The sequence below is a fragment of the Xenopus laevis genome, chromosome 2S (assembly GCF_017654675.1).
Source record: "Xenopus laevis strain J_2021 chromosome 2S, Xenopus_laevis_v10.1, whole genome shotgun sequence".
In the NCBI taxonomy this organism is placed as follows: domain Eukaryota; kingdom Metazoa; phylum Chordata; class Amphibia; order Anura; family Pipidae; genus Xenopus; species Xenopus laevis.
Genome location: NC_054374.1, coordinates 165,854,772 through 166,143,129, shown reverse-complemented (window position 1 = coordinate 166,143,129; position 288,358 = coordinate 165,854,772). Strand labels below are relative to the sequence as shown.

The 288,358-nt window shown below is 42.3% G+C and overlaps 10 protein-coding genes and 1 long non-coding RNA gene across 14 annotated transcripts in view; 2 read left to right on the top strand and 9 right to left on the bottom strand.

Annotated features, from left to right (window-relative positions):
- Positions 1-51,929: 51,929 nt before the first annotated feature.
- LOC108710061 (gastrula zinc finger protein XlCGF26.1-like) lies at positions 51,930-66,137 on the bottom strand. 3 transcript variants are annotated; one of them, XM_041584645.1, is made up of 7 exons: positions 65,979-66,137; positions 61,238-61,325; positions 59,190-59,339; positions 58,266-58,410; positions 56,834-56,922; positions 54,853-54,922; positions 51,930-53,428 (listed from the first exon to the last, which is right to left on the bottom strand). In XM_041584645.1, exons 2-7 carry the CDS (start codon positions 61,316-61,318, stop codon positions 52,041-52,043), a joined length of 1,923 nt encoding a protein of 640 aa, XP_041440579.1. In that variant the 5' UTR covers positions 61,319-61,325; positions 65,979-66,137; the 3' UTR covers positions 51,930-52,040. The 3 variants fall into 3 exon arrangements, with proteins under 3 accessions (XP_041440579.1, XP_018105929.1, XP_018105930.1); XM_018250440.2 differs by having other exon boundaries at positions 51,931-53,428; positions 54,853-54,925; XM_018250441.2 differs by lacking the exon at positions 65,979-66,137 and adding an exon at positions 65,669-65,919 and having other exon boundaries at positions 51,931-53,428; positions 54,853-54,925.
- Positions 66,138-66,533: 396 nt separating this feature from the next.
- On the top strand, positions 66,534-76,791 carry dnajb13.S (DnaJ heat shock protein family (Hsp40) member B13 S homeolog). Its single transcript, NM_001096424.1, is given in 8 exon segments — positions 66,534-66,617; positions 67,768-67,871; positions 69,507-69,668; positions 71,037-71,194; positions 73,037-73,150; positions 73,439-73,552; positions 74,720-74,796; positions 76,559-76,791. Coding segments are annotated over 8 exon segments (951 nt in total). The 5' UTR covers positions 66,534-66,549; the 3' UTR covers positions 76,713-76,791.
- Positions 76,792-77,836: 1,045 nt separating this feature from the next.
- On the bottom strand, positions 77,837-88,620 carry ucp2.S (uncoupling protein 2 (mitochondrial, proton carrier) S homeolog). The gene is given in 8 exon segments (NM_001091378.1): positions 77,837-78,699; positions 79,923-80,103; positions 80,821-80,922; positions 81,237-81,431; positions 83,418-83,622; positions 83,778-83,992; positions 86,450-86,613; positions 88,553-88,620. Coding segments are annotated over 6 exon segments (924 nt in total). The 5' UTR covers positions 83,904-83,992; positions 86,450-86,613; positions 88,553-88,620; the 3' UTR covers positions 77,837-78,584.
- A 9,214-nt stretch (positions 88,621-97,834) lies between these two features.
- LOC108709041 (mitochondrial uncoupling protein 2) lies at positions 97,835-108,575 on the bottom strand. Its single transcript, XM_018248668.2, has 7 exons — positions 108,339-108,575; positions 106,274-106,449; positions 103,479-103,686; positions 103,137-103,334; positions 101,681-101,782; positions 99,743-99,923; positions 97,835-98,971 (listed from the first exon to the last, which is right to left on the bottom strand). Exons 2-7 carry the CDS (start codon positions 106,397-106,399, stop codon positions 98,857-98,859), a joined length of 930 nt encoding a protein of 309 aa, XP_018104157.1. The 5' UTR covers positions 106,400-106,449; positions 108,339-108,575; the 3' UTR covers positions 97,835-98,856.
- Positions 108,576-114,443: 5,868 nt separating this feature from the next.
- c2cd3.S (C2 calcium-dependent domain containing 3 S homeolog) lies at positions 114,444-165,758 on the bottom strand. The gene is made up of 33 exons (XM_018250436.2): positions 165,542-165,758; positions 163,789-164,058; positions 163,517-163,674; positions 162,320-162,540; positions 160,517-160,710; positions 160,060-160,192; positions 159,065-159,223; positions 158,140-158,284; positions 156,221-156,375; positions 153,879-154,079; positions 152,926-153,035; positions 151,587-151,705; positions 150,966-151,094; positions 149,605-150,042; positions 148,240-148,391; positions 147,791-148,031; positions 146,930-147,104; positions 146,598-146,781; positions 143,181-143,353; positions 142,954-143,077; positions 141,821-142,089; positions 139,867-139,953; positions 138,306-138,932; positions 136,019-136,354; positions 133,177-133,315; positions 133,006-133,070; positions 132,238-132,404; positions 130,078-130,181; positions 129,221-129,385; positions 128,770-128,981; positions 126,604-127,555; positions 125,641-125,734; positions 114,444-114,918 (listed from the first exon to the last, which is right to left on the bottom strand). The coding sequence occupies exons 1-33, from the start codon at positions 165,591-165,593 to the stop codon at positions 114,751-114,753; spliced, it is 6,918 nt and encodes a 2,305-aa protein (XP_018105925.1). The 5' UTR covers positions 165,594-165,758; the 3' UTR covers positions 114,444-114,750.
- Positions 165,759-166,099: 341 nt separating this feature from the next.
- ppme1.S (protein phosphatase methylesterase 1 S homeolog) lies at positions 166,100-200,865 on the top strand. 2 transcript variants are annotated; one of them, XM_041584644.1, is made up of 15 exons: positions 166,100-166,256; positions 169,383-169,481; positions 180,977-181,070; positions 182,807-182,899; positions 183,825-183,882; positions 184,485-184,536; positions 185,417-185,571; positions 185,933-186,023; positions 187,459-187,524; positions 188,245-188,374; positions 195,411-195,540; positions 196,525-196,569; positions 197,658-197,722; positions 197,851-197,918; positions 199,066-200,865. In XM_041584644.1, exons 2-15 carry the CDS (start codon positions 169,387-169,389, stop codon positions 199,082-199,084), a joined length of 1,161 nt encoding a protein of 386 aa, XP_041440578.1. In that variant the 5' UTR covers positions 166,100-166,256; positions 169,383-169,386; the 3' UTR covers positions 199,085-200,865. The 2 variants fall into 2 exon arrangements, with proteins under 2 accessions (XP_041440578.1, XP_041440577.1); XM_041584643.1 differs by lacking the exon at positions 166,100-166,256 and adding an exon at positions 167,567-167,598.
- A 3,770-nt stretch (positions 200,866-204,635) lies between these two features.
- On the bottom strand, positions 204,636-205,562 carry LOC108710060 (odorant receptor 131-2). Its single transcript, XM_018250437.2, has one exon. The coding sequence runs from the start codon at positions 205,560-205,562 to the stop codon at positions 204,636-204,638; it is 927 nt and encodes a 308-aa protein (XP_018105926.1).
- An 8,655-nt stretch (positions 205,563-214,217) lies between these two features.
- On the bottom strand, positions 214,218-215,207 carry LOC108709152 (odorant receptor 131-2). Its single transcript, XM_018248760.2, has one exon. It carries the CDS (start codon positions 215,205-215,207, stop codon positions 214,278-214,280), a length of 930 nt encoding a protein of 309 aa, XP_018104249.1. The 3' UTR covers positions 214,218-214,277.
- A 10,010-nt stretch (positions 215,208-225,217) lies between these two features.
- Positions 225,218-226,132, bottom strand: LOC108709151 (odorant receptor 131-2). The gene has a single exon (XM_018248759.2). The coding sequence runs from the start codon at positions 226,130-226,132 to the stop codon at positions 225,218-225,220; it is 915 nt and encodes a 304-aa protein (XP_018104248.2).
- Positions 226,133-240,158: 14,026 nt separating this feature from the next.
- On the bottom strand, positions 240,159-241,183 carry LOC108709150 (odorant receptor 131-2). The gene has a single exon (XM_018248757.2). It carries the CDS (start codon positions 241,181-241,183, stop codon positions 240,236-240,238), a length of 948 nt encoding a protein of 315 aa, XP_018104246.1. The 3' UTR covers positions 240,159-240,235.
- A 36,302-nt stretch (positions 241,184-277,485) lies between these two features.
- LOC121400729 overlaps positions 277,486-288,358 on the bottom strand; it is a 17,183-nt gene continuing 6,310 nt past the window's right edge. The window contains exons 3-5 of the long non-coding RNA XR_005965943.1: positions 283,199-283,255; positions 279,336-279,387; positions 277,486-277,581 (exon numbers count right to left, since the gene is read on the bottom strand). This is a non-coding gene — a long non-coding RNA (uncharacterized LOC121400729). The remainder of the gene's footprint in view (positions 277,582-279,335; positions 279,388-283,198; positions 283,256-288,358) is intronic.

The following is a 288,358-nucleotide window of genomic DNA, read 5'->3' as shown; positions in this document are numbered from 1 at the left end:
TAATTCTTTGTGATTTTTTTTTCAGCCATCTGGTTGCTAGGGTCCAAATTCCCCTAGCAACCATGCACTGATTTGAATAAGAGACTGGAATATGAATAGGAGAGGCCTGAATAGAAAGATGAGCAATAAAAAGCAGCAATAACAATCATTTTGTAGCTTTTCAGAGCAATTGCTTTTTAGATAGGGGTCAGCAAACCCTGTTTGAAAACTGGAAAGAGTCGAAAGAAAAAGGCAAATAATAAAACTATAACAAAAAATAAATAAATAATGAACACCAATTGAAAAGTTGCTTAGAAATAGCCATCTGATTACATACTAAACGTTTACTTAAAGGTAAACAACCCCTTTAAAGAGAGGTTTTTAAGGTTAAAAAAAGTTTTTTTTGATGGGGTTCCGGTTTAAAGGGGCGATTAACCTTTGCACAGGGGCATCGTGCCTGAGAGGTTGCCAGGCTCGTTAAAGGGGTTGGTCAACTTTAAATTAACTGTTAGTATGATGTAGAGAGGGATATTCTGAGACAATTTGCAATCGGTTTTCATTTTTTATTATCTAGGCCGGGTTTTTGACTCAATTAGCTTTTTATTCAATATCAAAACAGGGGGGTTGTGGGAGCACTCTAAAGGCTTTAAAGTATATATATAAGTATAATAAATGCTATTGCATATGTACCCAAAACTGATTTTTATTCAGCAGCTCTCCAGTTTGCAATTTCAGCCATCTGGCTGCTAGGGTCCAAATTACCCTAGCAACCATGCATTGATTTGAATAAGAGAAATATGAATATGAGTCAGAAGAAGAAGGCAAATAAAAAAGAAGCAAAAACCAAGACCAATTGAAAAGTTGCTTGGAACTAAAAGTACATGTAAAGGTGCACCACCCCTTTATAGTGACACAAACATGAATTGCTTTAGGGTGGGTCAGTGAGGCCTCTCCTACTGTGTAACCCAGGGTCTCATGGGCCCAGACTCTTTCCCTGCTTGAATATTGCCACTTTCCTGACCTCCCTGGCTCAGTTTCAAGGAAAAGGTACTTGCGGAGGAGCCGGGGGCTTGCGATGCTGTGGGACACAGTCCAACACTGGTATTACCAGACAAGAGTGATGATGTAGTGAGCTGCAGTTGAACAAGAGCTAAGTTTGGGACCTTGAGTCTGGCCTTGATGACTTTATCTTGACACTGTAACCCACACAGAGAAGGAAATGTCATTTCCATTGAGAGATGAGTCCTTCCCTGCAGTGGCCCTGATGTGAGATCATGAGGGGCCCGAGGAGCTGCTCTTTGTGTCAGTCCATTTATACTTCCAGCGCTTGTCACAATATGATTTGGACTCAAAAGGCTCATCTATCAGAACATTCCCAATCTGCTTTGTTTCACGGTGGAAGTGCGTCTTGTCTGCCCAGAATCACGCGGACTGTCCAGATTATAGCATTCTGTATGAAGCATGTCCATAGGTTGTCAAGGGATGCTGGGAGTTGTAGTTAAGCATTTACTGGAGGGCCACGTGCTAAACCAACCAAATCATGCAGAAAGCAAATGTCATTCAATGTAAGGAATGTGGTAGAATCCGCAAGACTATACGGTTAATGTAATAAAAGTTGCAACGTTTGTGCCAGGTCTAGTAACCTATAGCAACCAATCAGCAGGCAACATTTACTGGTAACCTGTTTTAAGGCATTAGACATTGAACAAATGTACAACTTTTCCAAAGGTGGATGGAACCTCCCAATAGAAAGGGTGTTTCCCCAGAATAGGAAGAAAATCAAGATCAGAGTAGATCCATGTGTAAGTGACCCTCAGAGAGTAAGAAAAGGAAGAAACCTACCTGCAGGAATGGTCTTTCCCTCTGGTAATGATAGTGAGAGAAATTTAAGCAAATTTTATTGATCGTGTAGATCTTGTATTGAAGTGCTCAGGTTAGCCCTGACTTCTTGAGAGTAAAGGAAAGAAGGAACTTACCTTCAATAGAATAACACCTACCTCCATTAATGGTGTTTTCCTGGCATAGGTATAGCGGAAGATCTTAGGACAACCCCATTGTAGATCCTGTATATGAGGGTTCATGGTACCCAATGTGAAAGACCACATCAGGTGATTACCCAACTTAAACTAGAGTAGAGCGGGTACACAGAGTACATGAGTTCCTGTCACGACCGGCACCCAATACCAGAACAAGTGCCAAGTACCCTGGTCTCGGCTCGGCTTCACCAGTAGTGTGACCACCGTTGGGCTTCGGGAGGAGCCCTCAGCTTACTTGGGTGCCACCTGGACTTAACGAGGGGTGCAAGGTGAGGTGTTCTGGCTGGCAAAGGGGCACGGCTGTTAGAAGAATCTTTTGGGCCGAAGGTCACGGTACAAATGGAGCAGGCAAGAGAATCGTCAGACAGGCAGGGTCGAGGCAGGCAGCTATCAAGAATTGTCAGGCAGGCAAGGGTCAAACCGGGTAATCAAACAGATGGGGTTAGGCAGAAAGAGTAGTTGAGATGCAGGCAAAGGTCAGAGTTCGGAAATCAGAATTGTCAGGAACAGGCAGGGATCAAAACCGGAATAACAGATATAAGTTTCACAGGAACAGATAGCACCATTGCCATTGCGTGATGGCGTCATCACGACAGCGCACCTGCGCCTTTGAGGGACACGGAGGTGCGCGCGCCCTTAGTGGGGCAAGATGGCGCCGGCGCTGTAGAATGCGGCGGGCATCCCCGCCGCACAGGTATTTCTATTACAGTTCCTCAGGCCAAATAAACATCAGAAGCCCAGGAGCTTAGGCAGCCTCCTTATAACTGGAGGTGTCCTCAACATGGCCACCAAGAGAACCACAATAAGACAAGGTAAGGTTCAAAATATCAATTTTTAGAGCCTAAAGGATTGGCGACCCATCATAGACGTACTCACTGTAAGTCAACAGAATTAGAGAAGTAGGCAGGCTTGGGTGTGGGATGAAGAAGATAGGAAAGAAAGAAGAAGAAAAGAAAAACTGTATGGGACAGACATGGAGGATGGAAAACAGAAGGAGGAGAAGGGAAGGAGATTCAGATAAAGATAGAAGACAAGAGCAGAAAAGTGTGAAATGTGAAGATGATGGGGCAGAAAAGGAGGATACGGGAGACTAGTGGCAGCCAACTGGGGGGAATGAGTAGAAAGAAGGGGAAAACTACGAGGGGGAATAGTTATAGAACTCTGGGTCTAATGTCTCCTGTTTACCCATCAGCCCAGTCCAGTAGCAGCAAAATTAATGATTCAATCCACTTGAACAAATATATTTAATAAATCCCATTGGAAACCGAATGTAAAATATTTATTGGAAACAAAACAAAAAAGGAGGAAGAGTCTTAGAAGCAGAAACACAACTTTACTGGTCCCAAATGAACTGTGGTCCCACAATTGTGTTAATGTTCTCATGTACAGAACCAAATGATAAAGTCACACTTTTATGGTCAATTATCATAAAATCCACTCAACACAGAAGCTCTTTCTCTCTCTCGATCCCCCTAATAAAAGAGGCAACAGGAGGAAGCTGTAATCAGCTGTTGTTGACTCATAAAACTATTTTCTTCCCTGACATAAATTCACCACCCAAGGAAGGATCAGTTGTACAGATTGTTGGTGAGAAGGTCCAGATTATAATAGGCCCTGGCATTTCATGTGATCCTCTCAGTAGTATAATAGTATATGAGATTTATTATATGGGGAAGCAGATAGATATATTATATGGGGGATCAGATAGATATGGTATATGAGGGAGCAGAGAGATATATTATATGAGGGAGCAGATACATATAGTATATGAGGGAGCAGATAGATATAGTATATGAGGGAGCAGATAGATATAGTATATGGTGGAGCAGATAGATATGGTATATGGGGGAGATAGATATAGTATATGGGGGAGCAGATAGATATAATATATGGGAGAGCAGATAGATATAGTATATTAGGGATCAGTTAGATATATTATATGGGGTTGCAGATAGATATAGTATATGAGGGAGCAGATAGATAAAGTATATGAGGGAGCAGATAGATAAAGTATATGAGGAACAGATAGATATAATATATGGGAGAGCAGATAGATATAGTATATTAGGGAGCAGATAGATATAGTATAGGATATACAGTATATAAGGGAGCAGATAGATATAGTATATGAGGGAACATATATATATATATATATATATATATATATATATATATATATATATATATATATATATATATATAGTATATGGGGGAGCTGATAGATAAAGTATATGAGGGAGCAGACAAATATAGTATATGGGGAAGCAGATAGATATAGTATATGAGGGTGCAGATAGATATAGTATATGGTGGAGCAGATAGATATTGTATATGAGGGAGCAGATAGATATAGTATATGAGGGAGCAGATATAAATAGTATATGGGGGAGCAGATATATATAGTATATAAGGGAGCAGATAGATATAGTATATGGGGGGATCAGTTAGATATAGTATATGGGGTTGCAGATAGATATAGTATATGACGGAGCAGATAGATAAAGTATATGAGGGAGCAGATAGATATAATATATGGGAGAGCAGATAGATATAGTATATTAGGGATCAGTTAGATATAGTATATGGGGTTGCAGATAGATATAGTATATGAGGGAGCAGATAGATATAGTATATGGTGGAGCAGATAGATATGGTATATGGGGGAGATAGATATAGTATATGGGGGAGCAGATAGATATAGTATATTAGGGATCAGTTAGATATAGTATAAGGGCGGGGTTGCAGATAGATATAGTATATGAGGGAGCAGATAGATATAGTATATGGTGGAGCAGATAGATATGGTATATGGGGGAGATAGATATAGTATATGGGGGAGCAGATAGATATAATATATGGGAGAGCAGATAGATATAGTATATTAGGGATCAGTTAGATATAGTATATGGGGTTGCAGATAGATATAGTATATGGTGGAGCAGATAGATATTGTATATGAGGGAGCAGATAGATATAGTATATGAGGGAGCAGATATATATAGTATATGGGGGAGCAGATAGATATAGTATATGAGGGAGCAGATAGATATAGTATATGGGGGGATCAGTTAGATATAGTATATGGGGTTGCAGATAGATAAAGTATATGAGGGATATATGAGGGAGCAGATAGATAAAGTATATGAGGGAGCAGATAGATATAGTATATGAGGGTGCAGATAGATATAGTATATGAGGGAGCTGATAGATATAGTATATTAGGAAGCAGATAGATATAGGATATTAGGAAGCAGATAGATATAGGATATGGGGGAGCAGATAGATATAGTATATGAGGGTGCAGATAGATATAGTATATGAGGGAGCTGATAGATATAGTATATTAGGAAGCAGATAGATATAGGATATGGGGGAGCAGATAGATATAGTATATGGGGGGGCAGATAGATATAGTATATGAGGGAGCAGATAGATATAGTATATGGGGGAGCAGATAGATATAGTATATGAGAGAGCAGATAGATATAGCATATGGGGAAGCAGATAGATATAGTATATGGGGGAGCAGATAGATAAAGAATATAGGGGAGCAGACGGCTGGTCTGTTGGTCGGGAGACAGAGAATACAGAGATAAATACATATCCAACAAACAACAACTTTGAGCAGAACATTGATCCTAAGGGAAACTTGAGAACCTTTCATAAGAGTCAGAAAATATTTCTTTCCCCCAGGATCTATTTTTCCCCGCACACTGGAAAATGGAAAATGCCGGAATGCATTTTGGGTTCGATTGTCTCCCTGTAGTACAATAGTTCCGCAGAGCTGTCACTCACCTAATGAAAAACATGACATTTCTGCCATAATGAGCACTGAATGACTTAGCAGAAAGTATATACACAAGCGTGACATATTACATGAGAGATCTCTAAGGTTCCAGCCAATATAGAACCTCGGCCCGTCCCACTGATGAATAAACTGGCAGAGCTCAGGGACCCTGGGCAGGAGAGGGGCCGCCATTGTACTGGGGGGGATTCACAGATCTGGAATCTGCAGCCTCGAATGAAATGTGCTCCGAGCTCTCAGCCTCAAATCCTCACAGCCTCGTAGATCATGGCTTCCCCAGAAGGAAAATTATTGGAAACGCATTTTATTTTAATACTCAATTTATATTTATAATATAATTTTAAGGGGTTGTTCACTTCTGAGTTAAGGGGCAGATTTATCAAGGGTCGGATTTCGAATGATGGGAGTTTTTTTGATCTCCCATAACTTCGAAATTCGAAGAAAAAAAGACCAACTGAAATTTATTAAAAAAATATAAGCTTTTTTCTGCGGATGAATAGGCTGTATTCGACTTGTTCTAATAGAAGTGAGATCGTATTCTATCTACTTCGATTCGAAAACTTAGATTTTTCAAAGTCCACCAAATGACTACAAATAGGTTCTAGGAGGTCCCCCATAGGCTAAAACAGCAATTCGGCAGGTTTTATATGGCGAATGGTTGAAGCAGAAGTTTTAAAGAGACAGTACATGATAAATTTTCGATATTCAAATAGTAAAATTTTTTCAAATTCAAATCTAATTTTGGCCTGTTCGATAGTCGCAGTACACAAAAATACCTCGAAATTCAAATTTTCGAAGTTTTACATTGACCCTTGATGAATCTTCCCCATAGTATGATGTAGAGTTCAATATTGCAAGACAATTTGCAACTGCTTTTCATTTTTTATTATTTTTGGTTTTTGAGTTATTTCTCTTTTTATTCCGCAGCTCTCCAGTTTGCGACTTCAGCCATCTGGTTGCTCGGGTCCAAATTCCCCTAGCAACCATACACCGATTTGAATAAGAGACTGGAATATGAATAGGAGAGGCCTGAATAGAAAGATAAGGAATAATAAGTAACAATAACAATACATTTGTAGCCTTACAGAGCATTTGTTTTTTTAGATGGGGTCAGATGGGGTCAGTGACCCCCATTTGAAAGCTGGAAAGGGTCAGAAGAAAAAGGAAAATAATGAAAAAACTATAAAGATAAATAATGAAGACCAACTGAAAAGTTGCTTATTACTAAAAGTTAATTTCAAGGTGAACCACCCCTTTACCCCTGGAAGAGGAACTTGTAGTTATCTCTAGGGATGCACCGAACCAACTTTTTTGGATTCGGCCTAATCCCCGAATCTTTAGTGAGAGATTTGGCCGAATACCGAACCGAATACAAATCCTAATTTGCATATGCAAATTAGGGGTCGGAAGGGGAAAACATTTTTTACTTCCTTGTTTTGTGACGAAAAGTCATGCAATTTTCCTCCCCGCCCCTAATTTGCATATGCTTAATTGTAATGTTTGCTGGTGGGAGAAATTAGGGGAACCCACAAGCTTTGATGTCACTCTCTGTAGGGACGTTAGGGTCCGACTAGGACAGGTGACTCCCCCTACGGAAAGGCAAGTGGGGGTGAATTTTTTGATCCTGGACTTAGAGGCACATTTATCAAAGGTGTGAATTTCGAATTTATGTGAGTTATTAAAAACTCCCACAAATTCGAAAATTCGAAAATTCGAAAATTCGAAAATTCGACCTATCGACATTTATTAAAAAAAAAAATCAAATTTTTTAAACTTGGATGAATGTAATCGACCTGAAAATTCTAATCGAATTTGATTCGAATTTTAAAAACTCGATTTGAGTTACTTCTCCGAAAAAAAAAACAACTCAATTGCCAGGAAGGCTGCAAACAACTCACATTGATCCCTGGAGTCCTGGACGTCTCCCATTGACTTAAACAGCAATTCGGCAGGTTTTAGGTGGTGAATAGTCGCATTTGAGTTCTTAAAGGGGCAGAGCATAATAAAGTAAGGTAATGGAATACAGGCAGTGGGGGGGCATTAGCTCTGAAGGGAATGAGTTAGAAACATACATTAGTGAGTAGGGAGGTCAGCAGGCCAAAGCTCCAGTTTCCAGTATAAGGATTTATCAGAGTGTTTTTGTTTTTCTGCCAAATAGACATGTTTAGAGAACCACTGGCACCCAGTTATATACGTGGAAAGGGTCAACCGAGACATTTAAACCAACTCGAATTCTATTGTGAGGGCCCAGACTGAGTACAAGGGGCCCAATGTAGCCCACAAGTTAACTGACTAGACAAGTCAAATACTCAAGCCCCCTGGGTCCAGTAACTCACATTGGCAAATCTGATGTTTGCTTTTAAACAGACGCTTTTTACCAAAACAAATAGTTTGTAAGTGATTTTAGGCTATTTCCAGTTCCTGGGGTGGTGTTCCTATAACTGAAATGAAGATCATCTTTATTCTGGTCATATTTCCCCTTTATTTCCATTGTTCAGGCACCAATCAGGCACCAGCGTAATTCTGCTGCACTTCTATTCCTGGTGAGGACTGACTGTATATTTATTATTCTGATAACGCCCAGGAAATTGTGTATAAGTGTTAGTGAGTCGGAACAGCATTTGGTACCCAGGCAGTATTTATAGAGGCAGGATCAATCTGTTTATATCAGTGACTTTATAAAGAAATTGTACATTTTTATGTGTGTGAATAAAAGGCAAGTCAGTGTGGGAAGAGGGCTACAAACTCTTGGCCCATCAAGTACAATTAACATTCTCAGTTCTCTGTCCAGTGTTCAGGAACGGAGACCACGAGTTATAAAAGCCTACCCAGTAAGTAAACGGAATTTATTTGCTCCACTAGAGATCCTCACAATCTGTGAGTAGTTACAGCTTGTTCATAGGGTTCCCTGTACTTATTACTGTCCATACCTCCCAACTGTGCTGTTTTCTGTGGGACAGTCCCGATTTTGACAGTTCAGCCTGCAGTCCTGGATTGTTACCGAAATGTCCCGACTTTCTCTTTGATCTCCTGAACTGAACAGCCAGAAAAAGATACAATATTTCTAACAATTGGCTTTTGGCAGAGAGCCCAGAATATGTGGCAGGTGCACTTAGATACTTTTGTAACAATTTAACATAAGCAAAGAAACAATTATAACAAGTTAACACAAGTAAATAAACAATTGTAACAATTTAACACAAGCCAAAAGAAAACAATTGTAACAATTTGACACAAGCAAATAAACAATTTCACATAAGCAAAAAACAATTGTAACAATTTAAGAAAAGTAAATAAACAATTGTAACAATTTAAGATAAGCAAATAAACAATTGTAAGAATTTGACCCAAGCAAAGAAACAATTGTAACAATTTAGGATAAGCAAATAAACAATTGTAACAATTTAAGATAAGCAAAAAACCATTATAACAATTTACGATAAGCAAATAACAAATTGTAAGAATTTCACATAACTAAATAAACAATTGTAACAATTTAAGAAAAGTAAATCAACAATTGTAACAATTTAGGATAAGCAAAAGAACAATTGTAAGAATTTGACCCAAGCAAATAAACAATTGTAACAATTTAAGATAAGCAAATAAACAATTGTAACAATTTGACCCAAGCAAATAAACAATTGTAAAAATTTAAGATAAGCAAATAAACAATTGTAAGAATTTGACATAAGCAAATAAACAATTGTAACAATTTAAGATAAGCAAATAAACAACAGGAAACTGCACCGGCCTGGGGTTATACCAGTGAGCACCATGGAGTGATCCTCTTTCGGCTTCTTCAAATTTCCCGGAGCAGACGCATGTGCAGTAGAATGAAATAGCGACTTTTTAGTTAAAGTTCGGCTTTTCGTTCTGCGCAGCCACATGAAGAAAGAAGAAGACAGAAGAGGATCACTCCGTGGTGTCACTGGTATAACCCCGGGCCGGTGCAGTTTTCTGCTGATAGGAGCACCAGCCTGGGGTTTCAGGTAAGTAACTACAATCACTTGGGGTGACTAACATTTGCACCCCAAGTGATAGACGACTTTCCTTCTCCTTTAACTCTTTTTTAACCTGCCTAACTGCCAGTTGATCCAGAGGAAGGCAAAAAACCCATCTGAAGCCTCTCCAATTTGCCTCAGAGGGGGAAATATTCCTTCCTGACTCCATAATGGCAATGAGACCAGTCCCTGGATCAACTTGTACTATGAGCTATCTCCCATATCCCTGTATTCCCTCACTTGCTAACGACCATCCAACCCCTTCTTATACCTATCTAATGTATTAGCCTGTACCCCTGATTCACTTCCCAGCTCTCCCTGTAACACCCCTTTCCCTCCTCTAATCTCATTGGCTCCCTCCTGTCTGCTGGGAGGAGCTACTGGTGAATAAAGCATCCAACCCTTCCTTGTACCTATCTAATGTGTCAGCCTGTACCCCTGATTCACTTCCCAGCTCTCCCTGTAACACCCCTTTCCCTCCTCTAATCTCATTGGCTCCCTCCTGTCTGCTGGGAGGAGCTACTGGTGAATAAAGCATCCGACCCTTCCTTGTACCTATCTAATGTATCAGCCTGTACCACTGATTCACTTCCCAGCTCTCCCTGTAACACCCCTTTCCCTCCTCTAATCTCATTGGCTCCCTCCTGTCTGCTGGGAGGAGCTACTGGTGAATAAAGCATCCGACCCTTCCTTGTACCTATCTAATGTATCAGCCTGTACCCCTGATTCACTTCCCAGCTCTCCCTGTAACACCCCTTTCCCTCCTCTAATCTCATTGGCTCCCTCCTGTCTGCTGGGAGGAGCTACTGGTGAATAAAGCATCCGACCCTTCCTTGTACCTATCTAATGTATCAGCCTGTACCCCTGATTCACTTCCCAGCTCTCCCTGTAACACCCCTTTCCCTCCTCTAATCTTATTGGCTCCCTCCTGTCTGCTGGGAGGAGCTACTGGTGAATAAAGCATCCGACCCTTCCTTGTACCTATCTAATGTATCAGCCTGTACCCCTGATTCACTTCCCAGCTCTCCCTGTAACACCCCTTTCCCTCCTCTAATCTCATTGGCTCCCTCCTGTCTGCTGGGAGGAGCTACTGGTGAATAAAGCATCCGACCCTTCCTTGTACCTATCTAATGTATCAGCCTGTACCACTGATTCAGGGAGACAATTCCACATCTTCACAGCTCTCACTGTAACAAACCCCTTCCCAATATTTAGGCGGAACCTCTTTTCTTCTAATTGGAATGGGTGACCTTGTGTCAGCTGGAAAGACCTACTGGTAAATAAATCATTAGAGAGATTATTATATGATCCCCTTATATATTTATACATAGTTATCATATCACCCCTTAAGCGCCTCTTCTCCAGCGTGAACATCCCCAATTTGGCCAGTCTTTCCTCATAGCTAAGATTTTCCCTTTACCAGCTTAGTTGCCCTTCTCTGTCCCCTCTCTAATACAATAATGTCCTGTTTGAGTGATGGAGACCAAAACTGTAGGGCATATTCTAGATGGGGCCTTACCAGTGCTCTATACAGTGGGACCCCCTCCTCCCGTGACTCTCTGCCCCATTTAATACAAGTCAAGACCTTATTTGCCCTTGATGCTGCTGACTGGCATTACTTGCTACAGACAAGTTTATTATCTACAAGGACTCCAAGCTCCGTCTCCATTATGGATTTGCCTAGTGCAGTCCCATTAAGTGACTTGGATATTTATTCCCTTACATAAATGATCTCTGTCAGGTCCTCTGTATCTCAGAGCAGTGCAGAGACATCAGAGAAAGGAGACATCAGGCCTCTATAGAGACTGGGGGTTTGTGCCTCATTTATACTCCATGTGGTTCTTTATCCAGTACCAGACACAGAACAAACAGCAGAGCAACTTGCAATGATCCAAGTGACCTTATTACTGGATCCACAGGGGAATGTGGTGCTGAAGTCCTGACCTGTGGGACGTGTTCTGTGTAAACTGGGGCCCAATGGTCCGGCCTGAATCCAGAGAAAAGAACAGAAATAAACATTATGGATCAATCCGGTACCAAGCTCAACCCTCAGCACACGCTGGTCAGAAAAGGTACTCGATACTCACAAAATTGTGCTCATGTTTTTCGCCATTTAGGGTAAATCCAAGAAAAAATTCATGAAAAATTCATCAAGTGTTTCCTTCATATTCGCTGTGCCAGGACATTCGTGTTACTGTTCAGCAGAGAGACGGGCAGAAATGGTGAGAGCGCTGGCATGAAGGGCTCATTTACAGCTCCTATTTGTAAGCCACACAGACACTTTATTTATAATGAAAAGAAACAAATTATATGATTAATCAGGGAAGTAATTAGTGTTTGGAAAGTATTTAATGTATAACGGGGGCTGGTGACTGTTACCCCAATGTTTCTATATATCTGTAACCTTGTTATGAGCTAAGGGGGCCCAGTCTGAAGGTCAGTTAGGGGGAGATTTGGGGTGAGTGATTATTTGTACCCTGGGTACCCCTGGAACTATAGCAGGGTCACCCCAATGTTTCTATATATCTGTAACCTTGTTATGAGCTAAGGGGGCCCAGTCTGAGGGTCAGTTAGGGAGAGATTTGGGGTGAGTGTTTATTTGTACCCTGGGTACCCCTGGAACTATAGCAGGGTGACACCCCAATGTTTCTATATATCTGTAACCTTGTTATGAGCTAAGGGGGCCCAGTCTGAAGGTCAGTTAGGGGGAGATTTGGGGTGAGTGTTTATTTGTGCCCTGGGTACCCCTGGAACTATAGCAGGGTGACACCCCAATGTTTCTATATATCTGTAACCTTGTTATGAGCTAAGGGGGCCCAGTCTGAAGGTCAGTTAGGGGGAGATTTGGGGTGAGTGCTTATTTGTACCCTGGGTACCCCTGGAACTATAGCAGGGTGACACCCCAATGTTTCTATATATCTGTAACCTTGTTATGAGCTAAGGGGGCCCAGTCTGAAGGTCAGTTAGGGGGAGATTTGGGGTGAGTGCTTATTTGTACCCTGGGTACCCCTGGAACTATAGCAGGGTGACACCCCAATGTTTCTATATATCTGTAACCTTGTTATGAGCTAAGGGTAGGAAGTACAAATCATGGGAGTTACTATTTTGTCTGTGAATCCGCTGATCACAAGACCCTGCGAGGAGTTAACTCCATTGGCTCAAGGGATTTGGTGAATTTGGTTTCCGTTCCCTCCCAGGCTGTTACTATTAAGAAATATGGGGGAAGTTTATGGCAGGGGGGTCACTAGCAGGTGTGTAAGATTGTTCACATTACGAGGACCCTGACATGTTGGCGACTGGGGAATTGTTATTTGTATTTATCGTTGCTGAGCTGTAGGAAGATAAAGAGACATCACATAAACATGGGAAACTGACCTAATGGTACAAGTGAGTCCGTCTGTCATGTTATGTCTTCGGCCTTAATTAAACATCACCAATTGCAAGGCTGCCGGATGAACATAAGCAAATAACATAAAGTATTTCTTTCTCCAAAAACTTTAGGCAATGATCATTTGGTGCAATGAATTTCTCACAATGAGAGGGACGACTTTTTATTACCTTTTATTTCATTAAAGAGTATCACCTAAGTTTGCTCATAGTCTGTACAGAGAGATCCCATAAAACTATAGCAGCATAGGTATTCCCTGTACTAAGCACAATTCAGCAGGAACAGTCCCCTAAGTTTGCTCATAGTCTGTACAGAGAGATCCCATAAAACTATGGCAACATAGGTATTCCCTGTACTAAGCACAATTCAGCAGGAACAGTCCCCTAAGTTTGCTCATAGTCTGTACAGAGAGATCCCATAAAACTATGGCAGCATAGGTATTCCCTGTACTAAGCACAATTCAGCAGGAACAGTCCCTAAATTTGCTGATAGGCTGTACAGAAAGCTATTACAAAACTATGGCAGAATGGGTATTATTGTGCATAACTGTGGAGAAACATCTAAGGATACAGTGGGACTAAAATCAAATAATTGAATGTCATGGATAGAATGGACTCACTTGAATGCACAGAAATATATATATATATGGTCTGAAACTGAAGCAGAATGTTTTCTTTAGCAATGGGAGGTTTATGGGCGGCAGTATATAACTCAGACACTACCACCCATAGATATGATTTCAAATAATAAAGTTCCAGTCCATAAAACGTCCCAGGAGTGCAAATTCCCACTGACAAAAGGAAACCATTGAGTAATTATGCAGAATTTATGGGCAAGAGAATAACCCAAATAAAGAGGTCAGTGACCCCTGTGACTGGGGAGAGAAATGGGAGAGGGGGTTATAGACAAATTCTGGGTCGTATTTCAGGCAACATGTGGAGCTCCATGCTGTTTGTTGTGAGAGCGCAGCTTTGTACATGGATTATCCAGCGGTGACATATAACGTCCTGTGGAACCAGCAGACCCTCATATTGGTAATTTCACTAATAATCTGCTACATCTGCGTGGGTGGGCACTTTACCAAGGAGCCCCTATTTATTCCAAAATTGTGCGGTTAATTTCTCATAAAAGTCGCTAGGACATGATAAGTAATGGCATCTAGTACTGAAGTCTCAGATGGAGGGTCAATTCTCTTTGATTTGGGGAGGCTACCAATTGCTACCATTTCGATTTAACAAAAACTGGCCTCTTTTCATGGGGAGGCTAAACTTATCTCAGCCTGAGCCTACGTTACTCTCTTCCTAATCAGCTTCACTAACCCGTAGGCAGAGAATAATGATCCTTTAGGGGAAGCTTTGTTTTCCCAACAAAGAGAGCAAGTGTCACATGTAAGTCCAGTTCTGCCAGGTAAAGCCTTCAATTGGCACCCTCCCCGGCACTCACCCAGCCTCTCCCTTTATTATCTACTCCCCTTTGTCTTCTGGGATTCGATCCATCAAACCCCTTCAGCTTCTTTTGTTCTATCTTCTTCTAAACTCTTCTTTTCTCTTCTTTCTCCTTCTTTTTGCCTTTCTTCTAGCTTCAGTATCTGTATCTCATCTTAGTAAATTCTCATCCCACCTCTATTGTTTCCTAGACCCTTAAGAGGTAGACAAGTGGCTGTTTAGTTTGTTTCATTGAAGGACGTCTTTGGAGAACCAGCTTTTGGTCATCCCTTATCTCATAACAAGATTACAATATTGGTGTATTGACCATATAGCCATAGTTCAAGGATTGTTGAGGACAGTAGGCAAATATTCATATCAAATCTCAACCTTATTTACCTCCAACCTGAGCTTTCAGGGGTATCTAGAAGAGCAAATAGGCATTCTTCACAATATCACTCTACTTAACCTTCAGGCTGAGCCCACCCTGTCACTGCTGTAGGTCTTCCACATCTTGGGAACCAACTTTAAAGTGGGCAGGTTTATAAAATTGTAGTAGATCATTACAAATTTCAAAGTAACTTGACCAATGCTGGACAATGAGGACAAGACTAGAGCACCAGACCAGCATTAGAATATGCACAGAAAGAGGCCAAGCCAAACCATAGAAAAATCACAGGGCCAAATATGTAGGCAAGGCATCTGAACAAGCAATGCCCAGTAAGAGAACTTGGACCACGTTTAACCTGTCCCCTCCAGCAAACACACACAAGTATAGGTGGGCAGGGTTGGGCTGAACCCTCTGTTCTTGGGGGCCCTGCCAGCTCAGACCCACTCCCCATGGTGCCTGAGATGCTCCCTGAACTCTCTAAGGAACAGGCTGGCAGGGGGATAAGGTGACAGAGGGTTGGTTGAAGGATAGGTGCAGGACCCTGATTTGGTGGGCTTGGCCCCCACAGTCCGATGCAGTTAGACACATCTGTAGACAATGAGAACATCTGAATAGTCAAGTGCTCTGCTTTCCACCAATCTTTTTATTCCATCGATTGGCACAGAGACCAGTCTGAAGCCCAATTATCACCCAATTGATACAGTGGGCGGGTGCCACAACTACACTAAACTCTACAACAAAACTGTCACATCACGTATACCTTACAAACCACCCTGTGACATCAACTATTCCTGCTTCTGATGGTGCCAATCATTTATTCTGTTCCAACCAACAGCTCCTGTGCCCTTTGTGATGCCACTTAGTAACTCAGCGCTAATAATTGCACCCACCAGAGGCTTTTGGAAGCTTTATGATATTCCTCTGGGTTCCCCAACAGGGTGACAACCATCAGTGTAATGTAAGATGTAAAAGAACTGGACTCCTCTTAATATTTTCCAACTATTCCCAACATTGCTTCTTAGGAGACCTGGCACCCCTATATCTCATCTCCAATGAGTGTGAGTGACTTCTCTTCTCTACTTCTGCTGCCTCCCATTGCAAATAATGAAGCCCTTCCCTTTGCCCAATCCAGATTTCAACTATTTCTATTTAAAGGGATTCTGTCATAATTTTTATGGTGTCGTTTTTATTCCTAAATTACACAGTTTACACTGCAAATAATTCACTGTACAGTATAAAATGTCATTCCTGAAGCAGCAAGTGTATTTAGTTGTAATATTGGTGTGTAGGTGCATCTCAGGTCATTTTGCCTGGTCATGTGATTTCAGAAAGAGCCAGCACTTTAGGATGGAACTGCTTTCTGGCAGGCTGTTGTTTCTCCTACTCAATGTAACTGAATGTGTCTCAGTGGGACCTGGATTTTACTATTGAGTGCTGTTCTTAGATCTACCAGGCAGCTGTTATCTTGTGTTAGGGAGCTGCTATCTGGTTACCTTCCCATTGTTCTGTTGTTTGGCTGCTGGGGGGGAAGGGAGGGGGTGATATCACTCCAAATTGCAGTACAGCAGTAAAGAGTGACTGAAGTTTATCAGAGCACAAGTCACATGACTGGGGGCAGCTGGGAAACTGACAATATGTCTAGCCCCATGTCAGATTTCAAAATTAAATATAAAAAATTCTGTTTGATCTTTTGTGCAGAATTCTGCTGGAGCAGCACTATTAACGGATGCATTTTGAAAAAACACATTTTTCCCATGACAGTATCCCTTTAAAATACATTTTAAAACAAATCCAGATGATGCCGGAGAGGGACAAGGTGTAAGGTACCTGTAACCGCAGCCGGGGCGCAGACACGGGGGTGCTTGGGTTCCTAAGGATTCCCGGCGTCTGTCGCGCACGCGCGCGTCTGTCGCGCGGGCGCGCGTCCGTTTATTCGGATGCGCGCGCGTCGCGGTGGACGCGGGCGCATTGACGCTGCGTCATTACGTTTTTGGCGCCAAACTTGTCCCTTTAAAAAGACGTCAGCAAGAGCAAACAGTGCTTGGTGATTTCCTTGCTTGTGCTTGTTACTGTGTTCTCAGATTATTCTTTGGATTTTTCTTTCTTGTTACCGACCTCGGCCTGACCTGGACTTCGATTATCTTCTGCCTGCCAACGACCTCGGCTTGTTCCTGACTACGAGTATTTCTGCCTGCCTACTGACCTCTGCCTGATTCCCGTTTACGATTATCTTCTGCCTGCCTCCGACCTCTGCCTGTCCCTGACTACGTTTACCTCTGCACGCCTACCGACTCTCTGCCTGTTCTCCGACCACGCTGTTGGCTTGCATCTATTCCTTCGGGTCAAGTTCAGCAAGCTGTACACTAACAGCAGTTCTAACTGCTCTTCCTATCGAATCTCCAAAAGAGCCTGACAGAATCACCAAGCCAAAATGGAGCATTCGGAAGAGTTACCTACCCTGGTCGACTTGTCTCAACAAATCGTTTCACTCACCCAGGTAGTGAGAGAACTGCGGGGAGATTATTTGCATGTGCAAGAACAGTTGCAAGATTTACAGATTTCTGCGATGCCTCCAGTCGCTCCCACACCTGGACAATCTGGTGCTGCCGCCGGAGGAGCAACTTCTTCTTCTCATGAACCTAAGGTAGCTATGCCTGACAAATTTTCTGGGGACCGAAGGACTTTTAGAACCTTTATTAATAGTTGCCGTCTTCTGTTTACATTGAAACCTCAGTCTCATGCTACCGATCAGATCCGGGTGGGAGTGATGATTTCTTTGCTTCAAGGGCAACCTCAGGCGTGGGCTCACCGTTTATTGGAGCAAAATAGTCCTCTCTTGGCTACGACGGATTCCTTCATTCAGGCCCTGTCTAAAATCTATGAAGACCCTCATCAAGTAGATACAGCTGAGGCAGCTCTACGAAACCTTCGACAGCTCCGTCGTCCAGTAGAAGAGTATGTGGCTGAGTTTCGTTGCTGGGCTCCAGATACCCTCTGGAATGACAGAGCCCTTCGACATCAATTTCGTATGGGACTGTCCGACACCCTAAGGGATGAATTGGCAAGGGTTGGTCTACCTTCCTCCCTGGAGGAAGTGATTTCTCTCGCTATTCAAATTGACCAGAGACTCAGGGAGAGGCGCCAAGAAAGAGGTGTCACCTCATCTACTCCGGACTGGGTGCTCCCTACTGCTCCCCCTCCAGTTTTCCCAATTTCTCCTTCCTCTGACCCAGAACCCATGCAACTTGGCGTGGTCCGTAAGACACTTTCGGTGGAGGAGAGACTTCGACGTAGACGTCTAAATCTATGTTTGTACTGTGGCCTGGCTGGACACCTGCTTAAGAATTGTCCCACAAGACCTGATGGTAAAATTTCTTCATCTCTAACTTACAAATTGCCCTGCATCCCATCGCTACAATCTTATATTCTACTTCATCTCTCGTTTCAGTGGAACCAAAGAAAGTTTGAAGTGGATGCCGTGGTGGATTCGGGAGCCTGTGGTTGTTTTATTAACCAGGCTTTTGCAGATCTTCATTTGATTCCGCTCATTCCCAAGACCCAGCCCATTCCTGTCAAGATGGCGGATGGAAATTTTGTTGCTTCGGGACCAGTATCCCTGGAGACCCCACATATTCCAACCTTTTCTGTTCTGGGGCATTTTGAGTTATTAAAATTTGATGTGATGGAAAATCTTCTTTTCCCTGTCATTCTTGGAATTCCTTGGTTAAGAAGTCACAATCCCTGTATTGATTGGCAGTCTGGGACACTTGTTTTTAATTCTAATTACTGCCGTAAGAATTGTCTTCCTTCCTCACAAGTTTTAGGCCTCACCACTGTGGATGATGAGACTCTTCAATTGGTCCCTAATGTGTATCACGATTTTTTGGATGTCTTCAGTAAGAAAGCAGCGGACTCCCTTCCTCCGCACAGAAGCTATGATTGTCCTATCGATTTACTTCCCGGTGCAGCCATCCCTTTCGGAAGAATTTATCCTTTATCCGAACCTGAACTGGCTACTTTAAAGGATTACATCGATGAAAACCTTGCTAAGGGTTTTATCCAACATTCTACTTCTCCCGCTGGAGCAGGCATCTTCTTTGTCGAAAAGAAAGACCATTCTTTAAGACCTTGCATCGACTTCCGAGAACTCAATAAAATAACTATCAAGAATCGTTATCCGTTACCCCTCATTCCTGATCTTTTTCAAAGACTTTGTCGTGCTAAAATCTTTTCAAAGTTTGATCTCAGAGGAGCCTATAATTTGGTTCGTATTCGTGAGGGGGATGAGTGGAAGACTGCTTTTCGTTCTCGTTATGGTCATTTCGAATACACTGTCATGCCTTTTGGTCTTTGCAACGCTCCTGCCACTTTTCAGCACTTTGTCAACGACATCTTTCATGATCTGTTGGACCAATTCGTCATTGTTTATCTTGATGATATTCTAATTTTCTCTAATTCCTTGGATGAACACCGTCTTCATATAAGAGAGGTGTTACTTCGCCTCAGGCAACATCAACTTTATGCCAAGGCCTCCAAATGCGAGTTTGAGAGATCCAGCATTGAATTTTTGGGTTTTTTAGTTTCCGATCAAGGTTTCAAGATGGATTCCAAGAAAGTAGAGGCAGTTGTTAACTGGCCTCCGCCTGTGGATCGTAAGGGTATTCAGCGTTTTGTTGGGTTTGCTAACTTTTACAGAAGGTTCATCAAAGGTTTCTCTTCTATTATCAAACCTCTCACCGACCTTACAAGCAATAAAATTAAATTTTTCTGGTCTCCGGCTGCTCAACAAGCTTTTGAATGTCTAAAGAAGTTGTTTGTCTCTGCCCCCATTCTCGTACATGCTGATGTATCCAAACCCTTTATTCTTGAAGTTGATGCCTCGGAGGTGGCCATTGGGGCAATTCTTTCCCAACGCACAGGACTTAAGGACATTTTACATCCAGTAGCCTTCTTTTCTAAGAAACTATCCCCTACCGAAAGGAATTATGACGTGGGAGATCGGGAACTGTTAGCTATTAAAGGAGCCTTAGAAGAATGGCGACATCTTTTAGAGGGAGCTGTACATCCAATGATCATTTTTACTGACCACAAAAATTTGGAATATTTACGCACAGCAAAAAGATTAAATCCTCGACAAGCAAGATGGGCACTTTTCTTCTCTCGTTTTCAGTTCCATATCACATACAAGCCTGGTTCTAAGAATATGAAGGCGGATGCTCTTTCCAGAATCTTTCCTGTAGAAAAGGAAGATGTGGCACCTGACACGATTCTTCAGCCTGGACATTTCTTACTTCTTCAATCTTCTTTTATCGAGAATTTAAGAAATTTCCCTCAGTCACTAACGGATTATCCTGGGGTTAATGATTTGTCTCTTCAAGATAACCTTCTTTTTCGAAACAACAAGTTGGTGGTTCCTCCCAGTCTTCGTCTAGAGGCTCTTAAACTTATTCATGATCATCCCTTAGCTGGACATTCGGGGATTCGAAGATCGTTGGATTTGGCTAGAAGATTCTTTTGGTGGCCTTCGTTAGTAAAAGAATGTATCTCTTTTGTACGTTCATGCGAATCCTGTGCAAGGTCTAAGCCATCCTGTAACAAACCGGTAGGGTTACTTCGCCCCTTACCCTTACCTGAGAGACCATGGAGTTCGATCTCGATGGATTTTATTGTGGAACTTCCCCCTTCTGACAAATATAACACTATCTTTGTGGTAGTAGATCGTCTTACAAAGATGGCTCACTTTATTCCGCTTCCTCGGTTACCTTCTGCAGCAGTTACTGCAGAGGTATTTATTAAGGAAATTGTGAGACTGCATGGCTTACCCAATGAAATTATCTCCGATCGAGGGTCACAATTTACCTCTAAGTTCTGGACTGCTTTATGTAAGGCTTTAGGTATTTCATTATCCCGGTCTTCTGCCTATCATCCACAGACTAATGGCCAAACCGAGAGAACCAATCAAACTCTTGAACAATATATTCGTACTTTTTCTTCTCATCTCCAGGACAATTGGTTTTCACTTCTTCCCTGTGCTGAGTTCTGTTATAACAACTCTATACATTCTTCCACAGGTCAAACACCATTCTTCTCTAATGTGGGATTCCATCCTATTATGTTTCCAGATATCTTGCCTGAAATAACCCTTCCTTCGCTCCAGGATCGTTTGAAGTTTTTGAAGCAAAACTCTGAGACTCTGAAGATACACATCAGCAAGGCTCAACAAAACTTTAAGATCTTTGCAGATCGAAGACGAGGGGAGGATCCGGAATTCAAGGTGGGTGATAAAGTTTGGCTGTCTACATTGAATTTACGCCTTTCTAACCCCTCCAAGAAGCTGGCTCCGAAGTTTCTGGGACCCTTTTCTGTTAAAAGAGTTGTTAACCCTGTCTCTTTTGAACTTGAATTACCACAGTCCTTGAAGGCTTATCCTGTTTTCCACTCTGCTCTGCTCAAGAAGGTTGTTCCAAATACTTTTCATGGTCGTATCCTTCCTCCTCCTCCTGTGGTTTCTTGTCAAGGCGATGCGGAATTTGAGGTAGAGAAGATTCTGGATTCAAGGCTTCGAGGCAGGAGATTACAGTATCTTGTCAAGTGGAAAGGTTTTCCTAACGAAGAGAATTCTTGGGAACCAGTGGAAAACGTTCATGCTCCAAGGTTGGTTTCAGCTTTCCATAGGAGTCACCCTGAGAAACCTGCTGAAGACGTCCTGAGGCCGCCCCTCAGGGGGGGGCAATGTAAGGTACCTGTAACCGCAGCCGGGGCGCAGACACGGGGGTGCTTGGGTTCCTAAGGATTCCCGGCGTCTGTCGCGCACGCGCGCGTCTGTCGCGCGGGCGCGCGTCCGTTTATTCGGATGCGCGCGCGTCGCGGTGGACGCGGGCGCATTGACGCTGCGTCATTACGTTTTTGGCGCCAAACTTGTCCCTTTAAAAAGACGTCAGCAAGAGCAAACAGTGCTTGGTGATTTCCTTGCTTGTGCTTGTTACTGTGTTCTCAGATTATTCTTTGGATTTGTCTTTCTTGTTACCGACCTCGGCCTGACCTGGACTTCGATTATCTTCTGCCTGCCAACGACCTCGGCTTGTTCCTGACTACGAGTATTTCTGCCTGCCTACTGACCTCTGCCTGATTCCCGTTTACGATTATCTTCTGCCTGCCTCCGACCTCTGCCTGTCCCTGACTACGTTTACCTCTGCACGCCTACCGACTCTCTGCCTGTTCTCCGACCACGCTGTTGGCTTGCATCTATTCCTTCGGGTCAAGTTCAGCAAGCTGTACACTAACAGCAGTTCTAACTGCTCTTCCTATCGAATCTCCAAAAGAGCCTGACACAAGGTGCCAATAAAGACTATAAATCCCACTCCGCCCTTTAGTGTTCAATTTAAAAGGCAAAAAAGACACATTTAGATGCAGTTCTGGAAGAGTTCTCTGAATATCCACGCTAGACATGACACTCATAAAGCGCCAGTGACTGGGCAGCTCTGGGCACCGCTCTGAGGATCTAAAGTTCCACCTGTTCTGCCAAATTCTGCCCTGCCTGAAATCCCCTAATTGTGGCCCATCCATCGGCCGGGCCTGGGAACTCATGTTTATGTTTATTAAAGGGATTTTATTTCACTATTTCGTCTCTTTGCTTCTTGTAGCCGGTCAGTCATCCCACTCCATCGCCACAATGGCAACAAAGGCTCTTATTGACCCAAATATTCACATAAAAATGGGTGAAATAACCAACGCCCTGTGGAAAACTCTATTTTCCCACTAAAAGTCGAAGCCTCTGAATGTTTGTTTTTTCATTGTTTTGGGGCGGGATATACAGGAATATTATAATGGCACTTTCCGTTTATCCTTCTTCTTCCTGTTAATCTGCTGTTGTTACAATGTAATTATTCTATAAACACCATTTATTACAGGGGGATAATGAGCAGCCGCATGGAGAGGAAGGTCACGTTGTTTAACAATTACTGGGATGGAGCGCAGGGTTTTCTTCTTCAGGAAAATCAAGGAAACGGTCGCCAGATGTTGGGCTTCAGGGGGTTTTATACAATATGTCAGCTCTTTGCAAGTGTAGGGAATACAGGCAGGATGGGGGTGTACAGACATATGAATATTCCATTAATTATATACTTAGAAATTGTGCTTAGTTAGGACAGGGGTATAGTAGAAGGTCTGATTTACAGTAAGGGGTACATTATCCCTTATAATACATGAGTGATACTCAGAGTTCCCTGTATAACTCAGCCTTGTGCCTTGTGCCTTTATATGGTCACAGAACAACCCCTCAGTGACTTCTAATATCCTTATCATTTACAGTAGGGGGTACATTATCCCTTATAATACATGAGTGATACTCAGAGTTCCCTGTATAACTCAGCCTTGTGCCTTGTGCCTTTATATGGTCACAGAACAACCCCTCAGTGACTTCTAATATCCTTATCATTTACAGTAGGGGGTACATTATCCCTTATAATACATGAGTGATACTCAGAGTTCCCTGTATAACTCAGCCTGCAGCCTTGTGTCTTTATATGGTCACAGAACAACCCCTCAGTGACTTCTAATATCCTTATCATTTACAGTAGGGGGTACATTATCCCTTATAATACATGAGTGATACTCAGAGTTCCCTGTATAACTCAGCCTGCAGCCTTGTGCCTTTATATGGTCACAGAACAACCCCTCAGTGACTTCTAATATCCTTATCATTTACAGTAGGGGGTACATTATCCCTTATAATACATGAGTGATACTCAAAGTTCCCTGTATAACTCAGCCTGCAGCCTTGTGCCTTTATATGGTCACAGAACAACCCCTCAGTGACTTCTAATATCCTTATCATTTACAGTAGGGGGTACATTATCCCTTATAATACATGAGTGATACTCAGAGTTCCCTGTATAACTCAGCCTGCAGCCTTGTGCCTTTATATGGTCACAGAACAACCCGTCAGTGACTTCTAATATCCTTATCATTTACAGTAGGGGGTACATTATCCCCTATAATACATGAGTGATACTCAGAGTTCCCTGTGCCTTTATACTGGTAGATACCCATGTGGCTGTAATATTGTGAGGGTTTAGCAGATCCTGAGCCCATTTATAAGTTGCTATAAAGCAGGAGAAATGGAGCAGAGGAATAAGCTGGGGGAGTTTATAGCTTTGCTTTGGCTCTCGTCGCCACTCTATGAAATAAATTGGTATATTTATGAGATGGAGAGCTGCCCGCTTGGCATACTAATAATCCTTTTATAGGAACACTAAACCAAAACTACAAATTGGCAAATATAAAAGGGAAAGCAACATTCACAAAGCAGAAATATGTGTAATGGATTTATCAGAGCAAATATCACAGAAAATGCTCCAAACAACATGGCCGCCATTGGATCTGTTTGGATGAACCTCTTGAGAGTGTGGGTTTTAGTGCAGGTAATAGTGCGGTGAATAGTGCGGTGAATAGTGCGGGTAATACTGTGGATAATAGTGCGGGTAATAGTGCAGATAGTGTGGGTAATTGTGTGGTTAATAGTGTGGATACTGTGGATTCCATGTTGTGATGATGTCACTTCCATGTTGTGATGTCACTTTCAGGAGGCTTTTGGATAAGGCAATTGCAGATCAGGTCAAGCAGTGGGTTCAACTGGGTAAATGCATGTTGCTTATTAGGGTTGTGAGTCAGGTCTGTAGTAATCCTGCGGCTGGCAGTGAGTGAAGTAATCCTGCAGGTGGCAGTGAGTCTAGTAATCCTGTGGGTGGCAGTAAATCTAGTAATCCTGCGGCTGGCAGTGAGTCTAGTAATCCTGTGGGTGGCAGTGAGTCTAGTAATCCTGTGGGTGGCAGTGAGTCTAGTAATCCTGTGGGTGGCAGTAAATCTAGTAATCCTGCGGCTGGCAGTGAGTCTAGTAATCCTGTGGGTGGCAGTGAGTCTAGTAATCCTGTGGGTGGCAGTGAGTCTAGTAATCCTGTGGGTGGCAGTAAATCTAGTAATCCTGCGGCTGGCAGTGAGTCTAGTAATCCTGTGGGTGGCAGTGAGTCTAGTAATCCTGTGGGTGGCAGTGAGTCCAGTAATCCTGTGGGTGGCAGTGAGTGTAGTAATCCTGTGGCTGGTAGTGAGTCTAGTAATCCTGCGGGTGGCAGTGAGTCCAGTAATCCTAAAATTGTATTTATGTATATTTTTATTTGTATAAGGCTACTTGAGGGCAAATCCCTGTACAGCAAAAAACAAGTAACAAACAAGGGGTCACTGCATTAACAAGTGACAATAATAAGTAACAATAATAAGTAACAATAATAAGTAACAATAATAAGTAACAATAATTGCATCATTAGAAATACAATTCACATATATATAAAATATAATTACACTACAGATTAAGTGCTCAGTGTCAAGGAGACAAAAGGATGGAGGACCCTGCCCCGTAGAGCTTACAGTCTAAATGGGAGGGTAACATACAGACACAAGTGCTGAATATAAATTATCTTTTTTTCACATTGGGAGAGTGAAAAGTTGAACTTGCTGGTCGTGTGTCTTTATTCAGCCTGAACTACTACGTTTCACATTCACAATAGAGGGGTCGGATTCTCAGTTCGCTCCTTGAGCCAAGGCCTCTCGTAAAAACGTCAGGGGGGGGGGTAAAAAAACATTTTAAAGCCGTCGTCCCCAATTAGACTTATTTACACAGAGAGCGATTGTATTAAAGCTGCGGAGAGGCGTCCGACGAGCCAGCGCAGAACAGTGGCGCTTTTTAGCCGGGACGTAGCGTTTATATTTGGCTACTGAGTCAACCCCCATTTAATTTGTTTATATGAAATACGACATCGTTTCACTGGCAAAAGGCTGCGTTTTCCATAAACTGCTCCACGTGGGTTAAAATTAGTGTCTGTCGGAGAAGTCCCAACCCACAGGTCCCCGTAATGGAGAGAATACGGGATCCTCTGTGAGTCTGAGAAGATGGGGCCCTTACACACCTAGAGAGATGGGGGGCCCTGAATAATAAATAATATTTAATATCGCTTATTCCTAAACATATTCACTGTCTCTCTGTATCACATAGAACTGCAGCCTGAATAAAGACACCTTTGTAATTCTGCTGCTCTGTCTATAGAGTAGTAACTAGTGTGTGTAACTAGAGTGTGTGTAACTAGTGTGTGTGTAACTAGTGTGTGTGTAACTAGAGTGTGTGTAACTAGTGTGTGTGTAACTAGTGTGTGTAACTAGTGTGTGTAATTAGTGTGTGTAACTAGAGTGTGTAACTAGTGTGTGTGTAACTAGTGTGTGTAACTAGTGTGTGTAACTAGTGTGTGTAACTAGTGTGTGTGTAACTAGTGTGTGTAACTAGTGTGTGTAACCACAACTCTGCCCACGGGTGTGACTTTGTATATTTATGTGAATGTATCGTCATACCTCTATCTACTTGGGGGGCACTGGGGTACAGCCTTGGGTCAAAGGGAGATTTAGTCTGTAACTAGAATATTATATATTAAGAAACGTTAGAGTAACAGTCAGCCTGCTATAGTTCCAGGGGTACCCAGGGTACAAATAAGCACTCACCCCAAATCTCCCTCTAACTGACCTTCAGACTGGGCCCCCTTAGCTCATAACAAGGTTACAGATATATAGAAACATTGGGGTGTCACCCTGCTATAGTTCCAGGGGTACCCAGGGTACAAATAAACACTCACCCCAAATCTCCCCCTAACTGACCTTCAGACTGGGCCCCCTTAGCTCATAACAAGGTTACAGATATATAGAAACATTGGGGTGTCACCCTGCTATAGTTCCAGGGGTACCCAGGGTACAAATAAACACTCACCCCAAATCTCCCCCTAACTGACCTTCAGACTGGGCCCCCTTAGCTCATAACAAGGTTACAGATATATAGAAACATTGGGGGAACAGTCACCCTGCTATAGTTCCAGGGGTACCCAGGGTACAAATAAACACTCACCCCAAATCTCCCCCTAACTGACCTTCAGACTGGGCCCCCTTAGCTCATAACAAGGTTACAGATATATAGAAACATTGGGGTGTCACCCTGCTATAGTTCCAGGGGTACCCAGAGTACAAATAAGCACTCACCCCAAATCTCCTCCTAACTGACCTTCGGACTGGGCCCCCTTAGCCCATAACAAGGTTACAGATATATATATATATATATATATATATATATATATATATATATATATATATATATATATATATATATATATATATATACAGTATATATGGAATTAATCCATTAATGGCATGAAAGGGAGTTGCCCACAGGCCTGGCATAGTCTTAGTGACGCAAATTACAATCCACAAGCCCATTCCGAATTTCCCTTAGAACCTTAAGAGAATGGCTGACTGAAGCGCTAGCTCTGTGTTTCTCTAAACGGGACACTGCAGATCAATGATAACCAGAGAGAGAGAATTCTTGGCCAAGGTCATTATTACCCTGCCAGATGCTGGGGGGGAAGGAGCAGAATAAAAGGAGATAAAAAGGGCTAAATTAGTACATTGAGACTATTCATTATCTTTAAATGAAGAGAATTTGGCTGCGAGATGCAGAGAACCTTTCAATTTTCTTTTGAAATATTTCTTGGGCGGCCAGATTTTTCTTGGGTTGGGGGGAGTTATCTGTCACGTTTTGGTCCAACATTTGGTACGTGTGGTCTTCTTCCCACTGCCTTTACCTCATTCACGGGGTCCCTGTTCCCCAACTATACCCTTTGGGTTCCCTACAGAAATGCGTATTAGGGGTCATTTACTTTCTGCACTGCAGATGCTTTTGGCTGCAGTCAGTTGCGCAAAAAGCAGATCCCATAGTCCCATGGTCACTACAGGGTCTGATCTTCTAGAGTAACCAAGTCCCTCCTCCTGAGACACTCACGCTAAGGACTCACATTTCAATGAGCACTCACACTTCAAGGCCATCATGCTTCAGGATTCACTCATTAAGCACTCAATTCAAGGCTCATTTGTCATTGAGTACTCACACTTCAAGGCTAAATGTGTGAGTACTTATACTTGAGGGCTCACTCTTCATTGATTAATCATACTTCAGGGTTCACTCTCCCATGAGCTGGTGATTCAGGGCTCACTCTTCACTGAGCACTGATACTTCAAGACTCATTTATCATTGAGTACTCATACTTCAAGGCTCATTTTTCATTGAGTACTCATATTTCAAGGCTCATTTCTCATTGAGTACTCACACTTCAAGGCTCATTTTTCATTGAGTACTCACACTTCAAGGCTCAATTTTCATTGAGTACTCACACTTCAAGGCTCAATTTGCATTGAGTACTCATACTTCAAGGCTCTCATGTTTCAGGATTCATTCTTTACTGAGTACTTATACTTGAGGGCTCACTCTTCATTGATTAATCATACTTCGGGCTCACTCTCCCATGAGCTGGTGATTCCGGGCTCACTCTTCACTGAGCACTAGAGATGTCGCGAACTGTTCGCCGGCGAACTTGTTCGCGCGAACATCGGGTGTTCGCGCTCGCCGGAATTTCGCGAACGTCGCGCGACGTTCGCCATTTTGGGTTCGCCATTGTTGGCGCTTTTTTTTGCCCTCTCACCCCAGACCAGCAGGTACATGGCAGCCAATCAGGAAGCTCTCCCCTGGACCACTCCCCTTCCCTATAAAAACCGAAGCCCTGCAGCGTTTTTTCACTCTGCCTGTGTGTGCTGAAGAGATAGTGTAGGGAGAGAGCTGCTGCCTGTTAGTGATTTCAGGGACAGTTGAAAGTTTGCTGGCTAGTAATCGTTTTGATACTGCTCTGTTATTGGAGGGACAGAAGTCTGCAGGGGTTTGAGGGACATTTAAGCTTAGGTAGCTTTGCTGGCTAGTAATCTACCTTCTACTGCAGTGCTCTGTATGTAGCTGCAGTGGGCAGCTGTCCTGCTTCTGATCTCATCTGCTGACTGCTGCAATAACAGTAGTCCTTGTAAGGACTGCTTTTATTTATTTTTTTGTTGTTTTACTACTACTACTACTACTACTATAAGAGCCCAGTGCTATTAGTCTAGCAGTGTTGGGGAGTGGGACTGGTGTGCTAATCTGCTGCTCCTAGTAGTTCAGCAGCACCAACTTTAATTTTTTTTTTTAATATTCATTTTTTTTTATTTTACTTTTTTTTATTTTACTACCGCTGTAGTAGTGTATAAGTTGACCTTTTAGGCATTATTTGCCCTGTAGGCATTATTTGCACACTGTTTTCTTCAACCCGCCATCTAGCTGTGTGACCTTGTTCACATTCTGTCTAAATATCCATAATATTACCGTCTCCAGAAAAAACACCGGAGTGACTTTTTTCAAGCAGCCATAATATATTTTACGTAATCCGTATCCACCGCTGTAGTAGTGTATACGTTGACCTTGTAGGCATTATTTGCACACTGTTTTCTTCAACCCGCCATCTAGCTGTGTGAGCTTGTTCACATTTTGTCTAAATATTGATAATATTATCGTCTCTAGAAAAACCACTTGAGTTACTTTTTTTCAAGCAGCATTCATATATTTTACGTAATCCGTATCCACCGCTGTAGTAGTGTATACGTTGACCTTGTAGGCATTGTTTGCCCAGTTTTTTTGGCCGCAGCCACTGAAGCACAGAGGCCAGAAAAAATATGCCATATAAATGCTGAAAATAGTCATTTTTTGCCATACGTTGACTCAACGTATATGGCAAAAAATGACTATTTTCAGCATTTATATGGCATATTTTTTCTGGCAACTGTGCTTCAGTGGCTGCGACCAAAAAAACTGGGCAAACAATGCCTACAAGGTCAACGTATGGCAAAAAATGACTATTTTCAGCATTTATATGGCATATTTTTTCTGGCAACTGTGCTTCAGTGGCTGCAACCAAAAAAACTGGGCAAACAATGTCTACAAGGTCAACGTATGGCGAAAAATTACTATTTTCAGCATTTATATGGCATATTTTTTCTGGCAACTGTGCTTCAGTGGCTGCGTCCAAAAAAACTGGGCAAACAATGCCTACAAGGTCAACGTATGGCAGTTGTTTAAAGAGAACAGTAGATTACTAGCCAGCAAAGCTACCTAAGCTAAAATGTCCCTCAAATCCCTGCAGACTTCTGTCCCTCCAATACAGAGCAGTATCAAGCAGATTACTAGCCAGCAAGCTTACTATCATCTGTCCCTGAAATCACTAACAGCTCTCCCCCTACACTATCTCTTCCAAGCACACACAGGCAGATTTTTCAGATACATTTTTGCCCTTGATCCCCCTCTGGCATGCCACTGTCCAGGTCGTTGCACCCTTTAAACAACTTTAAAATCATTTTTCTGGCCAGAAATGTCTTTTCTAGATGTTAAAGTTCGCCTTCCCATTGAAGTCTATGGGGTTCGCGAACCGTTCGCGAACCGCTCGCGTTTTTGCGCAAGTTCGCGAATATGTTCGCGAACTTTTTTTCCGACGTTCGCTACATCCCTACTGAGCACAAATACTTCAAGACTCATTTATCATTGAGTACTCATACTTCAAGGCTCATTTTTCATTGAGTACTCATACTTCAAGGCTTTCATGTTTCTGGATTCACTCTTCACTGAGAACTTGAGGTTTCACTCTTGACTGAATCCTTCCAGGGCTTATTCGTCCATGAGCTGGTTCTTCAGGGCTTACTCTTCTTTGAACACTCACACTTGAAGACTCACTCTTTACTAATCACTGTGGCACAGTGTCTGGAAAAATACTAGGCGGAAGGTACATATCTCCCAAGATGCTCTATGAGACACTGAATATGAGAAGAATAACAGAGGCTGTGACTGAGAAGTTATGAGGTGGGGGAAAGCACCTGAGAGAACCAAGACTAGTGAAAAACAGATATAAATGGGACAGGGGCTAGGACTTTGCTGCAGGAAACAAGACCCTGTTCTGATTAATGGACAAAGCCTATGAGTTACTTTTGTAATGTATTGTAACTATTTAATTTTCTCTTGAAAATAGGGTTGCCACCTTTTCCTGCTACTAAGTCTGGGCAAGGGGGGTGGACGATGATGTCACTGGGCAGAACAGTGACATCACAAAGGCAGGGTGGTTACATCGTGGAGGAGGGGCTATGACGTGGTCTGTTTAGAGTTACCCTGGATGTCGCTGCCTTTTACTTTGAAACGTTAATAACTAGTCTGACATTTGAGTGAATTCCTGCAGAATATTCAAGGTTCACTCTTCACTAAACAGAGTTTTCATTGGTTCCCTCTGCCTCAGTCCAATGAGGAAATAGATAGCAAATAGGTTTGCCCAATGGGTGGTACCAAAGAAAGAAAGGGGGGCAATCCTACCTGTGTCAAAGCGAAAGTATAACACATTCCCTACCCGGGGACAAGATCCACCAATACAGACTTCCATTTAGTGAGGAAAGCCAACAAAAAAACTTGCACAATGACAAAAAAATTGACAGAAATTCTAAGGAACTTTCTTAAAGTTAACACATTTTTTGGTGTTTTTAAAGTTGTTTTGAGTGTCTGTCTGGGGTTTGTAGTGTAGGGAAAGGATGCTGGGAATTGTAGTTCAGCTGCTGCCCCGGTTGGTTGAGTTGGAATCCAGTGAAGCTGCTAGTGATGTAGGTAGTGAGTCCCTTGGTGATTCTCTTCATGTCTCCTCCGAGTTATGGGTTCCATTAGTACCCCATCTTCCATTCTGCCCGGCACCCCTGTGTATGTTATTACTACTCCCTATTGTATCATGTGGTGGAACTCGCCGGCGCCTTATAAATGAATAGTAATGGCGTTGAGTGTTTTACAGTAGACATCTGCTATGTCAGATTTTACAATGTGTTCATCTCTGTGCTCCGCTCACAAGAAATATATCAGTTATTTATCTTAGTCAGCAATTAATCCTCCAGCAGGAATTCCCCTACAGGGGGTACAGGCATTAAATGCACTTTTATGGGATACCTGGGCTTTACGTAACCCTTTTAATAATCGTGGAGACCTTGTTCTTTTCCATTCAGCTGCCTGGTAAAGGCTTTCTCTGTTGTACCACAATATAATCATATACTGTAAATAGGAACATATACTCATCTGTCACTGCCATAGATAAATATGTGGATATGGATCCTATCTGATCCTCATTGTAAGCAGCAGTCCTGCCCTGCTTTATGGCAGCTGAGATTCTAGCTATCTGTATAACAGAACATTCTGTCCCAGTGGCTGCACAGATCCGATCTGATCCCCATTGTAAGCAGCAGTCCTGTCCTGCTTTATGGCAGCTGAGATTCTAGCTATCTGTATAACAGAACATTCTGTCCCAGTGGCTGCACAGATCCTATCTGATCCCCATTGTAAGCAGCAGTCCTGTCCTGCTTTATGGCAGCTGAGATTCTAGCTATCTGTATAACAGAACATTCTGTCCCAGTGGCTGCACAGATCCGATCTGATCCCCATTGTAAGCAGCAGTCCTGTCCTGCTTTATGGCAGCTGAGATTCTAGCTATCTGTATAACAGAACATTCTGTCCCAGTGGCTGCACAGATCCAATCTGATCCCCATTGTAAGCAGCAGTCCTGCCCTGCTTTATGGCAGCTGAGATTCTAGCTATCTGTATAACAGAACATTCTGTCCCAGTGGCTGCACAGATCCAATCTGATCCCCATTGTAAGCAGCAGTCCTGCTTTATGGCAGCTGAGATTCTAGCTATCTGTATAACAGAACATTCTGTCCCAGTGGCTGCACAGATCCAATCTGATCCCCATTGTAAGCAGCAGTCCTGTCCTGCTTTATGGCAGCTGAGATTCTAGCTATCTGTATAACAGAACATTCTGTCCCAGTGGCTGCACAGATCCTATCTGATCCCCATTGTAAGCAGCAGTCCTGTCCTGCTTTATGGCAGCTGAGATTCTAGCTATCTGTATAACAGAACATTCTGTCCCAGTGGCTGCACAGATCCTATCTGATCCCCATTGTAAGCAGCAGTCCTGCCCTGCTTTATGGCAGCTGAGATTCTAGCTATCTGTATAACAGAACATTCTGTCCCAGTGGCTGTACAGATCCAATCTGATCCCCATTGTAAGCAGCCATGTGTCAGAGAGCTCTGCAACGTCCAGAACAAGCCCAGGCCCTGCTAAGGCTGGTCGGGCTACCAGACAAAGCTGAACATACAAGGCCAAAGCTACGCTCCTCTTCTCTGGGAACCCCAAGATCAAGGAGGAGTAACAGCAGTGAGAGTGATGAGGAGACTGAGATCAAAAAATAAAAAAATATCCAAGTGTCCGACGCCAGAACCAAACAGAGGGCAAGAAGATCTCACGTAAAGCAGAGGAATGAAGTGGTTATGAGTGTGGCTGACAGTGTGACTGAGAGTGTGACACCTGTCACAGATGGGAATGAGTTTGAGCAGATGGAAGTGAGAGAGAGTCAAGCTGAAGAGGCAGAAGTGAGAGAGAGTGCGGTTGTGCAGCCTGAACAAGAGAATGCAGCTGAAGAGTCTGTGACTCGGGAGGCAGGGGTAGAGGTGGAGCAAGTTGGTCATATAGAGAGTCAGTCAGATCAGGCTGACTTGTTATACCCAGGGGAAGGTTCTGCTACATCATTCTTAATTACCACCAAAAACAAATTTGTGGTTTTGGAGAAAGAGTCTGAGACCTGGGGAGACAGAGCTGAAAGAGAGGAGCAGGAGGAACTAGAGAGAATAGAGAAAGAAGTGGAGAAAAAACTAGAGCAGGAGAGCACTGAAGAAATGGAAATCCAACTCCCTTTAAAGAGAAGAGGAAGGGAAGGGAGTGACCAGACTGTCAGGAAGAAAGGTGTAGGTGCAAAACATTCCAGTGATCAGGACGGAGAGAGTGTTTGTCTTGAGGATGGAATGAGATCTCACTGTGGTCCTCAAGTCAAGCGATATGGGGAGGAGGCTGTAGGTTTGGGTAAGAAAAAACATCCTCACAAGCATTCATGATGGGGCAGCCTACAATAAGATTCTTGACCTCTAATGTTTGCAGTGTGAGATTGCCTCGTACAAGATTCATGGCATTCGAAAGTTTAGCAAACTCAGATGCTGAGGTTTTTTTCCTTCAGGAAACCCGACTCACTACCCAGGCAGATCTTAGAAAGGCAAGAGCTGATTGGCGACATGGACCTTCCTTCTGGTCTATAGCAGAGGAACCATGTGGGGGAGTAGCAATATTGTTTTGGGGTGGCCTCAATATTACAGTACACCGTTTGCTTGAGATCCAGGTGGGCCGTTGTTTGCTACTGGATGTCACAATAAGTGGAAGTCGTTTCCGTCTTATAAACATCTATGGGCCGCAGTCTATGGCAGCCAGGAGGGCCCTGCTAGTTGAAGTGAGACCTTTTCTGCACACTTCCCTTCCAGTCATCCTGGCTGGTGATTTCAACCAGGTCCTTGGACCAGGAGATCGTTCTGGTAAAATGAGAAAATCAGAAAGTTATTATTTAAACATGCTTATTCAGCAGGCTGGTCTGGTTGATGTTGCAACCTGGGGTGGCCGGAAGGCGTCACATACCTATAGATGTGCAGAAAGAAGCAGCCGTCTAGATATGGCTTTTGTCAGGGCTGGTGAGGAGTTCACTAATGTGAAGGAAGTTGGGGTCGAGTACTCTGATCACTTGACACTCTCTTTCACAGTGGGATCCTCATCTATTCCAGTGAAGGGTAAGGGTCTGTGGCGGCTGAGTGTGGATTCCCTGGAGGGTGAGTCAGTTCAACAGTCTTTTGAGGCTCTTCTTTGCCACCAGCTCGATAGAGTTGATTTTTACAACTCTGTGTCATCATGGTGGGAGGATGCCAAATTCTCATTCCGGACCTTCTTCCGTAAGCTATCTGTACGTAGGGAGGGAAATAGGTATAAGAAGTACCTGACTCTTTTAAAGAAGTTGGAGTCCTCTATTTCGGATGGGGTGGAGGGGTCAAAAATTGCCCAGCTGAAGGCCCAGATCAGAGAATGTCAGTACAGCCGGTACAAATCTCTTGTGCAGGAAAGGGATTATGGGAGTTTTCACTCACCGGACCCCTTTTTAAACTGCAAAGAGAATGTTGGGCGAAAACTTGTCACCAGTCTGATCAATCCCAAGGGTGAGTTACAAACATCAAGGGAGGGCATCCTTGGGATTGTGAAAGACTTCTACGGTTCTCTGTTCCGGGCTAAGGCTTTGGATAAGGGGAGGACTTCATCCTTCCTGGAGGCAACCCCAGGGCCTGATGTAACTAATTTGGACTTTGAGCCTTTGACAGCTGAGATCACGGAGGATGAAGTCAAAGCTGCCATCGACTGCCTCGCCAAAAAGAAGGCTCCAGGACCGGACGGCCTTACAGCCGAATTTTATAAGAAGTTTAAAGATCAGCTGGCTCCGGTTCTCGTAGAGGTTTTTAGAGACTGCCTGGAAGGGGGTATCTTACCCCCCTCTATGAGAGAATCTTCCTTGATCTTGCTGTCAAAAGGTAAGGATCCAAAGCATGTTGAGAATTGGAGGCCAATTGCCCTTCTCAACACTGATAGGAAGCTTCTCGCACGGATACTTTTTACTAGATTGAGTTCATTTTCAGGCACTTTATTATCTCCTGTCCAGTTCTGCACAGTGAAAGGGCGGAGCATCTTTGGGGCGATCCTTACTATTAGGGAAGCCTTGGAGCTATGCAAAGTCCAAAATACTGGGTGTTACTTTCTAACTCTGGACCAGGCTAAGGCCTTTGATCGAGTGGATCATGAGTATCTGTGGGCCGTTTTGGCAAAGTATGGCATCCCGGGAACATTCATTAGATGGCTCTCAGCTTTGTACAAAGGGGCAGTAAGCTTTCCACTTATCAATGGGTGGCGCAGTGAAAACTTTGCGATTGGGGCCGGGGTAAGACTGGGGTGTCCCTTAAGCCCTCTGCTGTATGTTTTTTGTGATCGATCCTTTTCTAAGGCGTTTGCAGGTGAGTGGAATTAAGGGTCTCTCTGTTCCCCGTAGCCAGCCCCTCAGGTCAGTAGCCTATGCGGATGATGTCACGGTAGCAGTCTCTTGTCCGGAAGATGTGAGAGTGCTGTCCGAGACAATCAGAAGTTACTCAGAAGATAAAAAAGGTAAAATCCAAGATTTCTGTAGTTCACTCCCTTTGCCAGTTCAGATGATCCGTTCTCCTTCAGATAAGCAGCAATAACATTTTTGTAGAATAAACGAGCGCTGTAAGCTCGGGACAGAGAGATGATAATATATAGTATAGTATTTCTTACGTAATTGTTACACCTGCAGTGATATTAGGGTAGAGTGTCTTAGGAAAAGTGTCTATTTCCCTTCACCTGTGGGATTAACTTGCCCTTTAACCAAAATAATTTTAAATGGCACCGTCTGTGTGTCCAGATTTTGTACAGACGTTTAAAGCTATTGCTTGCGTAGTAAATAGTTGTTGCCCCTTGTTTTTAAGCGCTGTTAGCATCTTTCTAAAAAGATGTGCTCAACATCGTGTGAAAAACCTTTAATAAATACATTTAAAAGAGAAAATTGCACTCACATATATATGCTTGGAATTGGAGTATAAAAGTCAGTCCATGGGTATTTCCAGCTCCAATATGTTCGTTCCGCATAAGTCGTCGTTGTGTGCGTGCGATGCTGGGCTCCGAAGTTACTCAGAGGCCTCCGGGTCTCTGGTCAACATGGATAAGTCTCAAGCTTTTTGGTCATTAGACGAGGAGCCGGCTTTTCCACTCCAGGAATTTTCAACAGCCCAAACTCAGATTAGAATTTTGGGAATCAAATTTGGGGACGGTAGATAATGGTAGGCAAAACTGGGAAGAAAAGTTGGATGCTGTAATTGTTAAAGGATAAGTAAACCTTTAAAATAAGTGAATGTAAAATTGATGAGGGGGCTATTCTAAGCACTTTTGCAATGTACATTTGTATTATTTATTTTGTTTTCATTCCAAGATATTAAGGGATACATGTACTGTTAATATGAATGAATTTTGTTACAACAGCGCCACCTGCTGGTCAGTTTCCACCAGTCTGACCAGCAAGTAGTCAAGGAAGTTGTCAGGAGAAAGAAAGAGACTGATGTTCTTCTGCTTAGGAATTGGAAACCTTTCTCACATCTTTCCTATATATAGGAAAGACGTCAATCTTACATTCACTTATTTGAAATATTTACTTATCCTTTAAAGTACAGCGTTGGAAGCAGTGGAAGCTGTCCTACAGAGAAAGGGTGAAGCTCGTGAAGACTTACCTGGTCCCTATCTTTTTGTTTGTTTCCTACGTGTATCCGCTGCCAGAAGCTCTCTATGCTCGGATCCAAAGCCTGTTCTTCCAGTTAATCTGAATCCTGTAAAAAGGGGCATTACTTACCTGCAGAGGAAAGAGGGAGGATTGGGCATGTTATGTCCAGTGGCTTTCTTTGGATCCATTTTCTTGAAGTTTAACTTTGGGAGCCTGGGCCAAAGAACTGATTCCCTGTGGGAATGTTGCATCAGGAATTGGGCATTGCCTCTGGTAGGAGATTGGCTGCTTCGTAATAGTGTGAAGCAGGTCCGAGTGCGCGGGAATTGTCTCCCACTGCATATTCGACTCGGGCTAAAACTTTTGAGAAAGTGGGACATTAGAATTGGGGAACTGAGTTCTGTTACAAGGAGACAAATTTATCAGAGGATCCTATTGAGCTACTTTGTTGTCCCCATGGCCTTGAAGGACTGTGTGGGGGATGTCCTTGCTCAATGACAGAAGGGTGCCCCCAAAGTATTTTGATCTGAACTGGCTGGCTCTTCAGGGAAGACTTTTTGTCTGAGGCAATGTGAGCTTTTTGAACATCACAGAGAGGGAGTGCCCATGGGGCTGTTCCACTAATGAGACCCTAGAACCTTTTCTTGTGGATTGTCCTCGGCTGGCAGAGGCTCTCAACGTGCCCCACATCAAACACTTGTCCTATGCTGATACGGCCTATGGTGTTCTGTCTGTCCCACATCCCCTGGATAGAGGGACAGTGTATCTAACCTATGGCAGTTCCGCTGCAGAAGGTCCATTAGCCATGAGAATGTTGTTATAGACCAAATAGTGAAGTTTGCGGTGGCTGATTTGGGTTTCCTCAGGGAAAGAGAGGTTAAGCAAAGCTGCCTGAATGCATCCAAATGGAGAGGTGTGAAACTGTGATTTATACTGAAGCTTTTATGTGGCTAATGCCTGTGATGTCTGACCCTTTTCTCTTTCTACCCTCTAAGATGTGTCCTGGCAAAAGTGCCCAGAGGGAGGGAAAAAAACAGACACAGAAACACCACCAGCTCATGCTTTTCAGCGGACAAGTTCTGCAAGCTCTTTGGCTCAGCATTATATGTGTCCTGGGTTGGGGGGGTGTATGTGGGAAGGTTGGTGCGATGGGCCACTAATAGAAAGGCCAACTTTGGACTTTGTGGCCGGGTTTGTGGTGGTGAAGGTGGTGGGTGGGGAGGGAGGAAACCCCCTTTCATGGACAAAGGGAAAGACTTTGTCAGGGTTTGGTTTTTGGTTGGGAATTATGGACAGAGGAAGGACTCCGAGAGGGTTTGGTGTATGGTGGTGGGAGAAACTGCATTTTTTAACTTATTGATGGTGAATAGTTGCAAACAAGTTTGATTTAGCTGAGCTGATTATTGTAAATGAATAAGTTTATACTAAATAAAAAAAATTCCTATCTATAAGAATGAACATACGGTCTTAATAAAAGATCAAAACAAAGTTGGTTTAGATGACAAGGAATAACACATTTAAAATAAGAATTAAGTGAAGACGACGTCCATGTACTACTTGGGTCAACTTGTTGTCATCTGTTGTCACATTTCTATGTTTCTGTTATGTTTCTATGTTGGATAAAATGGATCCTGCGGAATGTAATGACTCTCCAGTGCAGAGACAGCGATACAGAAGAGAGAAAGAGATGAGCTGAATGTCTCATAAACCCCCGATGGCCACATGCTGGGTCGTCTGCTTTTCTAGGAAGCAATAATCTTCATAATTCCCCTCCCGACTTGCAGCACAGCCTTGGTATTTACTGCTTCATTCTCTCAAACAATAACAAGTGAGACAAGAAGTGGCTCCCGGGGAAATAGAAGCAGTCAGAGACCGTTCCGAGCCGTTGACTTCACTGTATGATCAACATGAAATCTCTCCAAAATATTTTTTTTTTTTTTAATTCCTCCAGAACCTTACTCATTGGGTAACATTGTTTCAGCCAAGGAGTCGGGAATTGCGTTGCTAATAATTCGATGAACAATTTATGGGTATTTGGAAATTCAGCAGAACAGGACGTGCGTCTAATTCTTATGAAAAAGTCATAACAAATGTAACACTGATGTGGCCCCTAGATGCCCCTTATGCTGACATCTAGGAAAAAGATGGACTCAAGTGTTAACCACTAGTGATCTGTTGTCCAGCATTCTAAAGTCAGGTTTGGAAAGAAAAGGACAAATCTAGGGGTTTGGGGACTCCCGAGTGTTCTGGTTGTTACATGGTGACCCTGTTTTAGCGCCTAGATGTTGGACAATGGATATCACCAATGCACTAAATGGTGGAGCCGTAGACTGTAGATCACCACACGTTCAGGTTCTACAACTGGATTCCCCTCATTCACTGGGTCCCCTTCCCTAAGACTTATTGCCTCCAGCTGGATAAACCTTCTCCCTTCTTCCATGAGGGAGATCCCTAAGAGAAGGATTGTGACCCATTGACTTTCTTTTGGAAACTGGACTAGTGATGGATTCCTACTTCTCTAAATCTTCTTTCCAAGGGAAACAATCAATGAAAAATGCTGTAGGTTCCATTCCATACACACTATGCGAAATTAACTCTGCTGTAACTACAGAGGGATGCCCGTTCACTACACCCCTCCACACAAACAAGGGATTTTATCAGTATTTCATATTTAGTAGAAACGGTCCATATGTCTGAGCTGCGTTATACCCAGCCTACCCAAACATTTGCATCTCAAGAAGAATCCAAAGATCAAAGTCAAAATCCAAAGTAAAAGACTGTTTGGAATTGCCACTCCTTTGGCACCCTGCCTCCCAGTCTCAATAAAAACATAAGGGTATTGTCTAATGATTTGGGTTTATCAATGACAAACATTTGGAGAGCAACTGAATCCATGTGAGACGTACGGCACATGTAAGGGATATGGACAGGCTGGCAGGTTGGGCATCTAAGAGGCAGGTGAGACTCCATAGAGCTGCGATAGAAATGATTTGAAACTCTTCCAGTGTTCATTGTTTAGATATTTTTGACAAATCAAGAATGAACGGAAAAGACAAAGTGAACCACCATAAATTGTCAATCGACCCTTTTTAGTTGAACCACTCTTAGCTGAAATGACTCCAGCTAGAGTCCTGTGCGGTTCCATTATTTGAAACCCACAACCCAAACCCTGCAAATTGACCCGACCCGCAAAAGGCCAAATAATCTTCCAGGGGGGCACTCGAAAAAAGAAGTGATGTCACATTTGCCCGGAAGTGACGTCACTCCGGTGCCGAATCGTCCCAAAAAAAATTCAAAACTAGAAGAGCCACAAGGGTGGGTGGGAGTTATTAAGCCCACACCTTTGTTGGGTACTGCCCACAGAGCCAAGGAATCTGAGACTTTTTGCCCGAAACCTGACCACATTGTGGGTATTCCATGGGTACCCGACCCAATGCAGGACTCTAACTCCAGCCAAAGACGTCTAGTAGCTGTTGCCCGTGGGACTCACATTGCTCATGATAATGGTACAAATTCTTTAACTTTTCAGCATTTGCAGGTTTGTGAGGCTGAACATGTCTCGTCAGGTCTTGCCACAGCATCTCAATTGGATTCAGGTCAGTCCTTTGAGTAGGCAACTTCTTGGCAGCTGAATTGCTTGTGATCTTGCTTTATGGCCCAACACAAGAACTGTTGGGCCTGAAATGAGCCTTAGGAAGTTTAAAATGCTAAAAGGAATCGGTAATAAAAAATGCCCATGATTCTAAGGCAGCAACACATCAAAGCTATCATTGTGCCACCACTAGACTTTCCCATCACTAGAAGGTTTCACTGGATGTAACTGGGTCTTTCTGGTGCCTCTAGTTCCTGTGATTCATCAGTTCAGAAAACCCTGTTCTAGAAGTCTTGAGAGAAGCCTGGGTGCTTTATGTAGAACAGATTTCATGCTGAAGTTTTTATCATGAACACTGAGTTGAGCAGAGGCAAAAGAGGCTTTCAATTCCCTAGGTCCCATTTACCAGGAGATAGTTCTACCACTGTCCCAAGCATTGGATGACTATGGCTTTGACCAGAGTTCAGAGGATCAGAAACTTAAAGAAGAGTAAACTTGCTGGCGATAGGTAAATAAATGATGATGAGGAGGAGAGGCTCTGTAACCATGTGCAGATGATTAGGTTTCATCAACTTTTCTCTGGAGAGCTTTAGAAAGATCCTTCTCACGCGGCATTATGCACCTCTAGAAATCTATTTTGCCAGCTGGACTTTGCTGGTCAGTAGATGAAAATAACACTGGACGGAACACAGGGAGGACAAAGGCAGGGGGGCTCCTCCAATGAAGCAAGTTGAGCTACTCGCCTCAGGCAGCAGTGCCCCCCTGGTTGCCAGGGGCAGCAAAAATGCTGCTCCTGGTAACTAAGAGCTGAATTTCTGGTTTTCAACCCGGAAATTCGGCTCTTCTAGTGCAGAGAGCGAAATTGCGCTCTCTGCACTAAGCGACATGGACCGCCCCAGCCCTCTCCGGCGCTCTAAAGGTGGCGGGGGCTGCAAAAGTAGGCCTCCTCAGGTGCCATAATGGCTAGAATCGCTCATGGACAAAGGTGCCATCAAAAATATTTAGGTTGGGCTAGTAATTTACTTCTTTAGCAGGTGGTGGGCCCAGGGCTCTCCTCACTGGTGATGTCAGTCCCTTGGCTGGTGTGAATTCCCTGGGTCAATATTACCTGCTTCCTTCTTTGATGGCTAGGGCCAGACAGGGGCCCAAAATCCACTGGCTGATTGTAGCCCTATCGGGCCAGTAGCCTCCTCTCTCTTCTACAATGAATCGGCTCGTATCAAACAGACTTCAGTGGTTTTCGGCTCAAACTGCAAAGCCTCCAAGTTCTTCATGAGAACCTAGCGAGTCTGTTCACAAGTTGATTGAATGTGGAAGAGAGAGGAGGCTACTGCCCTAATAGGGCTGAAATCAGCCAGTGGCTTTTGGCCCCCGTGTGGCCCTAGTCTTTAGACTCATACTCACCTCCTGCAGTGATGTCAGACGCAGTTATATAAGTGATGGGAGGACAGGTGCTCAGTGTAATCTAGTGAGGACCCCGTGTGCCCTCCGCATCTACCCTCCCTCCCAAAAAGTAACTGTTCATAGGTTTTGCCAAGATGAATGCAGATCAACATAGTGAGAGAGGTGCCCACAGCATTTCCCTATGTTGCTTTTATTTCCAGTCTGAATGTTGATTAGCACCAATCAGTTGGTCAAGGTTTTATTTCCCCTTTAATCCAGTGTATGCATTCACCATTTAATATTGAAGTGATCGTAAATTATTAATAAAAGTATTATTATGTAGGGAAAGAAAGAATCATTGGTCCTTGCCAAGATCTGAGGTGCACCCCTTCTTGTTGCACCCCCTCTATGTTCTAGTTACATCCCAATACTATTAGTCAGCATTATACAATATGAACGGTAGTTATATAATGGGAATTCAGAGCAGCCGTCTAAATCTCTTCCCAAGGAATCACAAGCCGCTATCTCTCCTGCTCCCCGGGAGCCAAAGGGCCATAAAACAGCTTGTAAATATCGTCCCCAGTCCACTCCCAAGGGGACAGTAAAGGGGAACAGAGAGGGGAAAACTTAATCCCAAATAACTGTCACTGCTGGACCCCATTAGAAAGGGAAAGTAATCGCTCCCTTTATCTTCTCAGCATTTAGATTTATTCTCCTGCCATCTATAAAGCACAATGTTGTTTTAGTGGTCCATGTGCCCGACGCAGAACTATGGAAACAATAGGGGGACAGGGCCCCGCGAGGGACATTTAGGGATTTACTTGACAACTTTATGTCCCGGGACAGTGAGCCGAGCCAACCCCAATATCCTGGAAAGGAGCCGCCGCCGCCATGTGAATGTACTTGCACTTTGCTTCCCTGACAGCCCTGAAAAATAAACATTTTAGTCTTTACAAATAGACAAATATCTCTAGATTGCAGAATCCGTCAGCCCAAGAACAATTTGTAGAGGGAGCAGGGGGTTTTATTATTGGGGTAAAGGTACAGATATTGGGCTCTGGAGCAGTGAAATGTGGGATAAATTCAGAAACTCACAGAAACTTCTTGGTTTGGCAGATTTCAGGAGACAATATATTCATGAGTAATGGCAACTGTAATGTTTGGTGGTGGAGAAATAATAGGCTGTTTTATGGTTTGGATCACTGATTCCAGTGAAACGTTAAAGGATAAGTAAACCTTTCAAATAAATGAATGTAAAACTGACGAGGGGGCTATTCTAAGCACTTTTGTCATTTACATTCATTATTTATTTTGTTTTTAGTCCAAGATATTAAAGGATAAGTAAGCCTTTAAAATAAGTGAATGTAAGATTGATGAGGGGGTTTCATGTACTGTTAAAGGGATACCGTCATGGGAAAAAACATTTTTTTCAAAATGAATCAGTTAATAGTGCTGCTCCAGCAGAATTCTGCACTGAAATCCATTTCTCAAAAGAGCAAACAGATTTTTTTTATATTTAATTTTGAAATCTGACATGGGGCTCGACATATTGTCAATTTCCCAGCTGCCCCAAGTCATGTGACTTGTGCTCTGATAAAATTCAATCACTCTTTACTGCTGTACTACAAGTTGGAGTGATATCATCCCCCTCCCTTTTCCCCCCCAGCAGCCAAACAAAAGAACAATGGGAAGGTAACCAGATAGCAGCGCCCTAACACAAGATAACAGCTGCCTGGTAGATCTAAGAACAACACTCAATAGTAAAACCCATGTCCCACTGAGACACATTCAGTTACATTGAGAAGGAAAAACAGCAGCCTGCCAGAAAGCATTTCTCTCCTAAAGTGCAGGCACAAGTCACATGACCAGGGGCAGCTGGGAAATTGACAATATGTCTAGTCCCATGTCAGGTTTCAAAATTGAATATAAAAAAATCTGTTTGCTCTTTTGAGAAATGGATTTCAGTGCAGAATTCTGCTGGAGCAGCACTATTAACTGATTCATTTTGAAAAAAAAAAATTTTTCCCATGACAGTATCCCTTTAATATGAATGAATTTTGTTACAACAGCGCCACCTGCTGGTCAGTTTCCCACCAGTCTGACCAGCAAGTAGTCAAGGAAGTTGTCAGGAGAAAGAAAGAGGCTGATCTTCTTCTGCTTAGGAAAGATGTGAGAAAGGTTTCTAATTTTATTCCTAAGCAGAAGAACATCAGCCTCTTTCATCAATTAACTTATTTTAGAGGTTTACTTATCCTTTAACATGACCAGTGTTACAAATGGTTTACCCCACTGGGTTGGTGCAGTTTTTAGCAAAAAAGTATTGATCTCTTTCTCGTCCCATTCCCAGTAATATTACAGCCGAAGAGGAGGGTGGGAAATAAAGATCGATGTTATTAGCTTGCAGAACACAGCAAGGTGTATATAACTGCATGCATCCCTTTAGTTACCCTTTAATTACATTTTCTTCTCTTTAACTGGGGCTTTTGCTGGCTCTATAGATCAGCAACGGCAAAACAAGTGTCTGACTGTATAAAAAAATAATCATTGTTACAGCGGCATTTGGTGCCAGGCGGCTTATTAAGGGTAAGGGCACACGCTGATATTTCGGTAGATTAGTCGCCCAGTGACAAATTGCTTCTTCTTCAGGTGACTAATCTCCCTGAATTTCCTTCCCGCCTGCTAGAATGTAAATCACCGGTGGGATGGCACTTGGAGCGATTCGTTTTCAGAAGTTGCCTCGCGAGGAAACATCGGGCGACTTTGGAAAGCAGAAGCGATCCGACTGGCAACCCGTCGGTGATTTACATTGTAGCTGGTGGGAAGGCAGTTTGGGGAGATTAGTCGCCCGAAGAAAAAAAGATTTGTTGCTGGGAGACTAATCTCCCGAAATAGCAGCGTGTGCCCTGGCCCTAAAGGGTTAAAGACATTAAATGTAGAGGAACGTGCATGCTGCAGTTCTTTCTGTTCTGTAGGATGTCGGGACAGAGGTATTTGTTGCACGGGTTGTATCTGAGCCTACAGTACGGAGCTAAATACTGCAATAAGTGTCAATATCTCATTAACTCAAGTACTACTTGTATTAAAGGGGTGGTTCACCTTTAAATAACTTGTCATATGTCATAGATTGTCTAATTCTAAGCACATTTCAATTGGCCTTCATTATTTGTTTTTTTATGGATTTTTAATTATTTGCCTTCTTCTTCTGACTCTCTCCAGCTTTCAAATGGGGGTCACTGACCCCATCTAAAAAACAAATGCTCTGTAAGGCTACAAATGTATTGTTATTGCTACTTTTTATTCCTCCTCTTTCTATTCAGGCCTCTCCTATTCATATTCCAGTCTCTTATTCAAATCAATACATGGTTGCTAGGGGAATTTTGACCCTAGCAACCAGATGGCTGAAATTGCAAACTGGAGAGCTGCTGAATAAAAAGCTAAATAAGTAAAAAAAAAAACCCACAAATAATAAAAAATGAAAACCAATTGCAAATTGTCTCAGAATATCCCTCTTGACATCATACTAACGGTTAATGTAGAGGTGAACAACCCCTTTAAATACAAATAAACAACATCAGAAACACTCACTGAAAACAGCCCAGCAAGCACAGCTTCAACTCCCAGAACCCTACTGCAACGTGCGAGACTTGTAGTTGTGCCATAACATGCCTACACTGCGGCCTAGAAAGTCAAATCCTACTCACTTAAAAAAGCTTTGCCGCAGAAGTTGTTCGTAGCCTGTGACTTGGAAGGGGCTTTGCTGTTCGCTGCAGTGACCTACACAAAAAACACAATATGTTCTGGGGGATCGCACAACTGTCATAAAGAAAAAGCTTTAAGGAGAACTAAAGCTCAATAAAGAATCAAAGGATAAGTAAACCTTTAAAATAAGTGAATGTAAAACTGATGAGGGGTCTATTCTAAGCACTTTTGTAATGTTCATTCATTATTAATTTTGTCATGGGAAAAAAATTTTTTTTCAAAATGAATCAGTTAATAGTGCTGCTCCAGCAGAATTCTGCACTGAAATCCATTTCTCAAAAGAGCAAACAGATTTTTTTATATTCAATTTTGAAATCTGACATGGGGCTAGACATATTGTCAATTTCCCAGCTGCCCCTGGTCATGTGACTTGTGCCTGCACTTTAGGAGAGAAATGCTTTCTGGCAGGCTGCTGTTTTTCCTTCTCAATGTAACTGAATGTGTCTCAGTGGGACCTGGATTTTACTATTGAGTGTTGTTCTTAGATCTACCAGGCAGCTGTTATCTTGTGTTAGGGAGCTATTATCTGGTTACCTTCCCATTGTTCTGTTGTTTGGCTGCTGGGGGGGAAAGGGAGGGGGTGATATCACTCCAACTTGCAGTACAGCAGTAAAGAGTGATTGAAGTTTATCAGAGCACAAGTCACATGACTTGGGGCAGCTGGGAAATTGACAAAATGTCTAGCCCCATGTCAGATTTCAAAATTGAATATAAAAAAAATCAGTTTGCTCTTTTGAGAAATGGATTTCAGTGCAGAATTCTGCTGGAGTATCACTATTAACTGATTCATTTTGAAAAAATGTTTTTTTCCCATGACAGTATCCCTTTAAGGGATACATGTACTGTTAATATGAATGAATTGTGTTACAACAGCGCCACCTGCTGGTCAGTTTCCCACCAGTCTGACCAGCAAGTAGTCAAGGAAGTTGTCAGGAGAAAGAAAGAGGCTGATGTTCTTCTGTTTAGGAAAGATGTTAGAAAGGTCTGTTTTTGTAAGTAATTGTTACTTGTTCCTAAACCTGACTGTTTTGCCAACCTTAGCCTGTCCGTTAAAGTTTCTAATGCTAACGGACTCCTGCTGCACAAATATGGCCGCCCCCTCAAACAGGAACATGGGGCATCAAACAGCCAATGTAAAAGCATTGGGCAAATACTTTATGGCAAAGTTATAAGTTGCTTTCAAAGGAAATATTATGATAGAAGAGTTTAATTTCTGGTGTCAGTATCTCTTTAAGGGCTGTGCTTCCGTACCTGCCCATGGCTCCCATCAGTGCATTAGCAGGGAATATCTGTGCCAGTGAAGATGCCCCAGTAGCTCCCCATTTTCTTTTCTGCTGATTCACTGCACATGTTCTGGGCTGCTGTCACTTACTGAGCTTAGGGTCACTGGAGTGTTACACAGGGAAAGCAAGAGCACTAGGTCTTATAGCCAGAAAACAATCAGGGGACACTACTCGTCTATTTATATACAATTTTTTTATTGCTCATTATTTAATGTGTAATGATACTGTATCTCCAGGCAGTCTGTGCATTACAGTGGGGTTTGGCTGACACCTGCTGTCCATTTTGGGAACTGCAGCACCTTTCAGGGATGCTAAATACTAAAAAGATTTAAGTGCACCCTCAAAATAGCACATTTGTGGGCAATAGATTGTTGCCGGAGTTACTGTTAGTTTGCATATGGTTTGCCTGGATACTAAAGATACTATTTGATACAAATACTGATGGGTGAAATCATGTAAACCGAACGTCAGGTTTATTTACCCTTTGTGTTGCAACACAACGGATATTTCCATTTGTTTCTATTAGTGCTATACCATAACATGGCTGCTGGAATCCAGAACTTACATACAGATACACAGAAGACCCTCATACCTCCCAACTGTCCCTTTTTCAGAGGGACTGTCCCTCTTTTGACAGCTCAACCCGCAGTCCCTCATTTGTACTGGAAAGTCCCCATTTTCTCTGTACTGAACAGAAAAAGAAACAAAGTTTCTCACTTAATTGGCTTTTAGCAGAGAGCCCAGAACAGCTAACAGGTGCAAATAAGATACTTTGTAACAATTTTGAGACACAAAAAAGCAGAATTATTTTAAACTTTCATAACCTGCCAAATTTTGTAAAATGAACATGGTAATTAGGGGGTGTGGCCACAGAAAGGGTGTAGTCAAAAAATGTTGCTGTGCTACGTGTGAAAAAAATGTTTGTCCCTCTTTTTACTTCCAAAATGTTGGGAGGTTTGTCATTTGTATTTCTATATATCTGTAACCTTGTTATGAGCTAAGGGGGCCCAGTCTGAAGGCCAGTTAGGGGGAGATTTGGGGTGAGTGCTTATTTGTGCCCTGGGTACCCCTGAAACTATAGCAGGGTGACTGTTACCCCAATGTTTCTATATATCTGTAACCTTGTTATGAGCTAAGGGGGCCCAGTCTGAAGGTCAGTTAGGGGGAGATTTGGGGTGAGTGCTTATTTGTGCCCTGGGTACCCCTGGAACTATAGCAGGGTGACTGTTACCCCAATGTTTCTATATATCTGTAACCTTGTTATGAGCTAAGGGGGCCCAGTCTGAAGGTCAGTTAGGGAGAGATTTGGGGTGAGTGTTTATTTGTACCCTGGGTACCCCTGGAACTATAGCAGGGTGACACCCCAATGTTTCTATATATCTGTAACCTTGTTATGAGCTAAGGGGACCCAGTCTGAAGGCCAGTTAGGGGGAGATTTGGGGTGAGTGCTTATTTGTACCCTGGGTACCCCTGGAACTATAGCAGGGTGACTGTTACCCCAATGTTTCTATATATCTGTAACCTTGTTATGAGCTAAGGGGGCCCAGTCTGAAGGCCAGTTAGGGGGAGATTTGGGGTGAGTGATTATTTGTACCCTGGGTACCCCTGGAACTATAGCAGGGTGACACCCCAATGTTTCTATATATCTGTAACCTTGTTATGAGCTAAGGGGGCCCAGACTCTGGGTGAATTAGAGTGGGATTTTCTGGGAACTACAGCAGGGCTGGTTTATATAACATTTTCATATACAGGTGTGTTGGTTCTTATGTGATAAGAGTGGGATCCCTAAAAAAAAACCACAATGGACCATGCAGGCTTGAGGGGTTAAATTGAAGAAGTCTGAAACCCACTAGTGTAATATAAATGGTGCAGACAGACAACTGTATAACAAACATACTTGTTGCAGTTGTGCAGATTATTCTTGATAATATCATAGTCGGTGTTAAAGATCGGGGCACTGTCCTTTAGAGAGGCTTTCTGGATACTGTACACATGGACACTGGCCACCTTGGCAGGCTTTGACTTTGTGGCTATGGGGCAAACACAGAGACATTATTGAAATTTAGGTTGAAACTTGGGATCAGCTCAGCTTGGCCCACCTACTTGAGTGGAAAAGTCCTTTTGGGTGAGGACTACATTATGACCCAATTGTTGGCCGTGGGTGTAGGACCAATACCCATTTACCTTCAAGCTTCTCTTCCTTCACTATGGCCACTTTGCGAAACTAGAAGGAAAAACAGATTGTAAGTTTGAACCACCCGACATATCAGCAATGACTTTCCTGGCCTAGCTCTTGCTGAACTACAACGCCCAGCTTTAACAAACAGCTTGGCTATCCAGGAGAGGAAATGAAGGGGACGGGAGCTGTGCGAAATGAGTTCTATTTAGACATAAAGGTCCAGTCACAGGTGTGGAGAGAAAACAACAAGTGCAGGGGAAATTGCACTCTCATCAAATTTACAATGACTTATTTTAAAGATGTACTTATCCTTTAAGGATAAGGCAGTTATTTTGTTACATTTTCTTTGTACTGGAATCAGTTATTTGAGTGAGATCTAATACATCTGCTAGGAAAGGAGCCCCCCTATAAGATATATTGGATCTAACTGTCAGTGAATATCTGACACCAACTGCTGCATGAAGACAGAATGAAGAGAAACAGATGCTGAGAGAGGAATAGTGACGAGAAACTTGATTATTTCAGAAACAATGCAGAATATTTAATTGATTGGATTTAGAAGGTTTCTTACTTCAGTATAAAGGGAGCTTATATTTCATTTTCATTTTCGCAATAGTTTCGCTTGAAGTTGGAACAGGTCAACAGACATGTTGAAAATAACACAGAATACAATGGTATTGATATCTAACCAGGAAAAGAAGTATGATTTGCATACAGATTTTATATATACAGGTACGGGACCTGTTATCCAGAATGCTCGGGACCTGGGGTTTTCCGGATAACGGATCTTTACGTAATTTGGATCTTCATGCCTTAAGTCTACTAGAAATTCATTTAAACATGAAATAAACCCAATAGGCTGGTTTTGCTTCCAATAAGGATTAATTATATCTTAGTTGGGATCAAGTACAAGCGACTGTTTTATTATTACACAGAAAAAGGAAACCATTTTTAAAAAATTGGATTATTTGGATAAAATGGAGTCTATGGGAGACGGATTTCTCGGATATAGATATATAGAGATATATATACACATACATACATACATACACACACACACAAACAAACAAACAATCACAACTGGTGCACAACGAAAAACGTTCTAGATAACGCCTGGGTGCTGGTTCAGCAACATGTCGTAGTATTCATTCAACAAACCGCACTCACAGGGCTTTTTCATTTGAAAAATCAAAGTGGTTTATTCAACGTTTCAGCTCCCAATTTGGGCCGTCTTCAGGACACATAATTCACCCACAAACCCAATCCATTTTTAAATCTAAAAAGTGGAGTCAAAAACACCCAATGATGTTCTTAAGGCGTCTTACCCACACTGTGACGTAAGAATCGTGTTCATATTTATTACCAATTAGTATCTATACAGTAAAATCAAATACATAATCTAGTGTAGAAACCTCACCTTTTCTTATCAAGTGTTTCATTAAAACCAATAAAAGGGAATTTGAGCAGATCGCTCTGTCCCTTGTTCATCGTTAGCCATAAGATCGGGTAACAAAGCAAGATAACTATTAGCCCTTTGGTCAGAGATGTCATCAGCTTTATGTACCTCACATGTTTCTTGCCCATTCCGCAGATACGGTGCAATATAATGACTAGGACCCATTTTCTCATGCCCGTGTGGCTGACCGGCAATAGCCCCCACAGGCTTCTGTAATTGAAACACACTTTGCCCCAGTTTAGGCACATGATCAAAGCCCACATACCTATACGTGTACGTTGCCCGGTCAATGGAAGAACGCAGCACCATTGCAGGACTGGTGAACTACAGGTGTGCGGTAGGAAAATAACGTTGCATTCAACCTCTGACCAAAGGACTAATAATTATCTTGCTATGTTACCCGATCTTATGGCTAATGATGAACAAGGGACAGAGCGATCTGCTCAAATTGCCTATTAATGGTTTTAAAGAACCACTTGATAAGAAAAGGTGAGGGTTTCTACACTAGATTGTGTATTCGATTTTACTGTATAGATACTATTTGGTGATGAATATGAACACGATGCTTACGTCACAGTGTGGGTAAGACGCCCACAGCACACGTCATCATTGTGGGTTTTTTTTGCTCCACTTTCGGTTCGGTTTGTGGGGGCTGAAACGTTGAATAAACCACTTTGATTTTTCAAATGAAAAAGCCCTGCTAATGCAGTTTGTTTTGTTGAATGAATATATATATATATATATATATATATATATATGCAGAGTAGGCACGTGCCTAGGGCGCAAAGCTGAGGGGACGCCAGGCACGTACCTGCTCTTTCACCTACCCCATGTCCGGTCCTGTGTCTCCCTGGCTGCTGCTGGTAATTTGCGTTTAAATGCGATTGCGCGCACTTTCGCGCATGCGCGATTGAGCAGACACTAAGCCGGCACCGTGGCCGGCCAGGTTGCCAAGGGCGCCTGGCCGGTTTGGCCCGGCTCTGATATAGAAAGGCTGTGGCACACACTTACTGGAGCAAGGACCCAGGTCTGATAAAGGTCCCTGTGAGGACCGAAACGTTGATCTAATAAAATAAGTTTTATCTTGACAAATCCCAGTGTGCTTCAGCTTTCTATATGGATATATATATATATATATATATATATATCACATAATTTAATACAAATATAACCATTGAAACTAAACCTGCAAAAACATGGACTGTACTAAATATAATTATTTCTGTGAACTCTCTGATGGGTAATGAGATGAGTTTTTTGAGTAAAACGTTTTCCACATTGAGAACACACAAAAGGTTTCTCCCCTGTGTGAATCCTCTGATGCCTGAGATAAGCCGATCTAAATGCAAAGCCTTTCCCGCAGTCAGAGCAAGCGTATGGTTTGTCCCCCGCAGAGCTGTAGCTTATAAAGTAACTTGAACCATAGGGACGGAGGAATGGGTTCTCCCCTGCTGCATGAATGACTGCGTGTGATGCAAGATCGGAATTATTAGCGAAACATTCTCCGCATTCAGCGCAAACAAATTCTTTCTCTGCGATGTGTAGGATTTCATGCGTAACAATCTCGGGGCTAGTGGAAAAGCCTGCGCCACATTCAGCGCTAACAAAGTGTTTCTCTTCTAGTTGACTTTTCTCCGGTTTGGATGTATTTGGACTATCCTTGCGACGTTCCTCAGGTTCTGAAGAAATGGACGGTGTCCCTGCTGAGTGCATGGCCTGGTGTCTATGAAGATGAGATAACTCAGTGAAGCATTTTCCGCATTCGGAACAAGCAAAGGGGTTCTGTTCTACATGAATCCTGTGATGCTTCACCAGCTCCGATTTCATTGTGAAACACTCACCACAATTAGAACACACAAACTCTTTTAGTCGGGCGTCAATCCTCTGATGTGGAAGAACAGTTGTGCCCTTCAGTGGTGCTTCAAGTTCAGAACTCGGCGTGTTCTTGGCTTCCACGTGATCCCTCTGATGTGCCGCAAGATCTAAACTGCAAGTGAAACATTTGCCACACTCTGTGCAGACTAATGGCTTCTCTCCGGTCTGCATTTTCTCATAAGAGCCTGTGACTGGGGCAGGACACTTTGCATATTCAGATTCCGACAATGAATTTTCACTGGCGTGAATTTTTTTGTGCTTTGCCAGATCTGAGCTGCAGGTAAAAAAGGAGCCACATTCATAACACAAATACGCCTTCTCCTCTGTGTGAACTCTCTGATGGGCGACTAGATCAGAATTGTTAGTAAAGCATTTGCCACACTCTGAACACAAATACAGCTTTTCTGTCATCTGGACTGTTTGATTGAACTTGGCGCTGTCCGGAGGATGAGATACATCTTGGGTTTTCTCATTACAGCAAGTACTTGGGTGAAATGAAACGCCTAAATCATCAGGTAAGTCCTGGAGGTGAGTTTCTTCTTGTAAAGTTTTGTTCTTAACAGGAATACTGATGGATGTTTTCAATGTTTCGCCCAATGGATTTAACTTAGTATTTCTTATTTCTTGGCTATTTTGAGGAACACTCTTGTTATTCATGGAAAACTCAGAAAAGGGCGGATGGAAAGCTTCCATTTTGGCTTCCCAAGTGAATGGAAATCCTGTTGGGAAACAAAAAATGAAAGATAAAGGGAAATGCAAAATGGCAAAGACAAATGGAGTTCTGGAAACGTCAAATGTATGTATAAAACCCATTGCACTCATAGTGAAACCTCGATTTTAAGTACCCTGATTTTAAGTTTTCCCGCATTTTACATTTGTGGTCCCACCAATTTATAATGCATTTAAATGGGTGCATTTCCCTGAGGTTTTCCCAGATTTTACATCAAAATGTTGTCCTGATGTTCCCAAAAACAGTTTTTTTTCTTCTATGAATGTTATTATTTGTAAAATAAAGAGGTTTAAAATACTATATTTTGTAGGGATGCACTGAATCCAGAATTCGGCCTTTTTCAGCCGAATCCTTCTGCCCGGCTGAACCGAATCCTAATTTGCATATGAAATTAATTGTGGTGGGGATGGAAATCACATGACTTTTTGTCACAAAACAAGGAAGTAAAATGTTTTCACTTCCCACCCCTAATTTGCATATGCAAATTAGGATTCGGATTCGGCTGAATCCTGCATTTCCTGGTATTTGTGGTCCCACCAATTTATAATGCATTTAAATGGGTGCATTTCCCTGATGTTTTCCCAGATTTTACATCAAAATTTTGTCCTGATGTTCCCAAAAACTGTTTTTTTCCCTCTATGAATGTTATTATTTGTGAGATACAGAGGTTTAAAATACTAACCAGATGTATATTTTGTAGGGATGCACCAAATCCAAAATTCTGCCTTTTTCAGCCGAATACTTCTGCCCGGCTGTACCGAATCCTAATTTGCATATGAAATTAATTGCGGTGGGGATGGAAATCACATGACTTTTTGTCACAAAACAAGGAAGTAAAAAATGCTTCCACTTCCCACCCCTAATTTGCATATGAGAATTAGGGTTCGGATTCGGGTGAATCTTTCACAAAGGATTTGGGGGTTCGGCCGAATCCAAAATAGTGGATTCAATGCATCCCTTATATTTTGCCATGGTTCTGTCTGTGAATGGTCACTTCAAATTAGTCTGTCCCTTATACAGACCTGCACCAATCACTTATTGCTTTAGGTTGTGTGTGACTGACAGAGAGACTTGCACACGCTCCCCATAGTGTAACATTAACACTGCAATGTTTAACCTTTGTTATTAACACACTAAATATTGTATCTCAAAGTAAAACAGACTCCTGTGCTTAAATCCTTTCAGTACTTGCAAAAAAAAGTTACTTTAACACGTTTCCCTGAATTTAATTTTTTCCCAGATCTTACATAATTTTTTTCTGGTCCCGTGAAAAATGTAAACTGGGGGTTCTTCTGTGTTTTACCCCAAAAGCAGTGATACATTTCATTAGGTTTATCCTGAAGGCAAAACATTCCAACTTAACATCATTAAAAACATTATAAAACTCCCCTTTATTTAGCACTTAAGCCCCACCTGTGTTTATCTCTGTAGGGACCTCCTCCTTCTTACACTGCTGGGGGAACAGAACATCCAACTTGTCAACCTGCTACACACAATCACAGGGTTATTAATCATAATTAGCAGTGAACCAGTTTTGCTCAGACCAAACCATACATCGAATCTTTACTTTAAGCAGAAAAAAACCCTAATGGCATGTTCAAACCCTTCAGAATTGTTTATTCCACCCCACCTGAATTAGTATATATAAATATTACAGAAGTCTCATTGTGTAAAAATCCAGATTTAAAAAAACACTTCTTTCTTCACTCCCTGGCCACAGTCTTAGATTAAAGAACCAGTGACACCAATGTTCTTTTATACTTAATTCTCCCTCAAAAGCTATAATGATAGGTAAGGCTTACTTCCCCTTGGATTTTTTTCAAGCTTCAGCCTGAATCTAACCTGAAAAGTGCCCCATAGGAGAAAGGCAAAGGCAGCTTGAATTCCTTTGTGCGCTAAACCAGAAGTCAGATTCGCATATAAAATATGGCATTTTTAGCCACATTAATTTTTATGGTTTAGTTCTCCTTTTAATTTATGTTTCTATTCCTTTGGAACATTTTGGGGGTAATGACATGAGCATATATTAAAGCTGCAGACGCTTAAAAAAAGACTTAGTTGCTATAGGTCATTGGTGGGAAGCGGACTTCCATGTTCAGTGTACAGAGGAATTCAAGCTGTGTTGCCTTTTCGCCTTTGTCTAATGGGGCACTTTAAAGGTCAAATTCAAGTTGAAGATTTGAAAAAAAATCCAAGGAGAAGTAAGCCTTCCCTATTATTATAGTTGTTTTTAAAGGATAAGTAAACCTTTGCAATAAGTGAATGTAAAATTGATGAGAGGGCTAGTCTAAGAACTTTTGCAATGTACAGTCATTATTTATTTTGTTTTAATTCCAAGATATTAAGGGATACATGTACTGTTAATATGAATGAATTTTGTTACAACAGCGCCACCTGCTGGTCAGTTTCCCACCAGTCTGACCACCAAGTAGTCAAGGAAGTTGTCAGGAGAAAGAAAGAGGCTGATGTTCTTCTGCTTAGGAAAGATGTGAGAAAGGTTTCTAATTTTATTCCTAAGCAGAAGAACATCAGCCTCTTTCTTTCTCCTGACAACTTCCTTGACTACTTGCTGGTCAGACTGGTGGGAAACTGACCAGCAGGTGGTGCTGTTGTAACAAAATTCATTCATATTAACAGTACATGTATCCCTTAATATCTTGGAATACAAACAAAATAATGAACGTACATTACAAAAGTGCTTAAAATAGCCCCCTCATCAATTTTACACTCACTTATTTTAAAGGTTTACTTATCCTTTAATAATTTCTGGTTCTTTCTATCACAGAGGATGACGTGCTGTACTGAACTCTGCAGGGAGGGATGGGACATTCAGGCAGGTGCATGCATTCAAGATGGATTGAGAGTTTGTTCCAACCACATGAGGTAGGAGCCAAGGGGTATTCTTTAAAAAGATTCATACAAAGGGCAGAGAGTCACAAAGGGGTTTAGTTCTCCTTTAACTCTAAACAGCAATGTATGGTCTAAAGGTGGCCATACACGGATAGATCCGCTCGTTTGGCGATGTCGCCAAACGAGCAGATCTCCCTCCGATATGCCCACCTTGAGGTGGGCAATATCGGGCTGATCCGATCGTGGGCCCTAGGGCCCAACGATCGGATCCTTCACGTTCGCAAACGGGCGGTCGGATCGCGGGACCGCATCAACGAACAGATGCGGCCGCGATCCGACGGGATTTTTAACCCCATCCGATCGAGATCTGGCCGACTTTCGGCCAGATCTCGATCGGGGAAGCCCGTCGGGGGCCCCCATACACGGGCCAATAAGCTGCCGACTCGGTCTGTCGGCAGCTTTTATCGGCCCGTGTATGGCCACCTTAACACAGATACATGGCATCAATAAATCTTCAATACAAACCATCTTACAGATTAAGTACCTGGTAATCTTGTACACTCTTCCCATTGGCCTCGGTATCAGCCTGTGAGAATGGGGACATGTGACATCTTTCTGGAGTACTGGAGATATCTGAAGATTGAACACACAATTAAACGGACACTGTCATTGGAGGCTTTGAACTCTGATTTATGCCATTCTAATGCTCCACCAAGTCAGAAACTATTTGCATTTCTTAAACTGAGCAATTAATACATATGGATCAGAGGTAGGTGGGACCTAGGCATCCCCGTTAAACCCCCCAGCTTGAAGTCATTAAGATGTGCAAGATAGAAAAGCACAGCACACGCAAGTAGTAGGCAATCCCTTACTTAAAGTATAAGTATCAAATAGCAAACACACAGCACGAGTCATATTTGGGTAACTTTTTAAAGGGGTTGTTTACCTTTAAATTAACTGTTAGTATGATGAAGAGAGGGTTATTCTGAGACAATTTGCATTTGGTTTTTATTTTTAATTATTTATAGTTTTTGAGTTATTTAGCTTTTTATTATTTGCAAATTCTGCCAAATTATTTGCAATAATCAGCCATCTTGTCGCTAGGGTCCAAATGACCCTAGCAAACGTGCACTAATTTGAATAAGAGACTGGAATATAATTAGGAGAGGCCTGAATAGAAAGAGGAGTAATAAAGAGTAATAAAAAGTAGCAATAACAATAAATGTGTAGCCTTAACGAGCATTTGATTTTAGATGGGGTCAGTGACGACCATTTGAAAGCTGGAAAGAGTCAGAAGAAGGAGGCAAATAATTAAAAAACTACAAAAAATAAATATTGAAGATCGACTGAAAAGTTGCCGAGAATCATGCATACTATAATATACTAAAATTAAAAGGTGAAGCACCCCTTTAATGCTTCCAAATCTGTACATATTACCAATGAAAAGTTATTTCTCTTTATTTCTAAGTTGCCGTTACTCTTGCACGGCCATGTTCTTCTGCTTAGGAATAAAATTAGAAACCTTTCTCACATCTTTCCTAAGCAGAAGAACATCAGCCTCTTTCTTTCTCCTGACAACTTCCTTGACTACTTGCTGGTCAGACTGGTGGGAAACTGACCAGCAGGTGGCGCTGTTGTAACAAAATTCATTCATATTAACAGTACATGTATCCCTTAATATCTTGGAATAAAAACAAAATAAACTATGAATGAACATTGCAAAAGTGCTTAGAATAGCCCCCTCATCAATTTTACATTCACTTATTTTAAATGTTTACTTATCCTTTAAAAATAATTGTTTATACAAGACATAGCTACAGGTCACATAATTAAAATTACATACTGTCAACCCATCCAGGAGGCTAGAAAGGTAATACACATTTTAGACAGACTATGAATGTCTCGTAAGGAAATTGGCATAGCACACCCTTCCTATTTCTACAGAACTAAATGACTGAAGCACTGAAGTCTCTTACACCCAGGGCTCTTGATTTTTGATTTTCTTGAAGACTCTTGATTTTCCATGGCGACATCCTCATACTGTTCCAGGTTCCCTTTGGAAAGTTCCAACTGCCCAGCTGGTGGGCATGAACCGTCATTGTTCGGACAACAGGCAGGAGCCTAAAGCACACACAGACAGCATTAGTTTGGGAAAAGTCTGGAAATGTAGAACAGGAAAAAGATGTTTAACCTCATTCTCAACTTTTTTGGGAATACCCCCCCTTTTTTTCTTGCTTAGCCAATGGCCCTTTTCTCCCCACTAATTGTACAATTCCCTACAACTTCCCCAATTTCCTCCTCTCTCAGTTCATCCATTTCCTCTCCCACTGCACCATTCTCTTCCCCTCCCCCCCCATTTATCCTTGTAATATTCTCTCTCCCCATCAACTTCTTTCAAAACTCCTATCAAAATTCTTATATTTTTTGCCACCTATGCCAACAAAAAGTTTTCTTTTCATCTCCCTCTCTATTATTCTCGACTTCCTGAATTCCCACTTTAGCTTCAGGTTTAATTCCCAATATTAAAAGAATAAGTTAACCTTTAGAATAAGTGAGTGTAAACTGATTAGGGGGCTATTCTAAGCACATTTGCTGATGTTCTTCTGCTTAGGAAAACAATTAGAAACCCCTCTCACATCTTTCCTAAGCAGAAGAACATCAGCCTCTTTCTTTCTCCTGACAACTTCCTTGACTACTTGCTGGTCAGACTGGTGGGAAACTGACCAGCAGGTGGCGCTGTTGCAACAAGATTCATTCATATTAACAGCACATGTATCCCTTAATATCTTGGAATAAAAACAAAATAAACTATGAATATACATTGCAAAAGTGCTTAGAATAGCCTCCTCATCCATTTTACATTCACTTATTTTAAAGGTTTACTTATCCTTGAAAGTCACCTCTGAAGTTGATCTCTTAGGAATCTTGTCTGTAAGTTTTGGGTTCTTCTTGGTTTTTTTTTCCTCTTGCACGAGTGATGTCAGTGAACGTGCCAAGCACTGATTGGGCTGAACCTTTTCATGGTCTGTCTTCTTCACAACAATGTAATCCTAGAAGTAAAGCAAGAAACCCCTGAGTTCTCATACAGACCTGTCTGTGTTAAGTTATAGGCACTTTAGAAAGATGATGTGTTCTGCATTAATATTCTAAACATTCCTTTTGCAACATGTGAATTAAAACAATAAGATATGTTTTAACTCCTTAATGTTGTTCATCTTTCAAACTATTTTTTCAGTTTAGTTGTTTACAGATTGTACACCATAAACAATTATTTTTTCCAATTGCTTTCCATCTTTAATTCTTTATCATTTACCCAAAATTGAAGTTTAATGTTCGAGTCTCTGGGGTTTCAGTCTGGCAGCTCAGTGATCAAGAAGCATCTGAACTGTTATAATTTGCTACATTTAGTTGATACAATTATTTGATACATTTCTCAGCAATATCTGTGAAATATTAGCAACTATTGTATCAATTCTAACAGCCGCCTTTAATGACACTCAAGGATTTTGCTCAGTAGGGACAAAGATAAGAAATGTATCAACGTAGGGGCAGATTTATCAAAGGTCAATTTTTTTTTTTTAATTCGAATGAACTCGAGTGACCTCAAAATTTGAATAGTATATTATTTAAGAAAAAAATCGAATATCTACAACTGGAACGAATATTAACAACCCGAAAATTCAAATCAAATTCGACTAAACTCGAATCGAGTTTTTTCTCTGAAAAAAAACTCGAATGTAAGGAAAGCTATAAACATCTTCAAATGGGTCACTGGACCTCTGCCATTGACTTCTACATGAACTTGGCAGGTTTAAGGTGGTGAAAAGTCTAATTCAAATTGTTCCCAGGGTTCAGGTATGATAAATCTCCACTTTGAATTCGAGTTTGGATTATTCCCCACTCGAATTTGACCAAAAATTCGAAAATTAGAATTGACAATTCAAACCTTAAAGGGATTCTGTTATGATTTTTATGATGTTGTTTTTATTTCTAAATTACACTGCAAATAATTTAATCGACAATATAAAATGTCATTCCTGAAGCAGCAAGTGTATTTAGTTGTAATATTGGTGTGTAGGTGCATCTCAGCTCATTTTGCCTGGTCATGTGATTTCAGAAAGAGCCAGCACTTTAGGATGGAACTGCTTTCTGGCAGCCTGTTTCTTCTACTCAATGTAACTGAATGTGTCTCATTGGGACCTGGATTTTACTATTGAGTGCTGTTCTTAGATCTACCACTCAGCTGTTATCTTGTGTTAGAGAGCTGCTATCTGGTTACCTTCCCATTGTTCTGTTAGGCTGCTGGGCGGGTGATATCACTATAACTTGCAGTACAGCAGTAAAGAGTGACTGAAGTTTATCAGAGCACAATTCACATGACTGGGGGCAGATGGAAAACTGACAGTATGTTGAGCGCCATGTCAGATTTCAAAACTAAATATAAAAAAAAAAATCTGTTTGCTCTTTTGAGAAATGGATATCAGTGCAGAATTCTGCTGGAGCAGCACTATTAACGGATTGATGTGTTTTGAAAGAAAAAAATTCCACGACAGTATCCCTTTAATAAATCTGCCCCTAAATGTATCAATTTAGAACAGTTAAAAAGTCTGCGACACCCCCCAGAGCTGCTTTAGAAGGTGAAAAATGTAACTTTATACTTCATTAATAGAAAAACAGTCACAAATAGAAAATGGAAAGTAAATAGAAAAAGTCTTTATTTCTGGTGAACTATCTGAAACCAACTTAACTGAAAATGTGTTTGAAGGTGAACAAGGCCAACATGATATCCAGTGAAAAGTCATGAGGTCTTTTGTAGGACAGAAGTGAGTATAGCAACAAGACGCACGGCGCTCATCCTGCATCACCAAGCAGACATCTTGGTCATGTGACCCAGGCGCACCTGCAGGTCACCTGCTTCATTTCAATACAACAAGCAAATAGCACTCACCTCTCCCGTCAGCAGACAGATAATCTCCAGGGTGAGGTCCAGGATCTTTTCAGTCACCCGGTTTCTGTCTCTGTCCATCATGATTGTTCTATGAATAGTTCAGGATGAGGGTCGAATTACATGAAAAAAATTTATAATATTTCTGTTTCAATAAACATGGCAACCGATTGCTCAAAATGTCATAAGTTATACTCTGACGACTGAAATGAATCATAGTGTGTATTTTTAGTCTGCAGAATTCAGACAGTGGTACTGAAAGAAAATTGTTCTCCATTATTTGTTCTGAGATTGCACCCATAGGAGTGGTTTCAGAACAAAATACCCCATGATTCCATCAGACCCACACTGGCAAGCTGTAGATTGTGGCAAATGCCAGTGTGGCTGCTGTAGACGCGAACTATATAGTGGCTTGTTCTGGTCTTGAAGTGTCAAGGCCTATTTTGAATCTCTGTTCAGATATGAATCCCACTGAAATAAGTAACTGGCTCAGTTGATAAGCCTGTGATCTACAAAAAGCCGACATAAAATCTACTATATGTTGTAGGCCTATAGTTTTACCAAGCCAGACCTAAATCTTTATATCACTTAGTGTCAGAGGTAGACTTTACATCAGTGATCCCCAACCAGTGGCTCACGTGCAACATGTTGCTCACCAAACCCTTGGTTGTTGCTCCCAGTGCTTATTTTTCAATTCCAGGCTTGGAGGCACATTTTGGTTGTATACAAACCAGGTGTACCGCTCAACTGAGCCTCCTGTAGGCTGCCAGTCGCCCAGTAGGGACCCCAACCTTTTTTCTTACCCCTGATCCACATTCACATGTTAATAAGAGTTGGGGAGCAACATGAAAACTGTTTCTGGGGCTGCCAATTATGGGTTGTGTGACTGGCAGCCTACAAGAGACTCTGTTTGGCCTGTACATCTGTTTATGCAACCAAAACTTGGTTTTTGAGGCCACTGGGAGCAACATCCAAGCAGTGCCGGGCCGAGTCAGCTAGGTGCCCTAGGCAATTAGGCCATCCATCCCCTCCTCGTGCGCACATGTGTATGAGCATGCATGGCCAGAAGAGAGCACACGCCAAATATGTGCCACATCTAGGGGAAGGCGGCAGAAGAAGGAAGGAACTAAAGGAAGGCGGCAGAAGAAGGAAGGAACTAGGGGAAAGTGGCAGATGAAGGAAGGAACTAGGGGAAAGTGACAGAAGAAGAAAGGAACTAGGGGAAAGTTGCAGAAGAAGAAAGGAACTAGAGGTAGGCGACAGAAGGAAGGAACAAGAGGAAGGCGACAGAAGAAGGAAGGAACTAGGGGAAGGAGGCAGAAGAAGGAAGAAACTAGGGGAATTTGGCAGAAGAAGAAAGGAACTGGGGAAGGCAGCAGAAGAAGAAAGGAACTAGGGGAATTCGGCAGAAGAAGAACAGAACTGGGGAAGGCAGCAGAAGAAGAAAGGAACTAAGGAAGGCGGCAGAAGAAGGAAGGAACTAAGGAAGGCGGCAGAAGAAGGAAGTAACTAAGGAAGGCGGCAGAAGAAGGAAGTAACTAAGGAAGGCGGCAGAAGAAGGAAGTAACTAAGGAAGGCGGCAGAAGAAGGAAGTAACTAGAGGAAGGTGCCAGAAGAAGGAAGGAACTAGGGAAAGGAGGCAGAAGAAGGAACTAGTAGAATATGACAAAAGAAGGAAGGAACTAGGAGAAGGCGGCAGAAGAAGGAAGAAACTAGGGGAATTCGGCAGAAGAAGAAAGGAACTAGGGGAATTCGGCAGAAGAAGAAAGGAACTGGGGAAGGCAGCAGAAGAAGAAAGGAACTAGGGGAAGGCGGCAGAAGAAGAAAGGAATTAGGGGAAGGTGGCAGAAGAAGGAAGGAACTAGGGGCAGGTGGCAGAAGAAGGAAGGAACTAAGAAAGGCGGCAGAAGAAGGAAGGAACTAAGAAAGGCGGCAGAAGAAGGAAGGAACTAGGGGAAGGCGGCAGAAGAAGAAAGGAACTAGGGGAAGGCTGCAGAAGAAGAAAGGAACTAGGGGAAGTCAGCAGAAGAAATGAACTAGAGGAAGGCAACAGAAGGAAGGAACTAGGGGAAAAGCGACAGAAATAAGGAAGGAACTAGGGGAATTCAGCAGAGGAAGAAAGGAACTAAGGAAGGCGACAGAAGAAGGAAGGAACTAAGTGAAGGCGGCAGAAAAAGAAAGGTACTAGGGGAAGGCAGCAGAAGAAGAAAGGAACTAGGGGAAGGGGGCAGAAGAAGGAAGGAACTAGAGGAAGGCGACAGAAGGAAGGAACTAGGGGAAGGCGACAGAAGGAAGGAATTAGGGGAAGGCGACAGAAGGAAGGAATTAGGGGAAGGCGACAGAAGGAAGGAATTAGGGGAAGGCGACAGAAGGAAGGAACTAGTGGAAGGCGACAGAAGAAGGAAGGAACTAGTGGAAGGAGGCAGAAGGAAGGAACTAGTGGAAGGAGGCAGAAGGAGGAAGGAAATAGGGGAAGGTGACAGAAGGAACTAGGGGAAGGAGGCAGAAGGAAGGAACTAGTGGAAGGAGGAAGGAAATAGGGGAAGGCGACAGAAGGAACTAGGGGAAGGTGACAGAAGAAGGAAGGAACTAGGGGAAGGAGGCAAAAGGAAGGAACTACTGGAAGGAGGAAGGAAATAGGGGAAGGCGACAGAAGGAAGTGTCAAGGATTAGGCAGGGGGCGCTGTAGAGTCTGAAGGGAAAGGGCGAGTCCTTGAGGCAGGGGCTGTATGTGCCAAGGGGAAACTTGAAGGGAAGCAGGAACAGGTAGATGAGGGCGAAGAGTCAGACTGGAACAGGACGGATAGGACGACGATCAGGACTGGACAAGACAGGAAGAAGAGGGCGACGACTCAACAGGAAAGGACTGGATGTGGCAGGAGTGGAACAGGACGGTGCGGGCGTAGATCAAACTGGGGGATAGAGTGCAGAGGGAGACAGGAGCGGGATAGCAAGAGAGGGAGACTGGAGCGGGATAGCAAGAGAGGGAGACTGGAGCGGGATAGCAAGAGAGGGAGACTGGAGCGGGATAGCAAGAGAGGGAGACTGGAGCGGGATAGCAAGAGAGGGAGACTGGAGCGGGATAGCAAGAGAGGGAGACTGGAGCGGGATAGCAAGAGAGGGAGACTGGAGCGGGATAGCAAGAGAGGGAGACTGGAGCGGGATAGCAAGAGAGGGAGACTGGAGCGGGATAGCAAGAGAGGGAGACTGGAGCGGGATAGCAAGAAGGGACTGGAAGCAGGTTAGCTAGAGAGCTGGAAGCTGGATAGCAAGAGAGGAGTACAAGGTAGGGTTGGAACAAGGTCGAGGCTAGAAAGGTACAAGATAGGAAAGGTAAGCAGGACAAGACAAGGCAGACTAACAAGGGAGAAGGGGCAAGAGCTAGAAACCTAGTTAGGGGCGATGCCGCAGTACTAGAAAACCATGCAATGCTCTGGCAAGGAGTGGTCAGAGAGCTGCCCTTAAATAGGGAAGAGGCAGCCCTGATTGGTTGATTAAGATAGGCAGCAGCTGAGCTGGGGCTGGAGAGGCCAATCAGGCGGCAGCTGGGCTGGGACTGCAGAGGCCAGGTTACACACAGTGAGTAACCCTACAGGCTGCTCACCTGGCCAAATGGCCAGGGCATCGAGCCAGAAACCCAAAGGTCCCCGGCCCGACTCCCAGCAACACCTGACAGGAAGGAACTAGGGGTAGGAGGAAGGAAATAGAGGAAGGAGGCAGAAGAAAGAAGGGACTAGGGGAAGGCGATAGAAGGAAGAAAGGAACTAAGGGAAGGAGGCAGAAGAGGTACGTGCCTGGCACGCCTTAACTTTGTGTAGGCACATGCCTCTTCTGCCGATCCCTAAGTTCTAGCCCTGCATCCAAGGGATTGATAAGCAACATGTTGCTCGTGAGCCACTGCTTGGGGATCACTGCCTTGGAGGCTACCAAATAGCCAATCACAGCCCTTATTGGAACTTTTTTCATGCTTGTGTTGCTCTCCAACTCCTTTTACATTTTGAAGTTTGGGGAACTGTGTTCTACAGCATCAGTATAACAGTACCATGGAGTCAGTACCATAGGGTTCTCTATTTTCTCTCCCTGCCACTTTGTTTGTCTCCAGGCAACATGGGGCCTGGCCTGGAAAGCACTGGGCATCCATGATAGAGGGATGTTTATAGATTGTTCTGCATATATTCATATGAAAATCAAAGGCAGCAATGTGGGGCGCCACCTGGTCAGTATGAATTCTACATAATGTGAAAGCAAATAAATGGGGCAGCTTCATGGCCCGCACGAGGCAATGGCACATACAAGGCAAATTATGGCACGTATGAGGCAAATTATGGCAAATACGAGACAAATTATGGCAAATAGGAGGAAAATGATGGCACAGACATAGGTTGTGACTACAGCACCATGTACACTGTATGGATTCATATACAACTCACAGACCTGCATCTATTCCTCAGTCCTGTGACTTATCATAGGGCCCAACTAATACACCCAGTGACCCTGAAGAAACCATCATGGCGGCCATTCAGCACCTCCTCATCCTCCTTGTGCTCCTTCACCTCTTGTGCCCAACTCCCCAGGAAAAAGTTCTCCATCCCCCTCCCTTTCTTCTGCCACAAACCCCTGTATCCAATACTTCCCAATGTAGCCCCTTTGCTCATTCGTAGGTCCCTAATTAGCTCAATTCCCAGCCCCTACTCTCCCTTACATTCCCATCAGCCCTGACTAAACATTTTTCAGCCTTCAGTACCTTTTTTTCACGGTCTTCCTCTACAGTGTTGCCAAACAGGGCACTTTACCCTCAGCAAAAATGGCCGCCGTCAATCAGCGATAGCGGTAAAGGATGTTGACAGGAGGGACAAATTATAAACAGCCCCTCCCTTTACTACAGTAGCTCACGGTGGCCATCTTTCTTTTGGGCGGCAAGTAAAGGCAATACATGCGCATGCGCGCTATAAAAGCTTTCCTTTGACATTCTTGGTAAAGCGCGAATTTGGCGGTGCATCTTGTGCGACGTGCCTAGCCATTAGAAATTAAACGACATTAATACTTGTTTACCACGTGCCAATCACGTCATGAATTTAATATGTTTACTCTGTATCTACAAGTTATTTGACTTTAAATCTCAGCGGCTATAAAGCGGAAAGCTCTCGCAATGTATTGTGGTACGTGTAGTCTTTATTGCGTCTACTTCTAACGCGAGTGGTTTCTGTTATAGGAGAAGGCGGACTACCGCTCCCAGGATACACCGCGGCGAGGTTGCTATAGTAATTCAGAAAGCGTACAGACACTCACACAGAGGAGAAAAAGCAGCAGCAGCCATGGGGCAGGATTACTACTCGGTGCTGGAAATTACTCGCGGTGCGGGGGACGCCGACATTAAAAAGGCGTAAGTGTGTGTAGGGGGCAGGTGGGAAGGGACCCCAGTAGATACAAGCAGTAAGCGCTGTGTTTTAATCGAACACTGGCGGAACTTTCCGAACTAATATCGAACTAACGGCAACAGCTTGTCACTGACACACTCACTACCTGCACTGACTGGGCTTCTCTGTGGGTTGGACCATTTTCATTCATTACTGGGGGGACTTGTAATTAATACACTTGTCTGTAGCAGCTACTGGCACGGAGCTATTGTCCTCTAGTGAGAATTACATAGTTACACAGTTACATAATCTGGTTGAAAAATGACAAAGTCCATCAAATCCAACCCCTCCAAATGAAAACCCAGCCCCATACACACACCCCTCCCTACTGTCACATAAATGATATATACCCATATCTATACTAACTATAGAGATTAGTATCACAATAGCCTTTGTTCTGACTCAACTGACTCTTGTAATGGGGGTCACTGTATATAAATATATAAGGGGGATATGATCACTATATATAAATATATAAGGGGATATGATCACTATATATAAATATATAAGGGGGATATGATCACTATATATAAATATATGAGGGATATGATCACTATATATAAATAAATAAGGGGGATATGATCACTATATATAAATAAATAAGGGGATATGATCACTATATATAAATATATAAGGGGATATGATCACTATATATAAATATATAAGGGAATATGATCACTATATATAAATATATAAGGGGATATGATCACTATATATAAATATATAAGGGGGATATGATCACTATATATAAATATATAAGGGGGATATGATCACTATATATAAATATATAAGGGGATATGATCACTATATATAAATATATGAGGGATATGATCACTATATATAAATATATAAGGGGGATATGATCACTATATATAAATATATAAGGGGATATGATCACTATATATAAATATATAAGGGGGATATGATCACTATATATAAATATATAAGGGGATATGATCACTATATATAAATATATAAGTGGGACAGTAATGAAATAGAAATATACTGACTGAATAGTAGCTGATAAGGGCAAGCACAGATTTGGGCATCTTGGTGGGACAGTATTTGGCAGTGGATTTATAATGAATATAATGAGGATTATTTCTGATATTTCAGGTTTCGCAGGTTGGCCCTGAAGTTTCATCCTCTGAAGAACAAGGAACCCTCCGCCCCACACAGATTCAGACAAATTGCAGAAGCCTATGATGTGCTCAGTGACTGTAAGTAGGAAGTTGTTTATATGGTTTGAGCTTTTATGGAGCTCACCGTAGAAAGAACAAGTCCCACTCGCAGCCCTTTGGGTGGTCGCTGAGCTGTAGTTATACAGGGGCTGCTGGTTAAATAACATTAGCAGAAGGCAAATGATTGAGCCCTGACTTAATAATATTCCCTCCCTAGCACATTGTCTCTTTTCATTCACTTGAAAGGATTATTAAACCTGTAAAATAAGTAAATGTAAAATTGATGACAGGGGAATTCTAAGCACCTTTCCAATTTACATTCATTATTTATTTTGTTTTTGTTCCAGGATATTAAGGGATACATGTACTGTTAATATGAATGAATTGTGTTACAACAGCGCCACCTGCTGGTCAGTTTCCCACCAGTCTGACCAGCAAGTAGTCAAGGAAGTTGTCAGGAGAAAGAAAGAGGCTGATGTTCTTCTGCTTAGGAATAAAATTAGAAAACTTTCTCACATCTTTCCTAAGCAGAATGTCAAGACTGATTAGTAATTTAATACACGTAATTACTACATGGCAGCACAGAAACCAGTGCAATTAGCATCAGAATTGAATAATCAGCAAACCTGTAGCATCAGCTTATATTACAGCCAGGGAAGCTCATTTTCTGCTGGATAATTAGTGACGAGCCCTAAGCTTAGCTTCTCAACAGCCAATCAGAGCCCACTGAGCATGTGAGTGTCACAGACACTTTCCAAGATGGTGACCCCCTGTGACAAGTTTGAAGTCCTGGATCATTGCTGCTATTGACAAGCTCAAACTTTAGCCTCGTGCAATAAGGTCACTATATAAAATAGGGCATTTTTAACCAGATTAATTTTCAGGAGATAGTTCTCCTTTAAGCGCATGGGGAAACCCCCCACGACCATTGCCCTCAATGAAACACCCAACAAGCCAACTTATACCACATGCTATGGGAATGCCCGACCATAGTCTCCTACTGGACACAAATAATCCAAACTTTGGCCACGGAGCTGGGATCCCGACGTATTGTGTCTTCCTCGTTCTGCTTACTAGGAATCCTAGACAATGTCCAACCAGGCTGCTTTAGGAACAGAGTCTTTCTATTCTACACCAAAAGAAATGTGATACTACACTTGATGAACCCGAATCCACCTACCGGAGACTCCTGGATCCTCCTAGTTAACTACCCCCTCATTAAGATCACTTATGAGGCCAGAGCTAGTTACAAAAATTTGATAAAATCTGGAGCCCCTGGTGGGAAACAGGACTGGGACCACCAGTAACCTTCACTGTTGCCAAAGTCCGGACTGCCAATGCCCTTTGAGAACTTAATAGACCTCCATATCTAATCAAACCTGACTCACAATTTGCTTCCTAGACTTAATTCAATGACCATGATCTTATGTACTATATAACACCCTGTATCTACTGCACACCTGAACTATATATATGATGGGGGGGTTTTTTTTGGTTTCTTTTTTTTCTTCTTTCTGATTCACTGTATAGTTTTGAATAAAAACAAATAAAAAGTTTCATTCATACAAGTGAAGGTCTAACGCATTTCGTGCCTATTGGGGCACTTACTCATAGGCTGTATTTAGACTTTTAACAGCTTTTTGGTAATTACACCTTTTTTCTTCCTCTAACCAGTGAGTAAAAAAGCCACCTATGATAAATTTGGAGAGGAAGGACTGAAGGGCGGCGTCCCCCTTGAGTTCGGAGGAGAGGAGGCTTGGACTTCTGGCTATGTGTTTCATGGGAACCCGGATAGAACCTTCAACGAATTCTTCGGAGGAGACAATCCCTTTGCAGGTATCAGGAGGGACAGTTTAGACTGAAGAGTAGGACTCTTTGCAACCCCCATTTATACAGGAACCTCCCATGTATTCCCACCCAGGCGATTGAATTACTGTATGGGCCAGATTTGCACTGTCATCAAGTAGGAATCTGATTATCAGACCAAGGAGAGTGTGCAGGGCAAAGAGCTGGTCCATAGCCTCCTTCTGGGGAGCAACTGACAGGGACACCTTCAGTGTGGGGGGCAGGGGTCAATACAGACTTGTCTTTCCGTCTCCACCTTAACCAACTGTCTCCATTTTGTCCTACTGTCTCCATCTTGCCCTACTGTCCCCATCTTGTCCAAATGTTTCCACTATGTTCTACTGTCTCCATCTTGCCCTACTGTCTCCATCTTGCCCTACTGTCTCCATCTTGCCCTACTGTCTCCATCTTGCCGTACTGTCTCCACTGTGTCCTACTGTCTCCACTGTGTCCTACTGTCTCCAATGTGTCCTATTGTCTCCATCTTGCTCTACTGTCTCCAACTTGTCCTATTGTCTCCATCTTGCCTTACTGTTTATGGATGGGACCCCGGTTCCTTTTCCCTAAACTGGTTCTTGACATGACCCTATATATATATATATATGTCAAACACAAGAGTCCTCTGCACTCAACCCATTATCAATATATTTAAGACAGAGGCATTTTGTGCTACTGCTACTGAAAAATGCCTTACCCTTTAAACAAAACAGGGATTGTTTGTCCATATATTGCAATATATTTAAGCTGAACGACTACGTCACACTCATCCCATATCTGGCCAGTCCTATGTTCAATTTTATCTGATTCATTAAGAATTCTATTGCTTCATTATACATTTTACAAAGGGACTAGGTTTTACCTGCAACTTACTAGCTGCTTTCAAAGTAAACCTCCATACTTGGCTGCCCTTTTATTAGACACCAGTGGGATCACCTGACTATAGCTGGGAAGGGTGGGAGCTACAACATGGAGCTGGTCACTGCTCCCTTGTTTATATATATATATATATATATATATATATATATATATATATATATATATATATATATATATATATATATATATATATATATATATATATATATATATAAATAACCCTTGTGAATAAGGACCCAGACCTTATGCTGAAAGTTGGTCCCTGTTTGGCTAAAGAGCTTTGACTACATGAAAGCCCCCCAATGATACAAGTCTCCATGCAAGATCATTATAGTAATTTGCCAATAATTAGTTGTCACTGGAGTCAACTCCCCCCCCCCCTTGCAATTAGTTGAGTGATTGTTTCTCTGCATGGGATTGGCTGTTTGGGCCACATGACCTGTGTGTTACATTCACCTTGCTTATGTTTCCTTCCCACCAAAGATTTCTTCTCACCCGATGGCTCCGATGTGAACACTGGATTTGGGGGTCTGCGGGGGAGAGGGGCAAAAACCCAAGACCCACCCATCGAGCGGGATCTCTACCTCTCACTGGAGGATTTATTCTTTGGTTGCACTAAGAAGATCAAGATATCACGCAGGGTATAACATGGATCCCATGTGGAATATCTCTAGTTAACCCTTTATCCGACATTCTTCCTTCTTTCCCCATCTCCTATCCATGTGGGTCACTGTGCCTTTAAGGGTGAAGACACACAGAGCTACTAGTAGCAGCTACTTGTCACGGCTACAAAACAGACAATAGTGATAATTACCTTTGCTAAGACATAACATGTGTTTTATCAGAGGCAAGTCTCAGTATTGTCTATGGCAGGGTATTTTTGGGCATTTTGTAGCCACATCAAGTAGCCGCTACTAGTAGCCCTGTGTGCTGATTGATTCACACGGGAAGATTTGTTGCCTGTTTTTTTAAAAAGCGAGTCTCAGCGACATGTCCATTGCTTATTTTAGAGGCGAATATTCCTAGTGATTTCGGCTCCCGAGCGACTTCTGTCCCACTGTGCATTGCAACTTGCAAGACTATCTCCGCCCATAGGGCGTACTGCACTGCATCATGGGATAGCAGGCTCACGACTTGACTCCATAGAATCTACGTTGTGCGTTCTTCCGTACGCATTTCCGCTCACGACATGTGTGTACTACGTTTTGCATATTATCGCGGCTACTTGTCTCCTCTTCTATTTGTTACTGACATTTTTCTATACTAAACAATGCTGTTTCTGATCTATCGCCCCGAAAAGGGTCTCTGCGTTTTCAGGCTACTGCCGCTTTCAAATAACATTGTGTGCAGGGTACCCGGTGATTTCCTGGATTTTCTATGTTACGACAAAACGAACAACTTGTCGCCGAGACTCGCTTTTTAAAAACGCGGGCGACAAATCTTCCCGTGTGAATCAACTGTTAGGGTTAGGGTACACAGGCAGATTTGGGGAGCGCTTTGTTTTCCAAACTCGCCCAAAGTTTCCTCATGAGGCAATTATGGGCGACTTTGGAAAATGAAGCGCTCCGAGTGCCTGTCCCCAGGCGATTTTCATTTTTGCCGGCAGAAGGCAGGGAAGGCAGATCGGGGATTAGTCGAAGAGGAAATTTGTCTTCCTGATTCTTGTTGTTCAGCGGGTGGCGGTCCGGGTTGCGGATAAGGTATTTGCAGGTTGGGTAGCGGGTCCAAGCAGGTAAGAATGAGGGTTGCGGGTCCGGGTTTCGGGTACAGGTTGGGTACGGGTTCCAAAAAATGGACCTGCGCAGGACTCTACCCTGACCCTTAACCTCACAAAGACCCTCCTTTCTAAACACATCATTCATGTTGCTGTGTCAAAATGTAGGGGCCGATTCACTAACTTCGAGTGAAGGATTCGAAGTTAAAAAAACTTCGAATTTCGAAGTTTTTTTGGGCTACTTCGACCATCGAATGGGCTACTTCAACCTTCGACTACGACTTCGAATCAAAGGATTCGAAGTAAAAATCGTTCGACCATTCGATAGTCGAATTACTGTCTCTTTAAATAAAACTTCGACCCCCTAGTTCGCCATCTAAAAGCTACCGAAGTCAATGTTAGCCTATGGGGAAGGTCCTCATAGGCTTGGCTAACTTTTTTTGATCGAAGGATATTCCTTCGATCGTTGGATTTAAATCCTTCAAATCGAACGATTTGAAGGATTTAATCGTTCGATCGAAGGAATTATCCTTCGATCTTTCGATCAAACTATCTGCGCTAAATACTTCGACTTCGATATTTGAAGTCGAAGGATTTTAATTCCTAGTCGAATATATCAAGGGTTAATTAACCCTCGATATTCGACCCATAGTGAATCGGCCCCGTAATGTCCCAGAGTTGTATGTATGGCCCTAGGCTGGCAAAGGGTGCTGGGAGTTGTAGTTTATCAACAGAGCTGGTGACTTATTGGTGCTACTGTGCTGCTCAGGTAATGAACGACGACGGACTCACCTCCAGCATCCGGGACAAGATCCTATCGATAGACGTGCGGCCGGGCTGGAGAGAAGGCACTAAAATTACTTTCCAAAATGAAGGAGATCAGGTGAGACCCTTTAACCTTGAAATTGCTGCTGTTCAAGCTGCACTCATTGGGGCTCATTTATCAACACTGGGCACATTTGCCCATGGGCAGTTACCTATAGCAACCAATCAGTGATTAGCTTTTTGAAGCCAGCTGCAAGTAGAACAATGAATGCAGCAATTTGATTGGTTGCTATTGGTTACTGCCCATGGTCAAATTTGCCCAGTGTTGATAAATGACCCCCATTGGGTTTATACATTACCCCCCGTCCCTCAGCAGGGCACTGAGCTACACTGGGATATTTTGCAGGGTCCCAACATTATTCCGGCAGACATCATATTCCTTGTCAAGGAGAAGCCTCACCCCAGATTTAGAAGGCAAGGCAACGATTTGATCTACACGGCAAACATCCAACTGGGAAAGGTAAGGGGCCCGTGTGTCTGTCATTGTGTGCGAGACACGGGATTAGGGTTAAGATGAAAATGAACTGTTATTTAAAGGGGAACTATTGCAAAAATGAAAATGTAATATAAACTTCATCATACTGAAATAAGAAACTTTCTAAATATAATCAATTCAATTGTCCCCTACCCACCCCTAATTTGCATATTCAAATTCGGACTTGGTTCGGTATTCGACCGGATCTTTCACAAAGGATTTGGGAGTTCGGCCGAATCCAAAATAGTGGATTCGGTGCATCCCTACTTTTCCATATTAAATTGTATAAAATACACTTTTTTGTGTAATCAGTGTTTTACTTGTTTTGTTAATGAGGCTTTTACACCTATAGGGTTAGACACAAACTTGTGCCCCGACTATAAAATGCTGATCCCCATTAATATGATAATAATTCCCCAACGGGGCACCTATAAGAGCTGTGAAATCATTAGAATTTTAGAATTGATCTGACACACGGGGAAGACTAATACTGAGCTTTACTCCAGTATTAAAATTTCGGGAGAAAATGTCGCTTAAAATGTCGTTTTTGCACCATTTTTATGTCGTTTGAAAGTCAAGTGTCTCTAAACTTTCTTCACTAAAATATGAAAAGTGTCGGTTGAGTTGAAATTTAGGTGGATTTCTGTTTGTGAAGATGGAGAAAGTATTTTACTCCAGTTTATCATCACTTTTACTCCAAAAATGAACTATCTCTACTTTTATGAATTCCCCCCCCATGTCTCTCTACATGCAGGACTTGTGCAAAAGGCAGTTATTTTGTTACATTTTGTTTGTACTGGAATCAGTTATTTGAGTGAGCTCTAATTCATCTGCTGGGAAAGGAGCCCCCCTATAAGATATATTGGATGTAACTGTCAGTGAATATCTGACACCCAACTGCCGCATGAAGACATAATGAAGAGAAACAGATGCTGAGAGAGGAATAGTGAACATAAACTTGATTATTTCAGAAACAAAGCAGAATATTTAATTGATTGTATTTAGAAAGTTTCTTATTTCCGTATGTTGCAGCTTATATTACATTTTCATGATATTTGCCGAGGAAGTTCAACCTCAAATAGTTAATAATCGCCAGCTAATCTGACCCACATATTATTGCTACAAAATGTATAAATGTCTTGTGTGTTTCAGGCGCTGACAGGCTGCACGGTGGAAGTGGAGACTTTGGACGAGAGACTGTTAAATATTCCTATTAATGATATTGTTCAGTAAGTAACACCCACCCAACCTTTCATTGGACCCATATCTATCTATCTCTCTCTATCCCTCTCTCTATCATCTCTATCTATCCATCTATCTATCTATCTATCTATCTATCCATCTCTCTCTCTCTCTCTCTCTCTATCTATCTATCTATCTATCTATTATCTATCCATCTATCCATCTATCCATCTATCTATCTATTATCTATCTATCTCTCTATTATCTATCCATCTATCTATCTATCTATCTATCTATCTATCTATCTATCTATCTATCTCTCTATTATCTATCCATCTATCTATCTATCTATCTATCTATCTATCTATCTATCTATCTATCTATCTATCTATCTATCTATCTATTATCTATCCATCTATTTATCTATCTATCTATCCATCCATCATCTCTCTCTCTCTCTCTCTCTCTCTCTCTCTCTCTCTCTCTCTCTCTCTCTCTCTCTCTCTCTCTCTCCCTCTCTGTTACATTATTACACATCAGCTGCAGAATTTATTGGGACTGGGGGTACACACCGGGCCCCCGAAGATATTTTTTGCAGGTTGGGAGCCGATTGGTTGCACTGCGGGTAGGGGTTTGTTTGGACCTGAACCTTTCCCAAAAAAAAATCACTGACATTACATGAGCAGAAAGCGCTGGAATTGTTCCGGGGGGAGGTAATATAGGGGCAGATTTATCAAGGGTCGAATAGTAAATTTGAATTTTCGAGTCTCAAAATTCACACGTTTGAATTTTAATCCTCCTGTTCAAATGTAAATTAGAATGTGGGATATATCACACCTCGACACTGGAAACAGTCGAATATTAATTTGAATATCCGCCACCTAAAACCTGCTGAGTTCATGTTAGGGCAGAGACACACGGTCAGATTCGGGGAAATTAGTCGCCCAGTGACAAATCTCCTCTTCCTACGGCGAGTAATCTCCCCGAACTGCCTCCCTGTCGACTAGAATGTAAATTGGATGGCAATCGGTGCTCTTCGTTTTCCGAAGTTGCCTCACAAGGAAACTTTGGGGCGACTTCAGAAAACCAAGCGCTCCCAGTGCCATCTCGCTGGCGATTTAGATTCTACCTGGCAGGAGGCAGTTCAGGGAGATCAGTCGCCCGAAGAAGAGGAGATTTATCGTCAGGCGACTAATCTCCCCGAATGTGACCGTGTGTCTCTGCCCTACAAGTCAATGGCAGAGGTCCGTTGAGCCATTTGGAGAAGTTAATAGCCTTCCTGACATTGGAAAAACCTGATTCATACTAATCAAATTTGATTTGAGTTTTCGCGTCAGAACCATTTGATATTTGACATTCACATTTTTTTCTTAAATAACCTCCCAGTTGAATTGTGAGTATATTCGAATTAACAAAAATTCACATGAATTCGAAATTCAAACTTTGGTAAATGGGCCTCCCCATGTTGCAAATGGTGGGACAGGGGGGAATGTAGGAACCTAAGGGCCTTACACGTGGGCATTCTGGCCTGCGCCCCCCGGTGTTCTGTTTAAAGCCATTCGACCGCAGGCCCAGACTCAATTCTTCGCTGTGGTTCTCTCCTCACAACAACAACAACATGCAAGCGCCAAACACAGGGGGGAGAGACGTGCAGAACACCCGTTTAATGACCCGACTTCTCCTTCTTTTTGTGCCACTGAACCCTCCATCTGTGTCCCAGTGTGTCGTTATTCATAGACTTTTATTCTTTACTGACCAAACCCCATAACCAGCAGCACTTCTTGTTCCCCCCTCTCTCTCTCCCCTCAGCCCCACGTACCACAAAGTGGTCCCAGGAGAAGGAATGCGTCTGCCCAAGGAGCCCAATGTGAAAGGAGATCTCATCATCCAGTTCCACATCCATTTCCCTGAGCACTTGACTCCACACAAGAAGCAGCTGCTACGCAAGGCTCTCCTGGTATAACCTGCGCTTTCCTCATCCGCATCTTGTCCCCTCTGTGCTCAACCCCATCTTGTATTTCAATAAAGATTCTTGGTAAGAACTATGAGAAATGCGCCGTTACTAGAAACTAGTTATTGCACCACTTTGCCTGTTGGGCCACATGTATGGGGGCCTCCCAACAATCTACCCAACTGATATGTGGCCAAGAATTGGGCATGTCCAGCAGGTAGGATTTTGCCTTGGTTTGCCTTTAAAAAATAGTTACCAAAAATGAGGTGTTAGTTCCACACTTTTGCCAAAATATGTAAGCTCACGTGCCTTGCCAAACCCCCTCATTGTACATGAGTCCTACACTTTTTGTGAGCATTATAAGTTTGTAGTGCATTAAAAATCAAGTCCCCAAAAAACCAATGTGACGGAGTAGTAAGTCCATTGTTCACTTACCCTTAGCTCAGGAGCTCTAGTGGGATAGGAGGGAGCATTTAAACCCCAGCCAACAAACATACACCTGTGAATAATTTCTTTCCTACACTATTCGGGGCTCTTACAGACGAGCGTTTTTAGCTGCGCTCCCCTGCGTTTCGGTTTTATGCGTTCAGCCGCAGGAGTAGACTTAATTCTTCAATCGCCGAACGCAGGAAAAATGCAACATGCTGCGTCTCAACCTGCGTTCCTTGCTTACATGCGTCGGTGTGAGTACAGCCCCATTGAAAAGAATTCAGTGCGTCTACTCCTGCGCTCCCCCGCGGCTGAACGCATAAAATCGGAGCGCAGCTAAAAACGCTTGTCTGTAAGACCACGGTGCACTTCCTCTTAACTCAGGGGCCATAGTGAAATAGCAAAGAGTTTTTTAGCCCCAGCCAATTGACATAAATCTAAGTGATTGTGGGGTCTCTAAACCTGCTGTATGGGGAACCCCACAAATGAGACTGTTGCCTTAGCAAATTCCCTTCAGTTACTCTCAGAACAGTTCTGTGCAGATTTGTATTTACACTGTAATGTCAGTGATGGGCACTAGGGGGCAGTGTTCCACAGCAAACCAATGCACCAAGGCAGATAGAGGAGCATTGTGGGTATTTGAGGTACATTAGAGTGTAAGTGTGTTACACACCAGCCTGTCACACACACAAAACCCAAAGCAGAGCTTGTTATACAGTGACTTTATTTTACACCATAAAAACAGAATAAAAAAGCCATTAACCAGTCCGTTTGTCGAAACATTTAATGCAGAGTCTCCCCCCCCATGACCTGAGACACACAGACATGTATATACGTCACGGCTTATTCTGTGTCTGTCCCTTTAACTGGGAACGGGAAGAGGAGCCTGTTTGGAATGTGTAGGAGCCAGTGAACTTGGGGATTGTTGAAATGGAGGGACAGTTGAACTACAACTCCCAGCCTTCAGTTGCCTGGGAGTTGCATTTCATCCAGAGAACCAATGACTGAGCAAGATTGTGTAAGACCATAACCAATCAGCAGCTCTGGCCCCTGCCATAACCCGCGTCGTCACTGTTTTATTTTAAGTTTAATTAAAATCAGTCGTTGCACTTATTAAAGAGACATAAAAACGGTTTGGAACATTTTGGCCAATAAAAGAAGAAAAAGAAAAATACCACATTTAAAGGGAACTTAATTAGTAAGAAATTCTAAAAAGTGTCCCGGAAACTGCAGAGATGGAAACAATTTCAGCAACAAACCCCTAATTTCACCCCAAAACCTCAAATAAGAAATGCCCATTCGCCTCCTGCTCTAGTCACGCCCAGAAACCAGCTCTCCAGGGAGTTGCTGGGAGTTAGTGGTAAAACAAAAAGTGGTACAAATCTTGCTGTAAACAATTCTAAGGCTGGAGAAGTAATTAGCTCCGTATTTATTATCAACGGGGTCTCCGCAGGCTCAGAAAGGGGCTTCCCGGGATCTTTGGGCCGACATCATGGCTCTCTTCAGCTGCTCGTAAGTCACAAACATGACGACGTTCCAGGATCCCAACCTCAGGAAAGACGGCATGAACCTGCGGACAGACAGCAAAAGCTCAGTCTCTCGACAGTTATCATTTAAAGGGGAAGTTAATCTTAAAGGGATACTGTCATGGGTAAAAAAAAAAATTAATATCAATATATAATCAGTTAATAGTGCTGCTCCAGCAGAATTCTGCATTGAATCCGTTTCTCAAAAGAGCAAACTGTTTTTTTTTATATTTAATTTTGAAATCTGACATGAGGCTAGACATATTGTCAGTTTCCCAGCTGCCTCCAGTCATGTGACTTGTGCTCTGAAACACTTCAATCACTCTTTACTGCAAGTTGGAGTGATATCACCCCCTCCCTTTCCCCCCAGCAGCCTAACAGAACAATGGGAAGGTAACCAGATAGCAGCTCCCTAACACAAGATAACAGCTGAGTGGTAGATCTAAGAACAACACTCAATAGTAAAATCCAGGTCCCACTGAGACACATTCAGTTACATTGAGTAGGAGAAACAACAGGCTGCCAGAAAGCAGTTCCATCCTAAAGTGCTGGCTCTTTCTGAAATCACATGACCAGGCAAAATGAGCTGAGATGCACCTACACACCAATATTACAACTAAATACACTTGCTGGTTCAGGAATGACATTTTATATTGTACAGTCAATTATTTTCAGTGTCATTTAGAAATAAAAACAACATCATAAAAAACATGACAGAATCCCTTAGAATTGTCAATTCTAATTTTCGAGTTGGATTTTTGGTCAAATTCGAGTGGGGAATAATCCAAACTCGAATTCAAAGTGGAGATTTATCATACCTGAACCCTGGGAACAATTTGAATTAGACTTTTCACCACCTTAAACCTGCCAAGTTCATGTAGAAGTCAATGGCAGAGGTCCTGGGACCCATTTGAAGATGTTGATGGCTTTGCGGACATTTGAGTTTTTGTCAGAGAAAAAACTAGATTCGAGTTTAGTCGATTTTGATTCGAATTTTCGGGTCCTTAATATTCGTTCGATTTTTTTCTTAAATATACTATATAATTAGAGCTCGGCTCTATTCAATAAATACATTGCTTTAAGGCAATGTTTAGTTGGTTGCTATGGGTTACTAGACCTAGAGCACAAGTTTTATGGGCAAACGTTATGTTGTTGATGTGATTCCACAGTCCCTAGCAACCAGGAAAGGGTTGGAAGCTGCAATGGGCAGGGGGTTAATACTTCAGACTGCAGGGAGTTGCTCCTATGAGCAGAGCACATTACTTACCCCTTGTAGAAAGCCTGGGGCCCCTCCTTTCTGAACATGGTGAGAGCACAGTTGAGGGCACTGGTGTATTGGCCCTTGGCAGAGTTCATGTATCTTGTCTTCACTACATCGACTGGAGACGCAATCACCGTGGTACAGAAGCCGGCTCCGAAGGCGGAGGTGAAATGACAGGGTAGATTGTCTGTTGGGGGACAAGACAGCAAGTGAGTCAATATAGGAGCCTGGAGTAAGTACCACGGCCGTCTGTAGCACTACTACAACTCCCATCTGAAATACTAGACATTATGGAACATTGATATTAGGGATGCACCGAATCCACTATTTGGGATTCAGCCGAATTCCCGAATCCTTGGTGAAAGATTCGTCTGAATACCGAATCTAATCCTAATTTGCAAATTAGGATTTGGTTCGGTATTCAGCCGAATCTTTCACCAAGGTTTCGGGAATTCGGGCGAATCTTTCACCAATGCTGGAACTTTCACCAAGGATTCGGGAATTTGGCCGAATCCCAAATAGTGGATTCGGTGCATCCCTAATATCAATCTTCAATAATGTCTTTGCATATGCAAATTAGGAGCAGGAAAAAAAATCTTTTCACGAAAAGTCACGTGATTTCCCTACCCGCCCCTAAATTACAATGCAAATTAGGATCTGGATCCGGTTTGGCACAAGGATTCTGCCGAATATGAATCCTGCTGAAAAATGCCAAATCCCGAACTGAACTGATGCATCCCTAATTGATGTCTGCCCCAAATGCTGCCTTCTTGCCCTATTGATCCCCACTCCCTACACTCTGTAGCACCCGCACTATAAGCAGCGTTCAGCTAAACTGCCCCCTAATTGCACCCCATAAGCTGCCCAGGATCCCACTTCTACAGTCCCGAATGGTATGACCCACCTGTCATGATGTTGGCTTTCAGGATGGCATCTTTAATAAGATCATAGGTGACCAGCTCCGTGCAGTTGACTAATGCGTTTCGGGTAATATTGGGGGCTGTACCTGTGGGAAGAAACAACAATGTTATGTTGGATCCAATGCGAGTTCTACAGATCCATTGCAATTAAGGAAGGAAAAGGATTACTCTCTGGCAGCCACTTTAGCGCATTGAAACCTCCTGAAACTCAACAGGAGCCATTTCTCCATCAGTTGCCTTCTGCTACATTGTTTCAGGTGTAAGAGACAGCAGTGCAGAGATGAGAAATGGACACTGCTTTCGATTGCAGTGCAATTTACACACAACTTTAAAACTAAATGTCTAATGTATAGTAGGAAATGAATTGCAACCCCCCCAGCCTAGGAATACAAAAAGTTACCTTTCCAGAGTCCGCGCATTCCTTCCTCCCTGGCAATGGTGCGATAAGCGTCCATCGTCCCCTTGTAGCGTCTGTTAGTGGAGGAGTTGGCCTGAGCTTGGAAACGAACCTTCACCACATCTGTGGGCTGGGCCAGTGCCACCGCCATAGCACCCGTAGTGCACCCAGCAGCCAGTCTGCTCCCAATGCCGACATCTGCAAAAAGGCCCCAGTTACCAAAGTGACACACAGCCTAGTTACATCATCCAAAGGGCTAGTAGTTACTGCTTCCTAGAGCCGAGGGGAGTAAAGGACAGTGGCAGGTTTAATACATTGAAACAAGGATTCACCGTGGCCCTGGTTCCTAGAATTGTGTAGCGGCAGAACCCAAGGTTGCAGTTTCCAGAGTGTCCACAGGGGGGTGTCAAATCAACATTTAAAAGAAGTGAATGTAAAACTGATGAGGGGGCTATTCTAAGCACTTTTGCAATGTACATTCGTTAATTATTTAGTTTTCATTCCAAGATATTAAGGGATACATGTACTGTTAATATGAATGAATTTTGTTACAACAGCGCCACCTGCTGGTCAGTTTCCCACCAGTCTGACCAGCAAGTAGTCAAGGAAGTTGTCAGGAGAAAGAAAGAGGCTGATGTTCTTCTGCTTAGGAATAAAATTAGAAACCTTTCTCACATCTTTCCTAAGCAGAAGAACATCAGCCTCTTTCTTTCTCCTGACAACTTCCTTGACTACTTGCTGGTCAGACTGGTGGGAAACTGACCAGCAGGTGGCGCTGTTGTAACATTCATTCATATTAACAGTACATGTATCCCTTAATATCTTGTGATTAAAAAATGAATAATGAATGTAAATTACAAAGGTGCTTAGAATATCCGCCTCATTCATTTTACACTTATTTTAATGGTTTACTTATCCTTTAAAAGGACTGCAGCATTTTCTGTTTGCCTTCTACTTTATGCTGGTGCCCAACCTGCAGTCATAGCATTATGCAGGATACAGTGGCTAACAGATAAGCTCTGTAGTATACAATGAAATTCTACAGTTTCTGGTATCTGCTGTGTATCCTGTGCCTTTCTCCTTTCAGCTTTGAATGGTTGCCCCATGGCTACACAGCAGCTTGTTCATATAAACTATAGTAGTACTTATCTGTTATCTTCTGTGTATCCTGTGCTTGAATGGCTGCCCCCATGGCTACACAGCAGCTTGTTTATATAAACTATAGTAGTAGTACTTATCTGTTATCTACTGTGTATCCTGTGCTTGAATGGCTGCCCCCATGGCTACACAGCAGCTTGTTCATATAAACTATAGTAGTACTTATCTGTTATCTTCTTTGTATCCTGTGCTTGAATGGCTGCCCCTATGGCTACACAGCAGCTTGTTTATATAAACTATAGTAGTACTTATCTGTTATCTACTGTGTATCCTGTGCTTGAATGGCTGCCCCCATGGCTACACTGCAGCTTGTTTATATAAACTATAGTAGTACTTATCTGTTATCTACTGTGTATCCTGTGCTTGAATGGCTGCCCCCATGGCTACACAGCAGCTTGTATATATAAACTATAGTAGTACTTATCTGTTATCTACTGTGTATCCTGTGCTTGAATGGCTGCCCCCATGGCTACACAGCAGCTTGTTTATATAAACTATAGTAGTACTTATCTGTTATCTACTGTGTATCCTGTGCTTGAATGGCTGCCCCCATGGCTACACAGTAGCTTGTTTATATAAACTATAGTAGTACTTATCTGTTATCTACTGTGTATCCTGTGCTTGAATGGCTGCCCCCATGGCCACACAGCAGCTTGTTTATATAAACTATATTAGTACTTATCTGTTATCTACTGTGTATCCTGTGCTTGAATGGCTGCCCCCATGGCTACACAGCAGCTTGTTTATATAAACTATAGTAGTACTTATCTGTTATCTACTGTGTATCCTGTGCTTGAATGGCTGCCCCCATGGCTACACAGCAGCTTGTTTATATAAACTATAATAGTACTTATCTGTTATCTACTGTGTATCCTGTGCTTGAATGGCTGCCCCCATGGCTACACAGCAGCTTGTTTATAAAAACCCTTTTGTTTCTTGGGGTTACTGTTACCAATCAACTACCACCTTAACCAGTTGATTGCCAGGGGCTCAGCCCAGCAGTGACACAAAGAATAATTGACTTACGTTCGGATCCTTTGGTGTAAAATTGCTTGACAGAGTCGTACAGGCCAATACGGACCGAGGCAAAGCTCATCTGGCGCTGTAGGCCGGCAACCAGGCCATTGTACAGACTCTTGGGCCCTTCCATCTTCACCATAGTCGAGATGGTCCCAAAGACTCCCTTGTACTGAGCAGTCTTCATGTTAACGGCCTTGGACTCCCCTTGGACCTGCAGAAGAGTTAAACTCAGTTCCTGCTCCAGGTATTGGTACTGACCCACATGGTGCCTAGAAATGACCCTTATTGGTACTGAGATAATGAAACCTCTTCTATAGCCCAAACTGCTCCATATAAATACTGGCTCTATCACCCAACTGGACTTACCTGGAGTCGGACCTTGGCCGTGTCCAGAGGGAAGGTGAACAGGTCGGCTATACAGGCTGCTGTCCCAGCGCCAATGAATTTCACCGCCGCAGTGGGAGGGACATCAGTGGGCTTGAATCCAACCATTGTGTGAGGCTATTCCCTGCGGGGACGACTGGATTCCAGAGAAAAGTGCGATGTAGTGAGAAGACAAGACAAATAAACTCTGCCGGAGTCTATGGGACAGAATAAAATACTGATATTAAATACCATAATGTACATTCTACTGCTCAACTGGAATTGTCATTGTGTCTGTGGCTTCTAATATCCTTATCATTTACAGTAGGGGGTACATTATCCCTTATAATACATGAGTGATACTCAGAGTTCCCTGTATAACTCAGCCTGCAGCCTTGTGCCTTTATATGGTCACAGAACAACCCCTCAGTGACTTCTAATATCCTTATCATTTACAGTAGGGGGTACATTATCCCTTATAATACATGAGTGATACTCAGAGTTCCCTGTATAACTCAGCCTGCAGCCTTGTGCCTTTATATGGTCACAGAACAACCCCTCAGTGACTTCTAATATCCTTATCATTTACAGTAGGGGGTACATTATCCCTTATAATACATGAGTGATACTCAGAGTTCCCTGTATAACTCAGCCTGCAGCCTTGTGTCTTTATATGGTCACAGAACAACCCCTCAGTGACTTCTAATATCCTTATCATTTACAGTAGGGGGTACATTATCCCTTATAATACATGAGTGATACTCAGAGTTCCCTGTATAACTCAGCCTGCAGCCTTGTGTCTTTATATGGTCACAGAACAACCCCTCAGTGACTTCTAATATCCTTATAATTTACAGTAGGGGGTACATTGTATCTATAACCTTCACAATATTCACAATTACACCACAAAGAGTAAAACTGAAGCTGTACTTTGGCCAGAGGAAGAGACTAATGACACATGTAGCAGTTATAATTGACAAAGTAAAATATAAATAAGGCAATAAAAGAAACGGTTTTATGTTCCCAGAGTACAAAGTTCTGTGTTGAATGTTCCAGGCTTTTAGCTCTATCAGGATACTTATAAGAGAAAGTATAGGTTTATATAAGGGAAGGTATATTTTTAAATAAGGGAGTGTATAGGTTAATATAAGGGAAGGTATAGGTTAATATAAGGGAGGCAACAGAGTCATCTGCCTTTTTCCAGCCTTGGGTTCCAAATGGCCAATTTATCGCTGATGAAGGGGCTGGGGCAGCAATTGGGGCCCCTGATCGTGTGCCACAGGCTGTGGGATTATTTGTACAGAATGAGTATATAAATCTGTATCCAGGCAATGGCTACACAACTCCCAGCCCCCACAGTGACACAGGCTGCAGGGTTCTCCCCCCACCCACACAGGGAGACCTTACAACCCCCACCCTATATTAACAGTCTGCAGGATTTGAGACAAACATCTCCCTCCTCCCCTGGGGCCTTTCACCCACACTGAGACAGTTCCACCCAGGGACACACTGTCTTTTTGTTCCGTTACACAAGTGACAAGAATAATTTTCATTTCAAGCTCCAGAACAAGGCGACTTTCCCAAAATATCCTGCGGGGGGAGCTGCAGGGACTCCCCGTGGGAAAGGGCCAGTGGATGAAGCCAGAGATACTTTGTATCATTCTCTGTACAGTAACCAATCAGAAGTCAGAGTTGTATCTGTATCACTAACCATTTCCTCTTTTGTATTGGCCACTTACAGGACTTGCTTTGGGAACCCAATTGTCTTTAAAATTAACCCTCCTATTTGCAGATGCAGATTAGTTGTTGCTAATGTTTTCCCTTTTCTCATTGCAAAGTGTTTGTTATTCAGCCGAAATATTAAGGATTTTTCAGAATAGTAGCGAGGGGGTGCTGGGAGTAGGGGGTGCTGGGAGTAAGGTTGCTGGGAGTAAGGGTGCTGGAAGTACGGGTTTCTTGGAGTAAGGTTGCTGGGAGTAGGGGGTGCTGGGAGTAGGGGGTGCTGGGAGTAGGGGGTGCTGGGAGTAGGGGGTGCTGGGAGTAGAAAAAAGTTTGTGAATATGCTGATGGGGAGGGGGGAGGGGTACATAGAATAGGGGGAAGGCTATTGAGCAGCAGGGGGAGGAAGAGCCCATGAACTTGAGGCTACAAATTCACTTGACACCCACTTTCTCAGTTGCACCACGAGTGGGTGGGGCCCACAGGGAAATAACTTATAAAAGCAGAGAACAAACAAAACCTAAATAGTTTAATCACACTCAATTTACACTGTGATAAGTAAGTCTTGCTTGTTTTTGGAAAACTCAATAAAAATGTTGAAAAGAACAAACAAAACCCAAGAGATATAGGGGGTTATGTAATAAAAGGCACTAAGTTTGCCCAGGAGCAGTGACTGATAGCAACCAATCAGCATGTAGCATTTACTGGTCACCTTTATAAAAGCCGGCATCTTATTGGTTGCTGTGCGTTACTGCTCCTGGGCAAACTTAGTGCCTTTTATTACATTTGGGGAAAAGGAGAAGAGTCCAGTGTTGGATTTGGGTTCCAGGGACCCATCAGTGACCCCAAAATCACACACTTCTATTCTTCATACAGAATGGGCAAAGCCCGTGGTACAGACCTGGTACCCCTAATCCCCAATGTGTGTATGACACCCCCCAATCAGCAGACATTACCTTATGTGAGAATGGCAGGAGGGCTGCGAGAGCTGCTGGAGGATCAGGATTCTCTGAAGGCGTCTCGCCCGTCTGATTTGCCGCTGGCTCGGAATATTTGGTACTCTTGACTTGCCATAGAAACGCGCTGGGAAACTGGGTGCCTTAAAATCATAATCCTTATGCTGCGATGGGAAGAGAGAGAAATGTTAATGGAACAATGGGGTGAGCCTTCCAGCTCCCAGGCAATTACAGACCAGATCCTTTAAATCTGCTATCTGGTTGCTATAGTCACCGGCCATAGCAACGTGGCAGCGGTATGAAAGTCAAAATTCAACAGAAAAAGGAGACAAAATGACATCATGTCAAGAGGAAGAAGAAAGTAGATTATTCCAAAAGGAAGACCATCTGCAAAGTTGCTGCCAGTGTGTGACTTATTGCTAAACCCCAGAGGTTGCCAAAGGGCTAAGGGGTAGAAATAGGGGTAAAGCAGAAATATAGTGGGAATGGGGAGTGTAGCCTTGAAACACACTGACATTGAGATACATAGAGATACATAGAGACATATAGAGATACATAGAGATACATAGAGATACATAGAGATACATAGAGATACATAGAGATACATAGAGATACATAGAGAGATATAGAGAGATAATGAGGTGACACTCTAATGCCAGTGTATAAATGTACCAACTGCAACTGTGCTGCCAATGTTCACACATCCAACAAACTTGATCCCAATCAAACACTCTATAGAGAATGAACGACTCCCTGATGGGCTTACACTACATGCATCTGAGCGCCGGCAGTTCAACTACATCTCCCAGCATGCTCTCTTACATTAAAGCTGCAGCTCAGACACAGGCTGAAGCACCTGCTGGGAGTCAGTACAGAGGCAGTGACCGAGGACAGAAGATAACGGAGAGACTGGGGGAGGGGAGCACAAAGCCTGCAGGGAGTAGTGTCGGTTGGAAGCCATAATAAAGGGATTCCCTGTACAAGGAGCGTTACACAACCAAGGAACAAAGGAGGAATCCAGCCTGCATGAACTACAACTCTCAGCAAGGTGATCTTGCCTAATGTAGTCAGTGTCTGGCAAGTTCAAAAGTGGGAACTTACATAGAAATCCGGCATAAGTCAGATGGCAGAGCACAACGCAGGGAGTTACTCTGGCTTTTATATGGGAAGGGAGTTAGAAGCACAGACACTGGATAACAGGGAGTTGTGGAGACACTGGGAGTTAGAGCAGTAGCAGGGTGTTAAAGTTAGAGAGGTAGCAGGGAGTTAGAGAGGTAGCAGGGAGTAAGAGTTAGAGAGGTAGCAGGGAGTTAGAGAGGTAGCAGGGAGTAAGAGTTAGAGAGGTAGCAGGGAGTTAGAGAGGTAGCAGGGAGTAAGAGTTAGAGAGGTAGCAGGGAGTAAGAGTTAGAGAGGTAGCAGGGAGTAAGAGTTAGAGAGGTAACAGGGAGTAAGAGTTAGAGAGGCAGCAGGGAGTAAGAATTAGAGAGGTAACAGGGAGTTAGAGTTAGAGAGGTAACAGGGAGTTAGAGTTAGAGAGGCAGCAGGGAGTAAGAATTAGAGAGGTAACAGGGAGTTAGAGTTAGAGAGGTAACAGGGAGTTAGAGAGGTAACAGGGAGTTAGAGAGGTAACAGGGAGTTAGAGAGGTAGCAGGGAGTTAGAGAGGTAGCAGGGAGTTAGAGAGGTAGCAGGGAGTAAGAGTTAGAGAGGTAGCAGGGAGAAAGAGTTAGAGAGGTAGCAGGGAGTTAGAGAGGTAGCAGGGAGTAAGAGTTAGAGAGGTAGCAGGGAGTAAGAGTTAGAGAGGTAGCAGGGAGTAAGAGTTAGAGAGGTAACAGGGAGTTAGAGTTAGAGAGGTAACAGGGAGTTAGAGTTAGAGAGGTAACAGGGAGTTAGAGAGGTAACAGGGAGTTAGAGAGGTAACAGGGAGTTAGAGAGGTAACAGGGAGTTAGAGAGGTAACAGGGAGTTAGAGAGGTAGCAGGGAGTTAGAGAGGTAGCAGGGAGTTAGAGAGGTAGCAGGGAGTTAGAGAGGTAGCAGGGGCAGATTAGCGCCGGTGTCGGTAGGAGGTGGGAGGGGGGAGGGGAGACAGAGCTCAGGTCACTTACCGGCGGATATAAAGGGAATGTTCCACAGCGGGAATTGGGGGGTCGGGCTGTCAGATCTGATGATCTCGGGGACTGATTGTCCTCAAATCGGACTGAAGAAATTTGAGGCAGAGTCTGTTCCATTCTGTCCTTTATATAGAGACCGGCGGGGGGGGGGTGATAACTCATAGCCCCGCCCACAGCCCCCCCCCATTTTCCTGCTACAACCTGGAACCTCCCCCCTGTCCCATAGATATAAAGTCTCAGCCTGGGGTCGGGGCTCAATATTATACAGTGTGTAAATAACTTGCTCCATTAGATACAATGAGATACAATGAGATACAATGAGATACAAAGAGTCAGATCCCGGGGGAGAGAGAAGTCGCTGGGGCCAGAGACTGATTTGTCCCTCCAGTTCCTCAGAACGATCCAGTGATACAAAGAATTAGTCTCTGGGATCCTCGGGGGCGGGGTCTCATAGCGCAGCTCGTGTCCAGCAGTTCTGGGGTAACATTTCCCCCGTGTCCTGTGATTGGATGTGCCCGGGGCAGGGAGACTGCTGGGCGATACCAAGTGATTGTGCGGCACAGGGGCCAGTCTTTCCTACACCAGTAACTGACACAAGGAGCTTACACTTACTGCTCAGCACTTCCGGGCTGCGTTTAAAGTTCCCTGGCTCCTTGGCCCCTGAGGGGCCCCTCTTGGGCTCTTTGTTCAAACTGTGTCAGAGAATCTGCATCATGTTCAGTTTCCATCATTTCATTTAATGTTCTGCTCATCTCTACTGAGTCTCCATCATGAGCCAAACAACCTTCTGCCCTTTACTTGTTCAACTACAACTTGCGACTTTCTGCAGCTCCACATTCTAATCTAAACCATTAGTGACCCCACTAATCCCTTCTGTGACCCTGGGGCAGATACAGTAGCGGTGACTGAACACTGGGTGGCGCCAGACTCTCTCAGACTAAAGTGGGGAATAAAGTCAATAAAGTCAATAAAGTGGGGGAATAAAGTCAATAAAGTGGGGGAAACAGAGTCTGGAGCAAAGAACTCAAATTGTCGGAAACTCATTAAAGGGATTGTTCACCTTTAAATTAACTGTTAGTATGATGTAGAGAGGAATATTCTGAGACAATTTGCAATTGGTTTTCATTTTTTATTATTTGTGGTTTTTGACTTATTTAGCTTTTTATTCAGCAGCTCTCCATTCTGTAATTTCAGCCATCTGGTTGCTAGGGTCCAAATTCCGCTAGCAACCATGCACTGATTTGAATAAGAGACTGGAATATGAATAGGAGAGGTCTGAATAGAAAGATGACAAGCAATTAAAAGTAGCAATAATAATACATTTGTAGCCTTACAGAGCATTTGTTTTTAGATGGGGTCAGCGACCCCTATTTGAAAGCTGGAAAGGGTCAGAAGAAAAAGGCAAATAATTAAAAAACTATAACAAATAAATAATGAAGGCCAATGGAGCTATTCTATAACATACTAAAAGTTCATTTAAAGGTGAACCACCCTTTAACTCTAGATTTTTTGATGTAAAAAGTGCCTTTTTTGGAGAAGTTGCTGCTGGGAAAATATTTTGTTTTCATTTTTTTGAGACTGAAATGATCATGGATTTGCAGACAATTGATAAAGCTGGACAAATAGATGAATCATCCACATTCTGCACAAAACCCTGCTCAATGGAGCTTACAATCTAACAGAAAGTTAATTCACTAACCCTCTCAGTGGGTTGTAAACAGCAGATGATTTTAACCCTTCCAGTTCAGCGAGTACCTGTGTATGGGCTAGTGCCAGCCACTGTGGGTCAATTTTGCCAAACCCAACATGTCCATTGGCCGGTTTGGGGCTTGTTGGGTGTCTCATTATATGCCAGTTATTTGGGCATTTGCCTTTGAAGAATTGAAGAAGCTTCAATAATGGCTCAGTGGTTTTGCCCAGAATTCCTGTGTCCCCCCATCATGGCGACATGTCAATCACCTAAATGAACTCAGAGACCCCACCTCTAGGGTTTGGAAGTCGATGCCTCATTTCTACTAAGGGAAATGACATAAGGGGTTAAATATCAGATACTAAATGCCCCATGTGATATAAGGACAGGGCAATATTCATAAAACTGTGGAAAGAGGGCTCCAGACTAACAGGTAACGTGACAAATTGGGGGGCTATTGACCCCATGGGCAGCCCAGACTGTGCTATTTCTATGCTCGGCTGCTTTTCCAACAGAAACACCATTTTTTTCTAAACTTCGACCTTTTGCTAAAATAATCCCCTGCCTAGTGCAACTGTAACAATCCCACTGCACAGACTGGGGAGAGGAAGGGCACGAGACATTATTTATGGAGGGTAATTACAGTAACAAGTCACTTATTTGTTCTGCACTGAGTCTGCACTTTGCCTTTAGTGTTGCTGTGCCACTTCTAAGGCCTATGGGCATTTCTACTGTGGTGTGGGTTCCACCCTGCGGCATCACAAGTGTTAACCGAGATACTCACTACTCATACCCTGTGCAGGTTCATGGCTACAGAGGAACAGCCCATGTTACGGATGGGGCCCCAGGCCAGTATAGGGCCACTAACTGCAGTTTCAAGTAGGGATGCACAGAATCCAGGATTCGGTTCAGGATTCGGCCTTTTTCAGAAGGATTCAGATTCGCCGAATCCTTCTGCCAGGCTGAATAGAATCCAAATCCTAATTTGCATATGCAAATTATGGATGGGGAGGAAAATCACGTGACTTTTTGTCAGGAAGTAAAAAATGTTTTCCCATTCCCACACCTAATTTTCATATGCAAATTAGGATTCGGATTTGGTTTGGTATTCGGCCGAATCTTTCGCAAAGGAATCAGGCAAATCCAAAATAATGTATTTGGTGCATCGCTAGTTTCAAGAAACATTCTTATTCCCCGGGTTGGACCGATTCACTGGAATACTGGATAAAATAATGGTGGGCCCCATCCTGACATTCTCGATTCCTCTGCCATTAACCAGTGGGTGGGGGTGAGTAATGGGTGGGGGTGAGTGGAGACATGAGGGTGCTGGGGTGAGTGGCACCAGGGAGTTGGCACTCATTCAGATAAGAGGGAAAGAGTTTCCATATTAAAAGGATTGTTCACCTTTGAGTTAACTTTTAGGGTGATGTAGAGAGGGATCCCCAACCAGTGGCTCACAGGCAACAGTTGGATGTCGCTCTCAAAGCAGCTGCTTATTTGTGAATTATTGGCTTGAAGGTGAATTTAGTTGTATAAAAACCAGTTGTTCTACCAAACATGGCCTCCCATAGGCTGCCAGTCCACATAGGAGATACCAAATAGCCAATCAATCACAGCCCTTATTTGGCACCCCAGGGACTTTTTCATGCTTCTGTTGCTCCCCAACTCTTTTTGCGTCTGAATGTTGCTCACGGGTAAAAAAAAAAAAGGTTGGGGATCCCTGAAAGTGATATTCTGAGACAATTTGCAATTGGTTTTCATTTTTTATTATTTGTAGTTTTTGAGTTATTTAGCATTTTATTCAGCAGCTCTCCAGTTTTCAAGTTCAACAATCTGGTTGCTAGGGTCCAAATTCCCCTAGTAACCATGCATTGATTTGAATAAGAGACTGAAATATGAATAGGAGAGGCCTGAATAGAAAGATGAGGAATAAAAAGTAGCAATAACAATACATGTGTAGCCTTACAGAGAATTTGTTTTTTTAGATGGGGTCAGTGACCCCTATTTAAAAGCTGGGAAGAGTCAGAAGAAGGCAAGTAATTAAAGAGGAGACCTCCCAGGATATCAGGGTCTGAGTTGCAGAAATATTGAGATTGTTGAATACAGAATAGGGGTCTAGGCTCAAGTACCAGTTTATTAGTGTTGGTGTGTGTGTTATTAGTGTTGGTGTGTGTGTTATTAGTGTACAGCAGACAATAAACACTTACTGCTTCTGCTTTGCCATCAGTTATTATTAGAAGGAAAGTCCCTCGCTGCTCTCCTTATAACATGCCAAGCTCCTGTGGGGCAACTACATGGCAACCCCCTCTGAAGGCCCATAATACTCAACACACAGAGCGACTGTCCTTGCAGAGCAGTTATGGGCTAGTGAGAGGGATATACTTGTCTGTAGGAGCTGCATTCAGCATGTCTGTCCTTCCTGGGGGATGTGTGTCTGTAAAGCTGTACAGGCTGAAGCTCATTATCTTTATCATCATGTTGTTCAATAAGGTATTGGCTCCTTGCAGGACATTACTGGGCAGCAGAATTCAGCAGCGGTCAGTGCATGGGATTGTCTGTACATCTGTCACTTGCTGTAGTTCTGCTGCTGCCATACAGCTTCTCCCCTCCATTCATATGTGTGTCCAGCAGCACTGAAAGGGTTATAGGCAGGATCCAACCTATAGAGCAGCAGCAGTGGAAGAGTTACACATAAGAGGGCTTAGCCTATAGATCCGCAGTGAAAGGGTTACAGGTAGTTCCAAGTCTAATGATCAGCAGTGAAAGGGTTACAGACAGGGCCCAACCTATAGATCAGCAGTGAAAGGGTTACAGGTAGTTCCAAGTCAAATGATCAGCAGTGAAAGGGTTCCAAGTCTAAAGATCAGCAGTGAAAGGGTTACAGACAGGGCCCAGTCTAAAGATCAGCAGTGAAAGGGTTACAGACAGGGCCCAGTCTATAGATCAGCAGTGAAAGGGTTAAAGGTAGTTCCAAGTTTAAAGATCAGCAGTGAAAGGGTTACAGACAGGGCCCAGGCTATAGATCAGCAGTGAAAAGGTTACAGGTAGTTCCAAGTCTAAAGATCAGCAGTGAAAGGGTTACAGACAGGGCCCAGGCTATAGATCAGCAGTGAAAGGGTTACAGGTAGTTCCAAGTGAAATGATCAGCAGTGAAAGGGTTACAGACAGGGCCCAGGCTATAGATCAGCAGTGAAAGGGTTACAGGTAGTTCCAAGTCTAAAGATCAGCAGTGAAAGGGTTACAGACAGGGCGCAGCCTATAGATCAGCAGTGAAAGGTTTATTTGCAGGGCCCAACCTGTACAGTGGCAGTGAAAGGGTTACAAGTAGCTCCAAGCCTAAAGAGCAGCAGTGAAAGGGTTACAGACAGGACTGAGCCTATAGATGGGCAGTGCAAGGGTTAATGGCTCAGCCTATAGATGGGCAGAAAAACAACCACGTGCCGCCACTTCCTTTCTAGTGTTTTATCGCCAGATTCTCTCTCATTGGCTAAAAAGGACAAGGCCCCCCAGCGAGGCAGCCAATAGCGGAGAAGCATAAGGCACCAGCCTCCGAGGCAGAGAGCGGGCGGGGTTGTTATTTGCGGAGAGTCTTATGTAACGGTTGCGTCAGTGCGTCTCGCCCTGATTTATGGCTGTTCCGTGAGCTCAGGTGTCCCGGGTACCCGGAATGAGCAGGATCAGAGCTGCAACTCCGAGAAACTGCGAGTCAACAAGTAGGGGCGGGGCTAGAAACTGCGAGTCAACAAGAGGGGGCGGGGCTAGAAACTGCGAGTCAACAAGAGGGGGCGGGGCTAGAAACATGGTCGAAACGCGTTGGGCCAAAATTGGACCAAATATGTAAGTGTCTAAATTTTTGATGTAATAAACTTTTGTGTTTTTAAAAAAATTGGGTGTGCGATCCTTAAATTCTATATGTGTATTCATTTTTTGGAGGCTTCATTTGGGCGGTCTCCTTGGGATCCCAGAAATAAATTAATATAGGGTGTGCGCCTTCTAAATAATAATTGCGATATCTGGCTGAAAGTCGGGCAAGTTAAAAAATCCAGTCGGAACGCGGCCGCATCTGTGAGTTTATGTGGTCCCGCAATCCGTCTGCCCATAACGGATCCATTATGATCCCATCGGGCCCTAGGGCCCACCATTGGATCAGCCCCATATTCCCCAAGTCAATGTCGGCATATCGGGGAGAGATCTGCTCATTTGGTGACAAACGTGCCAATCACTATTTTTATGGCCACCTTAAGCCCCTCCTGTGATGCATTGAGGGCACAATTGGTCTTACACTACAAGAGATGAATTTCTAGTTTAAAACCCGGAAGTTTGGCTCATAAGGGGGCCGGGGGTGGCAAGAAGGCACTCCTGTAACAATACTAGGTTCTCACCCTGTCTCATAGCAAGAGCCAGGCCCGCATTTGCGGCAAGGCCGCATAGGCCCGGGCCTAGGGCGGCAAAAAATAGGGGCGGCATGCAGCCCAGCTGCATTATGGGGACAATGTGCGTCCCCATTCAATTACACCAGCTGTGCTGACGTTTTTTTGCCGGCGCGCTGGGAAGGGGATGTGTAGGCGGGCGCTAGGACCACGTGGCTGCCTGGTCAGACCGTGCGGCCTAGGGGCGGCCCACAAAGAAATCCGGCGCTGGCAAGAGCAGATAAAATCTGATCAGAATCTCGCGTTTAGCCCTTAGCTTTGCCCTACTGCAGTATCTGCTGAGCAGCTGGAGGGCCCCTGGTTACCCATCTGTATCTGTCTATCAGTTCTTACATTAGTTAGAGGAGGAAATCCTGTACTTCCTGTACTTCCTGTACATGGATATTGGGGAAACCCCAGACCAGTTACAATTTGGCTCAACAGGAAGTGTAAAAGTAATTATAGGAAACGTGTGTGTCAGTTCTTCATTGCTGTATAATAATGAGAGGAGGGAACTAACCCCTTCCCCCTATATATACTAATAATATTATATATAATAATCTCCCCAGCGCCTCTGTCTGTCTCCCCCCCACCCCCACACCAGCCTGTCTGTCCCCTTGACTTTATCTGCAAGGTCCCGGCAATCTGCCCCAAGGCTCTGAGAGTGACGAGCTCCTCAACCACTGCTTACACTGAATTCACCCATTATTTTTTGGATTTGGCCAAATATGGAAAAATCATTAGTATAGGGAAAGAATATCTAGTTCGGAATATAAACCCCACATACCTGTGTATTCACCAAAGCCTCACTCCAATTTTTGTAATCAATATGGACATGCAATCAATATGGACATGTTTGGGGTCACATTTCCTAATTGAGCCCTTGAGCAAGTGACCCCTTTATGGACTCTGGGTCTCTGTGACTCCTCTTATGGACTTTGGCTACACCAATAGACACTGGGTTAGGGCAGGGCTTTCACATGCGCTTGCTGATTGGCTTCTTTTCATCTTCCAGCCTGTCACTTACACCACCTGATTGGTTGCTAAGGTAAGCAGTAGTCTAGCAACCAGATACCAGTTGAAATAATGTGTCTATGGCTGTGCCTTTCTCACGTGACATAAGGCAGACAGGGGAAGATATATATATATTAATATTTAAATGCCGTGGCACTGCCCTGTATGGCCGCTGGCAGATCAGAGACAGATGATGCACTTTAGGGCCAAGCGTTGGCAGCTCCTTCAGGAATAAATCAGTATGAAATCCTGGACTCCTTCTTATTCCTGGATATAGTCCATCTGGTGTAACGCCCAGGAGTTGGCGCGATGGTAATAGGCGGGCAGTTTGCCATCTGAGCGACTGTCAGCAAATTTGGTAGCCGAAGGCAGAGGCAGGTATTTGTGTCAGGGATTGTGTAAGTACATTAATCGCTTGTTACATTACAGATCCCTGGCAACGGGCTGCATTCATGGAACCTGGATTCAGGCAATTCTGATATTACTGGCAAATTGGGAAGAACTTGTCCTGGTAATGGGGGGTCCCACACAAACTTCATTCTGCACAAGGTTTCAAAGGGGTTTATCTGCGAAGGAGTCTCATAAGACTGAGCCGGTAATGGACCAGCAAATCTCCCAGAGGTGCAGGACATCAGCGAACCCAACTAGTGTAGCCACCCACTTGCCCTATCAGCACCCCAGCTATAACCCATTACACTCGGCCCCTAAAGGAACCCCATTGTTGGTTGTCCTGTCCAACTACTGCCTGGTGTGAGTCTATCCAATCACTGCTCAGTGTTGTATGGACTCAGCATGGCACCATCCAATCACAGCGGGATATGACCTATATTACTTTTAATATGTCCCTGGAGCAGGGTATCCGGATTCTATCACTTACTGTTCAGTTTTACAGCTAGAGCCTTAGTAACCAATAGGCCTGACTGTGCAATACCCCCTTTCACCCCATTGTAGCTGCCTCAATGGGGGGGGGGAATTATGGGAAAGGGGAATAAAGGGCAAACAAAAGAGATGGAGAAATGAGACAAATGGTGAAGGATAGAGAATAAATAGGGTGAGTTGGACCAAAAGGGATTCAGCAACCAGAACAAGTCTTTGTAGGGTCAGTGGCATTTACTGGGCAGCAAATGAAAAGCAGATTTTATTGGGGAGAGGAGGGCACTTTAATGGATGATATATGGGAATGTTCTCGGAGCACATTCCTGGAGTCCCAGGTATAAAGTTCAGGGCACTATAATTAAACCGTCAGCCTCGTCACAGGTTTGCGCAGCTCAGAGAGGGAACACGGGGCTGCTGATGGCTCTGTAACATGAACTGTTGGCTCTCACTGGCCCAGTCATTGGAACAAGTTATTATCTGAACAGCCGGAGCCATCCGGTACTGTGGGACACTGGGGGCTGAGTTAGGAGTAAATAAGGTCTGCGAGAACAGCCAGCGACTTTGTACAGCAGGTTAAACAAAAACCTATGTAAATGGAAGGTCGTTCTCAAGAGCTTGCAATCTACAGAGCAAGAAGCAGGTGCCAATCATTGCTCAGTTCTCAAGCTTGTAATTTAGTTTTTGCCTTTGGCTTTTCTACCCTGTGCCCTGAACAGACGGCAAATGGCTCGGACCACTGACACCCGGGACCACTGGGAGTTTTCCTGGTAGCCTGGTGGGCCGGTCTGGGGGAACATGGAGGTGCAGTTACTCCCTGTATTAGGCACACAAGGCTCATACAGAGGGTGCAATGTTGTATTAGCAGTAATCTACTGACCAGCTCATAAGCACCAATCAGATATTTCCTTTCATTAGTTTAATGGGGGTTGGCCAATCAAACCCGACTGGCAGTTGGTTACTATAGGTTACTGCACCTACACTAGTGAGGCCACAGAAGAGGTTGGCAATGGGTATGGATCTAGAGTAGGGTGGGCTCCAGGATTGGAGGAAGGGCACTCACCTCCTACACGGACTCTCTCAATAAAAAAAGAAGATGGGGGGCTGCACTGCAGGTCGCTGGGTCCTATTGGTCGCTACCCTAATAGCACGAGTGATACTCATTAAACACTGAGCACATACTCACTATATTGACTCACACAAAACACCCACTCACCATACTAACAGCCACTCACACTCACACAGTGTATACATGGGAATATAGAAGGAATATAAGAGGGCAGATATAGGAATTAGTAATATTAGCATTTATTTCTGAGTCCCAGCAGCCTTTGCAGCACTGAACATACCAACTGATTAGCATATTCCAATTGATTGTCCATGTAGTAGAGTATAAACATCAATAAATGGAATGATTTATAGACACACAGACGTGGTGCTGGCCGGTGGGCAAATACAGTAAATTGTGAATCCTATCACTCTCAGCAATTTATTTGGTCCATATTTAGGGGATGCAGGCGCAGGGTACAGGTCGGTTCTTCAGTTCTCCGTGGGCAAATATGGGTTTATGTTCCTGGCTATTAGATCAAGCAGAGCAGGTTACAAATGGGACCCCTGATGTCATATTAATAACCTAAATGTCCTTTATCGGCTGTCATACCCCCACTGCATTCTGGTGACACCTGATGGCGCTTTTTGTTCCAACTTTTTGAGTCTTCAGATACTAAAAAACATCATGTTGGTAACTGGTGTCTCCTCCTCCCAGATGCCTTTTGGTATCTCCCAGGTTTGAGCAGCAGGGTATTGAGGCAGTTAATTCTCATTCAAAGCCACTTTATGCCATTGACTTTACTTCTTGTTCAATGCTCTTCCCTATATATTGTATATCAGCCTTCAATGGACCATAATATGCCTGTAGCACAACATGAATCAAAATGCATGGTTTTTATAAAGCTTTACAAATGTCACTCAGTTCCCACTAGGATCTATTGCCTTGTGTAGGCCTCAGGCTGAAGGCATCTGCTGACCTCCTAGTACTTCAGGTAAGTTGGTTATGATCTTGGGGTCAACTTGCAGAGGGTTTTTTATCAGGGTTGAACTTGATGACTTTTTGACTCCAGGTCATTGTGCCAACCTTACTTTATATTATAGTTGAAGGTAGGAGGTGCCTCTCCATAGTGTTAGAGTAAGGATGAATCTGGAAAACGTCTTGACTAGTTGTCCTCCTGAGGAGCCAATGTCTTCACTTCTTACTCTTCCAAGGTCCCAGTGCTCTTCTCACAAAGCTTCTGGACATACATTTGGGTCTTTATTTAATGAGGAGTCTCCCAAGACCCATGGGTCATCATCATGGCTCTCTTTAGCTGTTCATAGCTGACAAACATGACAATATTCCAAGATCCGAGTCTTAAGAAAGCCGGCATGAACCTACAAAGAGAAGATATCAGTAACTCTACCAGGTCTTCTCAACCTTCCCTTCACCTACTCATTACAAGTTGAGGTCACAACTGTTTGACTGTTCAGGTATACTGGGAACATGTATCCTTGACAGTTGTCAAGGTGTTATTTGGGGGTGGTCAAAGCAAATTTGACTGCTCTGGGAACCCCATATAGTGAGGCCTACCCAACATCAGTTACAGGCTGGAAGAACTTTCCTCCTCCTGGCCATGAACATATTCAGGGAGTTGTATTTTAACAGAAACCCAACTGATGTAGTTTGGATAGTTAATTGTTATTTAAATAAGGAGTATGCCTCCTAATTACCAGCCCTAACATCTCTCCAGGCTTCAGATTGCTGACATACAGTATATTGGGCAGACTCAGCACTCATTATGTATCTCATTGAACGTGATGAGGCAATTAGGGAACCAGAACAATCAGGAAGTTCCCGGTTGAGATGAGGTTACGTGCGGAGAGCTGACTATTAATGGATATTCTGGCTGTAATGGAAGATTGGGAGCAGTGAATATAACGTGTCTGTTCCCGTATTCTGCCCGCTAACAAGGAAAAATTGAGAGTATAATGATAGGTTTGTATCTTTGGCTCATTCCATGGCTCAGTGCAATAGTTCCTGCATAGGGAATGTTGGAAAGGCCAAGGCCATGGCAAATCTCTGCCCCCATTGTAGAGAGACAGGCCAATCACCAAGGGAGAATAGATTTGGGACTGGGTTCCTGGTGGGGTGCACCAAGTACTTACCCTTTATAGAAAGCTACGCTCCCCTCTTTGACCACCATAGTGAGTGCGCAGTTCAGTGCGTTCTTGTATTGGCCGGCGGGGGAATTCATGTACCGAGTCTTCACCACATCGACTGGCGACGCCACCACCGTGGCACAAAAACCAGCAGCAAAGGCAGCAACAAAATGGCACGGCAAGTTATCTGTAAGGAGGGAAACCAAAGGCTTAGACATCCCCCAATCTTTCTAAATGTTCCACATTAAAGGGGAACTCAACCCAGATACTGTTTATATGCACAACTGAGAAAAATCGAATTTCCCAATATCCATTCATTCCTCATTCTCACTGGGTTTATAGTTCTGTGTAACTGTCATTGTGTCTGTCCCTTTCTCTGCACTGCTGCCTCTGACTCCTGATACAACTTCCCAATATCCATTCATTCCTCATTCTCACTGGGTTTATAGTTCTGTGTAACTGTCATTGTGTCTGTCCCTTTCTCTTCTCTGCACTGCTGCCTCTGACTCCTGATACAACTTCCCAATATCCATTCATTCCTCATTCTCACTGGGTTTATAGTTCTGTGTAACTGTCATTGTGTCTGTCCCTTTCTCTTCTCTGCACTGCTGCCCCTGACTCCTGATACAACTTCCCAATATCCATTCATTCCTCATTCTCACTGGGTTTATAGTTCTGTGTAACTGTCATTGTGTCTGTCCCTTTCTCTTCTCTGCACTGCTGCCTCTGACTCCTGATACAACTTCCCAATATCCATTCATTCCTCATTCTCACTGGGTTTATAGTTCTGTGTAACTGTCATTGTGTCTGTCCCTTTCTCTTCTCTGCACTGCTGCTTCTGACTCCTGATACAACTTCCCAATATCCATTCATTCCTCATTCTCACTGGGTTTATAGTTCTGTGTAACTGTCATTGTGTCGGTCCCTTTCTCTGCACTGCTGCCTCTGACTCCTGATACAACTTCCCAATATCCATTCATTCCTCATTCTCACTGGGTTTATAGTTCTGTGTAACTGTCATTGTGTCTGTCCCTTTCTCTGCACTGCTGCCTCTGACTCCTGATACAACTTCCCAATATCCATTCATTCCTCATTCTCACTGGGTTTATAGTTCTGTGTAACTGTCATTGTGTCTGTCCCTTTCTCTGCACTGCTGCCTCTGACTCCTGATACAACTTCCCAATATCCATTCATTCCTCATTCTCACTGGGTTTATAGTTCTGTGTAACTGTCATTGTGTCTGTCCCTTTCTCTGCACTGCTGCCTCTGACTCCTGATACAACTTCCCAATATCCATTCATTCCTCATTCCTCACTGGGTTTATAGTTCTGTGTAACTGTCATTGTGTCGGTCCCTTTCTCTGCACTGCTGCCTCTGACTCCTGATACAACTTCCCAATATCCATTCATTCCTCATTCTCACTGGGTTTATAGTTCTGTGTAACTGTCATTGTGTCTGTCCCTTTCTCTGCACTGCTGCCTCTGACTCCTGATACAACTTCCCAATATCCATTCATTCCTCATTCTCACTGGGTTTATAGTTCTGTGTAACTGTCATTGTGTCTGTCCCTTTCTCTGCACTGCTGCCTCTGACTCCTGATACAACTTCCCAATATCCATTCATTCCTCATTCTCACTGGGTTTATAGTTCTGTGTAACTGTCATTGTGTCTGTCCCTTTCTCTTCTCTGCACTGCTGCTTCTGACTCCTGATACAACTTCCCAATATCCATTCATTCCTCATTCTCACTGGGTTTATAGTTCTGTGTAACTGTTATTGTGTCGGTCCCTTTCTCTGCACTGCTGCTTCTGACTCCTGATACAACTTCCCAATATCCATTTATTCCTCATTCTCACTGGGTTTATAGTTCTGTGTAACTGTCATTGTTTTTTCAACCTTATTATAAACTGCACAAATAAAAATATCCAATCAGATCCTCGCTCACCTGTCATTAGCCGGCGTTTTAGAATCTCTTCCTTGATGAGGTCATAAGTCACCAGTTCCGCGCAGTTGATGATGGCGTTACGGGTGATGTTGGCGTTGGTCCCTGGATTATAGCAATAATGGGTTAAAGAGTTAGAACATTGATCACATGACGTTATTGAGCTCAAAAGGGGCCAAAATCATTTTGATTAGACTTCTTCCAATTAAGAAATGATTGGTTGCAGTGGGCTGTCATTTCTACTGAAAGTAGTAAACATTTATCCCTTTCTGTTCTCTGCTTCTGACTCCTGAAGCGATGTAGCTCATCCAGGTCTGTTTATTAGCTTCTACTACATTGTTTCAGGAGTCAGAGCCGGTGGTGCAAAGAATAATACTTACAGTATGTGATTGCCTTGTGTGTGGCCGTGTGATTACATTGCACAAACAGGTTGGGAAATGCTTTTATATGTATATATACACCGGTAAATGACTCATTAGAGCAAATTAGCATCATGTAATACATAGAAATAAAAGCAGCTCAGCTTCTGGGATAGTATATTTATATATATGTGTTTATTGTCTCCTTCTTTACTGTGTCTAAAAGGGCAGCAGATTCTAGGGGTGCTTGTGCCACATCTGTATTGGGGACTCACCTTCACCCCTCTATTTGGAGCTCCCCTCCCGCGGGTGCCTAGGTGGGTGCTGTACGGCTCCATTTGAGAGCTCCCCTCCCCCGGGTGCCTAGGTGGGTGCTGTACGGTTCAATTTGGAGCTCCCCTCCCCCGGGTGCCTAGGTGGGTGCTGTACGGTTCAATTTGGAGCTCCCCTCCCTCGGGTGCCTAGGTGGGTGCTGTACGGCACCATTTGGAGCTCCCCTCCCCCGGGTGCCTAGGTGGGTGCTGTACGGCTCCATTTGGAGCTCTCGGGGATTTCATTTCCATGATTTTCCAGGTAGTAGATGTTTATTTATCCGATGCAGAGCACCTGAACACATTGTTCTACTAGTTGTTTTGTTATGACCATTAATGGGAAGGTTCTCCAGATACATCACTTGCCTTCTTCTGACCCCTGAGCAGAGTCTGGCACAAACCTAGTTGTGAGTAGGGAGAACACATAGAAGGGAACAGCACTGGCGCCCTCCCTACCCTGAAATTATTGTGAGTGGAGCCGCACACTGAGAGATTGACCTATTCCGAGCCCAGATCCTGCTTGTAACTGTCTTCCGGTGGTTCTGACTTGGTGGTTCTGCAGCTCATACACAGTCCCATATACGCTGCCAGCTCTGCCCCTTTAGATCAAGTTGGCAGCTTTTTGGTCCATGTATGAAGTTAAAAGTTTCTATAAGGAGAAGACTTCATTGGCAATTTTTTGGTCTGCCAAACTAATCAGGTGTTGACTTGCAACATTCAAACTACACCAGGCCTATGAGAGATAACTGCTACTATACACCTACACTGTACATAACGTAATGGTCCTACCTTTCCAAAGTCCTCGGAGACCTTCCTCCTTGGCGATAGTCTTGTAGGCATCTGCAGTCCCATTATACCTCCTGTCACCGTCTATCACTTTGATATGGGCCTGGAATCTCACTTTCACTACGTCAGTCGGCTGAGCAAAAGTGACAGCCAAGGCCCCCGTGGTGCATCCGGCCAGCAGCCGGCAAGCGACTCCAGAACCTGAAGGTCAGGAAGAAGATGGAATAGGAATAAAGAAGTCAGACTATACTATACTCACATCCCACATGTATTATATATATGTGTCAGATTGACAAGATTGTACCAAGGTTTAGTAACCCATAGCAACCAACCTGACCCACTCACTTTCTGATTGGCGGCAGTAGAACTGTTTGACAGAGTCATAGAGGCCAATGCGAATAGAGGCAAAGCTCATCTGTCTCTGCAAGCCGGCCACTAACCCGTTGTACAGACTGGCCGCCCCCTCCATCTTCACCATGGTTTTCATTGTGCCGAAAACGCCCTTGTACCGCAGAACTTTGATGTCATTCACAGATGCAGCTTCTCCTTGTATCTGGGAGGGATTAATAAGAGATTGAGTAGTAAGGACTCTATATCTAACTCTACTGTCAGCATCTTGCCCTGTTGTCCGCAGGCCCGGACTGGCAATCTGTGGGTTTTGGCAAATGCCAAAGGGACTGCTATAAGGTCCCATAGAAAGTCAGTATTTAGTGAGCTGGTGAGGGCTGTTTGGACCTCTATGTGGGCTGATTGTACCTGAAATGCCAGGGCCTATTTTAATTCTCAGTCCGGACCTGGTTGTCCCTATCTTAACCTACTGTCTCCAAGTTGACCTGCTGACACCATTGCTCTGCTATCATCACTTTGATTTGCTGCCACAATTTTCCTCTTCTGTTTCCATCTTGCCTTACTGTCTCCATCCTATTCTATCATCATGATTTTACCCATCTGTCACCATCTTATTCTACTGTGGCCTCATTGCCTTACTATTTGCTACTGCCATCTTGTCCAATGGTCTCCATCTTGCCCTACTGTCTCCATCTTACTCTGTCTCCATCTTGCCCTTATGTCATCATCTTGCCTTACTGTCCATATTGTTGTAATGTCCCGTTCTTTCCCTACTGTCTCCATCTTGCCCCTACTGTCTTCATCTTGCCCTACTGTCTCCATCTTGCCCTACTGTCTTCATCTTGCTTTACTGTCCATATTTTTGTAATGTCCCGTTCTTTCCCTACTGTCTCCATTTTGCCCTACTGTCTTCATCTTGCCCTACTGTCTCCATCTTGCCCTACTGTCTTCATCTTGCCCTACTGTCTCCATCTTGCCCTACTGTCTCCATCTTGCCCTACTGTCTCCATCTTGCCCTACTGTCTTCATCTTGCCTACTGTCTCCATCTTGCCTACTGTCTCCATCTTGCCCTACTGTCTTCATCTTGTCCTACAGTCTCCATCTTGCCCTACTGTCTTCATCTTACCCTACTGTCTCCATCTTGTCCTACTGTCTTCATCTTACCCAACTGTCTTCATCTTGTCCTACTGTCTTCATCTTAACCTACTGTCTTCATCTTGTCCTACTGTCTCCATCTTGCCTACTGTCTCCATCTTGCCTACTGTCTCCATCTTGCCTACTGTCTTCATTTTGCCTACTGTCTTCATCTTACCCTAGTGTCTCCATATTGCCCTACTGTCTCCATTTTGCACTGTTTTAATATTTTAATATTACAGTCTCCATCTTGTCCTTCTGTCTGCATCTTGTCCTACTGTCTCAATCTTGCCCCGTTCCAATATTTCGATACAGTCTGCATCTTGTCCTTCTGTCTCCATCTTGCCCTATTGTCTTCATTTTGCCCCACCTTCTCCATCTTGCCCTTAATATTTCGCTACAATCTGATCTTCTCCTTCTGTCTCTATCTTGCCCTGTTTCAATATTTCGTTACAGTCTCCATCTTGTCCTACTATCTCTATCTTGTCCTACTGTCTTAATCTTGTCCTACTGTCTCCATCATTCCCTACAGTCTCTCTCTTGTCCTACTGTCTCCCTCTTGTCCTACTGTCTCCCTCTTGTCCTACTGTCTCCATCTTGTCCTACTGTCTTCATCCTACTCTACTGTCTTCATCTTGCCCTACTGTCTCCATCTTACTCTTTTCATCTTGTCCTACTGTTTCCATCTTGCCTAGTTGTCTCCATCCTACTGTCTCCATCATTCCCTTCTGTCTCCATCGTGTACTACTGTCTCCATCATTCCCTTCTGTCTCCATCTTGCCCTACCATCTCCATCTTGCCCTACTGTCTCCATCTTACTCTACTGTCTCCATCTTGCCCTTATGTCATCATTTTGCCTTACTGTCCATATTGTTGTAATGCCCCTTTCTTTCCCTACTGTCTCCATCTTTCCCTACTGTCATCATCTTACCCTACTGTCTCCATCTTACCCTAATGTCTTCATCTTGTCCTACTGTCTCCATCTTGCCCTACTGTCTTCATCTTGCCCTACTGTCTCCATCTTACTCTACTGTCTTCATCTTACTCTACTGTCTCCATCTTGTCCTACTGTATCCATCTTGACCTACTGTCTTCATCTTGCCCTACTGTCTCCATCTTGTCCTACTGTCTTCATCTTACCCTACTGTCTTCATCTTGTCCTACTGTCTCCATCTTGTCCTACTGTCTTCATCTTACCCTACTGTCTCCATCTTGTCCTACTGTCTTCATCTTACCCTACTGTCTTCATCTTGTCCTACTGTCTCCATCTTGCCCTACTGTCTCCATCTTGTCCTACTGTCTTCATCTTACCCTACTGTCTTCATCTTGTCCTACTGTCTCCATCTTGCCCTACAGTCTTCATCTTACGCTACTGTTTTTATCTTGTCCTACTGTCTCCATCATTCCCTTCTGTCTCCATTTTGCCGTACTATCTCCATCTTGCTCTACTGTTTTCATCTTGTCCTATGGTCTCCATCTCATCCTACTGTCTCCATCATTCCCTTCTGTCTCCATCTTGTCTTATGGTCTCTCACCTACTGTCTTACTGTTGTCTCACTATTTCCCTGTTGCGTAAGGTAGGAATGTCCAATCTACCCAAATAGCGTTTCTCCCTTCCACCCCTTCAGCTCAATGAATGATGGCATAAAATATGTACCTGCAGTCGGACTTTGGCAGTGTCGAGGGGAAAGGTAAATAAATCCGCTATACAGGCCGCTGTGCCCGCGCCCACAAATTTGACGACTGGTGTAGGCGGCACCTCCATGGGTTTCAGTCCAACCATCTCTCTAATAAACAAATTTCAGTTCCAAAAAGAAAGGTTCAGGGAATCTCCTGCAGTGAGAAAATCATATGTCTGTGATCACTGGGGCAATACACTGCACAGTATTGGGGTATTTGCATTTATACATATGGGTGGGAGCTGCCATACTGCAGGAGAATGGGGGGAACAAGCGGTTTATTTGCAGAGCTACATGTAGTTACAGGGCTCTGCGTTTCGCAACCTCCCGGCTCAGCACTCACACATGTTCCTACACAAATGATTTGCACAATCAGCTCAGTCCTGGGAGGAGGGGGGACCCGGGGCCCGATGAGGAAACTAAATCCCCAAACTCGCGAAGGGGGAAGTTCATCTTTAAAATCTCCTTTTAGTATTTTACATTTGGTGTAATGCTGAGCAGCCATTCACTTGGTCTTTATTTGTCCTGCTGTTCTGCTCCTACGCCAGCCTGCAAGTTGAAGCGGCTACTGGTTGCTGGGGTCGCTGACCCCCTGAGAATTTGGTTTTATTGTTATTCACATTTTGTATTTTCATTCTTTCCTGGGCACACAGTTGGGCAGCTCCATCACCTCTGTGCTGACTCCAAATACTGATCCCAGGCTTCTCCCAGAATTCCCTGCTGCCCCAACATTATTCTGCTCTTTATTGCTCCCATTGGATTTTGTGCCGGAGCTGAACTAGTGTCGTGTTTGTGTTACAGACTCGGGTTTCTTTATGTGACTTCAGTGGTTTTGTTGCTTCTGCTCCAGCCGATCTTTCTGATTTATTCGGCTGCACGACAAAAAAACCCAGAAACCCTGAGCTGAATCACATTCTCTATCAATATATTTCCCCAAAAACCATCAGATTTCTATATTTACAATATTTACAATATATTTTTTGTGAAGCCGGTGCCGGGCATATGGGGCGAGGGTGAGTCTCGCAGATAAATCGTCTGCTATGAATAAATCTGACGGGGGGGGGGGGCAGGTACCCAGATAAGTGGGTAAAGGGGCACCAGTTTTGGAGGTGGAGGGGGGCAGGAGACAGTAACAAGATATAGGTCACCCATTCTTTGCCAGGGAGGGTGTGGGGTAGAGACGTGTCCTTGGGTCACCCTGGGTATTACAGCTGCACTAGAACTCTATTACTGCTCTGTTACTGAACTACAACTCTCAGCTGCATGCAGCACATTACACTACATTCCCCAGCATGAAAGGAGCTGTTAAAGGTTAAAGCAGGAGTCCCCAACCGCCGAGCCCAGCGCACAAAAAATGAGGCACGCCGGCAAGCCCCAAAAAAGGTTGGGGATCCCTGGGTTAAAGGACAAATAATCCCATATTCAAACATTTATATTGAGCGGTGTGACTGCAGGGGGGCCCAGGATGGACCCATGTCCATAACTGTAACCCAATTGTTTCTTTGCTTATCTTAAATTGTTACAAATGTATCTAAGTGCACCTGCCACGTATTCTGGGCTCTCTGTCAAACACCAGTTGAGTTTTAGAAACTTTGTATCTTTTTGTGGCTGTTCAGTGCAGGAGATCAAAGAGAAAGTCGGGGCATTTCAGTAACAATCCGGGACTGTGGGCTGAGCTGTCAAAATCAGGACTGTCCCACGAAAAATTAGACAGTTGGGAGGTAGGCAATGGCAATAAGCTCAAAGGGGTCAGTTCCCCTTAAGGTTCCTTTATATGAGCAGTTTACAAGGTCCAATTCTTTGCAACTTTTTGATTGTCTTTTTATTTATTTTTTCAAATGGAGATCACTGACCCCGGCAGCCACAACACCATTGCTCTGTGAGGCAATTATTACTATTATTACTACTATCTTTCTGCTCTTTCTCCCCCCCCATTCATGCTGCATTTTCTCATTCACACCACTGCCTGGTTACTAGGGATCCCCCAATCCTATAACTTGGGGTACAGGTCCTGAGCAGCTGGTACATTTCTCGTGCACTTACCTGGCAGGTAGATGGGAGTTCTCGGGGGTCTCTGTGGGTATTCGATGTGTTGACACGACTGAACTGGTCCTTTGTTATTTATACTCCGGCCCCTGAGGGAATATTATCTGCTCACGACTCACAGGAGACGATGGAAACAGGGATCACTTGACCGGGAGCAACAAGTCTTGATGTCACCCATAGATCCCGAGTGTCAGTCACAACAGATAAAACCTCTGAGCCCCTCCAGTGGCCCCCAAGATACCGGCCCCTGACTCACGTCTCTATAACCATCCTGAACTTCCCAATTATTTCTCCTTAAGGGGGTTGTTCACCTTTAAATTAACTGTTAGTATGATGTAGAGAGGGATATTCTGAGACAATTTGAAGTTGGTTTTAATTTTTTTTTATTTGTGGTTTTTGACTTATTTAGCTTTTTATTCAGCAGCTCTCCAGTTTGTAATTTCAGCTATCTGGTTGCTAAGGTCCAAATTCCCCTAGCAACCATACATTGATTTGAATAAGAGACTGGAATATGAATAGGAGAGGTCTGAATAGAAAGATGAGGAATAAAAAGTAGCAATAACAATACATTTGTAGCCTTACAGAGCGTTTGTTTTTTAGATGGGGTCGGTGACCCCCATTTGAAAGCTGGAAAGAGTTGGAAGAAGAAGGCAAATTTTTTAAAAACTATTAGGGATACAACAAATGCGCCGAAGCCCCGAATCCTTCGCGAAAGATTTGGCCAAATACCGAACCGAATCTAAATCCTAATTTGAAAAAGCAAATTCGGGGTGGGAAGGGGAAAACATTTTTTACTGTTTTTCACTGTTTTGTGACAAAAACTCACGCAATTTCCCTCCCCCTAATTTGCATATGCTAATTAGCTTCTGGCCAAACCAGAATCCTGCTGAAAAAGGTCGAATCCCGAAATGAATCCTGGATTTCCCTAAAAACGATACAAAATAAATAATGACGACCAATAAAAAAGTTGCTTAGAATTGTATTTTCTACAACAAACGAAAAGTTAACAAAAGTTAACTTGAAGGTGAACCTTCCCCTTTAAGGAACACTAAATATTAATCCATTAAAGGGGAAGTTCATTGCAACTTGGCCTGTTTAAGCTTTTTCATTGGTCTTCAGTATTTATCTTGTATGTGTTTCGAATGAGTCGCCTTCCTTTCCAGCCTGCTATGGAAAATAAGAATCTGGATATGGGGGTCACTGACCCCAGGAACCAAAAACACATCAAGTGCATGCGTTTAATTTGTTTTTAACCGTTTAGCTTTCTTTACATGACCTCACCAATACATCTTCCCTTCTGACTCTCAAACTGATGTGCAATTTGTCTGCTTTTAATTAGGTGTGGAGGCGTGGTCAGGTGGATGGGGGTGTGGCCTAACCACGTTTTCCTGTAGCCTATGAGCCCACCAGTGCCATTATTCTGGGGTCCAGGGGTAGAAGTATTGCCTCGGGCACAAATAATACTTGGCTCAGCTCTGCTTAGATCACTTGCCCTGAGCCAGCACAGAATATGGGACCAGTAGACTTTATATTCCAGTACAGTCTGCAGCAGGCATCTCAGGACTGAGGCTGCAACTCTACCCGGGGATAGGAAGGGGTTAATGGCAATGGGTGAAGATTGGGGTTGCCACCAGCCTGGCCAGTACAATTTAAGTTTGATCCCAATGATATTAATAGGGGAAATGCATAAAAATATAGGAAGGTCAGTATATTTCTCAAGATAAGGAGGGAAGGGGTTAATGGGAGCTGTGGCCCCTGGGCTCTATACAAGTGTCACGTCTCACACCCAAGGTATCAAATATTCCTCCTCCATCAGCTGCAGCTCTTTCCTCTGATTGGTTGGGAGCAGCAAGGTTCGGCCAATGAGAGGAGGGGCTGGACAAGGGACGTGTTTACAGGAGACACAGAAACCCGATGCGGCTCTGCCAATGAATGAGATCCGTGATTATTCCGGAACACTCTATCCCAGTTCCACGGAATCGGCTGCGGACACTGGAAAAAACAACAAGTTCTGTCCCACAACAAATTCACAGCAACTCCCGCTTCTGCCCGAAAACTGGCCCAAAGGGAGAAAAGTTTTTATTGCGCATCAAAAAAATGTTGTCGCCCATAGACTTCAATGCATTCCGGCAAATTTTCTCTGTTTCGCAAAATGTTGCCGCAGCGCAATGGGTCAGATTCGCCCGTCGTTACTGGACCTTATGTGACTGTGCAGCTCGGAAACGGCCAAAAACCTTCACTGACCCAAAAAAGAATCAGAATAATAATAATAATTAGTGTCATCTTCTGCCTGGGAATTGTGTGTAATTACAGCATGGGAAAGGAGATCTCACCATCAGCATAGGAAGGGGTTCTTTACTGTAAGGACAGTCAGGTTATGGGATTCCCTACCAAGAGAGGGGGAATGAGTGATTCATTGGTGGGGAGGAAAGGAGATCTCACCATCAGCATAGGAAGGGGTTCTTTACTGTAAGGACAGTCAGGTTATGGGATTCCCTACCAAGAGAGGGGGCATGTGTGATTCATTGGTGGGGAGGAAAGGAGATCTCACCATCAGCATAGGAAGGGGTTCTTTACTGTAAGGACAGTCAGGTTATGGGATTCCCTACCAAGAGAGGGGAATGAGTGATTCATTGGTGGGGAGGAAAGGAGATTTCACCATCAGCATAGGAAGGTGTTCTTTACTGTAAAGGCAGTCAGGTTATGGGATTCCCTACCAAGAGAGGGGGAATGAGTGATTCATTGGTGGGGAGGAAAGGAGATCTCACCATCAGCATAGGAAGGGGTTCTTTACTGTAAGGACAGTCAGGTTATGGGATTACCTACCAAGAGAGGGGGAATGAGTGATTCATTGGTGGGGAGGAAAGGAGATCTCACCATCAGCATAGGAAGGGGTTCTTTACTGTAAGGACAGTCAGGTTATGGGATTCCCTACCAAGAGAGGGGGAATGAGTGATTCATTGGTGGGGAGGAAAGAAGATCTCACCATCAGCATAGGAAGGGGTTCTTTACTGTAAGGGCAGTCAGGTTATGGGATTCCCTACCAAAAGAGGGGGAATGAGTGATTCATTGGTGGGGAGGAAAGGAGATCTCACCATCAGCATAGGAAGGGGTTCTTTACTGTAAGGGCAGTCAGGTTATGGGATTCCCTACCAAGAGAGGGGGATGAGTGATTCATTGGTGGGGAGGAAAGGAGATCTCACCATCAGCATAGGAAGGGGTTCTTTACTGTAAGGGCAGTCAGGTTATGGGATTCCCTACCAAGAGAGGGGGAATGAGAGATTCATTGGTGGGGAGGAAAGGAGATTTCACCATCAGCATAGGAAGGGGTTCTTTACTGTAAGGACAGTCAGGTTATGGGATTCCCTACCAAGAGAGGGGGAATGAATGACAGGGTAGGACCGGGGGGGGGGGGGGGGTACAGGCGTCTATGATTTATTGGCCTTTATTTCAGTGGTTGGTTTAGCAAAGGAGGGGGCAATGAGTGAATAGCGACAAAACTGTATCCATATTGTCCAACATAATAATAATAATAATACTACTACTACTAATAATAATATTAATAATAATAGTAATAATAATAGTAATACTAATAATAATAGTAATACTACTACTAATAATAATATTAATAATAATAATAATAGTAATAATAATAGTAATACTAATAATAATAATAATAGTAATAATAATAGTAATACTATTACTAATAATAATAGTAATAATAATAATAATAGTAATAATAATAATAATAATGCAGAAAACAAAGGCTAAGCCTGAGGAGTGAGTGAGAGGCAGTTGATATAGACAGGGGCCCCTCAGAGCCCATCTGGAACCAATAGAGAGACAGTAATGACCCAATGAAGCACATGCCGGGGTCGGGCCGCCCAGTAGATTTGGGGGAAGAGGAAGTGAATCAGCATTTCTTAAGTAAAAACAACCACTTAGCCGGGTACCTGCCCTCGGCCAATCAGGATCCAGGCTCGGGGAGGTGTGGCTCCATCTGTCATTTGAAGCAATGTGGCTCTAAAGGAAAAACTGGTTTGTACCAACTCCCAGCGGGGGGTGGAATCTGCTCCTCTGACTCTGCCCAAAAAAGTAAATCTCCTGCCCAGTGAAGTTCTAGTGAAAGGGTGACCCAGTTCTTGTAATTGCCACATGCCACCTGGCCCGGGCCCGGCCTGTATTCTAATGGAGTGGCAAGTGCCCAGCATCACTCGGCTGTAGATGAGCGGCCACAGAGTTGCACTGACTGGCAGTTGGGCAAGGTGTCAGTATCAGATGTTACAGTTGGGTAAGGCAGTGGCAGGAGGGTAAAGGTGGTTGACTAAGTCGGCAGCTTATTGGCCTGTGTATGGGGCAAGTCTGTCTGATAACTGACCTACAGTCACCCGGATATCAACTGTCAGGTTTTAGTTTTCCATCAACACTAGATCCTCATTGGCTCCTTGATAAGTTTCTGTCCCGATGGCCTCAATTAGCTGATCACTGGCCCAATAGCACCCAGCTCAGGGTGGGCACCTGTGTTTTTTTTCTCTTTTGGGTTCAAGGTTTCCTAAGTGATTCACCCTGATATAGTTCCAGGGGTACCCAGCACCCTGAATCTCTCCCAGGCTTGGCCCCCTTAGCTCATAACAAGGTTACAGATATATAGAAACATTGGGGTAACAGTCACCCTGCTATAGTTCCAGGGGTACCCAGGGTACAAATAAGCACTCACCCCAAATCTCCCTCTAACTGACCTTCAGACTGGGCCCCCTTAGCTCATAACAAGGTTACAGATATATAGAAACATTGGGGTGTCACCCTGCTATAGTTCCAGGGGTACCCAGGGTACAAATAATCACTCACCCCAAATCTCCCCCTAACTGACCTTCAGATTGGGCCCCCTTAGCTCATAACAAGGTTACAGATATATAGAAACATTGGGATGTCACCCTGCTACAGTTCCAGGGGTACCCAGGGTACAAATAAGCACTCACCCCAAATCTCCCCCTAACTGGCCTTCAGACTGGGCCCCCTTAGCTCATAACAAGGTTATAGATATATAGAAAAAATAAATAGGGTATATTCTCCTTTAAGATGACCAAGCAGATTCCCCCATTAATGACACACAGTGGGAGAGAGTATAATATAAAGGGTAAGTGGAAACATCCTGTGGGTGAGTGGGAGGAAAAAAAACTTGCTGATGCCTCAGAGCCAATAGCAGAAGAGCACAGGAGGGTGTGACGAGTGATTGGGTAATATTGCAGGTCAGTCAGCACATGTTTCTCTGCAAGATTGGGGGATACACAGGGGTGCCGTGCCTGAGATGTTGTTAGGCTTGTTAAAGGGTTTGTTCACCTTTAAATTAACTGTTAGTGTGATGTACAGAGTGATATTCTGAAATGATTTGGTTTTAATTTTTTACTATTTTTTTGTTATTTAGCTTTTTATTCAGCAGCTCTCCAGTTTACAGTTTCAGCAGTCTGGTTGCTAGGGTCTAATTAACCCTAGCAACCATGCACTGATTTGATTAAGAGACTGGAATATGAATAGGAGAGGCCGGAATAGAAAGATGAGGAATAAAAAGTAACAATAACAATACATTTGTATCCTTACAGAGCATTTGTAGCTTAGATGGGGTCAGTGACCCCCATTTGAAAGCTGGAAAGAGTCAGAAGAAGAAGGCAAGTAATTAAAAAAATATAAAACTATATAAATAATGAAGACCAACTGAAAAGTTGCCTAGAATTAGTCATTCTATAACATACTAAAAGTTTACTTAAAGGTGAAGCACCACTTTAAAGGTGCATAAAGGGGAAGTAAGCCTGACACAAACATCTGATGATCTTTTCAGTGAATGACATAAATAGCCCCAAGGACTTTCCACCTTCTCTGAATCTCTCCCGGTCAGGAATCCCTCTCACTGCTCCCCCAAACACCACCTCCTGCTCAGCAGAACCCCCCAATACCAGATCCAGCATTTGATTGAGGTTTGGCCAACTCCCCGCACCCTGTGCAGGATAAAGCTGAATCCTTAGTGTTCATCGATTACCATGGAATGCTGGGAACCAATAGTGCATTGTGGGTAAAGAAAACGGATTCTGAAAGTAAAGGAGCTCATTTCACCCTAGAAACAAACGTATTTTAATAAATAATTGTGCATAATTCACAGAAAATGTGTTTTTTTAAACAAAATAGAAAAATAATTTAGTTATAAAATATTCATATGTCACAAAGGTGCCAGGGGGTTTCACTGGTGCCACACTCTGCCCAACACAAGCTGGGGGGTATATGGGGCTGCCAACGGCCAATAGGCTTCCTCTATTCAACCCAATTGGATCTCGGTATCCACACAATGAAACATAGTAGCCACGACACATAAAGGCACCAAGGAATATTGTACAGGGGGAGGGGCTAATACAGGGACCTATGAGGATGGGGAATTACTTCGGCTTTTCTGCTCTGCGCTGGGAAACTGTGCAGCAAAGATTCTGGCGATGCGATTGGTCTCTTCCTTGGGGAGGTCGGCAGGGGTCAACTTGGGCTTCTGTCTCTTGCTCCGTCGAAAGGGGATCCCCGGGGTGTAATCCCTGGCCTATAGACAAGCACAAACGGTTACACCAACGTCCAATAGAAAGCGCAGGATAAACAGGGACAATGGCAAAGTGAGTGTGAGTGAGTCTGCTTGTTGTGCGGCTGTTGTGTGCGGCTGTTGTGTGGTTGCTAATACACAGGTACATGAGGCTTTAAGTAGGGGGAGCATCAGAGCCCCAGGCTTTACAATAGGATGGAGCCAGTGCTGCAGTGATATACAGAAGGTGGGTCGGGGGTTAAACTGTAGGACAGGCTGAAAACAGGGGGCCACTCTACAAACAGATTCCACTTGGCTCACCCTGGGGATGTGGTTAAAGGATAAGTAAACATTTAAAATAAGTTAATGTAGTGTATGAGGGGGTCATTCTAAGCACTTTTGTAATTTACATCCATTATTTATTTTCTTTTAATTCCAAGATATTAAGGGATACATGTGCTGTTAATATGAATGAATTGTGTTACAACAGCGCCACCTGCTGGTCAGTTTCCCACCAGTCTGACCAGCAAGTAGTCAAGGAAGTTGTCAGGAGAAAGAAAGAGGCTGATGTTCTTCTGCTTAGGAATAAAATTAGAAACCTTTCTCACATCTTTCCTAATAGAAGAACAACTCCTGCTCCTACTGTGTTTAAAGGGGAACTCAACCCAAAACTGCCATCCTACCCAGCTAAAGATGTGACCCACCTCTGGTGCTTCCCTTCCAAATATTCCCACAGGAGGTGTGACCCCCCCCCCATTGTACAGGTGCTGTGGCCCAGAGTCCAAGCAGTGCCAGATAATATCTATTCAAACAGCAAGAGCTTCTTGCATTTATTTGCCCATGTATTACCCACATATTTGCCATTGTATTGCCCATGTATTACCAATGTATTACCCATGTATTTGTCGACATATTTGCCCATGTATTTCATATAGTTATTTAGGACATGGGTGTTTGCGAGTAACAGTTGGGAATATTCAGACGTGAGATACAGAATGAAAGGCCTCAGGCCTGGGGAGAGGAGGAGCAATTACACAGGTGAAAGTGTCAATAAGAGAGAGAAGCCCAGGGGTTAATAGATCATTAGACACAAATAAGTGGGTGGGAAGCAACAGTCTGACTGAGGAAACAGCAGGGTGATAAGGTCTCAGCTAATTGGCTGCACTCACTTTAACTGCCCCATCAGTCTCACCTTTACCCCAGTAGCTGCCAGTCATCTGCTCTGCACTATAGAAGCAACTCCCTGCACCCAGTCTCTTGTACGGCAGCAACTCCCTGCACCCAGTCTATTGTACGGGAGCAACTCCCTGCACCCAGTCTATTTTATGGAAGCAACTCCCTGCATCCATCTTTATTTAACTTGTTCATTAATGACTTAGGGGAGGGTATTGTAAGTAATGTATCAGTGTTTGCAGATGAGACAAAACTATCAGCCCAATTAATTCCATCCAGAATGTGGCACTTGCAACAGGATCTTGACTAACTGGCAATCTGGGCAGCTAAGTGGCAAATGAGATTCAATGTTGATAAATGTAAAGTCCTGCACCTGGGATGTAACAATATCCACTTATACCCTTAATGGGACTGCACTAGGCAAATCCATAATGGAGACGGAGCTTGGAGTCCTTGTAGATAATAAACTTGTCTGTAGCAAGTAATGCCAGTCAGCAGCATCAAGGGCAAATAAGGTCTTGAGTTGTATTAAATGGGGCAGAGAGTCACGGGAGGAGGGGGTCCCACTGTATAGAGCACTGGTAAGGCCCCATCTAGAATATGCCCTACAGTTTTGGTCTCCATCACTCAAACAGGACATTATTGTATTAGAGAGGGGACAGAGAAGGGCAACTAAGCTGGTAAAGGGAACATCTTAGCTATGAGGAAAGACTGGCCAAATTGGGGATGTTCACTCTGGAGAAGAGGCGCTTAAGGGGTGATATGATAACTATGTATAAATATATAAGGGGATCATATAATAATCTCTCTAATGATTTATTTACCAGTAGGTCTTTCCAGCTGACACAAGGTCACCCATTCCGATTAGAAGAAAAGAGGTTCCAGCTAAATATTGGGAAGGGGTTTGTTACAGTGAGAGCTGTGAAGATGTGGAATTGTCTCCCTGAATCAGTGGTACAGGCTGATACATTAGATAGGTACAAGGAAGGGTGGGATGCTTTATTCACCAGTAGCTCCTCCCAGCAGACAGGAGGGAGCCAATGAGATTAGAGGAGTGAAAGGGGTGTTACAGGGAGAGCTGGGAAGTGAATCAGGGGTACAGGCTGATACATTAGATAGGTACAAGGAAGGGTCGGATGCTTTATTCACCAGTAGCTCCTCCCAGCAGACAGGAGGGAGCCAATGAGATTAGAGGAGGGAAAGGTGTGTTACAGGGGAGCTGGGAAGTGAATCAGGGGTACAGGCTGATACATTAGATAGGTATAAGGAAGGGTCGGATGCTTTATTCACTAGTAGCTCCTCCCAGCAGACAGGAGGGAGCCAATGAGATTAGAGGAGGGAAAGGGGTGTTACAGGGAGAGCTGGGAAGTGAATCAGGGGTACAGGCTGATACATTAGATAGGTACAAGGAAGGGTCGGATGCTTTATTCACCAGTAGCTCCTCCCAGCAGAAAGGAGGGAGCCAATGAGATTAGAGGAGGGAAAGGGGTGTTACAGGGAGAGCTGGGAAGTGAATCAGGGGTACAGGCTGATACATTAGATAGGTATAAGAAGGGGTTGGATGGTGTTTAGCAAGTGAGGGAATACAGGGATATGGGAGATAGCTCATAGTACAAGTTGATCCAGGGACTGGTCCCATTTTGGAGTCAGGAAGGAATTTTTCCCCTCTGAGGCAAATTGGAGAGGCTTCCGAAGGTTTTTTTTTTGCCTTCAACTGGCAGTTAGGCAGGTTATATATAGACTTAAAAGGTTGAACTTGATGGACGTGTCTTTTTTTTAACCTAACTTACTATGTTAATATGTTACTCAGTCTATTCTATGGAAGAAAGTTCCCTCGCACGCAGTTTGTTCTATGGGAGCAACTCCCCGCTCACAGTCTATTCCAGGGGCACAAGGGCAAGTACAGGAGACATAAGTTACTATTATTAACAGAATTGTGGCCTAGAATCTTTCTGCCTGACCCAGATACCTGCTACTCTGTGTGTATATTTATACACTCGACTGAAACTGCACTCACCAAAGTAACCAATGATCTTCTATTGGCAAAGTCTAAAGGTCATTATTCCATTCTAATCCTTCTAGATCTCTCTGCAGCCTTTGACACAGTTGACCACACACTCCTCCTTGACATTCTACACTCAGCTGGCATTCGGGACACTGCTCTTTCATGGTTTACATCTTATCTGTCTGACCGTTCCTTTAAAGTTTCCTTCTCTAACTCTACTTCTACTACTTTCCTACTCTCTGTTGGAGTTCCTCAAGGCTCTGTTCTTGGCCCCCTGCTGTTCTCGCTCTATACAACTTCACTAGGAAAACTCATTCAGTCATTTGGACTTCAGTATCACCTTTATGCTGATGACACCCAACTCTACTTGTCTACTCCTGATCTTTCTAATTCTGTCCTTTCCCAAGTCACAGACTGTCTCTCTGCTGTCTCCTCCTGGATGTCACAGCGCCACCTGAAACTGAACCTTTCTAAAACAGAACTCACACCACACAGGCTGCCTAGGAGTTATCTTAGACTCTCATCTGTCTTTTTCACCACACATTCAAACACTTGCAAAATCTTGCCGTATTCAACTGCGCAACATTGCTCGAATACGACCCTATCTCAGTTCAGAATCAACTAAAACACTGATTCAGTCTCTCATCATCTCCCGCCTTGATTACTGCAACTTACTCCTCACAGGTATTCCAACAAGTCACCTTTCACAACTCCAATCTGATCTAAACGCGGCCGCTAGACTCATTCATCTATCTCACCGCTCAACATCAGCTGCTCCCATATGTATGTCCCTTCACTGGCTCCCAATCTCCTCTAGAATCAAATTCAAATTACTTACACTCACATTCAAGGCCCTTAATAATGAAACCCCTCCCTATATTTCATCTCTAATCTCCAAATACTCTCCTTCACGAAACCTACGCTCTGCTTCTGATCTTCGCCTCACTTCTCCTCTGGTCACTTCTGCCCATTCTCACCTACAAGACTTCTCTCTGGCCTCTGCTTTTCTCTGGAACTCTCTGCCACAAGCTGTCAGACTTTCTCCTTCTTTCCAAACTTTCAAGCTCTCCTTAAAGACCCATCTGTTTAAAGAGGCCTATTCGTTGTACCTTAATTAATCATTGCTGTATCAAAAATGACAAAGTGTTTATATAATCCTAATGTCTCAATTGTACCCTAACCTTTTAGTTTGTAAACCCTATTGTACTCTGTAATCCTTGTCTGTTATCCACCATTTATTCCCTGTTTGCTATAACTGCAGTAAAGCTCTGCGTATCTTGACAGCGCTATATAAATAAATGATGATGATGATATCTGTGTGTATACAGTATATACAGTTAGGCCCATAAAGATTTGAACAGAGACAATGTTTATCTAATTTTGGTTCTGTACATGACCACAATGAATATTAAATGAAACAACTCAGACGCAGTTGAACTGCAGACTTTCAGCTTTAATTCAGTGGGTGGAACAAAAAGATTGTATAAAAATGTGACAAACTAAAGCCTTTTTTTAACACAATCACTTCATTTCAGGGGCTCAAAAGTCATTGGACAAATGAAAAAAAACTGAAAATAAAATGTTCATTTCTAATAGTTGGTTGAAAATCCTTTGCTGCAATGACAGGCTGAAGTGTTGAACTCATGGACATCAGCAGATTGTGGGTTTGCTCCTGTTTAATGCTCTGCCAGGCCTTTACTGCAGCCGCTTCTTTCACTTGCTCTTTGTTTGTGGACTTTCTGTCCCAAGTTTAGTCTTCAACAAGTGAAATGCAGCTCAATTGGCTTCACATCAGGTGAATTTCCCACTTCTTTGCATTAATAAACTCCTGGGTTGCTTTGGCTCTATGTTTTGGCTCATTATGAGACGCCTCCCAATCAATGTGAGTGCATTTAGCTGAATTTGAGCAGACAGTGTCTCTGAAGAGCTCACAATTCATTCTTGTGCTTCTGTGTCACATGATGGATAAACACTAGTGTCCCAGTGCCACTGGCAGCCATGCACCCCAAGCCATCACACTGCCCCCCAAATGTTTTATACACAACTGTGCTATGCTTTGGATCATCAGCTCTTCCACACCTTCTCCAGACTTATTTCTTGCCATCATTCTGCTAGAGCTTCATCTTGGTTTCATCTGTCCAAAGAATGTTTTTCCAGAACTGTTCTGGCTTTTTAGTGTTTTTTTTTTTTTTTAGCAAAGTCCAATGTAGACTTTGTATTGTTGATCCTTATGAGTGGCTTGTTCCTTGCAGTGCACCCTCTGTATTTACTTTCATACAGTCTTCTCTTTATGGTAGACTTGGATATGGAGACTCTACCGCCTGGAGACTGTTGTTCACTTGTTTGGCTCTTGTGAAGGGCTTTCTCTTCACCATGGAAATGATTCTGAGATCATCCACCACTGTTGTCTTCCGTGGACGTCCAGGTCTTTTTGCGTTGCTGAGTTCACCAGTGATTTCTTTCTTTCTCACCATGTACCAAACTGTAGATTTTAACACTCCTAATATTGCAGCAATTTCTTGGATGGGTTTTTTTCTGTTTTTGCAGCATAAGGACAACTTGTCTCACCTGCATGGAGAGCTCCTCTGTCCTCATGTTGTCTGTTCCACATACAAGCACCCCCCCTGCCCATGAAATAGACTTTGAGTGAATTGGCCAATTACTTTTGAGCCTCTGAAATGAAGTGATTGTATAAAAATGTGATGAACTAAAGCCTTTTTTTTAACACAATCTTTTTGTTCCACCCACTGAATTAAAGCTGAAAGTCTGTAGTTCAACTGCATCCAAGTTGTTTCATTTAAAATTCATTGTGGTCATATACAGAACAAAAATTAGAAAAAAGTTGTCTCTGTACAAAGATTTACGGACCTAGCTGTGTGTGTGTGTATATGTGTGTGTATATATTTATATCTATATATCTATATCTGTGTATAGAGAGATAACCTTCAGCCAGATAAACACAACCCCATGCCTATACATGGCCATAGATGTACTGCACTGGTATTTACGCAGACATAAAATACATTCTAGAGAGGCCATTTATGTTTATGTCTGGCTGAAAAGAGCTGCAGTGCCTGGAGGACTTGAATTGGACTAAGGCTGCTGGGAGTTGAAGTTCAGAGAGCCACGTGCCAGGAGTATGTTGGTCACACACAATAGATCAAGCGCTGCCATTGGCCAATATTTCTGGCTGTTCCCAAGGCTGAGCTCACGCAGCAACCAAGCAGCTAAATTCAGCCCAAGAAACAGCAACATCAGCTGGACTGAACCGGTTCCAAGTGATTTATCTGCTGAACTTTGTACTCCAGTCACTTGGGAACAAAACACAGGGAAGAACTGAACCCTCATCGTTATGTAACCTGAGCATCTCCTCTGCACCCCAACTCTACACCTCGCTTTGCACCCCAACCCTACGGCATCTGCACTATAGTAGATAACTAGTGGGCCAATGTACATGAGTGAGCGTTCTACAGTAAGAGGGAGATGGGCTCACATACATGCAGAGAAGAAGGGGTTAAACTGGCAGCTGAACAAGCAGGGTGACTGGCTCTCACGGAACAGTAACTTGTAGACTCTGCAATTTTTTTTTCACTTCCTCTTGCAGCGCCTGCCATGAACCTGCATATATGCCATGTAATATCGGAAATGCCGTGTAATTCAGTGTATATGAGCAATGGCGTGTAATTCAGTGTATACGAGCAATGCCGCGTAATTCAGTGTATACGAGCAATGCAGTGTAATTCAGTGTATATGAGCAATGCCGCGTAATTCAGTGTATACGAGCAATGGCGTGTAATTCAGTGTATACGAGCAATGCCGTGTAATTCAGTGTATACGAGCAATGGCGTGTAATTCAGTGTATACGAGCAATGGCGTGTAATTCAGTGTATATGAGCAATGGCGTGTAATTCAGTGTATATGAGCAATGGCGTGTAATTCAGTGTATATGAGCAATGCCGTGTAATTCAGTGTATATGAGCAATGCCGTGTAATTCAGTGTATATGAGCAATGCCGCGTAATTCAGTGTATACGAGCAATGGCGTGTAATTCAGTGTATACGAGCAATGCCGTGTAATTCAGTGTATACGAGCAATGCCGCGTAATTCAGTGTATACGAGCAATGCCGCGTAATTCAGTGTATACGAGCAATGCCGTGTAATTCAGTGTATACCAGCAATGGCGTGTAATTCAGTGTATATGAGCAATGCCGTGTAATTCAGTGTATACCAGCAATGGCGTGTAATTCAGTGTATATGAGCAATGCCGTGTAATTCAGTGTATATGAGCAATGCCGTGTAATTCAGTGTATATGAGCAATGCCGCGTAATTCAGTGCATATGAGCAATGCCGTGTAATTCAGTGTATATGAGCAATGGCGTGTAATTCAGTGCATATGAGCAATGCCGTGTAATTCAGTGTATATGAGCAATGCCGCGTAATTCAGTGCATATGAGCAATGCCGTGTAATTCAGTGTATATGGGCAATGGCGTGTAATTCAGTGTATATGAGCAATGGCGTGTAATTCAGTGTATATGAGCAATGCCGTGTAATTCAGTGTATATGAGCAATGCCGTGTAGTTCAGTGTATATGAGCAATGGCGTGTAGTTCAGTGTATATGAGCAATGGCGTGTAATTCAGTGTATATGAGCAATGCCGTGTAGTTCAGTGTATATGAGCAATGGCGTGTAATTCAGTGTATATGAGCAATGCCGTGTAATTCAGTGTATATGAGCAATGCCGTGTAATTCAGTGTATATGAGCAATGCCGTGTAATTCAGTGTATATGAGCAATGCCGCGTAATTCAGTGTATACGAGCAATGGCGTGTAATTCAGTGTATACGGGCAATGCCGTGTAATTCAGTGTATACCAGCAATGGCGTGTAATTCAGTGTATATGAGCAATGCCGTGTAATTCAGTGTATACCAGCAATGGCGTGTAATTCAGTGTATATGAGCAATGCCGCGTAATTCAGTGTATATGAGCAATGCCGTGTAATTCAGTGTATACCAGCAATGGCGTGTAATTCAGTGTATATGAGCAATGCCGTGTAATTCAGTGTATATGAGCAATGCCGTGTAATTCAGTGTATATGAGCAATGCCGCGTAATTCAGTGCATATGAGCAATGCCGTGTAATTCAGTGTATATGAGCAATGGCGTGTAATTCAGTGCATATGAGCAATGCCGTGTAATTCAGTGTATATGAGCAATGCCGCGTAATTCAGTGCATATGAGCAATGCCGTGTAATTCAGTGTATATGGGCAATGCCGTGTAATTCAGTGTATATGAGCAATGGCGTGTAATTCAGTGTATATGAGCAATGGCGTGTAATTCAGTGTATATGAGCAATGCCGTGTAGTTCAGTGTATATGAGCAATGGCGTGTAGTTCAGTGTATATGAGCAATGGCGTGTAATTCAGTGTATATGAGCAATGGCGTGTAGTTCAGTGTATATGAGCAATGCCGTGTAATTCAGTGTATATGAGCAATGCCGTGTAGTTCAGTGTATATGAGCAATGGCGTGTAATTCAGTGTATATGAGCCATGGCGTGTAATTCAGTGTATATGAGCAATGCCGTGTAATTCAGTGTATATGAGCAATGGCGTGTAGTTCAGTGTATATGAGCAATGGCGTGTAATTCAGTGTATATGAGCAATGCCGTGTAGTTCAGTGTATATGAGCAATGGCGTGTAATTCAGTGTATATGAGCAATGCCGTGTAATTCAGTGTATATGAGCAATGCCGTGTAATTCAGTGTATATGAGCAATGGCGTGTAATTCAGTGTATACCAGCAATGCCGTGTAATTCAGTGTATATGAGCAATGCCGTGTAATTCAGTGTATATGAGCAATGCCGTGTAATTCAGTGTATATGGGCAATGCCGTGTAATTCAGAGATCATGAGCAATATACACATATTGTGACCTCTATTCACTTGGTTTTTGATGTTGATGCTATAATTTTGCTTTGGGCCAGTTAAAGGCACTCAGGATCAGAAAGAGTTAAAGGCACCTGAGTACATAAATAGTGAAAGACAGGCAAGACGCAGGAGCGGCTCACAAAGGTGAGGAGAGTGCAGTTATTTTGGTGGCGAATGGTTTATTATTGCTGTCGTGCGAAGCGGATTCTCAGAAAGCAAATAAGGAAAAACATGTTGTGATCCTGCAGCTCAGACACACTGTACTCTCCAGCCCACACCCCCAGAGTGGCCCCCGCAGGGTTAAGAGGTGGGGCCCGACGGCAGTTGTGTGAAAGTCACACGTGTTATTGACAGAATTGCTACAGGCAGGATCAGCCGGGCCCAGACACCTGTTATCTGTATGACGGGCTGTGTGTGTGGCACACGGAGGGACCAATGGGAAGGAAGAATCTTTATGAATTATAGGAAACATTCCCAAGCATTTCAGCAATGTGCCCGGCCGCTGTCCCTTGTCTGCCCACAGTGATACCCACAACATTGTCCCATGGAGAGAATGGCAACAATGCTAAACAGAGTCACGGCCCAGGACACACTGGCCTACTGCACTGACGTATAAACAGCCCTTTAAAGGGCAAGTTAAGGACCTAATAAAGAGGCTTTGTTTTGTTGCAAATACAGAATTACATGGCACTTGTCATTGGCCTAGTTCTTATTAGTGCAGAGTCCTTTCTGGGTTGCTCAGGTCCTTACTTTACACTGAAGGAGTGTGGCATCTGGGGATACTTAGTATATAATATATAATATATAATAATTATAATATAATATATAATCCTTTCGATATCCCACACCCATGGGTGACACGCCATGTGGGAATGTTGCACTGGGAGAGCAGGTTATATGGATACCTTATTGCACTTATCAGCTTGTGTGGACCAATCACAGCCAGTCTGAGGCTCTACAGCTGTGGCTGAATTACAACTCCCAAATGAAAACAACGGAGCGGTTTAATTGTTTCTCCAATGGATATACCCCAGCATGAGGAAATATTCCTTCACTTTAACCAAGCAGCCACTTGATGGGAAGGGTCACTAAATGAGCAATAGGGCAATGGATCCTATAGTGCGGAGTTACTTTGCATTAAAAGCTGCATTTAGTCGGGTGCCCACTGCCCCCTGGTGGATACATAGTGTAAGGGTCAGGACACAGGCAGATTCAGGGAGATTAATCTCCTCTTCTTCGGGGCGACTAATCTCCCTGAACTGCCTTCCCGCAGGCTAAAATGTAAATCGCTGGCTGGATGACACTTGGAGCAATTAGTTTTCCGAAATCAGTTGAAGTTGCCTCACGAGGAAACTTCGGGCGACTTCAGAAAATGAATCGCTTCGAGTACCATCCAGCCGGCGGGAGGCAGATCGGGGAGATTAGTCACCCCCCGAAGAAGAGGAGACTTGTCGCCGGGTGACTAATCTCCCCAAATCTGCCTGTGTGTCCTGACCCTAAGGGTAGTAGAATGCCAAATAGACTGCAGAGTATCACAGCACAAGGACACCCATTTATCCAGCATTTGCTGCAGAAAGATACATTTGGCATTATCACCCCAAGGAAGACAAGCAGTGGGGAAACACCAATGAAAAGTACCTACCTTCTCAGATGCAGCAGATAAACTCAACAGCCTCATGGAAGCTTCTAAGTGCTGGGGGGGAAGAAAGAAATTTGGAACAATAACAGGATCAGATCTGCATAGGGAAATGTTAAGGAGGAAAAACCAATTCATAACTGGAATATATATATATATATATATATATATATATATATATATATATATATATATATATATATATATATATATATATATATATATATATATATATATATATATATATATATATATATATATATATATTCCAAGTGTGACACGGCAATTACTGGGAAAATATTATGGTATATAAAGTGTGGCACTGGGGGGGTTAGGATAAGTAAACCTTTAAAATAAGTGAATGTAAAATTGATGAGGGGGCTATTCTAAGCACTTTTGCAATGTAAATTTATTATTTATTTTGTTTTAATTCCAAGATATTAGGGATACATGTGCTGTTAATATGAATGAATTTAGTTACAACAGCGCCACCTGCTGGTCAGTTTCCCACCAGTCTGACCAGCAAGTAGTCAAGGAACTTGTCAGGAGAAAGAAAGAGGCTGATGTTCTTCTGCTTAGGAAAGATGTGAGAAAGATTTCTAATTTTATTCCTAAGCAGAAGAACATCAGCCTCTTTCTTTCTCCTAACAACTTCCTTGACTACTTGCTGGTCAGACTGGTGGGAAACTGACCAGCAGGTGGCGCTGTTGTAGTAACAAAATTCATTCATATTAACAGTACATGTATCCCTTAATATCTTAATAACAAAATAAATAATGAATGTAAATTGCAAAAGTGCTTAGAATAGCCCCCTCATCAGTTTTACATTCACTTATTTTAAAGGTTTGCTTATCCTTTAAAATTCTCTTGGTAGGGTGTGGCTTTTGATTTAGCACCCCAATAACCGACTGAAAAAGAAGCCTAGATAAATGAGACATGCATTTGCTCTTATCCAGGAGGAAAGGATACAAAACATTACTGGATGGCACCGGTGGCTTTTCAGACACATCCGGTTGGTCATCGAGGTTCTCATCAAAGTGACACTGGTTTCTGTCTAAAGGCTCAGAACTTCGATAATCTGTTTCAGGTTCATCCTGTGGTGGAGAATGTTCTGATTGGCTGGCATCATATGTGACATGTTCTGACTCATCAGTATCAGAGGACACTGTGATTGGATCCTGTTGCTCTTCCTCTCTCTTATCATCTCCTGGGTCTTCCTCCTTCTCCTGACTCTCTGCCTCAGAGTCTGCCTCATCCAGGTCTCCTTCCTGCTCTCCAGGATCTCTCCCGTGATTAAACTCAATTGACTCTGCGTCACTACCTGAGCTACTGCTGATCTTACGGAGCCTGGAGCCTTCAGCGAGCGCCTGGGAGTCTGAGGATCTAGCAGTGCTGGGGATACTACTCAAGTCATTTTGGTGGAAGGACGAGAAGAAATCGGTTACTACACAGTTATTCTCCACAGCCAAAGGATTCACTGGCTGCTCTTGAGGATGATCCACGGCATCTGAATCCCTTTCGGATAAAATACTGGACCAGGGACTGGTTCTGTCCGTCATATTGGTTATTTCATTGAGCGTTCTTGGTTCTATCACATCTTCCTCATACTCTTCATCGCTACTTCCCTGGATAATTTGTTCATCCCCCTGTTCATGGTGATTCTCTGCAAATAAATGCCCTTCTTTCTCATCTATGTCCGTTCCCATAAACTCAAACAGCTTTTCCCCACTAACAGTAAGTGACCCTAATGGGGAAAATGGGGGCGTGTCACTGTGCTGGCCCTCCCTTTCATTGGTTCTCACAGGACCCGTTGGTTCCATATTATTGTCCTGCTGTTGCTGGAAGCTACTTTGCCCTTGTGTATCCAACCTCTGCTCTGTGTGGGAAAATGCTGGTGCAAATTTGGGTATTGATTGGAGACCTAAACATCAAAAGAACAGTGTAAAGACTTTTGCATAAAAAAAATAAAACAAAGATCTTGAAATCTCTAGCCTTACCTTAAGGGGTAGATTTACTCAGGTTCAAATGGTTAATTCAAATTTTTCATTGAGGTCAAAATTAACAAATTAGAATTCAAAACCACCAACTCGAATTTGAATTGGAATGTGCGATTTATACCCTGGTAAAAGATAAAATTAGACTATTCTCCACCTTAAACCTGCCGAGATCAGGTACAAGTCAATGGCAGAGGTACCTTGAACTATTTAACTATTATAGTAGTGATGAGCCAACTTTCGCCCCGAAAATGACACCCCATAGTGAAAAAAAAAATGGCGCGCCCAGTTTGACTTGGAAAAGTCAAGGTTTTTTTTTAGAGGAAAACTTGATTGGAAATCGATTGTAGTTTTTGGGTCGGAATGATTAGATCGAATTTTAGACATAAATAACATACCATTCGAATTGTGAATAAAATCTAATTTATTCGAGTTTAAAAAAATTCACATTACTCTAAAATTCGACCTTTGATAAATAACCCACTAAGTCTTTATGACAAAGTCTTCCTTTTAATATAGTATTAAAGGATAAGTAAACCTTTAAAATTGATGAGGGGGCTATTCTAGGCACTTGTCATTTAAATTCATTATTTATTTATTTTTGCCACAGCAGCACCACCTGCTGATCATTTTCCCACCCAAGTAGTCAAGGAAGTTGTCAGGAGAAAGAAACCTTTCTCACATCTTTCCTAAGCAGAAGAACATCAGCCTCTTTCTAATTTTATTCCTAAGCAGAAGAACATCAGCCTCTTTCTTTCTCCTGACAACTTCCTTGACTACTTGCTGGTCAGACTGGTGGGAAACTGACCAGCAGGTGGCGCTGTTGTAACAAAATTCATTCATATTAACAGTACATGTATCCCTTAATATCTTGGAATAAAAACAAAATAAATAATGAATGTAAATTACAAAAGTGCTTAGAATAGCCCCCTCATCAATTTTACATTCACTTATTCTAAAGGTTTACTTATCTTTAAGGAACAGCCAAGCACTATCTACACCCCCCCCCCATCATCTCTAGACGTCAGTAACATTGTCACCTTTGCAGTATCAGGTGTAAGGTTGATTCTATCATAAGAATACTCATTGGTGTTCATTGAGCTTCAGATACTACTACACAGGGACTACATCAATCCTTTACCTGTAATGAGGTTGCTGACTTGTGAAACCAGCAAATTGGATTTTTTCAGAAGCATCTTAGCATCCGAATCCTCCTCGGCAGGCTCAGAATTCAGAGGCTGGACTTCTTGGCTCTGCACAGATGCACATCTAGCGGTGTCCGTGTTTGAGATGGATCTGTAGAGCTTTTGGTTGAAGTATTTCTGGATATCGTCAAGCTCACTTAGATTTTTCCTGTAAGAATAAAGAAAGGTTGTGTGATCTGACTTGTGTAGATTGATGAACCTTCAAAGGCTCCCTAAAATGTATCCCAAATGATCACTCATTGATTGCCCCTAATACTGAAGACCGAGGCTGTGGGGTAAAGCATTTGCACTTTCCCTTTGCTTCTTTATTACTTGTATTGTAAACTCACATTATGTAACTTTGCCACAGAAAAGACTAGTGTCCAGTGTCCGGACTGTTTCACTCACCTGAGAGCCGACAGGAGTGAGGAACGGGAAGATTGGGAGAGAAAATCCAGGCCTTCCGCTGTGTGTGTGTTTTTCTCCGCTTGCTGCAGGGACTCGTGAAACCGCCGCACGTTCTCCATATGTTCCTCATGCCGGAGGAATGGAAACAAAGGGCCAGAATTGTCCCTGATAAAATAATCATTATTATTAGAGGGAAAGAGTAGGGTCACAGAACTTTTTACTTAAAGGGATCCTCGGGGTCATCGGAAAACATGTTTTTTTCAAAACACATCAGTTAACAGTGCTACTCCAGCAGAATTCTGCACTGAAATCCATTTCTCAAAAGAGCAAACTGATTTTTTTATATTCAATTTTGAAATCTGACATGGGGCTAGACATATTGTCAATTTCCCAGCTGCCCCAAGTCATGTGACTTGTGCCTCCACTTTAGGAGAGAAATGCTTTCTGGCAGGCTGCTGTTTTTCCTTCTCAATGTAACTGAATGTGTCTCAGTGAGACATGGATTTTTACTATTGAGTGTTGTTCTCAGATCTACCAGGCAGCTGTTATCTTGTGTTAGGGAGCGGTTATGTGGTTACCTTCCCAGACCACTCCAACTTGCAGTACAGCAGTTAAGAGTGATTAAAGTTTAGTAGAGCACAAGTCACATGACTTGGGGCAGCTGGGAAATCGACAATATTTCTAGCCCCATGTCAGATTTCAAAATTGAATATAAAAAAATCTGTTTGCTCTTTTGAGAAACAGCTTTCAGTGCAGAATTCTGCTAAAGCAGCACTATTAACTGATTTTTTTCCCATGACAGTATCCCTTTAAGGCATTTCCCAGTGATGCGGAAAACAAGCGAGGAGAACATTTACCTATGGGGTATATTCGCCAGCCCCTCCAATTGGCTGTAGTTGTAGCTGATGGAGCTGCAGAAAGCTGGCCTGGACTGATAGAGGGAGGATTGTTGTGATGTGACCTAGAACAAATGAAATAAGTTAAATTATGTCACTGAATCCAGTTAACGTTGGCTCTACTTATTAACAAAATAATAATTCATTTGCATTGGCACATGACTTTTGTTGAACTCTTCACTTCTGTATGTATGTATAGTATTATTATTATTATTTGTATAGAGGGCAAAGCACTGTACAGCAAAACAATAAATTAGTAGCACAAACAGGGTGTCTGCAATAATAATTACAAAAATACAATACAAATAAATATGAAGTACAGTAACAATAAAGATTAGGTACTTAGTGTCAAGGAGACAAAAGGATGGCGGCCCCTGTCCCGTAGAGCTTGCAGTCTAAACGGGAGGTTCATTTACATACACAAATCAGGGAATATTAAGTACTGCAGGTTACAGTGTGTGACACATATAAGTGCCAATTCCCAGCTGAGGGGTTATACAAATGCTCCCAGAGGGAGTCTTTGAGTTTAGTTCTAAAGACACCAAGGGAGGATTTCCTCTGGAGAGATTCAGGAATAGAATTCCAAATATAAGAATCAGCAAGACAGAAGGTTTGATGCAGAAAACACCAGTAGTAGTGGGGGGTGTAACCAGGCAGTTGCTCAGAGAGGAGCGGAGGTTTTGGGGAGGAACGTATAGAGAAACAAGAGATGAGATGTAGTGAGGTGCAGAGGAATGACGGGAAGGTTTTGAGGAGAAGTTTATAAGTTATTCTTTGATTCTTTCATAATAAGAACTTCAGCAGGGGAGGGGCCTGTAATCTCTTGGACGAGAGGAGGAGAATTCTGGCAGCAGTGTTTCATACAGACTGTAGAGGGGAGAGATGGCAGTTAGGGAGGCCAGTTAGTAGAAGGTTACAGTAATCTAGTCGGGATAGGATGAGAGCATGCATGAGCGTCTTGGCTGTAGCAGGTGAAAGAAAGGGACAGATTTTGGCAATATTGCGTAAGAAGAAGTGACAGGTTTTGACAGTGGTGTTAATATGATCAGAGAAGGACAGAGAGGAGTCAGTGATTACCCTGTTGACTTACAGCATGCGGAGTTGACAGGATTAATGAGCCATTAATAGAGATAGTAAATGGGAGAGTAGGACCAGGCGTAGGTGGAAAGATGATTAGTTCAATGTTAGGTTGAGTTTGAGGTGGCGCTGGTTCATCCAGTTGGAGATGGCCAGGAGGCAGTTAGAGATTTGAGCCTCTATCTCAGCTGTTAATGAAGGGGTGGATACATTTATTTGGGTACATCAGCATACAGATGATAACTAAAGTCAAATGAGCGGATGAGATCCCCCAAAGACAGAGAGTACAGGGAGAACAACAGCGGATCAAGTACAGAGCCTTGCGGCACCCCCACATTAAGTGGAACTGGAGATGAGGTTTTGTTATCAGAGGAGACAGTGAATAATCGGTTAGAGAGGTAAGAAGAGAGCCAAGATGCAGCCTGGTTACAGATGCCAAGTAAATACAAAATCTGCATCAGGAGAGAGTGATCAACTGTATCAAATACAGATGATAGGTCAAGGAGGAGAAGTGACCTTTGGCTTTGGCACCTGAAGATCATCTGCACAAAGCTGATTGCAGAGGGTCCATCAGATTATGGTGTGTTTAAAGTTAGCGATATGGGAGAACACAATACATTCTAGGAGTTTCTCACTTGCTCTTTACTTATGACAAACCAGGCACAGTAGTGCAGTCACCTAGTAACAAAGTTGTTGAGGTTGGAAGTAAATGTGTCCGGCAAGGTCAACCCGCTAGAGGTTGAACACAAAACACAAGAGCACACTGGGTGTCTTGATGCCCATGGAAAAAACCTTTTAGATCCAAATCCTCCTCTCTGCCAGGAGCAGCACTATGTAGGGTCATTAAGTAGGTAGGCATTTAGTGCCCCAAAAATAGCACAATCACTTTAAACTTTTCCTATTTATTTAATGCAGCAAGTGTAAGTGCGGAGAGAAGGCCTTTCAGCATTTCAGATGCAACGAGAAGGGAAACCTGTTCAAGTATTATAGTATGACGCTGATATTAAACACTCCATATATGATGTTGCTGATATTATCACATACCTTTTCTTTATGATGTGCCACGCCTTGTAGTGGGGTGATGGAGACTTTCACCTGGCCCTGACACTGCCCAACAAAATCCACAATATTGTACCAGCCGCAGATTGTCTGGAAGCCAGAAAGGAGCGGCGAGAGATCCACAGAGGCGAATCCCAGAACTCTCTCCACATCTGTGGGAAGGAGGGGGAGCAGGTCAATCTGGGGTAACTGCAATCTGCAACTTTCATAGTACCCAGAAAATCAGTCTTATTTATAAAAATAAAAACTGGGTAAATAAATAGGCTGTGCAAATTAAAAACATTTACTAATATAGTTAGTTAGGCAAAAATGTAATGTATAAAGGCTGGAGTGAGTGGATATGTAACATAATAGCCAGAACACTACTTCCTGCTTTTCAGCTCTCTAACTCTGAGTTAGTCAGTGACTATAAGGGGGGCCACATGGGACATAACTGTCCAGTGAGTTTGTAGTTGATCCTCAGCATTCAGCTCAGATTCAAAAGCAAACTATTATGACCCATTTGGGCCCATCTCAAATCACTGATTGGTTACTGCCTGGTAACCAATCAGTGGAAACCAGGAGAGCTGCAAAGCAGGAAGTAGTGTTCTGGCTATTATGTTACACATCCACTCACTCCAGCCTTTATACATTACATTTTTGGCTAACTAACTATATTAAAAAGTTTTTTATTTTGCACAGCCAATCTATTTACCCAGTTTTTATTTTGATACTGAACGGTTCCTTTAAAGAGCCTTGTCCTTGAATGATTACCTGTTTTATGCCAGACTTTGAAAACTAATCTTTGCTGTGGGTCCAAGAGCAGTTCTTTATGGAGTCTAAAGAAAAGAAAAGGAGACAAAATGTCATGGGATAATAACATTCTGCAGCCAGAGAGACAGCAGTATAAACAGAGACTATGGGTAGTGGGAGAGTAGAACTTACCTTGCTTGGTGCTGGAAGTTCCATAACGGGGCGTCTGTATTTGCTATGACTGGGGTACTTATAGGCTCACTAGTGCCGGCCACAGGGAAAGAAACACAACAACTTGGAGTCCCTTCTGTTCTCTCAGTTAGAGGGGTCCCTGTAATGTGAAGAGAGCTGCATATTATTCCATTTAAATATTGTTCCATCAGATAACCATTCACATGGAAGGTATCCAGTATAGTGGATGATCCTTCACACCCCTTTTATACGTTTTTTGATCTGCTGCCATCTAGAATGAGATATCGTAGCATTTGTGCATGTTCAACCAGGTTTTGTAACAGTTTTAACCCTCAAGCTGTAAGACTTTTAAATGAGCAACTGCTCTTAAATTTGCAGGTTTTTTTTTTTTTTAAAGGGGAACTATCGCAAAAATTAAAATGTAATATATTAGGTTTAGATCCACCTTTACCTTCAACTCCCATGTGCAACCCCTTTATGAGGGACGGGATTAAAAACAGAAGCCTAAAACATTGAATTTCTTTTAAAAGACCAGATAGTTAAAGGGGAACTATCGTGAATATGAAAATTTAAACTTTCTAAATACAATCAATTAAAAATTCTGCATTGTTTCTGAAATAATCAAGTTTATCTTCACTTTTCCTCCATCACCATCTGTTTCTCTTCATTCTCTCTTCATGCAGCAGTTGGGTGTCAGATATTCACTGACAGTTAGATCCAATATATCTTATAGGGGGGCTCCTTTCCTAGCAGATGTATTAGAGCTCACTCAAATAACTGATTCCAGTACAAACAAAGTCTAACAAAATAACTGCCTTTTGCACAAATTCTGCATGTAGAGAGACATGATGTCTGGTGAGTTTAATAGAGTGACCTCTAATACATCTTCTAGGCAAAAGGAGCCCCCCTATAAGATATATTGGATCTAACTGTCAGTGAATATCTGACACCCAACTGCTGCATGAAGAGAGAATGAAGAGAAACATATGCCGAGAGAGGAACAGTAAACAGAAGCTTAATTGTTATAGAAACGGTACAGAATATTTGTGTTTAAAAAATTTCAGTACGAGGAAGCTTATATCACATTTTCATTTTCACGATAGTTCCCCTTTAACTATCTGGTCGTTTTATAGAAATTCAATGTTTTAGGCTTCTGTTTTTTAATCCCGCCCTCATAAAGGGGTTGCACATGGGAGTTGAAGGTAAAGGTGCATCTTTAGGTATGGGTTGCTTAGATTGCACATATTATGGGTTGTGCACAATAAATGCACTTTATTATTGGTTGTGAGAGGAGGTAACAGATATGTACTTTATTGCACAACATAGTGATGGTAATAAAAGTAGATCATGTGAGTTGTGGTTATATAGGCACACAAATAGTAACTTATATTAGATACAATTAGGCACAATTATTGTACTTTATAGTAAGGTCGGTAGTAGATTTTAGATAAGGTGTGACTGCACAAATAAATGGCACAAAAAATAAATAAATACTCTTGTATTAAAATAAGTTTCCTTTTTCTTTGTATTTTCTTGATTTATTCTTGAAGTGTATACCGAAATATGTTTTGATTTTCAACAGAGTATATGTTTGTATGGGAGTATGTGTAATATGTATGTGGTTTGGTGCGGGAAAGGGACTTTGCAATTTTATCTCATGATGTATGAATTTCGTTCAGAGATGAGAATAAATATGACTAATTCATCATGTGCCTTCATCCCCTACTACTAACATCAGGCTAATGTCTGAACTGGCATTTATGCACCTACACTGGAATTCCATTGTGATTCACCGGAACTAAAGGCACTCCGGCTGAAACAACCCATACACAGGGCTACATTTATACCTTCTCTTGCTAAAAAGGCATCCGGCACTTTATGAAATATAATCTCTCTGTCGCTACTATTGCTTGTGGGAAAAACTCACACAACAAGATGGCCGTAAGTGCTTAGCTCTGGTTGGGCAGTTTGGCAGATTTTGACAATATTGCTTGACCATCTGGGCAGAAAGACCTGACACTAGAACAGATAGTTCTGCAGCCAGCGCTGTGCAATATGTTGGGGCTCTAAAATGACATTTTAATAATAATAATAATAATAATAATAATAATAATAAGTCTTGCCATCCTGCTGGATAAACGTTTATTGGCCCTGATGGAAAATTTTCTTTTGATGGCTAAAAGGAAGAAAAGTGGAGTGGCACTAGAAATCGAATCGTAGGATATCATAGGTTGTGGTCCCGTGTATGGCCAGAAACCATGGGATTCAATGTAGTTAAAGGATAAGTAAAACTTCAAAATAAGTGAATGTAAAATTGATGAGGGGGCTAGTCTAAGCACCTTTGCAATGTACATTCATTATTTATTTTGTTTTTATTCCAAGATATTAAGGGATACATGTACTGTTTATATGAATTAATTTTGTTACAACAGCGCCACCTGCTGGTCAGTTTCCCACCAGTCTGACCAGCAAGTAGTCAAGGAAGTTGTCAGGAGAAAGAAAGAGGCTGATGTTCTTCTGCTTAGGAATAAAATTAGAAACCTTTCTCACATCTTTCCTAAACAGAAGAACATCAGCCTCTTTCTTTCTCCTGACAACTTCCTTGACTACTTGCTGGTCAGACTGGTGGGAAACTGACCAGCAGGTGGCGCTGTTGTAACAAAATTCATTCATATTAACAGTACGTGTCCCTTAATATATCTGAATTAAAACAAAATAAATAATGAATGTAAATTGCAAAAAAGTGCTTAGAATAGCCCCCTCATCAATTTTACATTTACTCATTTTAAAGGTTCACTTATCCTTTAATAGAGTTGGCACCCTGTCTTTATGACAGACTTACCTTTTAAGCTCAGATGCATTGCTCGTTCAACCACAATGTTAGCAGCAAAAGTGTTCTCTAAGTCTACATCATCCATGGGCTGTTCTTTTGTATCCAATAACGGCGTTTCAGTTTTTGCCTCTGGTTTATCTTTTTTGCTGAGACCGTCTGGTTTCTCTTCATATCTGTCCGGAGGGATAGGACCAGCCTCCTCTTCTTCACTCTGGCTTCCCTCCTCAGCGTAGCTCAGCCTTCGGGTAGAGTTCGATGGGTGATAAGCCGAGCGAAGAGCAAGATGCACCCGAACTGCCGCTCCCCACAGACTGGAGACATTGCGCTTAAACACAGGATAAACTCCTGGTGTGATACAAATGGAAACAAAATAAATTGTTACTTAAATATTTTATTTACAAATCTCCCCTAAGATTATTTAACGCCCATCCTCATCATCCAGACCACTGAAAGGTGCCCCCTTTCCACCAAACTTGCTGCCAAACGCAGAGCTGTGTAGTAGAGTTGGCGTCATCCATGTTGTTTGCATCAGAAGCAGACTGAAGCTTCACAGCGGTTTTCATTGATATTGCTATTCCAAAACAGTTGCAATTGGCCTTTATTTTTCATATGTGTGTGTTTTTTTTATTCTCATTTACGCTAGTAACCAGGATCAGCAGACTGAAGACCAATTGAAAATTGCCTTAAAGTGAATTAAATCTTCATGGTATCATAGGCCTCATTTACAAATGCAAGAAATTTTACACACACTTTCATCTGCACAAATCCCTTACAACACATGCCTAGCACCAATGCACTGGTTGTGCCTTCTTTGATAAATGACATGCAATTATGTAAAAGATGTAAAGCACAGTGTGCAGAGGTGCAAAAAAAGACAAATAATTCCTTGAGGAGTTCCCCGTGTGTTGTCACATTAATGGGGTTATAGATGCTGTGCACATTAGTATGTTTTGGTAACACGGAAAACGATTTGCACCTGCATTAGAAAATGGCGCGCAAGCTTTAAAATAAGTGAATGTAAAATTGATGAGGGTGCTATTCTAAGCACTTTTGCAACTTACATTCATTATTTATTTTGTTTTTATTCCAAGATATTAAGGGATACATGTGCTGTTAATATGAATGAATTTTTTTACAACAGCGCCACCTGCTGGTCAGTTTCCCACCAGTCTGACCAGCAAGTAGTCAAGGAAGTTGTCAGGAGAAAGAAAGAGGCTGATGTTCTTCTGCTTAGGAATAAAATTAGAAACCTTTCTCACATCTTTCCTAAGCAGAAGAACATCAGCCTCTTTCTTTCTCCTTGACTACTTGGTGGTCAGACAAAAGTGCTTAGAATAGCCCCCTCATCAATTTTACATTAACTTATTTTTAAGGTTTACTTATCCTTTAAACTAAAATCCTGGTGAAATTGCATCGTGCATATATAAAGAATAAAACTTTTTGGGTTTATGGCAATATGTTGCACTGCCAGAATAAACGAGGCTTCTTGTTTCTGCAGCACGCATTGCGGGCAGACATGTTACATACAAACCCATAAAGTTTTTTTCTTTATATATCCACGATGCAATTTAACCAGGATTATAGTTTAAAGGATAAGTAAACCTTAAAAATAAGTGAATGTAAAATTGATGAGGGGGCTATTCTAAGCAGTTTTGTCTGACCACCAAGTAGTCAAGGAGAAAGAAAGAGGCTGATGTTCTTCTTCTTAGGAAAGATGTGAGAAAGGTTTCTAATTTTATTCCTAAGCAGAAGAACATCAGCCTCTTTCTTTCTCCTGACAACTTCCTTGACTACTTGCTGGTCAGACTGGTGGGAAACTGACCAGCAGGTGGCGCTGTTGTAACAAAATTCATTCATATTAACAGTACATGTATCCCTTAATATCTTGGAATTAAAACAAAATAAATAATGAATGTACATAGCAAAAGTGCTTAGAATCATCAACAGAGAGCCTAGACTGAAAACAAATGGGTGGGACTTCCTAAGATAAGGGGTGGGGTTTGAGCAGACTTGGGTGGGGTTTGAGCAGATCTGGGTGGGATTTTGAACAGATCTGGGCGCGCAGATAAGTTTACCGGTTCCTATGCTTACTTACAGCAATCCTGGTTGTAGGAATACTGAATGATGCAGGATACTTCAGTAAAGACTGTTGCATATGGAAGGACTAGACTGAATATCTCCATATCTCTATAGTAGATATAGTATGGAGCATCTCCTGTGCCCTTACCCTATGAGAGAGCAGCATGGTGTCCTTTATATATTTTATTGACAATGTTTTACCATACAGAGCACTTACCACTGACTGTAAGAGTCCTGGAGGTATTTTCTGAAAGAACTTTAAGATCCACATATGCAGAGCCAATGAGTCGGTCAGTATCCTGGGGTCTTGGCCCACTGGTGTCCTTCCCATAGGAGCGCCAGACCTGAATCTCCATTCTCTCCTCCCTCAGGTACCACACAAGCGGCTGGTGTTTTATCAGCTCTACATTTTCACTCAGATCAAACATCACCGTGGCCTGCTGTCCATCTTCTGATATTCGGGGCCTTCTGAGGGGGGAGCACACAGCTTCTTTATCATAGAACTTGTAGCGCAGGTAACAGTAAGTGCTTTTGTGGAGATGCTTGTGAGCCGCCAGAAGCAGGCAGTGCAATGGAAGCCATATTTTGGGAATACTAACAGACAGGTTAACCAGATCTTCCCTTTTATGCCACTCATCTGCTTCAGTTACAATCGCTTCATGAAAATCGTCATTATACTCGTTCCACCCGAGGCCTCGTGCTACTTCTAAAACACGATCTCTGTCCGAGTGATGCGCAAAGTGTATGGAGAGCTCCAGTCCTCCTACAACAGAGTGGAGTATGGTGGAGCTGCTGGGAAGCCTGGAGTCCTCTGGAACTGTAACCGGGTACCAGCCACTTACACCTAGGAGACAATGGCCAAACCTTCAGCAAGTACAGTCAGCAGGTACATACCCGAGACACTTGGTCATACCAAATATCAGGAACCAGATCAAAGGGCTGTCAGATTACATTGTTGGATATGATGGCATTTAGCAAAAATAGGGAGAGAAATCTTTTGCGAGAACACACTGGGGCTCATTATAAACAGTAGCTTGTTTATATAAACTATAGTAGTACTTATCTGTTATCTACTGTGTATCCTGTGCTTGAATGGCTGCCCCCATGGCTACACAGCAGCTTGTTTATATAAACTATAGTAGTACTTATCTGTTATCTACTGTGTATCCTGTGCTTGAATGGCTGCCCCATGGCTACACAGCAGCTTGTTTATATAAACTATAGTAGTACTTATCTGTTATCTACTGTGTATCCTGTGCTTGAATGGCTGCCCCATGGCTACACAGCAGCTTGTTTATATAAACTATAGTAGAGTTTCTGAAGCAAAAACACCGGTTTTACCAGTGTATGGCAACACTACATTATCCATTTATTCCTTTAAAAACACTTTCATTTTTTGATGTTACTGTTTCTTTAACTTCTTATGTAGCTTGGCACAAACTGGACCATTGTAACCAAAGTGGTGCAGGTAAAAATAAAATAGTTTATTTAAGGAAAATAGATCTCAAAAACCTTATACGTTTCATGCCAAGGAAGGAGCCCTTAAGGAGTAAAATTTGGCCCAGAGATGCTAAGAACCACTAGAGTGCCAGTTAAAATTATTTTAATGGCCTTATGGGTAATTTGCATTGGATTTATATACAAGTTTTTCTTACACAGCTGGATTATAAAGAAAAGCAGGGTGTAATCTAAACATGATGCCCAATACTTTCTGTTCTTCACCCATGGTATTTGTATTTCTGCACTTGAATAGAAAAACATTTTCAGATGGAGATTACCTGATCTCTTTGTGATCAGCTCTTTGCATGGGATCCTCACCATTCCCAGATGGTAGTCACGAACTGCTTGGGGTCTTCTACTGCCAACTAGGATTGCAGGAAAGGCATCAAAATTAGCATGACAATTAAACTCGGGTGTCTGTAGACTGTCAGAAAATACTGGCAATTTACATGGGGGGGGGGGACTAGTGCGACACAGATGACAGTTTTATTTAAGTGTCAAACATAGTGGGCATAAACTTTACAATAAGGATTATACGAACATTAGTCAGTATCATTGGCTACATTTCCCTGTACAGGTAGGAGATCCGTTATCGAGGAAACCCGTTATCCAGAAAGCTCTGAATTACAGAAAGGCCATCTCCCATAGACTCCATTATAATCAAATAATCCAGATTTTTAAAATGTATTTCCTTTTTCTGTGTAATAATAAAAAAGTCGCTTGTACTTCATCCCAACTAAGATCTAATTAATCTTTGTTGGTTAAGTAAACCTTTAAAATAGGTGAATACAAAATTGATGAGGAGGCTATTCTAAGCACTTTTTCCCCTGAAGAAGCTGTAGTCACGGCGAAACGCGTAGGGCAGCATAGGTGGACAGTGGGGAAGTAGCTCCCAGTCTAAGAAGGGAGGGGGCATACTAAGCGCTTATTATAGCCTACTTGTAATTAACTCAAAAAAGGCCGGCTAGCAGTAGCGAGCATCTGATACCCTCATCTTTCACCTAATGTGGCTTTTATATTTTATCTGTTTATAAGGCAATAGTCCTGCACGGCATGAACTTTGAAATGCAGCGAGTCAGTTTACATTTGTGGTGTCTTGTGTGGGCGTGGCCCGTGGTTGTTACTATTTTTAATCAAACTAATTAAAGGTGAAGTTTTAATTAAAATATCGATGTAGTCACACTTTGCTAATCAACTAACTGGCTTGCATTGGAACTGGGGAGTGTACACTGGGTCAGTTTCCCACCAGCCTGACCAGCAAGTAGTCAAGGAAGTTGTATCCCTTAAAGGGATACTGTCATGGGAAAAACATTTTTTTCAAAATGAATCAGTTAATAGTGCTGCTCCAGCAGAATTCTGCACTGAAATCCATTTCTCAAAAGAGCAAACAGATTTTTTTTATATTCAATTTTGAAATCTGACATGGGGCTAGACATTTTGTCAATTTCCCTGCTGCCCCTGGTCATGTGACTTGTGCTCTGATAAACTTCAATCACTCTTTACTGCTGTACTGCAAGTTGGAGTGATATCACCCCCTCCCTTTTGCCCCCCAGCAGCCAAACAAAAGAACAATGGGAAGGTAACCAGATAACAGCTCCCTAACACAAGATAACAGCTGCCTGGTAGATCTAAGAATAACATTCAATAGTAAAAACCCATGTCCCACTGAGACACATTCAGTTACATTGAGAAGGAAAAACAGCAGCCTGCCAGAAAGCATTTCTCTCCTAAAGTGCAGGCACAAGTCACATGACCAGGGGCAGCTGGGAAATTGACAAAATGTCTAGTCCCATGTCAGATTTCAAAATTGAATATAAAAAAAATCTGTTTGCTCTTTTGAGAAATGGATTTCAGTGCAGAGTTCTGCTGGAGCAGCACTATTAACTGATTCATTTTGAAATATTTTTTTTCCCCATGACAGTATCCCTTTAATATCTTGGAATAAAAACAAAATAAATAATGAAAGTACATTACAAAAAAGTGCTTAGAATAGCCCCCTCATCAATTTTACATTCACTTATTTTAAAGGTTCTCTTTATTCACATGATTTTCTAGTAGACTTAAGGTATAAAGATCCAAATTATGGAAATATCCATTATCCAGAAAACCCCAGGTAACAAGCATTTTGGATAACAGGCCCCAGCACAATACACCAGCAAAGAGTGTGTCTAAATTTTGCTGTACATGAGACAGTGTAAGAGCGGCACAAAACCTACCACAGTTCCACCTCACCTGAAGCAACATTCTGGTGATGAATGGAAAGGACAATCTCAGAGAAGTACAGGACCTCTGCAAGGCTGCAGGCCTCTCCATTACTCCGTTGAATGACCATGTTACAGGGGAACTCCGAGTGGTGGTCAAATTGTGGGCAGAAGGTACGAGCAACAGTGCGAGTGTTTCGCACCTCCACATCAGGCAGGAAAGCTGGGTGTATAGTGGCATAGGCATTCACCCCAACGTCTGCGCTGTACTGGAATGAGGCGTCCTGCTGTGCCACCAATCTGCAGGAAACAATTCTTAGACTTAAAGGGATACTGTCATGGGAAAACGTGATTTTTTTAAAAATACATCAGTTAATAGTGCTGCTCCAGCTAGTCAGTTTCCTAGCTACCCCCAGTCATGTGACTTGTGCTCTGATAAACTTCAGTCACTCTTTACTGCTGTACTGCAAGTTGGAGTGATATCACCTCCCCCCCCAGCAGCCAAACAACAGAACAATGGGAAGGTAACCAGATAGCAGCTCCCTAACACAAGATAACAGCTGCCTGGTAGATCTAAGAACAGCACTCAATAGTAAAATCCAGGTCCCACTGAGACACATTCAGTTACATTGAGTAGGAGAAACAACAGCCTGCCAGAAAGCAGTTCCATCCTAAAGTGCTGGCTCTTTCTGAAATCACATGACCAGGCAAAATGACCTGAGATGCACCTACACACCAATATTACAACTAAATACACTTGCTGGTTCAGGAATGACATTTTATATTGTACAGTGAATTATTTGCAGTGTAAAAAGTGTCATTTAGAAATAAAAATCATGACAAAATCCCTTCATAGACAGAAGTTTGATGCTCTAACAAAGCCGTACCTTGGCAGTTATTATCCCTAAATCCACTTAAATTCTGCAAAGAATATTCTCTTTCAAATGTTTTTATTGCCCCATTCTAATTGGTTTTAAGGCTGGGCCTCTCGGCTTCTTCACTGGGAACCCCTATAGGGCTAAACCATGCAATCGCTGCCATTTTAATAACTTTTTTGCAACTTTTAGACTTTTGCCTGAGCACATTTTTTTTTAAAATTGGGAACCGAGCAGAGTTTTAACACAAAAAAAAAAAAAAAAAAGAATGAATTCAAATCAGACTTACTGGGCAGCAGCCTGCAAACCTGAAGCTCGGTGGATTTGTACAGAAATGGAAACCATCCGAGTAGCCAACATTCCCACTGGGTTCCTCACCGAGCGTCTGTAGGTCATATTCACATTTAGTAAACCTGAAACAAGAATCATTAGTTATATGGCTGATAGGGAATAAGTAATGACATTTAGGTTTGCTCTCAGGGAAGCTCTGGGATATTTTGGGTGGTTACTGGTCACCTGAACAGTGTGGGGGAAATTCTGCAGACTTCTCAGTCCTTGGTACAAGGGGAAGACTGAACGCTTGGATTCCCACGTCCTCTCGATGCTGCATAGTCACCATGGCACACAAGCGGGATAAAGGCAGCAGCCCCTTAGCAACCATCTGGTCTCTAACGTTGGGATAATAGTACCTGCAGTTAATGAAACAGTACATCATATTAAACTACATGTTATATAGGGAGGCTTCAGATGAATTTAAACTTCTCAAAGTTTATTTTTGTCCTTATTTTTTTTTTTTTTTTTTTTTTAGGAGATTCTTCAATGAATTTTTACTGGCCACAGTTTTAAGACACATAATTTTTTTTCACTGGAAAATACGTGGGAATCTTTTTTTCCCCTTCGTTAATTCAATTATAAATACACATAGAATAAGGTGCTGATGGTGGAACCTTCAACAAGCGGTTTATGTACTGTAAGTTGCTCCTTGTACCTTCGCAGATTTGACTATACCATATAACACTTGAGGGCAGATGTATCAAGGGTCAAATAGGGAATTCGGGCAAACTTACGCGCTGGCGAATAGTCGAGCGATCGAATATTCGATCGAAGGATTTTCATTCGATCGAATGCCTTTTTATTCGATCAAAAATTTAGAAAAGCAATTCGGTAGGTTTAATCTGGCGAAGTAGGCAGTTGAATGATTTTTAAAAGAGACAGTACTTCGACTATCGAATGGGCGAATAGTCGCAGCCTTTTTTCGCTCAATCTATTCAAATCATTCTACTCAGGCGAATTAACGCCAATTCAATAGTCGAGGAGCACAAAAAACTCCTCGAAATTTTTTTCCCTCTATTCATTGACCCGAGTTTAGTGAATGTGCCCCATACAGTCGTATGAAAAAGTTTGGGAACCCCTCTCAGCCTGCATAATAATTTACTCCACTTTCAACAAAAAAAAGATAACAGTGGTATGTCTTTCATTACCCAGGAACATCGGAGTACTGGGGTGTTTTCTGAATAAAGATTTTTAGTGAAGCAGTATTCAGTTGTATGAAATTAAATCAAATGCGAAAAACTGGCTGTAATTTTGCTAATTTGAATGCATGTAACTGCTCAATACGGATTACTGGCAACACCAAATTGGTTGGATTATCTCGTTAAGCCTTGAACTTCATAGGCAGGTGTGTTCAATCATGAGAAAAGGTATTTAAGGTGACCAATTGCAAGTTGTGCTTCTGTTTGACTCTCCTCTGAAGAGTGGCAGCATGGGATCCTCAAAGCAACTCTCAAAAGATCCGAAAACAAAGATTGTTCAGTATCAGGGTTTAGGGGAAGGCTACAAAAAGCATCTCAGAGGTTTAAACTGTCAGTTTCAACTGTAAGGAATGGAATGAGGAAATGGAAGGCCACAGGCACAGTTGCTGTAAAACCCAGGTCTGACAGGCCAAGAAAAATACAGGAGCGACATATGCGGAGGATTGTGAGAATGTTACAGACAAGCCAAAGATCATCTCCAAAGACCTGCAAGAAGATCTTGCTGCAGATGCAGGTGTATCTGTACATCGTTCTACAATTCAGCACAATTTGCACAAAGAACATGTGTATGGCAGGGGGATGAGAAGCCCTTTCTGCACTCACACAAACACACTCGCTTGTTGTATGGAAAAGATCATTTAGACACAGTCATTTTGGAACAAAGTGCTTTGGACTGATGAGACAAAAATTTAGTTATTTGCTCATAGCAAAAAGCGCTTTGCATGGCGGAAGAAGAACACGGCATTCCAAGAAAAACACCTGTTACCGACTGTCACATTTTATGGAGGTCCCATCATGCTGTGGGGCTGTGTGGCTAGTTCAGGGACTACTGGGGCCATTGTTTAAGTCAAGGGTCAGATGAATTCAACCCAATATCAACAAATTCTTCAGGATAATGGTCAAGCACCAGTTACAAAGTTGAAGTTCCGCTGCAGGAACAGTGACCCTAAACTCACTTGGAGATCTATAAAGACATTTATGCAGAGGGACAAGTACAATATTCTGGAGTCCCCCGACTTGAATATCATGAAAAATCTCAGGAATGAGTTGAAGCAGACTGTCCATGCTCGGCAGCCATCAAATTTTACTGAAATGGAGAGATTTTGTATGGACCAATGGTCAAAAATAGCCACATCCAGAATCCAGACACTCATTAAAGGCTATAGGAGGCGTCTAGAGGCTGTTACATTTGTAACTAAGTATTGATGGAATATCTCTGTTGGGGTGCCCAAATTTATGCACCGGTCTAATTTTGTCATGATGCATATTGCATATTTTCTGTTTTATGTCACTGCTAAAATACTACGGTTTCCATAAGGCATGTTATATGTTAAAAGGAAGTTGCTACTTTGAAAGCTCAGCCAATGATAAACAAAACTCCAAAGAACTTTTTCATATGACATACACATATACACATATACATATATACACATATACATATATATATACATATATACATATATACATATATACACATATACATACAGACATATACACATATATACCCCATGATGAACCCTTTTGACCCCATATAATCTCGAAGGGAGCACAGAGGTAGCTACGCTACATTCTGAACCGCTAACTGTGACATGTGCGTGCGGTCGCTAGGAGTAGGATCCATGACAACTCCACTGGCCTTGTGTGAGACTGACAACCGGCGAGCTGCCACACCGATCGCTACCGTAGCCACCGGTATTGTAGGACTAAGCGCAACAACAAGCGCAGTCTCACGAATAGGACAGGAGACCATTAGAACCCGTACGGCGGCTTCACACTTTGAGCCGCCAGAGGGATACAACTTCAGCAAGCCGGTAACCATTATCTTTTTATCTGACACCGCTGCTAAAATGACTTTTATTTATTGGATCTTTTGTTATATGACTGTACTGCTGGGACGCATGTCCGGAGGTATACAAATCACGTACCCGGGTTAATGATTTTTTGTATATATTGCTATACATTGTTGCAAACCTATTACTGATGTTACGCTGCTATCGCAACTATTCTCTTTTTGATCATATCGTTTTACATATGTATTTGTTACACTTTCTCCTTGTTTTATATATGAGTTTTGAATGGAAATTCCCCAATTCACGTCATTGTGACGTCACACCACTTTGTTTCCCGCCACTTTTGGGTTTAAGTGTTTGGTGATTGTTTGTATATTCACTTTGAGAAAGGCTTGAGTGCAAGCCGAAACGTTAGTCGATTTTTTGATCTAAATAAACACCTTTTGACTTTATAAGTCCTGTGAGTGCGAGCTTCTTCTCCTCTCTACTTAATTTTTGGGCTTTTTTGCACCCAGGCAACTTTGACCTTTAGACGTGGAGTGCCGGCTTCCAGACTACCACATATATATATATATATTCAATAAATCTACCCCTATTTGTGTAAAGCCTACCTGCACCAGATTTCAAATGGTACCCCTCCTCCTCCAGAGAGCCCCTGCATGGAGTAAGCACTAAGTAGAAGCCTCTGCACCGGGGTATCTGACTGTGCCGCGATGGTGTGGCTCTGCCGGTCATTAAACACTGGATCAGGCACACACAGTGTGGTCGCTGTACGGATAGGCTTTAGGGTCATGGCTGAAACAAAAAGGGCAGAGAGCAAGGGATGCAGAGTTACTACATAGAACTAAACACAATCATATAAATCATGTTGTTCTTTGGTTACATTTCAGTAGTATTTAATTGTGCACATGGAAGCTCTGTAAATACTGTAGGAGCAACATACCAATCTCGGGCAGCTCTGACACTGCGTGGGAATCAGGACCATGCTCAGGGAAGTAATACTGCACAAAGCAGTCAGCTTCTCCCCAAACCGTGCTCTGCAGAGGAGTGAGGCCTTTCACATTCTCCACGTGGATCTCAAAAATGTGGTCAGTCACGCCTTCTTGTGGCTTTCCTATCTTAATAGATTAAAGCAAATAAGAAAATATCAGAAGAAATGCTCTGAACATGACCTTTTTCCTTTCTGAGCATACTAACATACAGTAATATTATTATACACAAAGCTGTACATAGAACTGCTCAAGCACAGCCATTCAACTTGACTTAAAAATATGAATTTTAAAGGAGAAGGAAAGGTTAAAACCGAGTAAGCTTTATCAGAAAAGGTCCACCTAAATATACCATTAAACCCCAATAGTAATGCTGCTCCAAGTCCTCTGTCAGAAGAAACACCACATTTCTTTCCTTCTATTGTGTACTCATGGGCTTCTGTATCAGACTTCCTGTTTTCAGCTTAAACCTCCAGGGCTAGGGCTTGAGCATGCTCAGTTTGCTCCTCTTCCCCCCACCCCTCTGCTTTAATCTGAGCCCAGAGCTATGAGCAAGCAGGGAGAGACTAGTGCAGGAAGTGATGTCACACCAAACTAATACTGCAGCTGCTATCCTAAACAAACAGAGAGCTTCTAGAGCTTTTTACTCAGGTATGGTAAAGGATTCTACAGAATAAATACAGTGTTATAGCTTGCACTATTGCAGCTAATCTATTGGCAATAAAATGCCTCCGTAGCTTTCCTTCTCCTTGAATGAAGAACAATGAAGATCAGCTGGATGAAGGAAGGATGAGGGTTGTGTATATGTGGTTTACCTGTGAGGAAGACAATGGTGGATCTAGGAAATGTGCAGGTCTTAGCATTGCAGTTTGATTTGTCCCTTCCTCATTTTTTAATCTCTGCAGAGTCACCACTTGATCCCCTGACCCCATGGCTAGTAAAACTTTGAGTTTGCCTCGGTCACGCCCGCTGAACATGTCGATGATCGGAACGTAGCTGTCTACGGCTACTACGGGATACTGTGCTTGGAGCAGGAGTCGGGTAATCTTTGCGTTACTATAAGAAACAAAATCAGATTGTGACATGTATAAAGTATTTGTTTATTTTTTTTCTAGGGAAACAAGAGTTACATACAACAGATTCTGTGATATTTGTACCATTTTATTTTTAGGAAAAACTGGCTTGGCATTGGAGGATGATGGGCATGACATTTTTATACAAACCGTAAAACAAGGCAACAGCATTAGATGTTGTCGATCACTACCTGAATGACATGTAGAATTGGTGAAGAGGGAGCTTGACTAATCCCAGCAGCTGGTCTTGCCCTGGACTGGCCACTCTGTTCCAGATCTCAATAATCATCACGTTGTTCTTCATTCTCTCCAGTAGCCGTCCAGTCAGAGTGACAGGGGCCACCTGTTAACAGACAAGCCAATGAGATAAAAAGCCTGTATAAATGGAGGACAACAAGGCAATGATTTGGAGGAATTTCATCTTGCACAAAATGTAGGTGACTTTTCTTGCTAATGCAGAATTCATGCTCCTCTTGAAGGGAATGTAAAGGCAAAAATATAAAATCCAATTTTTACTTTCTTTAATGATAAAGAAATCTATCTCCAATTTACTTTAATTAAAAAATGTCTACCGTTTTTATGAGAAACCTGACTATGCAGTGAAATTCCCCCTTCGTTGTACTTGCTCCGACAACTGCAGATAGGAAACTTCAAACGGTCCCTAACTGCTCTGCAGGGAAACAATCATACCTTCACCTTACTTCCCTGACCTCAAGCAGCTTTGTTTGTTTCCCTGTAAAGCATTTGGTGACTGTGTAGAGATTTGTATCCGCAGACCCAGTGCAGTCTGTATATTCTGATTATTAATCCGTCTTGCTGTATTGGCTTCTATGTCAGAAATTATTTGACTTGTGCCATTTTGATAATTTAGGACTATCCCTAAGCTTAAACTCCCAGCGGAAGCCCAGACCACACTGAGCATGTGCACAGTCTTGGTCTTGCAAAGATGTTTAACAAAGTTACAAGATGACAGTCCCCTGCGACCAACTTTGAAAACATAAATAATTTTTTTGATTAGGCTTCTAGTGCAGTAAGTTCATGTTTATGTTTAGTATACAAAATACAGCATTTATAGCCTTATTCTATTTTAGACTTTAGTTCCCCTTTAAAGGACATGTAAAGCCTAAATTTTCCTACCATGTATATAAGTTAGGCACTTCTCACATCTTTCCTAAGCAGAAGAATATCAGAGCAGCCTCTTTCTTTCTCCTGACAACTTCCTTGACTACTTGCTGGTCAGACTGGTGGGAAACTGACCAGCAGGTGGCGCTGTTGTAACAAAATTCATTCATATTAACAGTACATGTATCCCTAAATATCTTGGAATTAAAACAAAATAAATAATGAATGTATATTGCAAAAGTGCTTAGAATAGCCCCCTCATCAATTTTATATTCATTTATTTTAAAGGTTTAATTATCCTTTAAGGAGATGTGAGATACCCCACTTACCCTAAGAGAAGTTGAAAGAGCTGTGCCATATCTCACACACAGAAAAAGGAAAATTGTAGCTCATCCCGCTTCCCTTACACAAAATAAGGGGGAACAATATCTTACCTGCGAGAAGTTATATTGGGGCTGTGAGCTTCCCCACACCACAGAAGATCTGGTAGCTTCCTGGCTAGAGAAGAGCTTGCAATTCAAATAGGAGTTGCAAATTCCTGAACAGTCACTGCCAGCAGTTATTAAACCTTTCCCTTCAGGCACCATAAGCACAACATGTAGTAATAAGCCGTCCTCCTCTGTGGTCTGCTGTAGGTCCTGGGGAACTGACACTTTGAGTCCTTCATTTCCAGTATGAAGGGGAACACTCTGTTGGAGTGATGATGTTTTCTCTGCTACAGGTCTGAGGTCTGTGTATGATGCAGAATTCTCCAGCTCTGTCCTTGCTTTGCTACTGATGGCAAGGGATACTGGTGCCTGATTTTGTGGCTCCAAAGTCTTCTCGGGAAGATTAAGGACATTTTTATTATTTCCTGCAAGTTCCACAGAAACCTGCCAAACAGAAAGTAATAATACAATTCACTAATAAAACATGACTTGAATAACAAAGGCAGGGATCTCCGTCCTCTTGTATACTTAAAACTTAGCTCTTAATCTTTAATGAAACTGTAATTTGTATTTATTTTTGTAATGATCCTCTGCTTGTTCTATTAATGTATTGTTCTGCAGTACAGTGCTGTGTATAAGTAACAATTTATAAATAAAAATATACATACAAATATTGTATACAGGAAGTTGTCAGGAGAAAGAAAGAGGCTGATGTTCTTCTGCTTAGGAATAAAATTAGAAACCTTTCTCACATCTTTCCTAAGCAGAAGAACATCAGCCTCTTTCTTTCTCCTGACAACTTCCTTGACTACTTGCTGGTCAGACTGGTGGGAAACTGACCAGCAGGTGGCGCTGTTGTAACAAAATTCATTCATATTAACAGTACATGTATCCCTTATTATCTTGGAATTAAAACAAAACAAATAATGAATGTATGTTGCAAAAGTGCTTAGAATAGCCCCCTCATCAATTTTACATTCACTTATTTTAAAGGTTAACTTAGAGTGGGCGGGAAACTGACCAGCAGGTGGCGCTGTTGTAACAAAATCCATTCATATTAACAGTACATGTATCCCATAATATTTTGGAATAAAAACAAAATAAATAATGAATGTACATTGCAAAAGTGCTTAGAATATCCCCTCATATCAATTTTATATGCATTTAGTTTAAAGGTTTACTTATCCTTTAAAGAACTTGGTAACATATATAAATAAATGACAACCAAAGCAAATGTAGTGATGTGCTATATAATATGTACGGCGCTGAAGATCTCACAGACCACTGATCTGCAGCAAACGATTCACCACCGAGGGTAACATTTACAGCAAAAGCTGATCTTTCTTTCATTTAGAACTACACTGTACCTTTAACGGGCCAACTGCTGTGTGATGGTCTTCTATTGTGCAGCTCACTGGTAGGATGCAGGTAAGAGAAAGTCCAGGGGACTGAAGCACATCACGGAGAGGGAGAGAGGCAGAGCCGACTGGGCCAGGCTATGGTTGAAATAAAAAGCTTTTAAACACAGAACACATTATAAAGTCCCCTGCTTTGCAATATTGATGGTAAACTTGGGTCAAAATTCTAGATGAAAAAACTGCAAAATAACCAAAAAGAGGTGCAGGTTGTGATTGTCTCTGAATGAATCAATTGTGTCAGGTTATCAAACCTCTCTCATATAAACAGAGAGTAAATGTGCAACTTCATTATATGAACCTAAAAAGAATTTGCTGTGGGGGGCATTAACTTCTAAATACCCCACTGCAAAGACAGATCAATATTCCAGAGACATAAAAACTAGAATTAGTTGAAGTAAATATGGCTACTGAAATCTGATCAGTTTTATAAACATAAAGAAATTCCCTAAGCAATTGGTTTCAAACCCCAAACATGTTCTCCTGCGATATTTCCCCTCTTTCATGCTGAGCTGTCTTGGTGATGTCACAGAACTGCCATTAAAAAAAATGCTAAAAACGGAGGAATGTTACCTTTTTCTGAGTCCCTTTACGCAGAAAGATCCTGAAACTCAGGTCTGTGTTCCACCATTGCTTTATCATCTGTCCGCTAAACATGACCGGGAATGCAAAGCGTTGCTGGAACTTTACAGCTGAAAGAACAAGCCAGATGTTTAAAGGAAACCTTTAAAATAAGTGAATGTAAGATTGATGAGGGGGCTATTCTAAGCACTTTTGCAATGTACATTCTTTATTTATTTTTAATTCCAAGATATTAAGGGATACATGTGCTGTTAATATGAATGAATTTTGTTACAACAGCGCCACCTGCTGGTCAGTTTCCCACCAGTCTGACCAGCAAGTAGTCAAGGAAGTTGTCAGGAGAAAGAAAGAGGCTGATGTTCTTCTGCTTAGGAATAAAATTAGAAACCTTTCTCACATCTTTCCTAAGCAGAAGAACATCAGCCTCTTTCTTTCTCCTGACAACTTCCTTGACTACTTGCTGGTCAGACTGGTGGGAAACTGACCAGCAGGTGGCGCTGTTGTAACAAAATTCATTCATATTAAAGGACCAGTAACATCAATTTTTTTTTTTTAATAAATTCGTTAGTACAGAACAGAAAAAAAAAACGCAAAGACAAATTAAACTTTTAAATCGCTAAGTCTTTATTAAGAAACAACTTACAGAAACTCCGCTTGCGCTCCTCTTCAGAAAAGGTGACGATACATCATGTGGCACTCGATTTCTCCTCGCTGGCTATCTCCTATAAGGAAGGCAGGGAGGAGAAATCAAGCGCCGCACGATGGATCGCTGGATCACCTTTTCTGAAGAGGAGCACAAGCAGAGTTTTGGTAAGTTATTTCTTAATAAAGAATAAGCGATTTAACACTGAACTGTGCTTCAATATATATTATCATTACAGATCAGATTATACGGAGTTATGTCACACGACAACGTTATTAGAAAGACTAAATTGCCCGTCAAGACTGGAACTCCTTCCAACACATGCAGTGTTATATTATTATAATTATATGGTGAAAAAATTAAGATATTGTAAAACAAATACAAAAGAATTAGATAACTGGGCAGCCATAACATTCCATCTCTGTTAGAGCGGATATACAGTTTCTCTTAGCACAGTATAAATATTAATGTGCAAACAAAACACTGATTCTCTGTATTGGTATATAACATTGACATACGGGTTCCTAGTACAGTATGAGGGTATTTCTTATTATGAGCAGAGAACTTGTGTGCCCAGAACATGCCTGTATTTTTTACATGTGGGTAGGAGCTGCCATATTGTTTCCCATAGACAGAACAGAAACTCCCCTGCTCTCTGCAGGTTGCTAATTATGGCACAGCACTTACATCCACCAACAATCTTGCTTGAAACCAATCGCGTTATCTCTGTTGCTGAGCTGACTTCTCCTGATCTGGACTTCGATGATGCAGGGAATTGAAACTCGACAAAAAATGTCCTGGAAATAAAATTAGAATCATTATAAATTGGTTTTGGACAGTGAGAATTGAGTGCATGTATCTCTGCTTTTCAATGCCAAGCCTTCTGACTATGGTCAGATATAAATCCACAACACCAGGGGGATTATTTATTAAAGTCAGAATTAGGGATGTACCAAATCCACTATTTTGGATTCGGGCGAACCGCCGAATCCTTTGCAAAAGATTCAGCCGAATACCGAACCGAAGCGCATATGCGGTATTTTTTACTTCCTTGTTTTGTGACAAAAAGTCACGTGATTTCCCTCTCAGCCTCTAATTTGCGTATGCAAATTAGGATTTGAATTCAGTTCAAGAAGGATTCGTCCTAATCCGAGAACTGCTGAAAAAGCACGAATTCCAAACCGAATCCTGGATTCGGTGCATCCCTAGTCTGAATGCCAAAAACTTGAACAATTTAAATTTTCTTTACTATAAAATCTGAATTTTTAGTGGAAAAAAAAAGGAAACCTCACATTTTTTTGTGATTTCATATACCCTGAGGATGGAAAAAGTCGGAATCCGAAAATCCGGCATCTCAGACCTTCCGAGGTTGTATATAAAAGTCAATGGGAGAAGTTCTGAAGATATCCTGATCTGCGTAGGGTTTCGTGCAAAAATCCAAAGATTTTGTGGATTTTGGGCAAAAATCTGAAAACTTCATACGATTACCACCATTTTTTTTTGGATATTTATTTCTCGCACTAGAATTTTTCAGGAAAATGTATTAATAAATAAGGGGAAATAACCAGTGTGGATTTGGCCGGAGACAATGAGATCAATTCGGATTTTGATAGATAACCCCCCCAGGAATACAGACTTACTGTTTGGCAGGGTGCACTGGCCGTGGGGGTCTCCCCCTGCTGCTTGTCTTGCTTGGTGTGACTGGAGCAGTGTCCAGAGGAATCCTCAAAGACTCCACAACGACATGTGCAACGTGTATTTCATCCAGCAGTCTCACCTGGTCCATGCTTAGACTCATGCCTTCAAATTTTGAAGCAGATGTTAAGGATTTCTCTGATGTTCTTTAAAAAAATAAAAATAAATAAATAAAAGTTGATTGTGTAGAGGTGAAAATACAAAACAGTATTTTTCAAAAAAAGGATAGCAGTAAAACCCCACACTCTCCAACTATTTCCCAAAATTATTGTAATTAGTATTAGTGCATTGATTATTTATAAAGTGTAATGTGCCAATGCAATCAAATGTTGTGCTAGATCTCCAAATCAATTCTGTGCCATCGCATTAAAGGAGAAGGAAAGGCTAAAAGTAAGTAAGCTTTATCAGAAAGGTCTATATAAATACACCAGTAAACCTTCAAAGTAATGCTGCTCTGAGTCCTCTGCCAAAAGAAACAGCACATTTCTTTCCTTCTATTGTGTACTCATGGGCTTCTGTATCAGACTTCCTGTTTTCAGCTTAAACCTCCAGGGCTAGGGCTTGAGCATGCTCAGTTTGCTCCTCTCTCCCCTCACTGCTGTAATCTAAACCCAGAGCTATGAGTGAGCAGGGAGAGGCTCAGGAAGGAAGTGATGTCACAACAAGCTAATGTGGCAGCTGCTATCCTAAACAAACAGAGCTTCTAGAGCCATTTACTCAGGTACGGTAAAGCATTCTGCAGAATAAATATAGTGTTATAGCACTATTGTGGCTAATCTATTGGTAATAAACTGCTTTAATAGCTTTCCTTCTCCTTTAATCAACTAATCAATGAATTGAACTATAATTAATCCACTACTCCATATTAATCAATAATAAAAAATTAATTCATTATTTGAGTGCTTGAGCTGAATTCAAATACAATTATTCCACTACGCCAGTAGATGAATAATACGAATAAATGAATGAATTAAAGTGCCTGTGCTTAATAAATATGTTAAACAAGTGAGTTCATTAACTTGTAAACACAAAAACCAGCATTTATGAAATTTAGATGAGAAAGGTAAAATAGTACAGAGGTGGAGCTGTCCCAAAGACTCCTGTCTGGTTGATTTTCGAGGGAGAAAACAGGACACTAAGGACTGTGGTCAAGTTATTTACCTTTTTATCTCAGTTAGAGACTAGCTTTCATAAAAAAACACAAATCTCCAGTACCTTAGGGGCCCATTCATTAAGTTTGAGTGAAGAAACAGAAGAAAAAAAACTTAGAATTTCGAAGTGTTTTTTTGGCTACTTCGACCTCGAATCGAACTAAAAATCGTTCGACTATTCGACCCCCTAGTTCGCCACCTAAAAGCTACCGAGCTCAATGTTAGCCTATGGGGAAGGTCCCCATCGACTTGCCTAACTTTTTTGGTCTAAGGATAATCCTTCGATCATTGGATTAAAATCCTTCGAATCGTTTGATTCGAAGGATTTAATCGAACGATTATTCCTTCGATCGTCCGTTCAAAGTATTTGCGCAAAATCCTTCGACTTCGATATTCGAAGTCGAAGGATTTTCATTCCCCAGTCGAATATCGAGGGTTAATTAACCCTCGATATTCGACCCTTGATGAATTTGCCCCTTAGAGTAAAAGAAGACTCAAAGAAAATAAATGCAGTACTAAATTATAGGCTCAGATCCTTATGTGACTTAGCGTATCCAGTAGAGATGCACAGAATCCACTGTTTTGGATTGGGCCCGAACCCCCCAAATCCTTTGTGAAAGATTTGGCCGAATACCAAACCAAATCCTAATTTGCATATGCAAATTAGGGATGGGAAGGGAAAAACATTTTTTACTTCCTTGTTTTGTGACAAAAAGTCACGCAATTTCCCTCCCGCCCCTAATGTGCATATGCAAATTGGGATTCAAGTTCGACCAGGCAGAAGGATTCGGGCCGAATCCTGCTGAAAAAGGCAGTATCCCGAAACGAATCCTGGATTTGGTGCATCCCTAGTATCCAGTAACTGAAAATAAGAATATCTTAAAATCATTATAAAAACAACACAAAACGAAGGTAACACTGCAGTGCTCATATAGCAAACTGGTGCTGCAGTATGTGCAAATTTGAAAATAATCACCTTTTTTAACCCACATTTGCTAAAAACTGGGGAATGCAGTTTTACTAACATTTCCCCGACTATCAGAAAGTGGTTTATCAATTGTAACATATGTAGCACATGTAGCACATGTAGCACATGTAGAAAGTGAATAAAGCAGTAACGTGAAATCCAAACTTACCGAGAATCCCGCAATGAATTTTTCCCTTTTGTTTGTTTGGCATCTTCTTTATCTGCAGACTGGTCCTGAGGAAACCCTCGATCTCGGGCAGTTTTGATTTTCTTATTTTGTGATTTGGCATTTTCATCATCGCTCATTAAATCGCTGCTGTCCGACTTTTTCACAAAATACAAAAACAAAACCATTATTTGCAGGAATTATTAATAGACAGAACTGTAATATCAGTTGAAATGTTTGTACATTAGCATTTAACAATATCCCCTTTTCATTATAAAAAAGGCTCAACATACCAACTATTATTTAAAAAATAAAATTCAATAAATACAGGGTTACTGGAGTCTGAAAATTTGCAAATACTTTGTACGCATGTATAGATTATATTTGCCTGACCAGTAACTTAATACTTGGCAGGAACAGGCTTATGTTATACAGGTCTGGGACCTGTTATCCAGAATGCTCGGGAGCTGGATTTTTCCGGATAACAGATCTTTCCAAAATTTGGGTTTTCATGCCTTAAGTCTACTAGAAATTCATGTAAACACTAAATAAACCCAATAGGCTGGTTTTGCTTCCAATAAGGATTAATTATCTTAGTTGGGATCAAATACAAGCGACTGTTTTATTATTACACAGAAAAAGGAAATCATTTTTAAAAATTTGGATTATTTGGATAAAATGGAGTCTATGGAAGACAGCCATTCCGTAATTCAGAGCATTCTGGATATCGGGTTTCCGGATAAGGGATCCTATACCTGTATAAGGAAAGTATTTATCCAACATGTGTGCAGATATACATGACCGATCTTACCGATTAGATATCTCTTTACTGACCCATTAAAACTCATGTATTATATAACATGACACTATTCACAGTATTATAAAATATGAGAATGCTATAATTCACCTCAAAGTTCCCTGACCTGCACAACTCAGCCTGCAGCCTTGTGCCTTTATATGGTCACAGAACAACCCCTCAGTGGCTTCTAATATCCCTATCATTTACAGTAGGGGGTACATTATCCCTTATAATACATGAGTGATACTCAGAGTTCCCTGTATAACTCAGCCTGCAGCCTTGTGCCTTTATATGGTCACAGAACAACCCCTCAGTGACTTCTAATATCCTTATCATTTACAGTAGGGGGTACATTATCCCTTATAATACATGAGTGATACTCAGAGTTCCCTGTATAACTCAGCCTGCAGCCTTGTGCCTTTATATGGTCACAGAACAACCCCTCAGTGACTTCTAATATCCTTATCATTTACAGTAGGGGTACATTATCCCTTATAATACATGAGTGATACTCAGAGTTCCCTGTATAACTCAGCCTGCAGCCTTGTGCCTTTATATGGTCACAGAACAACCCCTCAGTGACTTCTAATATCCTTATCATTTACAGTAGGCGGTACATTATCCCTTATAATACATGAGTGATACTCAGAGTTCCCTGTATAACTCAGCCTGCAGCCTTGTGTCTTTATATGGTCACAGAACAACCCCTCAGTGACTTCTAATATCCTTATCATTTACAGTAGGGGGTACATTATCCCTTATAATACATGAGTGATACTCAGAGTTCCCTGTATAACTCAGCCTGCAGCCTTGTGCCTTTACATGGTCACAGAACTTATCACTGGCAAGAGCTGCCTGACCCAACAGTTTATAAATAGGGGAATGCAAATGTGTTGACCAGACTACCACTGCTCACAAGCAATTTATATCTCACTACATGCTACTGAAAAGCAACATATATTGTTCTGTAAACTGTTTATTGTGAAGCTCAAAGACCTATGTGGTGTGACAGGATATAAAATACAAAACGTGCACCCTGCTGCAATTAGTAAATGAGCCCTCTGGAATCTAAAAAAACACAACAGGATGATATACGATTGGATAAAAAAAAAAAAACCCTTACAGGTGCTTTATAGAAAAGATTCTCCAGCAGGCTCTGGTCATACAGTGGATCATTTAATTCACTTTCATTGTAGAAATCACTTCCAGACATGGATTCTGGAGGTGACCCAGTCCCATCCCAGTAACGTCCAGGTGATAAAACAGAGCTAGGTAGAAGTGAGAAGGAAAAGCAGGATAAAGGTTTAGTAATAATCCCTGTACACCATCTAGGACTCCTGATGACTGCTGTGTATGCATATTTATATGTAGAGTGTTACACATGGTAAACAAATAAGATTACAATCTGCAATGAAGAACGATTGAAATTCCTTTTGTGTACAGGTTTGCAGAATTCATTGGCCCTGTAAAAATAACAACAATGTACATCTCCATTGGAAACAACTGAAAATCGCCGGTGGTAAAACCATTGCATCGCTTCATTCTTCTGAAGACTTTGTGATATGTAGGTTTTACCACTAGTGATTTCAGTTATTTCCATTGGAGACGCATTTTTGGGAGATTTGTTGCCCAGGGTCATGCACAAATAATTGCGGTCAACAAATCTCCCCGTCGGCCAGTGCCCTAAACTACAGCCTTTGAGCAGCTCATTCTTAGAGGGCTTCTCAGTTCACTGGTAATTACTCCTCTACTTGTCAGAACCAGGAAGTTCCAAAATTAAACTGGCTTCATTATTTCCTTTAGTTCCAGAAATAAAACACACAAAAAATACTTCTTTATTAAAACAATGACACACGTCCTATTCATTGGTGTTGAAATTAGGTTTATGCTGTCCCTTTAAAGTATCCAAATATCTGGGAACCATAAAGCAGGAGACACAAAGCCACATGCTGCTCCTACATGATGTCTGATAATAATCATCACACAGATATAGAAGCAGCTTAAGCTCTAGATGTGATAGTGACACATTCTAATAAATGGAATCCTACCTGCCAAGGAGCAGCTCTATCGCTTTGGCATCACTGGGTGTCTCCGTATCAGCAATGAAACTGTCTTCAGCTTGGAGCAGAATATCCCTACTGTGGGGAAATTGTCGACGGTTTAGCAGATTCTGCATTAATGTGGAAGACTGAACCTCAGAAGCGGCCCTACAAGATAAGGGATACGGTCATGGGAAAAAATGTTTTTTTTCAAATGCTGCTCCAGCAGAATTCTGCACTGGAAACAGTTTCTCAAAAGAGCAAGAGATTTTTTTTATATTTAATTTTGAAATCTGACATGGGGCTAGACATACTGTCAGTTTCCCAGCTGCCCCCAGCCATGTGACTTGTGCTCTGATAAACTTCAGTCACTCTTTACTGCTGTACTGCAAGTTGAGTGATATCACCCCCTCCATCCCTCCCCAGCAGCCTAACAACAGAACAATGGCAAGATAACCAGATAACAGCTCCCTAACACAAGATAACAGCTGCCTGGTAGATCTAAGAACAACACTCAATAGTAAAATCCAGGTCCCACTGAGACACATACAGTTACATTGAGTAGGAAAAACAGCAGCCTGCCAGAAAGCAGTTCCATCCTAAAGTGCTGGCTCTTTCTGGAAGCACATGACCAGGCAAAATTACCTGAAATGCAACTACACACCAATATTACAACTACAAAAATACACAGGAATTAATTTTATTGTAGAGTGAATTCGTTGCTGTGTAAACAGTGTAATTTAGAAACTACAACATAAAAATCATGGCAGAATCCCTTAAAGATCCCTTTTGATCCTCCACCCTGTATATTCCTAACCACGTTAAATTTACAAGGCAGTTTTAAGGTTTATCATTATTTCTTTTTGTCAGGTTATTAGCTTATGGGACAATTTACTGGCGATTAAAACACATATGTAAATAACAAAGAGCAGACTACATCCACCTTCAGCCCCATAGGTATGACTAATCTGTGTTAACAAGCATGTCCCGCCCATCTTTCTTACCTGGCTTGTGATAAGCTGTAATTAATAAGTGCAGGGGGTAGCATTATAGCTGGGTCACGGACTAGGTCGGGACTGGATTTCAAAGCAGAAACAACCATGGCATCCCTCAGCTTGCTTCCTTGATCCAGCAGTGCTACGAGAGATAATAGTAATACAGATTTAAAATGTAACTGCTACCTGCAAGCTTAAATCACCGTTTATGCTGAACTGAGTACAGAGCAACGTCTATGTTTGCTTGCTTTTACAGTATCCTTTTGTGCATACCATTTCCAAACTTATGGGTAAGTTACTGCTTTGTACAATGGAATACACATGCTGGCAATGTTTGTGTAGGCCATAAAAAATAAATAAACAAGCTGAAATACTTTTGGCATTCAAATTCAAAATCATGTGAACATTATTTGGAAGGCTGGTAATGCAGAACTGTGCAATTTACTGCACTCTGTCCCATTCTCACCTGACAGTAAGTCTTTGGTTGCAGGCCCAGAGGTAACTGTTGATGCATCCTTCCCTGCAGTTCCTTCCGAACAGATCTGTTTGCTGGAATGAACCCCCATATTACCTTGCTCTCTGTTCACATGCTCTTGAGACCCTTTGTAGGAGTTTTGGCCAGGGTCTACATTTTCTTGGAAGTATAAATGATCTCTGCCCCTAAAAAACAGACTGAATTTCAATCTAACCCCATGCAGCTGCAGGGAAGTAATTCAACAGATATTATATTATAACACATACAAGAGGAGACGTGAAGTAGCAGGAGAAATTACCAGAATGGTGCTACAAACAGCCTGCAGGATTTAGAAACACAAAGCTCTTTTAGATGAAGTTAATACATGTGCAGTTTGTGCTTGAAGTGGATTCCTTAACTTATGTATGTTAAAGGGGAACTATTGTGAAAATGAAGATTTTATAAAAGCTTCATCGTATTGAAATAAGAAACTTTCTAAATACAATCAATTAAATGTTCTGTAATGTTTCTGAAAAAATCAAGTTTATTTTCACTATTCCTCTCTCAGCATCTGTTTCTCTTCATTCTCTCTTCATGCAGCAGTTGGGTGTCAGATATTCACTGACAGTTAGATCCAATATATCTTATAGGGGGGCTCCTTTCCTAGCAGATGTATTAGAGCTCACTCAAATAACGGATTCCAGTACAAACAAAATAACTGCATACAAAAACCTAAAAAAATAGAGCTGGCGCCTTTCCGACACCCCAAAGGTCATCAGCCTATGATTAAGTGTCCCGTGGGGACACAAAAAGCGTTAGGCAATTATTTTTTTTATACAAGATGTAAAAGATTTTTGTACTACTTTACTAATATTTTGAGACTCCTGGATTCTACTTAATTCATTAATATTTTTGGGGTGTCGGAATGGTGCCAGCTCTATTTTTTAGGTTTTTATACGTATTTCCTCCCCTGCTGAGGGTTTGGAGCATGAGCATGAACACCCAGACCCCTTGTGGAAAGCGGTAAGCTTGTCCTTATATTTCAAAAAGTCCATGCTTTCTATGATTTTCTATTATATAACAAAATAACTGCCTTTTGCACAAATTCTGCATGTAGAGCGACATGATGTCTGGGGATTTTAATAGAGTGAGCGCTAATACATCGTCTAGGCAAAAGGAAGCCCCCCCTATAAGATATATTGAATCATTCATCTGACACCCAACTGCTACATGAACACAGGAGAAACAGATGCTGAGAGAGGAATAGTGAAAATAAACTTTATTTCAGAAACACTACAGAATTTCAATTAATTGCATTTAAAAAAAAAAAAAAAATACTTATTTCTGTATGAAGAAGCTCATATAAAATTTTAATTTTTGCAAAAGTTCTCCTTTTAGTACTGACATTTCTAATACATTTCCTCATATGTAATGAAAAGCACTAAGTTTTCCCAGGAGCAGAGACCAATACATTCTACCTGTGGATTGGTTGCTATGGGTTACTGCTCTTAGGCAAGCTTATTGCATTCCATTATATCCCATATTCGTCTAAACAGCCCCTTGACATGCCCAGGTGGTCACAATGGTTAAAAAAGGCCAAACTTCCCTTCCAAATCATGTATGGCCAGTATCCAGATCACTTCAATGCAAGGCTGCACCAAAAGCAACAAGAAACTCCTAAGCACTATTTTAAAAAAACCACTGGACTTTTTAATATTTTTTCACAACTAATATTTATTTATGTATGTGAAAATCATGAAATATCTATGAATGAGGATTCATTGTGACTGTGTTGCCTTCACAGAATTGTGTTACCTGGGTGTAGTGACCCTGCTGCTGCTGCTCTCAGACTCCCTCCTGTCTGCGGAGCTCAATCTGATTGGCTGTGGTGGATCATTCAGGGCAGTGGGGTGGCTAGTCAGAGCTTTTCCGTAGGATTCTGATCGAGACGCGGCATGGTCAAAACTGATATCTGTATTATGGGCAGAGCTGCTGCTATCATAGGTCTCAGACAGGGGTTCCAGTTGCACGGACACCTTAAAAGGAAGCAATGTTAGGTTAGAATAAAGTACGAATACATTATAAGCTGCATCTTTCAGTACAAACCGAGACTACCTCCTTAAAGGAATTGTTCAGTATAAAAATAGGGTAAATAGATAGGCTGTGTAAAATAAAAACATTTCTAATATAGTTAGTTAGCAAAAAATGTAATAAGGCTGGAGTAACTGGATGTGTAACATAACAGAACACTTCTTCCTGCTTTACAGCGCTCTTGGTTTCCACTGGTTACCAGGCAGTAACCAATCAGTGACTTGAGGGGGGGGCACATAGTACATAGCTGTTACTTTTGAATCTGAATGCTGAGGATCAATTGCAGACACACTGAACAGTTATGTCCCATGTGGGACCCCTTATAGTCACTGACTAACTCAGAGTTAAGCTCCCATAGACGCTATGATTCTTGTTGGCGAACGACCGATTTTAGCGAAGACCAATCCTTCGAAATTATCGTGCGGTTAGTGGGATTCGAACGATCGTACATCTTACGATTTTTCGGCCAACATCTGTCAGGAAATTGATCGGCCAAGTTAAAAAATCTTTGTCGGTCCCAGTGCAATGTATCTATGTTTGCAGGGCCAAGCAGGCAGCTCCCCTTTGTTTTCCTGGCAAATCGGTAATTTTAGTTGATGGACAATTTGTACGATCTTCCGAGAAAATCGTGGTCTCACGATGAGGATCGGATCTTTTAAAAATCTCAATATCTATGGCCAGCTTTAGAGAGCTGAAAAGCAGGAAGTAGTGTTCTGGCTATTATGTTACACACCCAGTCACTCCAGTCTTTATACATTACATTTTTGGCTAACTAACTATATTAGAAACATTTTTATTTTGCACATACTATCTATGTACTCAGTTTTTATTTTTACACTGAACTGTTCCTTTAACACATTAAAGTTACGTTTTGAAAACCACTGCCCTTGCTGCAAGGCTATGAAAACAAAACGGGCATACCTGCAGTTCTCCAAGTTTCTCGGATGTCGGGGAAACAATTGTGAAGAATCCGCTGATTGGATGTGCCAACGAGAGCTGTGCAATGCCACTGATCTGGGCACGGCCAATAGGAAAGTGATCGAGCTTTGTCATGACCTCAAATACAAGCATGCCCATGTCTGTGGGGAATAAGAGAAGGCAAGATAGATTACTGCTCAGCACCAAATCCAAAGAACTTGCTAGGGGTCGGAAATGAGAAAAGACAAGGGGAGCATTTGGAGCGGGGATAATACCTGTCAGATAGGAGGTGAACTGCTTGGGGCCACATCGGACAGCGTAGCGAGTTGTTGTCTTTAATCCTTTTTGCTCAGTCTGCGAAGAGTCGCGAGGACGAAAAATGGTGCCATTGGATGTCTCTCCCCACCAGCGGAGTCTCACCAGGACAGATAGTGGGGGCTTGGGCACAGTCCACAAGATTTTACTAACTGTCACCTGCAGAAAACTGCGGACCTGGCCTTCTACAAGCGGAGGGAGACTGCTGGATGGGCTAACGTCTGTGACTCCTGACAAATAATTATGAAGGGAAAGCCATTAGCCTTGTGGCTGCACGTGTAGCACTTTCATTCTGAGAACCTTCCCAAAAGAGTGGCTTCCTCCGGGTACCCTGCTTTCCTCCCACACCCCAAATACATACAGCCAGGTTAATAGGCTTCGGATAAAACTGGGTGCACAGATTGTAAGCTCCACTGCAGCAGGGGCTCAAAGAAATGATGTATAATCTTTGCATATGATAAGGAATATGTTGGCGCTACGTAAATCTGAGATACACAAAAGCCAGAGGGTAGAATTTGTCTAATGCCACAACCACTACAAATTAACTGTACTAATCCTAAAAGGAATCTTAACTTGCACGTGCAAATTAGCAAAATAACAGGAAAATCCCGAATCCTAAATATTTATAGCATCAATTGGCAGGGGTACAGTAGCACTCCAACCATAAAGCTGTTGTACATCTCTCCCCAATCCTGACCTTAATCTGTGTCTTGATGAAGGAACTCTCATTACCTCCAGGCAGAATACACGGAAGGTACAAACCCTGGCACCCCTAACACACAACCAGGTACACTGTGGACTACAACCCCCAACATTCCCTGTATGTTAATTAACCAATGTTCTGATCTTCCCCAAGCTGAAGTACATTGGTTACACAACTCCTATCATCTCTGAAAGGGAACCAAGATGTACTGCGGAACTAAAACTCCCAGCATCGGCTGTCAGAAGTACAAATGTTGTCTTCGAGAGATCAAACCTGTCAACAGCCGAAAAAGAGGTACAGCACACCTTACAAATATTCTCCTGTTGGGTAAGCAAAACTCTCAAAATCAAAGACAAAAACCAAGTGCAACCCCAACAACCAGCATCACTTTAATGTCTGCTGTTTCTCTCTTATATCCCCTGCTGCTTACAAACAACTCCCCAAATCCCAGAGAAAATGCCCACTACTCCCTGCAGCTTACACACAACTCCCTAAATCCTTGAGTGAACTCCCAGTAACCCCTGTTGCCTACACACAACTCCCTCAACCCCTGAGTGAACTCCCAGTAACCCCTGTTAGTTACAAACAACTCCCTAAACCCCTGTGTAACCTTTTAGTAACCCCTGTTACTTACACACAACTCCCTAAACCCCTGTGTAACCTTTTAGTAACCCCTGTTACTTACACACAACTCCCTAAACCCCTGTGTAACCTTTTAGTAACCCCTGTTACTTACACACAACTCCCTAAACACCTGTGTAACCTCTCAGTAACCCCTGTTACTTGAACACAACTCCCTAAACCCCGGAGTAACCTCCCAGTAACCCCAGTTACTTACACACAACTCCCTAAACCCCCGAGTGAACTCCCAGTAACCCCAGTAACTTACACACAACTGCCTAAAGCTGAGAGATCTCTAGTTTAGTGACACAGCAGTTGTTGCTACAGAGGAATGTCAGCTATAGATGTGGAAATACAGCGGGTGGGTCTCCCCCTATAACCCCCGGTACCTTTACTTCGACCTTTCCCCGGCCGGGCGCTCTTCACTCTCCGACTCTTCATTCTGCCCCTCTCCCTGGTTTCATGTCAGTTTCCCACTGCCGCCATAAAGAAGCTTCCCTTGGGTTTCCAGGTAACGGAGAGAAAACTTCCTCTTCCGGCAAACTCAACCAATCAAGAGAGAGTGTTCAGCCTCGCGCAATGCGTTCTGGGAAACCGTTCGGTACAATCGTGTGACAGTTGGTGCGTGACGTGAGATTAGAGACGCTGGATCTGTGCGCCTATTGGAACGCATGGGGGGAGGGGAGAGTCCAGTGTAACAACATGAGAACTCAATGACAATACACGCGCAGCCTTACACAGCATTCGTTTTTAGATCAGCTCACTGACCCCCATTTCGAAACTGGGAACAGTCAGAAGAACAAGGCAAATCATTTCAAACCTATTAAAAAGAAACAACGAAGACAAACTGGAAAGTTGCTTGGGATGAGCCCTTTTACTACATGTCCCTGCGGCTGAGAAAACACGGACGCGCTCCACTGAAGTGAATGATACAATGTCACGTGTCCGTTACTAATAAAGTTCATTGACAGCGACCACCTCGACTTCCGGACTGCAATCCCCACAACTCCCCGCGTTATGACCTCACATCCGGTGGGTCCGACTGTCACCTCGGAAACCCCCTTTGGCTGGTGAGCTGTGGCCCCGAGGGGAGGCGCCGCTAGGGTGAGTATGGGGCCCGGGCTGTGTGTGTCAGAGAGGTGCCCGGGAGGCTGCACTGAGAGGAGGGGCTGGCAGGGAGTTGCAGCTGGGAATTGTGGGAGGAGCTGTAATGGGGAGGGGGTTATTGTGTAGTTGTGGGTTAGTGCAGTGTGTTACACTTGTACTTATTGTATAGGAAAGCTTGTGTGGGGCTTGAGTTACTGTGCTACTTTGTCTCAGTGTTTTGTTGTTATTTAATGGGGTTACTGTGCAGCAGGGCAGCTGGGGGGACAAGGGCTCTGGTTGAGCTGGAAGCTGCTTGTTGTGGTGTAATATAGTGGGAATGGAGTGTTGTAATGGGGGAGGGGTATTGTAATGGGCAGGGCTGGATTTACATAGGGGCACCCCTAGGCCCACTGACATTCATCGCCCCGTCCCCTCTCTTCCATTCTCTCAAATTTTCATCGTCCGGACCAGAGCAATGGGGACTGGTGCACGGGACATTTATAAAACTATTGTATCTCCTGCTCATCCCCAGTGTTTGTGAACCAATGTGGGTGAGGTTGGGCAGCGTGTGTGGCCTCTCCACACATCTGGGCCTGGTAATGGGGGTTGTAGGGTGTTTGGTAATGGGAATGTTGTGGGTATTGTATTGATAGGGGGGTTGTTGGGTGTATTGTAGTGCAAGGGGAGTGTAGAGTAGCAGGAGGGAGTATTGATTAGGGGAATGTCCTGCAGTAAGAAACAGAGAGGAAGAGAAGATGTATTGGGACACTGAATCCAACAAGAAGGACTTTCTATTGCATTATTGCACTGGGGAGAGAGAGTTGTGAATTTGTAGCTGCCAGTAAATTTGTATTACCCTTAAAAAGACCCCTCGGCCCACCCCCAATCCCCTGGTGACTTAACTTTTGTTCTCCTTCTTGAAATCTCTGCGATGCAGCCACGCCCCCTTTCATGTCATGGCCCAGAGCTTTTTTCCCCGCCCCCAACCAGCCGGTAAAAAAATTTAGGAAATTGTGGCAACCCTAACTGTGATTAATATCAGCAGAGGATACAGTCAGGTGGTTCCATGGTAGAGTCCTGCGCGGGCCCATTTTTTGGAGCCCGTACCTGCAATCCGCAACCCTCATTTTTATCCACTTGGACCCGCAACCCGACCCGCAAGTACCTTATCCGGAACCCACCGACCAGCAAGAAGTGCTGACATTGTAAACCGGAAGTGACATCATTGGAAGAAGGCGTGATCAGAAAAAAGGAGTAAAAATTGTTATTGAGAAGACCCGCTACCCGCAGAACCACTGACCCACAACCCGCAGGGTACCCAACCCACTGCAGGACTCTAATCCATGGCACAGAGTCTTATGTAGGTTGACAATCCACCAAATGGTCAATAACAGCCCTTATTTGGCACCCCAAGAACATTTTTCATACTAGTGTTGCTCCCCAACTCCTTTTACTTCTGAGTGTCGCTCACAGCATCCAAAGGTTGGGGATACCAACTTAGGGCAAATAAACTCTCACTGTAGTGTATGCGGGTAGAAAGACTCACATAACCCACTTTTTCTCTTTGCCCAGGGGTACAGTCCTTGATACAGTTGTACTAGTAATTTAGCAGCATATGAGTGAATATTTTATTAAATCTGTACTGCACCCCAAAACAATGTAATGATTATATATATATATATATATATATATATATATATATATATATATATATATATATATATATATATATATATATATATATATATATATATATATATATATATAGTGGGAATGTATATTGAACACCATGTCTATCTGGCTATTTATACTGCTGATTCTGACTCCTGAAAAAATGTAGCTGATTAACAGAGGTGGAGGAGAAGTGACAATGTTTCAAGGATCAGAATCGTAATTACATTTACATGTAAGTTGATTAATGTGTAGTGGAACGTTACTTAGAACTGTGTTTTCTTTTGTTAGGCAGCAAAAGAGTTTTTGAGTGGAGTTTCCCTTTAATCTCCTAATTTAGAGCTGGTGGGGAACATCGGTAACCATCGAAGGGGTGGGGCGGAGCCAGAGTGACTGGGTTTTAAGAGGGGCCTGGTAGGACGTTGATTCACTGCTGAATGATTTATTGTTTATTGTGAGAGAAATCTCCCTATTTCTCTTAGCCCTGTCACTTGCCATTTCCTTGTACAGGTGTAGGATCCGTTATCTGGAAACCCATTACCCAGAAAGCTCAGAATTACAGAAAGGTCCTCTCCTATAGACTCCGTTGTAATTGAATAATCTGGATTTTTAAAATTGATTTCCTTTTTCTCTGTAATAATAAAACGGAAGTTTGTACTTGATCCCACCTAAGATACAGGTAAGGGACGTGTTATCCAGAATGCTTGGGAACTGGGGTTTTCCGGATAATGGATCTTTCCGAATTTGGATCTTCATACATGGTCAACTAGAAAATCATGTAAATATTAAATAAATCCGACAGGTTGGTTTTGCTTCCAATAAGGATTAATTATATCTTAGTTGGGATCAAGTACAAGTTACTGTTTTATTATTGCACAGAAAAAGGAAATCTGTTTTTGTTTTTTGTTTTTTTAAATTGGATAAAATGGGAGGCCATTCTTTAATTCTGAGCTTTTTGGATAATGGGATTCTGGATAATGAATCCTTATTGGAAGAAAACAGCATATTGGGTTTATTTAATGTTTTCATGGTATTCTAGTAGACTTTAGGTATGAAGATCTAAATAATGGAAAGATCCATTATCCGGAAAACCCCAGGTCCAAAGCATTCTGGATAAAGGGTCCCATACTAGTACCATTTCCATCTAATTTTCTGGGATGTGCCTCTCCTCTATGGAGGGGGGTAGATGATAGCTGTACTCAGTGTCACAGGCTATGCTTTGTAGGGGTAGGACTTCATGATGCGAGAGGAGCCGACGCGCTGCGTTTTCATCCATCAGTCGGTTAAATGTAATTCTAACCTGCGATTTCTCCTTCACTTCCTTTTTCTTTAGAACATGCATTTTGTCTCATTGCGACGTGTCGGCTCCTCTCGCATCGTGAAGTCCTACCCTAAAGATGACAGCCAATCAGCAGCCTGCTTTTTATTCTCACACCCTGTGATAATTATTTCCATGATTTCTTTTCTGCACAGAACCATGTCTGCCTTGGAAAAGCATCTCCACATGGGGGGGTTACCACCACGACCCACAATGCCCGGGGGGCTTCAGTCTGGATCTAAAATGAGGATGGGGTAAGTGGCCCAGATCTTTTGAAATGTTTTTTGATCAGGAAAACTGTTTTAGAAGACATTAAGGGGCACATTTATTAAGGGTCGATTAGTAGATTAGAATTCCGAATTTCTTTTGGTGTCAAAATTCACACATTCTGATGTTAATCCCCGTGTTCGAATTTAAATTTGAATGTGAGATTTATCACCACGCGACCATGGAAACAGTATTCGAATATTCGTCACCTAAAACCTGCCAAGTTCATGTACAAGTCAATGACAGAGGTCTTTTGAGCCATTTGGAGATGTTATTAGCCTTGCTGACATTCCAGTTTTTTGTCGAATACGATTCAAATGCAATTAAATTTTTTTTGGACATAACTACTCGATCGAATATGAGACGTTTTCATTACTATCGCGAAAATGAAAATGTAATATAAGCTCCAGTATATGGAAATAAGAATTTTTCTAAATACAATGAATTAAAAATTCTGCATTGTTTCGGAAATAATCAAGTTTATTTTCAATATTCCTCTCTCAGCATCGGTTTCTCTTCATTCTCTCTTCATGCAGCAGTTGGGTGTCAGATATTCACTGACAGTTAGATCCAATATATGTTATAGGGGGCTCCTTTTCTAGCAGATGTATTAGAGCTCACTCTATTAAACTCACCAGACATCGTCTCTCTACATGCAGGATTTGTGCAAAAGGCAGTTATTTTGTTAGACTTTGTTTGTACTGGAATCAGCTATTTGAGTGAGCTCTAATACAACTGCTAAGAAAGGAGCCCCCCTATAAGATATATTGGATGCAGAATTTTTAATTTGATTGTATTTAAAAAGTTTCCCATTTCAGTATGATGAAGCTTATATTAAATTTTCATTTTCGCGATAGTTCCCCTTTAAATAACCTCCCAATCGAATTGTGAGTATAGTTGAGTTAAAAAAAAAAAATTCACATGAATTCGAATATCGACCTTTGATAAATGGGCCTCTGAAGGCTCAGGGTTGCTGAAGCAGAGACGAATGAGATACATGAATAACATCTAACAGCATAATGCTAATCCCATAATGTCACCAATCCTCGTATAACAAATAGTGTATATGCAAATCAACAAGAGAGCTGAGAGAAAGCAAACGAAGAGGCAGAACTTGCTGCTAAGTGTTCTTTATTGCACACAACATGTTTCGGGCCCAAAGCCCTTTATCAAGTGTACAAATCATTATGTGAACAAACTTTTAAGGTGTAAAACAGGAAGTGAGATCATAAAACATCATATGTCAATCAAAAGTGGCATAGTGCTCATGTCGTCATAATTTAAGTTAATAAAAATATATATAATAGCCTTTTTGCATCGTTATTATAGTTCAACCGTGATACAGTGCTGATGTCATCACAATATGTGCTCATAAAATCAATAAAAATGTAAAAATAGTACAAAAACAGTCCAAATGGTCTTTTGACTTCATTCCAAGGTTACGAAATTTACATAAGTATTGCACAAAGGTTGTATCTACATAGTGTTTCACTAAAGTGCTGATATGCTAATGAACACAAAAGGAACTGCCCATTTCTAGGCCTACCACTAAAACAACAAGATCACATGTCTATTTTACATAGAAGGATTACCCAATATTCTTACCACTAGTTGTACATATAATGTAACTATCTTGGGCTCAGTAATTCTGTTATCTGCAAGGAAACAAATCAAGTTTGTTTCAAGGGAGAATAAATTACAAATGTATCTAAAAAACGTCTCGATGGGCTATAAAAAAGTTAAAAAGTTATCAATCATCGTTTACACAAAATAGAGATAAGGGATGCAACAATGTAGTTATAGGAAACATTTGACACTCCAGCTATCATTCATGCCTTTTGGATAGAGAGTATCCAATTTTTTAATCCAGTATGCCTCCCTCTGTGACAATTTTTTTCTCTGATTGCCTCCTCTTTGCATTGGGTTAACAACTTCAAGTATAGCCCATCTTAACTGGGACTGGTTATGGTTGGCAGTATTAAAGTGTCTAGATACTGTCGTGTCGGTAGTTGCTCCTTTTTTAAAATTCCTTATATTCCCTTTATGCGGGTCTTAACTGCTCTTATGGTTTGACCAATATATGCAAGCCCACAGGGACATTTTAGCATATAGATCACATAGCTTGTGTCACATGTAGCAAAGTGATTTAGCTTAACAGGAGTACCATTTGCTGGATGTTGCAAGGTTTCTCCTTTGATGATAGCGGAGCAGCAATTGCAGTTTAGACAGGCAAATGTTCCCACTTTAGGTTGACCCAAAAATCTCTGGGTACCCAGTATACGGGGTGGGTTAACTTCCGATGGGCACAATATATCTCGAAGACACCTTCCTTTGTTGTAGCTAAATATTGGAGGTTTTGTCAGGGAACTCCTTAGTGTTTTTTCCTGTAATACCAATGGCCAATATTTATGGATTATACGTTCTGTATCTTTGCTCTTGGCACTGTATTGGCTTACAAATGGAAAGACATCCCTTCTGTCTCTAGCTTTATAAGTCAGAAGTTCTTTCCTAGGTATTGTGCCTACTTCCCTGACGCAGTTTTCAATATTTTTAGGTTTATAACCTCGTTCGATAAATCTATGTTTAAGGGTATTTGCTGCAAGGGAATAGTTGGCCTCTTCAGAAGTAATCCTACGTGCCCTTATAAACTGGCCCTTAGGGATTGCTCTCATTACTTTAGGGGCATGGAAACTAGAAGCATGCAAGATATTGTTTTTCTCAGTGGGTTTACGATACAGATTTGTACTAATGTTACCATCACTTACAGTTATGGTAACATCAAGGAAGTTGATGCTCTGCCCCCCCTGCTCAGTGGTGAACTTAATAGTAGGGTGTGCCTCATTTGCTTTGTTAACCATTTCCATAAAGGCAGAGTCTGAGCCTTCCCACAATATGAGGATATCATCCACAAACCTATAATATCCCAGTATGTGCTGTAAATATGGTGCTGTCAAAAATAATTGCTTCTCGATTCTGTGGACAAAAATATTGGCAAATGATGGAGCGACGGCTGCACCCATCGACGTCCCCTGTCTTTGCCAATAGAATTCCCCAGAGAATCTAAAATAATTTTTCTTTAAGACTACCGACAAACAATCAATGATAAAATACAGTAGTTGATGAGAGACATTAGTTTCTAATAATGCTTCCTCCACATATCGTATACCCTCTTCTTGCGGGATAGATGTGTAGAGGCTCTGTATGTCAATACTATACAATTTAGCATTGGTACTTATTTTCCCAAGATCCCTTAATTTACAAAGTAAATCTGTGGTGTCAATCAGGCAGGTAGGAATATTGGCAACCAAGGGCTGTAGAAACTTATCCACAAACTTGGAAAGAGGTTCTAGTACGGAATCTATTCCAGAAACTATAGGTCTGCCTGGCGGGTTCTCTAAGGACTTGTGAATCTTAGGTAGCAGGTATAGCACAGGTATGCGCGGATGTTCTTTACAAAGGAAATCTTTTACATGATTTGGAATAAGGCCATTCTCGGCTGCTTGTGAGACCATCAATTCAACCTCTTTTTTTATATTGAGAGTGGGATCAATATCTATTTTCTCATAATGGCCTGGCATATTAAGTTGTTTATAGGCCTCCTGTAAATAAGAGTCCTTATTCAGTAATACAATTGCCCCACCTTTATCAGCTTTACGTATAACAATTGACTCATTTGTTTTGAGTTTTTGAAGCCCCGATTTCTCCTTATAAGTAAGATTTGTCCTGCACCCCTTGGTTGCATTTTTTTCCCAAACCTGTTTCACCTCATGTGTAACGATTTTTTCAAAAGCAGACAAGAATTCATTATTTACTTCAGGTACAAAAGTGCTAGTATTTTTTAACCCATTAAACACTTCTACTGGGTTAGTAGCTTTAATACTGCTGGCAGCCCCAAGTGTACCAAAATGTAATTTTAATTTAATATTCCTTAGAAACTTTTGGAAGTCAATTTCCCAGGTCACGAATTCAGGGTTATGTGTTGGTACAAAACCTAGACCCTTATTAAGTACTTGTATTTCATACTTGTCTAGTTCATAGGAGGATAAATTTACCACAAGGTGATTTACCTTGTTGCCTTGCGATTCCTCGTTGGGTATTGCTCCCTGGTGTTCTGTGGCTTTTGGTTGCGTAGTATACCCATCGTGTCCTGGGGTGCCGCAACTCCTAAAAAAGGTGCAGAGGATTGGGAAGATGAGGCAGAGCATTCTTCGCTGCTGGATGTTGGCTCCGTCTGTGCGCGTGATGTGCCCTGCCGTGGGGTTCTATAACGCTGTTTGCGCCGGTACTGGGGCTGTGCGATGTCATTTGAAGCCTAAGGTCTTCTTTCTGCTCGATCCGTTCGTCTATAGCGTGGACTATACTTGCCTGGCTGTGTATGCTGGCTGTTCCTGTCTTCTTGCCACGTGTATTCACGGCCCTCTCTGTAGTCACGCGCGTCTCTTTCGAACTTGTTGCGCTTTCGGAGGATAATAGTCTCGCGTAATTTGGCCAATGCACGCTCCTGTTCGCTGATCACTTTCTCCGCTTGATCCTTGCCTTTCTCTAATAGTAGCTGTTCTTTATATTTCTGGACTTCAGTGCGGATATCCACCAGCTTTTCAGTAAGTGTTTCAACGGTTAATGGCTACATTTATTGCATATTTCATGCCAGCGTTGTTGCAGAAAATTTTTTTCTGCACATAAATTAGGTTTAATGTCAAGTCTTAGACCTCGGGGAATTCTTTTAACTTTGATATATTCAGCCAGAGAACTTACATGCAGACTGGTGTGTATTTCCTTTTCGTCGTAAGTTAAACAGATCCTTCTCTGTATCTGTAGTAGCAATGTCTTGCGTTGAAAGCAGATTTACTGCATCAATTTTGCTTAGAATCCTTCCATCCTTCATCATATGCAAACATAGTCGCAGTTGAAGGGATAGAATCCTCAGACATATTCATATGCTGTCCTTCACCCACAGTCTAGCGGTACTCACTTCTGGACAATATAACAGGATGACTGGGGAACTGGCAGCTATGCTCTCAATCTCAGCAAGGCAAGGCCTTGCTGAGATTGAGAGCATAGCTGCCAGTTCCCCAGTCATCCTGTTATATAACAAATAGTGTAGACATTAGTCTCTAGAAATAGAAATTTTCATTAAAGCAGATGGGAAATCAAAGGACAGAAGGGATATTGGCAGGAAGAGAGAACAGCATATGGGGTGGGTGCAACGTGACTGCACAAATAGCTGCGACATTTCTGTCACATTTCTCCAGCTCGATAATCTTTATCATGGGGATCCACAACTCACTAAATTGACTGAAGGGGGATGCGGTTGGATGCTCCTATTAAATGTAAAATATACAAATGAGGCAAAATGTCATAATATAAATGTATTAAAATTGCAATTCAATTATGTTTATACATGTAGTGTATGTTTCAAGCTTTCACAACAGTCTGTTGCTGTTCAGCCTCAGATCAACCAGCGGCACACTGAATTTCTCCAAGTGCCAGTTCTGTAGACCACATATTCCTAAAGTCGAAATTTAGCTCCCCATCTTCTTTTCTGCTGATTCACTGCACATGCTCTGTGCTGCTGTCACTTTCTGAGCTTAGGGAGCCACTCACAATATACAGTACACATAGAATAGAAATGTCACAATATAAGGCTGATTAGTAATTAATACACATAATTACTACATGGCAGCACAGAAACCAGTGCAATTAGCATCAGAATTGAATAATCAGCAAACCTGTAGCATCAGCTTATATTACAGCCAGGGAAGCTCATTTTCTGCTGGATAATTAGTGACGAGCCCTAAGCTTAGCTTCTCAACAGCCAATCAGAGCCCACTGAGCATGTGCGTGTCACAGACACTTTCCAAGATGGTGACCCCCTGTGACAAGTTTGAAGTCCTGGATCATTGCTGCTATTGACAAGCTCAAACTTTAGCCTCGTGCAATAAGTTCACTATATAAAATAGGACATTTTTAGTCACATTAATTTTTAGAGTTTGTCTCCTTTAAGGGCTTTACAGCAGGAGGAACCTTTCAGATCTGGTTGCTACTGGAAAGTTAAACACCTTTTCAAGTCTTTAAGTGCCTCCTGGACAGGGCAGAGGCGGTCCTGGCCGACCAGCTCGCCCCCCCATCCCTGTCTTACGGGCATGAGCCGCAGCGGAGCTCTTGCACTAGCTCTCGCATGCGCAGCAACAGCTTTCGCACACGCATGCGTGGCAAGGGCATTGTTGAGTGCAAGTCTAGTGTCAGGTCCGGTATAGGAGTAGGCAGAAGAGGTAGCTGCCTCTTCTGCCTACCCCTAGTTCCTGCCCTGGGAGCTTAGTGAAATGTATTTAATAGTAGAAAAGCCTTTGTTGGTAATGAGCTTCAGGACTCCTGTATCGAGAAACTAGTCGCATTGCTCAGGGGGGATTTGGCCCATTCTTCCACACTAATGGTCTTCAGATCTTGAAGGTTCCAGGGGCCTCTTCTATGAACTCTGATCTTCAGTTCTTTTCATCAGTTTTCAATTGGATTCAAGTCACTCAGCAGCTTTATTTTCTGTTGCTATGGTGGTGATTTTGGGGTGATGTGCAGTGCCATTTCTCCTCCAAACATGGCGCAATGACATCCAAACAGTTCACTTTTGGTCTCATCTGACCAGACTATATTCTCCTTGAATTTCATTGGCTTGTCCAAATGTTGTGGGGGTGAGGGTACATAGAGGCCATGTTGGTTGAGTTCATGAAACAACTGTATTTACTCATTCAAGGTCTTTCTGAAGCTCCACCAGTGATCCTTGGCTCCTGGGCAACTCTTCTGATTATTCTTTTGTCTCTGTCAGAAATTTTGTGAGGAGATTCACCTGGTCGTGGCCGGTTTAGGGTGAAATAATGTTCTTTCCACTTCCGGATTCTGGCCCCAACAGTGTCACCGGAACACTCAGAAGTTTAGAAATCCGTCTGTAACCAATGGCATCAGTATGTTTTTTACAACAATAAGGTTGAGAGATCTCTTTGCTTTTCTCTGTCGTCTAAAGGGGGACACAGGGACTCTTGGGGTTTAAGATCCACCCTCCAGGAGGCAGGACACTATTAATAAAATTAAAATTAAGGGGGCGTGCCCATATAGTGGCTTAACCCCACATGCTGTAGCATTCCTTCAGTTTTAAAAGTGTCCTGCTTCAAGGAGAATCCCTCGTTGCTGATATTCAAGATGGCATCCCCAGAGCTGACATCCTGCCTTCCGCACAGTCCCTCGCGGAGGCGGCAGCTTACTTGTGCGACGCTTCCCTGGATACAGCACAGATTACCGCCCGCACATCAGCGCTCTCCGTCGCAGCACGCAGAACGCTCTGGCTGAAGAACTGGTCTGCGGATGTCAGTTCCAAGAAGTCCCTTACCTCACTACCCTTCAAGGGACAGCGACTTTTTGGTGAGGAGCTCGAAAAGATAATCTCACAGGCCACGGGAGGGAAGAGCACCTTCCTCCCCCAAAGCAAGTCAAGACCCACGACTTCCTCCAGGCGCGGTCGGTCCTTTCGCGGCCACACCGGACGTTTTTGCAGACGGCACAGTCCTCCCCAACGTTCTCAGTTTCGCTCTAAACCAAACGACAAGGGACGGCCATCATGGAAGAACAACAAATTCCACAACAAGTCCCCAGCCGACAAGGCCACTTCAGGATGACGGGTCACCCCCTCCGGGGTCACTGCAACCGCTAGGGGGACGATTGCTGAGATTCCGGGAGGTGTGGACACGATACTCGTCAGACGCTTGGGTAACCGAAATCGTTTCCGAGGGCTACCACCTGGACTTTGCTTCTCTTCCTCCCAGAAAATTTCTCATGTCCAGAGTCCCCTCAAACCCAGCCAAGGGCCGAGCCTTCTTGGACTGCATTACGAACATGGAACAGAATGGAGTGATCATTCCAGTTCCCCCGTCAGAAACATTTTGCGGATTTTACTCCAATCTGTTCCTGGTTCCAAAGAAGGACGGGTCCTTCCGACCAGTATTGGACCTGAAATTCCTCAACAAACACATACGATCTGTCCGGTTCAAAATGGAAACTCTCAGGTCAGTCATCCGAGGAATGGAACCAGGTCAACTGATGATGTCCCTCGACATCAAGGACGCGTATCTCCACATTCCAATCTGGCCTCCTCACCATCGTTTTCTCAGATTCGCATTCCGAAATCTCCATTACCAATTTGTGGCACTCCCATTCGGCCTCTCCTCTGCCCCCAGAGTGTTCACCAAACTCATGTCAGTGACGGCAGCAACCCTACGACTCCACGGAATCTCGATCACTCCTTACCTGGACGACCTTCTCCTGAAGGCCCCAACACTAGAGAAGAGCAGAAGGGACATGCAACAAGCGATATCGCTGCTTCAGAGTTTCGGGTGGACCATCAACTGGAACAAATCCAGCATGACACCCAGTCACCAAATGCTATTCCTGGGTCTCCAATTCGATACACTGTCTCAACGTGTCTCGCTGCCCCTGGACAAGCAGAGGAAGATCAGAGCGCAAGTCAATCTCCTCCTTCAAGACCGGCACCCCACAGTCCACCTCGCAATGAAGGTACTCGGTCTGATGGTCTCGTCCATCGAAGCGGTTCCCTTTGCTCAAATACATTTAAGACCTCTACAGGCCAACGTTCTGTCGGGATGGAAAGGGGGTCCCCTGTCCCAACGGATTCTTCTACAGCAAACAACACGGGAGTCACTCCTCTGGTGGCTGAACCACCACAATCTGACGACGGGCCAGTCCTGGGCAACTCCGGACTGGACCGTGATAACGACAGACGCAAGTCTCCTCGGGTGGGGTGCCACGTGGAACAACTCGTCAGTACAAGGCCGTTGGTCTCCCACAGAAACGAGGCTACACATCAACGTCCTGGAGCTTCGGGCAGTCAAGCTTGCCCTAAGACATTGGTCTCCCCTACTCAAAGCCAAGTCCGTCCGAGTACAAAGCGACAACTCCACAACTGTCGCGTACATCAACAGACAAGGAGGTACCCGCAGCAAAGCATCCCTAGCGGAGGTGGTACAAATCCTAGCCTGGGCAGAGCTCAGCTCAGTCAGGATATCTGCCATACATATTCCGGGAGTGGACAACACGCAAGCAGACTTTCTCAGTCGGAACCAGCTGGATCCGGGAGAATGGGAACTTCATCCCGCAGTGTTCACAGACCTAGTGAAAAGGTGGAGACGTCCTCAAGTCGACCTCATGGCATCCAGAGCCAACCGCAAAGTTCCAGCCTTTTACGCCCGTTTTTGGGATCCGACGGCGCTGGGGGTGGACGCCATGACACAAGTCTGGAGTTTCAACCTGGCTTACGTCTTCCCTCCGTTTCCAATGCTTCCTCGGGTTCTGAAGAAAATCAAGCAATCCTGCGCGACGGTCATAGTGATAGCTCCGTATTGGCCCAGGAGAACGTGGTTTACGGATCTTCAGGACATGTCCATAGCTCAACCAGTTCGCCTCCCTCCCAGGAGCGATCTTCTCCAGCAGGGTCCCATATTACACCACAATCCGGGACTGTTCGCTTTGACGGGATGGCTGTTGAGGCGGCCATCTGGAGACGTAAAGGTATAGCGGACTATGTGATTGCCACTATGCTGAAGTCGCGCAAAGCTACGTCTTCTAAAGCCTACCACAGGGTCTGGCGCAGCTACTGGAACTGGTGCGAGGAATCAAAGTTTTCCTTCCATGAATGCAATATTCCCAGGATCTTATCCTTTCTACAGCGAGGTTTTCGACTCGGTCTGAAGCTCAGTTCCTTGAAGGTCCAAGTATCTGCCCTCTCTGTCCTTTTCCAGTCTCGTCTAGCCCTAGAAGATTCAGTCCGCACCTTCCTACAGGGAGTACAACATATCGTTCCACCTTATCGATCACCAGTCCCTGGATGGGATCTCAACCTCGTTTTGGAGGCTCTCCTTGACCCTCCCTTCGAACCTCTGGGTGTCGTCTCTGAACAGTGGCTTACCTGGAAAACTGCCTTCCTTGTTGCCATTTCATCTGCTCGCAGGGTATCGGAAATAGGTGCCTTATCTTGTGATCCGTCTCTGCTGGTTTTCCATAGGGACAAGGCAGTCCTGAGGACTGTGCCTTCCTTCCTGCCTAAGGTCGTGTCATCGTTTCACGTGAACCAGGAGATTGTGGTTCCAGAACCCAAGAATGACAAGGAACGGAGATTTCACAGTCTGGATGTGGTCAGAGCACTTCGCTGGTACCTTGACCGTTCTAAATCATATCGGCGCTCTCAAGCCCTTTTTGTCATTCCGTCCGGGCCTCGGAGGGGCCTGTCAGCTTCCAAGACTACCATCGCACGTTGGATCAGAGAAACCATCAGACGAGCCTACCTAGCTAAGGGCAGAACTCCTCCTGCCAATGTTCGAGCTCACTCCACACGATCCTTGGGTGCTTCCTGGGCTTGGCGCAACTCGGCCTCCTTGGACCAGATCTGCAGAGCAGCCACCTGGTCTTCGGTTCATACATTCACTAAATTCTACAGACTGGACACGTTCTCATCAGCGGAAGCCGCTTTCGGCCGCAAAGTACTACACACTGTGGTACAGTAACGTGTCTTTAGCTTATCTGAATTCGCTCCCACCCTGCTGTCTGGGGCTGCTTTGTTAAGTCCCCAAGAGTCCCTGTGTCCCCCTTTAGACGACAGAGAAAACAGGATTTTTTGATACTCACCGTTAAATCATTTTCTCTGTAGTCGATAGGGGGACACATGGCTTCCCAACCCTGAGCGAAATGTTGACCACTTGGTCTTATGGAAACGTTTTCCTGATTTACTGGTTTGCAAGTTGAGTATTGATACAGTTTATCTTTCAGCAGTCTCTTTGGTACCAACTGAAGGAATGCTACAGCATGTGGGGTTAAGCCACTATATGGGCACGCCCCCTTAATTTTAATTTTATTAATAGTGTCCTGCCTCCTGGAGGGTGGAGCTTAAACCCCAAGAGTCCCTGTGTCCCCCTATCGACTACAGAGAAAAGGATTTAACGGTGAGTATCAAAAAATCCTGTTTTCTCCATCATGAGATGCTGCTTGTGAGATACCTTGGTATCTCTATATTAGGACTAAACCAACTGATATTAATTTGCACTGATAGGGGACAGGATTGATTTCTAATTACGGACACAATTCAGCAGGTTTCTTGGCTTTCCATGCACTTTTTGCACCTCATTTTCTTCATGTGATCAATACTTATTCCCCTTGTCATTTTACTTTATTACACATAACTTCATTTATGGACTTATTTGTTTTGAGATCTTTGTACATGTGGGTGTTACCGACATCTGGTGTCAATTTCATGTCAATAGCCCCATTAGAAAATCGTTGACGTGTATATTTTCATTGCTGTGTATAAACTACGTTTTTGACAACTGTTTGTGCAGACTGTGGGATATTCTATACTGTATATTTATTTGCCTACTCCCCAGACATTTATGATTAATGTTCCTTTAACGAATATATTTCTGTGTTTCAGGCCAGGCAGGAAGCGGGACTTCTCCCCTGTACCTTGGAGTCAGTACTTCGAATCCATGGAAGATGTTGTGGTGGAAAGCGAAACAGGCAAAGCCATATCCTTTCAGCCTCTGTACCACTGACCTTGTCCGTGAAATACCCTAAAGCCCTGTTTCTTAACCTTGAAACCGTGATTATATTTTGAAGCATGTAGGGAGTTGAACTCCATTAAAGGATAAGTAAACCTTTAAAATAAGTGAATGTAAAATCAGTGAATGTAAAATTGATGAGGGAGCTATTCTAAGCACTTTTGTAATTTACATTCATTATTTATTTTGTTTTTATTCCAAGATATTAAGGGATACATGTACTGTTAATATGAATGAATTTTGTTACAACAGCGCCACCTGCTGGTCAGTTTCCCACCAGTCTGACCACCAAGTAGTCAAGGAAGTTGTCAGGAGAAAGAAAGAGGCTGCTCTGATGTTCTTCTGCTTTTTTTAAAAAAAAGTTTTTATTTTTGCATTTTTATAACAAATCATACAACACAGACATGAAAATAATAAAAAGACATACATATTGAAAGCAGAACCATCAGTCAAAGTACCCTCTCATACAAAACACAATATTAGTGAGTGTCTTCATATTCCAACCAAGTGCCCCAAATGCCCTCGAACTTTTTGTGGCACCCCCTAGTTATATAAACCAATTTTTGGTAAGGCAAGATATTGTTAACCTGTCCCCTCCAGAAGGCAACGGTAGGGGGTCAATTGATTTCCAATGTAAAAGGATAGATTTTATTTACATAGTATAAAAGTTGTAGATAGCAAAGTTTGACCTTAGACTTCAAACCCAAATTGTCCATTACTCCCAAAAGACAAACCAATGGGTTTCTGAAACGTGGGACATCCAAGACTAGAGAGGTGTGTTGCCGGACCCCCTCCCAGAACCCTTGAATTTTCAGGCATTCCCAGAATACATGTATAACTTTGCCTACCTCCTGGTTACATTTGATGCATTGGTCTGAAACCATAGGATATAGTTTTGCAAGTCTATATGGTGTGAGGTACACTCTGTTCAGAAACTTATTTTGAATATACCTGTCTCTGACAGATATGGTAATATCTGGGACCTGTCTCAGTGCCTCTGTCCACATCTCCTCCTCCAGGCCTGGAATATATCTAGACCATTTATTCCTCATTTTCTCTAGAGGATCCGGGCTAGCCTGTTTCAGTATGACATAGAACCAGGTGGTAGGTTTCCTTAGGTCCTCTTTTCTCAAATAAACTTCTAGAGTAGTCTCAACTATTTCAATGGGTCTACTAGGAAATTGGGTTGTAAAGGCATGCCTGAGCTGGAGGTACCGGAAAAACATGGTGCGGTAATTGGTTAGTGCCTTGAAAGCTCTGGAATTGCTTCAAGTCCCCATTCGCTACAATACCATTCAAGGTTTTAACTCCCCGACTTGCCCAGCAACTTACATCTGGTAGATCCCTGAAGTGTGGGAGATCTCTGTTCCCCCAAAGAGGCGTCCAACAGGACCACACAGGTCTTGCCTTATGGACAATCTTAAGTGCTTTTTGGAACAAGTCCACTACTGTAGCCATTGGTGTAGTCATTGAGCAATGTAATGAGGATCCTCTATATAGTAATTTTGCCAGAGCCTCCAATGAGCCCATGTTCACAGCTTCAAGCATAGTGGAAGGGTTGTCGGATGTTCTTCTGCTTAGGAAAGATGTGAGAAAGGGTTCTAATTTTATTCCTAAGCAGAAGAACATCAGCCTCTTTCAGCAATGTATACAACAAACTGTCTGAAAATTCAAAGCCCCACATTATCCTTATCTTTGCACACAGCTTTCGTGTTTACAGGAGCGGCTCTGAGGGGCCAGTGTTGCTTTTATTGCACGGAGGTGGTCACTCTGCACTTTCCTGGGCTGTGTTTACTGTAAGTACATACAATCTAAACCTGCCCATATTCAGCCACCTACTCACTGGGCCAAATCAGCTTCATTTCATCAATCAGATTATACTGCCTACAGGGACCCATTGAGAAAGGACTACATCAACTTGTCTATGTTTCCCTCATAGTGAGCAGCTTTCATTTGACTTCACTATCGGTATAGAAAGGGGTCAGGGTATGGGATTCCCTACAAAGAGAGGGGGAATGAGTGATTCATTGGTGGGGAGGAAAGGAGATCTCACCATCAGCATAGGAAGGGGTTCTTTACTGTAAGGACAGTCAGGTTATGGGATTCCCTACAAAGAGAGGGGGAATGAGTGATTCATTGGTGGGGAGGAAAGGAGATCTCACCATCAGCATAGGAAGGGGTTCTTTACTGTAAGGACAGTCAGGTTATGGGATTCCCTACCAAGAGAGGGGGGATGAGTGATTCATTGGTGGGGAGGAAAGGAAATCTCACCATCAGCATAGGAAGGGGTTCTTTACTGTAAGGACAGTCAGGTTATGGGATTCCCTACCAAGAGAGGGGAATGAGTGATTCATTGGTGGGGAGGAAAGGAGATATCACCATCAGCATAGGAAGGGGCTCTTTCCTGTTAGGGCAGTCATTATGGGATTCCCCAAGAGAGGGGGGCGATTTTATGGTATTTATGAGAAATTCAATGATGGATTAAATTCCTTTAGAGAGAATAGGTTATACATAATGACGTATCCAGTGTAAGCAATTAATGCATAGAGGATTCCAAATGCCATTTTGGGGTGAGAGTTTGTTTCCCTGTGAGGTTGGAGTGCTACTAGCCTGCTGGCTGTGTACGACCCAGAGAAAGGCACTCTAAGTGGTCTAGAGGGGCTGAACTGTGAGATGCTCCAGGCTGCCCATATGTTAATATGAATGTTGTGTTTTCTGCAGACTGCAATAACCAGCAGAATACGCTGCCGAGTGCTGGCAATAGATCAGAGGGGCCATGGTATGTATTGTTCTTTATACACATGGGACATTACATATACATATACATATTCTATATACAAATGATCATGTCATGTAAAATTCCCTTCTCAAGGCCATGGGCCCCCAGTTGGACAGCCTTGTGCTAGAATAGAAACTGGGCAGAAATGGCACTTTAAGTAACTGTCATGTGTCACATCTTTCTCTTGGCACATGTGCAGCTCATGCATCAAAATATACCAAATGCAGGGCTGCTGGGAGTTGCAGAGATTGTACAGCAATATCCCAACCAATGCAGCTTGTGCCACCCTCCTCTAGTTACCAGATTTAATTCACCAGCATATTTTATGTTTTAAATATAACTGTGACAGCTGAAATGTTGATTTGCCTCCATCTGCATCCCAATAGCAAATCCTGCTGAGCCTATGTGCATTTTTATGGTTTTCTGAGAATTGTGGGAGGCTTGATGAGATACGGAGAGTGCTTAGGTACATGTATATGACTGTGCTGAGTAGAGTTTTTGTAGAGGCTATGGGTGGCAACGATACCTATCATTATCTCCTATACCCACGGGACTCTTTCTGTAAATGTAATCCCTAATATATGTTCCTATCTCTTTTCAAGGTGAAACAAAAGTAAGGAATCCAGAGGAGCTCTCTGCAGAGACAATGGCCAGGTCAGTGACGGAGAGAAGAGAAAACCAGACCCCCTCGAATCTCAACTGGGGGCTCCCTTGTTCCTTTTTACACTGCCCTTTGCCCCTCTTGGGCCTGCTTCCCATTACCTATTGGTACATCTGATAAGCCATTTGTACCCAACTGAGAACATCCCTTTGGTTCTGTCTCCTCACCCTGAGCTGTTACTTTCCAAACTCCTTTACTGGGCAAATTTGCATCTGGGCAGTAACCTATGGCAACAATCAAATGATTGCTTTCTCTTTTCAACCTGCAGCTGGATGAAAAAAGCTAATCACTAGGTTACAGCCCAGGTTCAAATTGGTCCAGTTATAAATGAGCCCCCTTGTCTCTTTCTGAGCTCCCTGGGCCCTGCTGTGCATGGCTGTATCTCCCCCGGGGCTTGTTCTTGCACAGTAGAGGCTCATCGTTCTAAGGACTAATTAAAAGCAAGTCTGGTACAAAGCTAGAGCCGTATAAGTAACAGAGAAAAGCTTTCCATAGAACTCTCTAGGTAAATGTGCAAGAGTTTCTATATGTGTATAAATACCCTTAGTAGGCGATGCCAATCCAAACCTAATGTGCTAAGGCTGCTGAGCCATAAATAGAGGCACACATACAATATACACCTGAATAAAATCATAGATATATCCCTAGAGAATGGTACAATTGTTAAGGACATTTGATGGGCAAAGTGATTTGCCTAATGGTAGCTGTCCAATAACAGGTGGAGCAGAGGTTGCACTATGTTAGATATGTGCACAATCTATTTAAACAGAGGACCAGGCTGAGCCAAATGTATTGATTATGTGTTCCATCTCCAATAGCTCAGCTTTTCAGAGCTTTTTTTAGGTGGGTAACCTACTTCTCCTCTATTCACAGGGACATTGGGAATGTTGTGGAAGCCTTATATGGAGACTTGCCTCCTCCCATCATGCTTATCGGTCACAGTATGGGCGGAGCTATAGCAGTTCATACTGCGGCTGCAAACCTGGTGCCGAGCTTATTGGGCCTGTGTGTGATTGACGTTGTTGAAGGTACAGTACAACCTCACATGATTGGCTAAAGAATATATATATTTTTTGGATTACATGACAAATATGAATTACGTCACAAGCCAGTAAGTGACCACATTAACACTGTGTCTGCTATTTCGAGGATTTTGTTAAATAAAAACATTATTTTGTTGGATAAAAACAACCTGGAGGTGCCTGTGATTGAGCTATGAGAGTGGAACGTTCAGCTGAGGCAGAGCAAACACAACCACTGAACTTTTCAAAGTAAATAAGTCAATGAAACCTTGGGTAAAAATGTAATCTCTTTAAAAAGGATGGAAAATTGCTAATTACCAGAAACAGGACTAATACCATTGTTCATTATTGTTTCCGCTATATGAAGGCACCGCCATGGACGCACTAAACAGTATGCAGAACTTCTTAAGGAGCCGCCCAAAAACATTCAAATCTTTGGAAAATGCTATTGAATGGAGGTTAGTTCTTTATTATTATAAGCACACGTTTATAAAGCTTCCTGCAAGTGACTTAACCACAAAGTTATTTTAGGGCCACCTAATTTGTAGGAAATATACATTTTTTTCTTAAATTTATATTAAAGGAAATCTATAGCCCTCAAACAATGTAGGTCTCTATAAGAATATATTGCATAAAACAGCTCACATGTAAAACCCTACTTCATGTAAATAAACCATTTTCATTATAATATAATATAATTTTTTTGTAGTATGTGCCATTGGATAATCATAAATAGAAAACTGCCATTTTAAAAAATAAGGGCCGCCCCCTGGGATCGTAGGATTCACAGCGCACACAAACAAACTATACTTGTTAGGTCACATGAGCCCATTAACAGTCAGAGTTGTGTCCTTTGCTTCCACACTTCTTCCTGTTACAGTTAGAGCTGCAGTATTTCTGGTCAGGTGATCTCTTCCTGTTACAGTTAGAGCTGCAGTATTTCTGGTCGGGTGATCTCTTCCTGTTACAGTTAGAGCTGCAGTATTTCTGGTCAGGTGATCGTCCGTTCCTGTTACAGTTAGAGCTGCAGTATTTCTGGTCAGGTGATCTCTTCCTGTTACAGTTAGAGCTGCAGTTTTTCTGGTCAGGTGATCTCTTCCTGTTACAGTTAGAGCTGCAGTATTTCTGGTCAGGTGATCTCTTCCTGTTACAGTTAGAGCTGCAGTAGTTCTGGTCAGGTGATCTCTTCCTGTTACAGTTAGAGCTGCAGTATTTCTGGTCAGGTGATCTCTGAGGCAGCACATAGACCATCACAAAATGGGGGTTCATGGCAAGAGATGTAAAAGGGCAAAATCTACTTAAATATATATTTCAGTTTGGTAAGATTCTTTAATATGCCACTTTAATTTGATATAAAACTATCTGTTGCTCAAGTATTCATTTTGGGGGTATAATTTTCCTTTAAAGGATTAGTAAACCTTTAAAATAAGTGAATGTAAAATTGATGAGGGGGCTATTCTAAGCAGCCTCTTTCTTTCTCCTGACAACTTCCTTGACTACTTGGTGGTCAGACTGGTGGGAAACTGACCAGCAGGTGGCGCTGTTGTAACAAAATTCATTCATATTAACAGTACATGTATCCCTTAATGTCTTGGAATAAAAACAAATAAATATATATAGCAAAGCCCCTAGTTCCTGCAGATACCGCCTAGTAGCAGACCCATATCAGCCGCACCTTGTGCTCAGCAACTGTTCTTTTACTTGCAGTAAATTATTTCCTTTGTATTGAGGAAAAACAATAAAGGCCAATTTGCGCACTAGAGGCACAAATTTGAGTCACTCGTAACTTAGGGTCATGATACCATTGTTTCAAATAAATGTCTGCTGCATTGTGCAGAAGAAAAGCAGCAGTGCTCGGAGATTATAGTTTTAACACATTTTTTCTTCTTTTAGTGTAAAAAGTGGCCAAATCAGGAACCTGGAGTCAGCACGAGTTTCAATGGCTGGCCAGATCAAACAGTACGTTTATAATAAATGCATGTAGTACAGAACGGTCTCATTTTCCTGTTTGCAATATAGAGTGGAGTAGGTGATGTTTACCTGAATTACCTGAGATATGGGAGCCCCACTGCAGTGCAATGATGGCCCCAAATATAAATCTGGAGAGCTTTCTGTAGGGAGTTAAAGCAAAGCCATCTGCTCTGCACCCCCACTCTTTGCAGAATGCAGGGCTACGACTTAGTCGGAAACCCCAATGCTCCCCACCAGTTGATCTTCTCTCTGCTTGTGAGGGATGGTGTATATAGTGAAAAGTGTCTGTAACATTTCAGAGCTGGTTCACTTCTTTCATATGCTAACAACTATAGGTAATTGACTGTTATCTCAATACACAGAGTAGATTCAAAGCAGACGTGCAGAAGACTATCTGAGGATTCTGGGAGTGTAGTTCACAAGAGCTTATTCTGAAGATAGGAATGGTTCCATGACAGTAGTATTAGGAACCCTGAGGCACGCAGGTCCATATTTACTCCTGACTGGCACTGAATAGTTGGGGAGAGTTGAAATTGGCACCTTCTAAAGAGCCACCGTAGCCATTTGTGCCAAACTGAATAGGGCAGTTGGGTTGATTTGAGATACTGGACAACTATCCGGGCAGCGGTGGGATTATCACTTCTAGTAATGTTGTTATACTTGTATTTGGAATTTGCAATTCCTGAGTGACAATTCTCCACTCTTAAGGTGTGAAGAGGCAACAACTCCTGAGGGGCCCAAAGCTATAGTAGAAGGCATCATTGAAGAAGAAGAGGAGGACGAGGAGGAAAATGGTGGTCAGTCTATCAACAAGAGGAAGAAGGAGGATGATACAGACGTAAGCTGCTGTTTGATTGGCTGGGAACACACAAAACAAGATATTTTAAGCAAGATAAAGTTCTGTCTTGCAAAAAAAAATCTGGAAAAAAGGCGCTTGTGAGGGGACATGATTAGACTGTACAAGTACATTAGAGGACATTATAGACAAATAGCAGGGGACCTTTTTACCCATAAAGAGAATCACGTACCAGAGGCCTCCCCTTCAGACTAGAGGAAAAGAAGTTTCATTTAAAGGAACAGAGTAGGGGGTTCATCACAGTGAGGACAGTGAGGTTGGGGAATGCACTGCCGGGTGATGATTCAGTTAATGACTATAAGAGGGACTTGGATGATTTCTTGGACAGACATAATACAAAGGCTATTGTGATACTAAACTCTATAGTTAGTATAGATATGGGGATATATCATTTCTCTGTCGTCTCTGGGGGACACAGGGACCTTAGGGGTTTAAGCTCCATCCTCCAGGAGGCAGGACACTTATGAAAATTATTCAGGGGGCGTGTCTGGACAGCCAGCTTAACCCCACACACATACGAATTCCAATCAGTTTTTTAAGTGTCCTGCTACCTGGAGGATGGACTATTGCTGATGGGGAAAAACCTTATTCTTCATCAGAAACGACAGCAGGTGATTTCGGAAGCAGTGATAAAACTTGCTTGCCTGAGAACACACCTCCTACGAGGGATTCCACCGTGGGGTCGACATCACAGCCCGAAAACGGCTGAGCAGACCCCCCAAGACACAACCTGTTCCCTATAGGTTCAGAGGTCTGACCGGTGGACAAGGCTGAGGGAGGTAAGGGTTGCTGGGTAAGTATAATCCCTCTTAACCCAGGGACCAGAACTCGGAAAAGGTTCTCCCCACACCCCCAGCCCACAGTGCAATTCAAGCTCTACCTACACGGCTTGATACGCTACAATTGCGCCGCCATTCCCCACCCCTCTCTCCTCATCACCGCTTGCCAGTCTATCTGCGTCTCTAGCGACGCGGTGCAGACACGGGCGGTCAGGTCCAGCTGCTGACCTCCATTCTGGAGGGAGGAGGATAGTTTTTCTAGCGCTGCGGCTGGCGCGCCCTCTCTTCTCTTTACACTGCAGTTGGAAAAAAGGGCGCGCAGTCGCGGGGAGGCGCACGGCGCCATCTTGGTTGAGGGAAAACTTCTGTGAGAAGCGCGCGAAACGGCGCCATCTTGGCGATCACTCGGCGCGAACTCCAGCACAGTACCTCTAGCACCGGTGCGCTCCAATAGCACGCACGACACCCAGTCACTGCACCATAACCCCAGACTGAGGTTAACCCGTTCCTTACCACAGGGAAGGCAGTGTGGACGACCACAGCCAACAATCCACACGCCTACCTTTTCCAACAGGGGTGAAAAACCCCAGTGTTGCACTGACTGGCAGGATGGCAGAAGGTAAGGCAGGGGCCTATTCCCTAGGGCGGGGGGGAAAACCCCGGCAACGGCGCAGGTTTCACATTATGCCTGCACAAATTGTCAGACAAAATTTAGGGGGGGTCAGAGTGAACCGCTGTGCACATCCTGCTCAACAGCGCAAATGTCAACCTCCACTCAAGTGTCTCTCTCACAACAGAGCCCTCTGCTCTTAGATCCTCAGGGCACTTCCCAGGATACTGGAGAAACTGTTACCCAGGAGGAAAATGCACCACTTTGGGCTTTACATCTTTCTCAGTCCCTAGCCTCCCTGCAGGGACTACCCGTCATCGCAGATAATTTGGGGAAAGTTCTCTCCAAACTCAGCCAAAAACACAAGGGAAAACGCAAGAGAGTAGATAGCCCTAAGAATCCTGTCACTGCTCACTATATGTCTGCTGATTCATCAGAAGATCAGAGCTCCTCTCAGTCAGAAGGGGAAATTCCCCCATCTGATGCACCATCGGAAGATGAGGAACCACAAGGGGACAGTACAGACAAAGATACACAACACGACGTTGATGGTATCATTAAGGGAGTTCTCGAGGTACTTAATATCTCCCCGGCACAGGAGGTGAAAGGTCAGTCCACAGGTCTATTCAAACGGAAACAGAAATCCGTAACCTGCTTTCCCGCACACGATCAACTGACCAACTTGATACAAGAAGAGTGGAATTTTCCAGAACGAAAATTTCAAGCCTCCAAGAAATTTTCTAAATCCTATCCCTTTCCTAAGGAATTGGTTGATAAATGGTTCACCCCTCCAACGGTAGATGCTCCAGTATCCCGTCTGTCCAAATCCACGACTCTGCCGGTTACCGATGCTGCAGCATTTAAAGATTCTGCCGACAGACGAATGGAAGGAACCCTTAGAGCCATTTACTCCGCCTCGGGGGCCGCACTACAACCATTACTAGCTTCAGCGTGGGTCTCCAGAGCCATACAGGCATGGGCGGAGGCCCTTCTCCGAGATATACAGGAGGGAGTACCCCGATCGGAACTCGCAGCATCCCTCCTTTCTGTCGTAGATGCATCAGCTTATCTTTGCGACGCAACCCTAGACGCCGCCCAATCTACAGCCAGGACCTCAGCGCTATCAGTAGCAGCGAGAAGGATTTTGTGGCTTAAAAGTTGGTCAGCGGACGTCAGCTCCAAGAAGTCTCTTACTTCACTTCCATTCAAAGGACAACGATTGTTTGGCGAAGAGCTGGAAAAAATAATTTCCCAAGCGACTGGGGGGAAGAGTACCTTTCTCCCACAAGCCAAAAGCAGACCGACCTCTTCTTCCAGGCGAGGTAGATTTTTTCGAGGCCACAGCGGTCGTTTTCACAGAAGAAACCAGTCCCCTCCTAGATCTCACTTTCGATCAAAACCCAACGACAGGGGACGTCCAACCTGGAAGTCCACCAAGACTCACAACAAGCCTTCAAATGAGAAATCCACAACAGCCTGACTGTCTAATCCTTCCGGAATCAAGGGAACTCATAGGAGGAAAGTTACTGCGATTCCGGGAGGCATGGATTCGACACTCTTCAGACGCTTGGGTCAAAGAAATAGTGTCAGAAGGGTACCACATCGACTTCTTTGTCACTCCTCCCAACAAATTTTTCATGTCCAGAGTGCCATGCAACAGCACCAAGGCCCAAGCCTTCCTCAAATGCATCACCGATATGGAAATAGCGGGAGTCATAGTGCCTGTGCCCTCTCAAGAACGATTCTCGGGGTTCTACTCCAATCTTTTCATAGTTCCAAAGAAAGACAGAACCTTCAGACCCGTTCTAGACCTCAAACTTCTCAACAAATTCATCAGATCAACTCGATTCAAAATGGAGACTTTACGCTCAGTGATCAGGGGCATGGAAGAGGGTCAACTATTGATGTCCTTAGACATAAAGGACGCGTACCTCCATGTACCGATTTGGCCCCCGCACCACCGCTATCTGCGATTTGCCTTTGCCAACAACCATTACCAATTTGTGGCTCTTCCATTCGGACTGTCAACAGCTCCGCGAGTATTCACCAAGTTGATGGCAGTTTCGGCAGCGGCCTTACGTCTACAAGGGATATCAATCACTCCCTACCTGGACGACCTGCTCATAAAAGCCAGAACTACAACAAAAGCAAAACAAGATCTATCTCTGGCAATCTCTATGCTCCAAGACTTCGGTTGGACAGTGAACTGGTCGAAATCGAACCTGCACCCCAGTCACCAGATGACCTTTTTGGGACTGGAATTCAACACAATCACTCAACTAGTCTGTCTCCCTCACGACAAACAGACGAGACTCCGAGAACAAACAAAACGCCTCCTTCTACCCCAAAAGATCACGATACAGGCAGCCATGCGGGTTCTAGGTGTGATGGTCTCAGTCATAGAGGCAGTACCATTTGCACAGATACATCTTCGTCCCTTACAGTCCAACATACTTGCTGTTTGGAAAGGGGGACCACTATCCCGAACATTTTCGCTCTCCCAACAGACCAGGAGGTCTCTCCTATGGTGGTTGAAGCCATCCAACCTCAACACGGGTCTGTCCTGGGCGACACCAGACTGGACAGTCGTTACCACGGACGCAAGCTTGCAGGGATGGGGAGCGACCTGGAACAACCTATCCGCACAAGGGCTGTGGTCCGCAGAAGAGTCGAAACTCCCAATCAACGTACTAGAACTAAGAGCTGTGAGACTGGCACTCGGAGGATGGACCCAGCCTCTTCAAACAAGGCCTGTACGGGTACAGAGCGACAACGCCACAACAGTGGCATACATCAACCGCCAGGGAGGTACCCGCAGCAAAGCGGCACTAGCGGAGGCTCAGCAAATATTACACTGGGCAGAAGTCAACAACGTGAGGTTGTCTGCAATCCATATTCCGGGGGTATCCAACACAAAAGCGGATTACCTCAGCCGAAATCAAATAGAGCCCGGGGAATGGGAACTGCACCCGGAAGTCTTTGCCCAGCTAGTACATCAATGGGGATGTCCACAAATAGACCTCATGGCATCCAGACACAATCACAAGGTACCCCGGTATTTTGCCCGCTGTCGGGATCCGACAGCAGCAGGGACAGATGCGATGACTCAATCCTGGCGCTTCAGCCTAGCGTATGTCTTCCCTCCTCTTCCAATGCTACCCCGGGTACTAAAGAAGATCAGACAGTCACAAATCACCGTAATCGTCGTGGCTCCCTTTTGGCCACGACGGACATGGTTCTCAGACCTGCAGGAGATGTCGGTGGCCCAACCGATGCGACTGACTCCCAGACCAGACCTTCTCCTTCAAGGGCCCATAGCCCACCACAACCCGGGCCTGTTCCTTTTGACGGGGTGGCTATTGAATCCGACATCTGGAGAAAACAAGGCCTGTCGGAAGACGTCATTTCCACCATGCTAAAAGCCCGAAAAACAACTTCATCTAGATCATATCACCGAATTTGGCGTTCCTACCACGACTGGTGCACCGAGGCGGGGTTCCCATTTCTAGAACTCAACATCCCTAGGATACTGTCCTTTCTTCAGAGGGGTCTTCAACTTAACCTTAAGTTCAGCTCTCTCAAGGTACAGATATCCGCCTTGTCTGTACTCCTTCAGTCGAGATTGGCATTAGACGACTCCATTCGGACCTTCATGCAGGGAGTGCAACATCTCAAACCTCCATTCCGATCTCCAGTCCCAGGGTGGGACTTGAACCTTGTTCTCGAAGCGCTACTCGATCCGCCGTTTGAACCCCTGGGATCTGTTCCCGAATCAATTATGACTAAGAAAGTCCTGTTCCTGATGGCGATATCCTCAACCAGACGGGTGTCTGAACTCGGCGCTTTGTCATCTGATGAACCATACCTCATATTCCACAGGGACAAAGCCGTACTCAGAACTCTACCTTCCTTTCTGCCTAAAGTGGTAACTCAATTTCACATCAACCAAGAAATAGTAGTACCAACCCTCTGCCCTAATCCAAAGAACGACAAGGAGAGCAGATTACATAAATTAGATGTTGTCAGAGCACTTCGGTGGTACGTGGAACGTTCAAGACCGTTTAGGCGTTCTACTTCCTTGTTTATACTGCCAGCGGGCCCTAAAAAAGGTCTTGCAGCATCAAAAGCAACGCTTGCGAGGTGGATCAAAGAAACGATACGACAAGCCTACTTATCCAAGGGGAAGGTTCCGCCCTTGAATGTACGAGCTCACTCTACAAGAGCAGTCGGAGCTTCCTGGGCATGGCGCAACTCTGCGTCGGTTGAGCAGATATGCAAAGCGGCCACCTGGTCCTCCGTTCATACCTTCTCAAAATTCTACAATCTTGACACGTACTCCTCAGCGGAGGCGGCGTTTGGCCGCAAAGTGCTGCACTCTGTAGTGCAGTAACATGTGTCCTCACTAATTCAGTTCAATTCCTCAATCCCACCCGTTGTCTGGGGCTGCTTTGTTAAGTCCCCTAAGGTCCCTGTGTCCCCAGAGACGACAGAGAAAACAGGATTTTTTGATACTTACCGTTAAATCTGTTTCTCTGTAGTCGATAGGGGGACACAGGGCTTCCCGTCCCTTGAGGAATGTTGACCACGTTGGTCTATTGGGAATACTCTTCCTGTTTTTTCCTTCCTGTTCTGCCATTCGGCTATGGTTTTTATAGTTATTATAGCAGTATCTTTGGTACAAACTGATTGGAATTCGTATGTGTGTGGGGTTAAGCTGGCTGTCCAGACACGCCCCCTGAATAATTTTCATAAGTGTCCTGCCTCCTGGAGGATGGAGCTTAAACCCCTAAGGTCCCTGTGTCCCCCTATCGACTACAGAGAAACAGATTTAACGGTAAGTATCAAAAAATCCTGTTTTATGTGACAGTAGGGAGGGGTGTGTGTATGGGGCTGGGTTTTCATTTGGAGGGGTTGAACTTGATGGACTTTGTCTTTTTTCAACCCAATTTAACTCAGTAACTATGTAAAATACCTTCTTGGTGATCCTTGACTTAAAGGGGTACTATCACAAAAATAAAAATGTATTATAAGCTTCAGCATTCTAAATGAGAAACTTTCTTATTACAATCAATTAAAAATTCTGCATTGTTTCTGAAATAATCAAGTTTATCTATTCCTCTATCAGCATCTGTTTCTCTTTATTATCTCCTCATGCAGCAGTTGGGTGTCAGATGAATGATCCAATATACTGTATCTTATAGGGGGGGGGCTCCTTTCCTAGCAGATGTATTAGAGCTCACTCAAATAACTGATTCCAGCACAAACAAAATCTAACAAAATAACTGCCTTTTGCACAAATCCTGCATGTAGAGAGACATGATGTCTGGTGAGTTTAATAGAGTGAGCTCTAAAATATCTTCTAGGCAAAAGGAGCCCCCCCCCCCTATAAGATAAATTGGAACAATCATCTGACACCCAACTGCTGCATGAAGACAGAATGAATAGTGAAGATGAACTTGATTATTTTAAAAACAATACAAAATATTTAATTGATTGTATTTAGAAAGTTTCTTATTTCAGTATGATTCAGCTTATATTTAATTTTCGCGATAGTTCCCCTTTAAGGGCTCCTGCTTGTGACTTAAGTTTGGTGGTAAATTCCTTTTAACGTCTCTCTTTTAATTCAAAGACCAAGAAAGAGCGGCCGTACACCTGGAGGATTGAGCTCTCGAAAACAGAGAAGTACTGGGAGGGATGGTTTAGAGGCCTCTCCAACCTTTTCCTCAGCTGTGCAATTCCCAAGCAGTTGTTGCTAGCAGGTGAGCAGTGCACCATATTGATCAGCCACAACCACAATACCTGCACTACAAAATAAATTGTTGTCTGCTGTTGCATAATGTTTATTGAAGGAACAGTGAATGTGAAATAAAGGAGAAGGAAAGGCCTATTTACTAAAAGTTAGGTACCCCCAAGTGATCATATATACTTACCTGAAACCCTGGCCTGGTGCTCCTATCAGAAGAAAACTGCACCAGAGCTCTGTGGTACTTGCTGGAAGAACCCTGGACCGGTGCAGATTTCTGCTTATAGGATCACCGGCCCAGGGGTTTCAGGTAAGTATATACAGTCACTTAGGGGTTCCTGACTTTTAGCACCCGCAAGTAAATACAGGCTTTCCTTTTCCTGTCAGGGTATTGCTGCTTCTACATTTTGAGGAGAACTTGGGTCTAATAAACTTATACACAGTGGTGTGTGGCTCTGGTCTTTGAGCAAAAAATCATAAATCAAAAATAAAGAAAAAGAAAGTTATAAGTAAAGTGTTTGCCAGTCCTTTTTTTGCAGTATAGGAATTTATAAATTTAAAAACTATATAAGGACACACATAAGCCTAATAGTTTTTTTAACTTTATAAATACTTGGGCTACTCCTTTGCTAGTAGTTTGACTCTTCCTATTCTTGAATTTTCTGCATACTGAGACTACATGCTACATTGTTAGTATTGCTCATTTGCATAATAATACCACAATGTGTGGAAATAGGTAGTGACTGTGTGGCAGTTGGGGACGTGCGAGTCACACCTGCAGTAAATTCTGTCAGTTTTATTGTCCAAATCAATTTAACTTCCACTAACGGCTCCTAAACCTTCCAGATTAAGCCAGTCTCTGTCTGACACTAAATCTGCCAGACTGCATGTAATGCTATTGTTTTGGGGGGTTGGCACAGATTAACCCCCATAATTTGGGTGCCAAAGCTCCTTGAGCCAGCTCTGAATGTTACTGAATTTTTACTTTTTAATCCCGTAGGTGTCGATCGACTGGACAAAGACCTGACAATAGGACAGATGCAAGGTGAGAGGGGTGAGGGTAACTGGAAGGGTTCAGACTCCTAAATCATTGATGTGATTGTGTCACTAGGTTCGTTGCAATCACTACAGGTAAAACTCATTACGTTTGGTGATCCCCGCTACTTAATAAATATATGCCTCCTGCATTTTCGGGTAAATACCAGAGAAGTTTCCTTGTGAGGCAAGTTGCCTCAGAAGGAAAACTTCAGAAAACCGAAGCGACATGTATGCCATCCCACCGGCATTCGCATTCTTGTTGGTGGGTATGCGTTTCATGGAGATTAGTCGCCTGCAGTAGCGAAGATTTATCACAGGCAACTAAATCTCCCCATGTGCCACCAGTGAAGATTCCAACAGGAGTGAAATTGCAGGTATATTTGGGGCATGGGAGAGGAGATTTTCTGTTGGGTGGTGTATCGGGCCCTAAGAGGCAGAGTTTAAAGGACCAGTAATGTCAATTTTTAAAAAAAAAAAAATTGTTTGTATAGAACAAAAAAAAAAAAAAAAACAGCAAGACATATGTAACTTTAAAATCGCAAAGTCTTAATAAAAAATAACTTACCGATTCTCCACTTCTTCAGAAAAGGCGACGATCCATTGTGCGGCGCTCAATTTCTCCTCCCTGCCTTCTTTAGGAGATAGCCAAGGAAGAGAAATCGAGCGCCGCACGATGGAGAGGAGCGCAAGCGGAGAATCGGCAAGTTATATTTTAGTAAAGACTTTTCAATTTAATGTTACATATGTCTCGGTGGTTCTATACTAATTTTTTTTAAAAAGATGTTGACGTTACTGGTCCTTTAATCTTGATCTACAATGCCTCCGGGCACCATCTTGCACAGATAAGAGCCATTGCTGAGTTCAAATAGCACAGCCTCCTAGCTACCCCCTTGGGCAATGCACAAGACTTAATTGCACCGACCTAGCTGCCCCCCAGCTCTGTAGAGAACACAGAAATGGCTGACCTATAGACAAAAAGGCTAATTTAGCACCTTTATGTTAGGTGTCCCTTGCTGCCATAAGTCCATAGTTATAGTGTAATTGATGCATTTAAGCAGAGGTTGGTTCAACACTTAATTTCTTGTTCTGCTGCAGGAAAATTTCAGATGCAGGTACTTCCCCAGTGTGGACATGCTGTGCATGAAGATGCCCCAGACAAGGTGAGACTTCTAACGTTATCTGAGATCTCTGTTGTTTTGCTTTGTGTACAAGAGAGAACTTGATCCATTGGTGCCAGAGGAAGATCTTTAGTTTGCTCCTAATTCCAGGCCGTATGTTTTCTTTCCAGGTCGCAGAAGCAGTCGCCACATTCTTGTTGCGTCACAGGTTTACAGAATCAGTTGGTGGATTCCATTGGTGAGAGCAAATCTAGGCTACCATCAGAACTCTCCCTGATGGGCACATTTGTTTCTTCAGCTCACCAGACAAGCGGATCTGAGCCTGAACTGGCCTTTTGAGTGGAGACCAAATCTGTCTGATACAATTATTTGACCCTTCTCCACCCCCGGCCATGTCCCAATATGATCCAGAAAGATAAAGCCCCCAAACTTATAAGGCCGTTACCATGAGGCGGAAGTCTGGTTACTGCCTGATTTTCTCTTATGAGTCCGGATTTTCAGCCCTAAAATAGCGCCATTACATTTTCTGTAATAAGTCATGTGGTTGTGGAGAATGGTGTCCGTATCCCTTTATGTAGATATACACATAGGGGCAAATTCCCTAACCGGTGAAAATTCGACATCGACGGCTTCTCAGCCATTGCAACACTTCGCCAGGCGTAATTTTACTAGGACAGCGCTAATTCACTAAAGTGCGAAGTTGTGTCCAAGGCCCAGGACGCTGGCGAATTCTTGCTAGCATTACTTTGACAATCAAAGCTGTAGCGTTGCCAAATTTGCATACGGCGGGAAATGATAAAGTTGAATGGACGTATATGTTGCAGCAAATTCATTACATTACACAAGCCCAGGGAACCTTAATAAAGACAATAGAGTTATTATATTGCCCTACATACGAGCCCACTGTATAGTTTATGTGCCATATGTTAGGAAATGTAGGGGTTACCCCAAAAAAAATGTAAGGACTTTTGCAGCCTATAACTCTGAAAAAAGGAAAAGACGCCAGTGTTTTTCTTTTTTTTTTTTTGCACGAAAAATTGAGAAAGTCGTATGCACTCCGTTGCACTTCTCTTGAGCTAGCAAAGGCAAGTCTGGCGAATGAGGTAACGTTCAATCTGCATCTTAGTGAATTTGAACGGAAATCCACCTGCGAATGATGCTAGCATCTGTCTCTTTCGCTAGCGAAGTTATGCCTGTGCCTGTTATGAAATTTGCGAAGCGTCTGAATGACGTCACGCTGGCGTATTTTCGCTAGCGTTAGTCACTTTGCCCTTTAGGGAATCTGCCCCATAGACTCTCTTAATGTTCTCCTGATAGAAGTGTCAGTATCTTGTGTGTGTTCCATGCTGGAGCCTCCCAGTAACGTACGTCTGTTCTCTCCTCAGTGTGTTCCCCGCCTGTTAGTATCCTGCTGCCTGCGGCCAATGGACCTGCAAATAGTCTGAAACCAGAAGTAACTGATGATCCAACTTCTCACCATGAGCCTGGTACAAAAGTGGAAATGGGGGTTTTTATCCGGAGGCAGCCCCAACCAATGAGAAAGCAGCCCCCAGTCCGGCAGTTTGCTCCTTCCTGAGACCCTCTCTGTGCATTAATCACATGCTCATCCCTCACTGGCCCCTCCAATAATCATCTCCTCATCTCCAACCTTCTCCTTAAGATATCATTGGGGGGATCCTTTCAAATCCGGCAGGTTGAGAAAGCGCCAGTCACCATGTTTGTCCCAATCACAGCGCTCCGTCAGCACAGGCTTTGCCGTTAGGGTTTAGGGGGGGTCTGGATGGTTCATTCTGGGGTTGGGAGGGGGACAGTAGGGGGCAGGATAATCTCATCATTGCTTATTCAATACAGATTGGAATCAAGCTATTCAGGAAGGAAGGGGAGACCTTGCATTACCATAAGTTATTAATGGATTCATCTCGTTTCCTTGCCTATAGCTTTCCAATGAGAATCAGCTGAAACATTCCATGATCTTTCATTTGCTTTCTGCAATCCCTGCAGAGTTACAAGCCCAATAGATTTATACAGCGATATATAAAGCTTCACTTGTCCGCTAGTAAACTCCGCTGCGCTTGTCATCTGCCGTCGGATGATATAATGGGATCTTTGGGTTTTTGAGAACTTCTATTTTTTGGTCTTCTGGTGAGTCTGTTCTGGATACGACCCATTAAAACGTTTTTTTTTTTTGCCCCATTTTTATAATTGATGTTGTAACTGCCAGAAATAATACAGAGCTACGGAAATGGCAAACCCGTTTGGATGCAGAATTGATTCTCAGATCCAGCACTAATTTACTCTGAGGGTTTTTCCAACTGGCCCTGCCGCATCTGACTGGCCCTGACGCTTTCTGACTGGCCTTGATGCTTTCTGACTGGCCCTGACGCTTTCCGACTGGCCCTGACGCTTTCCGACTGGCCCTGACGCTTTCCGACTGGCCCTGACACGCTTTCCGACTGGCCCTGACGCTTTCCGACTGGCCCTGACGCTTTCCGACTGGCCCTGACGCTTTCCGACTGGCCCTGACGCTTTCCGACTGGCCCTGACGCTCTCCGACTGGCCCTGACGCTCTCCGACTGGCCCTGACGCTCTCCGACTGGCCCTGACGCTCTCCGACTGGCCCTGACGCTCTCTGACTGGCCCTGACGCTTTCTGACTGGCCCTGCAATGTTATAGAACTGGAACTGACTCACTGGGAAACATGTTCCGACTGCCCACGCACAGCTCTAAAGCCGCAATTCACTCTGAATTCAGTGGGACAAAGTAACTTTTGTATATATTTAATGGAATAGGAAATCATGTAGGACATTATTTACAATGCAGGGACAAAACACAACTACCAGACTGTGTATTGTGAGCCTCTAGTTGTTGGCTGGTGGGATGCGGGGAGTTGTAGTTCAGTGACATCACATAACTGGTACTTACAGTGGAGTGGTGGAAGAATAGGGTTGAGATGTTTATTGTTATTTAATGAATGTAATCTCTTTAATTAGGTTGCTGGGGCTCAATATTAATAAAGTAGGTAAGTCTGAGCCCCATAAATTCCATAGTAGACGCCGGACTGATGTTTGAGAAGGAGACAAATTGCAGAAGGTGCAGCTTTGTACTGGGGGGATCATCACTTACTGTACAGCTGTACTTACTGTGGATTCCTCCTTGGGAATCTCATTAATAAAATGTAAAACTGAGGTTTATTCTTCTGTGCCTGGGTCATCTCTACTAGTGTTTGTCTCTTTAAAGCATAAGTAAACCTTTAAGATAAGTGAATGTAAAATGGATGAGGGGGCTATTCTAAGCACTTTTGTAATTTACATTCATTATTTATTTTGTTTTTATTCCAAGTTATTAAGGGATACATGTACTGTTACTATGAATGAATTTTGTTACAACAGCGCCACCTGCTGGTCAGTTTCCCACCAGTCTGACCAGCAAGTAGTCAAGGAAGTTGTCAGGAGAAAGAGGCTGATGTTCTTCTGCTTAGGAAAGATTCCCCATACAGGGCCCTCCTATAAGTATAATTTAAAAAAAACATTGGTGCCGGGGTCCCCTTACAAGTTAAAAAAAAAAATTGGGCCCCAAATAATATTTTTTTAAAAAACATTGGCGCCAGGGTCCCCCTTACAAGTTAAAAAAAATTGGGGCCCTAAAAAATATTTTTTTAAAAAACATTGGCGCCAGGGTCCCCCTTACAAGTTAAAAAAATTGGGGCCCTAAAAGATATTTTTTTTAAAAACATTGGTGGCAGAGGCCTATAGAATATTAAAATAATACATTGGTGGCCAAGGGATTAAAAAAAGAAAAAAACACAAATTGTTGTGAAGTAGAATTGAACTCGTAGCTTCAGGACTTCAACTTCACCTCCTTTCGTGACTTTGGGACTTTGGAAATGGCCGCACGTCTTCGGCACTGTCAAGGGGCGCCGGCTCTTTTGAAAGTGCAGCACGGCCGGGCCCCCCTTCAGGCCTGGGACACTTGCCCCCCCTGTAGACTATAGACTGTATTCTATAGACTATAGCTAGAGGGCACCCAATTCAAGGAATACAAGGGGAGGGGTATAGAGAATATAATCATAGGAAACCCAGCTCAAGAGGTGGTACATAAAGAGCCATAGGGAACCCAACTAAAAGGACAAGGAAAGTTAAACCAAAGAAGTAGGTAGAAATGTTGTACATGATGTTTTGTGCTTCTGTACCAGCCCAAGGCAACCACAGCCCTTTAGCAGTAAAGATCTGTGTCTCCAAAGATGCCCCAGTAGCTCCCCATCTTCTTTTCTGCTGATTCACTGATTCACATGCTCTGTGCTGCTGTCACTTACTGAGCTTAGGGACCCACTCACAATATACAGTACACATAGAATAAAAATGTCACAATATAAGGCTGATTAGTAATTAATACACATAATTACTACATGGCAGCACAGAAACCAGTGCAATTAGCATCAGAATTGAATAATCAGCAAACCTGTAGCATCAGCTTATATTACAGCCAGGGAAGCTCATTTTCTGCTGGATAATTAGTGACGAGCCCTAAGCTTAGCTTCTCAACAGCCAATCAGAGCCCACTGAGCATGTGAGTGTCACAGACACTTTCCAAGATGGTGACCCCCTGTGACAAGTTTGAAGTCCTGGATCATTGCTGCTATTGACAAGCTCAAACTTTAGCCCCGTGCAATAAGTTCACTATATGAAATAGGACATTTTTAGCCACATTCATTTTTAGGGTTTAGTTCTCCTTTAATATACCTGCCATTACTTTGTCCCAAACATTATATGTGTAAAAAGTGTAATTTCTAGATGGTGAAACTGAAATGTATGCAAATTGTATGATTTAAAATTTTTCACGTTTTCTTTGTCTCAAATGATATTCATAAATACATAAATATATAACCTAAATATACAACTGCTGCTTTTTTAAAAATGGTTCTGTGTTTCTATTTATACTACGAAACTGACCGGGGACTGAGTATAGGGAGGAAGAGCTGACAAGGAGCAATTGTTGAAACACTCACCAAGTAAAACATGTGGTCTGGGTGCACTTGCTCCGAAACCTCCGCTACACCCATAGCTCTGCTTCAATACCACAAACAAGACGCCTTAAACCTCAAATACAAAGGTGTTTGTTGTTCACTTGCTCTTCAAGGCCCGCTCTTTAGAAGCTATTGAGCAAAATTATGAGATCTAAAAATATGAGAACTGTCAGGATCTGCACCTCTGCTACTTGGCTGTATTCAAGTGTATTTCTCTTGTTGACTCTGGATTGTTCTTTTAACTTTGCTTTTCCATGTTATGGGTGTAGATGAGGCAGGAAGGGAGTTAGAGAAAGGACTCACCTGAAAACCTAAAACTGTGGGGCCACCAGAAAACCATGGGCCCACTTTCCTCCTCTCACTCAACCTCTTGATTCTCTTAGTCTTCTATATCTACTTACTCTATTCTTCCATTATTAAGCATAAAGAAATAGGGATTGACCATGAAATAGGCTAAAAGCAAGAGGGTCCATTGACACCGGGCCCACCAAATGTTTTCCTGGTATCCCGGTGGGTCAGTCCAACACTGAAGTCAGCAATTCCAGACACTCTAGACCAGGGGTCCTCAACCTTTTATACCCGTGAGCCACATTCAAATGCAAAAAGAGTTGGGGAGCAACACAAGCATGAAAAAGTTCCTGTAGATGACAAAAAGGGCCGTGATTGGCTATTTGGTAGCCCCTATGTGGATTGGCAGCCTACAAGAGGCTCTGTTTGGCAGTACACCTGGTTTTTATGCAGCCAAAACTTGCCTGAAAACCAGGAATTCAAAAATAAGCACCTGCTTTGAGGCCTCTGAGATCAACATCCAAGGGGTTGGAGAGCAACATGTTACTCGCGAGCTACTGGTTGGAGATAACTGCTCTAGACCCACTACATGTCCCCTACAGATTGGGAGAAGATGCAACTGCAGTGGCACTGCCCTACAGCTTACAGCACCTGGAGAAACCCAATATATGTGCACAAATACTCTTTCTGGACCACAGCTCAGTAGTTCAATAATATCAGACAGAGAAACCTTATTTAAAACTCGAGAACCTTGGTCTTCCCACCATACTGTGTAATTGGGTGCTAGATTTCCTGACCAACAGAAGAGAAATATCATCTCAATTATCCCTAAGCACAGGAGCACCACTAAGATGCTGTCTCATCCCCAAACTATTCTCCCCACAAATGAGTTACCACATATTGTAACAGAAGATCAAAGTAGTTTGTCTCCTACAGGTGGAAGACGAGTTTCCTATGGAAAACTAGTGGCCGATATCATCAAATATGATGCAGATAACCACCTAGCGCTAAACAGAGACAAAACTAGGGAGCTAATCATACATTTTAGGTGCTCCAACTACAAACACCCCATTTACAATTTGCAGATACAGTGATAGACCAAGTTGATATCAACTTTCAAACCTTAGCTGGAAATACATCAGTAGAACCATAGGATGAGGGCCCATCAGTGGATACACTACCTCTAAAGACTAAAAAGATATGGCCTCAACAACGTAGCACTCATCACAGTCTAGAAGTTGGCTATTGAAAGCCTATTGACAGGGCATTTCTATGTTTGGTGGCAACATAACACAGAAGAAAAAAGGTCTCGGAAAAGAATCATCAAGACTCACAGAACCTCCAGTCCTGTATTGTTTTATTGCAGGAAGACTAGAGACACAAATCAGGGTGAAAATGCAAGTTCACTGTATGGGAAGTCCATTTTCGGAACATTCTTTTATTATTTTTCTTTTAACACCATACAATGTCATGAAATGAACTTCATCATGCACTTGATATTTTCAGTATGTACATGGTGGCTTGACATTCCTAACCCATATCTATGTGCTATGGCTTGCATCATCATCAGTAGAATCAAGGCTCCTCCTCACTCCATGTGTATGGTTGACCTGTATATGGCTGCCATTGGGTTCTTTGAAGGCTTTATCTACAGCAAGGTATAGAGAATAAGCGTTTTATTCCTTTGCGGAAAGCGTCGTCCCTCAGCCCATAAATTAAGGGACTAAGGAACCTCGGCAAGCACATGAAGATCAGAAAGTTAATCAAGAAGATGAATGGAATGTAGTCTTTTAGATATTTCTCTGTGAGGGAGGCGAGGAAGGCATTCATGCATAAAAAGAGCTGGAGAGCGTGGAGCATGACTGTTTTACCAGCCTTGGAGGCTGCCATTTGTTTAGAAGTGATCTTCTGAGCCACCAGCATAACCTTGATGTAGGTGTAGACAATGACGAGAGCCACCAGGACGAATGTGACGATGTAACTAAATGACTGTATAGTGTCTTGTACTGGGTGCAGGACTATAACAGCCCGGTTGCAGATAGCAGAGTGGAGGAAAAAGTCCTTGGTGACCACCGGGCTCATGGCAATAAATTCAGCGGCATTAGGGATCAACCCAACCACCCACATTATTGCAATGGCCACATTTGAATTACGGTCAGTGGAAAATGCTCCATGTCTTAAAGGGAAACATATGGCGATGTATTGTTCTATGGACATGACCGCCAGATTGTATGGTGTGACCCTGTACGTTGCTGTGGCCAAAGTCTGGATAGCGAGGCAGAAGGGTATCGGCATTTGGAAAGCATATATACTACTCAACAGCAGGAAGAGCGCAACTAGAAAATAAAGGGTGTCACTAACAAGCATGTGGGCAAAGAAGACACAGCGCAGGGTCTCTCGGAGATGGGGGGTAGAGAAGTAGATGTTCAGTATCCCCAATATCAGATAAAGGAACATGATGAAGCACAGAAGCAACAAGGTAAAAAAGAACGTCTGCACAATCACCGCAGTCCTGTTGTTGCCGGGAGACACCTGGGTGATGTTACTGGAGAAGACGCTACTATTGGCCATCGGTGAGAGCTGGATGATCTATTGAGTCTTTCTCACTGAGAGTTTCTGAAATTTAAAGAAGAGGAGAAAAAATAGTCACATAATGCCAGAAATTAATTAATTAATGTAGAAATGCAAGGGCAGAAGCCAAGTGCTAAATGGATGAAAAATGGAGTTCACGTGGTGCTCATCTGTAACTGTGAGAGTCAATGCACCCCATCAGCCTGTTCTGATAGATAGAGAGAGATAGATAGATAGATAGATAGATAGACAGACAGACAGACAGACAGACAGACAGACAGATAGATAGACTGATAGATAGATAGACTGATAGATAGATAGACAGACAGACAGAGAGAGAGAGAGAGAGAGAGAGAGAGATAGATATGATAGATATGATAGATAGATAGATAGAGAGAGAGAGAGATAATGGATGGGTGGATGGACGGACAGACAGAGAGAGAGAGATAGATGATAGAGAGAGAGAGATAGAGAGATAGAGAGATGATAGATGATAGATAGATAGATAGATAGATAGAGAGATAGAGAGAGAGAGATAGATAGATAGATAGATAGATAGAGAGATGATAGATAGGTACAGAGAGAAATAGATAGAGAGAGAGAGAGAGATGTTTTGCGAATTTTGCGGGAAATCTGTGAATTTTTGGCGAAGCAAAACCTTTTCCAATTTACTCCCAGCATCCTGATACTCTGGGGGGTTTGGCTAGAAATCACTGTATTTTTGGGGCAAAGCATGCAAAGCATTGTGGGAATTGTTTCTTGGTTGCAGAGGAGCTGGTCAGTTCTAAGCAAATTTTAAATTGGTCGTCATTATTTATTTATTTTTTATAGTTTTTTAATTATTTGCCGCCTTCTTCTGACTCTTTCCAAATGAGGGTCACTGACCCCATCTAAATAACAAATGCTCTGTAAGGCTACAAATGAATTGTTATTGCTACTTTTCTATTCCTCATTTTTCTATTCAGTCCTCTCCTATTCATATTCCAGTCTCTTATTCAAATCAGTGCATGGTTGCTAGGGGAATTTAGACCCTAGCAACCAAATAGCTGAAATTGCAAACTGGAGAGCTGCTGAATAAAAAGCCAAATAGCTCAAAAGCCACAAATAAGAAAAAATTCAGACCAATCGCAAATTGTCTTAGAATATTACTCTCTACATCATACTATGGGGCAGATTTATCAAAGGTCGAGGTCGAAAATTCGAATATCCAAATTTATCATGTCTTTAAAAATTCGACTTTGACTATTCGCCATCTAAAACCTGCCAAATTGCTGTTTTTTGCCTATGGGGGACCTCCTAGAACCTATTTGGAGTCAATTGGTGGACTTTGAATATTATTTGAATATTCCTTCGATTTGTATGATTCAAATTCGGCCGAATACGGACCTATTCGATTGAAAATGGATCTATTCCGCAAAAAAAAAATTTTGAATTAGAATTTCGAAGTTTTTCCAATTCAAAAATTGGACCCTGGATAAATCTGCCCCTAACAGTTAATTTAAAGGTGAACAACCCCTGTAAGTTATCCGTTCTTTTATTACGCTAAATGCTACATCCATCCTCACAAAGCAGATCATTTTCCTAGTTTGGACTGGACAGGGGTAGAGTAAATAATTCATTTAAAAACTGAACAAAATATTGTAATGACTCTTTTCTAAATCATTTCTAAATCACTAGTTTTCCCTTTAATAGCAGAGAGAAATAAATGTAAATACAGTAACAGCATCGCTTACCATCAGCCCTTTCCAGCGTATACAGACTCTGAGATCCAGACTTATCTGTATTTATCTGCTTGTGACTCCCCAATGGCAACTAAACTGTTAACCCCCTGACTACTGTCGCCGAGCAGATAAGCATTGCGCCACGTATCGCCCTTGTGTTGGTGACCGTTGGGTTAACTGATTGTGTGTTTGTTACTGATGGGAATATTAATAGGGTTCCCCTGCCATTTCTCCAGGTGGATGGAACTCATGGGACTCGGGTCTACAGTGACTTCTACTGCAGAGATACGATTATTTAAATCTGCTGTCAGCCTCTTACTTTCTATGGGAATACTCACACGTCATCATCTTCTAGAGCTGCAAATTATATCTGTGAATGACTTATATATCCCATACACATGGTCACAAGATGCCAACTGAAGGAATTGCATTCCCATAGGATGGCAGTTGCTTATACATAGGGCAGTTAGGGTGACAGGTTGCTGGACCAAAAGGCTAGCAGTCAAGGGGATCCAAGGATATTGATCTTTGGATGGTGGTGCATCAATGATTTGGGAGAGAGAGCGCCCCTTTTAGATAATAGATAACATATAAAATATTAAATGGGGTTGTTCACCTTTAAATTAATGACGAATGAGGTAACGTTCAACCTGCATCTTAGTGAATTTGCGGAGTTACGTCCATTCGACAGAGCGAGAATTCACCTGGCGATAGAGTGCGTATGATGCTAGCGTCTGTCTCTTTCACTAGCGAAGTTATGCTTGTGCCTGTTAGGAAATTTGCGAAGCGTCTGAATGACGTCACGCTGGCGTAATTTCGCCCTTTAGGGAATGTGCCCCATAAACTCTCTTAATGTTCTCCTGATAGAAGTGTCAGTATCTTGTGTGTGTTCCATGCTGGAGCCTCCCAGTAACGTACGTCTGTTCTCTCCTCAGTGTGTTCCCCGCCTGTTAGTATCCTGCTGCCTGCAGCCAATGGACCTGCAAATAGTCTGAAACCAGAAGTAACTGATGATCCAACTTCTCACCATGAGCCTGGTACAAAAGTGGAAATGGGGGTTTTTATCCGGAGGCAGCCCCAACCAATGAGAAAGCAGCCCCCAGTCCGGCAGTTTGCTCCTTCCTGAGACCCTCTCTGTGCATTAATCACATGCTCATCCCTCACTGGCCCCTCCAATAATCATCTCCTCATCTCCAACCTTCTTCTCAAGATATCATTGGGGGGATCCTTTCAAATCCGGCAGATCCAAGGTTGAGAAAGCGCCAGTCACCATGTTTGTCCCAATCACAGCGCTCCGTCAGCACAGGCTTTGCCATTTGGGTTTAGGGGGGTCTGGATGGTTCATTCTGGGGTTGGGAGGGGGACAGTAGGGGGCAGGACAATCTCATCATTGCTTATTCAATACAGATTGGAATCAAGCTATTCAGGAAGGAAGAGGGGGCCCTTGCATTACCATAAGTTATTAATGGATTCATCTCGTTTCCTTGCCTATAGCTTTCCAACGAGAATCAGCTGAAACATTCCATGATCTTTCATTTGCTTTCTGCAATCCCTGCAGAGTTACAAGCCCAATAGTTTTATACAGCGATATATAAAGCTTCACTTGTCCGCTAGTAAACTCCGCTGCGCTTGTCATCTGCCGTCGGATGATATAATGGGATCTTTGGGTTTTCGAGAACTTCTATTTTTTGGTCTTCTGGTGAGTCTGTTCTGGATACGACTCATTCAAACGTTTTTTTTGCTCCATTTTTATAATTGATGATGTAACTGCCAGAAATAATACAGAGCTATGGAAATGGCAAACCCGTTTGGATGCAGAATTGATTCTAAAATCCAGCACTAATTTACTCTGAGGGTTTTTCCAACTGGCCCTGCCGCTATCTGACTGGCCCTGACGCTTTCCGACTGGCCCTGACGCTTTCCGACTGGCCCTGACGCTTTTCGACTGGCCCCGACGCTTTCCGACTGGCCCCGACGCTTTCCGACTGGCCCCGACGCTTTCCGACTGGCCCCGACGCTTTCCGACTGGCCCCGACGCTTTCCGACTGGCCCCGACGCTTTCTGACTGGCCCTGCAATGTTATAGAACTGGAACTGACTCACTGGGAAACATGTTCCGACTGCCCACGCACAGCTCTAAAGCCGCAATTCACTCTGAATTCAGTGGGGCAAAGTAACTTTTGTATATATTTAATGGAATAGGAAATCATGTAGGACATTATTTACAATGCAGGGACAAAACACAACTACCAGACTGTGTATTGTGAGCCTCTAGTTGTTGGCTGGTGGGATGCGGGGAGTTGTAGTTCAGTGACATCACATAACTGGTACTTACAGTGGAGTGGTGGAAGAATAGGGTTGAGATGTTTATTGTTATTTAATTAATGTAATCTCTTTAATTAGGTTGCTGGGGCTCAATATTAATAAAGTAGGTAAGTCTGAGCCCCATAAATTCCATAGTAGACGCCGGACTGATGTTTGAGAAGGAGACAAATTGCAGAAGGTGCAGCTTTGTACTGGGGGGATCATCACTTACTGTACAGCTGTACTTACTGTGGATTCCTCCTTGGGAATCTCATTAATAAAATGTAAAACTGAGGTTTATTCTTCTGTGCCTGGGTCATCTCTACTAGTGTTTGTCTCTTTAAAGCATAAGTAAACCTTTAAAATAAGTGAATGTAAAATTGATGAGGGGACTATTCTAAGCACTTTTGCAATGTACATTCATTATTTATTTTGTTTTTATTCCAAGATATTAAGGGATACATGTACTGTTAATATGAATGAATTTTGTTACAACAGCGCCACCTGCTGGTCAGTTTCCCACCAGTCTGACCAGCAAGTAGTCAAGGAAGTTGTCAGGAGAAAGAAAGAGGCTGATGTTCTTCTGCTTAGGAAAGATGTGAGAAAGGTTTCTAATTTTATTCCCCATACAGGGCCCTCCTATAAGTATAATTTAAAAAAAACATTGGTGCCGGGGTCCCCTTACAAGTTAAAAAAAAAAATTGGGGCCCCAAAGAATATTTTTTTAAAAAACATTGGCGCCAGTGTCCCCCTTACAAGTTAAAAAAATCGTGGCCCTAAAAAATATTTTTTTAAAAAACATTGGCGCCAGGGTCCCCCTTACAAGTTAAAAAAATTGGGGCCCTAAAAAAAACATTGGTGGCAGGGGCCTATAGAATATTAAAATAATACATTGGTGGCCAAGGGATTAAAAAAAGAAAAAAACAAATTGGTGTTCAGTAGAATTGAACTCGTAGCTTCAGGACTTCAACTTCGCCTCCTTTTGGGACTTTGGAAATGGCCGCGTGTCTTCGGCGCTGTCAAGGGGGGCCGGCTCATTTGAAAGTGCAGCACTGCCGGACCCCCTTCAGGCCTGGGACACTTGCCCCCCCTGTAGACTATAGACTGTATTCTATAGACTATAGCTAGAGGGCACCCAATTCAAGGAATACAAGGGGAGGGGTATAGAGAATATAATCATAGGAAACCCAGCTCAAGAGGTGGTACATAAAGAGCCATAGGGAACCCAACTAAAAGGACAAGGAAAGTTAAACCAAAGAAGTAGGTAGAAATGTTGTACAGTATGGTTTGTGCTTCTGTACCAGCCCAAGGCAACCACAGCCCTTTAGCAGTAAAGATCTGTCTCCAAAGATGCCCCAGTAGCTCCCCATCTTCTTTTCTGCTGATTCACTGATTCACATGCTCTGTGCTGCTGTCACTTACTGAGCTTAGGCACCCACTCACAATATACAGTACACATAGAATAGAAATGTCACAATATAAGGCTGATTAGTAATTAATACACATAATTACTACATGGCAGCACAGAAACCAGTGCAATTAGCATCAGAATTGAATAATCAGCAAACCTGTAGCATCAGCTTATATTACAGCCAGGGAAGCTCATTTTCTGCTGGATAATTAGTGACGAGCCCTAAGCTTAGCTTCTCAACAGCCAATCAGAGCCCACTGAGCATGTGAGTGTCACAGACACTTTCCAAGATGGTGACCCCCTGTGACAAGTTTGAAGTCCTGGATCATTGCTGCTATTGACAAGCTCAAACTTTAGCCTCATGCAATAAGTTCACTATATAAAATAGGACATTTTTAGCCACATTCATTTTTAGGGTTTAGTTCTCCTTTAATATACCTGCCATTACTTTGTCCCAAACATTATGGTGCCGTGAAATGAGTGGGATTATGTGTAAAAAGTGTAATTTCTAGATGTTGAAACTGAAATGTATGCAAATTGTATGATTTAAAATGTTACACATTGAGGAGCAGAGGGGCGAATCACAGAAAATGTGTCTGTCTCAAATGATATTCATAAATACATAAATGGTAGTAAGACAAAACAGAGGCGCCAAAAAGGATAAAAATAGCTAAAAGCACTTAAAAACCCAATGGGTAATTCAGAGGAGGTAGTAATGAACTTACCTCCTCCAAGCAGACACCAACGAAAGTGGTAATTTTCAATAATAGTTTATTCACAAAATTATTTCAAACTATTATTGAAAATTACCACTTTCGTTGGTGTCTGCTTGGAGGAGGTAAGTTCATTACTACCTCCTCTGAATTACCCATTGGGTTTTTAAGTGCTTTTAGCTATTTTTATCCTTTTTGGCGCCTCTGTTTTGTCTTACTACCATATCGAGTCCACCCCGAGTGGAGGGGTATCATCCCCGTTTTCGTCTTTTACAGAGAGCGACGTTTTATTCCTGAGTGGGGTCAGGATAATCTGTAACCCTGGTTTGTGAGTATTAACTTGTTTACTCTACCATTACTCCTTGTAAAAACATATTACACTATTGGGGCTCTTGGTGTTCCTTTTTGTCTCCATAAATACATAAATAAATAACCTAAATATACAACTGCTGCTTTTTAAAAAAAACGGTTCTGTGTTTCTATTTACTACAAAACTGACCGGGGACTGAGTATAGGGAGGAAGAGCTGACAAGGAGCAATTGTTGAAACACTCACCAAGTAAAACATGTGGTCGGGGTGCACTTGCTCCGAAACCTCCGCATAGGGAGCCCATTCTACTATCAGTTATCATTGATGGGGGAACCATTAGTATTAGGGTTAGAAGGAAGAAAACAGAAGATGTTGATGGCTACACCCATAGCTCTGCTTCAATACCACAAACAAGAATCCTTTACCCTCAAATACAAAGGTGTTTGTTGTTCACTTGCTCTTCAAGGCCTGCTCTTTAGAAGCTATTGAGCAAAAGGATGAGATCTAAAAATATGAGAACTGTCAGGATCTGCACCTCTGCTACTTGGCTGTATTCAAGTGTATTTCTCTTGTTGACTCTGGATTGTTCTTTTAACTTTGCTTTTCCATGTTATGGGTGTAGATGAGGCAGGAAGGGAGTTAGAGAAAGGACTCACCTGAAAACCTAAAACTGTGGGGCCACCAGAAAACCATGGGCCCACTTTCCTCCTCTCACTCAACCTCTTGATTCTCTTAGTCTTCTATATCTACTTACTCTATTCTTCCATTATTAAGCATAAAGAAATAGGGATTGACCATGAAATAGGCTAAAAGCAAGAGGGTCCATTGACACCGGCCCACCCAAATGTTTTCCTGGTATCCCGGTGGGTCAGTCCAACACTGAAGTCAGCAATTCCAGACACTCTAGACCAGGGGTCCTCAACCTTTTATACCCGTGAGCCACATTCAAATGCAAAAAGAGTTGGGGAGCAACACAAGCATGAAAAAGTTCCTGTAGATGACAAAAAGGGCCGTGATTTAGTAGCACCATGTGGATTGGCAGCCTACAAGAGGCTCTGTTTGGCAGTACACCTGGTTTTTATGCAGCCAAAACTTGCCTGAAAACCAGGAATTCAAAAATAAGCACCTGCTTTGAGGCCTCCGAGGGGTTGGAGAGCAACATGTTGCTCGTGAGCTACTGGTTGGAGATAACTGCTGTAGACCCACTACATGTCCCCTACATATTGGGAGAAGATGCAACTGCAGTGGCACTGCCCTACAGCTTACAGCACCTGGAGAAACCCAATATATGTGCACAAATACTCTTTCTGGACCACAGCTCAGTAGTTCAATAACATCAGACAGAGAAACCTTATTTTAAAATGGAGAACCTTGGTCTTCCCACCATACTGTGTAATTGGGTGCTAGATTTCCTGACCAACAGAAGAGAAATATCATCTCAATTATCCCTAAGCACAGGAGCACCACTAAGATGCTGTCTCATCCCCAAACTATTCTCCCCACAAATGAGTTACCACATATTGTAACAGAAGATCAAAGTAGTTTGTCTCCTACAGGTGGAAGACGAGTTTCCTATGGAAAACTAGTGGCCGATATCATCAAATATGATGCAGATAACCACCTAGAGCTAAACAGAGACAAAACTAGGGAGCTAATCATAGATTTTAGGTGCTCCAACTACAAACACCTCATTTACAATTTGCAGATTGACAGACCAAGTTGACATAAACTTTCAAACCTTAGCTGGAAATACATCAGTAGAACCATAGGATGAGGGCCCATCAGTGGCTACACTACCTCTAAAAACTAAAAAGATATGGCCTCAACAAAGTAGCATTTTATCACAGTCTAGAAATTGGCTATTGAAAGCCTATTGACACGGCATTTCTATATTTGGTGGCAACATAACACAGAAGAAAAAAGGTCTCAGCAAAGCATCATCAAGACTCACAGAACCTCCAGTCCTGTATTGTTTTATTGCAGGAAGACTAGAGACACAATCAGGGTGAAAATGCAAGTTCACTGTATGGGAAGTCCATTTTTGGAACATTCTTTTATTATTTTTCCTTTATTAACACTGTCACCATACAATGTCATGAAATAAACTGCATCGTGCACTTGATATTTTCAGTATGTACATGGTGGCTTGACATATCTATGTGCTATGGCTTGCATCATCATCAGTAGAATCAAGGCTCCTCCTCACTCCATGTGTATGGTTGACCTGTATATGGTTGCCATTGGGTTCTTAGAAGGCTTTATCTACAGCAAGGTATAGAGAATAAGTGTTTTATTCCTTTGCGGAAAGCGTCATCCCTCAGCCCATAAATTAAGGGACTAAGGAACCTCGGCAAGCACATGAAGATCAGAAAGTTAATCAAGAAGATGAATGGAATGTAGTCTTTTAGATATTTCTCTGTGAGGGAGGCGAGGAAGGCATTCATGCATAAAAAGAGCTGGAGAGCGTGGAGCATGACTGTTTTACCAGCCTTGGAGGCTGCCATTTGTTTAGAAGTGATCTTCTGAGCCACCAGCATAACCTTGATGTAGGTGTAGACAATGACGAGAGCCACCAGGACGAATGTGACGATGTAACTAAATGACTGTATAGTGTCTTGTACTGGGTGCAGGACTATAACAGCCCGGTTGCAGATAGCAGAGTGGAGAAAAAAGTCCTTGGTGACCACCGGGCTCATGGCAATAAATTCAGCGGCATTAGGCATCAACCCAACCACCCACATTATTGCAATGGCCACATTTGAATTACGGTCAGTGGAAAATGCTCCATGTCTTAAAGGGAAACATATGGCGATGTATTGTTCTATGGACATGACCGCCAGATTGTATGGCGTGACCCTGTACGTTGCTGTGGCCAAAGTCTGGATAGCGAGGCAGAAGGGTATCGGCATTTGGAAAACATATATTATACTACTCAACAGCAGGAAGAGCGCAACTAGAAAATAAAGGGTGTCACTGACAAGCATGTGGGCAAAGAAGACACAGCGAAGGGTCTCTCGGAGATGGGGGGTAGAGAAGTAGATGTTCAGTATCCCCAATATCAGATAAAGGAACATGATGAAGCACAGAAGCAACAAGGTAAAAAAGAATGTCTGCACAATCACCGCAGTCCTATTGTTGCCGGGAGACACCTGGGTGACGTTACTGGAGAAGACGCTACCATTGGCCATCGGTGAGAGCTGGATGATCTATTGAGTCTTTCTCACTGAGAGTTTCTGAAATTTAAAGAAGGGGAGAAAAAATAGTCACATAATCACATAACGGGCTTGAAATTAATTAATTCATGTAGAAATGCAAGGGCAGAAGCCAAGTGCTAAATGGATGAAAAATGGAGTTCACGTGGTGCTCATCTGTAACTGTGAGAGTCAATGCACCCCATCAGCCTGTTCTGATAGAGAGAGAGAGAGAGATAGATAGATAGATAGATAGATAGATAGATAGATAGATAGATAGATAATAGATAGATAGATAGATAGATAGAAAGAAAGATAGATAGATAGATAGATAGATAGATAGATAGATAGATAGATAGATAGATAGATAGATAGATAGATAGAGGTAGATAAATAGATAGATAGATAGATAGATAGATAGATAGATAATATATAGATAGATAGATAGATAGATAGATAGATAGATAGATAGATAGAGATGATAGATAAATAGATAGATAGATAGATAGATAGATAGATAGATAGATAGATAGATAGATAGATAGATAGATAATAGATAGATAGATAGATAGATAGATAATAGATAGATAGATAGATAGATAGATAGATAATGAATGGATAAATGAGAGAGAGAGAGATTAGATTGTCATTGATCACATTAGTTGACACATTGAGAGCAATACTGGAGGGAACAGGAGTCTTGGCTGGGGGCTCACTGTTAGGGGTGTTTAGGGTAGCCTGAGTTTTGGAATGGAACTCCAGGTCACAACTGCCTGCCCAGTCTTCCAAATTAGGACTCTTATTGATTGATCATAACCCGCCCCTAATACTGCCAGGCCCACCCCAATGTCACCCACTCCTCCATCATTAGTGATTGGCGAATAAATCTGCCTGGCAAATTTCACTGGTGTCGAAAAAAATTCTGGACGTGCGTCCAAAAAAGTCGTTCTTGTCAAAATCGACGCACATCAACATATTGACTTTAACGCCAGAGTCAAAATCGTCACGAGTGACTTTTTCATCAATTTCCGATTTTCACTATTTTTCCGAGAAACTTTCTGATTTTCGCAATTTTTTCTTGAAACTTTCAGATTTTCATGATTTATTCTGTGAAACTTTCCATTTTTATGTTTTTTTCGTAAATTTACGCCGTTTCGTGAATTTTGGGGGAAATTTGTGAATTTTTTGGCAAGGCAAAACGGGAGAAATTCGCCCATCACATCAACGTCTGCCCCTCCTGCCCCCTATACATAATATAGTCTGTTATCCAAACCACTGCCTGGTTGCCATGGTCATTGGTGCAACTGTCAATCACGGCTCTTTACTCACCGATAGGCTAAAAACCTTTGTGAAGTAACACAGGGCTGAAGCTCCCTAAACAATATTGTATTTGCTGATATAGGGCTGATGTATTAATAGGGACAAAGTATAAAGTACGGAAAAAAATCCGAAAAACTCTAAAAGTTTGAAAAAAGGTCCAATTGGTCCATTGACTTCTATGGGACCTCAACAGCTTTTACTTGTCGAAATTGGGCATTAGAGTTTTCCTTGGTTTTTATACTTCCTAAATCTCCATTTTTTTAAAAAAAAAAAAAGAAACAAACGCACTTTTGGGAAAAATAAATTGGTTCCTTAAATATGAAGGCTGGATGGTGAAACTAGTGCCAGAATCGGACTGGCCTGTTGGGCAGCGGGAAAATCCCTGGGAGACCCTTTCTAGACCACAGAGCATGCACTCTTTACTACCTTTTCCAATTTACTTCCAGCATCCTGATACCCTAGGGGATTTGGCTAGAAATCACTGTATTTTTGGGGCAAAGCATTGTAGGAATTGTTTCTTGGTTGCAGAGGAGCTGGCCAGTTCTAAGCAACTTTTCAATTGGTCTTCATTATTTAATTTTTTTTTATAGTTTTTGAATTATTTGCCACCTTCTTCTGACTCTTTCCAAATGAGGGCTGACCCCATCTAAATAACAAATACTCTGTAAGGCTACACATTTATTGTTATTGCTAGTTTTTATTCCTCATCTTTCTATTCAGGCCTCTCCTATTCATATTCCAGTCTCTTATTCAAATCAAGGCATGGTTGCTAGGGGAATTTGGACCCTAGAAACCAGATGGCTGGAATTGCAAACTGGAGAGCTGCTGAATAAAAAGCTAAATAACTCAAAAGCCACAAATAAGAAAAAATTCAGACCAATTGCAAATTGTCTTAGAATATTACTCTCTACATCATACTATGGGGCAGATTTATCAAAGGTCGAGGTGAATTTTCGAATGAAAAGAAAAAATCGAATTTCAAGCTATTTTATGTGTACTTAGACTAGGAAATAGTCCAAATTTGATTTGAATTTGAAAAAATTTTGAAATTTCGAATATCGAAATTTATCATGTCTTTAAAAATTCGACTTCGACCATTCGCCATCTAAAACCTGCCAAATTGCTGTTTTAGCCTATGGGGGACCTCCTAGAACCTATTCGAAGTCAATTGATGGACTTTGAATGCGATATTCCTACGATTTGTATGATTCGAATTCGGCTGAATACGGACCTATTCGATTGAAAATGGACCTATTCGGCAAAAAAAAAAAATTTTTGACTAAACTTCAGTTGGTCTTTTTGAATTAGAATTTCGAAGTTTTTCCAATTCAAAAATTGGACCCTGGATAAATCTGCCCCTAACAGTTAATTTAAAGGTGAACAACCCCTGAAAGTTATACGTTCTTTTATTACGCTAAATGCTACATCCATCCTCACAAAGCAGATCATTTTCCTAGTTTGGACTGGACAGGGGTAGAGTAAATAATTCATTTAAAAACTGAACAAAATATTGTAATGACTCTTTTCTAAATCATTTCTAAATCACTAGTTTCCCCTTTAATAGCAGAGAGAAATAAATGTAAATACAGTAACAGCATCGCTTACCATCAGCCCTTTCCAGCGTATACAGACTCTGAGATCCAGACTTATCTGTATTTATCTGCTTGTGACTCCCCAATGGCAACTAAACTGTTAACCCCCTGACTACTGTCGCCGAGCAGATAAGCATTGCGCCATGTATCGCCCTTGTGTTGGTGACCGTTGGGTTAACTGATTGTGTGTTTGTTACTGATGGGAATATTAATAGTGTTCCCCTGCCATTTCTCCAGCTGGATGGAACTCATGGGACTCGGGTCTACAGTGACTTCTACTGCAGAGATACGATTATTTAAATCTGCTGTCAGCCTCTTACTTTCTATGGGAATACTCACACGTCATCATCTTCTAGAGCTGCAAATTATATCTGTGAATGACTTATATATCCCATACACATGGTCACAAGATGCCAACTGAAGGAATTGCATTCCCATAGGATGGCAGTTGCTTATGCATAGGGCAGTTAGGGTGACAGGTTGCTGGACCAAAAGGCTAGCAGTCAAGGGGATCCAAGGATATTGATCTTTGGATGGTGGTGCATCAATGATTTTGGAGAGAGCGCCCCTATTAGATAATAATAGATGACATATAAAATATTAAATGGGGTTGTTCACCTTTAAATTAACTGTTAGTATGATGTAGAGAGGGATATTCTGAGATAATTTGTAATTGGTTTTCATTCTTTATTATTTGTGGTTTTTGAGTTATTTAGCTTTTTATTCAGCAGCTCTCCAGTTTGTCATTTCAGCAGTCTGGTTGCTAGGGTTCAAATTCCCCTAGCAACCATACATTGATTTGAATAAGAGACTGGAATATGAATATTAGAGACCTGAATAGAAAGATGAGGAATAAAAAGCAGCAACAACAATACATATGTAGCCTTACAGAGCATTTTTGTTTTTTTTAAGATGGGGTCAGTGACCCTTATTTGAATGTTTGAAAGAGTCAGAAGAAAAAGGCAAAAAATTAAAAAGAAAACTGTAAAAAATAAATGATGAAGGCCAATGGCAACCTTGCTTAGAACTGGCCATTGTATAACATACTAAAAGTTAACTTAAAGGTGAATCACCCCTTTAAAGGTTGGATTTTAGTGGTTTTTGAAAAAAATCAGAATGCATAGGGATGCGCCGAAATCAATATTTTGGATTTGGCTGAACCCCTGAATCATTCGCATATGCAAATTAGGGGTGAAGGGGAAAACATTTTTTACTTCCTTCCCGCCCCTAATTTGCATATCAGGCAGAAGGATTCAGATGAATCCGAATCCTGCTGAATCCTGAACCAAATCCTGAACCAAATCCTGAACCAAATCCTGGATTCAGTGCATCCCTGCAAAAAAGTAATAACAAAAAAAGCGCAGAAGGATTCGATAAAAATAGTACAAAAGAAGAAAACAATAAATAATGAAGACCAGCTGATAAATTGGTTAGAATTAGCCATTTTATAACATAATGAAAGCCATCCCTTTAAATAAAATGCCAATATTAATCTAGACATATAAACATGCTTTAGATGACAATTAAAATTCTTAAAGGGATCCTGTCATCGGAAAACATGTTTTTTTTCCAAAACACATCAGTTAATAGTGCTACTCCAGCAGAATTCTGCACTGAAATCCATTTCTCAAAAGAGCAAACAGATTTTTTTTATATTCAATTTTGAAATCTGACATGGGGCTAGACATTTTGTCAATTTCCCAGCTGCTCCCAGTCATGTGACTTGTGCCTGCACTTTAGGAGAGAAATGCTTTCTGGCAGGCTGCTGTTTTTCCTTCTCAATGTAACTGAATGTGTCTCAGTGGGACCTGGATTTTACTATTGAGCATTGTTCTTAGATCTACCAGGCAGCTGTTATCTTGTGTTAGGGAGCTGTTATCTGGTTACCTTCCCATTGTTCTGTTGTTTGGCTGCTGGGGGGGGGAAAGGGAGGGGGGTAATATCACTCCAACTTGCAGTACAGCAGTAAAGACTGACTGAAGTTTATCAGAGCACAAGTCACATGACCAGGGGCAGCTGGGAAATTGACAAAATGTCTAGCCCCATGTCAGATTTGAAAATTAAATGTAAAAAAAATCTGTTTGCTCTTTTGAGAAATGGATTTCAGTGCAGAATTCTGCTGGAGCAGCACTATTAACTGATTCATTTTGAAAAAAATGTTTTTTCCCATGAAAGTATCCCTTTAAATTATCTCTGTGGCTCAGTCCAGCCATAGCCAAAATGCTAACAGCCTAATTCATTATCCCATCAATAAGTAAATGAAGTAATTAATTCATTCATTATTATGATTACATTATGATTCTACACCCACACTGATTTATAGAGATTGGAGCATTCCTGGGTTTTATGATTATTTTATGATTCATTTATGAGCAATATTATTAAGAATAGGACAAATAGGTCAGGGTTCAGCATTGAAAACAATAGGAGAATGGTAAATACATCCCAAAATTCTCCTTGAGTCTCTCTCTTTCGTACTGTTACACTGTTCCCAAAGCTCCATTATGAATAAAAGAGACGGATTTGTGTTTCTCGTTCCCCTGGATGTCGCTGTCTTTTGGAGCTGTGCAGATGTGGAGGTGGTTGATGTTTAGTGATGGGCAAATTCATTCGCCAGGTGCAAATTTGCAGCTAATTTGCGCGATTCGGCCCCGGCAAATAAATTCACGAAACGGCAGCGATAATTCGCTGGCGAAAATTTTTTTAGACGCCGGTGCATTTTCACGTCAAAAAAACGGACGCTGGCGCCATTTCGTGAATTTTTAGCCTTTGCGAATTTTTCTGCGAAGCAAAACAGCGCAAATTCGCCCATCACTAGTGATGATGTCCTATATCTCAAGTGATAGTATTGACCTTTCCCAATATACGTTCAGACATTTGAATCTACAACGTAGGCAGACTACAACTGAACATTCTAACTAACTAATTCATAAAACACGGCCTGGCCACAGATTTATTTCTGGGTTCAGAAAAATTCTTTATTGATAAAGATAATTGCTCTTGGTTGAATTGAAAGGCAGAGCCAATAAGTTTATTTTGGTGACCTGAAGAAGGGTGCACCAGCGGCATAACAAAAACATGCTGGGCCACCCCGCAAAATTTTATTTTGGAGGAGGAGCCTGGCACACACAGCAGCCCCTATGTGGTCTCCGCCCCCAATTACTTGCGGCTCCTGCTTCCCACCCACTTATGCGGCTTCAGAGGAGGCAAAGGAATTTAGAGGAAGCAGGAAGTCCAGCCCCACTGCTTCCTTAAAAGCTGGCCTTTGCTTCGGGAGGAGCCCTCCACTACTTGGGTGCTGCCAGGTCTTAATGTGAGACTACCAAGTAGAGAGTTCAGGACAGGCAAGGGAACCAGGGGCGCTGCCGGCTGAGGATTCCAGGGGTGGCAAAAAGCCGCTCCTGCACCTTTAAGAGCCGAATTTCCGGTTTTTAAACTGGAAATTCAGCTGTACTATTGCGAGAGAGCGCAATTGCACTCTCTGCAATAGAGTTCCTGCCTCCCCTCCCGACAGGTAAGCCGGTGAGATGCTGAAGGGAATCGGCACTGAAGGGAACCGAACATTGTAACTGGAACGGAGAACAAGGAGCGTGGTCAAGGGACAGGCCGGGTCGATACCAATCAGAAGAAGCACAAGTACAAATGCAAGAGACAAGAGCTGAGAGAGTAGTCAAGGTCACAAGTCAGGTCAAACACACCAATCTCGCAGTACAAAACAGGATCCAAGAGAGTAGACAAATAACAGGCAAGGGTCAGGTCAGGCAGTGAACTAGGAATGGTCAGGGACAGGCAAGATCAGGACTAGACAGACCAACCAGAAAGAGCACCAGGAACTATGAAAATAGACCTACGTTGGGCAGTGACTGTTTGAAGGAGGCCCCTTTAAATAATCAAATTTTGCGGAAAACCATGATGATGTCAGTATCAGGGCACAGAAGAATCAGTGCTGTGGGCGTAAGTACCCTTACAGATTCAGTAATGTTGCAGTCAACCACTTAACTACTCTTGTCTGTATGTGTTTATTAATACAATAATAATAATAATAATAATAATACATGAATATCCTATAACTTGCATCCTTGTAAATGGTGCTAAGTGATGTCATCAGTTCTAATACAATGCTTAGTGATGCAATTTGTGGCTGAAACATTTGTATCGTAGAAAATAATGAACCCCCAGTTGTAAAATATGGGGATATTAAAAGTCCCCTAGTATTTTCTTGACCAATTCTTTTATTTGGTCATGGAACAGAGTGACTTACTGAATATCCTTGTACATTATTTCCTATATACAGTATATTATATTATATATATATTATATACTCATAGAAAGTATGCAGCCTGCTCAACCATGTACTTGTGTCACCCCCACACCCATCCCTTTAATGGTAAATTGCCCATGGGGCTGATACAACCTGTGAGACCAAGGCCTTGGTCAGGACACACTTTTGCTCATCTCTTGTATGGAAACCAGTCTCTATAACAAAATATAATGAAATCAACGTTCTCCAAAATAACAATCCCAAGGGATAATACATTGTCAGTGGACTGATGGTGCTGATGATAAGTCAGGTGACAGTCACGATGAAGAAGAATGGATCATGCAATGTAATCTGTTGAGACTTTGGATGATTTCAGGCAAAAAACCCAGACATAGATACAGAACAATAGTCAAAGTGAGAGACAGAGATGTCAACTCCTTCTGCATTGTCTCGTTGTCCTCACTGAATGAGTAAATCCATTTAGAACAAATGAAGGACATCAACAAGTTCAGACTTGACCTGGTAAAGTAGAATCCCAGTCTACAAATGCTTTTTAGATGCCACAAGTCTTCACAACACACACAAATAAACCAAACAACAGATCAACATTGCAAACACAACATTACATTTTAGTTTTTAGAATAAGCCCATTTTCATTTACTGTATCATTTAAATGCTATCTGATAATAATCATTCGTTTCCACCGTACCCTAAACCTATGGAGGCACAAGCTAAGAACAAATGTAAAGACTTTCCATGCTTCAGCCATGCTTTTGAAATCCCTATTCCTGGCCATGGTGGACTGACAATGTCCCATTAATAACACATGACCTACTATATTTTCACAGCCACAGATCTCCCAGCCTTTTCATTGGGGGCCGTTCAGAACTAGAAACATGGTTATCAGGGTAGGAAAGATGCCAACGACTGTGTTCGTATGGTAAATTCAGCCGGTATGAATAGAAAGCTCCTTTTATTTGTGACTTGAACATTGCAGTTTGTTGGTCTATGTTGGAATCTCTACAGCTGTGTATTATACTTAATGTATTTCATGACTATGACTAAGTCAGCACTGAGATGCGCTGCCTCAAATACAAATGTTACTAGCTAGAAACACTATAGGACACAGCAGAGGACAAAAATAAAGGCACGGGTTTACATTTGCCATATGCAAAGGATCTCCATCTATCTGAACCACCCAGAACTTTCACTTGTCTCAAGGGGCACATTTACTAAGCTCGAGTGAAGGATTCGAAGTAAAAAAAACTTCAAATTTCCAAGTTTTTTCTTTGGGTACTTCATCCATCGAATAGGCTACTTTGACCTTCGACTACGACTTTGAATCGAACGTTTCGAACTAAAAATCGTTCGACTATTCGACCATTCGATAGTCAAAGTGCTGTCTCTCTAAAAAAACGTTCGATTGATGGATTAAAATCCTACGAACCGTTCGATTCGAAGGATTTAATCGTTCGATCGAACGATTTTTCCTTCGATCGTTCGATCGAAGTACTTGCGGTAAATCCTTTGACTTCGATATTCGAAGTCGAAGGATTTTACTTCGATGGTCGAATATCGAGGGTTAATTAACCCTGGATATTCGACCCTAAGTAAATGTGCCCCTAAATGTTCTCCTGTCCTGTATTTGGAAAGTATTTGCTTCTGTCTCCTGCATTTTGGCCATTTCCCATTATGTTCCTCTGGTGAGTATTTTGTGTGTGTCTCAGTGGTGACACAGGGCAGCCATGTCTAGTGTCACTCACAATGTGGCAACAACAGAACAAATTGTAACAGTTGGATTTTTGTAATACCAGACTATCATGGGCTTTAGGTTACTACACATGTCTACTTACAACCTGGGGTTCAGCTGAATTCATCCTAAATGTCCCATCTTTAACAAAGCTGTTAAGAATCTTATATCAAAAAAGTGTCAGGGGGGCTTATTGGAAAGTGGCTGCTGGTTGAGGTGGGAGAAAGAAGATCCCCTCTTTTTGTATCTTTAAAGTAATTTTGACCAGATCAGTCACACTTTGCGTTTACTTTCAATAAGCCTTGGAACAAGGGTCTCCAACCTTTTTCACTCATGAGCCACATTCAAACATGCAAATAGTTCCCTAGGGGACAAATGTGAGCTGTGATTGGCAGTTGGTAGCCCCTATGCGGACTTTCAGTGTACAGAGACTTTGTTTAGCAGTACACTTGGTTTTTATACAATCAACACTTGCCTTCAAGCCTGGAATTCAAAAATATGCACCTTCTTTGAGGCCACTGGGAGTAACATCCAAGCAGTTGGTGAGCAACATGTTACTCATGAGCCACTGGTTGGAGTGTTCCCACAACCCTTTTGTATTTTAGTAATAATTTGCAAAAAGGAAGGCCAGGCTTATGCTTGTAGCACCCCTACACCCTGCCCTTTCATGGAGGTCTTATGGCTTTAAAATAGATGTTGGACATGGAGACCTATTGCCTATAAAACCCTGTTTTGGAAAATGTAGGCACTTGCACAGATTAAATTACTAATAAAACAAGATGGGGCCAGGGAATGTACATTGACCAGTCCTCCTCTTTTTTGACATTTGCAGTGGATAGAAAAATCGTTGTTTTGGTAGTGAGACTTGAATATGATATTTGACTTTAACTCAAAGCTATTTTTCTCAAATCCCGAACATTGATGAAGGTGGACTATTACACACACACACAAATATATATATATACATAGTAATAATAAAACTGTAAAACAGGTCCTCCAGGGTCCTCCATACCCCTCAGAAATCATTGGGTTTCAATCTCTCTCTCTTAAAAAGTAGCATTGGGATATGTTCATATACTGTAGATTAAAAAAATCTCCTTATCCCTTTATGGAAGACTTCATCCCGCATTCCATAAATCACAGGGCTGATAAACCTCGGCAAGCACATTAAGAAAAAAAAGTTGAAAATGGGTAAAAACACAAAGTATTGTACCAGGTAGGTCTCCGTTACTGTGTAAGTGAATGAGCCCATGCACAGGAGGAGCTGGAAGGCGTGGAGCAAGACCGTTTTCCCAGCTTTGAAGGCTGAGGAGCTTCTAGAGCCCAACTTGAAGGCCACCAGCATGACTTTAATGTAGGTGAAGAGGATGACCACTCCAACGGTGCCTAAACTGAGGAAGAATTTAATGGTTTGCATTGTGTTTTGAATGGTTGAACTGATGGCAAACATTGCAGGGGGCACACACACAATGTTGTCAAATACTGAGTTCTTCCCGGCCATGTAGCTCATTGTGATGTACTCAACAATGACAGGGACTACTCCCACACCCCACATCCCCAACATCGCCATATTGCATCTTTGCTCAGTGCACAGCTCTTTGTGCCTTAGTGGGTAGCAGATGGCAGAGTATCGCTCGAGGGACATCAACGCCAAGTTAAATGGGGTGACAACAAAGCTAGCGGAAGCGAGTATGATAACGGCAAAGCAAATAGGCACTGGCATGTAAATCATGTAGATGGCAGAAATAAATATGAATATGGAACAGAACAAATATAATGTATCCGTAATGAGCATGTGGATGAAAAGGATATAGTGAACATTCTCCCTCACATGAGGCGTGGTGAAGAAAACTCTCAAGATGGCTGTCATGAAGAAAAGGAAGACGCAGAAGCAAAGGAGAATAAAGATAATGAGAGTCAGCAACACAATGGCGGTTTCGGGGGTGTTGGTGTATGGAAACAGGCTCGTACTGACGTTCAGAGATATCAAGTTCTCCATGGTTTCACATAATAATATATATGTGCTTGCAGAAGGGTTCAGGCTAGAATAAAAATAGAAACAGTTCAGCCAATGGGAAGAATTCATTGAACTCTTTTACCCACCCTGATGGTATATTCTTAAAAAATCGAATTTATTGAAAGAAACAGCATCCCATTCCCAACATAAAATTTTATAGCAAAAGGCATATTTTGCTCACTGGCAAGTTCAAGCTAGAATCAAAATAGAAACAGTTCAGCCAATGGAAATAATTCATTGAACTCTTTTACCCACCCCGATTCTTAGGAAATCAAATTTATTGGAAGAAACAGCAATGGGAAAAATCCCTTGAACTCTTAAAACAGGAAATATACCAGGAACAAAATACAATAATATACACTTAGGAAATCAAATTTATTGGATGCAACAGCATCCCTTCCCAAACATTCATTTTTATAGCAAAAGGCATATTTAGTTCACAGGCAAATTTAAGCTAGAATTAAAATAGAAACAGTTCAGCCAATGGAAATAATTCATTGAACTCTTTTACCCAGGAAAATCAAATTTAGGAAATCAAATTTATTGGAAGCAACAGCACCCATCCCCCACATTCAGTTTTTTGCCATTAATCCATTCAGTGCCAGCTGATATTTTATACAATTGCCGACTAAATTGTTACCATTTTGTGTATTTAAGTTTTAGGGGCATTTCCTGGGGCAACTTTAGTTTACCTGGATAAATGATATATTGGTAACACAAGCTTTCTAAATATGCCTGAATTAGTGTGCAGCTCTGATTCTGTAATGAAATAAAATGCAATAAAATGTTTGAAATATATATTTTTTCATAAATTATAAAATTGTGGTAAAGGATACTTAAAATACATTTAATATTTTCTAAATCATAATAAATATATGCACTATATAAATCATATTAAATATATGTGATGTGTATATGTATACTGTATGTAAATACAAATATACATTAAGAAATAAATGAAATATATTATTAGACAAGTATGGGATCCGTTATTCCGAAAACCAATTATCTCGAAAGCTCCGAATTACAGGAAGGTCATCTCCCATTGACTCCATTTTAATCAAATAACTTGAATTTTAAAAAAAATTATTCCCCTTTCTCTGTAATAATAAAACAGTACTCAGTCCCAAATAAAATACAATTAATCCTCATTGGAGGAAAAACAATTCTATTGGGTTTATTTGATATTTAAATGAGTTTTAGTAGACCCCAATGTTCTGGATAGCAGGTCCCATACCTGTCCATATAAAATTAATATAAAAAAATGTATCAAATCAATAAAATATTCCTAAATTAACAAATTTGTTGGTTCCTGCAATGTTACGATCTGAGAGATAGGAGAGAGCAGGGCCAGGCAGGCTGGGCGCCCTAGGAAATCCGTCCGGCCACCCCCAACTGCGATGAAGGGAAGGGAGGGGTGAGCAATGGAGGGGAGGGTGGGGTGAGTGACAGAGGGGAGAGGAGTAAGGGGTGATTGACGGAGGGGAGGGAGGGGTGAATGACATATGAGAGAAGAAGGAGGGGTGAGTGATGGAGGGGAGGGAAGGAAGGAAAGCGACGGAGGGGAGGGGTGAGCAATGGAAGGGAAGGAGGGGAAAGAAGGGAGGGGAGAGTGATGGAGGGGTGGATGACAGGAGGGAGGGTTGAGCGACGGAGTGGAGAGTGATGGGAGGGAAGAACAATGGAAGGGTGGGTGACAGAGTGAAGGAAGAAGAGTAAGACTAAGGGGTGCAAACGTAGACTAGGGGTAGACAGAAGACACTTTCAGAGGTAGCTGACAAGCACCCCCTTCTGCCTACCCCTAGTTCCGGCCCTGGGAGAGAGAGAGAGAGAGAGAGAGAGAGAGAGAGAGAGAGAGAGAGAAATACATGTAGAAGGAAAACAAAGAGCTGTTCTGATGTTGCTCTGCTCACACACAAGAAATGGGGTTTTAGACTTCTGATCTTTTTAGACCAGTGATCCCCAACCAGTGGCTCATGGGCAACATGTTACTCATCAACACCTTTGACGTTCCTCCCAGTGGCCTCAAAGTAGGTGATTATTTTATAATTCTCGCCTTGCAAGAATGATGACCACGTTTTAGTTGCATAAAATCAGCAGTTCACACAGAGGCCACCAAATAGCCAATCACTGCCCTTTTTGGTACCCTCAGGAATTTTCTAGATGTTGTGTTGTGTTACACTTTAATGTGGTTCATGGTTAAAAGAAGTAAAGGTTGGGGACCCCCTTTAGAGTAAAAGAGCAGCATCAGACCAGTTCTGTTTAATTGCTACCATATCTCTCTCCTATTTCTCCCACGGTACAATTACGGGAACTGACCAGCAAGCGGCGCTGTTGTTACAAAATTCATGACATTGGCAGTTATCAAAAATGTAATGAGCTCTGAACCTAATCTGAAGCTTAGAAAAATAATTGAAAAAAAACATGAACTGCAAAAGTGCTCACAAAGGCACCCTCAGCGTGTTTTCATTTATTTCTTGTTAAGTTTTACTTATCCTTAAATGCATTAGTATAAGCAATATATTAATATAAAAAATGATATAAATCAAATATTAATACTGGTTTGGGACCTGTTATCCAGAATGATTGCGACCTGGGGTTTTCCGGATAACGGATCTTTCCATAATTTGGTTTAAGGGGCATATTTATCAAGGGTCGAATTTCAAATTGATAAAACTTCGAAATTCGAATTCAAAAAGACCAACCGAAATTAAGTGAAAGTTTTTTTTTGGTCGAATAGGTCAGGTTTTCAATCGAATAGGTCCGTATTTGGGCCGAATTCGAATCAAAGCATTTGATCGAATTCGATTCAAAGTTTGTCCCCAAAAAAAGCTGCGATTTTTCAAAGTCCGCCAATTGACTCCAAATAGGTTCTAGGAAATCATTTTTAAAGATTATTTGGATAAATGGAGTCTATGGGAGTAATTCAGAGTTTTCTGGATAACGGATCTGAAACCTATATTTTTTTGTAGGACATTTACACCTGTCGTGTAAAAGTCTGTGACTTGCAACAGGGATTGGCGATCCGGACGGTGTGTTAGAGCTTCTTTATAGAAATTCTGAAAATTGAATTGGAAATGCCGCAGATCTTCTGAATACCTTGAGCATATTCATACGACTGCCCTAACTGTGCCACATGCAGTAGCCATGGTTTTTACCCACAATGCTGTGTTTTCCCCCATAATTTCAGTGTCACTGCAGTTGCTAGGGAGAGGTTGAGCCCTGGGCAGCAAAACTGATGCGGGTATGTCCTATTCTTTGGTTGCAACTGCTGCGACTGATGCAGGAAAAAAAACTTTAAATGACAACAAAAAAATGCTTAACAATCCCAATAAAAATTGTTTTATGGATAATTACTGGGACAAAACTCCCAAAACGTCTAAAAGTCTAAAAAAAAAAAAAAAGATTCAATAGCATCAGCGCAGCTCCCACTGACGTCTATGGCACCTCAACTGCTTGTACTTGCCAATATTAGAGTTTTTTGGGGTTTTGACACTTTATAAATCTCAAACTTTAGGGTTTTAGAGGAATAAAAAACCCACAAATAATAAGGAGGTTATTTATCAAATACACAAGGGGGGTTGTGGGAGCACCCGCATTGCTAAGTAAAAATATATATAAGTATAAGGGAAAGTGCTACTGGCATATCCAAATGGGTCAGTGCACATTCCCTGGGCCCCTGTCTAAGTAATGGGCGTTGGTTTGGGCAATCACTCTCTCTCTTAAAAGCTGCAATTCAGCAGCGGGGGAGGATTTAGCCCTCCAGAAACCAAGGTTCAGCAGACTTTTACTTTTTACTTTACTAATGCTATTATGCAGAGAGACACAGGATCCTCAATACTATGACTGGTAGGTAAACAAGTTAGGGACCGCCATATGGGGTTTACCTTGACGTGGTATGGCGGCTTTTCAACTTTATGATCATAACTTTGCAACTAAAAACCCCTGTCTTTGTTAACACATGCATTTGCATATTTACAGGGGCCCAGGGAATGTGCACTGACCCATTTGGATATGCCAGTAGCACTTTCCCTTATACTTCTATATATTTTTACTTAGCAATGCGGGTGCTCCCACAACCCCCCTTGGTTATTTATCAAAGTCCGATTTTATCTCAACATTTTCTGCTACAAACTCCGATCAAATCCGCTCGGGTTTTTTACGCTTATTTATTATCACATTTTCCCAAATTTTGCTTTGCGGGGGATTTTTCACATGAAAACACACATTTCTTATGCTTTTTTGTCTGAAAACTTCGGGGTATTGCACGAAACCCAGCGCATATCAAAAAATCATTGGGACTTCTCCCATTGACTTACAGTTTATGCAACCTCGACAGGTCTGAGATGGCAGATTTTGTGATTCAGACTTTTCCATCCTCAGGGTTTAATAAATTCTAAGAAATTTGTGATTTTTTTAAAAGTCCGATTTTAGTAAAAAAAATCACACATTTTTCAGGATTTTTGCATTCTAAAAATTCTAGCACATGTTAAGATTAACAAAGGTCCGGGGCCAGATGGTATTCATCCCAGGGTAATTAGTGAGCTTAGCTCTGTGATTGCCAAACCTCTTTACTTAATTTTTCAGGATTCATTGAGATCTGGCCTAGTGCCGAGAGACTGGCGAATTGCTAATGTGGTGCCTCTATTCAAAAAAGGATCCCGTTCTCAGCCTCAAGACTATAGGTCAGTTAGTCTGACGTCAGTGATAGGAAAGCTTTTTGAAGAGTTAAGAAAGGATAAGATACTGGACTTCATAGCAAATCATAATACTATGAGTGTGTGCCAGCATGGTTTTATGTGTAATAGATCTTGCCAGACTAACTTAATTTCTTTTTATGAGAATGTAAGTAGAGACCTGGATTCTGGGATGGCAGTGGATGTGATTTACTTAGACTTTGCTAAAGCATTTGATACAGTGTCACACAGAAGGTTACTGGTTAAATTAAGGAATGTGGGCCTGGAACATAGTATTTGTACCTGGATAGAGAACTGGCTAAAAGATAGACTACAAAGAGTGGTGGTAAATGGAACATTTTCTAATTGGACCAGTGTTGTTAGTGGAGTACCGCAGGGCTCTGTACTAGGTCCCTTGCTTTTCATTAATTGACCCCTTGGAGGTTTTCAGGTTTTCTTAATTTCCATTAGCAATTGTACAAAAAAACTCCAATTCTTAGTGGAACCTTGTGGAACCTTGTGCCGCGCCTCTGACATACAATAGAAAATAAATCGACATGTATAACAATAAACTGTGACATTAGGGTTTGTACCTTGTACGTGAGCAGAGACAAGCGGGTGTGCAGCAAGGCCGGCCAATATCGGTGCAGCCTGCGGCAATCCAGACCCTTTGTGTGCCAAACCTGTAACTGCAGATGTGCAGCACTTCTGTTATATGTGCAGTTCTAGGTCCTGCAGTTCCAGTGCATGTGAGATGCTCAGGATTCCAAATGAACAGACAAATCTCTGGGATTTTTTTAGATTCAGCCGAGTGTTTATATTGGTTTGAGTCTCCCTGTGGAGTTGAGTGCACAGACCCTGCCGCTCATTAACCCCAATCTCCTGGGGCTGCTCTGCTCCCCCATTGCAACTACACTTGATATTGCCCTATAGGCGGCAGTTTGTGGCTTCAGCAGAGATTTATTGCTTGTGTAGAAATCTACGGGGTTATTAACCAAGAAGCAAATTTACAAACATTTGTTCTGGTTTTTTTTCACAAATGGTTAGTGGTTTGAATGGTGGGAAACTGACCAGCAGGTGGCGCTGTTGTAACAAAATTCATTCATATTAACAGTACATGTATCCCTTAATATCTTGGAATTAAAACAAAATAAATAATGAATGTAAATGACAAAAGTGCTTAGAATAGGCCCCTCTATAGGGTGATTTTTTTGTTTGGGTAGGTTAAGTCTAATGTGACATCAACAGTTTCTTCACCTGTGATTTTCCACTGGCGGAGGAACAGCTGATTCAGCCCCATATAATAAACACTGGCGAAAGTTGTAATTCACCTGTCTGAGCAAACAGGGAGGATTTCTGTCTAAAAATTCACTACAGTCCGAAATCTGTCCCTTACATGGGCTGACGTAAGCGCTGCTTAGGGGCAGATTTATCAAGGGTCGAATTTCGAATTAAAAAAGACCAATCTAACTTTATCAAAACATTGAAGTGAATAGGTCCGTTTTTCGATTGAATTCAAATCGCAAGAATCAAAGTAATAGCGCATTTGATCGAATTCTATTCAAAGTTTTGCAAAAAAAAAACTTAGATTTTTCAAAGTCCACCAATTGAATCCAAATTCTAGGAGGTCCCACATAGGCTAAAACAGCAATCCGGCAGGTTTTAGATGGCGAATGGTCGAAGTCCAATTTTTAAAGAGACAGTACATGATAAATTTTGATTTTCTAATTTTTGTTGTTTTTTTTTCAAATTCAATCGAATTCAATCTACCTTCCTTCTGTGAACTTTGACACCTTTCTCCAGTGGCCCAAGATCAATCGGGTTCTCCGTACAAGTCATGTAAGCATTTACCCCACTGAATCGGTGTCAGTGTTTCTATTGGCGCATTGAGGCCCCAGCTCTGGGAAAGTTATGCGGACTTGTACGGAGAACATGGTTGAACTTAGGCCACTGGAGAAAGGTGCCAAAGGTGACAGTAGGAAGGTAGAGCTTGTAGGTGCTGTGGGGGTAAGTGGTAATTCCCAGTGCTATGCTAATGTATTGCCCAGCGCTGTCTGGCTCTGTGTGTGTAACACAGTTACAGTCCGGGGTGCAGCAGTTCACTTCAATCTCCTCGTAAAAATCGGGCAGCACAGGAGGAGGGAGATGGGGCAGCGCAGTACAGGGGCTGGGGGTTCGGGAAGAAAAAAACATGCCAGGGTTAGACGGAGGAGCAATGCTGGGAAGTGCTGAGCAACTTGCAGGCAATGGCGACGTCGGCTGGAGGATTCATCGCTTACAAGTCCTGCCCCATCTTGCCGGCAGAGCAGAGCGGCCTGGAGAGATAGGCAGGGAGGAGAAATCAACTGCTGCAGAATGGATGGTCGCCCTGTCGCCTTTTCTCAAGAAGAAGTGGAGTATCAGTAAGTTATTTTTTAATAAAGGTTTTGCAATTTAAAAGTTTCATTTGTGTTGGTCTTTATTTTTCAATGTATACTAACAAATTTGTTTTAAAAAAAATGTTGATGTTACTGGTCCTTTATGGGATCACATTCAAAATGTTGTCCTAGTGAATGACATTATGAGCAGCAATCAGCTTGGCTTTATGAAGGATAGGTCATGTCAGACAAATTTGAATCAGTGGTACAGGCTGATACATTAGATAGGTACAAGGAAGGGTCAGATGCTTTATTCACCAGTAGCTCCTCCCAGCAGACAGGAGGGAGCCAATGAGATTAGAGGAGGGAAAGGGGTGTTACAGGGAGAGCTGGGAAGTGAATCAGTGGTACAGGCTGATACATTAGATAGGTATAAGGAAGGGTCGGATGCTTTATTCACCAGTAGCTCCTCCCAGCAGACAGGAGGGAGCCAATGAGATTAGAGGAGGGAAAGGGGTGTTACAGGGAGAGCTGGGAAGTGAATCAGTGGTACAGGCTGATACATTAGATAGGTACAAGGAAGGGTCGGATGCTTTATTCACCAGTAGCTCCTCCCAGCAGAAAGGAGGGAGCCAATGAGATTAGAGGAGGGAAAGGGGTGTTATAGGGAGAGCTGGGAAGTGAATCAGGGGTACAGGCTGATACATTAGATAGGTATAAGAAGGGGTTGGATGGTGTTTAGCAAGTGAGGGAATACAGGGATATGGGAGATAGCTCATAGTACAAGTTGATCCAGGGACTGGTCCCATTGCCATTTTGGAGTCAGGAAGGAATTTTTCCCCCTGGAGAAATTGGAGAGGCTTCAGATGGGGTATTTTTGCCTTCCTCTGGATCATCTGGCAGTTCAGCAGGTTATATATAGACTTAAGGTTGAACTTGATGAACGTGTGTCTTTTTTCAACCTAACTTACTATTTTACTATGTTACCATAACTTATAGTAGTTAAGCCTTGGGCTTCCCACCAGTCGTAGATTCGGGGTTCCCACTATGGGAATGGCAGGGAGATGGAAGGAGACTAATTCTTTAGAAATCCGAGGGGATTTGAAGTCCCAAATAAAGGATAAGTTCTGGCATTGTTTAGTATCTAAATCTATTTTGGGGATGGGAATGGGCAACGTTTTGAAATAATATTGGACCTTAGACAGAAAGTCATTTATGTTCCGTTAATTCCTCCTTTCTATGAAATTTCATATTTAGACCAATTTTCTATTATAATTCTATTATATATATCTGCATGACTACAAATGCCCAAGTGCCTCAAATACGGATGCACCGAATCCAGTATTTTGGATTTGGCGAACTCCCGAATCCTTCGTGATAAATTCGACCGAATACCGAACAAATCCTAATTTGCATATTTTAAATATCATTTAAACCAATGAGAAAGTTACAGGTTTTTTTGGATTTTTTTATATGAATTTTACAAAACACTTACATTTTTAGAGGTTTTTGGGGTATTCATATATTTTTTTCAGATAGTTTAGAGCTTTTTTTTTTTTTTACTTTTTTTAATCTGAATAAATTCAATGGCAATCGTGGTTTTAGAGTTTGCACGTTTGGTCGCGGTTATTCACAGTTCAGATTAAAAAACAATATAAACGGAAAAAAGCACTGAACGATCTGAAAAAAAAAAAATTAATACCCCAAAAACTTTGGACAGTTCATACCAAAAAAAAAATCTGAAAACCTCTAACACTCTCATTGGTTTAAAAATGGTCCAATAGGATCAACGTTTGTCCCATTGACAATTTTTACTTGGCAAAGTTTAGCACGAAAGGTTTTTACACTCGAAATTTTAGAGCTTTTTAGAAATATAGAAAAGCCACAATTTTTTGTGATTCATGGGAAAAAATCGCAGTTCAGTTGTTAGTAAATTAACCCTTAGCTGGTGAATTTTTGTATTTTATGGTTTATACACTTAATAAATCTTGAGTTTTTAGCATTTCTGAGCAATATAGGAAAACCACAAATTTTTAGAGACTCATGAGGAAAAAAATCATTGATACAGTAACATACTGGCCAGGTGGCAACCCCAGACATGCTTGCCGTTGCAGTAAATATTTATATTGTATAAAAATATCTCATCAGTGGACCCTAAGAAATTTGTAGCAGTCCTACCCCAAGTAGCTGAACACCTAAATACAACAAAGCAGACAATCAAGACATACTCTGTGATTCTGCAATGCGCATCCCTGCTCCTAGGCTCCATGTTTGTCTTGATTCTCGTGCCAATCCACTCATTTATACAAAACCAGCCTTTGTCTGGAGGCATCAATGTCACATACAGAAAGTATTCTGTTCTCCTGTAATAAGTGTAACAAGCGGAGCCTCTGGTTGGCTGTTCCCAACATGGCTGCCATTACACACCCTACGATTCCCTTCCTACCCCCCCCACACTTGCCTTTTTGGCTCCAGGGGTCCACTGTTCTAGAAGAGCTAAATTATTTATAATTATTTACAATAAACATGTTTTCAATACATTTATTGCAGTATATTCAATTTATTTTCTGACCCCTATGAAATCTACATCAACTGTTGGCCTTCACACTCCTGCTGAGGGGACTACACACTGTATCCTGACCAGCGCCGGGTTCAACATTGACTAGACATTGAGATCCATCCTGGTCTGGTGAGACTGCTGACTCACTGAGTGACCTTCACTTGCAGTTTTCATCTGGTTGCACTGGGCAACCAGATGAAAACCTCTTATCACAACTGAACCAAATTGTGGACACGGGTGTTATTGCCCCTAATCAGCATAATTCACTATATACTCATTTTTGTGCATTTCCTTGTACGGTTTTGCACATGTTTTGATTGTGACTGATCATTACACAAGTCATGCCCAAGCTTATCCAACTAAAGACCAGAAAGCGATGACAGTAGCTAAGATGTTATGGGAGAAGTTCTTTGTTGGCTTCCCATCAAATTCATTGCGACCAAGCCTGAGACTTCGAGAGTTGGCTGATAAAAGAACTGCTGAGGCTACTGAACTTTGAAAAGACACATTAGAACCCTGAGGAAGATGCTGATAAAGCAGCTGATGTAAATGATATCCCAAATGATGATGAAGAAGGACAAGCGGGTGACAATGACTGGCTTACACCACCACCTGATAGTCCTGGAGTCAACCAGTGGCAGTGGATGCCCGTTGATGTGAGTTCATTATCTATTAAAATAATAGGCAGAAAGAATACATTTTTAACACAAGTCCTACTTGTTTTACTTGAGTTGAAAGAAACTATATTTGTAGAAAGGAGGGGAACACAAACTGAGATTCTTTCTTGGAAATACATTTCTAGTTCAAGGGGCAGATTTATCAAGGGTCGAAGTAACAATTCAATGTAAAAAAATTTGAATTTCAAGCTATTTTTGTGTACTTTGACTATCAAATAGGTCAAAATTCGATTTGAATTTGAAAAAAATTAGACTATTCGAATATCAAAAGTTATCATGTACTGTCTCTTTAAAACTTCGACCATTCACCACCCAAAACCTACGAACTTGCTTTTTTAGCCAATGGGGGACCTCCTTGGAGTCAATTGGTAATAAATTTCGGTTGGTCGTCTTTTATTCAAATTTCGAAGTTATGGGAGTTAAATATAAATCTACCCCAAGAGTTACAGTACCACTTCTCACCAGTTTCTCTTCAGTTTTGTGTCCAATGAGATGCAATAGAACAGCGCCAACTTTGCGCTATAGATAATGCCATGTTGTTTGAAATGGAATTGCTTTTATTCCTGCACATCCCCTTTATTTAGGGGGGTGTCATTAATACACACATCTTATATACTTAGTGGATATTCACTAATCTCCTCCTCAGTCTGTCTATATGAATTTGTATCCCTCTTTGTTTTCTAATTTTGAGAGGCATAGACAAATTCAGCATGTAAGGCCAAGAGACCAGACCACTTATAGGTCACAAATGATAGAAAAATAATGTGGCTCATTTATTAGTCTAAATTGCACAAGATCATTTACCCACAGTTAGGTTTGTTTAGTTTTTTATTTTTTGCAAGAAAGCAAAGATCTGGTGCAAATCATCCCCTATACTGATTGATAATCCCCAATATAACCAATATGTCATGCTTATCCACTAGAGTAGTAGTTTTGCCCCTATAGAAACTTTGGGGCAATAGTCACCCTTTTATAGTTCCAGGGGTACCCAGGGTACAAATAATCACTCACCCCAAATCTCCCCCTAACTGACCTTCAGACTGGGCCCCCTTAGCTCATAACAAGGTTACAGATATATAGAAACATTGGGGTAACACTCACCCTGCTATAGTTTCAGGGGTACCCAGGGTACAAATAAACAGTCACCCCAAATCTCCCCCTAACTGGCCTTCAGACTGGGCCCCCTTAGCTCATGACAAGGTTACAGATATATAGAAACATTGGGGTAACAGTCACCCTGCTATAGTTCCAGGGGTACCCAGGGCACAAATAAACACTCACCCCAAATCTCCCCCTAACTGACCTTCAGACTGGGCCCCCTTAGCTCATAACAAGGTTACAGATATATAGAAACATTGGGGTGTCATCCTGCTATAGTTCCAGGGGTACCCAGGGTACAAATAAACACTCACCCCAAATCTCCCCCTAACTGGCCTTCAGACTGGGCCCCCTTAGCTCATAACAAGGTTACAGATATATAGAAACATTGGGGTAACAGTCACCCTGCTATAGTTCCAGGGGTACCCAGGGCACAAATAAACACTCACCCCAAATCTCCCCCTAACTGACCTTCAGACTGGGCCCCCTTAGCTCATAACAAGGTTACAGATATATAGAAACATTGGGGTAACAGTCATCCTGCTATAGTTCCAGGGGTACCCAGGGTACAAATAAGCACTCACCCCAAATCTCCCCCTAACTGACCTTCAGACTGGGCCCCCTTAGTTCATAACAAGGTAACAGATATGTAGAAACATTGGGGTGTCACCCTGCTATAGTTCCAGGGGTACCCAGGGCACAAATAAACACTCACCCCAAATCTCCCCCTAACTGACCTTCAGACTGGGCCCCCTTAGCTCATAACAAGGTTACAGATATATAGAAACATTGGGGTGTCACCCTGCTATAGTTCCAGGGGTACCCAGGGTACAAATAAACACTCACCCCGAATCTCCCCCTAACTGACCTTCAGACTGGGCCCCCTTAGCTCATAACAAGGTTACAGATATATAGAAACATTGGGGTAACACTCACCCTGCTATAGTTTCAGGGGTACCCAGGGTACAAATAAACAGTCACCCCAAATCTCCCCCTAACTGGCCTTCAGACTGGGCCCCCTTAGCTCATGACAAGGTTACAGATATATAGAAACATTGGGGTAACAGTCACCCTGCTATAGTTCCAGGGGTACCCAGGGCACAAATAAACACTCACCCCAAATCTCCCCCTAACTGACCTTCAGACTGGGCCCCCTTAGCTCATAACAAGGTTACAGATATATAGAAACATTGGGGTAACAGTCATCCTGCTATAGTTCCAGGGGTACCCAGGGTACAAATAATCACTCACCCCAAATCTCCCCCTAACTGGCCTTCAGACTGGGCCCCCTTAGCTGATAACAAGGTTACAGATATATAGAAACATTGGGGTGTCACCCTGCTATAGTTCCAGGGGTACCCAGGGTACAAATAAACACTCACCCCAAATCTCCCCCTAACTGGCCTTCAGACTGGGCCCCCTTAGCTGATAACAAGGTTACAGATATATAGAAACATTGGGGTAACAGTCACCCTGCTATAGTTCCAGGGGTACCCAGGGCACAAATAAACACTCACCCCAAATCTCCCCCTAACTGACCTTCAGACTGGGCCCCTTAGCTCATAACAAGGTTACAGATATATAGAAACATTGGGGTGTCACCCTGCTATAGTTCCAGGGGTACCCAGGGTACAAATAAACACTCACCCCAAATCTCCCCCTAACTGGCCTTCAGACTGGGCCCCCTTAGCTCATAACAAGGTTACAGATATATAGAAACATTGGGGTAACAGTCATCCTGCTATAGTTCCAGGGGTACCCAGGGTACAAATAAGCACTCACCCCAAATCTCCCCCTAACTGACCTTCAGACTGGGCCCCCTTAGTTCATAACAAGGTAACAGATATGTAGAAACATTGGGGTGTCACCCTGCTATAGTTCCAGGGGTACCCAGGGCACAAATAAACACTCACCCCAAATCTCCCCCTAACTGACCTTCAGACTGGGCCCCCTTAGCTCATAACAAGGTTACAGATATATAGAAACATTGGGGTGTCACCCTGCTATAGTTCCAGGGGTACCCAGGGTACAAATAAACACTCACCCCAAATCTCCCCCTAACTGACCTTCAGACTGGGCCCCCTTAGCTCATAACAAGGTTACAGATATATAGAAACATTGGGGTGTCACCCTGCTATAGTTCCAGGGGTACCCAGGGTACAAATAAACACTCACCCCGAATCTCCCCCTAACTGACCTTCAGACTGGGCCCCCTTAGCTCATAACAAGGTTACAGATATATAGAAACATTGGGGTGTCACCCTGCTATAGTTCCAGGGGTACCCAGGGTACAAATAAACACTCACCCCGAATCTCCCCCTAACTGACCTTCAGACTGGGCCCCCTTAGCTCATAACAAGGTTACACAAGGCCCAAATAAGCAATCACCCTTGGGAATCATTGCACTAAAGTGTGGGTTCAGGAGTCCCCATTCATTTTTTTTATTTGTTAATCAGTTTGAAAAACCTCAACAACACAGCAGTGACCACAGTCAGACAAGAGACCTGCACTGATAAAGTGAAAGGACCATCACTGAGGGCTGAATCCAATCATTTATTGTAAAACATTATCATTGCATTAAAACATGATTTGTATGGACTGGGGCTGCTAGAGGGTCTCTTGCGTGTTGGGGCCAAGATATCTGATAAAGTCATTGTCCCAGGGTTATGAGACCCTGAGAGTCAGCTTTGGGGCCCAGTAACTTCAACTGATCATATTCATGAAAAAAACTTTCTTTTTTTGAATAGCAGTCGCATCCGAGTCGTACAAAGCCTCTTTTTCACATATTGGCTGAATACTTCCTCTCTCATCCCATACGCCAGAGGACTGATGATTTTTGGCAGGAAAATGAACACCAGGAAGTTGGTTATACGCACGAAAGCAAAATAAGCAATGAGGTAGGTCTCCGTGATGGTGTTGGTGAAGGAGGACATGCACAGCAGCAACTGGAAGCCATGGAATAACACTGTTTTTCCAGCTTTCGACGCTTTCGATTTACCTGAAACCATTTTCCGAGCAACTAACAGCACCCTGATGTAGGTGTAGAATAGAATGAGTCCCACCGAGGTGAAGCTGATGGAATCGGTAATCATCCTTATAATAGTCTGCACCCTGTTGACTTCTGGAGTTATCCAGTAGCAAATCGCATTAATAGACAAGACGCTCTTCCCAATTAAATAACCCATGATGATGAACTCAAGTGTAACAGGAATTAGTCCAATCACCCACAGAACCAATATGGCGGCATTGGTTCTCTGGCAGGTGCAAAGCTCAGCGTGTCGCAGTGGGTGACAAATGGCCACATATCGCTCTAGGGACATGACTGCCAAGTTGTTTGGAGTAACTAAGAAGGAAACTTTGGAGAAGATGATCATGATCCAGCAGAGGACAGTAGGGATGGGAATACTGTACATGGCGGCAATAAACTGGAATATGGAAATGCACAGACTCACCGTGTCGTTAATGATCATGTGGGTAAAGAGAATATAGCGGGATTGTTCCCGGACATGAGGGGTGGTGAAGACAACACTTAATAGAAGAAGAGCAAAATACAGAAAGATGCAGAAGGTCACCAACATGACGACTAGAGCGGTCATTCTCACTATCTCTCCGATCTTGCTGTTAGTGATGGAATATTGGCTCAGGAGATCCGTGCCATTAGCCATCACTCTGGGGCTTTGATGACTTCTCCAGAAAGAAGAAGTATATTTGTGGCGGGCAGAAAAGTCCGGTTTAAGATACACCTACAGGAAAATAAAAAGGTATTAGTGAATCATAGCAATAACAATAATTTCAATGTTCAAAGTACAAAGTATTGCAGAATGGTAAATCATGTGAAAGGTACAACCAGAGTTTGCACATTCTGCCCAGTCTTGCTTTATAGCAGGGCATTATGTAGGATATTGCATTATTGGCCTAGTTCTGTGGCATATAAAAACAGAATACAAGACGAAGAAGACAGTGGGCCGGATTGATGAAAAAAATCAAATGAAACCTGTTTAAAGAAAGGAAAAATCTGGATTTGGGGAAATCTGGATTTGAATCAGATATTATTACACTTGCCCATTACCCCTTTACCCACTAGATGTGGTGGTGCCAAATACTAATCTCTCAGGCAACATAATCCTATATTTTGTACTTTCTAGAGATTCAGGATTTTGTTTACCCCTTTGAGACAATTATTGAAAAATCTGCCATTGGGTGGTGCAAATTATCACAACTGTCCTGGTCCCGCACACAATGCAGCTCCATGGGCAAAAGTTGTAAGTAAGAATAGAGCGGAAATGGAAGTATACAGTAGTTGTTAAAGATGGAAATAGTCATGTAATATGTTGACAGTAAGGTAAAATGACACAGACAGAAGGACAAGAAGGAGACAAAGCAAGATGGAGACAGTTGGGCAAGATGAAGAAACTAGGAAAATATGGAGACAGTAGGGCAAGATGGAGATAGCATAGCAAAAATGGAGACAGTAAGGCAAAATTAAGATAGTGTGGCTACATGGAGACAGTAGAAGAAGATTAAGAATACAAGAAAATAAGATAAGATGAAGAAAATAGGAAAATATAGAGACAATAGGACAAAATGGAGGTAGGAAAAGATGGAGACAGTAAGGTAAGATGAAGAAAGTAGGAAAATATTGAGACAGTAGGGCAAGATGGAGAAAGCATAGCAAGATGGAGACAGTAAGGCAAATTAAGATAGTAGGGCAACATGGAGACAGTCGAAGAATATTAAGAATGTAAGAAAATATAGAGACAGTAGGGCAAGATGAAGACAGTAGGACAAGATGGAGACAATAGGACAAGATGAAGAAAGTAGGAAAATATAGAGACAATAGGAGAAACTGTAGACAGTAGGAAAAGATGGAGAACATAGAACAAGATGGAGACAGTAGGACAAGATGGAGACAAAAGGACAAGATGTAGACAGTAGGATAAGATGGATACAGTAGGGTGAGATGGAGAAGGTAGGGCAAGATGAAAAAAGTAGGAAAATATAGAGACAGTAGGACAAGATGGAGACAATAGGAAAAAAAAGGAATAGGAAAAATAAAGAGACAATAGGACCAACTGGAGACAGAAGAACAAGATGGAGACAATAGGACAAGATGGAGACAGTAGGACGAGATGGAGACAGTAGGTCAAGATGGAGACAATAGGGCAAGATGGAGACAGTAGGAGAAAATGGAGACAGCAGGGTGAGATGCAGACAGTAGGGCAAGATGAAAAAAGTAGGAAAATATAGAGACAGTAGAGCAAGAAAGAAGGGCAAGATGGAGACAGTAGGGCAAAATGGAGATAGTAGGGTAAGATGAAGAAAGAAGGAAAAGTCTGTTCTCCCTTCTAGTAGATGTCTAAATACAGCTTGGGGGGGGGGGCTTGGTCAGCGCCGGGTTCACAGGTTGTGCTAAGTAACACACACATATATATATATACATATATATATATATATTTATATGTGTGTAACATCAACTATAAATGAAGTATGAAAGGGGAAAAACAGCCTAATAAAAGAAAATGTAATGGTAAGCAATTACCCTAGTATCTATTCATTAGAAATTGTCAGTGATTATGTGTAAATGTTCTCTGCAGAGACTGCAAGCGGTGTGACAGACAATAGCAAATGACAGTTACACAGAAGTATAAACCCAGTGAGAATGAGGAATGAATGGATATTGGGAAGTTGTATCAGGAGTCAGAAGCAGCAGTGCAGAGAAGAGAAAGGGACAGACACAATGACAGTTACACAGAACTATAAACCCAGTGAGAATGAGGAATGAATGGATATTGGGAAGTTGTATCAGGAGTCAGAAGCAGCAGTGCAGAGAAAGGGACAGACACAATGACAGTTACACAGAACTATAAACCCAGTGAGAATGAGGAATGAATGGATATTGGGAAGTTGTATCAGGAGTCAGAGGCAGCAGTGCAGAGAAAGGGACAGACACAATGACAGTTACACAGAACTATAAACCCAGTGAGAATGAGGAATGAATGGATATTGGGAAGTTGTATCAGGAGTCAGAAGCAGCAGTGCAGAGAAGAGAAAGGGACAGACACAATGACAGTTACACAGAACTATAAACCCAGTGAGAATGAGGAATGAATGGATATTGGGAAGTTGTATCAGGAGTCAGGGGCAGCAGTGCAGAGAAAGGGACAGACACAATGACAGTTACACAGAACTATAAACCCAGTGAGAATGAGGAATGAATGGATATTGGGAAGTTGTATCAGGAGTCAGAAGCAGCAGTGCAGAGAAGAGAAAGGGACAGACACAATGACAGTTACACAGAACTATAAACCCAGTGAGAATGAGGAATGAATGGATATTGGGAAGTTGTATCAGGAGTCAGAAGCAGCAGTGCAGAGAAGAGAAAGGGACAGACACAATGACAGTTACACAGAACTATAAAACCCAGTGAGAATGAGGAATGAATGGATATTGGGAAGTTGTATCAGGAGTCAGAGGCAGCAGTGCAGAGAAGAGAAAGGGACAGACACAATGACAGTTACACAGAACTATAAACCCAGTGAGAATGAGGAATGAATGGATATTGGGAAGTTGTATCAGGAGTCAGAAGCAGCAGTGCAGAGAAAGGGACAGACACAATGACAGTTACACAGAACTATAAACCCAGTGAGAATGAGGAATGAATGGATATTGGGAAGTTGTATCAGGAGTCAGAAGCAGCAGTGCAGAGAAGAGAAAGGGACAGACACAATGACAGTTACACAGAACTATAAACCCAGTGAGAATGAGGAATGAATGGATATTGGGAAGTTGTATCAGGAGTCAGAGGCAGCAGTGCAGAGAAAGGGACAGACACAATGACAGTTACACAGAACTATAAACCCAGTGAGAATGAGGAATGAATGGATATTGGGAAGTTGTATCAGGAGTCAGAAGCAGCAGTGCAGAGAAGAGAAAGGGACAGACACAATGACAGTTACACAGAACTATAAACCCAGTGAGAATGAGGAATGAATGGATATTGGGAAGTTGTATCAGGAGTCAGAAGCAGCAGTGCAGAGAAGAGAAAGGGACAGACACAATGACAGTTACACAGAACTATAAACCCAGTGAGAATGAGGAATGAATGGATATTGGGAAGTTGTATCAGGAGTCAGAAGCAGCAGTGCAGAGAAAGGGACAGACACAATGACAGTTACACAGAACTTTAAACCCAGTGAGAATGAGGAATGAATGGATATTGGGAAGTTGTATCAGGAGTCAGAAGCAGCAGTGCAGAGAAGAGAAAGGGACAGACACAATGACAGTTACACAGAACTATAAACCCAGTGAGAATGAGGAATGAATGGATATTGGGAAGTTGTATCAGGAGTCAGAGGCAGCAGTGCAGAGAAAGGGACAGACACAATGACAGTTACACAGAACTATAAACCCAGTGAGAATGAGGAATGAATGGATATTGGGAAGTTGTATCAGGAGTCAGAGGCAGCAGTGCAGAGAAAGGGACAGACACAATGACAGTTACACAGAACTATAAACCCAGTGAGAATGAGGAATGAATGGATATTGGGAAGTTGTATCAGGAGTCAGAAGCAGCAGTGCAGAGAAGAGAAAGGGACAGACACAATGACAGTTACACAGAACTATAAACCCAATGAATAAGGTTTTCTTTAATTAGGCAAAAGAACTAAGTTTTGTTTTGGGTGCAGTTCCCCTTTAAAGAGCATTGATTGGCCTGTGATTAATGACAGTTAATATTCACCTCTGCTGTTCCCTCAGTTTAGGAGAGTCCTCATTCTGCACCACAATGGCAGCTTCTGGTGTGTTAGTGCTCCAATACCCGGCTGTGTGTTGGCTCTGATGGCAGCACCAAGTATTTATGTGCTCCCTGCTCCCCGCAGTATTATGCACCATTAACCCCTTGGCACCAAGCCCAGATAAAACACTTCTCCATTGTGTTTGCTTAAAGGGCCAGTGGCCATTGGGTTAATGTTGATTGAGCTCCCAGTGGTGCAACATTAACAGGCCCCAGGGGTGCTCTAATGGGAGACACTGGGAGAGGCCCTGTTGTACCAGCGCCTGGATACAAGACACAGGGAATGGAACTCTGCTCCTGCCACTCATTTTCCCCACTGAGACATTAAGTTACTTGTCATTATGTGGGTGAATCTCCAAATGCAAATAAAATATCTCCCCAGTGTCCATGGAGCCTGATACCCCAGCAAAAAATGATTGTATTTTTGGAGCTACTGTAGAGCAGCCCTGGTTCTTGACCAGAAGTCCAGTTGGTCCCATAGAGAATAATAACTGTGCTCAGATTCTGCACTCACCTGCTTTATTTTGGGGTGCCATAGTCACACCAATTCTCACTTAGGGCAATGGCACAAACCGGGGCGGTCAAAATATCACTACTGGCTCCCAGTCACTTCCAGTTCAAGTGAGTGTGAGCCTTGCAGACCACCCAGTGCCCACTATTAAGGCTGAGACTGTGGGCTGGCCAGATCATAAGTGCAGATGAAAAGCTCTTCTCCCACTCCCTGGCCTTCGTGTTGATTGCCCGGTGCACGGTGAGGAAGGGGTCGGCACCCTCCAACATCAAATGGGTAAGAAATCACTGGCACTCAAAGGGCAGGTGCAAGCAGGGACAAGCCCTTGCGTTTATTCACAGAAAATGCAACGTTTCGGGGTCTGCCCTTTGAGTGCCAGTGATTTCTTACCCAGATCATAAGTGCTACATAAACCCACAGAAATTCCCAATCAATTAGATTGTGAGCAATGTGAGAGAAGTAGCACTCATTGATCACTGGGAAAAGTATATTTCACCACTTTTAACAGGCCACAAGGTAAAAGTAACCAAGGCACAAGGAAGGTTCCTACTGCCCCCAAGAAGAGCCTTGGTATGGTCCAGTAAGTCTGGATAGGCCAAGTCCCTTTTATCCCTGGGACAGAAATGTGGGTGGCACTGGCAACACTGTAATTGCTCAAAGTAACTTGTCTTGTTTCCAGCTATGGCAATATGTCTGGTGCGCTGAGCAGGAGTCATCTATGAAGAGGGTATAAATAAAAAATGGAAACGTTCCCTGTTTTATTCCAAATTATTATGCGCTGCCAGGTTTCTTTTGCAGGAAAGACATTTTACACTCATGGTGTCAGTATATGTTTATGGTTTTTTATGTTTTTTTAAATTCTGTTTTAAGGAGAACTAAATCCCCCAATAATAAAACCCCTACCCACTACCCTACATAGTCCCCCCTCCCTGCTTCCACCGCCCCTAACTCATTACTCACATATAGTTGCAGAGTAAGTGCAACAGAACTCATGGGTGCCATGTTCCTGCTCTTCTTTAGGTCTGGCAATTTGGCGCATGCTCAGTTGCTACGAACCGGAAGACTGCTCCAACTGCGCATGCACCAATATGGCGTTCACTTCCCGGAGAATACTGAAGAGCCAGAAGATGAACCCATGAGCTCCAGTTCGCTTACTGTACACTTATATGTGAGTAATGAATTAAGGGCACTTTCAGGGTTAATCACAAATGGGGGGGAGCATGGAGGGGGGCTATGTAGGGTAGTGGGTATTGGTGTTTATTTTTGGGGGGTTTAGTTCTCCTTTAACAGCATAGAATGGAAATGCTGGTTGCAGTCAGAGCGATGTAGGGTATGAAAAGAAACAAACTGCCCTGCTGTGTGAAATTCTCTATTTTCAGTGTAACATATCTCCTGTAGGAGGGAGGGCCCCTATTTATATTGGGGTACTATACGTATACCCTAATCCAGGGGTCCCCAACACAGGCATGTAAAAAGCTCATAGGGAATGCCAAATATGGACACTGATTGGCTATTTGGAATCACATGCATATTTTGGCAAAAAACAATTAAAATGGGATGCGCTTCCAATAGTTTGTCCGTACATCTGGTCAGAATAGTAACTGCGCCTGTTTATTAAGTCACTCGGAGTCCTCATTTGAAATTGCCGCTGAAGGCAGCCTGAAGAAGGCTCTGTTTGGTAGCACACATGGTCTTTGTGCAAGCCAGGAATTCAAAAATAAGCACCTGCTTTGAGGTCCCTGGGAGTAACATCAAATGGGTCACTGCCCTAGTGTATAAAAAGTAAAGGATCCCATAGACATTGCTTTTTGGTGGATCCTTATGTAGGATCAATACATTAGGGGAAAATGGGGAAAAGGAACCCCTTGAACGAGGGCTTGTTTTAAGCAACCAGAAAGCTAATCTTATAGCATGTTGTGATGCTCTGTGAGAGTGAATAAAAATTGTAGTGTGAGGTGGTTCCCAAACAACACCACAACTGTAAGGACTGCAGTAGGTTGGAGCCAGAAAAATCAGGAAAAGTACCCAGAACCAAATGAAAGAGAATGTGTAAGGAATCTAAGAGTAGGTTGAGAGCAGGGCAGTTCCTCAGAAGACACCACCAGACTGTATGGACTTCAATGGGTAGGGTACAGGGAAGAAAGGGAAAGAGACTCCTTGTGTATTTAGTCTACGAGTAGGTTGAGAGCAGGGCAGTTACTCAGAAGACATCTACCAGACTGTAGGGAAGTCAATGGGTAGGGCCCAGGAAAGTTAGGGACCTATTGAATGAGGGATGTGAGTGGAGACTGTAGTGTAGGGCAGTTTCCCAGATCTGCAGCAGGTAAGGCCCAATGTAGTGAAATTGCCTAAAGACAAACTAGTAGATACTGGAAATGAAAGGACTAGACACCTGGTAGTGTGAGGAAAACTGATATTCCTTGTACCCTGATTTCATCTTTTATTCCTCAATTCTTCTGCCTGTCTGCTAGTGACAATGGGACTCTAATTACCAGAAATTCCAAACTGGAGAGGTGGGACCCAAAGGGACTACAATCAATAAATTTAACTGGAAAAACTATTTCTATCCAGGACAAGTACAAATAGATTTTTGGAGCAGAAAGCAGATGTGTTCAGCCATACTTTGATCCTTCTGTGGTTCACTAATACAAACTAGTGGCTTCTGCAAAACAGTCTGTGTGTAACCAGGTAAGTGATACCCACCTCATATTGTATCATTTTTCTACAATTATTTTTAAATAAATATTTTTAACAACGCTCATTGCACCTTTAACCAACAGGGATCATTTAATGTGATAATCCAGAACAGAATAAATATAGGAAAACTGTTACTAACAACATAACATTGTGTTGGTGCTATTATAACACTTGCATTTAATTCAATTACATTGGACTACTAATTATGGTATAGAGCTATACACACCAATGCACAAAATCACATTAATTCTCATATTTCTCTTCTGTTAAAACGATGCTGTGAATCTTGGTTGCATTTGGTCCATGGCACAGAGATTAGGAATTTGGGGAACACCAAGTGCCGATTATCCTTGAGCTTGGTGAGTACCAATCAAGCTTAAACCTATGTCCCACCCATGTTCCAACCCAACTGGTCCCCCAATAGGTGTTCATTTTCTGATCATTGGAATGGAAATCAGTTATAAGAGGCATCGAGAAATGGTGTATTGTTGGGCAAAAAAATTCAGGCCCATATTAGGTTTTGGAGCCATTCTAGTAAATGAACCATTACATCTGCACTACTGGTCTACAGTCTTTTTAAGGACGCTTATAGATCCTACAGTTAGACTCAAGAGTGGGGAGGAAAGTGGAGACAGAACTGTGAATACAGGGTGACCAGTTGTAAACAGATGGTCAGCTTTGTTTTAGATGGTCCTCCTGGGCTTCCATATCATTTGGGAAATCTTCTCTGAGCAATTTATATTCACTGCCATGGAATCACTCCCATCACTGGCACATCAGATGTGTACCAGGCAATAACTTGTATTAGCCATGGAATTTTAGGGGCGTGCTAAGTAGTGTGTTTCCGGTTAGTTGCTCTTACTTGGGATTAAGTATAAAGAATACAGCTTCCACCTTCCACTTATATCCTACAGTCTATTGGTCTACATCAGTGACCCCCAACCAGTGGCTCATGAACAACATGTCACTCGCCAACCCATTGGCTGTTGGTCCCAGTGGCCTCAAAGCAGGTGCTTATTTTTGAATTCCAGGCTTGGGGAAAGGTTTTGGTTTCATAAAACCAAATGTAACTGCCAAACAAAGCCTCCTTTAAACTGTCTGTCCACATAGGGGCTACCAAATAGCCAATCACAGCCCTTATTTGTCACCCCAGGAACTTTTTTATGCTTGCCTTGCTCCCTAACTCTTTTTACAATTGAATGTGGCTCAAGGGTAAAAAAGGTTTGGGTAAGGACTATGGTCATGGGCATGGCCAAGCCAATGGGTAAATGTTATGATGTCAAACAACCAAATCAACTGTCTATTTCAGAGACCCCATCATAGTTAAAGTAATTCCCCTGTACTAAGCACAATTCTGACAGCCAATTCAATTTGTTTGTAGTCTGAAGTGTTGCTAAAAATGTGGGTATTACCCTGTTTTAAGCTCAGTTCAGCAGGATCAGCCCCCTAATGTTGTTTGTGAATTCCCGTTCATTATTCTGACTCCACTACAATCGAGATATCCAACAACTAATTGGTAGCCATGGGCATCCATTTATTATTTTACCTGTACAACACCAGTAAATACAGAACAACAAATCCAAAGTCGCCGATTATTTTTCTAACTCCTCCTTCTTGCTCATGAATGGTTATTAAGGGTTTATACTAGGGATGCACCGAATCCGGGATTCGGTTCGGGATTAGGCCAGGATTTGGCCTTTTTCAGCAGGATTCGGATTCGGCCGAATCCTTCTGCCTGGCCGAACCGAATCTGAATCCTGATTTGCATATGCAAATTAAAGGCGGGGAGGGAAATCGCATGACTTTTTGTCAGAAAACAAGGAAGTAAAAAAATGTTTACCCCTTCCCACCCCTATATGCAAATTAGGGGTGGGAAGGGGAATTTTTTTTTAATTTATGCAAATTAGGGTTCGAATTCGGTTCGGTATTCGGCCGAATCTTTCACAAAGGATTCGTGGATTCGTCCATTGGCCATGTGGGTAGTTGTTCCTAATTCTACACACGCACATTAACAACTGCCATTCAGATGTTACAATTCCTTTACAACCACAATTTTAACTTTGTGGATCCTTAATCGCCTGCAGAGCACGAACCTCTTGATGTAATTCCGAAAGACTTCATCTCTTATTTCATAAATTAAAGGTAGAGCAGTTGCCCACATTCACCCCCTTGGTGGGCACCTACGTCAGGAGAAAACCCAACAGTGAATTTTACAAAGGTTTTATTGGCCCGGTAAATTTGCTGATGTAAAGGGGTATTGTGACTCTTGCCCAGAATGCCAGCTGTCTGCCCCTGTACCTCACTTCTGTAGCCCTCTAGTGCCATTGCCTATCATTGGTCCCGTTTGAAAGAATTGCAATGAACTTGGTAGGGCCACTGGCGAAGTCAGCTCGGGGTCATCAATATATTCTTGTAGTCATGGATTATGCTACGCGGTACCCTGAGGCGGTCCCTTTAAGAAACACAGCCTCCAAAAATATTGCTAAAGAGCTGTTCTATATGTTTACCCGCACTGGCATTCATAAAGAAATCCTCACAGACCAGGGTACACCCTTTATGTCTCGGGTTATGAATGAATTGTGTAAATTGTTGAAAATTAAACAGTTAAGAACTTCTGTGTATCACCCCCAGACCGATGGGTTGGAAGAGCGCTTTAACAAAACCCTGAAAAACATGTTAAAGAAGGTGATAGATAAGGATGGGAGGGATTGGGACTGTCTCTTGCCATACCTTATGTTCGCCATTAGAGAGGTGCCCCAGTCAACCACTGGCTTTTCGCCCTTTGAGCTGTTGTATGGTTGTCACCCCAGAGGTCTCTTGGATGTAGCAAAAGAGATCTGGGAGCAAGAGGTAACACCCCATAAGAGTGTAGTGGAACATGTCACCCTCATGCAGGATAGAATTGCTGCAGTCATGCCCATAGTCAGGGAACACATGCAGCAAGCACAGGAGGCCCAGAGTCGGGTTTACAACCGTTCGGCTAAGGTTCAAACTTTCAACCCCGGGGATCAAGTGTTGGTTCTTGTCCCAAAGGTTGAGAGCAAGTTCCTGGCTAAATGGCAGGGCCCGTATGAAATAATCAAGAAAATAGTTGAGGTGAACTATAAATTTTACCAACCAAATAAAATAAAGAAAGAACAACTTTACCATGTAAATTTAATAAAACCCTGGAAGGACAGAGAAGTCCTCACGGCTATATTTCAACCCCTTCCTCCCACCCAGGAGGGAATACAAAAGGTGAGAATAGCTGAAACCTTGTCAGAGCCGCAAAAGCAGGATGTCAGGGAGTTTCTGCAAAGGAACACTGAGGTGTTTTCTGACATACATATTGTATGTATCTGATAAAGAATGATGTCATTACTGATCCTCAGGTTCGGGTCCGGCTTAAGCCCTATCAGATCCTGGAAGCCCGTAGACAGGCAGTGGACGAGGAAGTGCAGAGGATGCTGGATTTAGGGGTAATTGAGAAGTGTGTAAGTGAGTGGAATAGTCCCATTGTGCTTGTTCCTAAACCAGATGGGTCTATACAATTTTGCAATGACTTCAGGAAGGTAAATGAAGTCTCAAAGTTTGATGCTTGCCCCATGCCAAGGGTTGACGAGTTGATTGAATGACTAGGTCCTGCTAGGTACATAACAACTCTTGACCTAACTAGGGGTATTGGCAGGTACCAATGTCAGAAACAGCTAGGGAGAAAACAGCCTTTTCTAACCCACAAGGGCTCTTCCAGTATGTACGTATGCCATTCGGGCTCCAGGGAGCCCCAGCCACATTTCAAAGAATGATGGACCAAATTCTTAGACCTCATCAACATTTTGTCTCTGCTTATTTGGATGACGTGGTAATTTTTAGCAGGGATTGGCAAAGTCACCTCTCCAGATGACAGGCCGTCCTAAATTCCATTAGAGAGGCAGGCTTGAAGGCAAATTCCATCCTTTAAATCTCCAGGGTAAACCAAGCTAGGACCCTGGAGCAAAGAAAAATACAGAAAGCTGTCCAATTAGTACACAGGTGGGGCTGTTTAAGGGAGTCTGGCTGTGCAGTGCGGGGTTGGACTGGGAGTCAGAGTGAAGCTCTAAACATACGCTGTGATTTGGAACAAACTGTGTATGACATTGGGACGCCTTGTGTCAGCAGTAAGGAGTTTGTTTTCCTGTGTCCTGTAAAACTGCAAACCGGTGAGGTTTTCATTTGTTACTGACTGTTATAGCACGGAACCTGTGCCTGTTTAAGTTTGTTTGGTTTCAACAATAAACCCCAGGCAGGAGCCTGTTCAATCTTTGTTGCAAACCTAAGCCTCCTGTCTCATCTGTAAGAACTGTTTTACCTGAGCCCTACCCGCTGTTATGAGCAATTCCCCACAATATATTATAAGCAGGCCCGGATTTGCGGCAAGGCCGCATAGGCCCGGGCCTAGGGCGGCAAAAAAATAGGGGCGGCATGCCGCCCAGCCGCACTATGGGGACGCTTGCGTCCCCATTCAATTACAGCAGCTGCGCCGGCGAAAAAACGCCGGCGCGCTGGGAAGGGGAGGTGGGCGCTAGGACCGCGCAGCCGCCTGGTCGGACCGCGCAGCCTAGGGGCGCCGCATATTGAAATCCGGCGCTGATTATAAGAGGCTTGTAGTATATGCCTATATAAGCGACAAGTATGATTAACTGTGATTAAAGTCCTGTCCATGGACCATTTGCTGATCCACTCCCATGGCTAAAGGTTTGAGGCTTGGAACCAAAGTCCTGGTTTCTACTGGTGAACATATGTACAGCTTTTCTCTTGTTTCTGGGATTTCTCTTGTTTCTACAAACTTCTGCTTTACCCTGAATAAATGTCCCTGTATTTGTGTCATTATACTTATTTGTAACTAGATTGTCCTATGTCACTATCAAACTGCTAATTCATCTCTTCTAACATTACATCCATACAAGAATTTTCACTAAAATTCATACTTCTCTTTCACTGCTGGATTTGCCCCTGGTGGAAGTAAACTCTGCGATGCACCCTTAAAAATCATAGATATGTGAATGCATTCATCAAGCTTACCTGTAGGCATTCTGAGCTGTTAAAGGTTATATTTCTTCAGCAATAAGAACGGATAAAATTGAGGATGGAGTATGTATGCTTTGACTCGTCACTGTGTAGAACGCATCAGGTGCTCTGAGGTAGGACCCAAGTTTAAATGCTTTTCTAATCACAATATGGAAAATAGCGACCCGGGACTGAATGCTCTGTAACAATGAAACACAGATATGGTCTCCCTGGTTGAAATGCAAATTCCAGCTTAGACATCAAGGTAAGAATGAGCACCCTGGGGGGCGTGGCTATGTGAGGGACCGGAGCAGACGTGTCTGGCTGGAGCTCCGCACCTAACCCATTCTGCAATATACCCAGCGTCGATTCCTTACTACAAAAGTGAGTGGATATTACATCGGAACTTCCACTTATCTCGACCATATGAGCGGTAAGCGCTCGAGGCGATCCCAAAGGGCACCGCGACTCTCCAAAAAACAACTACGCAACAGCGGGCCGGACGCCATCTTGGGTATGACGGCGTCACCTCCAGGCGCGGCGTCTCCGCCGTCAGCGGCAGGGGCTTTGGCTGCCGACCCGGTGCAGGGAAAGGAGCTCTCACCGGAGTCCACTATGCTGCTCAATGCTATCCGGGAATCCCAGACGGCCCTCTCCTCCAAAATGGATGACCTCCGTATGGAGATTCAGGCTGAGGTCTCCATATTCCGGGCAGATTTGGATAAGGTGAGAGAGAGGATGGCGGAAGCTGAGCGCCGCGTGGGGGATGCGGAGGATACTCTCGCACTACAACAGCCGCTGGTGGTGGAGTTGCAGAGACAAGTGAAGTTGCTAAACCAAAGGGCAGAAGACGCTGAGAACCGCTCGCGGAGAAACAACGTGCGCATTATGGGTTTGCCGGAGGGAGCGGAGGGGCACTCTCCTACTGACTTTATTGAAACTCTGCTTAAAGATGTGCTGGTGCCCATTACTTTATCCACTGCTTATACTGTGGAAAGGGCTCATAGGATCCCCACGCGGCGCATACCAGGTGAGACGCCGCGGCCTTTTATCCTACGTCTCTTGAATTACAGAGATCGAGACGCCATTTTGTCTGCAGCTCGGAAGAAGGGCGAAGTTCGTTTTCTCAACGCCACGCTGCAGTTCTATCCTGATTTTACGGCGGAGATACAGAGGCAACGCCGCACTTTCCAAGATGTTAAAAGAAGATTGCGGGAGAAGGAGATTAAGTACAGCATGCTTTATCCCAGCAGACTGCGGGTAATTGACGGAGCGGCTACTCGATATTTTACTGATCCGGCAGAAGTTAGCCAATGGATCGACAATCATCATCGCTAGGGCCGGATGGCCCCTTGTTTGGTGCACCTTGCGCAGTAAGGCTATTTGCAGGACTGTGACAGCATACGGGGTAAGACACATTGGAGCCCCAGCCAACATGAAGAAGTTTTTGGTTACACCTTAGATAGTTACGGTGTGCCTCCTCAGTTAGTTAGACAGGTTCGGAAGGTCAGGGCGGGGGGAGTTAGTGGGATTTGGTAGCCAGGTTGCCTACACGGGCTGATTGCAGTCATATGCTAGATTTACCTATGGGGATTCCCATATCTGTTGATATGCCATGTGTAATAATGCTTGACACTGTGTATTTTTTGTTTATTGTATTTTTTCTGTGCCTTTTCTTTCCCTCCTTTCTTTCTCCCTCTATTCTCTTTTCTTTACTGGAGTGTTGGAGGGGTTTTAGGTGTGCTGGCAGTCGGACGGTTCCTATTTGCACTGTACACTTGACGTCTTTGAAACTGCTTACTTGGAATGTACGGGGTTTGGGCACTAAGGAAAAAAGAGCTTTGGTGTTCCAGTTTGTGAAAAGACACAAACCAGATGTTCTTGTGCTCCAGGAAACCCACCTCTCGGGACAAAAAATTTTAGCGCTTAAACGGGCCTGGGTAGGGAGGACTTTTCATGCCACTTACTCCACTTATTCTCGGGGAGTGGCGATCCTGGTGCACAAGAACGTTGATTGCCAAGTAGAGATGGTCAAACAGGATCACAATGGGAGGTATATAATTGTCCAGGCCCGCTTTAATGGGGTTAGGCTTATCTTGGCCTCTATCTATGCCCCCCCTGCTGTTGAACACCAATTTCTACCACACCTTGTTACGCTTATGGCGGATATGGTCCCATCTCCTATTTTACTACTAGGGGATTATAATGCAGTTTTGAACCCGGCGATTGACACGACTACTGGCTCGCACTACAGCAGACTACCTCTAACTAGCTGGGCGGATAGCAGTGTTCTTACTGAGGCATGGAGGTGGAAACACCCAAATGCGAGGGAATATTCCTGCTACTCGGCCACACATAAGTCACATTCTCGCATTGATCTGGCCTTTGTATCCCCTGATGTTCTAGCCAAATTGTTCTCAGTAGACTATTTACCTAGGGGTATATCGGACCATTCCCCCCTGACGCTTACGCTGGTCCTACGTGCCGAACCCATTGATAAGATTTGGAGACTCCCTTCGCACTGGATAGGTACCACTACCACCGAACCCGTAGTCCAACCTGCTTTAGTGCAATACTGGCAGCTTAACCCCGGTACTGCAGATGCATTTGTAGTCTGGGAGGCGTTTAAAGCAACAGCAAGGGGGGTGTACATATCAGGTATCAGTCAGGCAAAAAGGGCATTGGGCAACACAATTGGCTCCTTAGAATCTGAAACCGCAGCGAAGGAGCGGGTGTATCTAGCTGACCCTTCTGATGTGAATAGGAATGACTGGTTGCAGTCCTCTCGCCTACTTGCCCTGGCCAACGTCGAACAGGCACGGGCGTATATACAGAAGCAATCGCATAGACTTTTTGACATGGGGGACAAAGCTGGCAAGCTTTTAGCCATGCTGGTGCGAGGCGAGTGTAATACAGCTTCCATTCCCTGTATTGAGAATAATGCTGGCGAGTTGGTAACCCAACCTCGATGCATTGTGGATATATTTCGTCAGTTTTACCAGGAATTATACTCCTCGAAGGTGACATGTTCTGAAGTACAGCTGCTTGACTATTTAGGAACCGTCCCACTGCCATACCTTTCCGATGCTACACGAGAACGGTTAGATGAGCTCATAACGCAGTTGGAAGTGGAGCAGGTAATTAAATCGCTACCTACTGGCAAGGCCCCTGGCCCTGACGGCCTCCCGGGTGAGTTTTACAAACAACATCTCTCCTTGGTGGTGGGGCCGCTCACGGCGATATTCAATGATGTTGCTCTGAGGGTGCAGTGCCTGAGTCCATGTCTCGTGCATATATTTCCATTATCCCTAAGAAAGGCAAAGATCTGCGAAAATGCGCCTCATATCGGCCTATATCGCTTATAAACTGCGATGCCAAGATTCTAGCTAAAGTGTTAGCAAATAGGCTTAAACCATTTATGCAAGATTTAGTCCACCCGGATCAAACCGGCTTCATTCCCTCTAGGGCGACTGACATCAACATTCGAAGGCTTTTCACTCATCTACAGGTGAGGCATGATAACGCTGGCTCCCGCACCATTGTAGCATTAGATGCAGAGAAGGCCTTCGACTCAGTCGAATGGGCCTTTTTGTGGCAAACCTTGAAGCGCTATGGATTTGGTCCCAGATATGTGGGGTGGATTCAGGCACTGTACCATTCACCGGTAGCACAGATCAGGGCAAACTCTATGCTCTCGACTGATTTCAAATTGGGGAGGGGTACCAGACAGGACTGCCCCCTATCTCCTTTTTTGTTTTGTTTGGCGATTGAGCCACTTGCGGAACTAATCCGTAACTCTGCTGGTATCACGGGTTTGAAAATTGGTACTCTGACCGAAAAGATATCGTTGTACGCTGACGACATGTTGATATACCTTGAAAACCCTGGCCCGGCCCTTGATGATCTCTTGGAATTATAACTGAAAATGGGAAATACTCTGGGCTTCGAGTAAACTGGCACAAATCTACGTTGTTTGCCTTGGATCGGGCGGCCAAAGGACAGTTATCTCCGAATTCTCCGTTACAATGGGTTGACACCTTTTTGTACCTGGGGATTTGGATTACTCAGGAGATTGCCCGATACAAGACAATCAATATAGATCCTATTACTGCAGATATGGCCGCCAAATTCGCCCAATGGGAGTTTTTGCCATTGTCGTTATACGGTAGGATCAACTTATTAAAAATGAAGTATGTTCCCAAATTTCTTTATATGTTCAGGAACTCTCCTGTCTGGCTTACTAAATCCTTTTTTCAACAAGTGAACTCAGCTATTTCCTCCTTTATTTGGGCCAAACGGGTCCCCAGAATCAGTATGGCGACATTACACAGGTCCACTCAGGCCGGGGGTCTTGCCGTTCCTAATTTGTACCTATACTACTTGGCTGCTTTATTGGTTACTGTACGATGGTGGTTTGAATCTGACTGTACTAATGCATCCTGTACCTTAGAAGCTGGGATTCTGGGCTCGAGGGAGGCATTGAGGCTTTTGCCTTATAGAGGGAGGGAGGCACACCCACAGGTTACCCACTCTATGGACACAACCGTCAAAGCCTGGCAGCTGGCTCAAAAGCTGTTGACTCCCACGGGTCTGACCTATCACTCACCTCATGCACCACTGTGGTGTAATAAGTTGCTTCCACATTTTCTCACTAACCTGGATTACAAATTTTGGGCAGGCAATGGACTCAGATATGTGAAAGATCTGTATTGCGAGGGGGAGCTAATAAGTTTTCTGGAGCTCAAGGTCTCTTGTCCGGCACAGCATGTTACACAGTTTCGGTATGACCAACTTCGTCACGCTGCTCTGGCGCAATTCCCTGATCCGCGGGCTACTATTGTGGCTACCTCTTTGGAAAAGGCTTTACAGCTTCAGGTGCTCGCTAAACCTCTCTCTGCCATCTATCATATCCTGTTGGCACCTGAGGAAAAACGCCCGCTCAAATGTTTCCAGAAATGGATCAGGGACATTGATAATTTGGATGAGGAGTCTTGGGAGCTGATTATGCGTCACATGTTAGCCACCACAACTTCGGCTAGGGACAAGTTGGTGCAACTGAAGTTTATGCATCGTTCCTACCTCACGCCGGTGCGCCTTCATCATATGGATCCTACCAGAGATCAGAACTGTACCAGAGGCTGTGGACACCCGGGGACCTGGTTCCATGTGGTGTGGACGTGCCCCAAATTGACTCGCTACTGGACTGACGTCTTCTCCTTTGTCTCTAAAGTTTTGGTTTTCCCTATACTGCCTCAGCCCAGCCTAGCACTGCTTGGATACCTGGGTGGTGATATGAGCTCAATTGGTTGTCGGACTTTGCTCCAGCTGCTGTTGTTCTATGCTAGGAAAATGATTGTTCTTCGGTGGAATAAAAAGGAGGCACCCACACTGGAGGACTGGAAGGACATTGTTAATAAAGCCCTCCCTTACTATAAAGCAGTATATGTCTAGAGGATGCACGGACAAATTTATAGCTGTATGGATGCTATGGGTTTTGAACTCTGACACTAATAGCCCACATGTGTTTTAAAACTGTTGTTCTATGCTAGCTCCACCAGATTCTAGTCATGTCTACCGTTCACCCCCTCCACACTCCACACCCTACTTGACTCTTTCTCCCTCTTTCTTCTCCCTTTTTTCTTTTTCTTTTATTGTTTTCACTGATTATGTATGATTTTTTGTGTTTCTTTCATGGAACACTGTCTGTTTTTGAATTTTTTTTTTCTGTGTGAAAAAACTAATAAAAACACCTTTTAAAAAAAAAAAAAAAAAGAATGAGCACCCTGGATGGGGTCACGGTCTTTTGGCTGGACTCCCTGAGGGAAGCTTCGGCAGAACCCAGGGTAGACGGGGACTCCCCTTAGCCTTCGGCGAAGGGGAGTTCAAACGTCCCCAAACCCTTCGGGGGGCGGGGTGGTGGGCCCTCCCTGACTTCGGCGAAGGGGGACCCACCCTTCGAGCTGTTCGCTGGCGGTAGCTGGGAACAGCTTGGGCAACGGAGCCCATGCCTTCGGGTAGGACTCCGAAGGATGATTCAATATCATCATCAAGGTAAGAACCGGTGGCATCAGTGAGGAGAACCATGGACTCATGCAACAATGGCCACTTCTCTCTGGATGCAGATTTTTGCAATGTTTACTCTTCAGCTGTGACTAGGTATTAAGTTGTTTCTCAATGATTAGATCCATAATTACATGAACACTCTAGAATAACCTTTTAGTATTGGTAAATTAATCAAATTTAGAGGAGAGTAGTAAGTAGTTGGGTGAGTATATAGAGATGAGTTCAGAGATGTAGGGTGGGGCCGAGTTATGAAGTGCTTTGAATGTCAGGGTCATTAATTTGAATTTTATTCTTAAAGGTAGCGGAAGCCAGTGCAGGGATTGGCAGAGTGACTGGCAGAGAAGGAGCGGTTGCTGAGGTGTATGAGCCTCACAGCAGTGTTCATTATGGACTGGAGAGGTGGCAGTCTCTGGATACTGGCAGTGTTGGACTTGACTGTCGGGATACTGAGCAAAAGCCAATGGGCCCAAACATTCATAGGCCTCACCAGCCCAGGCCTGCTCCCATCTAAACTGTCGTGTCTCCCCAAATCAGGGCTGGAACTAGGGGTAGGCAGAGTAGGCACGTGCATAGGAAGCAACACTGTGGGGTGCATCAGGCACGTACCTTCTCTGTTGCCTACCCCATGTCCAGTCCCCTCTCTCCCTGACTGTCTGTGCTACATTTTAGTCTATTTGCGCTTCTGCGCCCAACCAGCGCCGCAACCGGCCTGGCTCTGCCCCAAATCACAAGCAGAAAGTTCAGGAGGACGGAGGTAAAAGGTATGGAAGGTGGCCCTTGAGTTTGCAAGGAAGGCCCTTTAACTCACAGCCCCAATGGGCCTAAATCCACACCTGGATACTGGGGAAACATGTCAAAAAGACCGTCCAACCCTATCCATTATTTTTGCCCAGTTCTAATGACCATGTCACCCAATTTGTATGTATTAGGAGATCCTGTGCATGCATGGTGACCTCTTGGGAGGGTCGTAGATATATGGCTCAGCTTGTAGCTTTCACTGGATGTGGTTGAAACACAAACTCCAGCTTGGACAGCAAGGTAAGAACTGGTGGCATCAGTGAGGAGAACCATGGACTCATGGGAATCATACAGCAGGTAGAATAACTGCTAATAGGCTTTTATTTTGTGCCAACACTCATGCAACAATGGCCACTTCTCTCAGGATGCAGACTTATTACAATGTTTACTCTTCACCTGTGACGGGATATTAAGTTGGTTCCGAAACAGTTATGGAACCACTGGATGTGGCTTCTTCTGACTAATGACACAGTCTCTTTTACCTCTTTGGCCATAGATACACTGGGAGCCTAGAGAAGAATAACCTGAGGCCCATAACTCCCCCCCCCATTGAATCTATCTCTAACCAGGTTTTTGATAGAGGCCAAGTTGCACCTTATATTTCCCAACAATCTGGTTCTCTTTGTCACGTTAACAGTCTCTAACCTCATCTAAAAGACTACAACCACCCTCAACTCTAGTATCTCCACATTTAATTGTCCAAGGTTCCCAGCAGAGAACATCCCCAGCAGTATTCATATTGCTCTTGCAATATTGCATTTTTCAAAGTCCGAATCCAAAAAATAAAATCTGAATTTTTGTAAAAAAAACCTCAAATTTTTCGAGATTTATTATACGCTGAACACGGAAACACTCAAAATCTGAAAATCCAGCATCTCAGACCTACTGAGGTTCTATATAAGTCAATGGTTTTTGGAAGTTTTCTGTGGTCTGCGCTGGAATTAGCCCACAAATCTGAGTATTTTGGACTTTTCTGTAAAAATCCCCAAAAAATTAAGTGATTCTGGAAAAATATCCAAAAAAATTGTATGATTCGAATTTTCATTACATTTTTTCATTTGTTCGTGATCCGATTAAATTGTGCCCTTTTAATTAATAAATAAGGTACAATCGTGGGATTCTAGTTTGGTCAAACTTTTTTAATTAAAAATAATTAGAAAAAAATGGATTTTGATAAATAAGGCCCCCCAAGTGGTGCAATTAGGACTAAGGTGGGCAGTGGAAGAAGGTCATATTAAAGAAATATATCAGAAATAAATGTCGTGTATGTATCATTAAATGAATATCTATCATATCATATCAAATATCATAAAAAAACAGAGCTAAGATTTGCCAACTATGGGGTGCCGTTTGTTCCCCATGTACATTATGTTGACAAAAAGTACATTTTGTAAGCAAAATTAATCTGTTAATAGGATTTTCTGCATCATTTGGACAGAATTAATGAGAACATGGATTTTGCTGCCACAAAATATATGTAGTCTTGCTTAAATATGTATTGTGGAACAAAACTGATAATAGTTAGCAAAAATAAATTGTGTACATATAATATAATCTATTGTATTGTAACAAAAGTGCAAATTACTTTTTTGTAGCACAAACATGTTTTGCTCAACCTTCCAACACATTTTGCTCAACTTTTGTTGTTTTACAAAAGAACATACCAGCTTTTAGTTTCACCAAATACATTATGTACAACCATCTTTACTTAAAAGATATGTATGTTTTCACATTATCTCTTTTGTTTGACCAAAATGGATAAACATCAGTGTCTGTTCTTCAGATATCTACAGTATATCATCTAATTAATTTTGTTAACTAATATTCTGATACAAACTATGTAGTAAGATTACTTTATCAGTTTTTGCTATCAGATTTATTTTGTCAATGTAGCATTATTTTTATCATTTTGTAAGAATTTTGAAAACCAATTAAAATTTACTAACAATGAACAAATCACGGCTCGTGTTATTAGTTTCCCCCCACCCCTATTGTCTCCTGTTACCAATCCACTGCATGATTTTATTTTCCAATCAAAAGCTTTCTTCTAAATGTAATATGATCTACACATCAATAGCCACCTCTTTTAGATCAGCTAGTGCTGCTTTCTCAAGAGCTCCAGCATACTTCCACATCAGTGTTCAAATATGGCATCTTCTGAGGTGAGAGCACAATGATCAGGTTTTGTTTTAATGTTATTGTACATGATTACTGATTTCTAGCTGATAAATGTAAGCAAGTGGGTGTGAGGATTTTATAGCATGCCCTATACATTTGAATAAAGCACTCATTAGACTCTTTGGTACTGTAGTGCAAATGTGCCCAAGAATTATTCTTTTCACAGGTATTACTTGGTTTAAAGGAGAACTGCCATGAACTATAAACCATACCATTTTTCTCACAGATATATAACATTAATTACTACAATAAAATGTGTGTTATAAACACTTTCTTCTCACTCATTTCTAACAGCTCTCCAGATCAAGCATTTCAGAATCTGAAAGTAGTAGTACAGGTATAGGATCCCTTATCTGGAAACCCGATATCCAGAAAGCTCCGAATTACGGTCTCCCATAGACTCAATTTTATCCAAATAATCCAAATTTTTTAAAAATGATTTCCTTTTTCTCTGTAATAATAAAACAGTAGCTTGTCCTTGATCCCAACTAAGATAATTAATCCGTATTTTAAGCAAATCCAGCCTATTGGGTTTATTTAATGTTTAAATGAATTTCTAGTAGACTTAAGCATGAAGACCCAAATTACACGAAAGATCCGTTATCCGTAAAACTCCAGGTCCCGAGCATTCTGGATAACAGGTCCCATACCTGTATCTATTCAGTTCAGCAATATTTACTTAGGCCCGCCCATGTTTCCTGAGTCATATTTCTCTTCCCTCATCCTCTAGTAACATCATATCTGTGCGCAACACCTCTTTGTTTGCAGACAGGGAGCATAATTGAAGAACTGAATTTGTGCCTCTGGTTTGGTTGACAGAAAATAACTTTTCAAACTGATTGTAGAGGATCATTTTCAGTAGTACTGCTCCTTGTCTTTCTCAGGCATGTATTGTTCAAACCTATAATCTCCCACAGTATTGTAAAAACCTGTACTGTTCACCTAAGGTGGCCATACACGGATAGATCCGCTCGTTTGGCGATGTCGCCAAACGAGCGGATCTCCCTCCGATATGCCCACCTTGAGGTGGGCAATATCGGGCAGATCGATCGTGGGCCCTAGGCCCAACGATCGGATCCTAGCATCACAAACGGACGGTCGGATCGCGGGACCGCATCAACTAACAGATGCGGCCGCGATCCGACGGGGTTTTTAACCCATCCGATCGAGATCTGGCCGACTTTCGGCCAGATCTCGATCGGGGAAGCCCGTCGGGGGCCCCCATACACGGGCCAATAAGCTACCGACACGGTCTGTGGCATGCTTTTATCGGCCCGTGTATGGCCAACCTTTAGACCCAAACTCTAATTGACCTGCATTGTTCTCCTGATCCAAATCCTCACACCAAAACTGCCTGGAGTATGAATATATTATGTACACAACATACTATGATTCCCTGTTGTGTTTGCTATACTCTGCCTGTCCTACACTGCCTGTATGCCGTACTTCATGCTGTATGGCTGAGATTCTAAATATGTTTATAACACAACATTATTTCACATTGGCACAGCTCCTCTCTGACACCCATTAAAAGAAGCATCCCTGCCCTGCTTTATGACTGAGATTATAGCTATGTTTATAGCATTCTTTCACACTGGCATATTTCCTCTCTGATCCCCATTATAAGCAACTTTTGAGGGGGAGAGTTAAACATATTAATGGAACAAATGTCACATTAAGGGGCATATTTATCAAGAGTTGAATTTTGAATTGAAAAAGCTTTGAATTCAAAAAGATCAGCCGAAATTAAGCTAAAGGTTTTTTTTCGGTCAAATCGTCCGTTTTCTTTTGAATAGGTCTGTATTCTGCCAATTTTCAATCGTTCTAATCGAAGAAATATTGCATTCGATCAAATCCGATTCAAAGTTTTTCCCAAAGTCCACCAATTGATTCCAAGTAGGTTCTAGGAGGCCCCTCATAGGCTAAAACAGCAATTTGGCAGGTTTTGGATGATGAATGGTCAAAGTCGAATTTTTAAAGAGACAGTACATGATAAATTTCGATATTCAAATCTTTTAATTTTTTTCAAATTCAAATTGAATTTCGACTCTTCCCTAGTCGAAGTACACAAAAAATAGCTTGAAATGCCAATGTTTTTTCCTTTGAAAATTCGCCTTAACCTTTGATAAATCTGCCCCTATTGAAACTAACAATCCCCATAATTCCTTGCAAATGGCAGGCTTCTGATAAAGGTCATCTCCTTATGACATCGTATTTGTTGGGGGAATCAGGTAATTGGCTCCTCCAGGGGGATACATAGGAGCATACTTGGAGCTGATTATGATGACACCTTGTTGCAGACTATGCTGCTTTTGAGTTTGGCTGCATGGGATTAGTAAAAGCTTGGTTGAGGCTGCAGAGGTGACATAAGGCTATTGTTTTATTATGTTATAGGTTTTATTTTTTATTGTTAACTTTACTGTGTAATACCTAAAAATAGAAATTACTATATCTCATGACAGTTCTCCTTTAAGTTTTCATGAAAACATCTATATTTATATTTTTTAGTTTCATGCTTTCATAACTATACTCCATAGGCTAACAAAAAAATGGAGAGTCATAGATTCAACCATTAAACCAGGATTGTTTAAAATGCTGTTGACAATGTGCTGAACTAACACTCTCAGAATCCTTTAACAATTGTAATAACTGTTAAAGTGATTACTTCCCTTCTCTATTAAAGGATCAGTTCAGTGTATAAATAAAGTGGGTAAATAGATAGGCTGTGCAAAATAAAAAATGTATCTAATATAGTTAGTTAGCCAAAAATGTAATGTATAAAGGCTGGAGTTACTGGATGTGTAACATAATAGCCAGAACACTCAGGGGCAACGCCGCCAATGAGGCGAGTTGAGAAACTCGCCTCAGGCGGCAACGCAGGAGAGGTTTCCAGGGGCGGCAAAAAGCCGCTCCTGGTACCTTTAAGAGCCGAATTTCCAGTTTTTAAACCGGAATTCCGGCTTTACTATTGCGAGAGAGCACAATTACGCTCTTCGCATTAGTGTTCCTGCCGGCGAGGGAGGGGCGGCATTGGAGGAGCCGCCTCAGGCGGCGCTGTAAGTAGAATCGGCACTGAGAACACTACTTCCTGCTTTTCAGCTCTCTAACTCTGAGTTAGTCAGTGACTATAAGGGGGCCACATGGGACATAACTGTTCAGGTGAGTTTGCAATTGATCTCCAGCATTCAGCTCAGATTCAAAAGCAACAGTTATGACCTATGTGCCCCCCTCAAATCCCTGATTGGTTACTGCCTGGTAACCAACCAGTGGAAAGCAAGAGAGCTGAAAAGCAGGAAGTAGTGTTCTGGCTATTATGTTTACACATCCAGTCACTCCAGCCTTTATACATCAGCATAACACTGTGTAATAAGGAATTTTGAGGTATGTTTAAAATAGCATAACTCACATGGAGTCATTTGTGTTTCTAGGTGCACAAGTGTAAGAGCACCAAATCATGCAAGAGCTCACATAAGAAACATATTTGCGCTGGGGAAAGCTGCACTCTGCTTCTTGTGCTGCATTAAAAATCTGGTGTGGGGAACAGAGTGCAACATCAGCGGGCACAAGCAAGCCCTATTTTTATCTGTTTATTACCACAAAGGTGCATATGATAGCCCCTGCTCTCAAGGGCCCCTGCCAGCCCAGACCCCTCCCTGATCAGCCTAAACTAACTAAAGAAAAATAAGTGTAGTACGCTGTGGAGGATTTTGCACATGCGGTAGGATTCCTTGCGTGCATGGGGCCCCCACGGTTTGGAACCTGGAGGGCCCAAATGCACCAGTCCGACCCTGAGCACAAACCATATCCTTCACCCTTCCTAAATTGGAGTAGTAGTTGTAACACTGGCAAGTTTTATTTAAGTAACAGTTGTAAGGTCATGGCAGCCCCACCTGTCATTGAGTTATAATTTCTGCTTACCACCCAGAGTTTTAGTTCAGACATAAAACATCCAGGGAGAGTATGATTATAATCTCTTTGCTGCACAGATATACAAACTGCAGCTTTTAGTCATCTGACTCCAGTTTTCTTGAACTATAGCATCCACTAGCATGAACATTGGAGCATGCAAAGACAGCTAAAGTCCTGTAGTTATAATCAAATAGCTCTCCCTAGTAACCAAGCAGTAAAATGAGAGACTGGGATTTGAGTAGAAGTAAAAAAAAAAAGTAAAAGTAATAGAAGTAAAAATAATAAAATTAGAGCTTCATAGAGCAATAGTAATTTGGTGACTCCATTTAAAAGCTTAAAAGAGGCAGAAATGGAAGGCAAGTAATTAAAATCTATAAAAAATACAAATGAAGACCAACTAAAAACCTGCTAATAATAGCCATTCTGTCTTTCATTCTCTCCTATCCACTATTTACAAAGGCACATTCTTAACTTGATTCTACTCTTACTAAAGCCTATATTAACTTTTAGTATGATGTAGACATTGGTATACAAAGACATTTTTTAGTTGGTCTTCATTTTTATTGTTTTCAGTTATTAGCTTTCTGTTTTAGTAGCTCTCCAATGTGGTATTTCAGTGGCTAATTGGTTTCTATGTTATTACTTACCCTAGCAACCACATAGTGGTTTAAATAAATAAATGCATGGAATTTGAAAATATGAGAGCCTTAATAGGAAGCTAAGCAATAGCAAATACAATAGCAATAAAATTGTAGCCTCTCAGAGAAAATTTTTTGGTTTTCAGGGTCACTGACCCAATTGGAAATATAAAAGAGACAGAAAAGGAATGCAAATAATTCCAACTCTATAAAAAATAATGAAGACCAATTGCAAATGTGCTAGTGATAGGATATTCTAAAAAATACTAAAACTTATAGGAAAACTAGACCTATATAAAAACTCCTATGTAAACACTGATTTATTTAAATAATAATTTTCCTAAAAAATTACTTTTCTAGTAGTATGTGCCAATGGGTAATCCTAAGTAGAAATTTACATTATGTGAATGACATTTGTAAATAGTGTTGGACAAATCTGACGTGTTTTACCGAAAATTTGCGAAAACACATTGACAAAAGTCAATGGATGTTTTTCTTGCAATATTTTTCAAAATGTGCAACTTTTTTCAACTATACATTAGAGTCTGTAGGCATTTTTTTGCTTTGAAAATATTTTACTCATCCCTAGTTGTAAATCCTGTTGTAGCATTTACACTAATTATTTTTACACAGACTTTTGCATATAGCTTTTAAGACAATGTATTGACAATTTATGAGTCAAACACTTCATCTATAACAATTTTTTCCTTATTTTTAGGGAGTTCTAGTTAATAATATAAAGAGATTGTTTGAGTTAAGGCTGACCATATCTGAAATTGCAAGACGATTGGATATCAGTCGAAATATGGTCTATAGACTGATGGATGCAAATGGATTTCATGGCAGAATTCACCAGCATTAATGATGCTACATTGAAAGAGGAGATAAAAGATATTAAAAAGTGTCACATGCATGCAGGTGAAGTTTTCATAAATGGTCACTTAAGAGCACGTGGAATATATGTTCAGAGACATCGCCTTAGAACAATACTTCATGAAGTTGATCCCGAAGGGATTGCAGTGAGAAAAGACCAACCATCTCAAGGAGAGTGTATTATTCACCCTGCCCGAATTATGTCTGGCACTTAGATGGATTGCATAAACTGATTAGGTGGAAGCTTGTGATCCATGGAGCGATAGATGGGTTTAGTAGGCTTATTTTATTTCTTGCTTGTTCCACCAATAACAAATCAGATACAGTTTATTCTTTGTTTCAAAACTCAGTACATGTGCATGGATGGCCCATACATGTTAGAACAGATCTTGGTGGTGAAAATCAGAAAGTGTGGCAAGTTATGACAGATCATCATAGAACAGCAGCATCTGTAATAAGAGGAAGCTCCGTCCACAATGAAAGGATTGAGCGCTTGTGGAGAGACATAAACAGATTAATTAGTTCCACGTTCAGATCAGTTTTTTACAACTTAGAAAATATGTGCTTGCTTGATCCACTAAATGATACGGATTTATTCTGCTTGCATTGGGTTTTTAAAAGTTTATCAATAATATGTTGTCTGACCACATAAAAGCCCATAACAATCATAGCTTTCAACAGAGTCAAACTATACTCCATTACAGCTGCATGAACTAAACAATCATCTAACAGACCTGCACTTACACAACACTTCAGAGGAAGAAAACAGTATAGAAGAAGTACACCTGACCCAGGTTGAAGTACCAGATGTCAGAATTAATGCACCCCCTGAACTTTTAGAGATGTTGACTGCTGAAATACCACAGGATTTGGTAAACTCAACAACTGTGAACAACTTTATGAAAAAGCTGTGAATATTGTGGGGCAATTTATTGCTGAAAAGCAAATGAACTGAACAGACCTCACAGGCTTGATGTTTTGAATAATTAATTTTCTGCCATGGGCAGTTGCCCATGCAAACCTGCAGGACTATGTCATATAGCAATTACATATTTTGTTGAATTGTTGTCTTGCATGTAATAGTTCACCTTCAAAGTATATGAAGTATTCATGAAATACTGATTTTATCTGAATTTACTATTTTCTAAACAAATACATAACTTTTTTTTGAAAAATAATACATTTCTGCATGCAATAGCTAAGCACACAGGAGCTCATTTATCAACACTGGGCAAATCTGCCCATGGGCAGTAACCCATAGTAACAAATCAGTGTCTGGCTTTATTCAGGCAGCTGCAGGTAGGACAATGAATGCAACAATTGGTTGCCATGGGTAACCATGGGTGCATGGGCAATTGTGTCCAGTGTTGATAAATGAGCCCCTGTCTCAAAGAGCATGTAAAGCACATTTCATGTGAAGCATCAACATGTTAGGTACATCTAAGTGAAATAGTTTGTGTGTGTTTTCCTTGGGTTAGTGTTTATGTTAGGAGAAACCAACACCTGCCAAGGAAAAGCACTGCCCCAGCATCTTATATATATTTCTGCAGGCAGCCCTAAATCAGCTTTTGTTTGTGCAGTAGAATAACCAAGTGAATTGTACTTTACATGTTCTTTAAATAACCTGATAGCTTTTAAGTTAAAAATGTCTTCTAAAGTTATTGATTCACTTCTCTAATATAGATATTATTGGAATGTCTGTGAATTCTTTTGGGGTTAGTGCAAGGCAAACTAAATAAATAAATATTAATAGAGTCAGGCCTGCTTTAAGGTAGCAGTGGGCCAGAGGCAGAGATTGCATGGTATGCCCCTAGATTGAAAAAAACATTAATGGGGTACAGAGCATTAAGTACAGCCCTGCACAACCAATTTCCCATAAATCACTATGTAAAGAAGAATGTTGGGGGATAACCTAAAATATCGTGCAGAGATTTCAGCACAGAACATTACCCTAAGTCCCTTATGGGTACAGCATATTTATGGGTTTATGTATTAAAAGTTGTAGTCATTTTTTTTAAATTAATCTTTAAACATGCCCCTTGGTAATCATTTCTATATAAACTCAATATCTGGCTGTACAGATTTTTGTACCTTGAGATCCCAAAGTACAGTTGTCTTTAAAGGAAGGGTCCTTAACGACATGGGGTCCTTAACAGCACCCCCCATCATTGCACTCCAAATCACTGGGGGGTTGCCAAAATATTAAGGACCCCCAGGGATTGTAATATTTACCTGAAACCCTGGCTTAGTGCTCTTGTTAACAGAAAACTGGGTACCTGTGTGACTTGCTTCTGTTTTTGTGCCACTTGCATGGCTTTTTTACTCTACTAAGCATGTATTGGCTGTGGGATTGTGAAGAAGAAGGAGGGAGAGAGGAAGAGGATTGCTGCTTCACTGTTGCCCCAGGCCAGTGCAGTTTTTGCTATCAGGAGCACAGTGTTGTCCAACTTCTGTGGTACAGAGGGCATGAATTGTTCTGGCCTTTTGGCCTACACTCCCTCTTTTTAAACCACACCCATGAAACTACAAGAACTTTAAAGACCATGTCCACATTAATGGTAACATACCAAAACATAATACTTGGTGCTAACTGCAGGAATATCACTCATCACTCATATGGGAAACAAGTTTTCTAAGTCATATTAAGAACTGCGTATCTTGTCTGAGATGCATTGGGAGAGTTATTGGGCTGATGGTTCACCAATCTGCTCCAAATCTTGCAGCTCTATATAGAAGGTACTGACATAGTGTAAATATTTTATTAGCCAATAAGTTAAAATTACACTCACAATGATCTTAGTAAAAAGTGCGCATATAACAATTACCTATGTTCATTACTTCGCTTAAACAATAAAAGGTGTGTTAACATTTTTACAAAATACTACACTATATTGGTATTATTTTTTGTCTTTTTTATGTAAACTTCGTGCTAGTGAGTGCTGGTTTTCTCTACATTACTGGTTGAGCTTTACTACAAGTCTGAGGGGGAACATTATTTAAACCGGCAGAAGAAGCACACTACCGGAACCTTGACATATCCTTTTGTGACATCAATACATCGAACATAGGGCAGGCAGAGTATGACACACACAGGGAGCATAGGGCAGGCAAAGTATGGCACAAGCAGGGAGTATAGGGAAGGCAGGAGACAGCAGGATATAGGGAACCTATCAGGACCAACCTAAGATAAACAGTTCATACTGTGCTACATACAGGGACACAATATGGGTGCCCTCCAGCAGTTTGTATGAGTGTAAACCATGGGATTATAATGAAGGCTTGGGGAGGCTTAGCCTTCCCAAACCAGCAGGGTAGGGTTTCCAAATAGGGTATGTGCCTTAAATAAAATCCTAACAAGAACCATGAGCCTGCATCCAAAACGGCTGTACCTTCTCTAAGCAAGAGTTAAAGGAGAAGGAAACCCTGTAGGAAAAAATCCCATAACCCCACCCACGTAGACCCCCCTCCTCCTCCAGGCTAACTTCCCCTGGGGAAATGCCCCATGCCTTATACTTACCCCTTGTCACAGATTCTGGCAGCAGACTTCACGGCATCCATCTTACGGCTCCTCCGTAAACTGACTGGGAGTTCGGTATGTCAGGCGCATGCGCAATTGGAGCAATTTGCTGGTTTGCCAGGCCCGGATTTGTGGAAAGGCCACCTAGGCCCGGGCCTAGGGCGGCAGGATTTTAGGGGGGTGGCATGCTGACCAAACAAACCCACATCGGTTCAAAAATACTGGGGATGCGCTGGAGATACAATCATTTTTTAAATTTCCCATGCGCCAATCCCATTGCTCCAGTACAGATGATGAAAATTTGCATGAATAAAGGGGAGGGGACAGGAGCCATGAAATGCCAGTGGGTCTAGGGGTGACCACTATGTAAATCCGGCCCTGCGGATTGCGACAACTGTACATGTGCCAAAATTGACAGAGATTGCTGATCTCCCAATCATCTTACCGAGGACCCGGAAGATGGATGCCGTGAAGACTGCTGCTCCTTTAAGGAAGCATGTATATTCTGGCAGGATGAAGTTGATTGGAGAGTGCCACTGTCAATCTCAAATAGTGGAGGGAGCAAGAGCAGAGAGAGAAAGGAGGAGGCGGGAACTCCAGTGAGATTCAGATAATTGTGCCAGCTCAGACGTTATGAGAAGTGAGTGTCAGTGCTGCTGCAGCCCATGTGTCTGTATGTATATTACATATTTATGATAATTAATGTGAGCTGTTTGCAATAAAATCATCAGGTTGAGATGCTATTCATAAGTCATTGGCCAAATTATTTAGCTTGGTCCATTTGATTTCTGGCTGTCTTTAACAACTTCAGCTTCTTAGGAAGGAACAGAGAAGCTGCACCTGGGGAAACTTGGGGCATCAGGTGTGGATATTTGAGAGATCCTGGTTTATTTACTGGATGTGTAACTACAAATCTCTTCTGAATCAGTGTTGGCCTGTCTAAGATTCTGATCGTCTGCATCTGTGTATGCCAGTGTCTGTGGGCTGCCTAAGAATGTGTATATGTTGTGTGTCTATGTGCCTGCCAAATATGTGTGTTCATTTTCACTGCCTGTCCCAGTATTACTGCATCTCTATGTGTGCTCCCTGTCTAAATAGGCCTGGTTATCTTATATCAGAATTTCTGTACCTGTGTCTTAATCTGTGTTTGCGTATGTTAATATCTTTATGAGTCCCTGATTAAATGTAGTTAAAATCTGGGTTATTTTAGAACCTCTAAACTTGGCTAAAAGCACTAGTCTACATGAAGCAAGATTTTATTACACTACAATTTCCAGGATTTCATTCATTACTGTTCAGTTGCAAGATGAAACAGCACCACTCCTTTTTATTTTACAAAGGAGTGGTGCTGTTTCATCTTTCAACCAAAAGTTATACCTGTGGAAAAGTGGCCACTGGGGAAACCTGCACCACAAATCAAAAAAAAGCCAGGAAGCTGTGCTGACTACTCTGTACGATTCATTACTGGTTCAACCTAAAGTAATATGTTCAGTTGAAATTATTCTCAAAGGTATGGGATCCGTTATCCAGAAACCCGTTATCCATAAAGCCCTGAAATATGGAAAAGCAATCTCCCATAGAGATTGCATCTCCCATTATAAACAAATAATCCAAATTTTTAAAAATGATTTTCCTTTATCTGTGTAATAATAAAACAGTAGCCTTGTACTTGATCCCAACTAAGATATAATTAATCCTTATTGGAAGCAAAATCAACCTATTGGCTTTATTTAATGTTTACATGATTTTCGAAGATCCAAATTACGTTAAGTTCCGTTATCTAGAATACCTCAGGTCCCGAGGATTATGGATATTAGGTACCATACCTGTATTTGGTAATACATAATTTTTTTAACATATTTACATATAATTAATAATGCATTTAATTTGCACTGCATTTATTCTGGGGTGCATAATGACGCATAAAGGTGACACTTGCTTATTTATAAACAGTGGGCACATGTGCACCTGGGCAGTAACCCATAGCAATGAAAGTTTTGCTTTCAGTGTTGAACCTGAAGATAGATAAAATTGCTAATCACAGATTGGTTGATATGGATTGCAGCCCAGGTGCAAACTTGCCCACTGTCCATGAATGACTCTTGTATGTACTTTTTGTGTGTTTTGAGTATGAAACAAGCAGTGGACGGTATATGCCTTCCCAAACAAAAATATCACCCTCTGCCTATGGCAGGGATCCCCAACCCTTTGAACAGTGAACAACATTCAGAGAAAAAGGAGTTGGGGAGCAACACAAGCAAGAAAATGTTTTTGGAGTGCCAAATAAGTGCTGTGATTGGCCATTAATAGCCCCTATGTGGATTGTCAACCTACATTGAGACTCTGTTTGGCAGTACAATCTGGTTTTTATACAACCAAACTTGCTTCCAAGTTTATAGATTTGTTGATTGTCCCAAAGCATTTTCTGTGTATTCTAACAGACACAAATTTCCCTATAGCAGTCTGTCTATATTTCCTTTTGTGTGCTTTTCATGTTAGGGTGGAATCACAGTACTCTGGTAACATACCCTTTGGCATAACCCACAGCTCACTCATTATGCTCTATACCTGACCACAAAATACAAGCTCAGTGCAATATAAAACACCTGGAGCATGTCATAGTCCAAGGAAATGAGTTCACCTTTGAGAATCTGAAAGACACATTTAACTTACCCAATACTATGTTCTTCAGGCTCTTTCAGTTTTGGCCACACTCACATTGATACCTCACCTGAACAGGCCAAGGGATACAGTTAAAAATGTCACAGGACATCCCCATCTTACCTAAGAACTGTGGAATTACATCCTAGAAACACATAATGATATGTTAAAGGAGTTGCTCAACTTTAAATTGACTTTTATTATGATGTAGAGTGGGATATTCTGAAATGATTTGCAATTGGTTTTATTATTATTTGTGGTTTTTGAGTTATTTAGGGGCTGATTCACTAAGGGTCGAATATCGAGGGTTAATTAACCCTTGATATTTGACTAGGAATTGAAATCCTTCGACTTCGAACATCGAAGTCAAAGGATTTAGCGCAGATAGTTGATCGAAGGATAATTCCTTTGATGGAACGATTAAAACCTTCGAACCGAAAGATTCGAAGGATTCAAATCCAACGATCGAAGGAATATTCCTTCGAACAAAAAAAGTTAGCCAAGCCTATGGGGACCTTCCATAGGCTAACATTGACTTCGGTAGCTTTTAGATGCCAAACTAGGGGGTCGAAGTTTTTTTAAAGAGACAGTACTTCGACTATCGAATGGTCGAATAGTCAAAGATTTTTACTCCGAATCCTTTGATTCGAAGTCATAGTCGAAGGTCGAAAGTAGCCCAAAAAAACCTTCAAATTCGAAGTTTTTTACTTCGAATCCTTCACTCGAAGTTAGTGAATCAGCCCCTAATCTTTTTATTCAGCAACTATCCGGTTTTCTATTTCAGCACTCTGGTTGCTAGGGTCTCAGTTACTCTAGCAACCATACATTGATTGAATGAGAGCCTGGAATATGAATAGGAAATGACCAGAATAAAAGATGAGTCATTTAAAGTAGCTTATTTGTAGCCTCATACAACATTTGTTGTCAGAAGAAGGCAAATAACTCAAAACTTTAAAAATAATCCAGTTGCTTAGAATTAGCCATTCTTAATATACTAAAAGTTAATCTAATGAAGAACCACTCCCTTAATTAGCTTAGGAAAAATTATACAAATGTGCTACCTACATAGAACTTAAACCCATACAGATTTAATACGATAAAGTCTAATAGTCCTGATTTCTGTTCCAAATGTTCTCATTCTCCAGTAGATTTCATGCTCCTGTCTGCCCTAACATCAAGAGGTTCTGAACAAAAGTGACAGGAGAAATTGGGCTTAATTAGCACTTATTTTTCTGGTTACTCCCAAAACGTTGTCACTGAATCAAGGGTAACATAAGCCACCCTCCTCAACCCTCTCTTTTATACAGTCAAAGCTCATCGCCATGAAGTGGAAGTCAAACCATCCTGTCCAAAAGAAGGGAATCAGTTCATACCAATTAATCAGTTCATACAATACCTACAGAGAGGTTGCCCCAAAAAATTGATTAGGTGTGGTCTTCCTGGATATCAAAACACCTGCCCATACCAGCATCTCAAACTTTGAAATCCCCCCAACCCTTAGGCCACCACTGCCCCCCAGGTAGCAAAAAAACAAGACACAAAAATATTAGTAATATGTTCATTAATTGTTTTTTCTTAGCATCTTAGTTTTCTTACAACTCTGAAAATGTGTAATGGTTGGAAGCCTTTAATCATGAATAAGATATTCTATAGTAAATGCCTTGATTTGACATATTGACCTATGTAACACTGAAATGTATAACTGACTAAGATGCTGTCATATCTGTTTAGGGTAAGAAACTATAAAAAGACGAGTATTTTTTGTAGTTCAAGCAAATATGAAAAAACAAGCAATATAAAAACACAAAAGTTTATTTCTTGCAGTGCAAGTAACTATGAAAAAAAGTTTTAAGCAAATGTGGAAACAACAAGTGTATTTCTTGCAGTGCAAGTAAATATGAACACACACAAGTTTATTTCTTGCAGTGCACGCAAATATGAAAAACAAGTGTACAGTATTTCTTGAAGTGCAAGCAAATATAAAAAAAACAACCATTTTCTTGCAGTGTAGAAACAATGAACTGCCTGTGACACACACTAAACATTAAAGGGGAACTATTATGAATTTTTAGTGCCAAGTATAACCGAATGGCCACAAGGAGTTTAATCACTAGTAATGAATCTCTGCAGGCAACTAATCTCCTACAAATGCTAACCAACAGCATGGTGATCGATGACTGAAGCATGTGTTCCTTTAGTCTTCTAAAGTCGCAAGACCAAAGCGACTCTTGGTTTGACCACCAGCGATTTACTTTATTACAAGTGGGAAAGCATTTGGAGGAAATTAGTCACCTGCAGAAGCAGAGATTTTGGCTGGTGATTAAACTCCCCCATGGACGCATTTACCTTAATAGTTTCTGTAAAAAGAAATCATTCCTTAAACATGTTTTTTAATTTTGTATTGTTTGTGAAGCTCACTGAATTCATAGCTTTCTGCAGTGTTCCTTCCTCACTTCTGGCAGGCTGTCAAAATCATTGTTGCACACTCTATTACTCTTCTAATAATTGGAGTGCTTGTACTAACAACCCTGTCTCTTTTTTCAGCCATGCTTTGCAGAGAATCCATGTAAAGTCAATAGTAAAGGCTGTATATCTTATTAATATTGTGTAGGGCATAGTGAAAAGAAGACCCCACTGTGCTGTAAACAATATTCCTGTGTTTACATTCTCATGCACACTCCCTTGAATGCACGGCAGCACTGTGCCTTGCACAATGATTATAACACATACAGCACTTACTGATGACTTCACGAGGAATGGATGAAAAAAAAGAGACAGTATTTGTTAGCATAAGCACTCCTACTACTGGTTAAATAACTTGGAGAAACAATGATTTTGGCAGCTTGCCAGAAGTGAGGAAGGAATGCTGCTCTTGATGCAGTGATCTTCATCTGTTATCTTCACAATGGTAGAAATTAAGTCCTTTTTACATAAACTATTTTTTATCTATTCAGAATTCATGGATAGTTTCCTCCTTAAATGAACAGAAAATATACAACAAAAGATAATAATTTTTTCATATTTCTTTTTAACAGTTCTGAATGGGATACAATTGCTTGATAGGCTACAGACCAATGACTGTGCTTTAAATTTTTAATTAGACAGTGCTAAATACTGCCCATTCATAAGAGCAGTCAATAAGAAATATAAAAAATTATTATCCTTGGTTGTTTTGGCATTGACAAACAACTGAAGCTCATTGTTGCATGTGTGTGCAATTGGATAAACACGATCCTCATCATGAATGAACGATATTCGTGGCCTTGGAGAAAATCCTAGAGCGGGTATATTTTCCACTTCCGTGGCAAATGCGAGGATGTGGCTGGGTTTCAGTTTTTTTATAAATGCAACCTCTTCGTCTGCAAGTTGTTTACAATCTAGGATTTCAAAATAGGTTCCATCTAAAAAAAAAAAAAAAAACAGATATTACAACCCGTTATCCAACAGAGAAAGAGAGAGCAAGGATATGTAACTTTTTTTTTATAAACAAATGTTTTTATTTATTTTCACAAAGTAAGCAAACACAAATAAATAAAATAGTAATCGAAAGTAATAGAAATTTGGAGGAGCAAAGGGAGAGAAAGTAGAGAAAAGAGTTGCCATAAACCGTATAGGTTAACATTATTAGGTATCGCACAAAGGAAATCACTTCACCAGTTTCATTTAACAATAGTTATAAGGTGCGGAAAAACCATAGCCAAACTGCAAGCCATATTGCTTAAAGGGATGCTGTCATGGGAAAAAGAATTTTTTTCCAAAATGAATCAGTTAATAGTGCTACTCCAGCAGAATTCTGCACTGAAATCCGTTTCTCAAAGAGAACAGATTTTTTTATATTCATTTGAAATGCTACTTATTAGGCTAAAGTAGCATAGGGCTAATGGCATAAACCAATAGGACGCATGGCAATTAAAGGGTCGTTCACCTTCAAACAACTAGTTGTTTTCAGAGAGATCACCAGAAATAATGACTTTTTCCAATTACTTTCTTTTTTGTATGTGTCACTGTTTTTTCTGAAGTTTAAGGTGTAATTTTTCACGTTCTAAGCAGCTCTGGGAGGGGGGGTCGCCGACCCTACAAACTGTTCTAAATTGAACAATCCGAAAACAACTGAACTGAAAAAAATGTTTGGAAGGTGAACAACCACTTTAATATTAGTATCAGTTTGTATCATAGTTGTCATAGTTAAAAAAAAAAACCATTTGTGAAGTTCATACTTTTATGCAAGCAAAATCTACCTAGGTAACTGTTAGCTAATCATTTGTGTATTGCATACAAGGGGCATGGCCAAAACCTTTGGTACTATGTGCTTGTGTTCAGGGGGAGCCCCTGATGAATAACTTGTATGGGGCTCAATAATTTCTGATGGTGGCCCTGAGTATCGTGAGATTATAGTGATTTATTTATAAGCATAACAATTTACCAGATCACTTTTAGTAAAAGAGAAATGAGGAGAGCACTCAGTAAGCATGAAAGTGCTGTTTTTACTTGTTTAAGTAACCACCAGTACACATATTATATTGGTGGTTGCAGGGCTGGTCCTATCAAATGTGGGGCCCAATTGGGACCATGTTGGCGGGCCCCTAGACAAAGTGTTGCTGGCTACTGACACAGCAAGTATTTAGGAAAATAAGGGCATACAGGCACAAAATAGAAAGGAAAGGGCAGTGCGGGGCCCCCAGAGGTGCGGGGCCCAATTGGTCCAATTGGCCTAAGGCCGGCCCTGGGTGGTTGGCATTAAACAAGTAACCACAGCATTTCATGCTTACTGAGTGCTCTCCTCATTTCTCTTTTACGTAAAGTATTCATATCAGGAAAGTGGTGACCTGTATGAGGAAAGTTGCACTATTATCTTGAACCAAGTGGGCAGTGCATTTTTGGACACTTCAGTACTTTTGAATTTGCATGTTGCAGGGCTGCACTGCTCATTCAAATTAAACTACAGTCAGTGAAGCTGGATTTTTCTAGACATGTTTGCTGAATTTTCAAGTGATCTGGTTAGCCTAATTTAAAGACTTTGCCATAGTTTTCAACCAACAGGTTCTTTAAATAGTGTATATTTTGTATTCCTGTAAAAAATATTTAGCTAATGGGTATGTATATTTTTTGACAGTGGGGAAATTAACATTTTGTTGGTATTCAAATACACACATACCTGATTAATAGTAGAATTAACTTGGCTTGGGTTTTGTTGGAAGTTGAAATGTCTAAAAAAAAAAAAAAAGTTATTTTATTAAGGGGCTATTTTCTGGTGGTTACGAGAAGAAATCTAATTAAATCTGCACCAAATATTAAATTTTCACATATCTATTTTTTTTTCAAATTTTTCAAGTTTCACAAATAAAAAGTTTTGGAGCGAAAAAAACATCATCAAATCCATTCAAAGTAATAATCATCTGCAGAGAAAAATCATTATTACACATTACTTAAGCAGAAAATATGGTGCTCATTTATAAACACTGGTTAAATTTGCAACCACTCAGTGATAAGCCATTCTCAGCCAGCTTCAGATAGAAAAATAAATGCACGTCTGATTTGTCATCATTGGCTACTGCCCAGTTGCCAATTTGCCAAGTGTTCATAAAATGCCCTAAGCAGTTCCTGATTTTATACTGCACTAATGTTTGCTTACTAACTCAACTTCCCTTAGCACTAGATTGTTTTAATTTCTATCAGTCTTGGACTGACCCACAATTAGACTTTTAATATGGAGTTTTAATATGGACCATTTAGTCACAGATAGGAAGAGAGGAGAAGGTGTCACCTGCCAATCAAGCTTACTGTTAGACAATATCTGTTGATCAGCCAGAAAAGAAGTGGAGTCTCACCTCTGCTCTTTAGTTTGTGCCTGTTTATTGTAATGAATAGAACAATTTAAAGATAACTATACATGTGTGTGACAGATACAGTGCAGGCCAGACATGTATGCCTAAATTAATTTTGATTTGTTTTGTTGGCAGACCCTATACACGAGATCACAGTTAGCCAATAAGTGAAGTTGTTATAAGTGAATTGTAAAAGTTATATAGAGAGAGAGTGTGTCTGTGTGTGTGAAAAAAATTTTTTGGCAACGTTTAGGCTGGACAGCTCAAGTGAGGAACCGAAATGTTGAAAAAAAATGTTTTTCACTTTTTTCAAGACCTGACTGGTGCAGTCTTTTCATTGTGGTATATACACACACACACATATATATATATATTTCTCTAGTCGGCCCTCCTGTCAGTGCAGACGTATGGGTTATGTCCAGGTTCACCTCTGGAGGCAGGACAGAAGAATTGGTTTCTTGGCCCCTCCCTCAGGATATATAGGCTGGCTCCACCTCTGTTCCCCAGTTCTTTGTCCTGTCTTGGAGGTGAAGGACAGAAATTCTTCTTCTAGTTTTATTTATTTATATTTTTTTACAACATTTGATATGGAGGCATGCAGTTCTGTCTCCCACCGATTCAAGCTGATCCCTCCTGGCTGGCATTTTGCAGTTAGTGGACAGCCTTATACACACATTATGGAGGCATGCAGAGCTGTCTCCCATTGTGTCAGGATTCTTCCTCCTTACTGGCAATTAACAGTAGGTGGAGTAGATCAGACTAATTATTACTCCCCAGGGCTAGGTATGCAGTGCTACCACAGAGCCCAGTGAGAATTGTCTCAGGTACACATGGGGTTAATCCCCATGGGCAGCATGGAGAGCTACTTTGAGTCTGTTCACGGTATCCAGAGCCTTTATTACTAAAGTGCTGTGTCCCTAGGTAAGCAGAATCGCTCATTCAGTGTGGCGAACTTTCCAATACAGCGCAAGGCACTATGTCTGGTAAGCGCGCTCTGTGCAACCAGAATCCACCATCTTCCTTTTAGGTGACCGCTTCTGTTTTGGCGTGAAAGACGGAACGCAACGTTACGCAAAGTCATTACATCATAGCGCAGCACCATTTCTAGTTGCGCATCACAACAGGAGCAGTCAGCACACTGAGCTCTCATGGCCAGCGTGCAAGGCGTTTACACACAGCCTTTATTACACCAAAACTGTGCAACTATACAATTGCTACCTCTACTATGGAAAGAGCAGACTCACTTAGGAACTTAAGAGTCGACATGCAGGCTGCAAACTCTGTAAAGAAATCAACTAAGAAGCCAGCAAAATTGTTAAATGCAGAAAATTTAGGCATACTCTGAGAAAGTCAGAATCTTTATACTGCACTGACTGTAAGCCTCTTGAGCCACCAACCCTATTTCCACAGGATATTAATCTTGACACTTACTCAGCCATACTGGAGCTACAAGGAAATGAGGAGTCCATTTCTAATGATCCAATAACTATGCAACCAGTTTCTCATGTAATACCACAATTCCCTCCTCAGGTAGGAGACTTCTTAAGAGTAGATAAAGACAGTGTTCCAACCTCCTACCATACCACAAAGAGCCACCAAACGTAAGGCTCAATACCTTCCACCTGACATGTCTGATAGTGAGGAAGGCCCCTCATCTAATGTTGATGCCATTTCCTTTCATGATTCAATGTTACCAGAATCAGGGGAGGTGACTTCTGACTCAATCAGTGATTCAGAATCAGAGCAACCTACATTTGCCAAACCAGATATTTCCAGGAAGCTCCTTAGAGAGATGATGGAGACATTAGAGATAAAAGATGAAGCCACGGCTTTCTCAAAAGTCGATAGGGTCCTAGGTGTACACCAAAATAAATCCCGGTCATTCACCATATTCAAGTCAATCACCCAAACTATTGACACTGAATGGTCACAACCAGACCGGCGATTTACCTTGAATAAAAGATTTTATGATACTTATCCAGTTCCAGAGGAACAGTGCAAAGTTTAGGATAAACCACAAAGATTGATTAGCTATTTATAGTGTTTCTAAACAAACTACCTTGCCAACCGAAGAAGCGGCCTTTAGAGATCCTATGGACAGGAAATCAGAGTCTTCCCTAAAAAGAGCTTACACTCAAATGGCAGCTATTCTCAGACCAGCAGCAGCAGCCTGGCCCGCACAGCTAAACAATGGGCACAAGAGAGAGCTGAAAATCCACCGGCTTCAGCTCAGGATTTAGACAGGCACATCAGTAGACTAGATACTACCCTGTCCTTCGTAGCAGATTCAGCCCTTGAAATCGTCCGCCTGGCGGCAAAGTCTTCAGCCAATTCGGTGATGGCTCGAAGGGCCCTATGGCTTCGCCAGTGGTCAGGGGACACAGCTTCTAAAAACAAGCTGCTTTGTTTGGACCAGATCTCAAACAAATTATCACTGAAGTTACGGGTGGAAAGAGCACCTTCCTTCCAACAGGAAAAAAAGGGTGTCAAGACCAATTAAGCCCTAATGCCAACAGATCTACTGGTAGACACACATGGTCTACTCCCAACCGCAATTTTTGTTCCTTTTGTTCCCCTTACTTTCTTACCAGTAACACAAGACGGGGCAAGGCCCAATAAACAACAGTGGCAGCAACAGGGTAGACACAGAAAGCCTACCACCCCTAAAGCCACTTCAGCCTGACTGCCTCCAACAATTACCCATAGTAGGAGGGCACCTGTCCACCTTCCTATCCTGCTGGGAAACACATGTTCTGGACAGTTGGGTACTCCAGATTATCAAAGAGGGCTACAGAATACACTTCACAAGAGGGCCGACTAGAGAAAAAGGGATTTATACTCCTAATAAATTCTTTTCTAGTAGGCCCACCCAGGCTGATTTTAGTATGGGTGTCAGGACTCTCTACTCTGTCTCTCTATCTCTATAATTCCTACTTGTGTCTATTGACCTTCCTTCATATCTTGCTGTCTCTTCATCACCTCACCAAGTTTTACAACAGAACTGGGGAAAAGAGGTGGAGCCAGCCTATATATCCTGAGGGAGGGGCCAAGAAACCAATTCTTCTGTTCTGCCTCCAAGGTGAACCTGGACATAACCCATACATCTGCATTGACAGTTTCGGGCCTACTTTTATTTTTTCTATGGGAAATACAAATAAATGTTTTGTGTTCACATATTGTAACATAAACATACCTGTTCAGTAGCAGAATTGCGGTGTCCTTGTTTTGTTAAATGATGTGACCCTAGAGGCTAAAAAAATGTTAAATATATATAGCAAAAGGACCCACAGTTCATGTACAAGGCGTCCTAATGTGGACCCAAATATTAATCAATTAAAAGTTTGATTCACTGTACATAGGGATATATATATATTTACATACAGAGCTGGCAATGGGGGGACAGTTGTCCTGGGCCTTCTGGGTTTCTGGGTTTAAAGGGGTTGTTCAACTTTGAGATAACTTTTAGAATGATGTGGAGAGTAATATTCTGAGTCATTTGCAATTGGTTTTCTTTTTTTATTATTTGTGGTTTTTGAGTTATTTAGCTTTTTATTTAGCAGCTCTTCAGTTTGCAATTTAAGCAGTCTGGTAACTACGGTCCAAATTACCCTAGCAACCATGCAATGATTTGAACAAGAGACTGGAATATAAATAGGAGAGACCTGAGTAGAAAGATGAGTAATAAAAAGTAGCTATAACAATACATGTAGCCTTACAGAGCATTTGTTTTTAGTAGGAGTCATCAACGCCCATTTGAAAGCTGGAAAGAGTCCAGAAAACTATAAAAAATAAATAATGAAGACCAATTGAAAAGTTGCTTAGAGTTGGCCACTCTATAACATACTAAAAGTTACCTTAAAGGTGAACCACCCCTTTAAGTAAAAACTAGGCAAGATATGGATTAAAAAGGAGAATTCAACCTGTGGGGGGAAAAAAACTTTTTTTCCCACAGGTTGAATTCTCCTTTAATGTTCCTGCCTCCCTCTCCCACTGCATGTTGGGCATGTAATTTTTGTTTAACAATTGCCTGCTACCAAGGTTAATGTAAAACTATAATACCCAATATTTTTGCTTAAATTGCAAACCAAAGAGTTGCTGAATAAAAAGCTAAATAACTAAAAAAAACAAATAATAAACAATTAAATCCAATTGCAAATTGTCTCAGAATATCACGCTGAACAACCCATTTAAGACTTAAAAACCCATCACAGCAAGAGAAAAACAAAGCAAGCATAATAATATAAATGCAGTGCTATTATCTCTATAGACCTCTGTATAGCCCTTTGCACCCTTTGCACCCTTGAACCACTTCATCAGCTAACTGGATGTATGTGCATTGAATTTCAGCACCAAAATGCAAGAGTTTGTATTTTGACACCTTAAAAAAATAAATAAATAAATAAATGCCTACTCCCTAACCCTGACTTTATAGTGCGAAACCTGCAAGGGGTGGTGTATGTCCTCTCACCTCTGCGTTTAGCTATATTTTTTGACTAATAAAAGCTTAGATGCTTCATGTTTTGCCATGAGAGTCCTGGTATCACTGGACTTGGATTGGCTAGAGGTTAATGTTTGACCCATTCTGCAGCCAATCAAATGCCTGCATGGCAGTACCAGGGCTTGAACCAGCAGCATCAAGGGAGATCGATATTAGGGAGCGGGAAAGTGCAGGAATTCCTGTCTCTGAAGTTTTTCTGCAGCTGACACTGGGGATAATTAGCATCACCTTCCACCCAAACAGTTCTATAAGAACTGCAGTAAAGAATTGTCTTAATCAAACAAATACTTTAGACAGTCCCTCAGTGCTGAAAACTTTGCAGCATCTCTCACCTTAACAGCATTAACCCTTTGCCTTGCTGTAACCAGAAATGTTTTAAGTAGATGTACACTCTGTGGATTAAACTTTGGTTCTTAAGTATTACAGGCGATAAAAAACAAGCATTTATTCTGTTATTTGTGTTCTGGGTATTGTACATTAAATTTGTAATGATTTTATTCTCTTATTTAGTGTGTTACTTATAGATAAGCATAGAATTAGCATTGAATTTATCCTACATTTTCTGGGGAGTCGGGCATAATACATGAAACTGGCATGGAATTGATGTTACCCAATGTTCAGGGGGGCATTGTAAATGAAAGTGACTGGTATCAGTACCCACTGTGCTGGGGTATCATTACTCTATCACTGTATTTAATAAGTGTCCACTGCCTTTCACTATATTCTTTGGATGAATTAGCAGGTTGGTTTCAAAGGTTGAACTTGATGGGTAAATGTATTTATTCAACCTAAATTACTGTGTTACTATGTCAGTGAGCAATAAAGCACCTAAACATATTTTCTGTCAAGGATACAGTGATTTCAGTGTTGGAATATTGAAAGGTATTCCTGAAAAATACAGTTCCGACTGAACTTTGTACTGAAGTTGGTGGGAATTTGTAGAGATAGTTACAGGTTATCATACTGGTGCAAATCTTACGTTTAATATATTGCCTTGTATACAGCCAACTTTAGCCTCTCCAAACAAAAAAAATCAAATTCCATCTATGCATTTCGGCACCAAAATCTCCCACCTGTGCCTGCACCCACATTAACCCAGTGGTTCAGGCTGTGGCAAGGAAGGAATCTGGCACTAGTTTAGGTCTGATTCTTGTTCAGCAGGTTTTTCTGCAGGCTGAGAATCAGCTCCCTGTGGCATCTGTCTAACTTTGGTCTCACATAGGTACCTAACCTACTAATCTGCTGTCAGAGTCTTGACACATGACTAAAGAATATGGTATATTCAAGGTGCTTCATATCAGTGAGATACTGCTGGCACAGCAATCTAGTACAAACAAGGACCAAATGAACAGTTAGTTCTAGGAGCATGCACATTGATGCTACTCTCCCTACTGAATGTAACAATTTCATTTTACCTTTCAATGCTAAGGGTCAGAAAGGGGACAACAATTATTCTACGTGTCACTTTATTAACCGTTACACAGAATACTGTGTAAAATAACTTTCAAGGTTAACTGTAGGTTAAACCAAAAATGCATTTGCCTCTTTCATCTGCACAGTGTGCCTGAATAGAGCATGATCATTTATTGAAGGATAAATGCTGTGGGTGATCTAAGATACTAAACTAAACTACTAATCTGCTATGAGTGAGGACACATGGCTGAGAAATAAGATATAGACAAGGTATATATACAGATATTGCTGGCACAGTGATCAGGTTCTAGGCACATGCACATTACTACCTCTCCCCCACTTGAAAATGTTTCTATTTCACATTCACTCCATTTCTCAGGGTCAGAAAGGGGACAGCAGCCTTTCAGTAGAATTAGTACTAAGTATTAAAGGGGTTTTTCACCATTGATATAACTTTTAGTATGATGTAGAGAGTGATATTCTGAGACAATTTGCAATTGGTTTTCATCTTTTATTATTTGTGGTTTTTAACTTATTTAGTTTTTATTCAGCAGATCTCCAGTTTGCAGTTTCAGCAAACTGGTTGCTAGGGTCCAAATTACCCTAGCAACCATGTACTGATTTGAATAAGAGACTGGAATATGAATAGGAGAGGACCTGAATAGAAATATGAGTAATAAACGTAGCAATAACAATTAATGTGTAGCCTTACAGAGTAATTTGCTTTTAAAAGGGGTCAGCGACGCCCATTTGAAAGCTGCAAAGAGTCAGAATAAAAAGGCAAATAACTATAAAACTATAAAAAATATATAATCAAAACCAAATTAAAAGTTGCTTAGAATTGGTTAAATCTAACATGCATCTGCTATAATTACGCCTTAAATAACTAGTTGTATTTAGAGTGTAATACATTATGATTAAAGGTTGCTTTGGAATCAGCACACAAGAGAAAGAAACTTGAAATTGTACTGCAAAATGTGTGAATGCTCATTTGTGTGTGTGTGTGTGTGTGTGTATATATAATATATATATTATATATATACACACATTTGTGGAAAATGCTGTTGGACTCTATTATTAGAATCAACATTTTTACACCCATTGAGGGTCAAAACGTCGATTCTAATAAAGTTTGTTTTACTGCAAAAGTCCCTAGAGTGCAACAGCATTTTTCACAAATTCTATATAATACTACTGTTAGCACCAGGCACTATCTCTATTAAAGTGTGTGCAGCAGCCTTACAGACTTTAATCAGGTCAGGTTGTGGTCTCATATACAGCAAGTTTTACTCCTTTAAAACCTTTTTTCCTCTTTTGACTGATCAAGCATTGGTATAAAGAAGTAAAATTTAGCTGATGAATATTTAGTAGATGAAAATTAACTAAACATTTCAATAAGACCACCACTTGATAAATATTGTAATGATTGTTTGATAAAATGACTTTAAATTCCTCAAAAATGTGTATACTTATAAATGTCTGTGTTAAAAAGGAACTTTTGTGCAAATAAACTTTTTTATAAGCTTCATATCATGGAAGTAAAAAAAAATCAAAAATTATGTACTGTTTCTGAAATATTAAAGTAACTTTTCAGTATCCCCCATTTAGCAATCTCTCTTCATGCAGGCATTTGGGACAGATTTTAATTAACAGGTCTAATACATCTTTTAATTGTTTTATTTTGCCTAGAAACTGAATTATAGTTAAATAACATAACCAACACCAGTACAAACAAAAACTAGCACAATACCACACTCCAGTATAAATCCTATAGAGAGATATAGTTATTTTGAAAGAGTGAGATCCAATTCATCTTCTAGGCAAACGGCATAAAACCAAGCAACACACACACACACACAGACATAATTTTAATTGATTATATGTATGGTTTCTAATTTCGAGAAGATAAAGCACATATACAGTTTTAATTTTTGCAATAGTTTTCCATTAAGCTAAATGCTGAGACAAGAAACAAGGTCAATTAAAACTTGGTAGCTAGTTAAAAAGATAAAAAAGAAAAAACAAGGACTGACAAAGAAACAGAGACAGAAAATAGATGGGCAAGGTGATAGGCAAAAGCTAGCAGTGACTTTCAATCAAGTTCTCTATTGTACGTATATGCCAATGCAAAAAATCACAGACTGGAGTTCTAACAATAATTAAATAAAACTGAAACTGCAATGTTTGATAAAGCTCAATTAAAATAGCTTGAAAATAAATTCTCCACTGGATAGATATATAGATGATAGATAGACAGATAGATGCAGAAAACGAATAAAAAAATCACACAGACTTAAGCATTAAAGGTGTGCTTCTTCAACTTTGAGATAACTTTTAATATGATGTAGAGTGTTATTCTGAGACAATTTGTAATTTGTTTTTATTTTTTATTATTTGTGGTTTTTGAGTTATTTAACTTTTTATTCAGCAGCTCTGCAATTT

Coding starts and splice junctions, on each gene's coding strand:
- ppme1.S (XM_041584643.1), top strand. Junction 196,570..197,657: donor GACAATAGGACAGATGCAAG/GTGAGAGGGGTG, acceptor GTTCTGCTGCAG/GAAAATTTCAGATGCAGGTA. Junction 197,723..197,850: donor ATGAAGATGCCCCAGACAAG/GTGAGACTTCTA, acceptor TTTTCTTTCCAG/GTCGCAGAAGCAGTCGCCAC.
- LOC108709152 (XM_018248760.2), bottom strand. CDS start 215,207: ATGGCCAATGGTAGCGTCTTCTCCAGTAACGTCACCCAGGTGTCTCCC.
- LOC108709150 (XM_018248757.2), bottom strand. CDS start 241,183: ATGGCTAATGGCACGGATCTCCTGAGCCAATATTCCATCACTAACAGC.
- LOC108710061 (XM_018250440.2), bottom strand. CDS start 61,318: ATGATGGACAGAGACAGAAACCGGGTGACTGAAAAGATCCTGGACCTC. Junction 59,340..61,237: donor TCTGTCTGCTGACGGGAGAG/GTGAGTGCTATT, acceptor CTTTACTTCTAG/GATTACATTGTTGTGAAGAA. Junction 54,926..56,833: donor AGAGTGTACAAGATTACCAG/GTACTTAATCTG, acceptor GATTGTGTGTAG/CAGGTTGACAAGTTGGATGT.
- LOC108709041 (XM_018248668.2), bottom strand. CDS start 106,399: ATGGTTGGACTGAAACCCATGGAGGTGCCGCCTACACCAGTCGTCAAA. Junction 103,687..106,273: donor CTGCCAAAGTCCGACTGCAG/GTACATATTTTA, acceptor AATCCCTCCCAG/ATACAAGGAGAAGCTGCATC. Junction 98,972..99,742: donor AGCGTAGCTTTCTATAAAGG/GTAAGTACTTGG, acceptor TTCTCTTTGTAG/GTTCATGCCGGCTTTCTTAA.
- LOC108710060 (XM_018250437.2), bottom strand. CDS start 205,562: ATGGCCAATAGTAGCGTCTTCTCCAGTAACATCACCCAGGTGTCTCCC.
- LOC108709151 (XM_018248759.2), bottom strand. CDS start 226,132: ATGGAGAACTTGATATCTCTGAACGTCAGTACGAGCCTGTTTCCATAC.
- c2cd3.S (XM_018250436.2), bottom strand. CDS start 165,593: ATGAAGAGTCGGAGAGTGAAGAGCGCCCGGCCGGGGAAAGGTCGAAGT. Junction 138,933..139,866: donor GCTGATCACAAAGAGATCAG/GTAATCTCCATC, acceptor ATTGTCTCCTAG/GTGTAAGTGGCTGGTACCCG. Junction 128,982..129,220: donor TCACTCCTGTCGGCTCTCAG/GTGAGTGAAACA, acceptor TTATTCTTACAG/GAAAAATCTAAGTGAGCTTG.